The sequence below is a fragment of the Thermobia domestica genome, chromosome 10 (genome assembly GCF_964235325.1).
Source record: "Thermobia domestica chromosome 10, izTheDome1.hap1.1, whole genome shotgun sequence".
Classification (NCBI taxonomy): domain Eukaryota; kingdom Metazoa; phylum Arthropoda; class Insecta; order Zygentoma; family Lepismatidae; genus Thermobia; species Thermobia domestica.
This window is the reverse complement of record NC_137463.1, coordinates 10794100-11082457: the sequence shown is the minus strand read 5'-3', so window position 1 is coordinate 11082457 and position 288358 is coordinate 10794100. Positions and strand designations below refer to the sequence as shown.

The 288358-nt window shown below is 36.0% G+C and overlaps 5 protein-coding genes across 13 annotated transcripts in view; 3 read left to right on the top strand and 2 right to left on the bottom strand.

The window, feature by feature from the left end:
- Nucleotides 1-32403, bottom strand: part of LOC145662279 (nitric oxide synthase-interacting protein homolog) — a 37339-nt gene extending 4936 nt beyond the window's left edge. The window contains exons 1-7 of one of the 2 annotated variants that reach the window (XM_081727673.1): nt 32250-32403; nt 19903-20115; nt 12424-12535; nt 8230-8335; nt 6929-7044; nt 1575-1762; nt 117-225 (exon numbers count right to left, since the gene is read on the bottom strand). In XM_081727673.1, the coding sequence (XP_081583799.1) occupies nt 117-225; nt 1575-1762; nt 6929-7044; nt 8230-8335; nt 12424-12535; nt 19903-20078 (807 nt within the window). In that variant the 5' untranslated portion in view covers nt 20079-20115; nt 32250-32403. Of the gene's footprint in view, nt 1-116; nt 226-1574; nt 1763-6928; nt 7045-8229; nt 8336-12423; nt 12536-19902; nt 20116-32234 lie in introns of both variants that reach the window. The other variant, XM_081727674.1, reaches the window with a different exon arrangement.
- A 217-nt stretch (nt 32404-32620) lies between these two features.
- On the top strand, nt 32621-67572 carry LOC145662280 (glutamine amidotransferase-like class 1 domain-containing protein 1). Of its 2 annotated transcripts, none has more exons than XM_081727677.1 (7): nt 32621-32804; nt 43211-43287; nt 47276-47381; nt 48455-48562; nt 50614-50711; nt 56197-56402; nt 60139-67572. In XM_081727677.1, exons 1-7 carry the CDS (start codon nt 32750-32752, stop codon nt 60158-60160), a joined length of 672 nt encoding a protein of 223 aa, XP_081583803.1. In that variant the 5' UTR covers nt 32621-32749; the 3' UTR covers nt 60161-67572. The 2 variants fall into 2 exon arrangements, with proteins under 2 accessions (XP_081583803.1, XP_081583801.1); XM_081727675.1 differs by lacking the exon at nt 32621-32804 and adding an exon at nt 33120-33273.
- Nucleotides 67573-71613: 4041 nt separating this feature from the next.
- On the bottom strand, nt 71614-123716 carry NUCB1 (Nucleobindin 1). Of its 4 annotated transcripts, none has more exons than XM_081727670.1 (10): nt 123630-123716; nt 110055-110199; nt 104566-104673; nt 98722-98940; nt 97118-97291; nt 94491-94593; nt 92653-92833; nt 88413-88569; nt 85183-85287; nt 71614-73140 (listed from the first exon to the last, which is right to left on the bottom strand). In XM_081727670.1, the coding sequence occupies exons 2-10, from the start codon at nt 110184-110186 to the stop codon at nt 72505-72507; spliced, it is 1815 nt and encodes a 604-aa protein (XP_081583796.1). In that variant the 5' UTR covers nt 110187-110199; nt 123630-123716; the 3' UTR covers nt 71614-72504. The 4 variants fall into 4 exon arrangements, with proteins under 4 accessions (XP_081583796.1, XP_081583795.1, XP_081583797.1 ...); XM_081727669.1 differs by lacking the exon at nt 123630-123716 and adding an exon at nt 123376-123623; XM_081727671.1 differs by lacking the exon at nt 123630-123716 and adding an exon at nt 123289-123311.
- A 31174-nt stretch (nt 123717-154890) lies between these two features.
- Nucleotides 154891-277907, top strand: LOC145662281 (LITAF domain-containing protein). Of its 4 annotated transcripts, none has more exons than XM_081727678.1 (5): nt 154891-155116; nt 261363-261484; nt 263223-263273; nt 268822-268978; nt 274725-277907. In XM_081727678.1, exons 2-5 carry the CDS (start codon nt 261370-261372, stop codon nt 274828-274830), a joined length of 429 nt encoding a protein of 142 aa, XP_081583804.1. In that variant the 5' UTR covers nt 154891-155116; nt 261363-261369; the 3' UTR covers nt 274831-277907. The 4 variants fall into 4 exon arrangements, with proteins under 4 accessions (XP_081583804.1, XP_081583806.1, XP_081583805.1 ...); XM_081727679.1 differs by lacking the exon at nt 154891-155116 and adding an exon at nt 187036-187155; XM_081727680.1 differs by lacking the exon at nt 263223-263273 and having other exon boundaries at nt 154897-155116.
- On the top strand, nt 187497-189350 carry LOC145663016 (zinc finger MYM-type protein 1-like). Its single transcript, XM_081729147.1, has one exon. The coding sequence runs from the start codon at nt 187497-187499 to the stop codon at nt 189348-189350; it is 1854 nt and encodes a 617-aa protein (XP_081585273.1).
- Nucleotides 277908-288358: the final 10451 nt, after the last annotated feature.

Below are 288358 nucleotides of genomic sequence, written 5' to 3'. Positions count from 1 at the left end.
TAATCTGCAAAGCAGCACTGAAGAATACACCTCCATGTAAATCATTATCTATAATAATAATATGTACTGATATTGATCAATATACATAAACAAATAAAGAAATCGCCGATGCTTACTCTCTGCATGGGGATTATATCTTTTTCTGTTAGTTTTTCGCCTGTAAGAGGATGAATCCAATCCTTCTTAATAATCTTCTCCACACATTCCATTGTTACAACATCACCTCTGCAACAATAATCTTTTATTAGTTAACAGCAACAACACAAAACACAGAGCTACATCTTAAGCCTGTTTAAAGAACATTACAGCACACAATTTTGTTTTTTTCTTTCTTCAAAACATAGGGGAAAAACTAATACAATTCTTAATTCCTTTGAACCTAAAAATTCTAAAAGAAGAAGAAATTCCTCATTGTTGAGTAGTGCGTCAGTAACGCTCAGCTAATACTCAATATTAACAAGTGATGTAATGCTAAAACATTTTGTGGGTATACTCTCGACAGTTTCTAAGAACATAGCATTTAGCCCTCGCCTTCCCCTCCGTAAGTCACGATCCGTTCTTTGTATTTTGATCGAATCGTGCAATTCCTATTAAAGGTAAGTTATATATGCGAAGCTTCTTCATACTGCATGGACTACTTACAATAATACAATTCTTTAATAATGTAAGTTCCTACCGTGGCTGCGATTAACATTTATATACGAATATGGCTATGTCGGTCTCAGATTTTTATAGTTACATATTTCCAGTGTGTTAGTAGTAAAATTCCGGATATGAAACTGTTTAATGGTCTGATATGAAATTATTTAAGTGCATTTAGGAAAAAAATAAATAAATATATAAATTTGTCAGTTAAAAAATGCACTATACCTCTTTCGCTAAACCAGTTATCACATAGAGAGAAGAAAACAAAAATAATTGAAGAGCAGAGAAAAATTGCCAAACGAACGCCATATTGCCATGCATGGTCAGGTGATAATATACCAGGGTGTGATTTAATGGAGTATAAAATGATGGGACTGGTAGGTCGGTAGAGGTGCAGGACACAGAAGTGATAGTACATGAAAAAATATTCTGCATGATATAAGAAAGAAGATGAGAAATAAAAATATAAAAATAAAATAATATTAACAAAAATTGAAAAATAAATAAAATATCAAATATAACAGTAAAAAGTGAGAGATACTGTAGAATGAAAATAAATAAATAAATAATAATAATAGTAATAGTAATAACATATCAAAGATAAAAAGTGTATGGGAAAACGGAGCAGATATAGTAAAGCAGGGTATTACAGCCGGTAAAGAACAAGGGACGGTTAGCTCACAGGATTGTAGTATGTTTTCTCATCTCTTCGTGAGGGATACGGAAGAGTCTGGAGGAAGAATTGTAAGTATATTTATGAGGAAGGTGAGGCCAAATCTACTGTTGTGATAGACATATGTTCTGGAACAAATAACTGAGAACACTGAGTGCTGCTGGTACGAATCCTAAGAGAAGTTAAGAGTTTCTCCAGATAATAAAATACACAGGAAAGTGCTTACAAAATGAAAATGAAAAATATTAATACTCACGTGGTTCGCAGAACTGCGCAAGGTACAGCGTTACTTAAAATATCGTGTGTAACAGCACACATATATCTATTTTGCTTCACAATCAGAGCCTTTTTGTCGTCTGGGTCATTCACAGGCATGAACTTCACATCAATTAAATCTTTCACTTTCAATGGCTTCCCGCTCATTGGACAGTATACAGTTTTGTCCTGTAATGTTTTTAAAAAAAGTGATAAAAGAATATTCGATGATTATATATCAATTATACAAAAGTATGATTTATCAACTAAATTAGTGTAAAGAACAGAAAGCATCAATATATTTTTTTTAAATCGTTTACTACTGCCCAGTCCCTGAATAAAGAATGCTGAATAAGAGTTGAACTCAGTTATTTCTCGTAACCTTAAAATTGCGGTCTAGCCTAGAAGAGTAGTAATTACACCGATAATTAAGTAATGAGATTGATTTTATTGTGACTAAACAAAAATAATGTAGTAATACCTATTAATATTCAAAGTACATCCCTTCTGCGTCAATACAGTGAGTGATACGACCCCGCAAGAAGTAGAACGACCAGTTTGTGGTATGTTTCGTAATGCCGTTGTCACAGCTGCTTCAATATCTTCAACACTGTCAAAAAGTCGTCTTATTAACGGTAACTTCAGTTTAGGGAACAGAAAAAAGTCGCAGAGGGACATATCTGGAGAACAGGGGGTGTGCTGCAGCACACACCCTTGTTTATTGGGGCCAAATATTCCTAAACAAGTACTACCCGGTGAGCGGGTGCATTGTCATGAATAAGGAACCAGCTGCCTGGGGCTGAGTATTCAGGTCAAACACGATGAATTCTCTTCATGAAACGCTCCAAAACAGTTAAATAAAACTGGGCATTCACTGTGTAACCTTCTGGTACGAATTCATAATGAATGATACCCTTCCAAACACGATGAATTCTCTTCATGAAACGCTCCAAAACACTTAAACAAAACTGGGCATTCACTGTGTGACCTTCTGGTACGAATTCATAATGAATGATACCCTTACTGTTGTAGAAACACAGAAGCATTGTCTTCACTTTTGACTCCTGAAGTCGAAGTTTCTTGTCTTTTGGATATCCTGGGGCACTCTGACGTTTGTTAGCTGGATCATAACGATAACAACCAACATTTGTCAATCTGCAACAATGGAAAGCAGGAAATTTTTATTTTTACAGGTGTCACGATAATAAGCAACATGCTTTTGTTTTTGCTCCTTAGACAATGAGTGTGGTACAAACCGCGATGCGATCTTCTTCTTGACCGGATCTTCCACTAAAATCTTACGAATTGTCTGCCTGTTAACACCAAACTCATGTGCCATCATTCTCACAGTCACGCAATAATCTTCTTGCACACGTTCACGAACCTTTCCAATGAGTTCTTCGTTATGAACAGACATTGGACGACCGGGCAGAGGTACATCTTCAATCGATTCCACATCACGTTTAAAATGTTCACACCACCTAAAGATCTGTGCACGAGACATACACTTATCCCCATACACTCTCTGCATCAAATCAACCGTCTCTTTGGCACTTTTACCCAGTTTAACACAGAATTTGATATTCGCTCTCTGCTCCATGCTTTTCGAGGGCTTCTCAGTAACTGCTGGTAATGGCGTCGTATTTCCGTCATGATTTGCATGCGACATTGCGGTTTGGCAGATCGTTGAAGAGGGATTACTCTTTCGAACGCACATATTGGTTTACGGATTGTATTCACTGTTTCGTCACAATAAAATCAGTCTCACTACTTAATTCGGACGGTGTATACTTTCGTCAGTCTCTGTCGGGAACTTAGTATGTTAAAAGGAAGAAAAAAAAAATGCAAAGAATGCCCTGAGTAGTCGGTTAACTGGACATTTTTAATACAGTAGAGCGTCGATTATCCGAAGTAATTGGGGGACATGGGTGTTCGGAAAACTGGTTTGTTCGGATAATCGAACTGTACATGTTTATTTGCCATGCGCGGAGCGGCACGCCTCAACTCTAAGCTGGCGCAGCTGTTGCTGTGAACAGCTTTGATACTGCCGCTACTTCTACAGCCAATGCCAAACCGACAGAAGTGTGCTGATTGTTGAAACACAGCGACTGGCGGCTTGGCCGGTCAGCAGCGCCTTATGAAGGCCCCATTAGAAGCAATGTTTCGCCAGCGGTGGCTCAGTGCGGCGACTACTGTGGGAAACTTGGTTTGGGAGTGAGGGTGATGATGGACGGTAGGGTGGGAGAGTAACAGGTGCAAGCGAGTACACAGTTCGGTTAAGCGGTCGTTCGGTTGACCGACGTTCGGATAATCGACGCTGTACTGTACTTGTAATACATAGAAAAAACTGCCAATATAACTTTTAAATATGGGGAGACTAAGATTCTGTTCTCTCCAAACAGGTAAATGTTGTATATGCAACGATGTAGGAGGTTCATGAAATGTCAACAACCTTATAAAAGAAATTCGAATACGTCACCTGGATACTGAATAACTATTGCATATCTCCAGAGAAACGATATATGAAAATATAACACATAAGCACTTGCACACATTAAAAGAGATATTAAGATTATGAATGATTGCAACACTTAAAATTTTATCATTATTATGATGCCTTCTTACTAGTATTTTCACACTTCGAACCACTTAAATACATAAATATTTACTTCACAAGTGGAAGGGTATAATTTAGAGGGTCACTGGCGTAGGGGAACAAGTGATTATCCAAGACTGCGATGAATTCGACTCCTTGCCATGATGATTCTACTAGCCTTTAAGCGGCTTGAAGATGGATGGTTGGACTACCACAATTACCTTAACAGGTCCACATCGATCTCTTAGTGGGCAAACAACAAGAAACGATTTAATTTCTCCCACAATCGAAAACCATTAACAGCCACTTTAGCGTGTTTTCACTACATTATCTGTATAAAATATAAAACGTTAATACAACTGGGCTATATTCAATATTTGAAGGACGACCCACCAAGGTTCCATTGGAGTACACTGATGCACTGTCCCTGAGAAATACGAAGTTCCTCAGCATTGGATTTGGGTGTTATCAATAAAACTGGAAAATCCCAGTAGCCTTTCTAAGACGGTACTAGCTGACGTATGAAAATCCGTATATGAATGTATGGTAATTGCCCTTAGGCTGATCTGCTCAGTTCGAGTAACAACGAAAGTCTTTACCTCCTTGAGAAAAATCAAACAAGGATTTCTCACCGTTCATATTATCCTATAAATATTTCCAACTAACTTCAATGGAAAATGTAAAGAATTGACAAGTGTTTTAGGTTAACGATACACAGAAAACAGTCCGAACAAATTGGCAATTCTGAAAGTGTTATCGTTCGTTTGATCTTCTGCTCAGTTACGCCTTGAGATTCACACAATAGTCTTGCTCTCACGCGCTTTTGTGTTTTATCAAAAGGTGTTTGGTGTCGAACAGTTTGCAAAAGAACCTGGTTGGTCTCTTGAATAAAAAAGCCATATTGCTCATTGCGAAAAAAAAAAAAAATATATGATTTCAGAATGTTGTAGCTTCTGTGTTTCTTACAGAAAATGAGAAATATCACAAACAAATAAATGCTAGTTAAAATGCACTGCAAGCTCGTATAAAAATAATAGAACCGTGGATTGGTTACAATTTCAAAATTTTATCCATTTTTATTTACAGAACTTTAAATATATCTGTTGTAATAATGTTTTATAAAATACAAGGAACTAATCCATTTCGCTACGGCAATCACGTCAAACATGATAATTTGTTGAGTTCCATTGTGGCTACACGGTTAGCAGCACGGTATATTCTCTTGGAGTTTCATTTCCAGAGAAGGTTATGTGGTTCGAATTTTACGTTACGCTGTAAGTGGACGGCCACGTCTTATACAGCCTCGGTGTTGGAAAGGAAAGTTAACTCGAAAACAACCAATTCATGCTATTTGACGTCATAGCAAACCATTAAATATTCAAGCGTGCATCTTTACTCAGCCATTCGTGAATCGATAGCTACTCGGGGCAAATTAACATTGAAACATGCATTATCAAGGTTAGTATCAATTTGCTTTTAAAATGTATTCCTAGTTCGCTTTCAAATTATCTATTATTTTGATTTAAATTCTTGTTATATTTATTGTACAGGGTTGTGATAAAGTCCTTGCTATAACACAAATGTTTTTAACTTTTTTTTTTTAATAATGATATTGCATTCAAATACAATTTAAATTGTGCGATGATCTGTAAATTTTTGGTTGGCAACACTGGTGACAACAAAGGTAATGAAAATGGCGACAGTACAAGAGAAAGCACAGTGTGTCTGTTGGTATGCAGAACTGAAATCAGACATGTTGGTGCAGCGAAACTTCAGACGAGGTGTGTCGGTGCAGCGTAACAGGCAGAACTGTCTTGTTTGAGGAACTGAAAACCCTCATTAATATGAAACGCACGAAAGAGAGAGCCGGAAAGTGAATATGTAGTGTGCGGTATCAATGGATCACCTTACAGGCCGTTTCCCTTCGACGAAAATACTCTGACAGGGGAGATATACCTTCAAATGCTTACAAATTTCCTGATGCCCGAATTGCTTACGTTGGGAATCAAGCATCACACCCACTACCAGCAAGACGGAGCGCCCCCCCTCCCCCCAAGATTTTGCATAAGTCGTCAGGGACAACCTAGACCATAAGCTACTTGACAGGTAGATTGGGCGCAGAGGCCCCACCCTTTGGCCCTTCAGATTCCCCGACTTAGCACCCTCTGATTTCTGATTATGGGGTTACGTTAAGACACAGGTGGAAAAACCAACAGACTTGCAGGACCTGGAAGCTAAGATTAGTGAAGATACCCATGACATTTCTGACGACGCCAGACGGAATAACATCCACGGATTTCGCCGGTGTTGCAGGAATGTATGGATATCAACGGAGCTCAGCTGGAGGTGTGACGATGATGGCGGCGGTGTATCTATGGATGATGATACAAAATGTAATAAAGATCTTCACATTTATTTCACTACAATATTATTAAAAAAAAGTTTTAGCATTTGTTTTATAGCAAGGACTTTATAATATCCCTGTACTGTTAGAAATTCAATGTGAAATGGCTTACGAGGTACTTAAGTAATTTTGCTAAATAAATAAACAGATTAAAAATACAATTAACTATTACAACACTTACCGAAGCATTATGATATAATAGTTGTGCTCTTTAGCCCAACATATTGCAAGTTATTACTTTTATGCTGGAAATGGGGTCTTACCGAGTTTTGATGCTTTTTGTTTGTCCTACATAAAAAGTAGAATAAAGTGTGTTGAACTATAGTGTTCCTTCAACATTATATCAAGCACTTACCGGTTTCTTGAGTGTAGATTCTTTGCACTCGGGAGTTTTTGATGGAATCCAGAAACTTGGAAGGTGTTTATCTCTCCCTTGTGTCATATTAGATACAGATGCTTTCTCGTTATCGTCTGAAAAATAATAACGTAAGATTTTCAAAATCATATAAGATAATTGCATAATATTTAATGATACAAGTGAAAATAAGTCAAATATACAGTAAAAAGGGAGTTTTCAGCTACCTCTTCGTTTCGAAATATAGGAGATTCAGTACAATTAGGGAAAGGGGGGGTGCAAGGTGGCTCAGTGGTAGAGCGCTTACCTCTCTTCCTCTCACTTTCTCATTCCACTAATTCTTGCATCATTATTCACTTGCTCCCTTAATCTACAACAAAGGGCATGATCATGGGACGTTAAACTGAAAGATTTCATTTCATTTCAACACAAATTAGTTCAATGTAAATAGTCACACCTGGCTGCATATTTGCGGATCCCAAACGTTTCAGATATCCTCTGATCTGATTGGCCGATACAGATAAGATATCACGAGTCATGATCTACATATAGCACAAAGTAAACAACAAATGTTGTCGGCTCTGGTAACCGAGTGGGCTAGCGCAACATGCTAGTAAAGAAAATCGTTTTTGGTGTGGGTTCAAATCCTGCCTACGGACAGTTTTTTTTACTATTTTTAAAAAATTTTATAAAACTTCTTTCGTTAAAATAAGATTAAAAATAATATTCAAAAAGTGATTTAACGATTATTTTTTTAAAATTTTCATTAAACTTCTTTCATTAAAATAAGTTTGCCCTTGTACTATATAGATCCACAGTAAATGTAGTAGTAGTAAGTTTGCCCTTGTACTATATAGATCCACAGCTAATGTAGTAGTAGTAGGAACGGGTTAGAAGCCCCGCAGGGGTTGTTTGGGTTCTGCTCTCGACATCAAATTGGCAAGAATGCTGAAACGTTTGGGATCGGCAAAAATGCCACCTGGCTGATCTTGAAACCGTCATGAATAAATTTATATTTTTACACACTAATTTTCGCTAATTTATCTCTTAGTATCCTCGGGAAATAATATTCATGATTTATAGAAAAGTCAGATGAAAGTAAGTACTTGGTCTTTTATTATAATTTTACTAATTCTCAGTATTTGAATCACCATAATGGATATTTCCGGATGATAAAAAGTTAATCTTAGATAGAATTAATCTAAAAATCGACATATATTCACGGTATTTTCAAGACGATTTTTCAGGATTTTACGAAATATACACACAAACCAAAAGTAAGGTTAAGTTATTTATAATACCTGACTTAAAAGCTTTCACAGGTTCGCTGACAATGTTTTTTTCTTTCTTCAAAAAATCATTCAGTTTAGATCGCTTTTCGGCTGCTGCGAGCTCTGCCAACTCTGTCTGAAATATTTGCCACAAAAAACGTTATATAAAAATTTTCTTTAAAAACAATGCTTCCTATATTAAAAAGATTATCCTACGACTCGTAACACCAGACACAGTTATGACAAGAAAAGAATGAGTGCGACACATATAACAAGATGACTCAATCTACAACACAACGGAAATCCAAGCAGTTGTACGCGATACGTTATGAGCCACATTCGTTTTATACTTTAGCCATCCATTTCTTGCCTTTTCACCTATTTTGCAATACCAAAGAAAATTTTAGGTTTCCTCACAATATATTGGGAACATTTCAGGTAAAACTCATTTTACATTCACAAATGACTTCCTTACACAATCACTATCAATGACACATATTGGACACTTATCTCCTGAAAATATTGACAATTTTACGTTTAGTATAATATTTAACAATCCATCTACTTATATATAATACACAGTGTGTCTACTAAGTTTCATGACTGGTAACACTGTACGATAACAGCTGGAGCCACCAAGCGGTTATTGTGTGTAGCTTTCAGTACCAAGTGTGTTGTGTAAAGAATTCACGAATTTATGTTTCGAATTTTGTGAGTTACAGTGAATTTAGTGAACTATGTTTCCTTTGTTCGTAAAGTGGAGCAGAGAGTAACCTTCAAGTTTTGTGTAAAACTTGGCAAAACAGCCACGGAGACTGTGGACATACACGTAGCCAAGAGGGGGGTCCGGAACCCCCTCGAGACCAGAAATGAAAAAAATTAAGGAAGGATGAAACAAAATGAAATGAGAAAACGAAGGATCAGTATTAAAAATAAGAACTACAGGAAGCTTTTGGTTACTCTTTCTTGTGAGGAGATTTGTATTATTCGCAATACATAGTGGAGAGATGAGCGAGATATCCTGGAAGAGTCAGGGAATTTGAAATTTCTAGGAAAATTACGGAATTCTCAGAATTTCTGCTGCTAGTCAGGGAAATTTCAAGCTTCCGAAAGCCTAGTCTCATTGTGGAGCATCGTGGACATTTTTTTATCATAATTTTTTCGACATTGCATCCTTGCAGTATCAAACATGTTATTTCAAAAACAATTTTTTACTGCTTCTTTAACATGTCACTTGAAAAAGACAGTAGTTGAAGGAATAATAAAAACAAAAATTTATGTGGAAAGAAAGTTCTGTTAATATTTGATTCAACAGAGAAAGGAATGCAGATATTGTAAAATATTTTACAAGACATTATTGAGTATGTACGTTTTATAATAGTGAATATGTACTTTTTATAATAGCTAAGCTGTACTTTTTATAATGAAAGGAAAACTGTTATATTTGAATGAACAGAGGAAGGACGTAAATATTGTAAAATCTTTTTCAATACGTTTTTTTATTATTATTTTGCTTGAGATCCCTTCATAGTTTATTAAAATACTTACCAACATATCCTCATTTTATTGTCCTAAGAAACCAATATATGTTGATAGTCATCCCCCCTCCCCCGTGTTACGAAATCCTGGCTACGCGAACCAATATATGTTCCAGTAAAATAGTTTAGAATGATCGAGCCCCTGGTGTGATGACCAGTATTTCATGTCACGGACCCCCCTTCCCCCTTCCTTCACGAAATCCTGGCTACATGCCTGCTGTGGACATGATTCAAACAGCTTATAACAATGATGCTCTTTCCCGACCGAACATTTTTGTGTGGCAACGTTGTTTTCATGAGGGTCGGGAGATGGTCACGGACAACCTTAGACCTGAATGTCCGGTAACCGTTCGAAAAACGAAAGCTGCCTGAAAATCGCTGTCAGTCCCTCAGGATGATTGCGGAGGATTTGAACATTGGTAAGAATACTGTTCGAAAGATCGTGGACCAAGATCTACAGAAGAGGAAGATTTATGCCCCACAGTCTGACTGAAGAGCAAAAAGAAGACCGAGTGTCGTCGTGTCAGGAGTGGGTTCAACTAGCCGAAAATGATCCAGAATACTTTAAGAAAATCATAACTGGTGATGAATCACTCTCCCATGTTGAGCCCAATTTCGAACATCCAAAGGGCTGTGACGAAGGAACTCAACACTGTCGAACAAGAAGATTTCCAGAAAATAATCCAGAAACTATACAACCGTGCAACTACCTGTATACAACAAAGGGGGTTATATACTGAAGATTAACAGCCATCAAGGTATTTCTATTCTGCATTATTTTCTGATAATGCCAGAGTTAAAATTTAGTAGACACACTGTGTATGACCAGCTGCATTTTTATATCACAATCACATAAAATTCAACTACAAGTCTTTGTTATCGAAATCAGTTAGTTATTAATAAATCTAATTATACATATGAAGTTTTCTCTCATCTGTTGACACATGTCGAAGTTCTACATGAAAGCTCGTTTCTTATTGAAAGAAATATTTGAATCGTTTTACATTATAACAATCCCACCTTACATTCAGATAAGAGAAACACTGGTAGAATATGGGACACCATAATTATAAGAGTTTCAAACAGGACGGGAAATATACAATTTCATAGTTGCCAATTATTTTTTCCTTTATAAGATCTTACTTAAATTGAAATTCTGCATGTAAAGCTATAAGATCAGTTAACATATTTCTATCAGGCAATTAGTTTTAAGAATCGATTACTTCTCGATTTGGAGTTCGACTTTCTTTGAAGTCTAAGTGAAGCGCTTTAATTTCTTAATTTGTTTTCTGAAATTACCAAATTCTAATTTACGGTTATAAACTGAGAATATTAGTGCAAACACTGAATGTGGATTCTACAGCTACCAAGACGTTTGAAATTAAGGGTCTCTGACTTATTAATTTCATTTATCTTGGCGTGTCACGTGTTGGAACAATTTAAGTTTTACAGTTAACTGTCATTTTACCAATGAGTGCATACACTGTTCATATTTTCAAGTTTTCAACTTTTTATTTATTTATTTATTTATTTAGTACCAAATAATTGAAGGGATTCAAGTTGCCATCCACATCAATAGTCTATTTTTAACACAAAGAAGCTGACGGTAACATTTCACAGTGTGAGGTGTTTTACAGCTTAAATTTCCTAATCATCAGCACTGAAGATTGGATTAGTACATCACTGCAATCAACATCGCCTCTTCTTTACATCGAGTTTGATTAATGGAATACGCCGTTGCTAATGGTTGTGTTTGCACGACAGTGTTCAACAAGCAGATCCACTCGGAAAGGATGAAGATATTCTGAACACACTAGGAATATTCTAATAAAAATATCAACACTACAGAATTGAATAAATCTATTGATAATTAGCTCTCTTTATTGCGGTTGCTGCGTAACTATGTCGTAAAATACCTTTACAGTCGATTCCCGGTGGGAGAGCACAAAAATTTAATGTAACAATCATTCACTTTCATTAATTATTCTTCTCCTTTAGCCCAAAAGGCATAATCGTGAGAAAAATTTAAAAACATTCCACTTGAAATATATCGGCTTTTCATCCGTGAATATGAACCCTGTGAACAGAGGGCAATGCAAGTGGGGAACGAAAACGAACTCGGATCATTACTCATAAACATTTCAGTGTGTTCCCTTAAAATTAAACAAGTAAATTCGGAGCCAGTAAGAAGATAGTTTTGATAAAAATGTATTCTACAGTGCAGGAATGTTATTGGTAATATGAATCTTCAAGCAACGTAAAAGTCCTTAAAGAAGTCATATTAAAGAAAGCGACCAACTAGTCGCTGAAACGTCTACGATGAAGATAATCAGAACAGGTGCTTCACTAAGCACAAACATCATCATCATCATCATTATTATTATTATTATTATTATTATTATTATTATTATTATTATTATTATTATTATTATTATTATTATTATTATTATTATTATTATTATTATTTATCCTTTCCTTATCCGAGACTTGAAACGAATGCCCTGCTATTTCCATTTGATATCAACAGAAAGAGTAGAAATAGTTAACACAAGCGTTTGGTATACTTTTATGTCTGGCGTAAAGAGCTTAATAGTCATCAGAGAAATCTATAAAGTCGCTGAAACTTAAGACAAGAAGGTAATACTACTCTTTAGTTAGGTTCACACTGTGCAGATAGTTTACTTACTTCCTCTTTCCGTTTCTGCTTTTCATATTCCTTCATTTTTCTGCTAATCTCATTCTTCTTTGTTATGATGTATTCAAGAATTGCTTCTTTGTCAAACAAGAATCCATCCGGCCTATGGAAGGAAACAGATATCCTTATAACAAAAGATTAACAATAACAGAATACTCATATAAGTTATCTATAGTGTTGTTATTATTATTATTATTTAAAAAAATAATCTTGGCCATCCATTTAGCTCTAGAAGGCCATATTCTCACAACCGTATGTTGAAAATTCTAATACTTTGGCTCTAAATAAATATCTAAAGAAAAAAGACATTTATTTGATTCAATTCCAACTATACGTAAGAATGCAGGGCGTTTCAAATAGAGATGGACGACAGATTTTTTTAAAATAAAACTGCATATCGACAGTCCTTATGTACACCGGCCGATCACTAAATTATCATCATACCCTGCGAATCGTAGTTCAACCTTGATGCCAAGTGAGTTTTGTGATGATAAAGTGCGCACCTCGGTTGTGTATACCTACAGACTCAGGTAGTCATTAGCGAGAGTTAGAGTATGATAAGTAAACACTAAGATTTATCAGTGCTTGACACAAATCAAATCGTGAGCGCAGAAGAGTACGTGCCCCGATCACGCAAACAGCTGGGCTAGTGGGGTTTTCAAATACAGTATCAAGACCAGTGTCAACGGAAGGAAGTGAAGAACCGCCGATAAAACTGCAGAAAACGACGCATAGTTACTCTGTCGGTAACAGCGTGGCATTCATCGACTGGTACGAGTTCATAAACGGACTATGGTGGAGCAACCACCTTACTCAATACAATGCTAAAATGAAATTACATCTTCAGTAATGATAGTAGAATCGGTGGAATGAGAATGTAGAAAAACGAGAGTACCCCGAGAAAACCCACGAACACGGTGCTGTTCACAACAAACTTACTTGGGTGGGAATCGAACCACAGACCCCACGCACTAAAATTAAACGCTACCACTGAGCCACCATGTCCCCATCCCCATGAAATCGTGGTCAACTCTGCTATACATTTCTGCTCTCTGGTAAACATATCTGCTATAATCATGAGGCATACACTCCCATGGATGGGCTATTTCAGTAGACGCGCCAAGCGTCACCTGCTCCTCATGAAAGACAACGACTCATCATGGGGATTCGATAATACAAGATTCGAAGAAGATCTGGTCCAATGAATCACGGTTTCTATCCACTCCGTGGATGGTATATGCGTATTTGGCAGAAACCCCACGAAGCGCTAATCGCGATCTTATGGTAGATTGGGTATATCCAATTATGTTACTTTTCTTCCATAGCGATGGTGTCTTCCAAGACCATAACGAACCAAAGTATCGTGGACATACTACGCACGAATGGTTCAAGGAACACACTGCAGACTTACAGCATCTTCCACGGCAACCAAACTCCCCGTGTCTTAGCCCCATCGAGGAACTGTGAAATGCTACGTAACAGTGCATCCCTGCCACGTAAGATCAGTATTGTACGAAGGTGAAAGAAGGAATTTACACGCTATTAGGTAGGAGGTCATAACTGTGTTTACAAAAGGGTCTTGATAGAGAGCTCTTAGTCATGTTGTACAGATTGTCAATCCAAATGCAAATGCTGAGAGGGTACCCTTAAAAAAAACCAGGGCATAACTGACTTTCCATTTCTAACTGCTGTTATTTGAAGTTCCATGTTTGGCTGAACATTGCTGAAACATTGTTTAAAACTATGTCTATTTTGTTTGTTTACTTATTGAAGTTTAGCGCCTTTTATCAGCACCAAGACTGTTTTACACCTGTATGTCCATTGCAATTCCACTCTGTTTATTATAAATAGAAGGCTTTTGTTATGACGCAACTTATACTTGTTTTCTTTTTTCTTCTCTTTCTTGTGTGTGTGTGTGTGAAAGTTTTGAAACCTAATGCTTGTTTTTGTTTTCTCTCAGTCAGAGATTTTATTTCTATCTTCCTTTCTTTCTTTTTCTTTGTAATATTTTCCCCCTTTTTTTTTGTAACGAAGCTTTTATTAACTTGTTTGTTCCTCAAGGCTAATATGTCTCTGAGCAAAAAGGGCCTATCTTTGAATGTTGTATAGTACCGTTAACAAGTTGGATCTCTATTTTTTTGGTTAATTTATATTTAAATACAATGTGGTTTATATAATCAATATTCTCGTTGCACCAACAACACACGTTATCTCTGATAAATTTTGAAAAGTGTAGCCGAAGACAATTCTATACGTAATTCAAAACTCTACGTTGTATAATGCAAATTTTTTTGGAATGTTCCATTTTCTCCCAAGGTTTAGGACTGTTGTACTGGAGATGTTCCAGATGAATTTTCCTGGATCTGTTCTATTTTGCATTTTCATTCATTGGAGTAATTTATTTATCGGTTTATAAATTAAAGGATAAAAGCTATTAAATGGAATTTTAATATTTGATGTTGCCACAACTTAAATTTACATTTTGAAAGCTCCATTTCAATAGTAATATCGAACAACAATGCTTTATTATCAAACAAAGAAGTTGCTGAAACTTAGTGTTTTTACGGCAACATACAGTTCAATGATGTTTATATGGCAATAGAGGAATATGATTTTAATTTCTGGACTACAAGTACGTGTATACGAATGTAATTACGTAAGTATTATCTTTACCCACCCTTAGATGTTCCTGTAATAAAATTCAATTACCAATATCTTCAAAGGTACTCACGGCTGTTCCTCCAAATTACTGATCATTCAAAAACTTAAACTAAACGGCACATTCTTTGTGAGCTTTCAGTGTTATCACGAGTTACATAAGGAACGGAATTTAGTACCGGTAGGGTAAGTGTATAAAAATTAAATGTTTGCATTAATAAATAAAGCTGTTCCGAAGTTTTCACTCATAAATAAACATATCTAGCTGTTTCACACAATATACATAGTAAAATTTTTAAACGATCTATAATAATTTGGAGGAGAAAAACTGGGCATTTTTTTATTTTTTATTTTTTTAAATTTTTATTTATTTATTTATTTTTTTTTAGTTTTTAGTTTATTGATAAGATACCCATTTCAGGTGATTTACATTAGAATTAAGCTCAACTAATTAAAAATTATAAGATTTAATAGCAAGAAAAGCAAGCAGAACCTTTTAAAAGTTTTTCTTGAGTGTTTTACTGACAGAAAAAAATGGAACTGTTGAAGACCTATAACACTAGAAACATCAATAAAATTTGGAATCGATTTTGCGAACAATTTTTATATTATTTCAACCTTATTTGCAAGGAGAGAAATACTGTATTTTCTTTCTTTTCTTGTAATACTGCGGCTTTGCCGTGTAACATGAAATCGCAGTCCGCATGCAGCTCCGTACATGAGGGCCACATCAAATGGTTCTCTGGTGCAAAACATGAACATTCTAAAAGTGCGGCAAATTCGTTAATTTGATAAGCAAAGTAATGGGTATCCAAAAGTTTCCCCAAGAAGTAATTTTGATAAAATTACGCACTCTATTATTGAAATTTTCGATGACTGTTTTGCATAAATGTGGCTGAATTTTGTTGATACGGTGCTGAATTTCCTCCTTCAAGGGGTGGGTGGTCATGAGCATAAACTTTAGACTTAAAAAACGGAAGTCCTATGACGTAAAATGGCATGATCTAGCCGGCCAATTCTGATCAAAACGGGCAATTACACAACCAGGACTTATGCAGTAATTGAATTACTTCTCGGGCTGTATGGCATGTGGCACCGTCTTGTTGAAACCAATGTTCTTCATATACATACCTTCCAATTTCGGCACAAAAAATTGGTTCATTATGTCGCTATAGCGAGCACTCTTTAACTGTTGTTGCCTGACCAGCCGCATTTACGAAGAAGAATGGTCCAATGATGCCATCAGCCCAAAATCCGCACCGAACAGTGACACGCTGTGAATGCATTTGTTTCTCAACAATCATTCGTGGATTTTCTGAACCCCAAATGCGACATTTTTGTCAATTAACGAAGCCCTCAAGATGAAAATGAGCCTTACCCTGAAGATGATTTTGTTCGGAAATTCAATATCAACTTGTTGTTGTTCCAGAATCCATTCAACGAACTCCATTCGACGTGTGTGGTCAGTAGGCTTCAGTTCTTGAGTCGATTGAACTTGGTAAGCATGAAGATGCAAATCTTTCGTTAGAGTACGGTGTACAGAGCTTCTCGAAATGTTAAATTCCTGACCACCGTACCGAATTGATGTTCCTGAATTCTCAACAACACTCTCATGAACTGCTTTCGATGTTTTACGTTGATCTACTTGTTGAAGGATGGCCAGAGTGTCTAAGGTCACAAACTGATTCAGTCTCCCTATTTTTTTTAATTATTCTCTTCAGAGTTGATGAAGTTAAATCTTTATTCCGACGTATTTTGTACAAAAGTGCAAACTAAAGCTGCCAAACCTCCATTATTTTTAAAACACTGCTCAATAACGAAAACGCGTTGTTTCTTCGTGTAGCGCTCCATTTTTAATAACCCTGAACTGTTAGCTGTCTTTTATTTATTTATTATTTTTTCATTTATCTATCATACCTCACCGCACAAATGACACAAAATTCAAATCTTGCGTGAATTTTGGGACATCCATTAGATTTTTAACTGTTACATTTAGACATTATAAGACAATGAGTGCAGAACAGCTTTTTTCTTTCTTTCTTCTAGTTCGTATATTTTGGCAGTTGATTGAAAAACCTTTTCTCTTGAATATATGGTGTGCGTGCAAAAGTCGAACAGTGGATATATCATTTTTATTTTCTTCCAGTTGTGATAGTAGAGTGAATTTCGAAAGTTTCCCCAGCATTTCTAATTAGTTAAATATTTATATGGTTGTCTGACACGCGTAGCCATTGTAACTTTAAATCAATCTGAACATTACAATTTAGTGAATTGTCAAACATTGAAGTTACTTAGTGACGCAAAGTTTGTAAATCAATTCCGAAGACCATCAGTATTCATTATTATATTCATGGGACTTCCCTAACCAGCAACTAGAGCCGCCATTGATGCAGCTTATTGTTATTGCTAATATTTCTTCGTGGAGCTGTGTTCACGTGAGTACAACGACAGAGTACAACAACTGCTAAGAGCACATACTTTATTTCAAAGCTAAAGTGCGACGATACGTGATAATGTGATATTAAAGAAGGGAGTTAAATTAATAAACAAATCAGATTACAAAAAGTATATTTTAAAAAGGCCACTCGTAATTTATCCTACATCCAAAAATTATAAAACAAATGACAAAAAATTACTTTTATTTTTATAGTTTTACTACCAGCTTAAATGTAAGTTTAGCATTTATTCGTTATAATTTCTAAGAAGAAAGATTAAGGTGTAGAACTCATGTAGTAGTTAGTCCTGAAACTCTGAATAATTGTAATATTTTAAATTAACATTATTTTGTGTTCTTTATCAAAGATTGCGTATAAATTATTAAGTTGTCTGTTTAATTGGTAAGAATGAGTTAAAACTCAGGTGCTGTGAACCATTGTGAATTACGTATATATTTTACTTTTCCGTAATCTGTTTTACACTCATTCTACGCCAGGACAGTTGTAGTCGAAAGCAACCGGGAAGAATCATTATTTGGCGACAAAGCCAGGATTACTTTTATGAGACAATGAACACATAATTAAGACGATAGAACCAGTTTCCGCTCCCCGGTCTAAAATTCTTTTAACACTTTTTTTACATTTGTGCCCCATAGCAGAACATGCCGCGATCTGCGATGTGATTGCAGAAAATTTGCCGCGACTGTGCAGAAAAATTGCCAGGAAAAAAAAAATAGCCAACAGCAAAGTATAAAAACATGCCTGACATGTGTAGATATCTTAAATGCACGGACGAATCGCATAAATATATTTTGAACTCTTTTCTACGTCGCGTAAAGCGTATTTGTAACAGTCACAAGTGTTTCTTCTGCAAAAAAATCTTGCAAAATTCCTGCAGAAAATTTTTGACTTACAAACTCATCGCAGAAAGACAAAGAAAGTTCTGCCATCGAGAGGTTCAAAAGAAATATGATTGTTCTTGCTCAACTTCTTTCCAATTACGTGGGTCGGTCAATATGTAAGTTTCCGTAAGTGTAAAATATTTACTTTTTAAGATATATTTGTAAACTATACATACATGTGTAGGTGGGTCCTTCTTCACCTCTCTACATAACTCCCATTGAGATTCAGGCATTTGTCTTACCGTTGCAGCAATTTATCCAAACCCTTAAAAATAAAAAATTAAAAAAATCAAGGCTCTCGCTATTTAGCACTCTCTTTACATTCCGCTTCACTGATTCATCTGTTTCGATACGTTCACCTTGCAATGCAGATTTTAACACCGGTAAATGATGGAAGTAACTTGGCGCTAAATTGAGGCTGTATGAAGATTGGGAAAGCCGTTCCCACCTTAATTCTTCAATTGTGTGTCTTGTTTGCGTGCTAAATGGGGGTGGGTGTTATTGTCAAGAAGAGACCAGGTCGATTACGTCGAACTGCGTTTCCCTGAAGAAGAGTTCAGGTTCGACATAACCGAAATGATCTCCTGTCAACTGGTGAAGAAGTTAAACGGAATGTAAGGAAAGTGATAAATAGCCAAAGCACTGATTTTTTTAAAGGGTTTCGACAAATTGATGCAACGGTGAGACAAATAGCTGAACAGGGTGTCTATCGGTCACGAATGTCACGAAAAAGTCATCACGAAATCAGAAAACGGTCATGAAAGTCATGAAATTTAGCTTTTGGGTCACGATTTTTTTTTAAACTGTACAAATGTAAGTACAGATTGGAAAATTTCGTTCTACAAAACGTCAAAATTCACCACCAAAAATGTCTATGGTCGACTTTAGACGCTACCAAATCGCAAGCAAAGTACGTTTCTATCGCATGGATGAAAATTTGACCTAATTTGCATCCAAATTTGCTCTTGAAAATGTTAGGAAATTCCATGATTTAGTAAAGAAAAGGTCACAAAAAAGTCACGAAATTTCATTTTGAAATTTTAGTAGACACCCTGCTGAATCTCAATGGGGATTATTTGGAAATGTGAAGAAGGACCCGCCTAGACATGTATGTGTAGTTTACAAACGTTATCTTAAAAAATACATTTTTTACAGCTTAGGAAAACCTATATATTGAACGACCCATGTACAAGCTACCACAATCAGTCAATATATTTCAACCATTTAGTTCGACACAGGATAACGGCAAAAGGGCAAGTCACGGACACAAAAACTGACAAATTGAAACAGATATCTTTATAATGAAACTTCACTCATCTAGTTTGCTAATTAGATTTACAAGATGAACTGTAATTTATGCATATAGCTAATACAGCTGAACTCATCCATCGTCAAGCAATACGAGAAAACTAAACGAAAGAGTGACTGAGTGGATGGAATTGAATAAATGGATAAAGTTACTCATATTAACTTACGTAAGTACTGGATTATGACACGGTTGCAAAGTCAAACAGCAACAATCGAAGTCCTTCACCGAATCCTTTCCCACCCGCTGACTGTATGTCCCATAGCCAGAGGCTTTGGCGTCTTTCTTCTTTTCATGGTATGTGTACACTGCGCCTGCAGTGCAATTCTTTGCATGTCGTGTCATTGTTACTTCTCAATGATTCGTCAAGACAGAAAAAATCCTGTAATGAGAAATTAGCATTAATGCAAAAATTAAAATAAAAATACGACATACCTGAACTTTTACATAAAGCATAAAGGATACAAGGATTAAATGGTACATAGATTGCCATAATGGTCACCAGTAGCGTATTTAAGGGGGCTTCCGGGCTTAAGCCCTCCCCGAAATTTTATTTACTATATTAAAGTAAATGAAATATCTTGCAGATTTTTTACATTTCCAGGACTCATGTTAGCAAATCCCCCTCCCCGAAACAAAATCGTAAATACGCCACTGATAGTCACTATTAGCTAATAACCAACTCACAGATTACAAAGAAAAAAGATTTAAGCTGTAATTCTGTGGAGTAACGAGATGTTTCTATTCATAAGTGTAAACATTTAATTTCCATTCTCCCTATCCCTACCAAAATTACCGTTCCTTAGCTAATTTTTGAAAATGCTGTAGTTGTCAGCGATAATTCGACGTTTCATACATTTTTTTGAGCGATCTATAATAATATGGAAGAACCTCACACATTATTTGTACAGCACAGGAACTTGATCAGAAAATGTAGTTTAAGCATTTTTATTATTATTCATTTATTTCGTACGTATTATTATTATTATTAATTTATTTCGTACGTATTATTATTATTATTATTATATAGACTGCGGAATACGGACTGAAGATGGTGACAACTTGCCGCTGAAACGTTTGCGTTCAAAATGCTATTTGCAGCTTAGGTCAATACTCAATTATTATTCTAAAGAGAGTAGCAATCCATTTGAAGTCACTCGATCTAATCTTCAGTGACTTAGAAATAAACTCAACGGAGATAAGAATACATTAACCTGGCTTTTTAAAAATTTTCTTTAATTATTTAGAAGTTTCTGGCATGAAATAATTCTCACTGGAGTCCTTTGACAGGGGACTTTTGAAGTCCACGGCCTTCTAACGCGAGATCGTATTATTCCAAGCCCTTCTGACATGATACCACAATAGCACCCAGTACAAACTGTTATTTATAAACAAACCACCAGTTCAAAAACAATAGAATAACAGAAAAATGCGTACAATCGCCAGTCCAACGTTTAGATGTTTTCTAGCATAGCAAAGGTTAGTTGTATAAAAAAGGAAACTTAGAAAAGAACTTGAGTTCAAGGTGCCTCAGTGGTAGAGGGCTCACCTCTGAAATGAAACCTCCATGGTTCGATTCTGCGCTAAGTGAGTTTGAGGTGAATAACATCCGTGTTCGTGAGTTGTCCCGTTTCCTCCCACATTGAAATTCCACTAATTACTTCATAATCATTCATGTGTTCATTCATCATGCGTCTCCTTTACTCTACACAACATAAGTATAGACATAAAACTGAAAGATTTCATATATTTTCTATTTTTTTTTAATGAAAAGGAAACGGAGAGTCTCTTTTTATTATTATAGTGGTTTCCTAATTTATTAATGAAAGGAGGAAACAACCGATTTATTTTACACACAACAATCTTCTGTAGATGCGAATTCAACAACTCACAAAGAGTGAAAGGTGTTCTCAATATATGGACACTGGATTGTCCAAGCACAGCAGCTTAGCTGTGGTATAAGCCATGTGGCCTGAGTAGAGAGCATCGACTGCAGGAGTGAGAGAGTGTTTGGCTGTTCTGGGAAGCGGACTGGGTGGCGTAGTAGTTAATGCATCGGCACGGTATGCCGGAGATCCCGGGTTCGAGTCCCCGTCCAGTCAAGCCACTTTTTCACTCTTTGTAAGTGATTTCCTTATTATTTACGTAACTGAACTACATTCCAAAAGTTACTAATAGAAGAAGTTGAAAGGGTGGAAAGTGCTATTTAAATTTATACTATACAGAAAGAAGAAGAAAATTCGGATTGTCCAAATGAAAAATTCAAATATGATTAGTCTTTATATTCTTAATGCAAAAAAAAAAAAAAAAAAAGTATCTTCTATTAATTAGTTACGAGGAAAGGACATTATGTTACAAATCACATATCGATAATGTCTGATACGATGTAGAAGAATGAACATGGTATGGAACGTAGTTTATTATTTATTCTGATACCACTGAATTGATCCAGTTGGATTAGCAATTGTGTAATGCCTTGATTGCTCCCATTCATATTGCCTGGGTTATTGTGTGTGTAATGGAACTGAACCTCGTTGATTAAACCTGTAAACTCTCATTGTGTTCTTATAAATTAAATATTGATAATTTTCAGATATTACGTTTCTGAACGGAAATATCTATTACTTGCAATGTAGTATCAATGATGAGATGGATAATAGTGTTGGAATGCCAAAAGTGGAAGGAAACGGGAGATCACTGAGAAATCGACGCACATTGTATATATAAAAAAGTTGTATAACAGTATTAGCAGCAGGGTTGACAAAAAACATGTTTTTTATTGAAAAAACAAAACAAAAAAACGGTTCTTTTGGTTTAACCTCTCCTTTTCTTGTTTGTTTAAACCAGGTTTAAATAATTTGCTCTATGTATTTATATCACATATGGTCAGAAATAAGTTTGTTTCGCCTTGGTGCTATTATGCAACAACCGGGTTATGCTGGAAGGGGTCACATAAGCTAAAAGCGGATTCCAAACCGCTTCACGGCTTACATCCGAGAGAAATTGTCTTCCATTTGAACTCGGAACCAGGACTAATTGGCCACAAATGCGATACGTCTGCCGACTCACTCATGAAGGGCTCCTGATAAAAATACATTGTACTGATCTTTATATACTTGTTAATATAATTGTCAAGAGTCATATCTGAAGGACAAAAAGATAAACTGTTGCACAAGTGAAACAATTATACAGAATTACATGTGGACAATTTCAAAATACTACAAAGTACAGAAGAACTAATTTAGTCCAAGTTAGTTCACTACGACTTTTATTAGTCCAAGTTAAAGAAATACAAGGACTTAATTTGCATATCAGTAAGAAAAGTGACTAAAGATACGAATTATTTGTGTCCACCTTGGCTCTGACCATTTATACATAAATAAATACTAAAGATACTTCTGATTTCAATAAATGCCTCTCGTGGGATTTGTATGACCTCCCCCCCCCCAAAAAAAAAGTAGGCATTTCGATGTATTTTATCAATAGTAAAGATTATTAAAACGAAACAATGTTTAGAATGTTTCTTTTGATTGCAATTGCATAAGGACGATAACAAACTACAAACAAACAAACAAACATATAAAAAAAAAAAAATCACAAACTTGCATTTGTAGTATAATATCTGAGTAATGAATGGGGAATTTAAATCTGAATATAATACGAATAATATACGGGAGTGAAACGTGATAATCCACAAATGTGTGTTCATCAAGATTTTACGAACACTTACACTTTTACGAACATTTTTCGTTTTTTTGGTTTAAACCATTTTTTTTCTTTGAAAAAAAAAAAAAAACAGCTGGTTTAAACCACCTTGATTTAAACCAGCTAACTGTGATTAGCAGAGATCAATTTTAATTTTCTTGTAGTCTATATTGAGAAATATTTTTGATCGTTGATTGCTTGATTTCTAACTTCCATCCTTATGAAACACCGAGGTCCTAAAGGAGGAAACAGGGTCTGTCCGAGACTTGAACCCGGTGCTGTTGCCGGACGCACAGATCATCATACAAACTACCATGCTAAAGAGACGGCTCTTTTCCAGCAGCACACTGTCTTCCATGCAAGAAAGCTGGATTGCACGACCACGCCATGGGTCTCCGCTTATTTCTGTTTGTCTTCATATAGGATCGATTATAGTGAGGTATCAAAGAAACCGCAATTCTCTTCATAACGAAACACACTGGCTCTCAGTATATAAATGATAATTTTACAAATAAAATCTATTACTTTATAAGACTCATGACTAGTTATATCTGCAATTAAAATAATAAGGTAATTAAATGACACTAATAGAATATCATTCCCATGCAGTATAATCCTCCTTAAAGAAGCACCCTACATTGTACACACATTCCAACATCTTATACGTACTTCCCACGATATTGCAAATCACAGCGACTTTAAATAGAGATCACCTCTACACCCTAATTATCTAAGCTACTTACCTACCTTCGCTCTATCAGCCCCTACACTTCTCAATGTATTACTACACAAACCCTTTTGTGGCTACTCAAAATGGAAAACGGTTCGAGAGTTCTTATGGGTTGGAAGAATGATTTATAAGGTATTTTCAGTGTCCAAGAAAAACGCACTGCCTTAAAAAAAATACAGTAAAACCTGTCAACCTGGCCACCTGCTTATCTTGCCCTGGTTCATCTTGAACCTGCATTTTCCCATCAGACATGCCTTACTTATTATTGTGTAAATTGGCCACATACCTATCTTGGAAGTTGACCACATTGAAGCAATGTTCACCCTATGATAATGATGATAAATTTACCTGCGTATCTTGGCCACGCAAAATATTGTTTTGATATTTTTCTTAACTCTTTCGTATTCCCATATGAGAGGCAGATGTTGTGTGTGTGACTGGAGACAAAGAAGCATAGATTCCCAAAATTTGTTCTTGGGAGATCAAAGACCAAAGCACTACCCTGATAAAGGGGTGGCAAAGGAAGATTTAAATAAGATACAGCACGTATAGGAATTCAGGAAATAGTTGTACGTATTTGTTTACCCTGTCTGTTTAGGTGAAACCATTAGCTGTATCGGCTCCTTTCATCAGTGGGGAGCTGGGAAATTCTCAAGGTTAAACCTAACCATCTCAATTGTCAACTATTGGTACCTGACTGGTTGTCGAAAGGTAGCAGAGGTTTTGAGATATAAATTTCCTTAAGATTTTCTCAAAACACCTTTGCTCCGAGGAAAACACTTGTAGCTCATAAACAAGATGTAGTTAACTACAAAATGAGAATGTGCATATATGCCAAAAAGAACAAAATAAACACGCCTAGAATGAAGCACCATGAATAAATTTGTTGTTAGACTAGGGCCAACGTATCCTGAGCTCTGACAGATCTAACATCGTGTAAGTTGACGACAGTGTTGCGAACCGTCATAGCAAGAAGAATCAAAGCGACCACATGACAGAACGATAAAGGAATCGAATTACTTTATCACTGATTGAATCAGATTATAAGTTGAAATATTTACAAACTAGATATTTAAAAAGATAATCGTACTTCACTTTACTCCTCAACATTCCAGCACGACGTAGTTCCACTAGGTCTAAAGTTATTGCCACAATAATGAATACTTTTTTTTTTCTTTTTCCACTTATTGACACAACTCTGTCCTTTTGACAAATTTGCTACGTAAATAGAAGTAGGGTTACATGGAACAACAACCAGTCCACCTCCCTATCGCCGCAGGGAGTAGGTTTTCGTGGAATTGAAAGCAAAGAGGGTAGCGAGTCTGTACGGCTCTTCTAAAGTTCAAGGGCAATGAACCATTATTTGGAATGTCAGGCTGAAATTAGTATAATTTCTAATGATCTTTGTAGGAAATTTGTTGGCATAAGGAAAAAATGTACCTACATACTCTATATATTACAGAGATTGTTATAATGAGCTTTTCATAAGGACTGATTTAGAAATTGAGTGGTTGGAAAGTAACGAACGTGATCCAGCTATGTTTGTCTTTTCGTAGAAGACATTTTTTCACCAATATGTGAAGGGGAGGATAGGTTTAGACCCACAAAAATACATTTGGAAACACTAGGTTGTTTCCATGGTAACCGAACAGTGTTGTCGCATTTATACCTACTCATTACTGTGAAAGTTTTTGTGTTGTCAGGTTGTTTTGATTTTTTGTGCTATCATCTCAGTGCATTGGTGTGAATATTGTGTTGTTATTTTCATTCATCAGTGGAACATAGTTTGTATTCGTATTATTCACATAGTCCTAAAATATAAATTTAGTATGTGTATGTGTGTATGTTTGTGTTTATGAACACAATGCCTGAAATGGGGCCGCGGTGGCTCAGTGGTAGACCCCTCTGGTGCTTGGGGTCCCGGGTTCGATTCCAGCCCCCGCGAAGTGAACTTTGTGGTGGACAAACACCGTGTGCGTGGGTTTTCTCGGGGTTCTCCCGTTTCCTCCCACTTTCTTCATTTCATTCATTTCTCATTATCACCGTCTCCTTTAGCCTAACCGGCATAAACGTGGGACGTAAAACTCAAAGATTTCATTTCATTTTTACAATGCCTGAAGTGCGTAAGAAGTGCGGAAAGAGAGTGCCCTTGACAAGTCAGGCACGGGAATTTGTTTGAGTTTTACGTCCCATGGTTATGCCGGTTAGGCTAAAGGAGAACGGGAATTTGTGTTTAATCTTAGGGAATATTTGGAGAAAGAACGTAACGACGGTCCTTTATTGCCATTGAATAAAGTGATTGAAAGAGTAGATTCAGCTTTATACATTAGCCCTACAACTGTGAAAAGAATCACAAAAGAGAAGTGCCTGAAAGACCTCGCTGAACCGGCGGATATTTTATCCACCTTAGAAAAAAAGCGTAAGATTTCTACAGTAAAGGGAATTAAATTATCTACAATTGAAAGCCATTCTCTAACGTAAGTAGTTTTCATTAAAAAAAAAAAATAAATAAATAAAAAAAAAAAAAGATATAAAAGAAGATATGGGTCTTAGCACAGTCGTTCTGACGTGTGTTTAATGTCATACTAAAGAGTTGAACTGATTTTAACGTCTCTTTCAACAGCGAGGCTATATGAGACGTGAACCTACTGATTAACGTGGAATCCGAACCACATGAGCTCGGGAATAGAACCGGGGTCTCCCATGCCAAAGGCGTAAGCTAACCGCTTAGCTACGAAGAAGCCCGATCTCATACTAAAGAGTTCGACTAACATGTTTCCATGCAGTAGTCAGGCATTTAGTATGACGCTAATCATATGTCAAAACGACTCTGCATAAGGCCCTATGTGTTTAGAAGTAACGCAGGGGTGCCCACAAGGGGGGCAATGACGCAAACTGCGTCATTGAAATATTGGGGGGGGGGGTAAAAGTCTATATAAATATGCTTGAGGGCGTGTAAAAATTAATCGAAAATATTTTTTTTCATGGAAGAACACCTACGGATAGACAATTGAGGGGGGTGCGTAATGGACATGAGGGGGGGGGCACCACTGAGTAACGGTTGTTTTCTTTACGATTTTGTAAACTATCTTAACGCAATACTAATTTGTTTGTGTTTTTTTTTTTTTTTTTTTTGTCTAATACTTTCGTCAGGCATAATATTAAATAATATTTTTGTTGTATATATGTATATGTATACATATATGATTCATTTCCACAAAATGTGCCCCTTGTTATATTTATATTGTTACAGAAGATAAATGTGGCAACCGCGCTTGATTGCACGTGAGAGTTGTCAGAGCTCTTCTTAGCGCGGCCTTACTCTAATACGGTACACATATTAAACATATTGTAGTATCTTTTCTAGTACTGTATATTATAATTACTCTATATACATTATTTAAAAGTAGCTGTCGTGTCATTGCTTATTAAAATTTTATAATCAAGTACAATCAATCCTATTCTAACAATACATCAATTGCACTTATTTTCTGTAAGTTGGCCATACCAACATAGACAGGTTTCACTGTATTAGTTTAGGTAGCTCATTCAATGTCTCGACTCTGTAGAAAATCACTTAATGGTGAACGCATTATTATAATTCAACGAAATCTAACGTAAAGCAGATATGACATTTACTTTTTCCTAACAGATTATGAATATGCAGTCAAAGTGATACACCATCAAAAATTCACGTTTCTTCGTAAAAACACCCTTCATGCTCTTTCTTGTTTTCCTTGCTCTTGTTGTTGGTGGTGGTGATACTGTCAGAAATAACTATTCAAAATATTAAATTAATTTCACTAATCGTCTCTTAACTCTTTCTACACTCTTTATTTTCTTGGTGCCTGCCACCAACTCCACATACATTTACAATATGCCTGCAAATTTGTGTAACAAAAAGACAAACGTGGTGCTACGTGGTCACTACTAGCTAGTTTTGCAACTATCACGGTTCATGCCAGGTCGAAGCTAAAAGACTTTTGACCACCAGCAGTGTGAGAGTGTGTTTATAGGAACGGGAGCGTTAGCGTCAGCGAGTATGCATGTAAAGGAAGACAAACGAAAAACAAATACCTACGCATGTTATGTGATTAGTACAAATTATTTTAAGTCCTCTCTGGCTATCAACCAGGCGAACGTATTGACATGTGACGTTTCGAATGTAGACGTCGCATTCATCTTTAGAGATTGTAATCCGTGAATTTATACTCCTATAAAAACTCTGTAACCGGTTTTACATTTTGAGTAGACACGAAGGGATTTGTTTAGTAATCTATTAAGAAGTGCTAACAGGCAAGTAGTTTAGATTATTATAATCCCTGAAGATGAATGCGATGTCCACATTCAAACCGTCAGATGTCAATACCTTCACCTGGCTGATAGCCTAAGATTTACTAAAATCACGTCGCCAGGAAAAATTCAATTCATTCTTCACTACAAATTAGTTTTGCATTAGATTTACATAATAATGAACCACAACTTTTAATACTGTATAGATATTTACAAGGGCCTACAAGTTCTTTGCATAAATAATTTCCTCTGTATAATTCTTCCTCCGTGAGTTCACAGACTTTAATTGTATTTTTAATCTACCATGTTTCCTCTATGAATGTTGTCTATTAAAAGCATCCATTGTAACGAATAAAAATTGCTTAAATTGTTACCGACGCAACTCACCAAATAACAGTTCAAACTGCCACCGGCCCCCTAAGCCCATCTGTCGTGTTAAATCAAAATGGGAAAGGTAGTGTTAATTGTGAACTTCATTGACCAAATTTCGTATATATATATATTTAAAAAAAAAAAAAAAAAAAAAAAAAAAACCCTGTTCTTCCACGAGTTTGGTATGCCTAGTTGTGTTGGTGCGTTCAGCGCTAATCTTGCGAACATATATGATTAAAAAGCAGGGATGCTGCTCGTATAATGTCTACATTCTTTGTGACTGCCCCTTGGTTTTAAACTTTCGGAACTTTTTCTTTCCGCCCACGCCTTGCAATATGTTAAAGCCTGTTGGACAAACGAGATTATTCGCGCGTCTCAAGTCGTAGCCGCCGGGCCTTTGTGTTCATGCTGGTTTAAGTTGTTTTAAATTTTTGTGTAAAGTAAACTCCCCTACTTGGGTTGAGTGTTTTTAAGTTTACATACTTATTTAAAACTAAACTGCATATATATATATATATATTCAAGCATCAAAGTGGGCTTTCCAAATCAGTTTTAACGATCTAGTTTATTAAATGTTGTGCACAGTGGTAGCTACAGTAGTTTCATAAGTCCCAATGCCCGTGTAAGTCTGTAAGTGCTAAATAATTTGGCGTTGCCTGAAGCATCTAGAAGTAAAATCCGATGGATAAATTAAGATCATCATCTGTATTGTAAAAGCTTATTGTAAAATTCTAGTAATCAGTTAAAACTCAATACCAGGATCACGACGACCTTTGAACAGTTTAACCGGTCGAAGATCGTAGTGAGTATAACCCGGAGTTTAAATAATTAATCATACCACCAAGTCACCAAAAATTAGAATCGTATACGGCCGTAAATATAAAAAAATAAAAATTGGTTTGTCTGTAAATTTACTGTTATTTAAATATATATAATTCGTATTGAGTGTCATTACATGTATTGAGTATTGAGCGGCGTTACATTGCAAACCAAGTTTTTCTTCATTTGTTCATAATATTAATTTTAGCTTGTTGTTCACGTTTAATTAAAGTACACATATATATCTATATATCCATTCATTTACAATTTTACGATACTTATATCCGCCGCCTCCCAGCTCCGGTTGTGATAAAATATAAGTATTGTATTGTATAAGTATATAAGTATTGTTGTGGTAAAATATAAAATATAAATCGAGTTTCGTCGTGGCACAGCTGGTAAAATGAGGGGAAAAAGAAAGAAAGAAAAAAAAAGAGTAATGCATTTATGTTTGAAAAAAAAAAAAAAACTTACCACAACGAAAATCTCGATGACAAAACACAAATTAAACGTTGTTCGCGTTATAATGGACTTGCGAAAACCCATTTTTCTTTTCACTACCCTTCCTTATGTGTATGCCCACCAGCTTCGTCCTGCCCTAACTCGGTTAGATAGCATTCGTACTTTTTAGTAGTTACTTACCAAACGTTGTTTTATGTTTTAGCACCGTAGTTTTTTAATCCACACATCTGTACACTATTTATATGCAAATCGTAAAAAAAATAAATAAATAAAAGAATAAAAAATAAAAAAAAATGTAAATTTTGATTTAACACGCAAGTGGCAGCATTTATTCCGAAGGTGGTCATCCACCTGGTTTTCGACAAAAGCACAATAAGACCTACGAAAATTAAAAATTATAAATTTTAAGGACCGCCTTAAAAGGATATAATAGAGCAGGGTAGGCAGAGTAGAGTAAGGTAAGCATAAGTTGGGTAGGGTAAGATCGGGTTAACTTAGAGTTAGGGAAGTTTGGACCCAGTTTGTTAAAATTAACAGTGTAATTTCTCGTTTCTGAGTAAGGATACTAACTGGAGTGTCTCTGTACACCTTCTGCCATGTTCAGAAATCAAATACTCGTTAACTTCCCACAACATAACCATGCGGTGACCTTGCGCGAAATAGTACCATCCGCTTCCAAATAGTTTCATGTTATATCCGCTTATAAAGACAAATAAACACAACTTCCGCTCTCCTTACATATTATCAAGAACACAAACGAGCAAATCATCTATTTCTTCCCGGGAAATTTTCTAAACTTTGGTAAAAACGGACGACCAACTTTGGAATTAACCCGAAATGGCGGCCCCAAGATAGAAAATTTACGGAGATATAAACAGGATCAGACGAAATGACAGCAAGAGAGTACAAAAAAGGCAATAACGGTCATCAGTGTAAAGTGATTAATTAGGAAGAAAAAACAAATTCTGGACTATATGAGTTCGCGGATTGATATAATATTAGGTAAACAAGCAATAGAGCATAATATGACAGTATTTTAAACCCACTATCTTGCTGTAATGGAAATACAGAAATGTAGAGCAGAAACTAATAGGAGAGGAGCTCAATCTAAGCCAGGGATGCAAATAACCACTCGCCCGTGCCGATGATCCACTCGACCCAGGCGAGTATTGAATATCATACCGAAGGTAAGTAAATGATTTCTATTGCGCGATGTGTGCTAGTAGCTTTTCCCTTGGGCGAGTAAAATTTTGTTGCTTATTTGCATCCCTGATCTAAACTAAATCTATTGAAACGAGGCAAAATTTTGAATGCTATCCCATTTCATGTGTGCGAGGGGGAGGGGGGCGAAAATTTGTAAAATCCACGGAAATATGTCACTCGATTTCTAATAAGATTGCACATGTAATTAAAATATATCGGGATCTACAGTCCATGTTCCGTTAAGGGGGTCCAAAAATAACCTAACCTAATATAACGTTATATTATGTAATCAAACGAAAATCAATGGAAAGAAGTGTAGAAATTGCAAATTTCGTGTGGAAGGTCCAGGCTTATGCAAATTGACTTCAGGAGGTCTTAGTATGAAATAGTGTGGACGTATGGCATAAAATCAATAGTGCATAAAACACGACCCAACTTGCGCCAGGTGGCCACTAAAAAGCACGAATGGCCTGCGCAGCAGAAGGGCCTGAGCAGTAGCGCAGCAGAAGGGCCTGAGCAATAGCGAGGACATGCATCCGTAGGGAGCAGACGCATCAGAGACGGTGGGTAGACCTATACTCATGAACGAGAATAATGGAAAAACACTATATATTTGAAATAGATGCTTTGTGTGATGCTTGTACGATCACTTTGTAAACACTTCGCTTCATCATGTATTTCATATGAACTGCTATATGGTATAGAGCACACTTTCTATTTCGTATTTTTACCATAGTATAGGTTAGTTTTGGACCTCCTTAACGGAACATGGACAAGCTCAACCAGACCTGAAAATGTGCCAAATGTGTTGGAATTTGGTGGAACCGTCTGCTCGAGTAATGCATAAATTATTTGCTATTTCACCAAAGAAAGCACATACAACTAATAATGTAAAAATATATAATGCAAATAATTACCAGTTCAATATTTACCTTTTCCTTCTACAAAATCAACAAACAATACAGCATCTACCACAGAGAAAAACAAATGCCTGTCACCCTCTACTTTTAATGATCATGATATACTATGCTGGTTAATGCACTTTTACTGATGTAGCTAGTAACTGATTCGTTCGATAATATAGTAAAAGAAATATAATAATCCGCACGTATTACTCTGTTTATTACGTTTTTTCTGGTATGTTACTTAAAGTTATTTCAGTAATTTAACATATACATTTTTAAACATATCTTATGGAAATTTCATAGTTGCTATATATAAAAAAAAAAAAAATGACTCAAGAACGAATTGTGCTTTATCACTGGAATTGGATCCGGAGTTCTAATAATTTCTTTGACATAACATAGTAACAAATGAAGAGCATAAGGCAATAATTGTTGTAGATACCATGGTTGATGTTGAAGTGTGGTTGAGATATTGAATTTATAAATTTATAACTAACCAAAAGAAATAATATTGCCAATAAAAAGTAATGGCTAGTGGTGGTAGGCAGAGTTGCTTAATTGTTCTACCGTCATGCAAAGAAGGTAATATAGTTTCATTTTCTTAAGTGAGGGGATCTTAAATCCGATTTTGATTAATTTAGTATTTACAGTGCCATTTATTTCATTTTTGTTTTAGAGGCGAGATTAAAGCAACAGTTCACTTTATCAGATAATACAATACGCATTTTGCCATTGCTCCTACAGTAATAAAGTTTAGTGATTGATTAAAAAGTTCATTCATTCATTTATTTGCCTGTTTCATTAGCTTACAAAACACGAGAAATTCTCATGTTAGCATTACAGTTGTCAAAAGAAAGGGGGGGGGGGGGAACGTATCAAGTAGCAGAGATATACATCATATCACAGAAAATAAACAAAATGATTTTCTCTGTGATCATATTGTACTTATACATCTTTGTAAAATACAAAATCATATATATCAAGTATATAAATATGAACATGTACATCGTAATTATTTCACCTTTATATCACACCAGGCATGTACTCACGAGTAAGTATTTCTTACCAACTCTTCATTTAGTAAATCATTTAGATATTCCTTAATAGTATAATAGCATTTTACAGCAAGTAGGTTAAATAGCTTCTTACGAAAAACGGAAACATTAGACATATTCTTCACGTACGTAGGGAGTTTATTATATAACCAGACACAATTTATATACACGGTTTTACTTATATTAGCATATTTTCGATGCATCACAAACAGGGTTTCCCAAGTTGGCCCAGCCCGAAAAAAAAACATTTTTTTTCGGGTTGGACCCACCTGAAAAGACCCACTTTAAAACCCACCTGGGTTTTTGAGCTTTTTGATAGTATATTATTGGTTACAAAGTATATTATTGGTTACAACTAAGGTGGTCACATTGAAAGTTACTGTTAACAGATTTTGAACCGTTCTTGGGCGAATTAGATGCTTTCACGTTAAGGTATACAACAAGCATTCAACATAAAACCTTTATAAAGTTCTGAATGCACTAAATAAAATTTAAAAAAAAGCTTGAGTTAATTGTACAAAAATTAATGTATGGATTATGCTTATAGCCTTTTTGAAGTAAAATATGGAATTTTGTAGCTATTTTAGTTTCCGTGAATTCTGTGCTTCCTGACTCCGCGACGTCGAGGGATGTTATCCCTCATACGTCTGACGGGTTTAAGAACATACGTGCCGGTACTATCAGTAAATATGTAAATACATTAGTAAAATTATTAGTATTATTTCTTATCTTTGGTGCTACAAGTATTATTCAGTAAAATTTGGTTTTCGAACAACAACAGTTTAGTTCGATCATTTTTGCTATTCTTCAAATAAGCATTCTCTAGAATCAGCACCAGCAATAGCGTAAAAATTCTTGTCAAATTTAAGAAGCTTAATGCTCGGGAATTCCGAAGACTACGTAACGCGTACTAGTTCAAGTGCTGAATTCAAATTTCCATACTAGTGGAAGTTTCGATGTATAGTAATGAAAGCTACATTTTCGGGAAAAACCCGCTGTGAAAGTGCTCGGGCAATTCCCGTAACTCACAAAGCATCGGAAGTGAATACTTGAACAATAAAACTATTTATTTTACGCTGGAAGATATTAAATTTCATATAAGACATTTTGAAAACATTTATTTTATAATACTTGAACTCTATCTTTGTTTTAAATTAACACTACTTGAAACTGTACTCTCTACACATCGCATCATTCACATGAGCATGAATCTACTTGTCATTCCTCACAACATCTGTACATGTCCCTTACTAACACAAATAAAAGACGTCTTGATAATCGGCAAGGAGTACCATAAAGGGGAGATTGTTTCGATTATTTTTTAAATATCTCGCACAGTTTGCAAGATTAAACCTACTTCCGGTTGGAGTTTCATGTATGATCAATGTTTTCTTCTTACATGCAGTATGTAATAAGCAAATACATTACAGACACAATTAATTATAATGTAAGTAGAGATGCAAAAAAGCCGGCTTTTTTGAATCGATGTTTTTTCGCACATAAAAAGCCGGCTTTTTGGGGGGAGAAACGAGAATTTTGGCTTTTTTCATTTTCATGATTTTTCTATTTGAATAGCTTTCTTATAGTATTCTCTAAAGTTAAATAAGATTTCATGAGCTAAATACCATATTTCGCTCTGGAATTCACCATCATGATGGATGCAGCACATGTTTTATGAATTAAAGTAAACATAAAGTACGTAGTATTTGAGGGCAACTGTAGAAGATATTTAGCTTTGTTTTAACTTTTGAGTTATCGACATTTTTTTCTTTTCTACATCATTTCTTTTTAGTCATCCGTGTTTCATTTCCTAGAGATTAGTAGGCCTACTGTAGCTTCTAAACATAAGTTAAACTTTTGTTTTTCAATATATCCGTCAGAGCGTATGTTTGTCAGTATATCTGTCAAAGCGTACTTCCACATTTTTGTTATACTGTAGCTGTGCAGTGGTTTAGCAATAATCTTCCGGATACAACCTTGAATATAGTTTTATAGAAATAATCAGTAGCAGGTTCAGAAAAGTATTTTGGGAGGAGCTTAATGCTTGGTTTTTCTAAAATTTCATAATTTTTATTTGAGGAGAGCTTGAAGTTTGAGTAAAGGCATAACAAATATTTCGATTGTTTTAGAAATTCCGTAATTTCAGGGCAGAGGCTTCAATCTGTAAGACATCTCCACCCTAATCCCCTTCGCAAATCCGTCACTGCTGGTAATTAGTAATAACAACGATTTAAAAACTATAAAGGAAGTCGGCCAGGATTTACAGTACACGCGCTATCTCTATATTCACAGATGGAATTAAGAAATTTTTTTGTCAAAATGGTCCAATTCGGGGTTGAATCCCAGACTTCCCGATAGAAGTGGAAAAACTAACCACTGACTCATGGTTGTTGTGCTGTTGTGCTTAACTTAAATATATATTCTCTCTCTATAGCTTATGGAATCCGAAGTTTCAATGCCGCGTTCACAAAAGCTCTCCACTGACTTCTGTCCTTAGCCAACTGGATCCAGTTTTTACTTTGTATTCCTGTTTCTGCGAGATCCATCTTAATATTGTCCTCCCCTAGGTTTTCCTAATGGACGTTTTCCGATTGGACTTCCACTTAAAACTTTGAAAGCGTTCCTACCTTCTTCCATTCTGACTGCATGACCTGCCCACCTGAGCCTCCTAGACTTCATGACCGTAACGATGTTTAGTAAACCATATAAATTATGCAGTTCTTCGTTATGAAGTTTCCCCCATTCCCGTTCCTCTTGGGTCCGAATATTCGTCTCAGGATTTTATTTTCAAATACTTTCAGTCTGCGTTCTTCCCTCATCGCAAGCGACCATGTTTCACAACCATACAGAACAACAGGTATGATTATCGTTTTATATATTTTAAGCTTTAAATTCCTCGACAGAATTCGCGATGATAAAATATAACACGAATTTCCTGACTTCAGTTGACATTTAATTTCTTAGTGGATATGATTTTAGTCTGGTAATATTGATCCTAGATATTTGAAAGAATCCACTTTGTCGAAAGTATATTTTGATATTTTAACGCATCCACAATTTGCCGTATTACGATCCCGGTGAACTTCCATGTATTTAGTTTTCTCTGCATTTACTTCTAAACCAATGTCACTGCAAGTGTTTAGTAAGGCCTATGCATTTCTTTGCATTGCTCTCCTATCATCTCCTGTTAAATTTACATCATAAGCATACGCCATAACCTGGTGAATACCATTCAGCTCTAGGGCCTGGTTGCTATCCTTAATTTTCCTTATAGCGTACTCCGGAACAATGCTGAATAATAATGACGATAACCATCTCCTTGTCTCAGACCATTCTCGACGTTGAAGCTCATGGACAAGAATTTTTCTACTCGGACTTTAGCCTGGGATTCATTTAAACACATTTTAATTAATCTAACTAGCTTTTTCGTTATTCCTAATTCTGTAAGAATCGTACAATACTTCCCTCCTATCCGAGTCGTAAGCCTTTTTAAAATCAATAAACAGCTGATGTACTGGGTAATATATTCCCATTTCTTTTCGAGTATTTATCGAATAGTAAATATCTGGTCGATAGTTGATCAATTTCCCTAAATCCACACTGATAATCTCCAATAATTTCATCTGCGTATGGAATCAATTTTGTTATTATAATTTTAAGAGAAATGCTTCTCTACTTATTACAGTAAGTTTTGTCGCCTTTCTTGTGAATTGAAACAGTGATTGATTCTTTCCACTCTTCTTAAATGTATTCCATAGTTAAAAAAAAAAAAGTTGAGTTCCTGCCGTTAAAAATTCAGAAATCTTCAGGACTGGGTAAACCGTGATGGTGATTATAAGCCTAGGAAACCACACGATCAGATGAACGGTCCATTACGCATATGATCTATGAACAGAAAATTCGGTACTTGCCCGATTCTAAACAAGCTTAAGGAACAGTCAGTGCATTATAGGATTCGGAATATTACCGATTTTGCAGACCCGAACCACCTGATAGGTGGTAACAGATTATTAGGTATGTGATCAATGAATGAAAAATTTGTTCGAAATGTCCATACAATGTATATGACATTGAAAGTTAAAACTTAAAAGTTTCAAGAATGTGCAGAACCACCCGAAACCAAGTTCTTGATGTGCAAACTTTAAGATTATCATATAAATGCATTTCTCTCATGATTTGTTTTGTTTCAAAAAGAGGGTGTGTGATATTTTGAAGTAAAAATACTACATACAATTTTGCTAGTTATTTGTGTATAGTTTTTAAAAAAATAAAAGTATTTACTTTTGTGTATAAGAGAAAATTATTACATCTATTGGTTAATCCTTAGGAATTCATAATGTAAATATGTTAAGAATTTTAAAAACATCTTTTCGAAATTCATGGTTTATTTTAGGTTTTATATTATTACTTACATCAACCACTAATTAAATGAGATTTTGTGCTGTAGAGAAGCGAAACAAAGTCTGCTTTATCAATTTAAAGCAAAATTTTAAGAAAAGCCCAAAATTTCCCAAGCTAAAAAGCGAAACAGAAAAAAAACGAGGTTTTTTTTTTTCAAAACAGCCGGTTTTTTCCGAGTTCTTGCATCTCTAAATGTGAGTGAGTGAGTGATATGTGACGAAGTGGGCAAAACACTTCAAACAATAAAGATTCACCTTAGCCTGGAGAAATGGTTATCCGTTTTTCATTATCATTTGGCCATAAAACAAACGCCCAAGAGATATACAACCCCTGTATACAACTTTGTTGTGTTGGAATGTATAACTCAGGATATGATGCTTACTTTTTTAAAAATTTTAACACTTCCAGTGTACCCCTATAAAAATATAATAATAAAGAAATAACTGCCACTTAGGATAACTCGATCTATATTTGTTCGTTATCTGCCTGTACTACACACACTATAGGGTACAACTTTCGGTCTTTTAAGTTTAAATTTTCAGGGTACAAGCACGAGACACTCTAAATATTCTGTATAGATTTCGGCGGCATACCATCGTAAAATTTCGAAATGGCGTCCATTTTTTTTTCTTTCTTTCTTTCTTCAAAATAGCAGGTATCCACGCTACAAAGCTCAACTTTCAACCTTTCAAGTCGAAATTTTCAGAGTAGAAGTACGAGACACTCTAAATTAGCTGTGTATATTTTGGCGGCGATCCAACGTAAAATTTCAAAATGGCGGTAATTTTTCAAAGTAGCGGGTATCCACGCTACAGAGTGGAATTTTCGGATATTTAAGTTGAAATTTTAAGGGTAGAAGCACGAAACTTTCTAAGTTTGCTGTACAGATTTTCTTGACGGTCCAATGCAAAATGGGACCGCATTGGCTCAGTGGTAGAGCGTTAACCTCTGGTGCTTGGGGTCGTGGGTTCAAACCCTGCTCCCGCCAAGTGAACTTTGTGGTGGACAAACACCTGTGCGTGGGTTTTCTCGGGGTTCTCCCGTTTCCTCCCACTTTCTTCATTCCACCATTTCATTCATCTCTCATCGTCACCGTCTCCTTTAGCCTAACCGGCACAACCGTGGGACGTGAAACTTAAAAATTTCATTTCATTTTCATTTTCCAATGCAAAATTTCGAAATGGTGGCCATTTTTCAAAACAAGTGATTAGAAAATTGTTGCAAGTTGTGACAATGACATTCTTGAAATATAAATCACATTTTAACACTTTTACCCCAAAGACATTGAAATATTTCGGATAAAAAACAAGTAAACCCGAAAAACCCATAAGGGCCCAGGTGTTTTTTTTTTTTAGAAAAACCTGGGTTTTTTCAAACCCTGATCACAAAAATGTCACTACATTATCTTGTATTATGGCTATTTTTGTTAAAGAGATGCCTGTTTTTTACAATAAAAAGAATAGATTTATAAATGTATAGCTGGGAAGTGTTAAAATTTTTGCTTCTACGGAAACCTTTTTACATGTCGATTTTGTAAGTAATCCAAAAATGATTCTAATTGCTTTCTTTTGCAATCGAAAAGTACCTAAACTATTTTCAGCAGTTCCCCAGTGTATTATGCCGAAGCTAATTAATGAATTAAACTTTACGTAGTAATAGCTAAGAAGTGCTTCTCTCGACACAGTACCTTGAAGTTTGTATAAGGCAAAACACACGCTACTTAGCTTCTTGTTTAAAGTGAAGATATGAGCGGACCATGAAAGAACGTCACTTATGATTAGACCTAAAACTTTGTCGTACAAGAATATTGGAGTAAGTGAGAAGATACTTTTATTCTAGGTGATATACGCGGTTTCCCTGGAAAATGAAAGTGTAACAGAATTGATTTATCATGATTTATAATTAATCTGTTCGCTGTAAAAATTTGTCCGTGAAAATAGCAGATTTTTTCTCAACTTCTTCTATTGATTTTCCTGATATAATCATGCTGATGTCATCAGCATGTAGAATACATTTTGCAGGATACATATTTTCTAACATGTCATTTATATATATCAAAAAGAGAATAGGACCCAAAATGGAACCTTGAGGAACACCTCTAATTACAGCTGATAAAGACGAACAAGTTGTTTGAAACCCATCTGCAATTAATTTTGATATTTGTACTGCTTGTTGTCTACCGGATAAATAAGAGAGAAACCAGTTGTGAGCTACACCTCTCATATCATAAGCATACAACTTACTTAAAAGAATAGCATAATCAATTGTATCGAAAGCTTTGGATAAGTCAATGAAAAGGCCAACAACATACTGTTATTTTAATTCAAGAGCTATATTGGGCATGCAATCAAACAAGGCAGTTTCAATACTTTTTTTATTTTGGAAGCCATGTTGTGATGGTGATAGTAAGTTACATGACTTCAAAAAATTGCAGAGTCTTGACTTCATCACTTATTCAAAAGTTTTTGAAAACGTGGAGAGAATGGAGACTGGACGATAATTTCTTATATCGTACATATTGCCCTTTTTATGGAGAGGAGTTACTTTTGCCACTTTTAACATTGATGGAAAATATCGTTTCAAGTGGTAGGTTTAGTAAATAACAGAGATGATCTACAATCAAAGAAAAGTAAGATTTAATAACAGTCACCGGAACTTCATCAAAATCTGAAAATCACGAATTTGATATCCTACTCAATATTTTCCATAATTCCTCTACTGTCGCTGGAATTAAACAGAAAGTATGTGAGCGTATTGAAATATTCGTCGAATCATCACGACTCGCTTGTGTAGTGTTAGGTAATGGCACACTATCTAGAAAATAATAATTATTGAAGACATCTGCAATCCGTTTAGTTTTTTGGCCTCGGTGGCTCAGTGGTAGAGCGTTCACCTCTGGTGCATGGGGTTCCGGGTTCAAACCCTGATTCCGCCAAGTGAACTTTGTGGTGGTCAAACACCGTGTGCGTGAGTTTCCTCGGGATTCTCCCGTTTCCTCCCACTCTCTTCATTCCACCATTTCATTCATTTCTCATAATCACCGCCTCCTTTAGCCTCACCGGCATAACCGTGGGACGTAAAACTCAGAGATTTCATTTAATTTCATTTCTGTGTAGGATTTTTAATAAATTCATCGCCAACTTTAACATACAGATGTGTTCAAATTAGACTCACGCTCGGAAAATCAAAATGCAAAGTTGATGTTGCAGTCCTAATTTCGGAGTTCTAGATCATGTTATTTAATGGCTAAACCACCGACATAGGATCATCCTTCATCTGTTTACTGTACAGTTGAAGTGGTGATATCACCGTTGAACAGCAGATGGCATTAGTGGAGGGGAGGGAGTTTTGAAAGTGGTATTTCAGTTGTAGACAGCTATTGTGGTTTCTATCAAAAAGTTACAAACTGAAGTATTGTGGTTGCAGTCCTAAGCAGTTACGACATTCAAAGCGTTCAGCAGTTCGAATGGGCCAGTTTAAAGTGATCGTGACGTGTTTTGTGTATTAATATTTTATTCTGTGAAGTCCTGTAATCGCAGCACAATGGGAAAAGTCAGAGACCTTACTCCGCGTAAAGTGGAAACACTTCTGGCGGAAGGAAGATATACAAAACAAATTGCTAGTAGAGTTGGGATAGAATAAAAATCTGTGAGTAAAATCTCCGTTGCAATGAGGTAAAAGTAAATGTATCAGCAAAATAGGGTGTGGAAGTGTGGGTGAAAACCAAACCTATCACTAAGAGGTATCAGAAAATTAAAAAGATTGGCTCTGGGAAATACAAGCACAACTTCTAGAGACTTAATCATAAAAATGGCTGAGTATGGTGTAGATATTTCGCCTGAAAATATTCGAAGGATTTTTTGTGCTGAAGGAATAAAACACTCAGGCCAAGATAGCAAAGTTATTCCAATCATGTCAAAGAACCGCCTCGAATGGGAACGAGGCTTAGAACATTGAACTGCTGATGATTGGAGAATAGCGTGTTTCAGTGATGAATCATGTATCTTTGTGTCTGATGAATGTTCACAACATGTGCGACGTTGACCTGCGAAGGAATTCAAGTTGGAATGCCTCCAACAAACCGTGAAGCATCCTATTTCAGTCATGGTCGGGGTATGTCTGTCTGTCTTTGGGCCTGGAAAACTGTATATAAAAGAGGGAACAATCAAGCATGATGCACATTTCATCTTTGTGCATGATGAAGCCCCATGTCACCGGGGCAAAACTATAACACAATTCTTCGAGAACAACAAAATTAGTGTTCTTCCGTGGCCGGACAATAGTTTTCGTATAAATCCGATTGAAAAGCCTTAGAGCTTCATAAAGGAAAAGCTAAAGAAGAAGCATATTACGACGAAGCACCAATTGATCGAGGTGATCAGCAATTTGTGGTATTATGATGCTGAATTGAAGTCAGAATGTGCTAAGCTCATACATAGTATGCCACAAAGGATAAAAGACTTAATAAAGAATAACGGATTTCATACGAAATATTAATCTTTGTGTGAGAGATCGTTTTCTTGTAAGTTTCCCATTTCATTTTTTGTTTCGAATTCAGATACGCACACTGTATAGTATTTAAATTTGAATATCACGTACGCATTTGTTTTATTGATATTGAAAAGCATGTGTCATGACCACAAGAAAATAGAACAGAGTTAGAGAGCAGTAATTTGGACCAAGTTCAAACACGTTTGCTGATGTAATATTGTAAGAACAGTAAAATATTGAGAAACTGAATGTTGAGTCTAATAATTTGAACACGTCTGTACTCAAAATCGCTCTTTTTCTTGGTTATTCCAACATTTAAGATTTTCCACATAGTTTTAGCTTTATTAGTAGATTTGAGCACAGTGGAACTATTAGATAGTAATTTAGCTGTTTTAATTACTTTTCTGTATGTCTTCCTCTACTTAAAAATATAATTGCGAACCCTGTTAGGAAGTGATGTATTTATTTTGAGTAATCTATTATATCTAAAGATTTAAAGTTTCCCAAGTAATGTATTTTAATACCATCGTACAGAAAACTTATAGGTGAAATTATTCATAGGAATTGAATATACAGGGTGGATCATTTATCATACATCCTAGTAACTTTTAAACTAATATATACAAAATGCTGAAATTTTGTACCATGCAAATATCGAGAGGCAGACATGACGTACTCTGCAATACAATCAGATTAACAATGTTGCCAACCCAACATAAAGTTATATTGTTTGTCTGACACAGCGTTAATTTATTACATATTTTAAATGTAGGTGCTGGTCAAGTTTGCCACACCACATTTTGCAAAATTTACAGGTAAAATTCAACACTGCATGGAAAGAAATGTTTATAAGGAACAAAGTTTCTGCAGCAGGCAGAATTAAATAGGAAGTAATAGAGCTATATTTTATGTTTACAAGTGTAGGGTTACTAATAACGTAATATGTGTGTGTATGTGTATGTCATATGTAGAAATGCATTAGTAGGGACTACAAAATATGTATATGGAAATCTTAAAAGATTTCTCTTATTTATTTCACAGGTGTTTCTGCACAGTCTTTCATTCAGTGCTTTACTCTAACGCACTCAGCGTTTACGGTCCAACTTTCCACACCAGGTGTGAGTACTTAAATAAGCTTTCAGGTTTTTCATTATGCAATTTGTAGTTTTACTTGTTTCTTTTCTATGTGACCGAATAAGATAATCTTGTATTTGGCAAAAGTTAAAAATAAATAAATAAATAAATAAATAAAAAAAAACAGGAATACATTTTTCCTACTTTTTTTTAATTTTGTATTTTAAATAATGATATTACTTGTCTAAAAATTATCTGTGATGGTCACAAGAGTCAATTTGTTTAGTTAATTCATATATGTTTAGTGTTCGAGAAATCAGCGTAAACGTCATCATACGCTGATGAGTTTTAATATTATTTTCAGTATCACTTGTCGAACTTGACATTTATTATGTGATTTCAGTTGTGTGTGTTCGGGTCTAAAGTATAAGCTAACCAAAAAGAGTAAATTTGTATTTAGAAGATAGAAATGAAATGTGTTTACCTTGGTGACTTTAATTCGGTGGAAGTAATTACGTGCGCAAGCTACAACACTCTCCTTGCAGAATATTGTTCTTAAATGAAATATAGGTCTTTGGAGGTCCTGTAATACGTACAACAAAAACGAAACAAGATGGCGACAAACTGTTTTCTGCAGGTAGTTCAGCGTCTCAAGAGAACGTATCACCACCTGTAACACTACTGAAACCGGAAGTGGTTGAAATTTACTAATACTTCCGGTTTCAATACTGATTTCCGTAGAGTAAAACCAGTAAAGATATCGAGAATCGTTTCTTGCAATCGATTCTCCGTTCGAAGAATAGGTCCCATCTCCACCGTTAACCCTCTGTTCAAACCGGAAGTGGTAGAAATCGACCCATTTCCAGTTTTAACGTTGATCGCATATAATGAAAACGGTAATAAATTGCGACAAACGGATTTTAGCTATTGATTCAGTGTCTCAAAAGAACATATCACCAACCACAACATTCACCAAAACCGGAAGTGGTTGGAATTTATTAGCCTGAGTGCTTTTGGTTTTAGTACTACTTTCCATAGAGCAGAAACGGTAAAAGATATCGATAATCGGTTTTTCGCAGTCTATTCAGGGTCCCAAGGAAAGGTTCCATGTTCTAGTGTAACCCTCTATTCAAACCAGAAATGGTGGAGATCAATTATTTTCGGTTTCCACGTTTATCGCCATACAACAAAAACGGTACCATAATGACAAGATTTTTTCTTTCTTTTTTGTTTAATCGGTTCAGCGTCTCAAGACAACATACCATCACTACCTGTGCATGCTACCAAAACTTAACCCACAAACGCCCAAGACCAGTTTTATTCGTTAGCAACTGCCTGAACAATACCGTGTTACATCGAAAACCTGAGAAGAAAACTGAACTAAATTCGTACAAGAGAACGGGTAGTGTGCCTGAAGTGGAACAACGGGGGTTTGGCTAACTGAATGATATAGCCCATGTAATGTAGTGAAAAATAAAGTGGGTCACTGGTGGTACAAGGAGCGTTTGTGGGTTAAAATGGTTGAAATTTACTAGCACTTTCTGTTTCAATACGATTTCCATAGAGCGAAAACGGTAAAAGATATGGAGAAGCGTTTTCTGTAATTGATTCAGCGTCTCAAGGATAGTTTCCATGCCTCCGTTAACCCTATTGAAAACGGAAGTAATAGAAATTAATAATTTCTGCTTTCAAAGTTTATCACCATACAACAATGCCAGTAACAAACAGCGACAAGCAGGTTTTTTTTTTTTTTTTTTTTTTTTTCATCAATTTAGCGTCTCAAAAGTGCATATCATCACCACTTGCAATACTACACCGAAACCGAAACCGAAAATGTATTGAAAGTTACTTCCGGTTTCAATACTGATTCCCATAGAACAAAAACAGTGAGAGATACAATGAAGCTGTTGTTTTCAATCGATTCTGCGTCTCAAGAATAGGTCCCATCTCTTCCATTAACACTATATTCAGACTGAAAATAGTTTAAATTAACAATTTCCAATTTCAACGTTTATCGTCAAAGAAAAAAAATAAACGGTAATAGATAGCAACAAGCAGCTTCCAAATATCTATTCAGTATGTCAAGAGAACGTACCATAACCATCGTCAACACACTAAAAAAACCAGAAGTAGTTGGACTTCACTAATACTTCCAGTTTCAGTTCTTATTTCTATAGAACAAAAACGGTAAGGGTTATAAAAAAAATTGTTTTTGGTACAGATTCAGTTCCCCAAGAATGATCGTTGTCTCTACTCTTATCTATCTGTTGAAACCGGAAGTGGTGAAGATCTACGATTTTTCGGTTATAACACTGATCGTGTAGTGGATAAAAACTTATAAGAATTAGCCATAAGCAGTTTTCTCGTATGGATTCAGTACGAAGAATATGTTTCACTTCTGATTTTATTCTTTTTATTGCAGCCGAAAGTGATGGACATCAATTATCACATTCGGTATTAATGTTAATTCCATAGAGCAAAAGCAGTAAGAGATAGCAAGTAATGGCATTTTGATATGGATTCAGCGTTCGAGAAACAAGTTCTTTCTTTGATCTTTTTCCTTCATTACAGCTAGCAGTGACAGAAGCACTACTAAAATTTGAGTATTGAATTCGCATAGTTTGGAAGCCTACCGTAGTTTCACACCGTGAAATGAAACTCATTTTTTTCTTCTTATTATTATTATTTTAGTATAACTTCTCACGATTATGTACCGAGGTAAAGGAAAACTGAGATGATAATAAATGAAATAATGGGATGAAGAAAGTGGGAGGAAACAGGGGAAGCCTCGCACTGAGTCACTGCTCTTCTCTCTCTCCCCACCCCACCCATTCTATGTTTACGTTAATCATCTCTCATCGCTGTAAATTCATAACGTTCTGAAGCACTAACCTGTTTCAAATATTTTTATCCAAACGTTTATAACAATAAAATTGCCTATGTTTCGGACGCCGATCTGTGAACCATCAGAATGAGATAACAGCGCCTTCTTAGATCACTCTATTGTGAAAAGACAGATTCTTGTTGCAAATCAAAATAGAATAAACATTTTTGAGAATATTGTAGGTCACGTAGGTTCTGCATCAAATCTAACATTAGTGCACAGAGGTGATCACTCCTGACAAGTACTTTGGCACACTCCCCTCCCCCCCCCCAAAAAAAATAAAAGTAGTGGAGGAGATTGAGTTGGTTGTACCAAGACTAATCTTTAGTCAATTTTGGAACTGTTTTTTCGGTCTGAAAGCATCATTATGACATATAATTAAAATTCAGTTGTATAATTTTCAGTGAAAAATTGTCCCCTTTCACCCTCCCCCCCCCAAAAAAAAAAACCTCATGTCGCACCCTATATTGCAATCGATACTTCTTGCCCCCTTCTGACGGCTCGCTGCTGCACACGTTGGGCTCAATGCTGTGTTACAAGCGTTTGTGTCAGGTATGAAGCACAAAATTATTCACTGCAAGTAAATCTCATTTTTATAAAATTAAATGACACAAAAGAGAACTAAAAAGAATGCTTTCAATATCCACCAGGTCCACTACTCGAGTTGACATTCGACTAAAACAATGTACATTTGTTTATATTCAAATTGGCAACGTGCGGAAAGGGTGGAACTATTACTATTACGGAACAAAAGAAACGAGCCACTATAATTGGCTGAACGTGCTGTTGCCATAGAAACAGTTCTTGCCTGATTGTTATACCACGTGCAGGAAGTAAAAACAGAGGAAAGCAACTGTCACAAAGGACAAATTGTATCAAATGGACTGTAAATCCAGCTTATAAGCACCATTGTTAATGCAACAATTCAAATAGACCATGTTTATTTGTGTAACAAACCAATAGGAAATTATGATGGTCATTGCGACCTAAGCTAAATTCAAACCTATCGACTTCCTTATTGTTGCAGTTATATGTAGCAGGATATTATGCAGTTTTTATACAGACTTTTTTATATATAGCCGCTTCTCTATATCTGTATATCAGTGATTAATCTTTTTGAACTATAACCAACTTTTGTTTCCCTACAGGGTAAGTCTCCAGAATTTATTAATCAAGACGAGCAAAGCAGGAGATGGTTGAATGACTTTCGAACGAAGCCTTTTGCAGTTCCTCTCAGCTTAGAAATCATAGACCGTAAGTTAAAAACTAAAAGGGTGATTTCACATCCTCATTCTTCAGATTTCTTTCTAGTAAAATACTAGAGTAAAGGAGTTTGGTTAACTGAAATACAAGGCACGTTCAGAGAGTAGTACCTGTGAAATACATATCTTGGTCTGTTTTACATACACGTGACATTGAGACACGTACCGGGAAACAGGTTTTTGTATATCCTCGTCATGCTACAACGAGATTGTATATATGTTCGGTAACTTACTTCCATTTTCTTGTAGTTATTTTGGGCAACGGCGCTTAAAAGTGCACAATTTGTTGATAAGAAGACGAAGAAAAATGTAGAATATATGTTGATTATATATAGATAATCATGTAATGTCAATTGTTGAAAAGGAGATAGGTATTTGTCTGAGGTATTTGTCTGTTGTTGCTATGGTAACAGAATAATTTATTCCTGAAATAAGAAGAATAAAAGTTAGTTGCTTCAAACATTAAATGTGCTTGAATTTTAAGATATTTAATAAATACAGGTAACAATTTAGTGATTCGAACAGTAGGCTAGTAAGTGTAACAAGTCAAAAATATAAATCTAATAACGTTGTAATGCATATGTTATTGATAGTCCTTTGAGTGCAGTTACCGTTAGCAGGAACTATGTTCGTCAGTAAAGCACGCTATAACAGAGTTTTTTTTAATGTTTATCGTGATGTACGAGATGGTAGAATCCGCAGAATTTCAACTATAAAGAGTTACAAAATATAATTTTTCGATGTTGGAATGTACCAAGTGAATACTTGAAATGTTAAAAATGTGTTCCGTGCATTCTGCCTCCAATGATACAGAGACGGATATTCAACGGGATGGTTTTTAGCCTCTATTAGAGTCCTTCCCGTGTTTTGTCCACTTTCTTATTCACTGCAAACAGATGTTGCTTTGTTAATAAAATTATTTTGTTTGTAATTCTGTATTCAGTAGTAGTTTGGAAATAGCAGCCTTCCTTTTGTACAGATACATTAGATACTACTAAGCAATTCTTATACAATGTTTAGTTCATAAATAAAGTAAAGCTTCTTACCTTTTTTTTTTTTTTTCAGCTAATAGATATTCGTGTTTGCTTATACCACATGCACCAGGTGCAGCAGTAGATTTGATAAGTAGTAAGGATTTGGGACAAATATTGTATCAGTTTATCAAAGAGAAAAGTAAGTAATGCAGTATTAATTTACATATTTGTCACCTTTCTGAGATTTTGTATATGACTGAGAATTTTTACTTGTTTAATTATGAAAGACGAAGAATAGGAGTTTCTCAGAAGAGGCAGCACTTACATATCACTAATCAGCTGAGTACGAAAAGCACAGAAAAAAAAACTGTTTGCTGAACTGGCAATCCGATCTTTCGTTTGCCGGGTGAACACTCTAATATCAGAGCTTTCAGTGAAACGATTAGTTTTACTATTTAAATAATTTAAATAAACAACGTTGCCTTTCATCCTTTCTTCTTTATAAACGAAGTTTACATTGTTTTTATTAAATAGAAAAACTTTGTTAACTTTTTGAACTATGAAAATTTACACAGTAGTTAGCTAAGAATATGTATGATATGAGGGGTGTCCAATAAGTTATCTACCTAGAATGGAAGGAATGCAGGTAGGCTCACCTGGTCATCACTGCTTTTCGATGTAGTCCCCATGGAGGTCTATGCACCTTCGCCACTTTGTGGTCAGCGAAGAAATCCCAGAAAAAAAAATAGTCTTTGTTATGGCTTGCAAACCACTGGGAAAGAGCCTGGTGGACCTTGTTGTCCGGCGAAAAACGTTGTCCCCGTAGGTGTTTCTCATCAGGTCTCGAAAGAGGAAATAGTCACTAGGGACCATGTCTGGGCTGTAGGGAGGATGGTTCAACGCTTGGAAACCGCAGCCAGGAATTTGTCCTGGTCCTTTTCGAAGAAGCCCAACAAATTTTTGGACAGCTTCATCCGGCACTGCTTCTGTGCAGGCGGGAGCGTTCTAGGGATCCAACGAGCATAGACCTTTGACATGCCTAAGCTGTCATGCAGAAGTGTCAGGATGGATCCTTTGGATATGCCACATGCTGCTGCAATCTCGGCGATCTTCATACCGCGATCCTGCAGGAGTATGTCGTCAACTTTGCAGCACATATCCGTCGTGTGTTCATCCACGGATTTCCCGGAGCGGGGATCGTCCTCAATGGACTCCTGTCCCCATTTGAATTGCTTTGACCGGTGTTTAACCTGGAATTCTGACGATGCTGCATCCGGTACACTTTCACGAGTCGCTCCTGGATCTCCTTTGTTCTCTTCCCTTCACAAACTTGATAACCAAGCGCTGCTCCAACTTCTACAAATCCATTGTTCGCGGCGTCACACAAATATTCGCTACGTGCCATAACACAAACTCTCTGCTCAAGGCCACTGCGTGGCTCCGACTGACCTAATATTGTGCAACGGGGTTCTCCACGCGCCTTTATGCTCCGTCCCTCCCTTTTTGTCTAGGTAGATAACTTGTTGGACGCCCCTCGCTATTAATAAGAATAAAATAAATTCGTATTGGGATAAACTTTTCAAAATACTCGTAGTATTTAGAAAGTACATAGTAATCTACAATTTTAAGGAAAACTAAATTGCTTTAAAATATTCATGTGTTTGCCTTTTAAAGTATTTATTTATTTATCCAACCAACCATCCATCCCATCCATCCATCCAATCCATCCTTCCATCCCATCCCATCCCATCCATCCACTCATCCTTCCATCCCATCCATCCATTCATCCATCCTTCCATCCATCCATCCATCCTTCCATCCATCCCATCCATCCATCCATCCATCCTTCCATTCCATTCATCCATCCCATCCAACCAATTAATCCATCCTTCCATCCTATCTATCCATCCATTCATCCTCACTCACTCACTCACTTACTTACATACTTTAAATTCGTCGTAATTCCTGAAAATTCCTTATAAGTTCAAGTTTTCGGCATTACCCTGGAGGCAAGTGTACGCGTTAACACTTGACGTGTAACAAGTACCAATTGGCAACGTGTGTACCCGTGTGAGTCCGTTTCTTTTAAATCCGTTGATGTTTTTATTACTTTTTATCCTCTGTAAACAAAATTCCAGGGAAGAGCTGAAAATTTGGGTCAGATAATTTCAGAAATCATGATATTAAGTAAATCAGATAACTTCATTTTACTTATATGTTAAACGAGACCATATTATTTCATCTTTGTAGAGCTTGTATGTGCTATTGGAATGGGTGTTGCTGGTCTGTTAAGTGCCCGAGAAGATAAAAACTCCGCTTGGAGTTTTAAATCCTACTGTTTGACTGGGGTAAGAATTTTGATCATATCACAATATTTATACAGATAAGACTGGAAAAGTTCACACTAGATTATAATTAATTAATAAACTGACGTATTGTACCCTATGATAGAAGATTTAATTATTTCCTCTGTCTTCAAAATTAATTATTAAAACTACAAACACGAATACTTTTTTTACAAGTTCCATATTATTATTACAATAAAGAAGCTTATAGTACAGAGTTTCAGATACGTTGTGAGAAACACAAGGTCTCAGAGACCCATAAGTCAATTTTGTGTTATATTTACTTTGAAATGTCTTTAAGTTTTTTTTATATACCTCGGATATGAAAGTATAAAATAGAACAACCAAATAAACTTAAGCTTTCACGAGCAACCAGGGTGCTAACATTGTGTTTTAAAATTTACCACTGGGTCTCAAAGACCCATGTTTCGGTTAAAGTGTTAATCAATATTCCGATGACGGTTTCGCTCTTCCCTCTGGTCTACTGGCTACTGTACGCGGCTTTTTTGCGCGAGGTTCCGGATTCGATTCCTGATGGAAGAGAATTTAATTTTGAACACACTACAGTGGTTCAGATTCCGCCTAAATTGTAGATCAATGTCTCAGATAGCCTTTGTGCTGAAAGGGATGTTTAATTCCACTTCAACCAACTGATGACGGTTTCAGTGAAAGCTGCCGTCTTCTTCAAATCAATGAACTTTCGTGTTTGTAGTTGCTGTGCCTCTCTTCTACATCCATTGCATACTTTTACTCCTATTCTGTTTGAAAATTTCTGTACAATTTGTTTATTTTGATGTCGGTGTAAATCCTGCATATTATCGATTGCTGTTAGGTTCTTAATTACTTATATAGAGTGTTTCCGATTCATAATGTTACATTTTGTATTCTTTTGTGACTATATATATATATATATATATATATATATATATATATATATATATATATATACCGGGTGCGTCATTTATAATGTCAAATCTTAATGACGGAGAAACCAAAAGAGAGAGAGAGGCGAAACTTTGCTGAGAATTTTGCGCTGTAGTAGTTGGTAACGCTGTCAGCTTTTACAAAATTCCGAATATCTCGGTAAGTACTTGTCTTATCGACTTCAAATAAACGTGGGAATGCTTCTTATGTCATACCAAATTGTCCTATAAATTTTAAACCTTAATGTACTTATGGCCTTTTTCGAGTTATTGCACCATATCCAAACTCGACTTTTGTGTTTTCTGTTATGTCAACACTGTTTAACGGACCGATCTAAACTTGATGTCAGTTTAATCCGTTCTGGCCAATATTTAAATTACTGTGCAAAACCAATGTACCTCACTCCCTGTGTGTGCAAAAGGCGTTTAAATGTGACACATATTTAACGTTATTTCTCGAGAAGTTTGCAACACTGACCTGTGGGTGGCATATTTTTAGTCTTCCTTTTTAGTGTTGAATTCAATTATGAAATACAATTTAGGTCGTTCCATTTAAAAAATCATAACTTTATATTGGGTTGGCAACATTGTTCATCCGGTGATGTCAAATAATACGTCTACCAATGTGCCCCTTTGTATAGTTGCTTCGTGCAAAGTTTCGCTTCTCTCTCTCGTTTGGTTTCTCCGTCATCAAGGTTTGATATTATAAATGACGCACCCGGTGTATATATATATATATATACGAAAATTTTGATTGTAAATTTTCTGTAACCTAAGCTTGCTAATAAAGTTGCGGTACTATTGTTTTTCTCAATTCCCTTTTCCCAAATTCAACCCGAGCTTGTTAGTCCTAATAAAATACGATTGTATATTTACCTATCGAGGTGGTTGGATGCATACTTACTATTAGAGAAAATTGATTTTACTTTCTATCCAGGCCTTAAGAACTATTAATAGTATACTCTTTAAGGACATCTCTAGGCCTTTTTTCAATGCATCTTCTACTACTACACCCTCACTAAAACATAATTTTAGGTTCCGTTCATCTGTAAAATCTCGTGCTCCAGTATACAATTTTTGTAAAGAGAAAAAAATTCAGTTCAAATCACATATTATGAAAATTATTTTGATGATGTAAATCACATGGAAATTAATTATAATCAAGAAGTGTGTTTCATATCTGGAAGTAGGTATTCTCCTCTGAAGGCGATAAATATCAGTCAAAAAGTAGGACGCATTGCCACTAACAATGATAATGGATATTATTGTGTGAATTTATGAGGATAAACCCAAACAGTGACCCTTGTCCATTTGTTTCAGAAGGGATTTCCAAAACAGAAAAACAACTTGAAACCTACTGGCGTTGCTGTTCAGTGAAATACGTTTTATACAGCAGTTCTTTATGCACATGGAGAATAATGTTTATATATATATATATATATATATATATATATATATATATATATATATATATATATATATATATATATATATATATATATGTATATGTATAATAACCATAAGAATTTTACATCTTTAATTGTGTGTTGTAACATATTTAAGAGTTTTAAAAATCCAGAGACTACTGCATCATCTTTTGCATTCCTGACACGTTTTCCTTAATCCTGATTTCTTGTGCTCGTAGTCATGCCAATGTATAATTTGTCGCATTCACAATTGACCTGATATATTCCAGAATTGTTAACGAAACAGCTCCTATAAGAAATAAGCTTCCTTATTGAATTACAATATGTGTGAGTTGCCAACTCGTTATTTTTAGTCACTTGACCATGGTCCTTGTTCGGATGATAAGATGATTATAATTTAATTTTTTTTTCTTTTTTTTTTTTTTTTTAAAAATCCCACGATGGAAGGAAAGGGAAAAAAAGTCATTCTTGAAAATTCCGTATTTATTCTAATAATTTTTCATGTTTAGTTTATTACCGGAGAAGGGATAGAGACGATCCGAAGATTGAGGATTTTGAAAATAATAATAATATGGAATTTGAGTTTCAGACTTATTCAAGACGGTTTACACTGCTGAATTGGGCTGAAGGGGTATCCATTTCTTTCATGCTTGTACATTAAAAATACTCGTATGCCTAATTATATACATAGTTTAACTGGTTCCGGAGCAGTATAAGAGTTCTGGATTATCTTATTCAATATGTTTTTCTCCATAACAGTAAACATGTTAAGAAATGTAACGCAAGGAAGAGTTCGTATGCAAGCCTTTTATGATTTTACAGAGCTCAGCCAAATAAGGTGGCCAAGTTGAGCATCTCAAAATGTGCAGAAAGACACATGTCGCTATCATATGTTTTATGTTTTGTTTAGTGTCCATCATTATTCAGGATTATCACTCTATACTGGATTTTCACTGCAGCGAACATTTTGATTTCAGAGTAACAGTCCACGTTTTCTGATATTTATGTTTGCACATATACAGGGTGTTTCAAAACAACACCGACAACGTTTGGAAGGTGATTCCTGACACCAAGATAAAAGGCGAAAAGTATAAACCAACCTGGGTGCACAAATGCTTCCTTTCGGAGTTATAGGCTGCCAAAAACATGAAAAAAGAACTTTAAAAGTCCATAGCTCCAATACTGTGGAACCTACCATAGTCGGGTCCAGACTGGTATGTGCCCTATTCAAATATCCATGTTTCAAAATCCTGCCAACTTCCGCAACAATTTTTATAGAGATAGTTGGTGAGTACTTCAAATTATATGCCCGTAGCCAAACTCCCTCAATAAAAATTGTTGCGTCTCTACCACAGGATTCTGAAGCGTGTATTTTTGAATAGCGCACATATAACTTCCTAAGTGAAGTCTTGACTCGACCTCTGTAGGTCCCATAGTATTAGAGCTATGGACTTTTAAAGTTGAATTTGTCATGTTTTCGGCAGCCTATAACTCCGAAAGGAAGCATTTATGCACCCAGGTTGGTCTAAACTTCTTGTCTTGTCTTGGTGTCAGGAATCACCTCCCAAACGTTGTCAGTATTGTTTTAAAACGCCCTGCATATTTGTTTTATGGTGGATATTCTAATGCATCTAGGAATATGTGGACTTCCTGGGCACCCTGTATGGATGTATAGGCTATGTAAAGCCTATTATGTTTACTTTATCTATTCCTCAACACGAGCCTATTCTAATGCTATCGTAATTATTCTCATCGGCCACCTTTATGGATGTATTACTTGTAACTTAAGTTAATGGTGATAACTTGTGACTCTCGGTCTCAAAGCTACTACATCAACTTTGTATGTCAACTGGATGCTTAACATTAGTCCCTGACACAAACTGACAATTGTTGGAGCCTGTTGCCGTGCATGCTTAGCCTTACTCGAATCAGCTCACTCTGTAGATACAGATGGGGGTTGAAATTGATCCCCTGTACACAGATTCAGATTTGTGTGATCCTGATAAGGAAATTGTGAAGTAAGAGGTAAATCGCTTTCTTTATTCCATACCAACTTAAGCAGTGCATTTGAAGTACTGAATAAGATTTAGTTGTTTGTTCTTCAGTTTATTATTCAACATACGAAATCAGACACGATAGAGGATTAAATAATTTCGTGAAAACCAGAAGTAACATCCTCCAAGGTAAATAAAATAGGCCTATCTTCAGTGGCGTAGGTTTAGGAAGGAGTCGTCTACAGAGTATGGTGTGGAGACTGCGATATGTTGTATGTAGGAGAGACGGGGAAGAGAATGAAAGAAAAAGGATAAAACAACATAAACATGACGTGAGGAGGAAGAAAAATACCAATGTGATATACAAACATGTTAAGGAGACTAATCATGAAATTAAGTGGGATAAGACGGAAGTATTGGAGATAGAGAAAAGAATGATAATAACAAAGTGGAAAGAAGCAGATTGGATAAAGAAGGTAGCAAGATATAAGCTGATGAACTGGACAGGGAGCTTACCTATTAATGAATTATGGCACAGAATTTTGGATAGCATAGGCAGGAAGATTAAATTGAAAAAGGCCCTTATGAGGACCAAAAATGGCGGCACGTGATTGGTTGGAAAATGTACACGGGGACCTACGGCATTGGTTGAAGATTTCAGCAGACAATAGAATTTAATCTTTTTCATAAGGAGTACTATATATATATCTGTATCGTCATTTATATTCTATAGTGTCTGATGAAGGATATGGTAGATATCCGAAACAGTAACACATTCTATTTTAAAATATAGTGTGTGTTGAAGCTTTGGTCATTATTTCTTTTGTTCAGTGGCGTACACAGAATTTCAAAGGAGAGGAGTTCAAGCTCCCAACTTCATATCTTTTCAGGATTTTTGGATATATGCCTTAATACGGCAAATAAATATTTTTCGTATCTCGTTGAGGGAGGTGGTTAAAACTCGAAACCTACTTTCTGCGTACGCCAGTCCTAACTTAATGTAATAATAAACTTTATTATTAATATTATATACAGAAAAAAATATAACAAAAATATTCTGAGTGTCTAGCTTGTATATTTCAAAAGATCTCTCATCTAGAACTCAAACAAGAATGATACAAGTTAAAATTGTTTTTGTTTACAGTCGTCTGTATTTGAGCTTGCCCGTTCTCCTGATTTTGCCGTCCTACCGGTGATTCCCGAAGACAGTGTCCGAGAGAACGGAGGCGTATTTTCAGCAAGTGAAGTGGATAGCGTCCATGTGGTAGTAGACCGCCATCTTGTCACAGGACAAAACGAACAGTCCACGCTAACGGCTGTGCAAAATTTAGTCCTTTTGTGTAATCAAAGGTAAAAAAAAAAAAAAAAAAAAAAAAAAAAAAAATTGAAATTAATTTATACTATTATTTCTCAATATTTCTAGACATTTTCGTTATTTTCAAAATTCAAATAATTAACCAAACGGAGATGTTACTGATTATTCTTGGAAGATCTTTAGTGGAAGATATCTGCACACTTAAATAAATTAGTAGGAACAAATGTTCGTTATAATTAATAAACTTACATATATGCCTTTTTGAACCCGTGAAGGATTCTGAAATGAAATGAAAATTAAATATTTCAGTTTAACATGCCACGATTATGTCCTTTTAGGCTAAGGGAGACGGGTGATTAAGATTAGTGAATGATGGTGCAAGAATTGGTGGAATGAGAAAGTGGGAGGAAACGGGAGTACCCCGAGAAAACCCACCCACGAACACGATATTGTCCACCACAAACTTACATGGCCGGGATCGAACCAGGGATCCCACGGACCAAAGGTAAGAGCTTTACCACTGAGCTCCTGTGCCCCCATGAAGGACTGGTCGGCCAAATGACGTATATTTAAAATAGCCCTATTTCTATTTGCAATGCTATTATATCTTTGCATCTTTAGTAGTATGAATAAGCTACTCATGAACCGGTACTGAAAAGAAAATGAATTATTATTTATTGACTGAGAAGATGGAAGTAGTGACATGCCGAGGTATATGTGTACAAGTAACAGTGAAAAGGATCATGCGTCCAATTTCGCTCGGTAGATGTTAGCCGCTAGAGGACGTTTGATTCTATCTAACTATGCGATATGTAACTTTTAGAATTCTACAATTATATATCCATGTTTCAATAGTAGAAAATAGGATGGCCACAGTTAAAGTCACCGTCACCTATACATGTTAACTGCTTTAAGGAACTTGGCCGAGATCCTCGCTCTAGCTATCTATTGAAAAAAAAACTACTTTCGTTCAGAGTTCTCGTGCGGAGTATTATACCCGTACTTCAACTACAGCTTTATAAGGTTCTTTTTATTTGTTGAATTTTATATCTTTGGATTCAAGTTAATTTATGTTACTCATATTCTACCTTTTTCTAACGCCTGTGGAATTCAGATTTAGCACATCGAAAAAATAATATTGTGTTATGCTTCGATTTTAACACCTTAAGGCCCACTTTCGTGATTCTAATACAAGTACAATGTATGGTTGCCAGCACAATTAGGTACCATCCAATACATGTTATTTTATCAGTAATGAAGCAAAATGACTGATGTGAGTACAATGGTTCACATATAGAGATTGTAATTCTTTTTGTTGCGGAAAGCCATGCTTAGCGCCCGCTCACTATTTTCAGATCTTTTCTTATAGCCTAAAAATCTGGCTGCGCAATTTATAACATCACAGTTGTCGGGTAGTAAAATTTCTATAGTACACGAAGGATCTTGAAAACAGTTATTGATGCGTTTAATAGTTTTACAGATGCTACGAGAATTATTTCGTAAGTCATGCCAACTGTGTAATAGCTAGCAAAAAGTCACTATCTGTGTTTGAAAGACGCAAGATGTTTCTTAATTAGCATATGGTGTCTGTGTTGCTAACGACAGAGAGCAATCGACACGTACAGAGGCATATGTAAGGTTAACAGTGCCCAGGGTAAGCAGAAATTGCGCCCCTACTTCCCTATCCCTACATTCATATTATCGCAATACTATCTTTTCCTGTCTACTATGTCTGAGACTTCATTATGGAAAAAAAAAATCATTCTTCAGAATATTTTATTCGGTTCACAGCAATCTTTTTACAAGATCCAAAAGTGTAAATGATTGAGGGAAGTTTAACTTCATCTAATTTTTAAGTATAATTCTAGTTTTTTAATACATACACAAAGTACAGTGCAATTTTCCTTGCCTTAACTCTTGAAAACTTGTCTATAATGCCCTCGAAGACTTTTCAAATGTTTCCCTCCTAAAATTTAGTAGAGCAAGGCTAGCAGTCTGTCTTCACCCATGAGCGCTCTTAAATACGAAGAATTAGTTTTTAATTTGCTGAATGAGCTTTCACAGCTGGCATATTGGAAACAACAGTGATTAACATTATTTGAGTAGCAATTCCTCTTTCCTTCTACCTCCTTGAGAATATATCCTACAAATACAATGGAAAATGTAAGAAGTTGATAAATATTTTAGGTTTAACGATGCAGAAAAACAATTTGAGGGCACGGTGACTTAGTGGTAGAACACTTACCTCTGCTGCGTAGGGTCCCTAGTTCGATTCCCAGCCAGATAAGTTTGTGGTGGACAACATCGTGTCCGTGAGTTTTCTTGGGGTACTTCCGTTTCTTCTCACTTTCTTATTCCCCAATACTTCCATCATCATTCACTGACCTTAATCATCGTCTCCCTTAGCCTAAACGGGCAGAATCATGGAACGTTAAACGGAAATATTTCATTTACACAATAATAATAATAATAATAAATTGGCAATTCTGAATATGTTATCAATCGTTTGGCTTTCTGCCCAGTTACGCTTTGGTATTCACAAAATGTTATTGTTCCCTTGCACTTCTTTTTTTGTATCTTTCAACAGTTCGCTGGCAACAAAACGTCTCGAATACAACTGGCTGGCCTATTGAATAAAAAGTACTTTTTTTTTTTGTTTAGAAAAGAAAACAAACAAAATTAATGATTTCAGAATGTTTTAGGTTCTGCGTTTCTTACAGAAAATGAGAAATGTTACAAGTAAAAATAATGGAACAGTGGATTGGTTACACATTTCTAGTTTCAAGTGTTGTATCTCCATACGAACAAAAAGGTAAAATATAGCGAGACTTCATTTTCCGTATGGATTTGGGGGATCTTTTACAACGTACAAAGAAGACAGTGTGTACAGATGTTTTGTTCTGTATTCCAGACATATTTTTCTTCAACACAAATTAACTGTTATAGCAAATATAAGTGTTATTATTTTTAAATACTATTTATAGATGCAAAAATGTGAATAATCAAGTGGAACATTAAAAAGAAAAAAGATTGTGCTCTAGTGTTGAAGCGAAAAAAAACTCGATTAAAAAAAAACAGAAAAAAATACGTAGCAAATACGAGAAAATGTTTATTTGTAAATTCTTGTAGTTATTTTTCTCGATAGCTTAATTTTAAAAGTTGGACAAAATTTGGGTTTTGTTTCAACCCGACGGAATGTAAGATGACCATCAAAGAGTGTTTCTGTGTGAGGCGTATGTATAGTGGACATTTCCACATGACTGATATTGTGTGACATACGCTTACAGCGATCTTGAAAATGGAATAATTTTCTGTTTAAGTGGCCATCTGTTCGCGTAGTTTTAGTGTACTTTTAGGATTGAATAAGTAAGTGTACAGGATGAGGCATAAGTCGGTTAACATCCCTGTAGCACACGAACGGCTTGGCGTTCACACTCGGTTCATGGTATACGTTGTTCGGGTGAGCAATGGACCATATTGCATGATATGGTTGCCCTAGCGGCCATCTTGGAGACCCTTTGTGAGGCAATAACTTTTTAACCAATAACAGAAGGTGAAAATGGGCTGGATCATTGTTTCCCTGAGATCGAGCTCGTGTCAAATAATACCCCACATGCACCCTCCCAAGCCGTTTGTGTGCTACATGGGTGTTAACCGACTTACACCTCACCCTGTACTATATGGCTATTGATTGGAAATTTATTTTTAATTATTTATTTATTTTTATTTTTATTTATTTATTTTCTTATTATTATTCTTTCTTTCTTTCAGACAAGGCAAATCATCGAAGTAGGATGCTCCGAACACTATAAGTTTCAAGTGAAAAAGCGACAGAAGAATAACGGAAGTTTACATTCCATCATTTGCTGATTGACAGCTAAAAGACCAAATAGTTCTTCTATTGAACTTTCCGTTGATTGCCTATAATGTATTTATTTCAATCCAAACGGAATAGAACTATGATACTGTGTCCAAAAATAATCCTTCCAAACCAAAATTATTATAATGTTTAAAAAAAGAGTTCCAATGTTATACACGCTGATTCCTACATAAGATTTGAGTTCCTTATGGTAAAATGGTTAGCATTGTCGCCTTTGGTACGGGACGCTCAAGTTTGATTCCCGATGAAAGTATACGAGGCTGTCGAGAAAGTATCTGACCGTCTTTGTAGCAAAACTACATGGCGTAGGTAGGCCAAATTTTGCGTCATTGAAGAGGAGTCCATGTCTAGCCTGTAGATGGCGTTAGCCTTTTATTTGTCTCATCTGTTGTAGTAGAGTGATTATGTTGAATGTTGTTCTGTGGTCTCGGCGTGACTAAAATGGTAAAGGCATGGATGTACGGATATGAAGTCACAATCGACTCTCGTCAAGGCCTGATAAAGCTCGCGAAGATCCAGAGAAGATCGCCTGGTGCGTAGCAAAATCAAACCAATGTTGATGTATTCTTCGATTGCTTAGGCAATGTGCAACATGAGTACGTACGGGAAGGACGTACAGACACAAAGGAATTCTCTTCAGACATTTCCTATCGTCTTCGTGACACTCTTTGGCCGAAATGACTAGCTCTGTCGACTTCAAAGCTCTGAAGGCTACCAGGGTAATGCAGTTGATGTGGTTGTCCTTTTCACCACGGTACAGGATTTCGACGTTCGTCAACCTCCCTACTGTCCTCGTGAGACCTTTGCCTCTTCATAAAATCAAAAGGTACGAGAAAGAAACTTGCACTCGAGAGATTATCTAGGGCAACGTGACAGCTGCTCTCGTAGCACTTCCCGATGAGAGGTTCCAGCCTTATTTCCAGCAGTGGAAAGCCTACTAATGTCGATGTGTGGAAGCAGGAAGGTACTAGTTTGAAGGGGGACTAGGATGAAGAAAACGTCATGTGAGCGTCAGGTGGCTGTACATAGTCGGATACTTTTGAAACAGGCCTTGTGTATAGATTAGATCACAAGTTAAACTGTAGGTCCATGTTTCGTATAGCTTTGGCGTGTCTCCAGGCGAATAACGTGCATGCTTCTTCACGCTTCCCCCTCCCCGATGTACGCTCTCCTTGCTAGTTTGGTGGCTAGTGCGTGTGCCTTTGATCCACGTGATCCTGAGTTCCATTCCCGGTGGGAGAGCGCGAAACTTTAAGTTCACAATCATCCGTCTCCTTTAGCCTAAAGGGCATTACGTGGGACATTAAACTAAAAATAATAATAATATTTTTTCGAGGGACGCGCTCCCCAGGTTTGAACCTGTGCACTACATAAATTGGGACAACTTCAGTTGCAAGAATTGACATAAAAACAATAGCCATTGCCACTATAATGTGTACCGCTGTCTCTCGAAGCAAACAGAGTTCAAAATAGCAAACTTAACGAGCATGACGTAATAGTGACATGGTCTAAGTTCAAATGTCCATGTGTTTATCTGGTATGCCCTCTAAGGCTAGTCACACACTAGTGGAGCAAACAGGTAGAAGCAAGGGTTGCAATTCAGTTCTGTCCGGAGCAATTTAGCTCTTTGCTCCCTCAGTGTGTGCAATAACAGTAACCTAAATAAATCACAGACAAATCAGGTCTCTCTGCACATGCACCGATTGAAGCGCTCCCGCAATTTTACCGCGCAACAAAGGTATGCGTCTGACAGTGTTCTCAAATGCCGCATGGCGTTGGGAGTGACCCTGAAGCACGTGCTTGCTCAGTGTGCGACCTATTGGAATGCATGGACAGCTGGTTTTTGACAAACTTGAATGGAGCGACAGTAATACGCACACTGCTCTACCCGTTCGCTCTCTCAATGTGCGGCCAGCCTAACTTTTCATTTGCACGAACGGTATCCGGGTCCTTCCCGATGGGATTCCATGTAATTCGGATTGCACGTTAACTTGATCAATCAATCAAGTATCTACTTTCCGAATATTCGGTGGGGAAAGCCGTATGTTATCAAGGACGAAAAGGCAAAATCGTGCATGCGAAACTAAGACCTGTTTCGCAATATTTTCAGGATGTAGAAGCAAAATGGGAGAAAGCATCCTGCACCAGTTTCAATTAATCGTCGCATTCTGCAAAAGCATGACTCACTTTTCTCATCAGTATCCTTTTCCTCCGTCATTTGATCATAAGAACATTATATACCGTACGACTCCAACCGAACTCATCCGATCTGAATCAAACAGACCTTGACTTGCTGTGAGATAAAATCGTAAACATAAGTTCCTCTAGGTATCTTGGTGATTTGCTGGTGAATCGGAAGAAGCCCAATGACCTTGAGTCTCAGGACGGTAGGAACCAAGGCACTTGCGGCCAGGGTGTAGGTTGGTGCCTCTCAATGACCAGGCGTGTTAGAGAGAGAGAATAAGGTGCTCTTAATGACCAGGTGTCGTAGAGAGTAATGGATGATCAATCGGTGGAGATTTATGCCTTGCGCGATGTTCCGTCTCCTTTTATCCAAAAATGTTGTTGACTGCGTGAATTTATGTCACTTGCCGATGGTCGACGACGTCTTCTTTGTGGGTCGTCTGAAGTGTGTTTACAGCCAGCACTTGGAACCTTGCAATATGGTATGCAGACCTTTGGTTCCTAAGTAATACGTAAAATATAAAGCAAATAAAGGAGTAGTTTTTACTATCATGCGTAAGTTTAAGCTAGGCTGGAAATGAAATAGTATTTAAAAATGAAAATCTTTGAGTTTTACGTCACACGGTTATGCCGTGGGGGCTAAAGAAGACGGTGATGACGAGATATGAATGAAATGCTGGAATCAAGAAAGTGGGAGGAATCGGACCCCCCCCCCCAAAAAAAAAAACACACATACACACTGTTCATCCACCACCAAAGTCCACCTGGCGCGAGTTGGGATCGAACCAGGGACCCCATACACCAGAGGTGAACCGTCTACAACTGATCCACTGCGGACCAATGTATTTAAAAAGGCGATGACTTTCTCGAAAATTGTAATGATCGTGTTCCATTTCAGTATTGTGTATTTTATTAGCAATCCCACAGTGTGATTAATTTCTCTCGAAAATTTTCGGAAAGGACAGTTATTAGTGGAATGAGTTTTTCTTGTATAATTTTCTCGGAGTGCTCTAACGATCTTGTTCATACTTCGTGAATAATTCTGTTATATGTCATGGTTCGTTTCTGTCAAAGAAAACGAAGAAAAAGAAAAGCTAGCACATACAGGAAGGAGTGACGTATGTTTGGAGGATGATTTTCTTCAAAGTAATTACAATGATTTCGTTCAAATCGCTTTGGGTACTCGCGTGTAGTGATGTCAAACCAGCGCTCGAATGGTGGCGTTTTTACCACCATTGTTTTTAATAACTATTATAGCTTAACATCACGAATCACTTAATTGAATCAAAAACCACACATAGACATACATTTCAACTAAACACTGTTTTTTTGACAAAGCTGTGTAAATGCCATCCATGCGAGCGCCCGAAGATGAATTAGTATATTAACACTTTCAATCCTACTGTAGTTCCGGAACGACAGGCTGTAAACTTACGTTGAATCCGAGTGACATTCGGGAGCGACACGGCCATTTAAAATTTAAAGTACCAATCAAAAATGAATTTGTAAGCCCTTTTACTTGACAAAGTAATTTTGACTGCTTTTAGAATTATCTACTGGCAACCTGATCCAAGAATGCCTTTTAGTCATTGTAGAAAGAGAACTAAAAAAGATGTATCATTTCATTCACAACACTCAAGCATTACTACTTTGTTTGCAATGATTAGTCATATGTCTTATACGGAAACTGGCATCTTCTAGTAGATTGGTACTTTTTTTTTTTTTTTTCATTTCTAAAAGTTTCAACAGTTTCCAGTTAAAATTTAGGAAGATATGATTTAAAAAATAAAAGAAAGAAAGAACTCATTTTCTCCAGGACGTAGGAATTGGTCAATTTAAGTACCCTAGGATCGAAAGTGTTAATAATAATTATATGAAAAAAAAAAAAAAAGGACTGACAATCGAAGTCCTACATTCCCGGAACGCCATACATTTTATCACTCTTTGAAGCTGATGCTCAGCCACTCAGATTACAAAATGCATGGCTGTTCTGGGAGCGTAGCTGTTTAACCCATCAGCACAGTAAACTGGTGACCCATGTTTGATTGTGGATCCAATGGTACATTTTTTGTTCTTGGTACAACATTGAGGAGGAATACGTGATATAAAATTATTTCCTCTATATATATACCATATATAATGTTAGTAATAACTCTGCAGTTGTAACATGATATAACTAAATATGTCGGCTTATTTCTAATGTAAATAAGTGATAATAGTAGTTTATCTAGGCTTTTGGAATGAAATTCATACGATGGTACAACAAAATCACCATAGGCGAGGTAGTTCGTGCGATGGATCGAAACTTTTATGAGTATTATCTAGTTATATTCATGTACCAGTACTATCCCGTTTTAATTTACGGAAAGGCTGTGTATCGACGGAAATAAAGTATTTAATAGTGTTTTTGTCAAGAACTATAGTTTAAGATACTGAAAATCATATGTAGAAATTTGTTAAGCCAAACATACAAGTCACATACACGTTTAGTCATAGCAGCCACCGGTCATAGACGATAATGGACAGAAGCCACATCTGGCTGCTATGACAACGTGAATGTGGCTTATATGACCGATAACAGTTGGCGCTCAGAAGAAATATACAAGTAATGACATAACAGCTATTTGGGAGTATCTGAGAATTGTTTCGGCTGTCTTGAGTAATCATCGGTTTCGATATTCTTTACTGGTCATTCCATTCTAGCTTTGCATTACTCGTTTCATTTACTCTGGTGGCTCCTGTGACCGATTTTGTGTTCTGGCGTTAGTGACCTACATCCGTTTCGTACAGTTGTAAATAATTACTAAACAAAATTGTTTTTATAAAAGGGATAAAGTTGACTTTATACAGTGTTTTATATTTTATTTTTTTATTTTTTTTTTTTTTTTTAAGAGGCGGAGAACTTTAAACTGGCAACATTGTTTTCTATAAGAACTAATATTACTGTTCTTGGTTGAATTGAGGTTAGTTTGGTTTGGCAATTCATCATGAATAGACTCACGCCGGAGCAACGTTTGCAAATTGTGCAAATTTATTTTGAAAACGGTTCAATTCGACAAACTCATCGGGTATTACCTGCATTTTACGGTGGTCATAATCGTCCATCAGAGCGATTAATTTGAGAAACTATGGACAGGGTGTCTATCGGTCACGAAATCAGAAAACGGTCATGAAAGTCAAGAAAAAGTCACAAAATTTAGCTTTTGGGGCACGATTTTTTTTTTAAATCTGTACAAATGTAAATACAGATTGGAATTTTTTTTCTATAAAATGTCAAAATTCACCACCTGAAATGTCTATGGTCGACTTTAGACGCTATCAAATTGCAAGCAAATCACGCTCCTATCGCATGGATGAAAATTCGGCCTAATTCGCACCCAAATTCGCTCTTCAGAGTGTTATGAAATTTTATGATTTGCTAAAGAAAAGGTCACGAAATTTCATTTTGGAATTTTAGTAGACACCCTGATGGATCGTTTCAGTAGGGCGGCGCCACAATTAATTTACTGAAAGAAACATTTGACGAACGATAATTTTCACGAAATGGACGTGTTAAGTGGCCAGCTCGTTCGTTAGATTATTTCCTCTGGGGATATGTAAAAGTCGCATGTATACGCCGAGAATCCAGAAACAATTGAGCACTTGGAAACCAACATTCGACACGTTATTGACAAAATACAGCGTGATTTACTGCGAAGTGTGAAAATTGGATCTCCAAATTACGCCGTCTAGGCACGCCAGCCGCGGTGGCCACATGCCCGAAATCACATTCAGACGTGAATACCACAAAAATGACTGTTAAATAAAACCAATTTCATGGATATTAAAAAAATTTTTCTGTGTTTTATTTTTGTCAAAGTTCTCCGCCTCTTTTTTATTATTATTATTATTATTATTATTTTACTTTGCAATATAATTATGGCATTGAAACGTAATATGAACTATAAAGACTAGCTCTTCACATCATCATACTGGAAAATTTTGGCAATGAGTTCATATTACTATGTAGGAGTCAAGATGATTTGAATTGTGTACGTTTATTTTATATTTGGCCAAATCTGTCTCTCGGGCAAAAATAATTTTGTATTCCAATAGTATATGTAAGGCCTAATTGAGGGTTGGACATCCTCTAATAATAATAATTGTAACAGTATGTGGTGACGTGTATATACGGTATAGAAATTAATTTATGTAAAGAAAATATTTACATTGAAAATATAGTTTTCTAAAGATGAGATTGCTGCTGTTGTAATTGTTTTTTTTTTTTATGTATATATACAATACCCTGATGTGAATTCTCATCAAGGACGCCGATCCGGAGGGGGGCATATATTTTATGAATATATATATTTTTATTATATGTATTTTTATTAATATATGTATATTATTGTTTCATGTACTTTTTATGAATATACAATATTTAGCGTAATTTTAATTCATTTGTCTTAAAATCCTCATATATTGGGTGTTCTCAAAATGGTGCCCACAGAGCACTATTCCACAGGTCAAAATAGAGCGAAAATGTTATGATTAAATACCTTCCAGGGCCTCCTTCAGCCGCTGTGGGGAATCAACATTTCACAATGTGGCAACGTCGGAGATTATTTTGGAACCTTTTAGCATTGCTACACGAATCCATCAAGCATCTACACCAATTGCTACGCTAATAAGTAGCGCTACTGTCGACGTCTATGGACTTTAACTGTCATCTGGCAAGAATCGATGTAATTGTTTGATGAATGGGTAGGTCAACACTCTGGTTTATATCTGCGACGATGCCACATGGTGCAATTCGCGTCTCTAGGGAAGGACCTGAAAGGTATACAATTTTTTGGTTTGACTTGTAGAATAGCCCTCTGTAGTCCATGGACGCCATTTGTAGAACACCCGATATGCCTTCTTAGACACTTGGCTGCAACCAAACACATCTGAATGCCCCCCCCCCCCCCCCCCGAAGTTACAGAGAGATCGGCGCCCTTGATCTCCACTGCTTAAAAAATAAAACATTTTGCAATGTATAACGTTTTTATTTACTTTAACATCCTAAGGATTAGAATGTTGTACAGTCTTCCTTAGAACTATTTACAAGTTCACAACCTAAAAAGAAATAAAATTTTTAAAAAAATGTACAAAACAAAAAACTATGTAGGCTAACTGCATAAACATAAGATACGAACTGTCATGTGTGTAGCAATGCTCACGAAGTTACTCCACTATTAGTAGTTTTAAATCGTTGATTAGTACCTGAAATGCAGCGTGTAACTACGAAAAATTTAATAATCTTGATAATTAGAATTAATTCCTGAACCTTGATAATACATTACGCTTTTATTTGTGGAAGAACTCTTATTATTAGCAAAAACATAATATAAATATTAATGTATTTCTTCTATTCCCTTTTTTCACTGTAAGACTTAAAACATACTGCATTTAACTGACACCAACCTTAAGAATCTTCTGTAATCTAAAGAAACCCTCTGATCACAACTTGAATTCAATTATTTCTTTTATAGAAGTACATTTGAGAAAAAAAAAAAAAAAAAAAACTACGACTTCTGCTGAGAATAAAGTATTAATATTAAATGTCATAAAAGTTTTTACTAAATTGGAAGTATGCAATTACACAATAATAGTTATTATAATCAATTTTGAACAAATTTATTTTTTTCTTTACAAAATAGAATGGGTATACCTGTGTCTTTTAATTCTCGTACTCTAAACGCAACCCTTCATTTTATATATGAAAGCTTGGTATGCAAATTTGCACTGGGTTATTGTTTGGGTGATTAGGAAAGGATAATAATCAATCTAAGTAACTGATTATCGTGCAAGTGAATTTTATTTACGCAAGATTGTGCAAACTTTTGAATAGAAGTATATTCACAACGAGAAAGTGTATATAGGATTTTTTTATGAAAAACGAATTACACTCAGTAGGATACATTGAATCAATATACAATTACACTTTTTTTTATTTATTTATTTATGCGCTAGCCCCTATGAACGCACCTTCAAATTGCAATTATGGTCCTTCCCAGAACTGGATTATGTGCAAATGACAAACTCGTACTAATTCTTTCCTGTCTTTTAGGTAGTAGTCATCTCGTGGAATAAACGCATAGCGGGTAGTTATACGCGAACTAAACCTACTTTAATTTTCAATTATTCGGCGCCCAGTGAAAAATATTTTAATAAGAAATTTATGTTGGGGTTACTTATAGTTACCCTTAAGTTATACTAATCAGTCGAGTGTCTCATGAGTTATATATCCAGTGGCGTACTTAGGATTTTGTTTGGGGGGGGGGGCACTGCCCACCTGAGTTTGAAAATTAAATATATGCATAAATGGAAGTTTTAATGGCAAGAATTGCAGACTGGTAAATCTTATGTGATATGATACAATAATTTAGCAGTGAATCTAATCTTTTATTCTATTCATAGAAGAAAAAGGAAGCATTCTCTTTGTCTACCTAATTTCCCGCATTAGTTATTCTCCCCTCTTGATTTTCTTTAATTCAAACATTTACCTTTTTTATAACTAAACGATGTAAATATTCCTTTGCTATAATAACTAAAGTCCCGTTTTGTTTATATCCGTGCAAGTTGGTGTCAAACACCAGTTTCGCTTATGTACTCCTCTTAGTTTTGGTGTTACTGACAACGGCCGACTTGAATCACAACTAACAACGGTCGAAAGTACGATCGGAGAAACGAAAGTAATAACTAAGAAAAAGAAACAAAAGAGTAGAATGGACGAAAAAAAAAAAAAAAAAACAAACGCAGTTCTTACATGGAATGAACTTCGACAAATACAGTATTGTTTCTGAACAAAGAGCATAAGAAAATGGAAAGTCAATAAAATTCTTAGAAATGGTAAGAAGGATTATTGTTGTACGTGGAATGCGAAAAACTAAGAAATTGAAATTTATTTCGGGGAGATGAACCCAATAACCCCCTAAATATACCACTGTATATATATATATATATATATATATATATATATATATAAAGGAAGGAATTAGAATTTCTGTCATTGCAGTAACTACTCACTTAACTCATGCACAATGGTGGAGTGTATCGCTTGCTGAAGAAAGAAAGACGAAAAACATTGCATTAGACAACTACATTGTCTTGAAATCTGAATGTTCTTGCGCAACTGAATTTCACCTGCACGCTGATTTGCTATAATGAAATCAATCGTAAGTTTGTATCTTTTTGTACCACTGATTCTTCAAATTAATCCCTCTAACTAACCGCTATTAAGACTATAATACAACGGAACCGTACTATCTTTATTTGAATATTAGCAGCTTGAATTTCTCAACATCAAATATCAGAATTATGTTTTCTAATCAACATTATGCAAGTACTATCTAATTACTTTTAAATGCTCCTTCTGATTTGTCAAGAAACTTACATATGCAGTTTTCAACTGTTTGTAGATTACAAACAAATTCCATCCTAACAGGATAGAAAATTTATGCTAAGAGACTATATTACTACGTCACTCATGTTAATATACATAAAAATTAAAGACAAATCAGAGAATATAAAATTAATTCACAAATCTCAGTGCACTTGTCACACAACCGTTCTCAATCATTTCATACGTTCATTTAAAAACACTAATATTTTTTTTTTCTTTCTACGAAATGGAAACATACTTTTGAACTCTTCCATTGATAAGGAATTTTCTTCTATTATGCATTCAAATAGGACCCGCTATCTTTTACTACTTTTCTAATTTCTTATAATTAAATTAATACAAAATGTTTTACCTACAACTACAAAAAATTTAAACTCAAATGTTGATTTTTTAAACTTAATTATATAATAATATTCTAAAAACAATAAAAACTTTCAAGTGTATAAAAAAAACACGAGATTACCACTTTCAGAATCAAACAAAAATGCTTTGGTTACTGTTTTACATAAAATTTTATATATAAACAAAAAAAGCTATATAAATCACTCGTTTCAATTGAAATTCGTTGCAAAATAATGACAAATAATACAATATAATGAAATGAATATTTCATTTTTAGATACACCAAACTATTTTCTACGAAACTTCCTTTTTAAAGCAATCAATTGGAAAACATAATCACAACTGATGTCATTATACACACCTACACTTTTTAATTACAAAAAAAAAAAAATCAATTATCGTAATGGAAAAAATAAAATGTTATCTTAATAGTCAATGATATATTATCTTTTAATTTACTCGCTGACTGTAACAAAACTACAAACGCCCAATGAAATCAATTATATTGTTAATATGTATCAGTGTTTGGCAATTGATTTATAACTGATTACTGAATGCTTAATTAATGTTCCATACGCTACGAAAAATAGCAAGTTCTCTTTTTGTTTGTTTGATTCTCTATTACGAGGGTTATCCAGAAAGTCCCCGACGTTTTGACTTATCGCGGTAGTGGGCGGAGCTAGTCGCCATCTTGGTGTCAGAACGTTGCCATACTCAGTACGCATGTGGTAGCGTGAGAACTGTGACGCTGCAATAGAAAATTCCGCCTCTTGTGAGGTGCGTTCTGTGATTAGTTTTTTTTTCCCTTCAAAAAAACCCAAGCCAATTGAAACTCATCGCCAACTTTGTGGAGTGTACGGACATGGAATAATAAGTGAGGCAATAATGCACTGATTTTAAAAATGGCCGTTCTAATGTTCACGATGAGGACCGCAATGGTAGGGCTAGCCTTATGTCTGATGAACTGGTGAGGTAAATCGACAGCAAAATTCGCGCAAATCGTAGTTTCACGATTACGGAAATTGCTGGACATTTTCCCCAAATTTCACGGAGTTTGATGCATGAAATCGTGGTGGAAAAGCTTGGTTATCACAAATTTTGTGCTAGATAGGTTCCGAAAATCCTCGGTTCGATCACCCACCATACAGCCCGAATTTAGCGCCAAGCGACTACCACCTCTTCCCAGTGATGAAGACATGGCTCGCTACACAGCGCTTTGATACTGACGCCGAACTGCAAGCCGGTGTAAGCCAGTGGTTGAAATCACAGTTGGCAGATTTCTACCGCGACGGTATTGAAAAACTTGTGCCACGGTGTGATAACTGCTTTAATTTGCATGGCGATTATGTGGAAAAATAGCTTGAGTTTACCTTTCAAATGTATATAATACAATTTGGTTTGCCCATTCTGTTACTTTTTTTTTTTTTTTTTTTTTTTTTTTTTACTTCAAAACGTCTGTTAGTTTCTCGACAGCCCTCGTATCATGTTCCTGATTTGTCAATTCACTTGGATCTTTTTTGCCTTTGTATTTTTTTTTTTCAACGGTAATTACGCAATAATATGTATACTTAAAATTAGGCAGTACAAAAACTATTTGGAACAAATCCTATACATCTAAAGCAAAGAAAAAAAATATCTGTCTTATTATATCCTACTTAAAAGTGATTATGTCAAATATAATATGATTCTGAGTTTTCACGTTCTCTCTATAATAACGATTTTCTTTAATTATGAGTAATTTTCTTTAAAATAATTATTAGTAATTATTTTAAATCCCAGATTAAATAACTGAATTCATGGAAAGCTGAACTAGGCAGCCAACAGATGTAGGTCTTTCGTTACTGAAAATATTATGACGCATGAAAAGGCTCTGTTATGGATGAGCTACGCTACAATTCACTAAAGAAATAACACTATTTATTTGTATTAAGTCTTCCTATACTTATTAGTAGACGTAGCAAGTTTATACTCCCATTACGCCCTTCGTCACAAAGGAGCGTTCTATTATGCGCTACCTAATGAATTAGAACAATATACTCCCCCCCCCCCCTTTTTTTTGTTTTTACAACAGAAAAGTACCTATACTACAAAACGTTGTTAACTATCTTAACACAAAAGACAAGAAAACAATGAACTGATTTTTCATAATTAAACATAATAATGAATCTGCCAGCAGATGTATAAACGCATTTAAGTATATTCTTGGAAGAATTGGGTATCTGCTTATTCGAAATTCAGTTTCTACAATTTGTAGGCAAAAAATCCAAGTCGAAATATTAAAATGTTCCTATTATTATTCGTTCACCTAACGAACTTGTTTTACTTGAGGAATTGAGTCTACAGTCTTCTCTGGTTCCTGTTTAATCGGTGCTGCTTGGATATTCGGTTGACTTTCTGCAACACCTTGTGCTTTGTTTTGTGTATCTTGTACATTTTGAGCCTGTTGCTGATTCACTTGATTCAAAGTCTGCTGCTGTTGAACTGGTTGCTGTTGCTGATGATGAATTTGTTGCTGCTGTTGCTGAGCCTGTTGTTGCTGTTGATGAATTTGCTGCTGTTGCTGAACCTGTTGTTGCTGTTGATGAATTTGCTGCTGTTGCTGAGCATGTTGTTGCTGCTGCTGAGCCTGTTGCTGTAAATTCAGCTGATGTTGCTGCTGCTGTAAGTTCAATTGATGCTGCTGCTGTAAATTCATCTGGTGCTGCTGTTGCTGCTGTAAATTCATTTGATGCTGCTGTTGCTGCTGCAAATTCATTTGATGCTGCTGCTGCTGCTGTAAATTCATTTGATGCTGCTGTGCTGCATTTGGAACTTGGCTAGGATGCTGTCCTGGAGGATAGTACTGAGCCGCTTGTGCTGGATGAACCTGCTGATATTGAGGTGCCTGTGCATAGCCTGCACTAGGATGGGGCTGCTGAGCATAACCTCCTTGGGGCGGGAACTGTAAAAAGAGTAATAAACATAGGTACTAAAAATCTGTAGACATCAAAAAATGAGGCAATATTATGAAACACTGGAAGTACAATCTTGGTCTTAAGAGGGCCATAGACGCACACACTTGAATGACCAACAAGCATGAAAGATTTGTTTCATCATGCATGTTGGATTTTTTTTTTCCTACACACGTACCAGCTTGCTGTCCAACTTACTAGAAGAATTAATTGGAGGAAAGAGTCACGTGATTTCTTCCGCTGTCGTGATTGGCGAGCCTAAATATAAAACAATGAACTTGCGTGAATGAGCACATACACTGTAAACATGCATGAATAACGGCAAAACCATCCTGCACGTTACAGAAGATTTTGAAAACTTTAAACATGCAAGGCCATAACGATCAACTTGCCTGTGGTTTTATTATTTTTCATGCATGTTGGAAGGTTTCTTCATGCATGTGTCTGCGTATATGAGCCCCTTTACCCAAAATCTAGGTAAAATCTTTCTAATTCAAAGAGAACTATATCCTTTGCATGTAACATAAGGGTTCAAAATCAAGGTATAAAGATATACAAGAAATTATCCAACTCTCAATACATAACTACAGTGGAGTCACTAAAATTTGACACTCGATAACCCGGAAGTCCGGATGACTCAGCTATACCCTGACAGGGTGAAAAAAACTCCGCGCGCAGACCTGTTCAAGGTCATTGCCAGGTATTTTTCTGAGGTCTGTCTTATTAGGTAGTGTACAGTATGTATTTATTAATTTTCATTTTCGTGTATAGTAAAGGCTCTATGCCTTCATAAAGTACGTACTTTTCCTTTGTTTAAGAGTAATTGGGCAATTTATTCTCTGTTGTACTCTCAAGCAACCAATGCATACAAGTAAAGTACTGTACTTTCTGAGGAAAGACTCGTACTTATTCTTTTATAACCCAGTTCCCTATAACCCGACATTTTTACAAACTCGGCCACCCTTCGGTCCACATTAGGCCGAGTTTTCGGGACTCTACTGTACTTAGAAACATTAATGGAACTCATTTTACCAATTACTAAATGAAGATAGTAAATTCTATCTACTGTGCAACAAATTCAACAATTTTACCAACAAAATGTGTCTCGTACATAACAGGTTTCGACTCCTGCACGAAAATTTTTCAAACACACTTAACGATATTAATATTTCAGTATTTTTTCCTAACTGATAAATCTGTAGATGAAACGATTAAATGGTTCATTCACAAAACACGTAGTTTTTATTAAGTGACACTATAAGCACAATATTTCATAATGGATTCCCATTACGTGAGCGTTCGTTGATGCAAGACAGAATTCAATATTCTATTCCAGATTGTTCAACTAAATGAAGCTAACAGAAGCAGATTCTTCAAACAACAATGAGTATATTAAAAATTTTTCACGATCAAAGTACACTACACCACCACTCAGTTCAAATAAACATAATTGTTCGAAAATGAATATATGTTTAAAATAAATAAATTATATAGAAACCGTCTGGCACTTTTTTTTTTTTTTTTTTTTTTCACTAAATGATATGATTAACCTTACAGTGCCAATGTACTTGTTCTAGCACAAGTATTTCCGAAAGCCACTCACTGCTTTCATTCTCAATCGCTTCAAGTACGAAAAACGATTAAGCATAGTTAGTCATATCATTTGGTTTAAATATATAATACTTAAGTCAACACTACGTTAGAAAAGAAAAGACATTCAAAGCAACTTCCGAATAAAATTCACTTGTTACTTGTCGAGTTCTCGCTCTAATTCTGACAGCATTGTATCAAAATGATTTTAAAAAATAAAATAAAATTAAAATAATGATCATGGGAAAGGACAGATAAACACTAAGATCGCTTACATATTGTCTCATATATAGGGTGGGAGAGAATAAACTGTATTGAAAATTGTATATAACTTTTTAAGTACTTAACCAATTTTCATCAAACAAAAAGAGTTTTGTTCATCACAATGGTACAATTTACTACATACCTCACAGTGGCGGGTCACTGCGCTCACGCCTAACCTTGCGTAGGTGGGCTCAGCTGATATCCCGGTACTAAGTATGGCAGTGTGCGGTACAAATATATGGTGGCGAAGTGTAAAAGGGCCTCGTGCTTCACCAGGGAACGGTCCGAATGGGGCATTCGAATTGCCGAACGTCATGTATCAGATATGAAAGAGGTTGTGAAACTATGTACATATACAAATTTATAGCGGCTGAGCGCAACATGGAAAAGCAGGAGAGGTAGAAGAAATATCGCCGACCATAGGGTCCAGCAACAGAGAAAGCTGAAGAATCACTTGTTCCGCGCATGAATGGTCAGAAATGAAGCTAAACGTTTAGTAGTAGATGCATAAGATCTGCTATATGTAATGATCATGATGGCCGTCATATTGAAAGTGGCCATTTTGAATTTGGATTCACAGTATAAACGACAAAGTGGGTCATGTGGCATATGAAATAGCACTGAAATTTTACCAGGAATACATTGGTGTTAACTATTCTGTAGTAACTATTGTGAGTTCAGAAGTAACATGGAAGAAGGACGCATACAAACTCTGTGATATAGACTCACTAGTATGATGCAAATGCTAGAGCTTGGAGAACCCTAGTCTGTATGCAGACCAAAGGAAAAGTGTGTTTACATGCAGAATAGTTGCGAGTAAGGGAAAGATGGTCATTGACAGTAGAGAAAGAAGAGACCAAAGGTGAGTCCGTGCCACCTACTGTGTGTTCAGTTTGCAGGCAAAAAATACGCGAGAAAACTCATTAGCTAGTATCTGCGTTATCAGTGAAGTAGTTAAGTGAAATAGAGTGGTTGGTAAGAAGGTAAATGTGCCCTTGGTCAATGAGCCACTGTTGAGGAAGTGCTAGAAAATGAAAAGATATATTCTAATTCATCATACGAAAAAGTTATTTCTTCTTGTGGGCATGAATATGAATCTGCAGGTAGTTGTGTCATTATTAGTGTTTGAGTTTGGGACGTGCAACAATAATCCTTGTGCAATAGATCGGAAATGTAGTTTTTAGAGAATATTGATACAGTGGTTGAATATCAAACGTTAGAGATAGATGATAGCGTGTCAGGTGAGAACAACTCTTGTGTTATCATCACAATCTTACAGATACTCTTCACATCAACTGTCCTTCATAGATTGGTATGTATGTACCTTTATCAGTATATTTGCTTATGTGATGATATGTTATTTTCTTTGAGAAGAACCACGTCGTAATTGCACCTGTAATTTCCAGCCCTCCTTTGTTTCGGGTGTTTTTAAAGTGACAACTTTATATCTTTAACACTACAATATTATCAGCTCTTTGCATGTGCAAATGCTCTTTGTAATCTTTTTCTAGATGTGCATCCTGTGCCAACATTATTCCGACAGGTTATTCCGCAGTTTGTTTAAATATTCCCTCATTGACTTTCTTGCACGTTACTTCTCAACTCACAATAAAGTTACTACAAAATGGTTAATACCAATGAATTCCTCGTAAAATTTCGGTGCTATTTCATATGCCACATGATCCACTTTCTCTTTTACATCGTGAATCTAAATTCAAGATGGCCACTCAATATGGCGGCCATGATGTTAATTACAGATATAGCAGATCTTATCATGCATCTACTGCTAAACATTTGACCTTAATTTCTGTGGCCATTCACGCGTAGAACGAGTGATTCTTTACCTTTCTGTGTTGCTGGGCTCTACGGTCGGCAGTATTTCTTCCGGCACTCATGCTTTTCCATGTTGCCCTCAGCCGCTATAAATGTACATAGTTTCACACCCTCTTTCATGTCTGATACATGTCGTTCGGCAACTCGAGTGCCCCATTCGGACCCTCCCCTGGTCAGTAGATGAAAAGACCATAGGATCACAGGTTCTGTAGCAGATACTATCACAAGACATGGTCACCCTTCAACATCCAGGATGGAGGAAAATGTGCAAGTGGTTCAGGAAATGTTCACTCTAAGTTCTCAGAAATCACAAAGACAGAAATCTAACGAAAAGTTTAACCCCACAAACAATCCGAACTGTTTTTGATATAAAGTTGAACTTTCGTCCATGGAAATCACAACACTACCAGGAATTATAATTATCGTCGGAAGACTGTAATCATTGGTTGGAGTATGGGGAGATGATGTTTGCTCAGTGTGAAGACTGGTCCGATCTTTTCGGTAATATCCCGTGGTCAGATGAAACCGTGTTTCATGTTGGGGGAGGGGGAGTTGTTAACAGGCACAATCGTTATTATTGGCCAGGAAACTATCTGAAAGTGATAGCTACACAAAGCCAGCATCACCCAAAGGTCATAGTGTGGTGCGGCATGACATCCACGAAAGTTGTAGATCTATACGTCATTCAGAATACAATGAACGCAGAACGATACCTTGCTATGATTGAAGATTATGTTCATAGTATTGTATCCACGTGGGACAATTACAACGACTAATCTTTGCAAGATGGGACCCCCGCCTCATTTCGGAGGTCCAGGACGTTGTGGCTCCCTTGAATGGCCAGCAAGGAATCCTGACTTCATGCCCGGTGATTTCTTCCTCTGGGAGTGACCGAAAGAGGAAATTTATCGCACAAAACCAAAAACTCTTAATGAATTGGAGGAGCGAATTCGCCAAGTTCTTGCAAACATACCGCTGGAGTATCTGCACAAGTCTGTCGCAAACATTCTCAACCATTTACGGACAATGATGGTGGTTTTATTAAATTTTAGCAATGCATAACAATTCTACCATTGTAAGGAACAAAATACTTTTTTTTTTTTTTTTTTTTTTTTTTTAATGAATAATTTTCAATACGGAGTTAATTTCCGCACACCATGTATATCTACTTCCCCTTTTAGAACTTAAAACTGAGAATACATGAGGCGTCTGTGATTATCTTCCTTCTTATCTTGAGAAAAGATAATCATTTTAAACCAATTTCCTCCAAGTTATCCACATTCAGGTTTTTCTTTTTTCTCGTGTAAAAAGATTGGTATAGTAACCTATTTCGTGTGTGTTTAGATAAACATAATGTTGGCATGTGAATAATTCATTGTGCATCTAGGATGCGTTCCTTGTGTGTGGCATACATCTTCCTTTAGAAGCAAATCACAGGAGACACTGCTCGTAGACGCCACCAGTCACTGTACCCACATCAAAGAAATCGATTTAAAAAGCCATGTTCATAGTTGATTACAGACGCCATATCACGCAGAAAGTTGATCATACACGTCATTGGTTACTGACGCGATCCCAGTCATAGACGCCACCAGTCACGGGAACAACTTATGTACAATACTTCCAGAGTACAAATTTATTGTTTCTTTGCTCAAATAATCTAATACTTTAAAAACCTTATTCTCTTAGCAAGTCACCATTTTTTACTCTCACCACGTTGGCAGACATAGAATCCGGCTGCTTCCATATAACGACTACATATACACTCACGACTAACGACTAATGTTCTACAGAAATTATCTTCTAATGTCATAAAAAACTTGTTAGTAACTTCTTGGATCAAGTTTATATAAGCATCGATAAAACTGCTGCTTCTAGGGATGTTCACCCTATCTGAACTGGAATAGATGCAATGTTAGCTAGCAGTGACTACTTAGCATGGGTCAGTTACTTCCTACAGTACAACAATACTGACAAGAGGTGTTAAGGTAAACTAGTCCCTCCAGTTTTACAAGTCACAATCACAGAATATACCCCAATCATTGGGAAGGCTGAAAAATTACTAATTATGGTATGTATAAAAAACAGCCTGGCACTACTATGCACATGTAGCTCAAATGTCCAGGGATGTCAATCACCATGGATGTTCCGATCAATAACTTGTCTGACCAAGTTTGAACTTTTTGCGTAGTGTGGGCATGAACGAACGCGAATGTAGTTTACTGATTTCTCTGATACATTCGCGTGTATTCAGTGTTTAACGATTTCAGTGACCGTTGGAGCCTATGACCAGTTGCTCCTGTGGCATCTGTAACACACACACCCGTTCCTTTTAGTCATTCCTATGTATGATTTACCGTAGTAAAAAATGATCTAAGAAACTCATGAAGAATCCGAAGTTCTGATTTAAAAGATTATTTTGTACTCGGTTTGATTTTTTTTTTTTTTTTTCATTTCATTTAAAGGATAATATATTGTTTCAAAATCATACACATTTACAATTTGTTGGTAGCTGGAAGAATACATTGTATGTATAATTGGATATCTCAATACTCTTCATTCTTTCCCTTGCTCAACTTTTATTCTTCATCTTTTCATTGTTTTAAGAATATCGACAAGTAACCGTGGATTTTATTTAAAAAAGGCACAGGAACATCTTGCATAACACGATCTTATTATCACCCATACTTACGAATTCACAATAGGTTTACTTATTCGAATTTCTAAAAATAACCTTAATAAAAACAATAAAAACACGTATACATATGTAGATGGAAATACTGTATACAAGTAGAGTCCCTTATTGGCTTGTGATATCAAAATATCCATTAACCCTTTTAAATTATGGCTTTTTTGAGGTATTTTGTAGACTTTCACTCAATCATCTATTTCGGCAAGACTATTTATCGTAGGATCATGGTTTATACCCTGTTTTGTTTCTAGTAAAGCAGTGTTTCCAACTGTGTCCGTAAAATTTCCCTAAAGTGTACCAAATGCGGGAAATTTCCGCTCAAAGTGGGGAAAAGGGATTTTCTTTTTAAAAAATCCCTTTTTTATTGCGAATATATTCCCTTTGGTATAGGATACGATCATGCGAATGCTACAAAAAAAAAAAAAAAAAAAAACTTTGCTTTATGGTGAAGAGAATGAGGTACAAAGAGTGACCCTGGGATGAAAAGTTTTGATGCTCCAGCCGATTTACATATTTTCCCTTGATAATACCTTTTTAGTGAATTTCTATACTATCATCATCATCAAGACAGTTTATTGTGGGAACATGAATTGTACCTCGTTTTCTTTGCCATGAACCAGTCTTTCAAATGGTACCACTCGCATGTATCTAGCATGTACCATAGTAGAGAAAATTCGCGAAAAAAGGGAAATTTTTGTCAAAAAATCCCTTTTCCCCCGATTTTGGGCCCCTCCACTATGGTACATGCTAGAGACATGCGAGTGGTTGCGTTTGAAAGACTGGTTCATGCCAAAGAAAACGAGGTACGTATCGTGACTTTAGAATAAATAGTGATAATACTGTAGATACTTTACTAAAGTAATTGACTAAAAATGTGTAAAAAATGAAAAAAAAAATAATAAAGAAATCGAGATTTTTTTGACACACGTCTGTTGACTCTAGCAACATGAGTCATACCTCATTTTCTTCAGCGTAAGGCAGCCTTTAAAATGGTACCACTCAAATTTCGCTATCGTGTACCTGTGAAGAGAAAAATGGGGAAAAGGAAATTTTTTCTTTAAAAATCTTTTTTCCATTTTGGACAAGATTTTCCCGCTTCTGGTACACGATAGGGAAATTTGAGTGGTAAATTTCGAAAGCCTGTCTCATAACGAAATTAACGAGGTACAAACCATTACTCTAGGGTAAATAGTAATGTGTCAGGGATTTTTTGAAAAAACTTCTCAATTATACCCTTTTTTTAAATCCATCGTTCATGTTTGTGACGTCACAGCCCCCAGACAGAGCACGCGAGGCTGCAAAATGCCCATAAAATATGTTCTATGATGCTTCCATATTTGAATAAATGCAAAAAACCCGGTCTAAAAAGCTTTACTAGAGACTTATAAAGCAAATTCCGAAGGTCGACGCCATGGCATAGGTGTTGTGCCATCATAATTTAAAAGGGTTAAAGAATGGACGCAGACTGGCGTAGCGCGCTCACCTCTGCTTTAATTCCAGGCCGTATGACTTTGTGGTGGACAATACGTGTCCCTCGGTTTTTTTCAGGTCTCTCCCGTTTCCCCCCACATTCTCGCTCCATCAATTCCTTGCATAATCATTCGTTTTATCATTCGTCTCCATCTACAGGGCACAATCGTGGATGTAAAACTGAAATTTCACTTTTTATTTATAATTGAAGAAATATGTACAGTACATATATTTTTTTAACTTTATATATCTAAAAGGATTTTCGGTATTATTTAATTTATATACATAAAAAAAAATAATTGCTTCTTTTTCATTATGCTAAGATTTTCGAACAATGCGGTTTGGCATGCCGTGGAACCAATTAAACGCATTACACAAGATATTCCTGTATCTAAGTTTATTTTTTCCAGGTTAGTAACTCTTTAACGTATCACCCCCAAGTATAAACACTTGAAGCTTTTTTTTTTTTTTTTTTTTTTTTATGTGTGTGTGTAAATGTGAAAATAAAGAGTTATACGCTTATAATGTGGATGGGGGTATCAACAGTTAAAGAGTGCTGAGAAAACAATTTTGAGGTAGTTGTTGAAGAACTATGTGTTGAAATAGGTGTGTTTTCCTTACTACTGAAAACAAAGAATGGGAGTTTTCATCTTGCCTGATGTCCATATCAAGAAACTGTATGGTTGGAGAATCAGGGTGAATTTAACTGTAAACTTGTTTAATGATTGGTAGAAATAATTTCAGTCCTGGCTGGCAATGGGTCCATATTAGTAAAACATCGTCTATGAACCGAAGACATTAGAAAGACTGGGGTGGGGTGTCTGTGGATTCAAGTGTCCCATGAATAGGCTGACGTAATAAAGCCCCATGCAATGACCGTGATTTGAAGATATTGGCTACTTTCAAATGTGGAACTGTTCAAGGTTAGAGCAAAAATTAAGAGTAATTATAGGATGGAATTTTGAGATTTGAGGCGTGTATTTCGAGTTTCAAGTGTACTGAGATCGTGAGTAAGCAGGGAGCAAGAATGGTAGTTGGTGGTAATGAGTAGTTCGATGACGGAACAAATAACGGTTTGTGCCTTTTGTTTGATAGAAGAGCCGAGAAGCTGCGTTTGAAGTGGCAGTAGAGGAACAGGTGGATGTATTTGGTTGGACTGCCAATACTGAAAAGAAAAGAAAAGAAAGAAAAAAAAAGGTCTTCATGGGTTAATTTGTATATTTCTAAAGTTAGTATAAGATGGTGATTCAGTATAGATTCTTAAGTGGAGTGCTCCTGGCTAGGTGAGGTTGGATTTTTCAGAAATGAGATCATGGGTTAGGTAGTTCTTCAAAGTTCCGTAATAGATGAATCTGGAAAGTCATGAAGGGCTTCGGCCCAGTAATCTTCAATAGTTCATGACCACTGTGATGGTGACCGAATCTGCGGTGCGGATAATGATTGAGTCACAATGCAGCGCCAAGACTCTTCTGTGTGTTATTATAATGAATTCGGAAGTTATTCGAGAAATAAAATATATCAGAATTTCCACAAAATGGTTGTTAGGAAGGGAAGAATCCGTAGATGAAGTAGAAGGAATTCGTGGGTTCCGGAATGGATATCTGAAATTGACCCAATTCACAAAAACTACATTTTACAGAAATGCGTAATTATATCTTCCTATTCTCTTAAAGTGAACACAGAGTTACCAAGCACGAATTCCCTGACTTTTCCAGGTTTTCCAGGTCACGATTTGCAAATTTCCAGTTCTATATAATAATAATAATAATAATAATAATAATAATAATAATAATAATAATAATAATAATAATATTTTTCCGACAAGGGGATTCCTCATCTATTATGCATGTATATATACAGGATGTTAATGAACTATACCGATAAACTGTAGGAGGTGATTCCTCGCATCAAAATAAGAGAAAAAGTTCATATGGACCTATGGCGAAAAGTGCATAATTTCAGAGCTAGGACTGTCCAAAATCGCGAAAAAGCCAAATTTCAACAGGCCCTATTTCGAATTCCAGAAACTGTGGATGGTAGTCCTTATCAGCGTAAAGCAAGCCACGCATACACAACCCAAAAATACATATTTCATGAATTTTCAATATGTGTAAAGGGTATTCCCTACAGGGTGTAATTCTCAGATATGCTCTCAATACAGTTTTCAGATATAGGGTCCAAAGTAGGCAGAAGGTAAGCCTTGACAACAATCGACATCCAGTGCTTCGGAGGGAAGTCGGAAGTGTTAGGAACCGGCAGCTTCATGCTTTTTTGTGTTCAGAATAACGTGTGATGCGATGTATTTATCACGGTATATTTCACGTTTTCTTCACTTATAAGCGTGAAAGAAAACATCGCAGCATACGTTTTCCCGAATACGAGAGATCGTGCTGCTGACGATCCTTAACACTTCCGACATTACGCCAAAAGATTCCATATTCAATGTTATCAAGGCTTATCGTTTACCTACTTTGGACCAATCATAAAGTCAGAGCATATCTCAAAATTCGGTTCATGGTATGTCTGAGAATTTCACCCTGTAGGCAATACTCTGCACACCCATTAAACATTAATGAACTGTGCATTTTTGGACTGCGTATGCATGACTTCCTTTACACTGATAAGAACCACTATCCACTGTTTCTCAAATTCGAAACAGAGCCTGTTGAAATTTGGCCTTTTCGCAATTTTGGACAGCCCTAGCTCTGAAACTATGCACTTCTCTTTTGGTGTGAAGAATCACCTCTTATAGTTTGTCGGTTTAGTTCATTAACACCCTGTATATATATATAAAGCTAAAGTAAGCTAAATTCTCTGACATTTCCAAGTCGGCAGGAACACTAAAACATTATACTAAAGAACAACTCTTAATAATTAGTTGATTACCGTCAGATACCGAAAAAAAGTTCATCTGTGAGATCTTACTTTAAACAGTAAATTAAAACTGAAATTCGATATAGTAATATGATTTAATTAGTACTATTCTACTAATTAAATCTAATTTTCTACTCTTTTTTTTATTGGAGAACTTACAAATCATTGGTTATGACCTAATAATATGTTTTTTATATTTCTAGACTGCAACAAAATCTATAGAAAATAATTATTGGTTCATTACAATGAAGTATCACTGGGAAACCCATCTTAAAATTACACACAAATATAATATATTGCATGTAATATATAATATATACAAAATTTACACTCTCCAATCTGTGACAGTACCAATCTCCGTTGCATTTTAAGGGGTTAGAACGGTGCCAAAAAGTAATAGACATTAGCGTAACTTTTGTTAGAGGGAAGAGAGCATGACGGCTTACTTCTGAGTTGAAAGAATCTTACCTCTAGTCCAATGATATTCTACGGAGACCAACAGTGTTCTAGGTGGGGTATGCCCCCCTCTAGTTACGCCTATGGTGATAGATAAGACAGAAAGGCTACATTGAAAGTTACTGCACCATTAAATCATTTGTCTAAATTTGTATCTGATACTAAAATTAAAATTGTCACTCTTCCACTCTGTCGTAAAGAACATTTTCAAAGAGAAATAAGCCATATCGGGTAGAAAGAATAAAATTAGTACACCTTACAACCAAACAGTTAACATTAAGAAATAAAGAAATGCCGGAGATCCTACTTTACCTAACCTTTAAAATGTTCACGACAAAAACTAAATTTTAGGATTGTTAATTACAATAACTCTGATTTTGGAACCTTATCAGGTAACCTGATTAGTTCATTTTATGGTACTTTCTAAGTAGAAAGGAGTCAAAGTTGTGTTATTTCTTTATTGTCCTCGCGTTCTTTACATAAATCTGCCGAGAGAAAACTAGAGAAGCGCGAAGCAAAGAAGACTTAAAAATTTGAAGTTCTATGCCTCTATTACTCTCCAAAGTAAGTGCTCGTAAATATTCGCTCAAATTACCCGATAATACATAAAATTTATAAAAATATAACGAATATGCATTACTGTGACATCATTTTCTACAAATTTTAATAATTAACACATTGTGAAGGAACAGTAAATGTATCGTTAAACATTACCAACAAATAATCCAAGATATGTTAAAAAGAGTACCAAATATGATTAGTTAGAAATCATGCACAGCCTATCCACCAAATTAGCATGCAAAGAGCAAAACGAGAAACAGAAACAAACAAACAAACAAAACGAAAAGCATACTTGCTGTCCTTGTGGATGGGGGTACTGCTGATACACAGGTCCACCAGCGTAGGCCTGTGGATGCGGCATGCCTCCTGGGACATGCATTACAGGCTGCGGTGGCAGCTAGTCAGAAGCAGCAATTAAAGAAAAACACATCAGACGATGCAAAAAACAAATCAGCATTCACACTACTATTACTAATTAACGTTTCACAAATTAAGAGAAAAGTAAATAATAATAATAAAAAATTTAGATTCAAATAATACATGCGATAAAGAAGAAAAGGAACTGAGACACTACACTGAAAATAGTGATTCAATTAATAAATAAAATGATCATAGCAAAACAGTACAAACCAAAGAGAAAATGTACTAGATAATACAATTACGATCTATATCCTTTTTACTCTTCAGGTATTGGTATACTTTAGCAGAAATTCTAGTAGAGCACACTATACCACTACCGCCGAAAGAAGAAAAAAACTATTATATGATAAATAATTATATAATAAAACTATTATATGATAAATAAACTATTATATGAGAAAAAAACAAAGACGAAAAAATGTATAACGGAACCGCGAAAAAATGCAGAACTGCGGTCTCTAACTTCAATGCCGATACGTTAACCACTACTTTAACCAGTCCGCTTCCTGAACAGCCATATATTCTACTATTCTTAAATTCGGAGTTCAGGTTTTAAAAATATTCCAATGAGTAGGTGTATAGTGTGCACACTGAATTTCCTGTTGAAGTGGTCGTATTCCTATTACTAGCTACAACTGAAGACTACAAGAAGCATACGAACTGTCCATTATTAAAAGAGTAAATATATTATGAACAAACACACGTTTACATAATTTACTATTTAGTGATATTACTTATTCTACAGGTATGTTTATCCCATTACGTGATCAATTAACAGTTTTCGCATTATCAGAACAGATACACATTTGTTTAAACCAAGAACAGATAAACATTTGTTTAAGCCAAGTACTATTTCCCAAAAATTCTGTAAGCAATCGAGAAAGCGTCTAGCATATTATTTTTAACTTAACGATTTAACCAACTTTATTGTGCCTATGTATTATCCAAGGGGAATCATTTTAAAAGCCGCTCCTCTCTCTCCGTCGGTCCTCGATGTACGATGAACACGAATCAAAAATTATAAATCGAAAAAAGCAGTACATTAACTGTCAAGAAAGCACTTCACAGAATATAACCATCGATTTATGTTTTTGATACTTTTTTATGTATTTGATAGGTAGGATCTTAGTTGCCAACTGTATCTCATATCGTGACTTGCGTTTATTATGTGTGAGCTACCGAAAACCATACTAAATCTGAGACATTATTTCCGAATTATGGGATAAAATAAATATATTCTACGCAGTAAGTATGTAGTTTTGCTAACAACTCTACCAAAATTTATATGGAACTAGCAGCGTTCACCCCGCTTCGCTGCGGTCACCCCGGAACGCAATAAACTTTGTTACTTAGATAATTTTTACTTTTTCGCTTTCAAGTGATATGATAAAAACCATAGAAGATTGCAGTAAATCTTAACATTATATCGCCTGTCATTTATGTTAACCCGCCCCGCTTCGCTGCGGTCATCCCGGTGCTGGCATATTGTAAAAGTGTCTGTAAAAATAAGCAAATCAATTAAAAAATTTTAAACAGAAGATTCAAGCTATTTTCCGCTGTATATCGCCTGTCATTTATGTTAACCCGCCGAGTGACACGGTCATGCGGGTTGCATATAAATACGTTTATTTTTACCTATGATGAACTAACAAAGGATTTGTGGACACCTGAATGGTCAATTATCTCAAGACACTGGTAATTAAAAATTAAAGTGATATGATAAAAACCATCTAGGGTCCAAATCCTAATAACCCCCCAAAAATGAAAGAAATTGGTTCAGCCGTATTAGCGTGATGAGCGGACAAAGAATTGTACGTTCTCTTTTATATATATAGATGTTCACGGAAAGAGTTACCTCTACATAACTTTAGAGCTTAAAAACTCCGTGGCATTATATAGCCATCAAGTAGTATGACCAGCCAATGACCTTTTGTCAAGTGATGTGTGGTTACCACATCGACTTCATTGGCGTCATTTCTCGACAGCTACTTCTTAAGTCAAGTAGCTTCTCAACTGCTACAGTATGTGTCAAAGTCTACTTTCAACGGAAATCGGACCGAAAATGATACGCACTAAATTTTTGGTTACATGGGAAATAGGAGCCTTAACGATCCTCTACAAATTTACTACTTATTTCTTTCTATATACATATACAGGGTGCGGCAGTATATCGGGCAATTTTAAAATCATTATTACGAGAAAATGATGAAATTTATTTGGATATAACAAGTTGGAATACAAAGCAGACATGAAAGCATTTAGTTATTTGTAAGTTTGAGTCACCAAACAGAAAACAGTGTGGCACAAAATAAAGAAACTATTGTTCCATTGAAAACGTGACGTCCAAAAGTGACATTTTGCAGATGACCGCCATTCCGCTGTACACATTCAGTAAGTCTCTTGCTATGCAGTATATCTAAGGGAATTTTAGGTGCTTCGTCAATGCGACGTTCCAGTTCTGGAACTGACATACAGACACAAGGAAAAACTATCTTTGAAAAAAAGAATATTGTGATAATTTTCTTTTGTGGTGCAATATTTTTTTTTAATTTTGTGCAACACTGCTTTCTGTTCGGTGATTTATATTCACAAATAAATAAATGCTTCCATGTCAAATTTGTATTCTAATTTGTTACACCCAAATAAATTTCATCATTTTCTCGTAATAACGTTTTTAAAATCGTCTGATCCACTGCTGCACCCTATATATTATTTAAAGAAATTACTGTGAATTTAACAAACAAGGACAAAGAAACAAAGATAGTACCCAGCCACAAAAGCATTATCTAAAATGTTTTGCGAGACAATACACGAACAATCATTGTGATACAATACAATATATGCTAAACAATTACTGTTTACACTTACATTTCAAAGTGAATTATAAATCCACAGTTAAAAAAAATTTAAATATAATTATCGCGTCATAAACCAGACATACCGAAAGAGGCAACAAATTGTGTTCTTCGGTTTGAAATGAACTGGAAACTATGTCCTATTACTATATCCTAGAATTAGGTCCCGAACTCCTAACAAAACAGGCGAGTAAACATAGCTATGATCATAAAAATAAAACAAAAATTTTTAAAAATGTATATTTACCAAGCCTTGATCTATCATTCTTTGGACCTCCTGCTGTCTTCGCCGTTCAAATTCTCTGTATTCTTCTTCTGTATAAATCTGCTGCTGGTCCAACGATTCCCATCCCTGATCTTGTTCGAATTCAGCCTTTCTTGTTTGTTCCAAAAATTCTTGATAACTTTAAATAATAATAATAATAATAAATTAAAATTATGTCCGTTATTTCTCTTTTAAATGCAAGTTACAGAATATATCTCATTATTAAATCTCATACCAAGTGGATACTTACTTCGTTGATTGCATCTTTACGTTTCCTTGCACAGTTTCGACTACCAGTTTTGTGGCCTTCGTCAGCAGGCTAAGTCAATTACATGAAGATCGAAGGGTCCATAACATTTGGGCGCAAAACCTTTTATCCGAATAGCTTTACCTACATACATATGTTATAGTGTATTTCATAACTAGAGACCGGATGTTTAGGCACTAAAATACGAAAATATGCACTGGAAATTTCGAAGAACTTCCACAAATAATTTTTCAAAAGCTAAAAATAACATCTTGAACACAGCAAAGTTTCTGCGCATTATGCACAACTTGTCTATACCCAGTTGAAAAGAAATGGGAAGGAACTACAGCAGACTCCCGACTAACCGGTCTCCGTACTATGCAGCTGAGTTTTAAAAGAGGATTTCTTTTTAATAAAATAAGATATATATATATATGTGTGTGTGTAATAAGAATATGTAATTTGTGTATTTTAAAAAACGTACGTTTTTCGCTAAAGTTCAGTTATTTTAAATATGTGACTTAAAATGTGTACAATACTGTACATACTTTCATTTTTGCATTTTCTTTTTCTATAATAAATTATCAAAACGCATACTACAAAACATAAGAAATGTTTATTAAGTACTAGCCTGTACCAAGAGGTTCTGAAAAAATGAAGAGGTGGATTTGGAATAAAAGTGGTATTTTTAATGCTATGGATTGTTCAAGAAGTGAGTATTTATTGGATGTTTTTTTGTTATTCGATTTTCCCATTAGGCCGGATAGTTGAGACCCCATTTAAGTAGATTAACCTATTTAGATATACAGCCTTGCGCCCAAACTTCTTGCTCCGCCGAGATCGAATCCCTTTATAAAAACACATTTTCCACTTTTGGCCCAAATGTTCTAAAACTGACATAAGAACTCTTCATAAGCTGGATGCTTATGTAGAAAAAGAAATTACGCCAATTTATTTATGAAATAACTGAAGATTTAACAATTTTTCAGAATATCTCAACAATGTGAAAGTTTATCTTAGGCGCTGTGTCTTGTCTTGATGTAACTTGAACTCCCTCGTGGCTATGTGGGTAGCGTACGCGCTTTTGGTGCGGGAGACTTAAGTTTGATTCCCGGTGGAAGCTTATGTGGTTCGGACTCCACGTTAAACTGTAGTCCACAGCCTCACTGCTGAAAAGGTGCTACATTCAAATCGAAAAAATGAAATGAAATCTTTATAGAGTTTTACGTCCCACGGTTATACCGGCTAGGCTAAAGGAGACGGTGATGATGAGAAATGAATGAAATGATGAAAAGAAGAAAGTGGAAGGAAACGGGAGAACCCCGAAGAAACACACGCACACGGTGTTTGTCCACCACAAAGTTTACTTGGCGCGACCTGGGATCGAACCAGAGACCCCAAGCACCAGAGGTGAACACTCTACCACTGAGCCACCGCGGCCCCCTACATTCAAATCGAATTGATGTAACTTATACACGTAACTTCTGTGCAAACATTAAATCATAATTAACGATACAAGAAATTATTGAGTATGTAACCATTATTAACAACACTAAAGCTCCCAATTCTTTGACATTTAACATTAACATTGAGTGGGAGCTGAACTACTGAAAACATTGTCTAGAAACAACGCTTTTAGAACGCTTAAATTAAAAGTACAAAATATGTTTATAAAATGACTGGGCCTTCATGTAAGTAAATAAACTGGTGAAGAAGGCCACAAAATAAGTGGTCCAAACTGTAAGGGAAAACTCTTACAGATGCAATCAATTAAGTACAGTAAAACCTTTATTATCCGCGAGTGTCACGAAAAAACTTTTAACCTTGCTGCAGTCGCGCTCAATCATAAGTAGTAGCTGCGGACTGACATTCCACATGTAAGTAAGTACTATATGTTGTAAAACATAAAAATATATTGCATTTTAAAAATTAATATTTGCAACAATAGTGCATGTTTTGAAGTGCAACTACTTGATGAGCACAAGCCGATTGTTGTAACGTATGAAAAACGGAAATTGCGAAGAGTGATTTGCGTGGTAGGAAATTACATTCATTGTTCACTGCACGGGCGACCACTGAAGGTTACTTACAAACCTTAAAAAAAGCGTCAACAACCAGAAAATACAATAGGCCGTACAATGCGAAGGTTGAAAATTTACAGTACAGTATTGTTTTTCATTTATTGTTCTTTATTTTAGTACTTTAGACATAAAAAAAAAGGTATTTTAGAAGTTTTATGTTTTTTTTATACAATAAAACATCGTTTTTACGCTGAAATATATATTTTTTCGTATTTGCTCCTTACTTTTAGTCTTTTTTTCGGGTTATCCGCGATTTTCGTTATCCGCGGTGTCCTTGCCATCCAATTCCGCGGATAAATATGGCTTTACTGTATTTGGTTTCTGTTGATAATGGTAGTATAGCCTTTCTATTTCAGGTGTGCCTCTCCTGGCGCTGCTGTAGATGTATGTTTCCCCGTAGCTCCCTCGAAAGAGGAGGAACAAGTTGCTGCGGCCGCTACCTTTCAACTGTTGGATGCGGAAGCGTTGCCACAATGAATTATTTCACGGACTTCGCTGTGCTCTGCCTTGTTAGCCATTCTGGGTGGCCTACGATCTTCATTCGTCAAGACCAAACGACTGAATGACACACTGGCAACACACCTGAGATCACTCACTTTTTTTTTCCCCTAAGCAAAAGAGGTTTCCTCCGTCAGAGGGGGTGGGGATGGGGCCGAAGTATGGTTCGAGGGCGCACCTGAAACAGACAGGCTCTAGCAAGAACTACCGGAACTGAACAAATTTCATTTTACAACGGTATTAAGATGGTACGTGCAAAATTTATTATTCTTAATTATTATCTAGGCATCACATTTCATTGCCCCATAATGTAATTGTCTTGTTACTCAACGGTAAAGTACTGCAATAATAATAATAATCTCAACAAAATTAATATTTTTGGGCCCATGTTTGCTACGCTTTTTATGCTCTTTGCTTTAGCTCTTTTAAATTCCGGCTTTTTTTTAAAAAAAGATAAAATTATAGACTCTCAGTCAAGAGGCTACAGCATCATCCCTATTTATAGTAGGGTCATGGTTGATACCTCGTTCATTTCACAACAGAACAACCTTTCAAACAGTACCATTCACATTTCCCTATCACGTCACTGAGGCGGGAAATTTTGAGATTTTTCTCTGAATTTTATTTATTCAAATTTTGAGCCCTTCTGAACCCCCCCCCCCCCCCTGTGTTAACGCAGAGATCTGAAAATCAACTGGAAAATACTAAGTGGTGTACTAAAGGTGTGTACAAAATTCTAAGCTTCTATCTTGAAGAGTAACGGCGGGAAAAATATTTACAAAAGATCCCCCAATGCTCCAGATTACCGCAAAAGACCCTTATCTCAGGTAAAAAATTTCCTGAGGCATCCTTATTTATCCTAGGAGCATGTTTTGTACCTCATTCTCTTCAGACTAGAACGTCCTTTCAAATGGTACCATTCACATGTCTCCATCATGTATCTGAGGCGGGGAAATCGCGAAAAAAAAAAAAGGCATTTTTGGTTGAAATATCCTTTGTTTTAACCATTTTGCCTCTCCGGACCCCCCTGAGTTAACGCAATCTGAAAAAAATCAGATAAATACAACACGGTGAACTGAATGTTTGTGAAAAATTTCAATCTTCTAGGTGCAAAAGTAAGCTTTCCAAAAAATAATAAAAATAGGCTTAACAAAAAAATAATAAATAAATAAATAAATAAATAAACTTATGATGTCATCACCTATGTCTCGACGCAGAAAGGCGAGAAACCATATATAACGTGCTCTACAATGCCTCTAGACTTGAAATATATATATATATTTAAATCGAATAATGAAGACACTGCTTGAGGACCTAAAAATAGGCCCTAGAACTCCAAAGGGTTCAGGAATCATTCACAACTTAAGATGCTATGTTGTAGTTGAACATTTCTTACCTAATTAACTGATCCTTATTTGTATCAGACTCATTGAAAACATGTTCTCTCATCCTTTCCATTTCCTCTATCCTTTCTCTCATATCATCCTCTGGAGCATTGGGGTCGTACATTTTATCCAGTTCCTTCTGGAACAAAGCTTTCACTTCATCAGCATCCCAATACCCGTTGCCATCAAGATCTACAAAAAAGAATTATTATTACATTTTGAAACATTAGTAAGCTTATTAAGTAATAAAGTGCACAAGAGCAGGACAGGAAGGGGTAAACGCATAGCTGGATGGAGAGGAAGACGTTAAGACGTTCCCCTATTTAGGAAGTCTAATATCCTCAGACGGTAGAAGTGAAAAAGACGTAAGTTCCTGAATAGCGCAGGCTAAACAAGCACTCAAACAGGAAAAGAGGACTGCTAACATCAAGAAATGTGTCGGACGTTCTAAACGATTTATCAAGATTTGTATGGAGCATGACGTTTTACGGATCAGAGGCGTGAACATTGAGAAAAACTGAAATATTCAAGCTGAAAGCATTTGAAATGTGGTGTTGGCGCAGAATGCTGCGCATATCATGTACTGGAAGGAAAAGGAATGAAGACGTATTAAAGGAAGCTCATGAAGGACGACAGATCATGAAGATAATAGGAAAAAGAAACAGTATGCCTGGCTATCTTTTTCGGCACTCCGATTGGATCACCATGTTGATTTAGGGAAAGGCCGAAGGAAAACCAGGAAGAGGAAGACCAAGGATAGAATATCTAGATGCAGTTACGAAGAAGAGGCCTTATCAAAAGTATAAAACAGCTCTCCCAAGAAAAAGAAGTTTTAAAATTTCCACGTTGCCCACCTACCTATGGTTGAGAAGAGAAAGAAGAAGCAGCTTGTTAGGATAATATTCTCACTAATATTATTTATATTTTCGTACAAAAGTGGCAAAACTTGATATGTTCAATTTTACAAGAGAGCAAGTTACAACCTTTTGAACTAAATTTAAATACTTCAGTGCACTAGTGGATATGAAATATTTACTACTAAATAAGGAATTTTTAATTACGCTAATACCAACTTTTTCCAGTGTGACCAAACTACCGGACCGAAAAATCAGAAAATGGCCAAAGAGTAACTAATCATGTTTTCCCGTTCTCGTACAAATTTAATTCATAAGGTTGTGATTTGCTTGCCTGTGAAAATGCGCATACCATGTTTTGCTTTCACATACAGCTCCCACGCTTGGCCTTGTGGTTATGGAAGGTAATAACCTACACATCCAGTTCGCATCTGGCACCATTTAAGGGAATATGCACTGAATATATATGACGTCGTGAAACCTGTACTTCGACCTTATCTAGACAATTTACCCAGTCTTCTAGCAGGATAAAAAAAAGCGCCAGAGCAACACAGCCTTCTCAGTTCAGTATACGCCTTCTACCCTGGCCTGTTAAATCTCTGAGTCTGACCCCTACCGAGCACGTGTAGAATAGTGCCTAATCTCCAGCTGGGATCCGGCATCAACCATCGACAAGCAAGCACACGACACCACACCCCTGACGTTCAATATTTATATGATCGAACATCTGCTGATGTGGCCGTGGACGCTTGGGAATGTTTTACGTACTATTGAAGTGAATATTGTATGCTTTCTGAACACCCTGTATACCATACTTGGAAGTCACATGGATGTCATATGGAAATTACTGCGACCTCTAAACACCTTCTTCGGCACGAACTTTGCTCCAGACCCATGAATTACTACTGGGTCTTCTCCAAATGTGCTTGCTATTTCTTTGCATCATAAAAACTCTCAAGATCGAGTTTTCATATTGGAATTCAATTTATACTTACCATGTAGATAGAAGAATGTTTTTGGGTTGAAATCTTCGGGGCTCATACGGTCTTGCTCTTCCCAAACTTCTTCCAGTTGCTGCTTACTGCCAGGATGATGCAACTGTAAAAATAAATAAAGAATAAAATTTTATACAATAACAATCTATACTTGCACTTACTTATGAATAAGCATATCAAAGAAATAATAGCTTCGGGCATATACTACATAGCAGGTAGCTGCAGATGCTCTGTATTTCTAAAGTATAATTGTTACTTATAATGACTTGCAGCTCGATTTTTTAACCTTTACGATGGTAGTGGAATATAAACACAACCAATCGTTCCGTTGAGGGTGGGTATAGCATATAAACAAAACATCTGAACCAAGTAAGGATGTGGTTTATAAACCTAATTTTCCTTTGTCAAATAAGTCAATTCAATATCTAACCACAGACTTGGCATATTTTTTAGGGTGTTCTCTTTTTTCTTCCTTTTTTTCTTCGTCTCTGAAGAAAATGAAATGAAATCTTTCAGTTTAATGTCCTACGATTATGCCCTTTAGGCTAACGGAGACACTTATTAAAGCAAGTGAATGATTATGGAAGAATTGGTGGAATGAGAATGTGGAAGTAAACGGGAGTACCCTGAGAATACCCAAGGACACGATGTTGTCCATCACACATTTACTTGACCTGGGATCGAATCAGGGACCCCTTGCACCAGAGGACTGAGCCACCGTGATCCCCACGGCTGCCTCTAAAGAGTTAATGGATAACAGTACTTTGTCTTTTCCCTTGGACTGCCAATTAAAAGTAATTCTGTTACTTACGAGAAATATTTCCGAAGTTTTGTAAGCTTAACTGTGTCGCTCAATGATACAAGGCTGATAACTAATACTTCCATATACAAACAAGTCTGTTATATAGATATCAATGAAAGAGAAAACAACCGATTTTTAACACACACCAGATCCTCTGTAGATGTCAATTCTATAACACACAAAGAGTGCAAAAGCGACTGATCACACCGGGACTCGAACTTGGGATCTCCGGCATTCCGTGCCGATGCCTTAACCACTACGACCCTCAGTCCGCTTTCCAGAACAGCCACTCACTCTCGAGGTCGATGCTTTCCACTCGAACCACGTGGGTTGTACCCCAGACCACTATTGTGCTTGCACAATACCTGTGTGCATATACCGAGCACCTATCTACAGAGGATCTGGTGTGTGTTAAAAATCGGTTGTTTCCTCTTTCATTAATATCTATATGAAATTACAATCGCCATAGGTACTCGGTATATGGACACAGGGATTGTCCAATCACAGCAGTGGTCTGTGGTACAACTCACGTGGTCTGAGTGGAGAACATCGACCTCAAGAAAGAGAGGCTGTTCTGGGAAGCGAATTAGGTCGCGTAGTGGTAACGCATCGGCATGGATTGCCGGAAGTCCCGAGTTCGAGTTCCGGTCCAGTCAGTTACATTTTTTACTCTTTGTACGTTAAAAGTCTGTTATATGTTTGTCCAACAATATTAGACAACGCTAACCAATATGATTTTGCCTGTCTGCGAGTATAGACGTGCTTATTTTTGAAATACAGAACTATGGAAAGAGGATGAAGCACGTTGAACTCGTTTAACATTACAAGGAGTGTTTGATAGAATCCAAAAATGAAGTTTCTCATTGGACTGATCGATTTACAAGCAGAATATCCCTAGAAGACAATATCCTTAATTCGGTACCCAAACTACAAACGATATTAAAATCGATGCCATAGAAAATCTCTTGCAGAAAGGATATTTTGAAGACTAATTGTTCGAAAAATGATGATATGACGCTCATTGCAGGATCTGAAGAAAAAATCAATAAGATGTTAGAAAACTTGAAGAAGGACTGTGAAGAATATAGGATGAAAAAGACACAAGGTGATTGGAACAAAGAGGTCGGTGTCAACTATAGAAGTAGGAGAGGAGAAAATAGAACAGGTGACTAGTTTTCAATACCTGGGTAGTATTATTAGTAATGATATGAAATGTGAACACAAAATAAAAGTAAGGATAGGAATGGCGAAAGAAAATACTATTTTGTGAGACCTAAAATAAAGAGTTGAGAATAATAATAATAATAATAAAAAATGCTTCGTGTAGAGTATTGTACTGTATTGATTAGAAACATGGACATTACGGAAAAATGATGAAAAACGACTGGAAGCATTCAAAATGTGGGTGTGGAGAAGAATGGAAAGAATTAACTGGGTCAAGTAGAAAACGAACGAGAGGGTGTTAGAAATTGTGGGGAAGAAAGAAAAATTTTAAATATTATCAAAAAGAGGAAGAGAAACTGGTTGGGATATTGGCTAAGAAGGAACTGTATCATGAGGGGCATTTTAGAGGGTACGGTAGCAAGGAAGAGAGGGAGAGGCGAAGGAGACTACAATTAATGAACAATATCAAAACAGAAAAATCATACGTGAAGACGAAGAGTTTAGCGGAAGACCATGGAGCATGGAAGCTTGTCAGTCGGAACAAGTGACCTTCCAATAATGGCAGAATACCTATGATGATGATAAATCGTTCAAAAAATTCTGTTCCATTTTATCAGACATATTTGCTTCTGTAAAAATACATGGAAAAAATGAAACTTACGTTTGGATGTTGTTTGTGTTTTTGCATCTGTTCTTCATATTCTTTTTGTAACTGCTTCTTATGTTCTTCGTCCATGATCTTCAACTTCTCTTCTTGCTCATATTTCTTTTGCATTTCATACTCTTTAAACTCTTCTTTTCGCTGCTTATCTGCTTTCTCTAACTCTTTGGTAGTCTGGAATTAGAAACAAAAGAATTGTAATGTTTTTAATTGTACAAGCTTTGCTTTTTACAGACTTAAATTAGATTTAAACTACTCGTTCAGTAAACCAATACGTTTACTGTAAAAATTACTAACCTATAACAGTTTCGTCAACTACCAAGCCTGTGTCTGTTGAAGTCAAAGTGGAAAGTTGATTTCATTTTGAGTTTAACACCCTGCTCAGCAGAGAGGCTATATGAGACGTGGACCTACTGATTACCGTGGAATCCGAATTACATAAGCTCCCACCGGGAATCGAACCCGGATCTCCCACGCCAAAGGCGTGTACGATAACCGCTTAGCCGCGAATGAGCTCTCAAAGTGGATAGTTGGCGAAACTGTTACACGTTAGTAATTTTTTACAATAAATGTATTGTCTTGCACAACGAGTAGTTTAAATCTAATCAAGAAAACTTTATATTTTTACGTTGGCAAGTAATTCATTACAAACACATTCGGACAAGTTTGCTTTTAGTGGCATTCTCCTCACTTTATCTTACTGACTATTCATTTCGGTCTAAGATTATTCTTAGGAAAATCGACACCAGACTGCATTATAAAAATTCTTTTTTTTTCTCTCTCTCTCTCTCTCTCTCTCTCCTTACACAGAAATTGCAAAATTAATGTATTTTCCTGTGTTGAAATTGAAATTGTACTAGATTAAAATGATCCCAGAGTAGACCAGAAAGTAAATTATAGTCCAGATAATGAGGTAGATAATGTGGAAATTAAGAGATGATTGTAGAAATATTAATTGGGCAAGAAACATATTTTATTATTTGCATATGCTTATAAGAAAAGGACAAACTGAGTTAAATGTAACATGTGAATTTATTTAATTTCTGATTCGATTGCGTGCCTTCTGGTTGGCATGTATTTATGTCTAGTTATAGGAATCGTACTATGAAAATATTCTTTACACACAAGATTTGATAAATCTTAAAGTTTTACGTCCCACGCGTATGCCGGCTAGCCTAAAGGAGACGGTGATAATGAGAAATAAAATGGTGGAATGACGAAAGTGGGAGGAAACGGGAGAACCTCGAGAAAACCCACGCACACAGTGTTTGTTCACTACAAAGTTCACTTGACGCAAGCTGGGATCGAACCAGGCACTCCATGCACCTGAGGTGAGCTTTCTACCACTGAGCCACCGCGGCCCCTAACATATTAAATGTAATTACCTAGCATTAGTATTGAAAATTAACTATTAAACTTAGACACTACACAAAGAGTTTCCTATTTCATCTAGTATTTCAAATATATTCTATTCTAGTGTTACAATAATACGCAGCTAACTGCAGTAACTCAGTCATTTCTTTACTGGATTGGCATTAATACTGCATTTTAGTTCCACTGATACTGAGTGTGTACAATGAACCAACAGAAAAATAAAAACTTACCTGTATAATGAGTTTTCTCAAATCATCTATTTCAAAAGTGTGTGGATTCTTATGATCCAGATGTTGAGGAATTTTCAACTTCTTTTGAATTCCTCTAGTCGCTTCGTACTCCTGAATTGCCAGATGACGTAATCGTTCCAGCTCCTGTCGCTTTAATTCATCTAATTTGGTTCGGACATTGTGATTTACGTACTCCAATTCCTTAGCTATTTTCCCAGTCTACAAAATAACAAGACAAATGTTTTAATTATAACGAATTCATTTATTTGAACTAAAGTAGAGTACTAAAGATATCTTTTTATAAAAGTGCTATGACAGCGATAAGTGTACTGTATAGATTTATTAAAATTCAGGACAGTATTTAGTACTTTTAAGAACTTATTTCTTTGAACAATTGGTCACTGAAATTGAACAAATAAAAAAAATGACCAGAAGATTTATTAAAATATAACAGTCTCAACAACTTAACATTGTCTTCCTCAGACACTCACATTATACACACAGACGTCTGAAACTGTTACACATTATTTTTTAGCTTTAATAAATATGTACTGTAATAAAATTTTAAAAACAGAGTAAAAAAAATCGTATTTTCTAAATAGATATTAATGAATTTTATTCTAATGTTAAAAAGAACATTTAAGTAACCAATATTATTTTGTATTGTTTTCAAAAATTGAAGTTGTTAAAAATCCGAATGGAAATCCAAATGAAACAGAAAGAATTTTTAAATGTATTGTTAGTTAATTAGGTCTCAGGCGATCACGTATTCTCGTGTCATAGGAAGTTATTAGAAAAAAAAAAAAGAAAGAAAAACGAAATAATTCTAGAGAACCTCGGGGTTCAAACTAATATAAAAAGGTGAACCAAAGACTGAGATTCAAATTCAAATCCTGACTCGAGAAAACGAGAACGAAAAACCAGTGGCGTCATAAGACAACCTCCAAGTTATATTTTTCCTTTTTATATAACAGAAACGCTGTCACTTAGGAGTCCATAGCTTACCGTTTGGTCTTCTGTGCATTGCAGAAAGTTGCCTTTTCATTAACTTTTTCGCTAATATCATTTGTCTCATAAATTTGATTTTTTTTTTTTTGGTACTAAATACATTGTGAGCAGTTACTTCCAATTTAAATTGGAACATATTTGACTTTTTTTTTAACATAAAGATAAACAGCAAATTCTGAACAGTTAATTATAAAAGGAAAACTTCTTCTAGTAATTTTCCAGGAGGTAATGTACCTAAAATGGAAGCCACATTTCCTCGCTGAACTGCTATGCCCATACGTTGTATCAGAAAAGTAGTAGCCCGCTTGTCACCAGTATGGTGTGCAATACGTTGGTCTACTTCTTTGATGAAATTGAGCTCTTCATTGTTGAAATGGCTTGTTTGTTGAAACGGATATCCAGATCTTTAACAATATAACTATTTCAACAATGAAGAAAATTCTACGCAAGAAATTGGCACGGATTGTTGCCTTCGATAGGTTATGAAGTTCCCTCCCCAAAAATTTGAAGTCTCTAGGTTGAAATTTGTAAGAGAAATTGTAAATTTTCGTAAAACGTAAAAATTACATGAGAGAGACACGAAGACTGTAGTAACATCTATTGGCAAAACTTGTCCCTTTACAAAAACCTTAAGCTATAGTTGATATTAAGTTGTGGGAAAAATCGGCTCTTACTTCATGTCTCAATTCCTTTGTTTTCCAATTGAATTTACGAGTTGCTGTACTCTTTACACATAATACTCAATCCTTTATAATACGCTATGTTAAATCCACTATCAAAAGAAGTCGAGCACAGCTTTAAAGTTGGATGTAAATATGATTGTGTGCTTGTCAGGGTTGGCAAAAACCATGGTTTTTATTAAAAAAACCAAAAAAAAAGTTTTTTTTTGGTTTAAACCAGGTTTTTTTTGGTTTAAACCAGGTTTTTTTTTGGTTTAAACCAGGTTTTTTTTTTGGTTTAAACCAGGTTTTTATGGTTTAAATAATTTACTCTATATATTCATATCATATATGGACAGAAATAAGTTTGTTTCGCCTTGATGTTATTATGCAACAACCGGGTTATGCTGGAAGGGGTCACATAAGCTTAAAGCGCAATAAAAACAGCTTCTCGAGTTACATCCGAGAGAAATTGTCCTCCATTTGAACTCGGAACCAGGACTAATTGGCCACAAATGCGATTCGTCTGCCGACTCACTCACGAAGAAATCCTGATAAAAAAAAATACGTTGTACTGATCTTTACATGCTCCTTAATATAACTGTCAAGAGTCATTTCAGAAGGACAAAAAGATAAACAGTTGCACAAGTGAAACCATTACAAAGAATTAGATATGAACAATTTCAAAGTACTACGGAGTAAAGAAGAACTAATTTAGTTCAAGTTAGTTAACAACGACTTTTATTGGTCCAAATTAAAGAAATACACCGACTTAATCTGCATATCAATAAGAACAGTGGATAAAGATACGAATTATTTGAGTCCACTTTGGCTCAGACTCATTTATACATAAATAGATATCAAAGATACTTATTTCACTAAATGCCTCTCGTGGGATTTGTATGACCCCCCCCCCCCCACACACACACACAAAGTACGGCATTTTCGATGTATTTTATCAATAGTAAACATTGAAACGAAACAATATTTAGAATTTTTCTTCGACTGCAATCACATAACAATAATAACAACTACAAAAAATCACAAAATAAACATTTATAAACTTTTATTTTTTTAAAAAGTTGCTTTTGCAGTATAATCTTTTTGAGTAATGAATGGGGAATTTAGGTCTGAATATAATACGAATAATATACGGGAGTGAAACGTGATAACCCACAAATGTGTGTTCATCAAGATTTTACAAACAGTTACACTTTTGCGAACATTTTTTGTTTTTTGGTTTAAACCAGTTGTTTTTTTTTTTTAAAAAAAACCACTTGGTTTAAACCTTGGTTTAAACCACCTTGGTTTAAACTAGCCAACCCTGGTGCTTGTAACTGTCAGTATTCCTATTTTATAAATGTGCAGTTCAATTTCAGTTTAACATGTCACCCTCTACCGGAAAAACATATACAAATAATAAATATTATGTAGAAGAAATAAAGTAGCACAGAATTTCAAAATAGATTTTCAAATTTTACAAAAATGAATATTCCAACGGGTTGTTTGGAAAATAAAGAGGATTTATGGACTACATGAACAGTCAGAAAATTCCCTGTATACGACAAGATTAGTTTATATATATATATATATATATATATATATATATATATATATATATATATATATATATATATATATATATATATATATATATATGTATATGTATATGTATATACCACACACACGCGGTATTTAGGTAGCTTAAGCTGTTGGTTGTTCATTTAAGGAAGCTTTCGTTTTGACAATTTTCTCTTCTAATTCAAGGTAAAGCTCACGTTCGTTGATTTATCTTTGTTCATAAGGGATTTTGATATCTTTGTTCATAAGGGATTTTGATATTTTACTATCAGTTAATTTTTAGTTACCTAGTTCGTTTGAAATATGATATTACATTTTATTAGGTATACTTTTACATTAAATTCTTTGGCATGAAACCCCAAAGGGATTATGCCGACCAACCGCAGATTTGAAGTTTGGAGATGTGTGGTAAGCGTCAGTATACCGCAATTGTCAGAGCGTGTACGAAAGGGCCAAGTAATTGTACCATCTTTTCCAATACACAAATCTCTTGAAGGATTAGGTGATAAGAAAAATACTACATTATGATGTTATAATCGCCGGTGAAAATAGTATTGCAAATGTTGACTGATTGACCATGATTGGAGGTTAACATCCCTTTAAAGTACTAAAGCAATACGAGGATAGAACGTACGAGGGAGGATCAAAAACTAACGTTACAAGGCCGATATTTCTGTAGTTTCGTGTGTTACAGAGGAATGAGTATGAGGAAATTTTAATACATGGAGTTGCTAAGTGTGCACTATGGCGCTAGTTGTCGGTAAACACAAATGGCTACTCGTTTGGAAAACTAATCTCGCGAAGAAGTTATTTGATTTCTGTGGGCGAAGCATGTGACCACGGCTTCACGGGCAGCTTGTATAGGTTTACGGAGAGACTGTAATGTTTCGTCAGCATGTCGCAGAATGGTGTCGAAAGTCTGCGGCTGGTAGAGAAAACGTCACCGACAAGGAGCGCACTGCCTGATCCAGCACAACATGAACAGATTTGAACACAGCTCGCGCAGAGGGGACACAGCCCTCGTCCCTACAGCTCAGACCTCGCTCCAAGCGACTTTCACCTGTTCCCGTACATGAAGAAGCATCTCGGAGATTGTCGATTTGCTTCAGACGAGAAGGTGAAACACTTCGTGACAACGCGACTAAACACGCAAGACAGGATTTTTACCAGGAGAGAATCTTCAAACTCATCCCACGATGCGATAAGTGCAACAACCGATATGGATACTATGTCCAAAAGTAACATAATGTATGAGCTCTCTGTTGACTGTATTGGTTGTATAAAATAATACGAGGCGCATCCAGAAAGTAAGTTTCCCACGCGTCCCATAGCTACGAAACCGTATGTTACGCGAAGTGACTGCGTGTACGTGAGAGAGTAAGGTCCTAACATGGCGCATGATAAAGTTTTTGAATGTACCGGGCATAGCACCGAATGAAATCCATCGTCAGCTGTGCCAGGTCCATGGGCCTAACGGCATGAGCAAGCAGTTCCTGCAGATTATCCGCTCCTTATTGCACACCACTGTCACGGAGTGCCTATTGATCAAGAAGTTTTGTGTTGAAGCAACTGACCCTACAGCACAAAGCAAGGCGCACAGGGTCAGTATTGACATTTTTGCAACGATACAGCTGACGATGGATTTCAATGGGTACTATGCCCTGTGCATTCAAAAACTTTATCACTGCTCGCACTTCACACGCGGCAGGAGCTGGAATAGGAACGCCAATCTTCAATCACTGCCACGACACTACTGAGAGAATTAGGGAAGTTCTGCTGGCGCATGCGCCATGTTAAAACCTTACTCTCTCACGTGCACACAGTCGCTTCGCGCAACATACGGTTTCCTAGCTATGGGACACGTGGGAAACTTACTTTCTGGATGCGAATCGTATATACACATTTCAATGCAAACTTGGTACCTTATTTTCTGATCACCCCTTCTAGTTCTTAAGAGTCTTCACTACAGCGAAATTAAACTACCGCTAATTTTAATTTTTCTGTAATACCTTCAAAACCAATAAAGGTATTCGAAAAGCAGAAACGTAGTGAACTAGACAATATGATTTTGCATGTGATACCTTTACTACGATTCATCTATCTGCTTTCAATTTGCAACTATAGATAGATTTAGCATTTTTTTTTTTTTCGGGTTCTGTAAATAGTGACATACCAAAAGCAGATAGGTGAATTATGATAAAGGTATCACATGCAAAATCGTATTGTCTAGTTCACTACGTTTCTGCTTTTCGAATATTTTTTATTTGTTTTGAAGATATTACAGAAAAAAACTCTAAAATTAGCGGTAGTTTAATTTCGCTGTAGTGAAAACCCTTAAAGTGAGACTCGTACCACTTCATTCATCGTTCGACATCTTAAACAGGATCAAATCCGTGGTCATGTTTACAAAAATTTGTGTCTTTACCGTTCGGTCAAGTAGAAGCACTAAATACGAACGTGTTCATGAACAATTCAAATCATAATAATTTTAAAATCAATCCGTTACACATTTAAAGTTTGTCCTTTAGAGAACTTATTGAACTGAAAATTTCCACAGTTTTAAGTAATGTGACTTACATACTAACTTTGTACTTACACGAATATCAACAACTTCAGCATTCTGCAGTTTCTCTCTAAATTGCGGGTCGCTTTCAAGAGCTTGTACCACTTCCTTCAAATACCTTTTGTACTCGATTCCTGGAATCTAAGATGAAATATAGTATTTTAAAAACATAGTAATACAGAATATGAAAACAATATAATATTATTATTTTACGCTAGCTGAACCTGTGCTCTCTACACAGCGCATCATTCACATATGAGCATGAATCTCCTTGTCATTCCTCACATCTGTACATGACCCTTTACAGACACAAGTGAAGATGGCCTTGATAAAAATCGGCAAGGAGTACCATAAAGGGGAGATTTTTTTCGATTATTTTTTCAATATCTCGCACCGTTTGCAAGATTTGAACATACTTCCAGTTGGAATTTCTAATTCATGTATGATCAGTGTTTCCTTTCTTCTTGCATGCAGTATGTAATAAGCAATACATCACATACACAATTAATTATAGTGTCAGTGATATATGGTGTAACACTTCAAACAAGAAAGATTCATCTTAGATCCTTCGTTTTTCATTATCATTTGGGCATGAAGCAAACGCCGGAAAGATATACTAACCCTGTATACAAATGTGTGATGTTGGAATGTATAATTCATAGGATATGATACTTTACTTTTTAAATTTTTTATGCTCCAGTGTTCCCCTAAAAATGCAATAAAAAAACAAGTCTTTTTTTTTAAAAAAATATTTAATTAGAACTGAACAATCTATCAAACTTTGCACTCGATCAGTGGAAACGGCATCTTTATAGAGCTTGTAATTTCCGAGATATCATTGCCAAAAAGAAGTGGCCACAAACATATAAACTTTTCTTGACCACAAACGTATAAACCTAGCATTTTAATATAAAGATAATCTTTAAACGTCACATAGTCTATCTCTTCAGCAAATTGTACTCCTTCCATTACTACGAGCAAACGAAGGAAAAACAAAATACACGAGAAGGAACGTTAGGTACATTAGTATCGGAAGTAAATGACATAACAATCAAAATTAGACCAAGATTGCCGGCAGGAAACAAGAGTTCGTATCTTTTACAGAAAATCATCAATTTCAAAAGGAAGTCGAGACAGGCAAAAGAAACCATATATAAAACGATATTGAGATCTAGAGTAACACATGCAAGAGAAGCATGGACCCTAACTTAGCCAGGTACTCAAGAAACACATTTCCCTTTTGTTGCAGCTGTTAATTTTAGAATTTTCTGGCTACGACAATTCAAAATTACAATTCGCTGACATATCCTCTGAAATGCCCTGATGCTTATTCGGCATCCTGACTCTTAAATTTTTTTTCATGTCCTTGTTTGTATATTTTCAGCTTCTATCTTGATCTATATGGTCTTACGAGGTCTCCAGTAAATTTTGCGTTTCGTGGGACTCATGGTAATCTTAATTTAATCTTTCCCACCATTTGAAGCGATGCTTCGATTGTTTTGCTTTTAAGTTCAGTAATCTTCACGAACAGCTATTTCTCTCTTACTTCTTCCACTGATATCGGAAGTCTTGCCTATTTCTCTTTAACCGACTTTAAAATACCTATACTATACCGTATCTACCTATATAATATTAAGGATTATGATTAGGAATTAGATTTCTGGGCTTTCGGCATCTATGGTCATTTAGCCCGTCATGTTTGAGGGATGACGTCCCTCGGCGATCCCACTATCCGATGAAAGGGAAGGAAGAAACCCGTCGGGGACCATTAGGTTAGGAACCATCCCGGCATTTGCCTGGTGTGAAATAGGGAAATTCAGGGAAAACTTACTCAAGATCCCCCAAGTGTCCCCACCGGGAATCGAACCCGGGACCTCTCGCACCAAAGGCGAGTAAGTTAGCGACTACGCTACGCGGGGCCACCTATGTAATATTAATTTCTATTAATATTATATATAAAAAATTTAAAGTTTGTGCAGTTAAATTAATTAATATCTAATATAAATTTATAATTTCAGTGATAGTCTTATAAGGCATTAATTTGTATGGGTTCACAAAATTTCAAAATTTTAGGTAGATACTATATAGGACCAATTCCATTTCAAATCGTCCAGGCAAACCACAATTGGTCCCCATCATAGTCTCAGATTTACTTCATTTTTTAAAATAAGAAACTACATACAAAATTATTAGACCCATATTTTTTCTTTTTGCTGAAAAAATTTTTTTCTTCGATATACAGCCTTCCAAAATGGCCGCCCTCCTCTCGGATTGTTCGAAAAACTGAAAAACATGTCAAATTAAAACTTTTATTGTAGAGAAACGAGTGTACTTAGTAACGTAATCGCAATAGCAGGAAGAGTATAAAGTTGTATGTTTCGTTGGAGAGCCAAAATTTGTCTATTGGTCCAATAGGAATCGCGCAATTCACTCGCAATGTTGCCAACTTTGATGAAATTTTTGCTAACTTCAAACATTTTTTTTTCTGTCCTCACGAGCAATATCAACCATCTGCTTCTAGCATCGAAATCTACTCCATAAGGTCTCTTGAAAATGTAAAGGACTTACGTTTCTGATTATTACATCCCACGTTATAGCATGATGAAAAGCTGAAAATTTCATTAAGACGCCATGTTTGGACGCCATTTTCTCAAAAACCCCACCTTTTAAAAATCTGAATTTTTTACATATATTGGAGAAGTACCTAAGCATTTCATATCCGTTAACCGTTCATGCGGCTGCAGCCCCTAACATTCGCAATTAATTATTGAAATTTCGATTTTTGTACTTGCAATGTAAATATTTCCTATGGGCATTTACATCCTATACACAAGGCGATTTGAAAAGGAGTATGAAAATTTTGAGAGATGAATCCTGACATCAAATCCAGTAGAAAAGTTCCTATAAACATGAGTCGAATTCCGCTTAGTTTTCGAGTTACAGGGTTTCCAACTAGGGACCCAAAAGCGGTTCGGGACAATAGAAAATAATATATATATATTTCGCGTTAAATCAGAAACTATGTGTTAAGGCTTTGATAAAGTTTAGAAAGTTGATTTGTATCAATATGATGATTTTTACGTGCGTTGCAATTCAGTTGGCAGTGTTGCCAACTTCCTAGGATTTTTATTTTTTCTTTTCAAATGACACTACGTGGATTTTATTTGATATTTGGTATTCATTAATAATTGCAAACATCGCACGAAGCACAATTTTCTCTCACATTACCACAGTTTTCGAAAACACATGCATTTCATTAAAAGGTTTTATCTCGTGCGTTATTGATAGTTTATGTGATTCGGTGTCGTGAACATCGTCCTAGTGTTCCCTGGAACCATGAAAATTATTTACACTGGTAACATGACATTCTAGTGCACTAGTTAAGTGTTTGTGTGAATAACAATGGGGAAGTCCTATTACAGTAAGGACCGTATTAAATGTGTTGATTATGCTAAAAGCCATAAGATGATTGTGCACAGAAAGAATTCTAAACAAAAAAATTTATCTTGCGGTAAAATATATGGATTGCGTACTGCGTGTCAGCCCAAACGTACTATTAGGGGAGGATGATTATTTGTGTCTTGTACACAAGGCGATTTGAAAGGCAGTATGAAAAATTTAGAGATGTGAATCCTTCACCGATAACAGCCGTTTTAATGGGGGCACATTCATGGTTAGCATGTTAACTGTCTGGTTAATGGTTTTCAAATCTACATTCAGAGGAACAAATTCTTTATCTTGCTGGTGCATAATTTCATATTTAAATCTTCTTTCGTGATCACCAATATATCACACACATTCACGTTGTTCATGGTAAATATTCAAAGCACCCTTTACACGAATAATCATCCTCTCCTAATACTACGTTTTGGCAGACGCGCTGCACGCAATAGATATATTTTACCGCAAGACAAAATGTTTGTCAAGAATTCTTTCTGTACACAATTATTTTATTCCTTTTAGAATTTTTAACACATTTAATACGGTCCTTACTGTAATACACTGAGAAAAAAATATTTCTATAGTAAGCAAGAGGATACCGTATATTTGTACAATATACCGCTGCACGGAGATCGGATTTTTCTCTGTGTAGGACTTCCCCATTGCTATTCGCACAAACACTGTAACTAGTGCACTAGAATGTCATGTTACCAGTGAAAACAATTTTCATGGTTCCAGAGAACACTAGGACGATGTTCACGACACCGAATCACATAAACTATCAATAACGCACGAGATAAAACCTTTTAATGAAATGCATGTGTTTTCGAAAACTGTGGTAATGTGAGAGAAAATTGTGCTTCGTGCGATGTTTGCAATTATTAATGAATACCAAATATCAAATAAAATCCACGTAGTGTCATTTGAAAAGAAAAAATAAAAATCCTAGGAAGTTGGCAACACTGCCAACTGAATTGCAACGCACGTAAAAATCATCATATTGATACAAATCAACTTTCTAAACTTTATCAAAGCCTTAACACATAGTTTCTGATTTAACGCGAAATATATATATATATTATTTTCTATTGTCCCGAACCGCTTTTGGGTCCCTAGTTGGAAACCCTGTAACTCGAAAACTAAGCGGAATTCGACTCATGTTTATAGGAACTTTTCTACTGGATTTGATGTCAGGATTCATCTCTCAAAATTTTCATACTCCTTTTCAAATCGCCTTGTGTATAGGATGTAAATATTTACATTGCAAGTACAAAAATCGAAATTTCAATAATTAATTGCGAATGTTAGGGGCTGCAGCCGCATGAACGGTTAACGGATATTAAATGCTTAGGTACTTCTCCAATATACGTAAAAAATTCAGATTTTTAAAAGGTGGGGTTTTTGAGAAAATGGCGTCCAAACATGGCGTCTTAATGAAATTTTCAGCTTTTCATCATGCTATAACGTGGGATGTAATAATCAGAAACGTAAGTCCTTTACATTTTCAAGAGACCTTATGGAGTAGATTTCGATGCTAGAAGCAGATGGTTGATATTGCTCGTGAGGACAGAAAAAAAAATGTTTGAAGTTAGCAAAAATTTCATCAAAGTTGGCAACATTGCGAGTGAATTGCGCGATTCCTATTGGACCAATAGACAAATTTTGGCCCTCTAACGAAACATACAACTTTATACTCTTCCTGCTATTGCGATTACGTTACTAAGTACACTCGTTTCTCTACAATAAAAGTTTTAATTTGACATGTTTTTCAGTTTTTCGAACAATCCGAGAGGAGGGCGGCCATTTTGGAAGGCTGTATATCGAAGAAAAATTTTTTTTCAGCAAAAAGAAAAAATATGGGTCTAATAATTTTGTATGTAGTTTCTTATTTTAAAAAATGAACTACATCTGAGACAGTCGTGTGGACCACCCTGGAGGATTTGAAATGGAATCACTCATAGGTATTTAACTAGATAGACTCGTAAAGTCACTACTTTATAATAAATTAAATTAAATATAATGAGAACCACAAGCAATTCTTCGCTTACACATTAAAATTAAAAGCTAACATCATTACTTACCATTCCATCCTCGTCGTCTTTTATTTCATTGTCTTCTGGTTTCTCTTCGGCGGCCTTTTTCTCTGTGACTGGAGGCCCTACCACTACGTGGATTAACAACGTACATATACCCACTGCGAGCAGAACCCTCATTGTACTTAATTGCCTGAAATATTAATAACAGTTAAGTATTTAATAAATCATACTTCTGACTTTTTACTGTGTTTTATGGAATAATGTGATCATACAAAATAATTGATTGTAATATCTGGAATTTTGTAATATGTCGTGAAGGGCACTTTCTCAATAAACAAACAGAAAAAAAAAAGTTAATAGCAGTATGTTATCGTAATGACACACGCCACAATAGTGACATGGCTAGAGGTTCCCTGTTTCATAACGGAACTTTCTATTAGTTCTCAATCCTCACCACTTCCTTTCCCTATTTCCCTTTTGGTCTGTTATGAAAGAGAATTTGACTGACAACAAATATCCTCAAAGCACCTAAAATATCTTATGCTAATAGCCAATCTCTTTTGACCACGAGTTTCTTCCAACATTTCCTCCTCTCGACATGCATCTATTTTGGTTAGTGAAACATGGTTAACACCTTCTTTAAACGATAACCTTGTTAGAGTACCTTGGTATATGTAAATAATTTGTCGCCTTCTAAATAAATATATTTACTCTACAGAAATCATAGAATCAATAAAAGAGGATGTGGAGCAGGAATTTATGTTAAAGAGAATTTACTAGTAAAGTTTCTTTCCAAATAAGACAACATAACTAGAAGTAACATTCGGCAAACAATTAGGCATTGGTATCATAAAAATTTTACAATCATCCTCCACGAGGAGGGATCTTGAGAACAAATTGAACTCCTCTTTACACGAAGGGTTAGAGCATGTAGTCGTGCGCATGCTTCCAAAAAAAGATTCTCAATCAGATTACTAGGTCTCGGATGAAACCGCAAATGGATGTTCTGGGACCAGTTTAATTCATAGATCCCGTTTACTGTATACATTACACTCCATACTTAACACGAATTGTCGCAGCTCCAGTACGCGAGCGAAACGTACTTTAAAATTTCAACTTCAGGATTAACAGTATGCGAGCGGTCACACGTGAATAAACAAGAAACATATTAAATTTCTCCTAATCTTTAGCTGCAGATAGATCCATGTGTTAGCAAGTAGTTCAAAGATAAACGAGACGAATTATCTTGCCCAGTTTATTGTTAAATGAAGTTCAAAAAGAAAAAGTAAAGTTACACTTGAAGTCCGTCGGTTAATTTAGACTTACAATTGCCGAAAAAGAGATTGACCGACGGACTCCCGAGGTTTATAGTATGACGTGCGTCTACGAAGTTACATCTGTTTTTGGAGACACATCACATTTACAGTAAATGCTAAAAACGTGACAAGTTTCTGCAACTTACGTCATATCTTATGACTATTTTGTACTTTGGTCACCAATGTTAACTTTCCATATACACTCTTTTGTGCACCCAGCACTTCAGTTGCGTGCGCACATAGACTCTAAGTATTTTCCCCTTTCGTACACATTTTTTGTTATATTAGAAAAAAAAATGACACATTGATATTCAGTGCTTACGTCCTCATCACGAGTAAGGCCTGGTGACCATTTCCTAACAAACATCTCCAAAAATCTCTTTCATATCCTGTTCTGAATTACCTCTTTGACTTTGTCTCACTCTTGAAGTCTCTCCTACGATATCCAATGTTAATAGGAATTTTCCATTAAGAATATTCTATAATAGGGATTTAAGAATTCACAAAACATACATATTGAACAGATGGAATAAAAGAAACATACATATATACAATATAAACAATTGGTAACTTCTCAATTAAGAAGGGGAAATCGGCCGTCCTTTTAACATCCCATAGCATAATTAAATATGATTAACCAACAACAATAATCACATAATATTCAATTAAAGAAAAGAAAAGAAAAATACAATAATAAGATGTACGGCTGTGACAGAATGATGCTAAAACAGTGTAACACTAAACATTTCCCCTGTATCGGAAGTGTCAAATTTTCATATTGATCGTATTCTTTCATCAAGGTGACTTGATTTATACATAGATTTCACATACAAATTGCAAAATATACACAAGAGACCGTGTATTAGAAGTGCTCACAGACGGTAATGTGGAACTATTAGGCGGTCCTGTAAACCGTTTGCAACTTGAATTATTTTGAAATTTTTTTCGCAAATACGGCCTCCATATTTGAAAACACGAGATTGGAATCATGCCCGTATTTATATATTGTGCTACCCTGTGCTCTTAATACTAAATGCCGCCCTCCCCCTCACACAAACTTATGTCTCAAACAAGGAAACAAGCCGTGATTTTGCAAACACATCAGCTCTTGTTCAGTAGCAGTTCAGGTATTACAAGTTGCGAAAGTTACTACGTAATTTTAAATGACCAAATTCTCTCAATGATGATTATGATGTAGTGTTCTGCCCGAGACCAGGTGACCATTGGTGGAGGTCACTGTGAGACACCAATAATTATTGGTGATAACTGAGAAGAAAAATAATTGTTTACATTATTCACCGTCAGTAATGGTTTAATAGCATCTATATTAATAATACAATAAGCTGTCTGCCTGTAGCACTTTTCAATTCGAGAACCATAATATAGAAAAAAGAAATGTTTTAAAGCTCTCAGAGAAATGGTCCAAATGATGTTCCAGGTATCTAGGTGACATCTGAGCTGCGATATGCGGGCGCAAAGTACTCAAGAATGACATGAGGACATTTTAAAAATAACAGAAAACGACCAATATTAGAATTTAATTCACAGTTTTGGGGGTCGCTGAGACGAATAGGAACAGTTTTAATCCAATTCAACTTCAAAGTCATGCTCCACTCCCCAGAGAAGGTGAGATTTTAAAAGTAATCGAAAACGACAGATATTACTCGTAGTATCGAATCCATAGTTTTCGAGGTCGCTGAGTTTAACGGTATTAGCTTTCATGATGTTCAAGTTTATCCTCACCCCCTTGGGGCAGGGGTGGAAGAGGAAGGTACGTGACGTTTGGGTGCCGCCGTTTGGGCGCGGACGTTTGGGCCCCACCGTTTGGGCGAGAGTTAAATTAAAAAGTCATTATGTTAGGCGCTGAGTATTACGTTCGAATCAAGATATCACAAGGCGTCTACTGTTGTGGAAGTCCTTGAATTATACTAGATTTTGTTTTACATATTAGAAACACTGGAATTTCAAAATTCTAAAACTGAATTAACAATTAAATTTTGTAAATTTAAGTTTCAACTAAAGTTAAGTGTGCTTTTTATTTGATAACTTTTCAAGCCAAAGGTAAGTAGACTAGACTAAATATGATTGATTGTATTACATGCGTAGTGAGCCTATTCCATTAAAAAACTTAACGCAGGCCTTCTACTGTAGTTATGCAATAAGTGTGAATGTCAAACACATTTCTAGTGGCTAAATGACCAATATATGTACACTTAACTATTTTTTTTCACTTTGAAATCGTTCTTTTTTTCCTTTCGTCACTTTTTTTAATGCAGATTAAATGCTTACAGTGGGACGAAAAAAAAAAAGTGTGTTAAGTTTTGATTTTTATATTGGAATGTTAATAAAAAAAATATCAGAAATACGGCATACTGCACTGCCGTGTCGCGACAAAACGCTGTAACTTGAGTTACATTGTTTTGTAGCTATAAGCATTTTTGAATTGCCGCCACCGATATTTATGTTCACCAGGCCCAGCATTGAGCTAAGTCAAATACTTCTGAAAATATACCAAAGAGAATTTCGATGTAAGTAGGAAATTAGCCGGTCTGTGGCGACTTTACGGCTCTTTTTCTCAAAACTGCTCCGCCAAAGTTACAGCGTTTTGTCGCGACAGGGCAGTGCAGTTCCTAAACTCAATGTCTGAGACACCCTGTATTAACATCTTTCCCTCAACTCGATTAGGATTTAGGATTTTTAGATTTCTGGACTCTCGGCATCTAAGGCCATTTAGCCCGTCACGTTTGAGGGAGCACACTATCCGGGAAAAGGGAAGGAAGAAAGGATTGGGAAAGGGAGGAAGCAACCTGGACCTATAAATTAGGTACCACCCCGGCATTTGGCTTGCGTGAATGGGGAAAACCTCATTCAGGGTGGCTGGCCTGAAAGAGCGTATTACACTTTTTCGACCGAGTGCCCCCACCGGGAATCGAACCCGGGACCGCTCGCACCGAAGGCGAGAGCGTTAGCGCCTACGCTACGCGAGGCAACTTCTCTTAACTCGAGTGCGCGGAAATCTTTTATTGGTAGTTCTTTATTGGACTTAAGGGAGAGAAGAGTTTGGCAAGCGTAATACGAAAGAAAACAAATGTTAACATTCATAAGTATGTAATTACTAACTTTAAAAAAAATCAAAAATTAAATCAATATGTTTTAATTAACATTAAGAAAATTATTAACAGTTCGTCTGATTTTTCATTTCCTAGCTTTGTTATATAATACAAAAACTAAATCAGAAGTACAAGAATCGTGAACAAGCGAAAAATCAATCCATGACGAGGTTAGGCAACAAATACCACAAACGCATTAAACTATTTAATTTAGGTGAATAAATAAGATAGAGATAGAAAATATACAGAAAATGAGGTGAGATAAAGATAGAAGCAGGGTGGAAAAAATCATGATTTTTTTTAAAAAAAAATCATTTTTGTTGATTTTTTTGATTTAAATCAAATCTTTCTCCTCGTATAATACAAGTCGCGAACTGAAGAAAAAGCATTAGGAATTAGTATTAAATGCTAATTATGCCATTTAAGTGAAAGTATTGGGGTTGCATTTTGAATTATCCCCAATCGTTAATCTATATCAATCCAAAACAATGTTTCTTAACAATTTTAAATTATGGCTCTTTTTAAAGGTAAATTATAGACTTTCAGTCAAACAGCTACATCACCATCCCTATTTATCCTGGGATCATGGTACATGCATCACTCTCTTTAGAATAGAACAGCTTTTGAAACGGTAACATTCGCATTTCCTTATCATGTCCCTGAAGCGGGAAATTTTGAGTAATCGGCATATTTTTTTAAACTTTTTTTTTTTTTTTTTTTTTAAATTTTGATCCCCTCGGGATACCCCTGTGTTATCGCACAGATCTCAAAATTAACTGGGAAATAGTAAGAGGTGTACTAAATTTCAAGCTTCTATCTTCAGTAGTAAGGGTGAGGAAACTATTTAACAATGAGCTACGAGCATTCCCACAATGTCCCAGATGACCCGGATGTAATATAAAAATTTCCTCAGACATCCCTATTTATCCTAGGATCATGATTTGTACATTATTCTCTTCAGAATAAAACAAATTTTCAAACGGTACCCTTCAAATGCCTCCATCATGTATCTGGGGCGGATAAATCACGAAAAAAAAGGAATTTTCTGTTAAAAATATTTTTTTAAAAATTTTTACCTCTGTGGACCCCTCCCCGTGTTTTAAAGCAGAGATCTGAAACAAATCTGAAAAATACTGAGGGGTTCACTGAGTAAATGTGCGAAATTTCAATCTTGTCGGTGCAAAAGTAAGCCCACGAAAAATTATATTCTCCAAATACCCCAGATTCCCGGATAAAACAGAATCTCAGGTAACAGTTTTCTGAGACATCCTTATTTATCCTAGGAGCATAGTACGTACATCATTTTCTTGAGAATAGAACAGCCTTTCAAATGGTACCATTCATACTACTCCATCTGAGACGGGAAAATCACGAAAAAAGCTATTTTTTTGTTAAAAATATCATTTTCTTTAAAACATTTTTGCCCCTCTGGACCCCGCTGTTTCCACGAAGAGATCTAACAACATCTGAAAATTATTAAGGGGTGCACTGAACGAGTGTGCAAAATTTCAGTCTTCTGAATGCAAAATGTAACCCGCCAAAAAGTAATAATACGCATACTAAAAAATATATTTTTAAATTTATGACGTCATCACACACTATGCCTCAACGCAGAAAGGCGTGAAAGCATATGTAACGTGTTCTAAAATGCCTCCAGTCTTGAAAAAACCAAGTAAAGAGCCTTATTGGTACTTTTTTAATCGAATAATGAAGATTCTACCCGATCACCTAAAAACAGGTTATATAATTTAAAAGGTTAAGCATTACGGAAAAAGTACAGCAACATTTATCAAAATGGCACTTTTTATCACGAAAGTTACTGATATTTGGCAGGGGCCTAGTTTTAAAAACTCAGAACTACCTTGCGGCATGAAATACATAAATTTCGCCTAAAATTATAAAATGAACAAAGAAAAGTGGAGAGGGAATAGGACCCTTCTAAATACGCCCTATTATCTGGCAACAAACAAACAGACACGCACAAAAAAGAATTTTCGTCTTAAATGTCGATGGTGATTTCCCCGTTGGAATAGTTAACGATTTTAAAACCCAAACCCAATGTTACGAAAAGAAGAAAGCAGAACTACTTAGTTACCTGTTCAAAACGGGATTTTCCCTAATCATCCTCTGCATGACACTTGTTTTCATGCTATACTGTACATTTGAGTCTCATTGTATTATGATTATTAACTTCCATAATCGAAATAACAGAACAGAAACGGGATTTTACTTATTTTCACTTTAAATTAATTTATTTCGGAATTCGATTTAAATCAACGATTTTTACTAAAAAAATCAAGTGATTTAAATCTTGATTTAAATCAGACTGATTTAAATCAATCCACCCTGGATGGAAGTGTAGGAAATGTATATATATCTTGATTCGCGCTTAGTTTTCAGTGCCTAGCTTACTTTATATGTCGTAAATTGTGATTTTTACTATGTACCTCGCGCCCAAACGGCAGCGCAAAAACGTCCGCGTTCAAATGGTGGCGCCCAAACGTTCTGTCCCGGGAAGAGGATGACTTTTTAAAAATAATCAGATAAACTAGCTAATTTGTAACTATTGTAATTAGAGCGAATTAAACACATTAAAATATTTTCTCGTGCTTGCGCGGTGCTCTGCGGGTCGCTAGTTAATGCGGATCTTTTTAAAAATCCAAAATTTTGCCGCCCTGTGCTCAAGCACAGAATAGCACTTACCTAAATACGGGCCTGATTGGAATAAGCACATGAGCAGGTAAAAAAATACCAGATTCATCAGGCGTATCAAATCCTGATTATTCCGCTGCTTTTTCGCGTTCTCGATTACGTGATGAATGAGTCACACACCTACGCAGGTTATATATTAATGAAAGGACGAAACAACCGGATTTTTAACACATCAAATCCTCTATGGATGCGAATTCAATGATATACAAAGAGTGAAAAACTGACTGGACCGGGACTCAAACCCCGAGATTTTCGGCGTACCGTGTCGATGCGTTAACCATTACGCCTATCGTCTCTACGATACTAGTCGTACTTCTGTGCAGAAGTATTCTATAGGGTCAGTGTGTAACGGTATTGTGTAATTTTTATATAATAACTTGTATTTACGGGCAAAATGTGCTTTTAAAATATGCACAAGCTGTTCAAAAGGAAGAAGAAAAAAATATAAAGAGAAATAGATGTAATTTCTTTTCTGTTATTATGATTGATGTTCTGTTGTGATAGTGATATGAGATGTTTTGTAAGTCGTCATGGCAACGGAAAACATATAATATATAGAGAATCCATCTTGTGATATATATATACATGTACAAAATTTAAAAGTGTGAAAATGTTTAATTTATTACGTACTACAATGAAACAAGGTAATTTCTAAATGAAGTGTTTAGATGGATTTTGATAAAACAGTAACCTAAATTATGTAAATATACGGACTGAGGACTATAACGACATATAAAATATGCAAAACAAGCATTAAGCTAATTACAAACTGGTGTTTTTCATAGTAATACACATTTAGTGGTCGTTATAAGTGAGGGTAATTATAAGACAGATTTCACAACTTTTCCATGTTACTCAGGTTACATTAGATTTGAAAGTAGTTAACCTAGGCAGCAGTTTATGGTGTCAATAGAGTAACAATTTACTGCCAAGAAATTTCCTGTCATTTCGTTAAGTTGATGAGAAAATGTCAAATTTGTGCTGTCTCATAATTTCCCTCCAAAAGGATTATTATGAGACAAAGAAGTCTTCGTTATTTTGTGTTTATTACATAAATATATACAAATATTTGGCTGAGTTACAAGAAAATAACTAAGAAAGAAAGTAAAAATGGCTACTGAAGCTATTCTAACATTTTTCTGAGTTGACTATAATAGGCATATACGCTAATAGCCTATATTAGATAGTTTAAGCTTACAAAACAGGCTTATGAAACAAATTTAGACCAAGCTCAAGGCTGTTCACTAAAAAACAAATTACTGTAGATTATTTCTAATTCTTTATGTTTTAGTTATATTGATACGCAGCCTAGGCTATTTTCATCAAAATAATGTAGGTCTACAACTGAAAGTTGCTAAGAAACAAGATTATAGGACTACCTAAACTACAGAATACAGCTTTTTTGAAACTTAACATACTACGATACAGAGACAGATTCCAGTATGCGTCTCATAATTACCTCCATATAGCAAAATGAGATACAACAAAAACAAATGTAACTCTGAAAGGAAAGTCCAAGGGACAAATTCAACTTAATCTGTTAACTGCTGACCTTTCAGGCTTCTACCAACACGCATTGGTTTCACAATAGTGGTATTACTGAACGACTAGATATAAAAGTTAATCATAGAATTTCAAATCGCTCAAACGGTCGCTCAAAATCAATACCCCTACTCGTCGCCGAGTACTAACGGTTTAAAAAACATGTGCTTCCTCTGCTCCACCCTATATAATATAATATATAACAAGTGGATTATCACATAATAAGAGCATAGTTTTTTCTTTTTTTTTTAAATAATTATTAACATGAAGTAATGGCCAGGTGAAATACATGCATACAATAATATGCTTAATGCAAATATTTTACGCGAAAAAAGGAGCGTGGAAATGGCGAACACTAGCAAAACAGCCAAAAGTGACAAAAACAATTAGTATGTCTAGCAAACAAAACAAACATGTTTGTCATGTTAACTTTGTAGTAAACACCTTGTTATTTTGGTTGTAAAAACACTTTATTTTTCATCGTCAGCATAATAACAATATTTGTCACGAAATGTTATGTGGACTTTCCAGACTTCAAAATAGAGTGAAAAATTTCCCGAAAAGCAAAAATGGTTGGAAAAACAAGGATGATCACGAGTATATAAAGACAGACTTTAACCAGAGCGTCAGTCGGGACTTTGAATTCCTACAATACGGATACGGATTCTTATTCTGGGACCGCGGTGGCTCAGTAGCAGAGCGATCACCTCTGGTGCATGCGGTCCTTGGTTCGATTCCAGCTCGCACCAAGTGGGCTTTGTGATGAACAAACACCGTGTGTGTGGGTTTCCTCGGGTTCTCCCGTTTCCTTTCAGTTTCTTCATTACACCATTTCATTCATTTATTTCTCATTACCACCGTCTCTTTTAGCCTAGCCGGCATAATCGTGGGACGTAAAACTTAAAGATTTCATTTCTAACTCTTATTCTGATCCTAACGTTTATTTTGGGTTAACTAAGTATCATTGTGGGTTCACTCGAGCAGACGGCTCTACCAAAAACAAAATTTATAGGTAAAATATGATGTCAAACACATTTCGTAAAAGAAGAGGAGTGTGAATATAAGTAATTTCAGTCAGTGAATATCATATTGAAATATATTTTGAATGGTAGTGAACGTATTCTAATTGTAACTATTTACTGAAGCGAAAGAATACAAGAAAGCGAAGAAGGCGGGAATGCTGTGTTCGTGTTAGCAATGGACGTTTGCGATGGATGTAATGCTAATATACGGTTCATTACAAAGAATTGTGCGATAAAGAGTGTAATATTATAAAGTTTCTGCAGCGTCATAGCATGTTGAAACGTAAAATAAACTGTGCAAAGTGTGGTAAAGAAGTAAAAATTCAGAAGAGAGGCATTACATTAACTTTTTTTTTTTTTTTTTTTACTGTCGTAAAGGTAAGAAAGGAAGACAGTGTAACACATGTGTATCAACTGCGAAAGGTACTTTTTTTGAAGGATCGAAGTTAACTATAGAGAAAATATTGGCATTTGTGATATACTGACAAATTTTGCCATATCCAACATATGAAATAGTAGAAAATGAACCGGATATAACGTCATCAACTGTTAGTGAGTGGAGCTCGTATTGTAGGGAAGTGTGTGTGGACTGGGCATTTCGAAATTCGCAGGTATGTATTTTTCCACTATCCTCGTTTATGCGTATGCCTCCCGTCGCTAACGCGCCTGCTCCCTACGGACGCACCCCCTCGCTCCGCTCCTGTTGCGCTCCTGCCCTAACTCAGTTAGATAGCATTCGTGCTTTTAGTAGCCACCTAGCACAAGTTGGTTCATGGTTTATGCATTAGCTCCCCATTTAATGCATGCTCTGCAAGAAGAAACCGCAAAATGCAATAAATGTGTGAAAATTTGGTAGAGCCGTCTGCTCGAGTAATGCCATCATTGTATTGTGTGGTATAAGTACGACAATTTGAACATCTATTAACGTTCACATATTGTTTAGCATTAGTATGATTTGTTAATATTCAGATATGTATATATAATTTCCAACTTCCTTCGCCTTTTATTTTAATGATTTTCCTTCATCTTTGCTAGCATAGTCACATCTGAATCAAAGTGTCATAAATCGTTTTAGATACAAATCTCCTTGCGACAGCCTCATCATAACCTCATCATAAACACACTATGCTACGGACTTTAACCGAAAGCAGAAGTTTACAAACTTACATTTGGTTTTATAAATTAATGAGACATCTCTATTTACCTTTTTATATTTTAACAGAACCCTCAAATTATAGCAGGTAGAAGTAGGCATTATGCTTATATTTAAGTTAGGGTCAAGACCACTAGAGCATATCTACAAAGATCAGTTAATATTAATATTTCGACTACTCCCAAGTAAACATATGTCATTTTACATGGTAGAGTTGCTACTAATCTCTTCTATGAATCTTCGGCTTCATACAAAGTGGTAGGAGAGATCTACAAATTTACACTCATCGCTACAAACATTCCTTTTTATGATATACGTTTGGACGTGTATTTATACCTGTAAGGGGAAGTCTTCGTAAAGTGAACCTGCACCCATGAATACAATTCCCACCCTAAGAAACAATTTCTAAGGCACTACGAGTGAATTTTGTGGTGGAATAATTGTATATAATAGAATGGTAGGGAACAGGATACCACGTAATGATCTTTAGGGCACATCAGTTTCCATATATTAATTCGTAACCAATTATTGGGGCATGCTCCAGGGTAATGAAGAGTACAGAACGCCGTAGGAAATTATTTAAAGCAAGAAAAATGAGGACACGCTATTCTTACTCTGTACCGAAACTCTAAGGGTAAAAGTATTAATTCACAAAAAAAAAAAAAAAAAAAAAAACGAAAAGAAAAAGAAAATTGCTGTGTCGCCAGACCAATTTTAGAAAATTTACCAGATGAATTGAAGAATTTATTTTGGCTTGTGAGGAAGAGTGAGTGAAAGTCAGGTGAGTGAACTAGTTGGAGTTACGAAGATACTTGTTGTTGTTAATTTGTTTTTGATGTTGCAAGCGGCACTATATGCGGAGGGGGAAGGGACTATTTGGCGCAGAGGTACATTTGATATTATTTATGGGAAAGGCGGTGTGGAAATGGTGCGTAAAAGATAAGATTGTCACATATCGTGTTTGACTTTTAGCGAGTTGCACAAAAATAAAGAGTGTTAGTTGTTAAAATTGTGTGAAAGGCATGGTCTAATAAACAGGCTAAAAGTTTGTCATAAGTGTGGAAACGAATTGATACCACAGAAAAGAGAAAGAGCATCTAACCTAATTTAGTACATTTTGGTCCTATTTCGGATGGCATTTAGTATCTTCCCCTAAAGCTGTGAAACACGTAAGCCATACATTTTATGATACATAAAGGGTTTTTCCATTATCCTCGTTTATGCGGATACCCACTGCCGTTGACGCACCTGCTCCCTACGGAAGCACCCTTCGCTACCACTCGGGCTCCCCTGCTACGCTCCTGCCCTGATTCGGTTAGACAGCATTCGTGCTTTTTAGTAGCAACTTAGCAGAAGCTGGTTCGTGATTTATTCAATAGTTTTTATGCCATACATCCACACTGTATTTCTAACAATAATCACTACCAAGTGTGCCAGTGTCACAACCTAGTATTTTGGGAGAAAAACTACATAATATGCCCTTTTTCGATTTTTGTGTGGTCCGGTGATAACGCACTAATAAAAAAACAAAAAAAAAAGCAATACGTAAGGAACTTACTTATGTAATCACCATACCTTTAACTATGGTAATGAGGTAGAAATAACGTATCGGTAAACGTTATGTCAATGTAAAGCTACATGAGACGCAGTTGCCAACAGTAGTAAACAAAAATTCCACAAGTTTCATTTCATTTCGGTTTCCTTTGAGACGCCCTCTTCATAGGCTCAAACGTTGAGTTCCAGTAACCTTGTCGCGGTGAAAGTAATAAGTTTTAATGTTGAGAGCTTGAATTTATACAATTTTAGTTCTTCTTTGGGATCGTTGAGATTAATTTTGTTATAAAGTTTAGGTGCTTTAACTTTTTCTTATTACGGCTGAAATTTCAAACTTAATTTTGATATAATAAATAATACGGTAGATTTTGATAATAAATAACGTTCCCAGTCATCCCTTTTACATGTTTTCCGAAATTAAATCACGACGATCAAATAATGAATGTCTACCACCGCACTGTTACGTCCTATACCCCGCGTGCTAATCAGTTTTGATTTCACTGAACATTTTCATCTTCCCAGTAAATTTACGACTCATACAAGAATACGCAGTAAAGATGTGAGTCGATTTTATGTCGAAGATAGTTTATGTATAGTCATACCTTTATGCACCGGTGTTATTAATCTGTATTGAGCATAGTATGGCGACATCCAGATTCTTAATCTGTTCGTAAGCATTTTAGCTGATCACTGTACAAGCTGCACAAAATGACTGCTTACGCATGAACTACGACTCAGTCACTTTTAATTTGCTCAGACATAAAATAAAACTGTTGTGGCATTGAACGGATAGAATAATAATAGAAACATAATGAATTTGTTTGTTTTATTACTCTATGATACAAACAAACAGAAAATATTACAACTAACACCGAACTTTTACTTTATAAGCCCTTAACAGAAGGTAAAACAGTTCATAGCAAACTTCACAAACATGCACACTTATTCTATCCTTACCTCAAGTCATGCAACTTCAACACAAATTCAATCTGTCAGTCACCAACACCTGAAACAACCACAATGCAACAGGCGCTAGAGCATGTAAACAATGCCAACGTGGAAGAAAATTAACTACACTTGTTCCTCTTGGATTGGTTGCGGAAAATCTTACACAAAATTCCACGCTTCTTAACGAATATTCTAAAACAAAAAAGAAATAATAATCAAGGAAAGTCTGACAACAACCTTGGTAGTGATTGGTCCAGCCTTACCTCAATTGCAGACTACTAATTCGGAAGAGAAAGTGTGCACTCAGTGTATCCAATCATGACATCAAAAAGTAAATGAAATTACATAACTCAAGAAATCGTTAGAAAAAAATTAATAATTAACAATACCTAATTAACCATCAAAACAATCAAATAAAAAAGTATGAGTAATTAAAATACTATTGGAATAACCATTAAAAAAATTAAAGTTAGTGATGAATCGACAATTTTGTAACGAGTCATCAGTAATGCTTCGGAATACTTCTCATGCATTACTATGTAGCGAAGCATATGCTACTAATTAGTGGGATTCACTACAAATAGGATAGGCGTATCTACTTAAAATGTCTATCTAGTTTAAAGGAGCCTACGTAATGAAGTCAGTATTTTGGTAGGAAGCAGAATGATTAAGTTTAACTATAGGGTTTGCAGATGATAGTGCTTGTTGCGGAATCTGAAAAGAAAATCAATAAGATGTTAGAAACCTTGAGGAAGGGCTGTAAACAATATGGGATGAAAATGTACTGTATGGAAAAAGTAGAATGGTAAAAACCCTGGTAACTGGAATGGAGCGTTCGCTGTCAAATATAGCATGAGAGAAAATGGAACAGGTGACTAGTTTTCGATGCCCGGATAGTATTAGCCTATTGGTGACAATATGAAGTGTGAACATGAAATAAAAACAAGGATAGCAAAGGCGAAAGAAGCATTTAAAGAAGTAAAAAAAAAATCTCTTCTGTGAGTCATTTGAGGAAAAGACTCATAAAATATTCCGTATGGAATGTTAAATTATGGAATAGAAACTTAAATACTACGCAAAACTATGAGAAAACCGATTCAAAATAAAAAAATCTGTGTGTGAAGAAGAATGGAGAGAGTTGGCTGGGCCGAGCTGAAAACGAATGAGAGTATGTTAGATAAGGGTGGGGAGAAAAACAATTTTAGATATAACTGAAAAGAGGAAGACAAACTGGTTGGGACATTAGCTGAGAAAATTATTATATCATGAGGGACGTGCTAGAGGAGATGGTGGCAAAGAAGAGAGAGGAGGCGAGTGAGGGTTGAGTTGATTTTGAGTTTAACGTCCCTTTCAGCAGAGAAGCTATATGGGACGGGATCTACTGTTTAACGTGGAATCCGAATCACATAAGCTCCCTCTGGGAAACGAACCCAGGTACAGTTGATGGATGGACTAAAGAATGAGTATTGTCACCGAAAAATATCATTCCTTGCTTGACAGTAGGAAATTTAGGGAGTTGTTAAAGAATAATAATAATAATAATAATAATAATAATAATAATAATAATAATAACGTATATTGAATACAATTGAAAGTAGGAAATACTTTAGTTTATAGTGAACGCATACCAAATGTATTGAGTGATCTTTTTTAAGTGTTGGTAAAATAATAGCATCAAACATACCTACATTGAAAAATAAAGCGTTCAATATGATAGATATCCCATGTAATAACTTTTTTTTTTTTTTTTTACTTCAGTTACTTATGCTGAAATTATTAGTTATTGGTACTCTAAAGAGAAAGAAAAATCAGACAAGGGATGGATTACATAATAAAATGTTAATCAATTGCGAAGACGTCACCCGAATTAGTAAGTACTTCCTTTCTCTATGTGAATTTCCCAATGCAATGCAACCTCCCAAAGTCATACGAATTTACAAGGGTGAACAGTGGCGCATCTGGAAGGTAAAAACTGGGGGTTAGCCAGATCCCTGACTATGATGGGTATATCATGAGTTTACTATAAAGTTTCAAAAGTATATAAATAATAAATTATTTTTGTCATTTGAAAAACTGGGGGCTAGATCCACCACTGAGGCTGAAGAGGCCTATATTTATAGTAAGCTACATTTCTAAAATAATTGAAGCGCTTGGAGGATAAAGGTGGTATGTAACAAATTGAATATGATGGGAAAATTGACTTTCACAACTTTGCCCGTTAAAATACCACCTTCATCGTTTCTAAATATCTGCACTAGGACGAGGACTCACAAAATAATGTGTTAGGTAGCATGAGTAGCATATAACACGTGCATGAACAGCCAGAAAGCAACATTTCGAAAAATGTAACATGACACCTTTATCCTCCAAGCTCTTCAATTGAAAAGTGTGTACATAATAGAATGTGGCATCACATTTGGGTTCTATGAAAAACTTTCATAGACATAAATATGGTTTTAGAAAAAAAAAAACGAGTACCGTAAGACACGATTTAAGGAATTTTAAAGAAAGTCGCATGTAACTTACAAACGTACTGATTTAGAACACTGTATTTTAAACATATAATAGCTAGATATATGTAGAAAACATTCGTGCAAGTTCATTAGTAAACATTCAGTATAACCTTAGTTATTGAAATATAAACTTTGGTGCAAAGTAACCCCATAGGTGGGGTTACTTTGTGGGGTTATTTTGCATAACATACAAAAAAGTATGTTCAACATACGGATATAACTTTTCTGTGCATTGTTTTTCCTACAGTATTTATACATTTAACTTTCTACACAAAACTGCATACATTTTACAAATATTGATATTAGAATGAGGGTACTGGTATCGATACTTAGTATGAATTACCAATATTTGTACAGAAAATTATGTATTTTCTGGTACCGGCACAAGAACCACATTATGTCCCACAAAAATGCCAACTCAGGAAAGAAAAAATCCCCGTGAACTGATTTGCCTTGGTTGTCACTTATGTCCAAGAATAGCATCCCAACCGTAATTAGCAAAAGATTTACGGGGTTTGGAACTTTTAGGCTAAAGTCCACCCAAATTGCATGATTTCTTTTTTTAAAAAAATCTAATGTTAGTCATTCCTATGCGTATAAACTTCAAACCCCCCAAAAGTATAGTTATTTCTAAAGCAAACGAAGCCTTTGTGAGTGAAGCCCCTCTCAAACTATTTTTCTGGATCCGCCAATGTTCATAATGTTTTTCCAACAAGAAATTCATTCCGGCATCTACCTAAATAGGAAATTTACCTAAACTTAGAATGCAGGAGGTTCCAGTAGTAATAATTTCCTATCTAAGAGGTATTTTTGACGTGTGCAAAGTAACCCCGATTAGAGGCTGAAACCGCCTTTTTCCAGTTTTACTTTTTTTTTACGACTTTAAAACGTTCCACTTTTCAATTTCAACTATTGCATCAAAGTCCCATTATACACAGTAGTATTCTAGGAAACTGACTTAACTTTGACGGAAATTCATGTAGGTGATATCTTTTAAATTTTGGCGGTGTTTACAATTACTGTTTTCCATACATCTACACAACAAACCTTCCCGGTAATTATAACTGATGTTAACGCCCAACATTATAGCCAAAATTCAGTTAGATGTTCTATCTTACTGTGGCAGTTGAAACTTCCTGTTTACAGTTCATAGCTTTACCGACAGAGGACTGTCAAACTCTTTCTTATATTTTTGCAAAGTTACCCCTGATGTGCAAAGTAACCTCGTCTTACGGTACCTTGAATCATGTAATGATAAAATAGTAGAAATTCAAGTGTCTGAATAAACTTGCAGCAGGATTATTTATTGATTTGAAGAAAGCATTTGATACAGCCAAGCATAACATATTGCTACAAAAGCTAGAAAATGTAGGATTTAAAGGCATATCTCTTTCTTGGTTCAAAAGCTATCTGTCTAAGTGGTCACAATAGGTCTTAGGAAATAGGAAAGAAAGCAATGATGTTACAATAAAGTTTGATGTTCCACAAAGGTTCATATTGGAGCCGTTATTTTTCTTAAATCTAAATGAATGGTGTATATCTACTTAAACTAAGAGTAGGATAATTTGTTGATAACAGTGTTATATTCTAAAAGACAGGCGCTATAGTAAAGTTGATATATACAATGAGAAAGACACATCTACACTATATCGTTGAGTATAAACTACTCTTTGTTTCAAATCTAGAAGAATCAAATTATATAGCTTTTCACAAGCTTTAGTCAAAGACAATTTTGCCAAATAAAATTGGAATTAAGAACTTGGAGATGAAAATGTACAACATACTTAGAAATAATAATTCTAAGATCCTTCCAGATCACAAACTCAACAGTGGAAAATTATTGTTCGCTGAAGATTTTAAAATATACGCCAAGATAAGATCTGTGCATGATTCTCTTGATTTACAACACAACTTAGAATGTATTGCAAATTGGTGTTCAGTTAATAAACTTGGAGTAAACATAAACAAATGTAACGTATTATCATTCAGCAGAAACAAAAATACCCTTAAATGTGATTATAAGCTTAGTAATACTTCTTTAAGCAGACCTAATACAGTTAAAGATCTAGGTGTTACATTTGACACGAAATTAACGCTCATTAAACATATTGAAAGCGTTACTCATGATGCTTTTAAACTATTAAAATTCATAATTAGAAGTGGTAAGAACCTCAGAAATATTGCAACTCTTGAAAATGTATTACTATAGCTCGTCCAGCGTTTAGTCTGTACTGTGGCTGCTTATGGGCTTTTACTTCTGCGTACGTACCCCCTTAAAGAGAACAGATTTCACTGCTGTAGTTTATCTTTAAAAATGTTAAATATTTACCGACGATACAAAAATAATTTTCATAACTTCTCTTTTCCTTATAAAGTATGTAATTAGCTTTTAATAGCTAGTTTTTGTTTTTCAAACTTGAAGGGGGAAGACACGATAAGCGTAATGGCTGCTAGAACGTTGCCGATCCATTTGTACGTGACTAAAACTGTCTGCTCAAAGATAGCGTTTCCAACTGCCGAAAAATTTCACCGTAGTGTCAACCTACATTCGTGAGCTCATTAGTATTGTCACTTCCACTGATTTAACGTAGCTAAAAAGAAATAAAAGTACAGCCAGAAAGAATTGAATGAAATCTTTCTGATTTTTGAAAAAAAAAAAGTAAAATCTCTTTCCATCTCCTTTTCTTTCTTTCTTTTTATTTCTATCTCAACCAAAGAGAAATATTTTAATCAAAAAGGAAAGAGAGCAGAAAAGGAGTTGCAGCTTAACATGAGATTCGAACAATTTGTGTCCGCACCTGGAATCGAACCCGTGACCCTTTGCTTACATGGCGACGAGCGTAACCCTCATCCACGGGGAATACTGAATAAAAAGGCAGTAATAATTTCAGGGGATGATCTGCAGGATGATTTTTCAAGTACGAAATTACCATCTCAGGTAGTTCAGTTTTATTAGGTCATTATTATTATTATTATTATTATTATTATTATTATTATTATTATTATTATTATTATTATTTAACAAAGCTACAGCCATAATCCATATTTTTCCAAAACTATTAACTTGCTTTGTATTAAAAATAAACGCTAAGTATAAAACTTCTCAGGCCTAGCACTGATCCATGAAATTTTTCTCGGTACATCTGAGTTCGATTATTTAGATATATTCCTCATCGGGAAGGAAATTTTTAGCGAGAATTACTGTAGGACACATTTCATATTTCTTCTTTCATCTTTCTTGTATTGAAATTTCTTTGGGAGTTCGAAACTGGCCGATTTTTGTTGGGTTTTATAATAGTATTGGTTTCAGAAACTACACCAGGAAATAGGGGGACGGTTTGTTGCGGTGGGTAGGACTAATTGCTTACCTACTGTATCATCTATTGTCGCGCTAGATGACTGATCTGACTCCAGACAAAATTCTTCTCTGTTGTGTCTGCCATTGTGCAGTGTGTGGCGGAGTGTGGTCTCTGAGCATTCGGTATTTTGTTGATTGTGTTTATTTACGTACTGTGCTGTTCTGGGAACAAAATCGGGTGTGTCTGTGTGTGTGTATAAGTGTGTTAATATATCAAAATGGAAGAAGTTACAGCCAGCACCTCTTTTAAGCGTAACAGTGGTCAAGTGTTGAAGAGCAAAGAAAGGGCTATTGTTATGAACGTGTTTAATTACTTAAAGCAGAAAAACCCCGGTAAAAGTGTAAGCTGGTTCGCGAGTGAAACAGCTGAAGCCACGAAAACTTCCAGGACAACTGTTTTCAAAATTCGAAGCGAGTTATAACGTGGACATTTAGTAACACCGAACAAGAAGCGATTAAGAAAGAAAATTGCAAAGAACAGTCGATTTGTAAAATATAATAAATTTGTTAACAGTGTGATCAGACAAAAGGTCCATAAGTTATTCTTCAGAAATTTGCCACAACACTCAATTCCGTTCTCAAACAGGTGAATTCAGATCAGGGGCGGATCCAGAACGGACTTCTGGGGGGCGGTGGATTGTCATACTGCTACTTTTAAGGGCTCCAAACTTTGGGATGGGTTTTATTTATATATAAAAAATAAGAAAGTTTTCTCTTCTGGGTAGGGGGGCAATCTCCCCCCTGGATCCGCCCCTGATTCAGATCCCGATTGGCCGAACTTTAAAAGATCCACGTTCCACGTACGTTTAAAAGAGCTTGAATTTGTTCATGAGAAAAGACAAAGTAAGGCCATGCAGAGAGAATATTGTGTCGTTGCGTCACAAATATCTACGACAAATAAGAAAATTTCGAAACCAAAATAGAAACATAGTATTCATGGGCGAATCGTGGGTAAATATTGGGATAGCCGTGGATAAAGAGTGGAAAGACAAAACATATGGAAGGAATTGATCCTTTGGAGTGCAATTGATTCAATGTGATAAGTTGTTTATTATTATTATTATTATTATTATTATTATTATTATTATTATTATTATTATTATTATTATTATTGTTATTTATTAATCGTCGTGGTGGTGGATATTTTACTACGTGAGTTGGCAACATCAGCCGGCAGTATAATGGAAGCGCGATCTGTTCTGCATTTGTTTTTAAATCTCAACTTGGCATCGCTGTTCCCATAAGACCAACAGTCCACTCTTAACTCTGGATAAGCTATATGTACGCTCCAAGTTGGAATATGCTGTTTTGATTTGGAACCCCTCGCAACAAAAGCATCGCCAATAAATTGAAAGTTCAATCAAACTGTCTTAGGTATTTGATATACGAAGTAACTGGAATTTATCTCTCACTTGAAAACTATAATACACTGGTAAACTGGTAATATTTCTTCATTAGAACAAATGTGTAATATTGCTAATCTGGTGTTCCTTCAGAAACTAGAAATTGAATTCAATTCCTCAAACTTTATATCTACATTACACTTCCATGTTCCTTAATTAGAACCAGAACTAATAATAATACAGGTCTGTTTTATTGCAAAAAAAAAATGTAGGCCCAACATAATGCTGAAGTCACCTATCTGGAGAATCTTCTGACTATAACAAATTATGCAAAAAATTATGATAAAATTGATATATGTACAATGTCCTGTAAGCAGGGGCGGCTTGACAATAAGTGCTGCAGAGCTGCAGAACTGCCAGCTATTTTATAGAATAAATATATTTTCAATTGAGTTGAATTGTGCTTAATTTAATCAAGGTAATAGCACGTAATGATGATATTTGATCTAACTGTGACCTGAAATTCTACTGCTGGATTTGCTACATAGCGTAGAATTTTTAGAAACATCTTCTGAAGCTTAATAATATTGCAAGAGCTGTGCACGGATTACCCTATGCTTTAGCATTGAGACCAAAATCTTCACCAGCCGCACTGTATTACGTTTTCCTTGTTTGTTAGATAGGATTTACTAGAGCTGCACTTCCAGCAGCTCAAAACTCACGAATACTTCCGAAGAAGCCGAAAACACACGACGTGATACGACTAGTAGACATGAGTAAAGACACTTGTTTCATAGAATCTGGAAAGTCCTCAAAATTCTCCCTGCTGTTCTTGGCGAAATTTGGAGATTTATGACCCCTGTTACCTAAAAATCAACGGTGCCACATCTCTCTGTTGTCCCTTTCTTTTATCTTCCATTTATTACATCTTGAAGAAAAAAATGCTGAATTTTATCAGCCGAGGGTTGTGTATGGGGGAAAATCAGTAGTGGTTAGGGCAAGACATCTCTAACTTTGTCTGCAAAACCTCTTGTTTTTGATCAAGGTGTTTAGTGTGTTGTGCGCTATTTTTTGTGCGAGTTTGTGTGAATTTGTGTGATCGGTGGGGATCATTTATGGTAAATATTGTAAGGTAAACAATATTCTTAAAATGACTTCCGTGAAACATTTGTTACAACAACCTTTCTCTTCATTAACTTACGAAGAAAAGCTTCAAATTAAGGAAAAAGGCAGGCCTCTTCCTGATTTAACACTCGAAGTTTCGGGCACCAGTCGTGGCAAAACTTACATTAGGCGTTTTAACAAAGATATATACAACAGAAATAACTGGATATGTGGATGTGATAACACGAATGCGCTCTTCTGTTTTCCTTGTCTTCTTTTCGGTGGGGATTATGCATAGTCAAAGGGAGGGATAAAAGATCTTGTGCATCTTACCGAAAAAAATTAAGAAACATGAAAATTCGAAGCTCCACTTGAACAATCAAACAGATTTGTCGCTTTTAGGGATAATCAATATACGCTCACAACTTGATTCTGCGTACTGGGCAAGTATACAGAAACATAATGAAAATGTAACCAGGAATAGATACATCCTTCATAAAATAATAAATTGTATAAAATTTTGTGGTGCTTTTGAACTCGCAATGCGGGGCCATGACGAGGCAGAAGGTTCCTCCAATCCAGGGATATTTCGTGGACTGATAGATTTCAGCGCTGATTTAGACCAAACATTAAGGGAACATTTACAGGGCTCTAGTAATTTTAAAGGAACCTCCAAAACCATTCAAAATGAGTTGTTAGATAGCATGCTATTAGTGTTCAGAGAAGAAATAACACGTGAAATAGAGCAAACACGTTTTGTAGCACTTCTTTGGTCCAAGTAAAAATTAAAGCATAATATCCATCAGCACACTTTGTGCACTGCTATGCTCATCAGTTAAATTTAATAATGCAGCAAGCGTGTTCGCAAAATACAGAGGTTAGGACATTTTTCGCTAACTTACAAGACATCCCAGCTTTTTTCTCTCATTCACCACAACGAGTTGCTGTACTGGATCGAATAGTTAAAAGAAGAGTGCCGCGGTCCGCTCCAACTCGTTGGAATTTTTATATTCGAACAGTAAATGTTGTTTTTGAATACCGAAATGAACTTATTGAGTGCATGGAAGACATTAGGAAGGAACTTAGTCAATATACAGCGATAAATCAAGCCTCAGCTATTGAAAGAATGTTGCAGTGTGAAACATTTGTATTCTGGTTGACATTTTTTCATCATATTATGCCACACGTGGACATACTATACAATTAGCTGCAAAAGAGGAAAGCTGATCCTAGTTATCTAGAGAATGCCTTAAATCATTTGAGAGCAATGTACAAAGGTTGAGAGGAAGCATTTCCGAAATACAAGAAGAAGCACAGAATTTGGCAACAACATCTGCACCTCACGAAATAAAAAGAAGACGAAGAGAAGATACAATAAATTCTCGTCGAATTGCAGCGATTGAAGTGTGTGATGTGATCATAAATACAGCGAAATCTAGGTTCCAATATGCTGGTCACCTTGTCGCATCATCACTTTTGTGTTCAGAAAACTTTCTTCAGTATGTTCAACAGTTTCCCAGTGATGAATTAAGTGCAACTGTGACACAATATCCATACTTAGAGAAAGAGCGTCTTCGAACTGAGTTGGGTGTCATTTATGACCGGATCGAGTTCAGAAATATGCAAGGTGCCTTACCATTTTTAAATTTTCTGAACAAACACAATTTGTGTGACGATTTTAGGGAAACCCTAAAACTTGGAAATTCTTTTAACTACCCCAATGACAACAGCTGAAGCAGAACGTTGCTTCTCAAGTTTAAAAAGAGTTAAAACATTTTTGAGAAGCACAATGTGCCAGGAAAGACTCAATGCTTTGGCTGCCTTATCAATTGAGCGTGATTTCATATCCACCATTTCGAACTTCAATGATAGAGTAATAGAACATTTTGCACAGCAGAAGACACGTCGGATGGACTTCATTTACAAACGATAAGGTAAGATGTCTATAATTCAGTAGTATTGATAAAATTTCTGTCTGTAGACATTACGTGAATTCGGAATTTTTATGGTATATAAAAACAACATGTTTCTTACGATATGGTATTTTTAAGTTTGTTGTACGCAACAGTGGTGTATTTAGGAGGGAGACATCGGGTTCACGCTCCCCCGAAATTCATAAAACTTGTCGGCATCCAAAAGGAAAAATCGAAGTGTCTATTCAATATGTTGTGTATAGCTCCTCCCGAAACAAAATCCTAAATACGCTACTGACACGCAATAATCAAAACAATAGTGTTTTGGTTGCATGATACAGTAAAGCTGTATACATATTTGTCAATGTCCAATTATAATTGTCATTTATAACGATTAAGAGTGCTAAAATTTTATGCTGGTTGGTGTATGCACATTTTATAATTAATTACTGCGAAGAGTAAATTCAATATTCACAAAACAAACTGTGCAGAACTACCTCAGATTATGGTATCGAGCCGCTACTGCCTGTAAGGCACTAAAAAAACTGTTGTAAAAATTAATTCTAATATTTCAACATTTTAATTGGGCATCTGCCTATTGTATTGATAAATAAATAAATAAATAATAGATCAGCATTTGACTTAAGGACTATATATTAAAAGTTTAGAAAAAGAAATGCTCCTATTGTAGGTGTTATTTATCGCTTTAGAACAGTCCTACCAACAAATTTAAAAAGAATGATGTACAAGTACATTCAAAGTTATGTTATTATACATATATACATATATCCAAGTACGAGTTTACTTATGGAATTAAACACCTTTTAATTTACTGATAAAACTTCATTCTTGTATGTGTGCGCCTAATGTGATTACACACAATATATACACAGTAATTTATTTCTAATAAAGAGGAAAGATGTTCATAGTTATAATGCGAGGAAAAAGAATGGAATTAAAATAGAAATAATAATTCAACAACTTATAGCGTAAATAGTGTTAAATACAATATCATTAAAACTTACAATAGATTTCCCAAAAATGTGAAGGATATAAAGTCAATCCCATTATTCAGAAAATAAAAAATAAAAAATATTTTTGGAGTAAACATGTTGAATAAGGCACAAGTTATAAAAACGAAAAATCTCAGACGTTGTAGAGGTATTGACACAAACATACGAAAAGCACTATAAGGTAAGTATACTTATAAGGGACCATTCCGATTTGGTGAATTCAATTGAAAATGATTGGCTAGCACTGGATTTAACACCAAAACAAACTGAAAAAGAGGGTGTTTAGTGGCAGACTGTATACAGGGTGGAAGATAAATGAGGGCAGCGTGAATATGTAGAAAATGTCTAGAAATACCATGTAATTTTTGAAACGAGTAGAGGGATTGAAGTGTGAATACGCGTACTGAATAGGCGTAATGTGAATCATGCGGGACATCTGAAAAGAAGCCATGTTGGATTTAACGCAAGAAGAATATACGGGAAAGAGGTTGTGTGAGATCTGGCTTTGGACATAACACTGTCTATTGAAATCAATAGTGGTCAATGCAATTTGAGACCTCTCTAATAAGAGGCGTTCCACGCTATGGCAATGTATTAATACTGTCGTAAAGGTGACGTGAATGAGGAATTAGAGACCTTGTAGAACGATGCATGAGCCCGTTGTATGCATGAGAGGTAGAAAGAGATAGAATCGAATCCTGGAACATCACGAAGAATGTTTGCAACGTGTAACGGAATAAGAAGTAGTTCCACTGGATGAATGATGGCGTGGTACCTTACATAAAGATACTTGTCCTATTCAGGGTTCTAATATATTAATAACCCCCTCCAACAAAACGTCCCGGTTGTAACACTGATGACTCTTCTCAAAACCAGTTACATACAATTGGCAGTTAACACACTGTTCATATTACGCCTATTCAGTGGAGCTCTACATTCATTCCTCATATGCACAACATTTGACCTCAATTTCAAAATTAACATGACATTTATAGACATTTTCTACGTTCTATCTTCGCACTTTGCCCTCATTTATCCCCCACCCTGTATACGATCTGCCACTAAACACCATCTTTTTCTCTGTTTCTTTTGTTGCTGAATCCAATTCAAGCAATCATTTTCAGCAATTAAATTCACCAAATCGGAATGGTTTCTCGTTAGTTCTTTAATATGAGCTAGTGCCCGTTGTAATAACCTAAGTCTCATTCTTTTCTTTTCATAAATTCAATACTGGTTTATATGCCATTTGAGAATTTTGATATATAGACAGGCAATTCCCTTTGTAAAATAAATAAACAAAATGTGGGAAATTTGGACGTTACCAATTTCTCTTCAAATAATTTAATCAAATATAAAATGCGGGAAATCTGGAGGCTATCGATTTCTTCTTAAGCTTTTCAAATCAAATATAAAATGTAGAAAATCCAAATATCCAATTTCTTTTGGGTATTTTATTTATTTATTTATTTATTTATTGTTTTTCCATTCTTTCTTTTTGATTATTATTTTAATGTATGAAATTTTGTTGTGTTGCAGATTTCTGGATATCCACTGGTTGTTTAACGAATTTTATGAAATTGGAAGACAAATACCCTTTTCCACACGGGAACTTTTTAACATCTTTTTAAATCCCCACCAAACTTCAACCGCAAACAAAAGAAATACGTACTCTCGTATGGGATTGACGCATCTGTACGACTCACGTAACCCTCAAAATTGTAGCGAGCCGTCCCCGGCCGAAGAAATAAAATACAACACAAAAATATATAATTATTAGTGATTGTAGGTGGTATCTGCACAACCTGTATAATCGTGCGGGTACGTTGCGAAAGGGATAGCTATAATAATGTAGGCTATTGTATATCTCTTCTTAATTAAGCTTCTTTTAATATTTAAAAGAAAAATATATGTGATGAGGATCAGGTTAGTTGAAGACCATGCAGCATGGAAGCTTCTCACTGCGGCAAGCGATCTCGCCAATAATGGCAGAATCTCTATGATGATGATGATGATGATGATGATGATGATGATGACACTACAAATGAGAGAAGTATCTTTTTTCTTTCTTATTTTATCACTAGACTTCGGATCGATATGCACTAAAAAACGGCAAAATATGCATGCAAATATGCGCTAAAAATCACGAAAATATGCACCCAAAATATGCAAATATGCACTAAAAATTGTAAATATGCAGCAACCAAAATCTAAAGTTAAATGAGGAAATTCATCTTCAGAGAAAAAAGCTGTATTACTTGAATTACATATATTTGTGTATAACTATGATGCATTCATGCTACAATATACAACTATGTAGTTTTCGGTGTTTTCTGGCGAAAAGTTGCGTTTATCAGTTAAAACATTAGTGTACATCTAAAATGTTTCTTCCGTGTCACGGGTCGTTAAGGGACAGTATTTCAAAGAAGCAATGTTACTTGCTGTTAAATTTGAAGTTCGTGCGTCGTTGTTCCCAGGAACACTTTATTCACAATAGACAAGAATTTTATGCCAGATGTTTCCCGTCTATTGAATGTGCGTTTCGAAGAAATGCTTGTCCGATTGGTCTTGGGGAGGGGGGGGGGGGCATCTGCTTCGTTATTGAATCAAACAGCTCAAGTGCACTGCAAAGTCCTAATCATCGCTCTTCTAATCTCGTTATGAACTGAAATGAGTATTGATAAACGCAAGATCGCTTTTAATGTTTTCAGCTCCGAAAGCATCCAAGCCTTCTTGAATAAATATGGTTTCTTCGGATTCAAACAGCTCACAGTCAGTATGTGAAATTAAAATACATCTACTTATATCACTGGCGTCTCTGGCATGTAAAATTTGGGGGGGGGGACATCAGAGAAAGTGAGTTAAATGGTACTACCTAGCCCAACCTATTTATTAACTTCCATTCCATTTGTTACCTTTCTGCTTACTTTCGCGGATCCCCTAAGGTATATCAAGAACTCGATTACAATCGTTTCACAGCCTGAATATTATATTCCAAATAAATATAATAATTATTATTATTTATGATATTCTGTCGTTAGTAAATAAATTAAATTAGAATAAAATATTGAATATTTTGTACTTCAAAATATTGGGGGGACGCGTGCCCCTCGTCCCCACGCTAGAGACGCCTATGACAGATATATATATATATATATATATATATATATATATATATATATATATATATATATATATATATATATAGGCGGACCCCCATTGACACTCAGGTATAAACTGGATAAAATGTATTTCAATCCTGCTTTACAGTGGGTAAAGCTGCAATCTATGGTCTAGCCCCTCCTCGATCATATCCTGGATCCGCCATTGTTTTACAAATAATGCGCCAAGTATCTGTGAATAAAGAATAAATATACTGAGAAAAGTAAATAAACATTTCTGGCATAAGCACATAATAACACCTGCCTAGTGAAATTGAACAGGACTCGCAAATATTTCCGTTAAAGGTTTCAAAGTTAATCAAGATAGCTCTATGCTTAGAAAAATAAATAAGGTACATACATATAATGGACATAGTAAAATAAAATAAAATGTTGAATATAGGCCTAACGTATTTATAAATAAGGTATATATATTATTTATATATATACCCCCCCCCCCAAAAAAAAAAGCGTTGCTGAAGTTTGAGCTTTTGCTGTCGAACAAAATAGAAATGTCCTTTTCTGAAAACAAGCTTATTTACTTTGAAAGTATTACTTGTTTAGCATGCACTTTGCAAAATATATTTTCATCTTGAATTGTTAACGTCTCTCAACTTCAATCAATTGCTTCAGAAGATAACTTCTAGAAGATTTTTCGGGCCCATTTAGTTGTAGTGTGACATGTTTGTCCAATTTTTGTCAATTTTTGTCCACCCAAGAAAAAAAATATACCATTCAAATTATTAAAGCAGGACCATTTACAAATTTCGATCACTTGTAGTATAACATCATCAAATTTGAATTTTAACTAGCTCAGGAATTTTGTCCACCCAAGAAAACAATTGTACCATTTAAATTAACAAAGGAAGGCCATTTAAAAGTTTTGACCATAAAGATATGTTGATGCACAAAAAATTAGGTGCCATGAACGGAGTAAGTGCCTGTGGTCAATTAACCCTGTTGGTATAAAGAAAATTGCAGTGAAATAGGTATTGCATCAACACTGTTCATTGGAAAACCATGGTTTATAGTTCATTCTCTTCCGCATGAAATAAGCTTTCCAGAGGTGCTATGTAACGTTATTAGAGCCCATAATGCATTTGAACAGGTGAGAGAATGTTGGGAAAATTTCCTCCAGAAATCCCTCCCATCAACTTTGGATCCCTCTGGAGTGGCCCCGGGTAAAAGTGGATAATCTAAATGTATATCTGAAAATAGTATAGGGGATAAGGAATGTGTGTACCAAGTTTTGTATTGATAGACAGAATAGGTATGAGGGAGAAGTGTGTATTGTTATACCTGTATACCTGTATACTTCGATCACATGTAGTGAGACATTTTCAAATTTGAATTTTAACTAGCTCAGAATTTTGTCCATTTTTGTCCACCCAAGAAACAAACTGTACCATTCAAATAAACGAGAGAGGGCCATTTAAATTTTCGGCCACTTCGATCACCTGTAGTGCGACATCCTCAAATTTCTATTTTAACTAGCTCAGAATTTTTTCCATGTTTGTCTACCCAAGAAAAAACTGTACCATTCAAACAAACGAGAGAGAGCCATTTCAAAATTTCAGCCACTTCGATCACCCGTAGTGTGACATTTTCAAATTTGAATTTTAATTAGCTGAGAGTTTTGCCCAATTTCCTTACATTTTTGTATCATAAAAATTGTAGCATTCATATTAACAAAAGAGAACCATTTCAAAGCTTTGGGCACTTCAATCGCCAGTAGTATGACATCTTTAAATTCGAATTCTAACTAGTTTAGAATTCTCCCTATTTTTTAAAAATAGATTTTTGTAGCATCAAGATAACTGAAATTCTAATCTGAAAATGTCTCACTACAGGTAATTTCAGTGGCCAAATTTTAAATGATCGTCCCTGGTTTATTTCACTGGAACAGAATTTATTCTTGGTGGTACAAAAATGTTTAAAAATTCGACACAATTCTGAGCTAATTAAAATTCGAATTTTAAGATGTCGCACTACGGGTGATTGAAGGTAAATTTTGAAATGGTCCTCCCTTGTTTATTTCAATGGTACAAATTTCTTTCTTGGTGGACAAAAATTGGACAAAATTCTGAGCTAGTTAAAATTCGAATTTGAAGATATCGCACTACAACTAAATGGACCCAGATTTTTCTTTTGGCATTCTTATACTGCCACAAGACCACACAATTGCAAATCCACACACACACACTCACACACAACAATAGCAACTTTAACTTCTGAGATGGACGACGTGGAAATTTTAGTTGTAGGTGATTTGACAACGTTATTTATATCTAATTCCAAAAAGGTGACAGTCACGCATCATTGTCGAGAGGATGAATCACTCACCCTTTTATTATTCTCCTTTCACATGATCTTGGAAGATATTCTAAACCGACAACAATCAACCATTTTAAGATCTTGAGCCTAATTTATATTAGAAACTTGAAATTCCATTTATGAGGAAAGTTGTTGGACGTTAAAAATTATCAAATTGATCGTTCCTTTAGATATGCATTTATATGCAATAACGACATAAACATGCACTAACCTCCGAAATATGCAAATATATGCACTATAAAACTCCGCTATTTTACCCCAAAACACTTGAAACGGATTTCTGTTTAAACAGCATATCAATATCACATCAGGAATAAAACATGCAAATATGCAAAAATCCGAAGTCTATTTATCACTTTATTCTTCGCCATTACTAGTAATTCTTAACAATTTCCGAAAGTGCAACGGGCTAAGGCCGTCCTGCAGCTAATGTCCAGTAGGACGAACTACATAGTCCGCGTTTTGCGTTGGCGTTCACATTTCTATCGCGAATGAACTACGGGCTATATTAGCACTATGTCTCATGATGCACATTTATTGGCATCACTTTGTTCAAATTTGAGCCGCTAGATGGCACAAATACATTCTTTTGTCACGGTTACTTGAAATCATATTGTATTCGCGTTTATGCTGTTGAGAATGATTAATAAAGAGTTTGGAACTCCTTCACAAGGATTCCGGTACTGATAACTTTATCTGATAAACAGTGGATAGTCTTTTAAAGATATTTTACCTCAATTATTTCTATATTATTCATTGTCAACACCTGTACAATAAGTTTTAATACACAGTCGTACTTCTTTTTCTTTCCCAAAAAAGTGTTAGCGAGAAACATTTCCAAATGTTTGAACATATATTGTTAAGTGCAACAAGTTATATATTTTTTGAATGAGCATGCTTTCTAGTTTTTAGAATTGCCTTTAAAATAAAATTTAAAAAAGGAAAAAAAAACTTAAATGACTTGTTTTCTATGGAAATACCAAAAATCCGTCTGCTGGGTAAAACACAGTATTTTAAAGTCCGTCTGCAAAGATTTAAAGCTCAAAGGAAATATACACATGCTTAATGAATATTTTTTCCTGAAGAGAAAAAAGAGCCTGAAATAGTTTCAGTCTAACCCATGACTGTTTTAATCTCAAGTAATACCCTCCTCCCCTTAAGCAAACCACAAAGAAAAAACACACCATGTTTATTGAAAATCCACTTATGTTATAGAAACTAGTAAAACAAGTTAAACTTTAAAATAAAGATTTAGATGAATTCGTCCATTCTTTCTAATATTAAGTCCCAACAACAAGGTAAGTCTAGAAGAGAACAACTAAGTTTCATGAAAATCATAAATTTTTTACGAAATTTATTGTGGAATGTTTTTCAAGAGAGGGTAAATAGCTCTCCATTTCAACCTCAAGTGACGGAGATCATTGGCAAATCTTGGAGAAAATACGAGGGTGATTCAGAAAGGAATGCCCGCAAGCCCACTACTTGGCCAATGGAACTGCAAACATTCTGAACTCTTTATCATTAATGCACTGATGTTTAAGCTACAGAATGCCACTTGCTTCACCTTCCTATCTCTTTTAGTTCCACAGTAATGGAACAATCCATGTCATTCAGTGATGACGTTCGGTTGAAACAGTAGGCTGTGATTGAACTTCTGACTATGGAAAGTTGTGCGCCCAGGAACATTTATCGCCGGCGACTAGTCGTGGGTACACCATTACGACCTGAAAACTTCAGTCGATGGAGTAACGTCTCACGTCCTGTCCTCCGCCAAAAAACTCAAAGTTGTCCCATCTGCTGCCAAAGTGTTTGTTGACATTCTGCCTCATCCTGCCTATAGTCCGGATCTTACGCCCTGAGACTTTTGGCTCTTCCCCAAACTTAAGGATTACCTTCAGGGTCAACGCTACAGTTGTGACGCGGAGGTGGAAGCAGCAGTTCGACAATGGTGTTGCCAGAAGCCACCACAATTCTCGCTGACGGCATGAAACACGTTGACACAAGTGTGTTGCTCGTTATGAGGACTATGTTGAAAAATGATGCCACCATTTGTAGCTGACACTGCAAGCTTTCCACTGATACTTGTATCGGTGCTATCTGTCAAACACAAATAAAGGTATCACCTTGGATACATTACTTTCTGAGTCACCCTCGTGTATGTCACATTTAATCAAAATTGAATTTTTTTTTTACGAAAGTAACCTTGGAAAATTATTTCTTCTTCTTCTTCTTCTTCTTCTTCTTTTTAGTAGCTTATGTGAAGGAGATTTCGGGGTTTATCTCCCCTTCCCTTGAGCAGGATATTATGGAAAAATAAACTTTACTATATTAAGATATATGTAGCGGTGCAAAAAATCAAGCTTGTCCTGAAAAAATAATAGGTTGACTACTTTAACTTCTCCTTGATTAAATTCTGCGTACGCCATTGATTATATTATTGTTTACTATTATCTTTAGCTCTATTACATAATTTCTCAGTAACAACACACGTTCTGTCTTTGATTTTGATTTTAAAATTTCATAGACTGCTCCCATCACTGGTTTCGAATGTCGGTTTGAGATTTGGTTCATTTTTGTTACTTATGTTTATTATTTTGACATTGAGATCAATCAGATTTTTTTTTTTAAAAAAAGAAGTCTCTCCAAAGGAGATAAAGTATTTATTATGATACTATAGGGCTACTGGACATAAGCACAACACAAAAAGAAAATTCTAAAAAACTTTTCCTGTGATATTAAAATTAATATGATTACTTTTGCAAACATACAGATAGTAAAAGATTAATTATATTATCAAATAATCTCTAGCAGGCAGCCTCCGTAAAATGTGATAATGAAAAGAAAGCAAATGTCATGACATTTCAAGGTCGTCAAACACGACATTTATACATATAATTCAAGTGCTGAACCGTGATACAATGAGCTTGACAAAGACAATTCTTTTCATTTCTTTCATGGTCTCATGCAACTAAAAATGAATACAAAAGGAAGTTTTTGCGGTAGTGAACAGCAAAAGGGAACAACCATGATCTTTTACTGATTAATTGTAGTTTAATAGACACTTTTTTCAGCTCCAAAGCTATTAAAGATAAATGGGATTATAATCCCAATCATGTTGCAACAATATTATTGGAGTTGAAACTGTAGTCGTTTTTGCTTTTTCTTGTACATAAATGCATTTTCCTTCCTTAATTGGGTTTTCCATAAACATTTTCAAACCTGGTAAAGAAAAAAGAAATTTTGGGAGAAAACAAAGTTATTGAATTATCGATGTTAAACAACATTTTCTGTTATTTGGTCAATATAGCTTTCCGTTTCCGCGTTATACTGGTATCCTTTTATAGAACTATACTATTAAACTTATGGAATCATACTACTACTTCGTTTAGCGATGTATCCTAATCTAACTTCATTACACACAGTTTTTACTGTAATTTATTTTTCATAAAAACGAGGCTACTACACAAGGGCACCCACGTTGTGGTTTCCAAGGGGAGGGGGGCAAGTATAAGCGATATTTCAAATATAGTTTCAAATTTTGCTGTAACTAATGTAAAAATTCTATTGGGTTTTCGATATTCCCAAGTAAAATTTCCTATAGGGGGGACGAGCGCCCACCTTGCCTCTCTGATGGGCGCTCTTGCTACTACATAATTATGTTTCTTCTACTGAATAGATCTATCATTTTCCGTTTTGACTATTTTTACATTGTTTGGGTGCAACTTTCATTTATATATATAATGGAAGAGCCAGCATTATACAATCGATTGAAACGTGGTCTATGTAAACACGAGGCTAGCACGTGCATATCGTATGGAATCACAAAATTAAAGACGTAGTAACATTTATACGGAGTTGACAATCTTGGAAAGACATTCGACGAGCACTTTCTCGCATCTCGCAGATTCGCTACCATAGCATAGAGATCAGCCAGTCTTCTCCTTCCGTCCAATGTATAGGATTTGAAAGTATACTTGATTTGTGTACATTATTCGACATAGGTTTGGTTCAGTTTTGAATTAGCATATTCTGAAATGGCAAAAATCCGAACACATTTCCACCTGGTTAACTATAGAATGATCTGTCTTTTTATACTTGGTTAATATATTGATATCTTATAATAAGTACCGTATATCAAAAAATGGAGCCACGCTGTGCTTAGACTCAATCATTTAAAATGTAAATATGAAAATTTGATCACAAACACTGTACATATCGATCCCCTCCCGGCCCAGTAGCGTACAACGCAAAAATGTCGCCCCCCCACACACAGGACTATATTTTGGCCCCCCTTCCCATGCCCATTAACTTCCCACTATATTATGTCCCTGTAGAAGACAATGGTTTATAAATCATAATTAACATAGTGACCATGGAATATAATTAAATTACAATTAAAATTAATGCTCATCAAAAAAAAAAAAAAAAAAAAAGCAAACGAACTGTTGAATGTCGAAGTTCATTTGAAGCGGTGTAATGTTCTATCATTTTTTTCTGCAAATCTTTCTATTATATTACTTACGTCCATTGCTCTTGCTCTCTCACATTCAACACTTAAAATACTGAGACTGGTCAACCGTTCTTGATACATGGAACTGCGCAAATAGTTCTTTATCAGTTTTAATTTTGAAAAAGATCTCTCCGCTGCAGAAACACTCATTGGTAAGGTCCGAAATAACAAAAAAGCTGTGCATACACCGGGAATGCTAGAAACCAAAGTACAGTTATTTATTAATAGGAGATATGCTAGTACTCGAATTATTGTTTTCAACTTTATTTCATTGTGTAATACCAACAGTGTGTTGAAATTGTAACAGTTAAGTTATAAAGGTTCTGAACTGAATGTAGTAATAGGGATACATTTCCTTTTGCTTAAATTTTTGCGGAAAAAAAAACAGCACATTGTACAGTCGGCAGCAAAATTATTTTTCCTTAATCCTCGAGTACTAAGATTATTTTTTTTTTAAACTGATATTACTAGAATGAATAAATTTTCTTCCAGAGCATATTTTTTTCTTTTTCTAACGTAAATAATGTTATTCAGGGAAATGGATATTCCATATTCAGCTCACTTCTTTTTGTTGATTATAGTTTTTGACATTTTCTTCGCGATGGGTCCCCAAACTCTGCGGACCCCCCGCACTGCAGGCACTGCGTGCCCCTCAGTTACGCCACTGCTCCGTCCTCACCCCAGGATCGGCGACTTTGATAATATGTTCGGAAAATATATCAGGAAGTACAGGGGGCTGGAGGGGAAAAAGAGTATCCACCAACATCTTAAGAATTTCATGTTTTTATTAGCATATTATAAATAGACACAGTTTATTTAAAAAAAAGTTTCTCAAACTCAGGAGGCCATTTCCCCCCTGCCCTTACCAAATGACGCCCCTGGTGTGAGGACGGAAATTTTTACTTTCAAAATGCGGATGTCTACGTAAATCCTGACAGACCCGTAGCCAGCCCAAAAATGTAGGGGAGTCGGTAGAAATTAGGGAGGGCTCGACCCAACATTATTATAGTTCATCACCATATTATAGTTCATTTGCAAGCCTACTGTGAAAATTTAAAGGGGGACAGTGAAAATTTAGGGGGGCACCCTAGCCCTCCGTGGATACGGGCCTGAATCCTGATGTATGGTAGCTCCAGTTTAGTTGTCTTTGTTTCACGTTCTTATGCAACACCACAATTATGAAGGAAGGGACCTACATTAACACGGAATCTAAACCACGACCGGAGCTTACGTTTGGAGCAGTTTGGCAGTACATAGACTATCATGGAAGATCAACAACCCTCACAATATAGGCGTTCATCATTACACTGTCTTGCATGTAAGAGAGCTAGATTGCAGCACCAAGCCACTGATCTGGCTTCGATATGTCATTTAGGCTAAGGGAGACGATTATTAAAGCAAATAAATGATAATGAAAGAATTGGTAGAATGAGAAAGTGGGAGAAAATGGGAGTATCCCGAGAAAACCCACTGATACGATGTTGTCCACCCAAACTTACTTGGCTGGAGATTGAACCAGGGTCCCCACACACCAGAGATAAGCGTTCTACCACTGACCCAACGTGCTCCCTTCTTGATAACAGTTGTGTAATCCTTGTGTATTAGAGATGATAACCGTTGTGTAATTCTTTATACATAATGTTACCATTGCATAAATCAGTCCCAATAATTTCCTGTGCTGCTCCCATTCATCTGACGTGGAAATTATACGTATTAACAAGACAAGTCCATAAATGTCTACATTAAGTATAATTTAACACGAAAATGTTTATAGTCTATAAAAATCTTAAAAGTGGTATTGTTTCTTGGGGGAACAAACCAACAGGAAAAAATGTGTCATGTACTAGACGAAATGGGCACTCTTGCTAAAGTGAATTCTTTCCAGGGTGACTTAGGGAAGAAAAATGTCAGTAGAAGCAATCGGAATGTGGAAAACACCTTATCATATTACAAAAGGGACTGAGTAAATTGAGTTATCATTATTTACATACTTCCAAATCAAGCAATGGACGGAGATTGTCGGAAAACTTCAAAGAGCATGCATAGACGCCATATTGTGTCAAAATCGAAGAAGTTTTCTGAAATTTTTTTTGGAACATGTTTTAAAACTCGAGTCGTAGTAAGAAGATAATTAATGTCATTATTTTCTCGCCTTTCATGATTTCATGATTTTAGATCCAAACAATGGAGATGGTTCGGAAGTCTTGAAAAACGTACGCCATATATCATCAATTCTTTTAAAAGGAAGTTAACGTGAAACATTTTTAAAAAAGGGAAATGGGTGCTTCCACTCATAGGAAGGGTGGATAAATTCGTTGCTCAATCTTGGCTGATATTAACTTCAAGTAGCGGGTCTTCAGGGAAAACCGAAAAACAAGATATAATACTATTTTGTCAAAATCGAATTATTTTTATACGAAAGTAATCCCAAAACCAGCTGCGTACATTAGGGAAGGCTTCGACATTTTAACCCATGAGGAAGGTATTATTGAAAAATAAACATTTGCTTTATTAATATACAAAATATATACATATGTTTAATGAATAAGATATTTAGTTCTTGAACCCCTTGACAGAATTCTTCCTACGCCACTGCATCAAACTTTAGATATATAGACTATATATTGTGTGCATATATACAGGGTGTTAATGAACTATACCGACAAACTGTAAGAGCTGATTCCTCACATCAAAATAAAAGAAAAAGTTCATATCGACCTATGGCGAAAAGTGCGTAGTTTCAGGGCTAGGGCTGTTCAAAGTCGCGAAAAAGCTAAATTCTAATAGGCTTTTTTTCGAATTCCAGAAACTGTGGATGGTGGTCCTTATCAGCGTAAAGGAAACCACGCATAAACAATCCAAAAGTGCATAATTCGTCAATTTCCAATAGGTGTACAGGGTATTTCCTAAAGAGTAAAATTCTCAGATATGCTCTCAATAGAGTTTTCAGATATACCCTGATTTCAAGGAGGGTCTGAAGTAGGCAAGAAGTAGACCTTGACAACAGTGAACATTACATAAAATGCTTCGGAGGGAAGTCGGAAGTGTTAGGAACCGGCAGCTTCATGCTTTTTTGTGTTCAGAATAGCATGTGATACGATATATTCAGTCACGGTATATTTCACGTTTTCTTCCCTGATAAGCATGAAAGAAAACATCGCAGCATGCGTTTTCCCGAGTACGAGAGACGGTGCTGCTGACGATCCTTAACACTTCCGACATCCCACCAAAATATTCCATGTTCACTGTTATCAAGGGTTATCGTTTGCCTACTTTGGACCAATCATAAAGTCAGAGCATATCTCAAAATTCGGTTCATGGCATGTCTGGGAATTTAACCCTGCATAGAATATTCTGTACACCCATTGAACATTAATGAAATATGCATTTTTGGATTGCGTATGCGTGACTTCCTTTACGATGGTAATGACCACCATCCACAGTTTCTCGAATGCGAAATAAGGCCTCTTAAAATTTGGCTTTTTCACGATTTTGGACAGCCCTAGCTCTGAAACAATGCACTTTTCCCCACAGGTCCATATGAACTTTTTCTCTTATTTTGATGTAAGGAATCACCTCCTACAGTTTGTCGGTATAGTTCATTAACACATCGGGACCATGTTATTTACCTATGTGGGTTTCTGTCACCACGGCATGGTGCGTCCTCAGGTTGCGGGTCGAGGAGAACGCCTCTAGATATAGAGGTCAGCTGCGAATACACTAAACAAGCAGTCTTGAACAGACGACAATGAGTGGTCCTCCAGCTTGGGGGTTTGGGTGAGGCTAACAACCTCATTCTGTAAGAAAAAGACACTTGTTCAGAAACATTCACAAAAGCCTCGGACCAGGACTGATAACTTGGTACGACCTCAGCAAAAGAAAATGGACATGAGATTTGGAACATGGAATATTAGAAGTCTTTGTAGGACAGGCGCGTTAAAATCTGTAACGGGTAAGTTAGAGAAATACAGGATGGACGTAGTAGGAGTTCAGGAAGTTAGGTGGGAAGGAGATAGAATTGTGAATTCCGGAAATTTTACGTTCTTTTACGGGGAAGGAAATAAAAATCACCAATTAGGAACAGGGTTTTTCGTTCATAAACGAATAATATCAGCAATTAAACGGATTGAATTTGTTATAGACTTTCTTTTGTTACTCTTAAGAATCGGTGGTGTCTTAAATGTAGGGATGCGCACGAGACAAGATTTGTGGCTGTCTCGTCTCGAAAATGTGCTGTAAAAGTGATGTCTCGACTCGAAAAATGTATATTTCTCTATTGGAGGAGCGGTGTCTCAACTCGAATTTTGTCAGAAAAATCCTGTCTCGGCTCGTCTCGTGTGCATCCCTACTTAATGTACACTCATGTCCAAAATGATTGTCGCATATCTATAACTGTCTTTTTGTAAGAATATAATTTGATAATGATTTTGCAGAGTACTTTTAATACTGATACTATGTGTATAATCGGGAAATGTATATTTGTGGTAAATTTCATAGGAAGAGAATTATAGATACGAAAATTAGAATGAGTAAAACAAAATGTTGCTAAATGGACAAGAAAGTTTTATTTTCGTTTTATTTTTCTTATTTACTGCTCTTTTGACATGAAATTTGTCACATACATGTCTTTGCCGATTATGCACATACTAACATTATAAGAAAGACCGGGCGAATTCGTTATCAAATTATATTCCTACAACAACATATTTATAGACATGCGACAATTATTTTGGACATGAGTGTACATACTCCAACAGAAGATAAGGATGACGATATAAAAGACAGTTTTTACGAAGAAGTGGAACGGATATTTGACCAACTCCCGCGATACCACATGCAAATTCTATTAGGGGATTTCAATGCGAAGGTAGGAGGAGAGGTTATTTTCAAACCGATTATAGGGAACGAAAGTCTACATATGGAAAGTAATGACAACGGTGTTAGACTCGTGAATTTTGCAACATCCAAAAACCTAATCGTGAAGAGTACAAAATCCCCACATTGCGACGTTCATAAATACACTTGGACCTCACCAGACGGAAAAACACATAATCAAATTGATCACGTTTTAGTAGATAGAAGAAGGCAATCTAGCATAATTGATGTCCGGTCGTTTAGAGGGGCTGGTTGTGACACTGATCACTACCCGGTTGCAGCGATATTAAGAGAGTGATTATCGTTGAATAAAGGAAATATTTAATGTCTGAAAACGGAGAGATTTTATTTAAAGAAATTAGAAGAGAGCAAGGTAAGAGAGGAATACCAGATTGAAGTTGCAAATAGATTCTCGGTTTTAGAAGATTCGGAGTACACTAGTGTTAAGGACATTTGGACTGAAATTAGAGATAGTATTAAAATTTCAGAAAAAGAAAAATTGGGACACGCGGAAATACGTAGGGACAAACCATGGTTCGACCAGGAATGCGTCAAACTTGCAGAGAAGAGAAAACAGGCAAAATTACTTTGGCATAAAAATCCGAATGAAATAACTACACAAAATTTCGTAGACATCAGATGGGAAATTTCCAAAACTTTTTAGAACAAAGGAACACGACTTTGTGAAAGCCAAAAATAAGGAACTTGAAGATAATAGTAAAAATAAAAACATTCTGGACATGTATAAGGGGATCAGTGAATTTAAGAAAGGCTATCAACCTCGTGCTTATATATTAAAGAAAGCTGACGGAACAGTTCTCACTGATATAGATAGTAACTTAAATAGATGGAAAGATTTCTTTGATGATTTGCTTAACACGCAAGCAAAAACTAATATGCGTGGAGAAAAGGAAATACACACCGCAGAACTGTATATTCCAGAACCCAACCGAATAAAAGTAGAAATCGCTATAAAGAAATTAAAGAAACACAGATCTCCGGGTTAGTGTTGCCACGAGACGAGCCGAGACGAGACGAGACTTCAGGCTGTCTCGTCTCGTCTCGAAAAAATATCCTCGTCCCTTTTCGTGTCTCGTCTCGTGAGGTTTTGTCCCGTCTCGTCTCGTTTGTCTCGTTTTGTCTCGTAAAGAATATAGCAGCATACCATGGGAATGAAAGTAAAATGTAGCAGCCTGCAGCATGCTAATCAAGATACAACTATGTTACAAGTATTACCCAGAACACACAAGACAAGAAATGTCATGGTAGCTACACCATGAAGCCTTCATTTCTGGTGTATGTGGTGGTCGGTTCGATCTCGGTTAGTGCCATGTGAGCTTTGTGGTGGACAAACATTGAATGTGTGTGGGGACCGCGGTGGCTCAATGGTAGAACGTTCACCTCTGGTGCTTGAGGTCTCGGGTTCGATCCCAGCCCCACCAAGTGAACTTTGTGGTGGAGAAACACCGTGTGTGTGGATTTTCTCGGGGTTCTCCCGTTTCCTCCCACTTTCTTCATTCCACCATTTCATTCATTACGCATCATCACTGTCTCCTTTAGCCTAACCTGCATAACCGTGGGACGTAAAACTCAAAGATTTCATTTCATTTCATTTCATTTTTCTAATGTGTGTGTTTTCTTGAAGTTGTCTAGTATCCTACCACTTTCTTCATTCCACTAATTTTCCCCTCATCATCCATTGGGCCAAAGTTGCCTAAAGGTCTTAAAAATAAATTTAAATAAGCTCACAAGGCAAGGACAAATAGTTTACAAGATGATATATCTCTGCTGTTAGTTGTCTGAGGCTTCTCGACCCTGGCTTTTTTTTTTTTTTTTTAACATTCTGAAACATTGAAATTTGTTTCACCAGTTTCAATACACGAATATACAGTAAATTGCTCATAGGTACGTCGAAGATGAAGACACTAGTGTCAAATAATGTTTACACGACAAGCAAAGTTCGATGTAAAGGTGTCACCATCCCCGACATTACCGTATACTATCAGCCCACTTGCTTTATAGTGTCGGTAGAGAGAGAGAGAGAGAGAGAGAGAGATGGAAAGATATATAGATAAATAGAGAGATAGATATGTGTGTACACTTTGATGTCATATATTCCAGCCTTTAGGTTTCACAGTGTTAACCCATACCAATCCAAAAACTACTTTCCATTTTAGCATGTTTAGATTTGTTGCAATTATTTTTTTTAAAGTGCTCGTAACCAAATAATTTTATTGAGTAATGGAAAGTATTAGATTGAAAGTTTATATGTTACTGCACAGTAAGCTCTACTTAAAGTGCCATAGTAATGGGAGCTGAACGAAACATCGGACAAAAGAATGCTTGGGGCCAGTCTTCACCTCCATGGTTCAAATCTGTTCCCATAACCGCGGGGTGTGTGCTACTATGTGGTGGTTGCCCCGTTTGTGTAACAAACTCATGACAGTACACCCAGATTAGCTAGTGGTCTAAAAACAAAAGTTGATTTTTGGGTGGCCATTTTGGATTAAAGTTTCTTATATTGTCGTGATCTATTCGCAATCATACAACGTACATCTTCATATCAAGCCGAGCGGTCTGCGGCGATAGACCTCCGGCTTGAAGGCCCCGGCTTCAGTCCCGGAAGGGTAATGTGTATGGATTTTAACAGCATTTGTTTTTTCGTATTGTGTCAGGGGGGGTATCGTACGGGATAAAAGGATTTCAGTCTGAAAAAATTGGAGAGAATATCCTCCCCAGGATACTTTCATGGGAGTAAGGAATCCGTAAAAATATAGGATATACATTTTATAGCAGGTTTAAAAATATGGTTTGGGTACCCTATTTCTTTTCTGTTAATTATGTTTTTCAATGTACGAATTTTGATCATTCTCATGATATTTTCTGCTTTCAAAGGAGTTCCATGAATATTATACCAAATGTTCTTTATACTCTGCAAGAAACCATTTTTGAAGATAATTCAGGTCCTAATAAATATTATTCACTAGGAAAGGGAAGTTTCCCTCCTCCACACATGGAAGCAGAGAGCAATTTCGCACTCTGGTCAGATCAAACATTTCCGCGTAACAAAACGAAGCCCCCCCTGTAAAACTTTTTCACCTAAAGTTTTATTATTAGTATCATAAATTTGCTGAAAGCAAACAATTTGAAGGATTCGTCGATAATATCTTTGCTTTCTTTGTCCTTCGTCCGCCTTCCAAACGAAGAGGTGAATTTTACATGACTGCTGTATAAGCGAGCGATTGCTAAAATGGTAAAAGTGTGTTTTTATGTGTATGGGTGTGTGTGAGAGAGAAAGAGAGAGAGAGAGAGAAGACAAAATTTTAGTTGCAAAATGACACACTTCAATTGCCGTTTTCGGTTCATATAGCAAAAAGAATACCGCCACAAGAGAATAAAGACAACTGTAGTCTATTCTGTTCTCTTCCGCCATCTCAGTCAGAACTTTCAACTACAGCCTGTAATGAGTGTAGACCTTACCCAGTTTTCAAATTGAATAGATGGTGGTGGTAGTTCGGTTTCTTGACCTTGTAAAAATCTTCCCTGGCTTTGATTTTGTTTGTCATCATTCCAGCCAGAAATGACAAAAATGAGAATTCCTTAGTTTACAGCAAGGGGAATTGGGAACAAGACATTAAGGATGGTATTCCTGGAAGCTCAAGTATCACGATTGTTTCATTCAATAGACAGAGGACACTTTTCTATGAAGGCTTTTCTACATGTTTTCTCACAAAGGGGATTTTCCTTTTGCAATCTATATGACCACTAGCAATTTCAATCTTGGCCATTCCCGCCAGCGTTTTCATTTTCGAGACGGGACAAGTAGTCTGCCTCGTCTCGTGTCTCGTCTAAAAGGATTCTGCCTCGTCTCGTGGCAACACTACTCCGGGTTTAAACTAAATTCCGGCTGAGTTAATTTTAGCTGGAGACGAAAAATTGTGGAACAAGATACATAAACTCATTCTCCTTATCTGGAACAAGGAATAATTGCCACAAGAGTGGAAATAATCAATCATAGTTCCAATTCACAAGAAAGGCGACAAAACACTGTAATAATTACACTGCCCAACAAATAGAAACTATATCTCCGCGATTAAAATAGGTGATTCTTAAGAAAACTAGGAAACGGTCACACTGATTTCGAAAATCACCTTAAGAATGCCCTATCACGTTAGGTTCCAAAGATATGAACATATTTATTATTCGCATTATATACAGTACAACCCCTATTATCCGACACAGTTTTCGGGATATTTCTCAGCCCCTATTTAATCGATTTACAGAAAATGTTAAGGGTAATCTACCCAGTCATGTCTCCCGTTGTCTAGATTTGGAACTGATCGGTTGAATAGAGGCTGAGAAATAGCCCGGAAACTTTGTCGGATAATCTAGGTTCTACTGTATTATACGCGCATTAAAATGTTTCGATACAGATTGTTACATGGTCACGCCTATTTTGTTCATCAAACCAGTATCGTCTGTACGGAAACACATATTTTCCTCCATAGCAAAATAATGTGCAAAGGTTTGATGTCTGTGTCGAAACTCAAATTTATGCACCAGGAACAAGTAATTTCCATTGCTGTAGTCTAGAAATTTATGAGGAATTTTTGGGGATATGCAAATAAAATGGTCTTGAAATTTCAGAGCCGGAAACAGATACACTATAGGGTTTCCTCGTGGAAACGAACTAGGCATTCGACATCGAAATATCACAAAATCATTTTGGATGAATACTCACCGTCGCTGACGGTATGCCCACTTCGGATGCACAACCGTGAGGGATCACTAGGTATGCCTTGTGACCCGGTTAGATAGCATTCATGCTTTTCAGTGAGCCCCTAGCACAGGTTGATTTGTGTTTATTGCACTGTAGTTTTTGTACCATACATTCGAAACGTATTTATACGCAAATCGTAAAAGAATTGTAACGTTTCAAAAATTACTTCTGGTGGCCCCCTTGAATTTTGTCTATGCTAAACGGGATAATGTCATGTTGCTCAGCGTAAATCTTTTGGAGAACAATAAGAAGGAAATTAGTGAGAGAATTATCATTTTTCTACAATTATTTCGAGTGGTGCGGCTAAAGTAATCCTGCACATTCGAAATTGTCGTTTAACTTAGTTCAAGTATCAATACATATCCTTTAAAAGAGGCATTGAGAAAAAAAATATCCTTTTCGGGAATCATTATGTATATAAAGCATTTAAAAATAGTGCAAGTTTTCACAGCGTTGAATTGTATCAAATATTGCTATTTTACTTATGGAACCTACAAATGGCAGACGAACAGCTGGTAATACGTCGAGTCTCAGATGTATCACTCATTTGTAATGTCGATGGGAGAAATTTTGTTGCGCTATTCTGATTGGCTAAGACACTGTGGTGGGTTGGTCAGAAACAAAGTTAGACTTGAGAATCAAGGACGAAATAAGCATGACGAAAGCTGGTTAACAGCAATAAACAGTGAGCGCGAGGAGGCTAGGCAAAAACGTTGAGGTTGAGAGTTAGTGCTTGTGTCCTCGACCATAGGATTTGACATTATCGCGTGTTGTTTTGAGATTTTGTGAGTGAAAGATAAACTGTCTGCCTGAACTCTCGGATTGCAGCATTTTATCTGTGTGTGACAGGTAACTTTTAAACGTTTTATGTGTAGTATTCTAAGATTGGAATCATATCTAGTTCAGATTCTGCACAATACCATATATCTACTATTTGTGTAGTCCAGATTTAATGTACTTTGTGAAATGTATTTACATTCTAAAATAAAATCGTTAGAGTATTTACAGAAATAATTCCGTAAATAATATGTAATAGTCGTGTCTAAAAAAAAAAAATAAATAAAAAATACGCGTCCCTATATTATAATTTTCAGTATTATTGAGTGTGATATTTCAATTTGCCCATGTAGTGGCGCCGCAAAACCTTTTTAAAGGATGGCCCAGCAAGGAAATTTAAATCCCTAATCTATGGAAACATGGAGTTCATTGACTAAAATTTCAGAGTTGAGCATCATAAGCTTATGATTGTATGTAAGTGTGTTATATTATTAGAATCATTATCTGATATTGAATCTTCAGAACTTACGTACAACAAATAATAAATACAATAGAGTAGTACTTAATTATTATTATTATTATTATTATTATTATTATTATTATTATTATTATTAACAAATTATACATATGTATCATGCTTTCCGTGTACGAGGCCCCGGCTTAATCTCCAGTGGGATGCCAAGGGGATAGCTACTGTAGCGGCCGACCTGAGGCGCCTTCGGGCCGACCTAATTTTTTGCTTTTCTTACTGTTATTAAATTCATAATTACTATTTAAAAACCTTTTAATTGCTTTATTGCCATGTAATTATTGCAGGTATTAGTCAATGTTAAATTTCTCTCTTTATATTTTGTTCTTTCTGTGGAATAACTAAGCCAGACGAATACTTAAAGTTAGCTATTGTCTCGTAAGAGGAAACTCATATCTTTTTCTCCCCCTCTTTGCATCTTGAGAAACAGATCTGAATTGGTAACCTATAACCTTCGATTCGCTGCACGTGCAAGGGAATATCTAACCCTTGTGTCTTATCTGAGAGTCTGATGTTATTTTCTGAATACTCTCATTGTCCTCTGTTTAAGCCCAGATGTTCTCAAAAACATGGTAGACGTATAATTAACATTTTGGCGCCGAAGTTGACACTTCGAAAATACTAAATATGTCTATTTTGACACCGTATAAAATAAGTGTCTTGGGAACACTTGTATTTTTGGTATCATTGTGAAACGATTAAGAAACCTGTAAAATCTGGATAAAGCTTGATTTTCTTTGTAATATCAAATTAACCTTTGACTTTTAATTTGGATATTATGTACCAGATGACGCTAAAGCCTTATACTGTTTGTAATAACGCGCATGCGTGACTATTCTAGTTAACACCCTAAATAGTCGTTTAGATTATCAATACCCAATCTAAACGTAAAGACTAATTTCATTGCACACGAGTATCCGCCCTTTTTGGGAAGATACCACCCTACTATACTCCCACGTACGTAACGTGTGAATAAACTCCCTGAATACAAAATAGCTGTACAAGCTGTTCTCAGGGGGAAATCATTGTGTGTCTACGAGGCACGAGCTTCGTGCTCGTCGCCGGGGGCTCCGGTCCACTCTTCGGGCTCAGGCTTCTGTCCTTCGCCCGCCGGACTTGCGTTTCTTCTCTGACTTTGTTAGAGTCATAGAGAGAAGAACTTAGTGCATTCTCAGAGTGTGTTATTACACTGTGTTAGTGGAGAACTCCGTCATCTCCGTTCTCCTACCAAGGACCATCTCTGTTTTCATTTCGTGTGTGCAATACAGCAAGAACTTTGTTACTGTGCTGAACGTTGTTTCTAGTAAGTTTACTACTACTACATGCAGGCAGTCGTAATTCAATCTCTTCATTGAACTGCCCTTGTTTCTCTTTTATCATTGGTCATATTCTGACCCCTCTCAAGTTTCACGCATACGCCACTAGACTTGTGCGTCATCTAAAATTATCTCTGATGTATAACAACTTATTGCTTAACAACTCTTCTGCGCTGTACAAAAGCAACTTACAATAAAACTCATACTATTCTAACTCGGCGTTCCAGTTATTTAAAACGCCTATCTAAAGTTTTCAAAGTACGACCTCACCTACTCATATTCTCTCAGAAAGTACCTCCGAAGAAGCCGTTCGTCGAAGTCATTATTATCACATCTCTTTCGTTCTCTGGTTCCTACGTGAACCACTACACCAGTCACGCCTGTTGAGGACCGAACTCTTTATCTTCTGTAGTTGAGTGAACCATCACCCTTCTGTGTGTGTTCTGCGACTCCAGTACTATTCCTGCATTCGCCGTGAGAATTCCGATTGGAGAAAGAACTTCACTCTCCGTAGGAAGTGGAAGCATCTTGTTGGTTTTACCGCTCGAACCAATACAGACATCTTCTGGGAATTCTTGGTTGCAACGAACATCTTGTTACCACGCTAAGCTCAACTGGACTTATACAGGACTCGACGATATCTCCAGAGGCCACTTGGAACTCTTTCATCTGTGTAGGTGTTGAATTGCGAGGTGAGTGATTTAAATTGTTTTAGTGATTTTAATTGTGCATCTTGATTCCTCGCATCGACTCAGAATCACGTCTACTTCTTTGCACCCAATATCCGATTTCAGTGTTTGTGTAAAGTGATTCTACAACTAAGGTTGTTAGCGATAACTATCTCTTCCATTTTATTGTTTTATCGATTAAATTGTTATTAGGCTGAATTATTTAAGTATAGCCAAGCCTGACCTTGTCTTGTGAAGTTTTATGTATTTGAGGTCCATTAAGTGTGTTAATAATCCTGTCTCCATTGCATTAGCTTTATTTTCAAATTCATTGTTGTATAATACGTGCCTAATTATTAAGTTGTCGTCCCGCTACAAATATTTATTTCTTTGCACGAGTCCTAGTTGTCTATTATTTTGGAGTGCTAATTAATCTCGTTGTTGTGTGGGCTTCACGTTAACTAGTGACCCCCCTTTGGAGCCGCCACTGCCCTAAAGTGCTGGCAATTACCTGCGGGACATTCATGGATCAAGGCTCCCTTATAATCTCGTAAACTCGTGCTTGAACTTTGTAATTAATTATTGTCATACATAGGCACTCATCCTGTTCTCTCTCTCTCTATCAACTCACCTTGCCGACAGCCTGGTTAGTCGGACATTGTTTGAACAGGACGGACCTCCTCCCTACCGTACTAGTAAATTGCCGAGCCCCATAGACTGCTCAGCTCCATTACATTTTAATGTCAGGCAACCCTCTAAGTCAGACATTCTTGAGACCTTTCGTGGTCCTTTATTAACTATTCTGTTAGCTTGATTTCGGCTACCTTTGGTAGAGATATTGTCGCTAATAATCTCTTTTTATGTTCGTGACCTGTGGTGGGACTCCCTCACCAGTGGCCGCAAAAGTTCTGATCGCCTCCTGCCACCGGCCCCGACATAAATTTGGTGTTCAGCAGTGGAATTCGATCATTAGCTCGTCATCTAATAATGTGTTAATTGATATTGATTATAGAATCCTATGTTGCTTTTGTAAATGACAAAGCAGGAGTTATTTATATTATTACTTTCATTTGTGTTAAGTAGTTTTCTTAGGGTCACATTTATATTCTAAATGAGTTTCGTATAATTTAATGTTTAAATTGTGTTAATTGAAAGGACAGGTTTCCTATTAATTTGCTTGAAAGTAAACATTTTGTGTTGATATGTTGCGTTGGGCAAATGCCCCCTTCTACCCTGAAAGCTTAACTATCATTTTGCTTGTTCAAGAGAAGTCAATGAGGGAAGGAAAAAGAAACAGTCCATATATCAAAAGAATAGTTCGTTCCTTTTTCTTCAACACAGAGAGAAAACATCTGTTCTCTGTTAGTTTCCCCAGCTGGGCAAAACAAAACAAAAAGAAAAAGAAAAAGAAAGCGAGAAAAAGGAAGTGTGTTGGTTAGTGTTCCTCGGTTGTGTAATGCGTTAGTATTAAAAAAAAAAAAAAAAAGAAACTGTAGGGAAAAATATCAACACAATACCTTGAGAAGGTTTATGGCGCCAAATGCGGGACGGATACTTTCTTCTTCACCTATCGAGATGAAAGCTATTCCGTTCTGTATTCAAAGCTTCTCAACGTATTCTGAGTTCGATTCTTGCAATGGATTTTCGCGAGATTCATTTCAAGAATCATCAGTCGCAAGGCTGGTGTAGGAACTCCAAGTATTCAAATTCTGCTTGTGTGATTAATGTACAAGTCAGTCAAAACAAACATCATTGAAACTTTGAAATTTATTTTGAAATTTTCATTCTGTGAGTCCTTATACTCACGCGTTGTCAGTTCTTTGATTGTGGGTAAATTCTTGATCTTTCCCCGACTGGCTTCTCAGCGTTAGTGGTAGATTAAATATTATGTTAGGTGCTAAAGAGATTCCTTACACGAACTATGCGAACTAAAGCCTTAATATGTTTCGTTTCTCAGTAAAAGTTCATAATGAGATTCATTATTGTGATTTTGAAGTTTTCAAATTATTTTAAATTTTCTTGGAGGCCAATTTAATTTTATTGTTTATGAATGGACGTGCTTTTTGTTAATTATGAGAGAATTAAGTATACCTAGATTGAAAGTTTAAAAGGGCAATAAATTCAGTTAGTAATTTGTTTTAAGTAGAGACCATTCTTAATAAGTTGTTGTAATATTAAGCCTAACTCGTTATTTTATTATTTTAAGTCGTGTTTGAATAAAGACAACACTAATGTGGGACACCCCTGAAGTATAGTACCCTGTATTCTAAGACCGCGAAGTACCTTGTATTTTGATTGAATGATAAGAGCGTAAATTATTAGGATATGCGTTATTGCTTTTGAAGTCCATGGCATCAAAGTTTTGTAATTTGAATAAAGCTCTTGTAAATTTTAATTGCCAGTGTAAGGCTGTTTTATTAAGGAAGAAATACGTGAACTTAATGTAGTAGAAAGACTAATCCTAACAATTCCGTTTGTGCTTACTATTGTTATTAATTAAGGAGACGTTTAAATAATTTATTAGTAGACATTATTAATCAATGAATCTTTTCTTATTCATTATGTTAGAAGTTGAATTATCGATAAATTTATCACTTTCCGGTCACGATAAATTCGACCGTAGTCATTGTGTTAATAATTTCATTTGTTCAGGACGTAAAACCGTGCTCTGTAGTATTGTTATTAATTTTGCTATTCCTTGTCGAGCGCTAATGCCTCGAGTTGTATAATTATCTTGTAAATTTTAGCGAGCTATCTAATTTTGGAACGTATCGTTGGGAGACACCCTGTCGGAAAATATTGAGACAGTGAACATACCTCTCCCTTGTTCCAGCAGTAATTCATGGAGTCTAGATTAGGTTAGGATGTGTCAATTCCCTTTCCTAAAAAGAGTACCAATTCCATCAAACGTGATAATTAACTATAATTATCAGCCCCAAAGCGTACATTGGTCGTTCAGAGAATTGCCGCTTGTTTCTATCGCTTGTATTAGCTGAGAATCGTGCAATCTCTGATGTTTATACTCCGTTGAATCGATCTTATTGTACCAATTCCATCAAACGTGATAATTAACTACAATTATCAGCCCCAAAGCGTAAATTGGTCGTTTCAGAGAATTGCCGCTTGTTTCTATCGCTTGTATTAGCTGAGAATCGCGCAATCTCTAATGTTGATCCTCTGTTATATCGACCTTATTGTATAATGGTGTGTCCGCGTAATTGTAAGGAAGTTAAGCCGGATCTTTGAGAAGGCTTACCCCCTTAAAGGTACGGGACCCTCCTATTACATCCCAGGTCGCTATGGACCCCTAGGTCCCGCAGCTGTTTATTATCGTTCTGTTTACTAACGAACGACCAGAGAATGTTTGGTTCTTTCGGAAGGAAGCCCAGTGTTTCGTTCGAAAGACACCCTATGGTGTTAAAGTTTTAACTATGTGCCTTTCGAGATGGTAATGATATGTATGGAAGCTAATGTTGTATTTAAATGGTCATAAATATTCTTGCTCGCGAGTGCCTAATCTAATCAAAGGTGCGTTTGTGTAGACCTAATCCTTTTGAGCACTCTTGCTCCCTAATGAGTCCAAGCACGAGTCCTTAAGAAAATCTAAGGTTGTCCGAAGAGATAATTAAATTCGCTTGTCCAATGTATCAAGTATTGTTATGTTTTCTAGCTTCCGCGTAAATTAGTGATGTTATAATATCATGAGTAAAAGAAATGCTTCTGCAAGTCCAGGAATCGAGTTATTTTCTAGAATAAAATTCTTATCGGGCCTAAATGTCAAATACAGCCGCCCTGTTTAGTAAATAAGTGCATTATTGATCACTTTGTAACTGCATATAAACTCTTTCTTGTCTCCTATTTGAAATGATAAATCGTTCTTTTGTGCGTATAGATATCCCAAAAGGTCTCTAAAATGTAAATACGCGGTTAAATTCCTCAAAGTTAAAATTATGAATAAATGCGAAGTAAATGTAAGTCCCAGGGTCATATGAGTTAATATTAGAAGATAGGCTAAAAGTAATCTTTATTATACCTCTCTTGCCTCCTGCCGTCCGAGTGCCAACTTAATTTGTATCTAAGAGTCGACATCATGTCTCCTGTAAGGAATTCTCGTTGAATTGTATTAATTGTTCTTAAATGTATTTAAGTAATTATAGTCTATTCCCGTTCGATTGTATTTCTATGAGGTTGTGGCACATTCTATTTTTATCATTTGGATATATTGATTATTGTATTTACCAGGAATAGACATTTTAAGCTGTAATTCTAATAATATTCTAACGTGAATATACATTATAATAAATATGATAATGGCATTTGATATATTATGCGTTATAATGCCTATGATAATTGATATCTACTATATGTTATAATTAATATGAATTTTTGGTGAATATCCAGGTTGAAATTAAGACCTACCAATTGAATGATATCAATATTTTACTGTAAAAGGTAGTTGTTATCATAGTAAGGCAACAAGATAATTGCCTGAAGTTATATTTAAATTCATTGTTAATTTCTAAACGTCAGTACTTCAGTTATATTGGTTCCTTTGTTAATAAAATGACGTAAAAGCGAAGTACCTCTGTGCGAAGAGTACAATTAAATATATGTTGATTTAAAATTCTATATTGTAACTCTACCTCTCTTATCGATTAATTATTTGTAGCAGTTCATTTTATAAATTAAGACGATTTATTTGATTAAGTTTGTTAAGCGTCTGTTCAACTGCGTTGATTAATTATTTGTGGTAGTTCATTTTATAAATTAAGACGATTTATTTGATTAAGTTTGTTAAGCGTCTGTTCAACTGCGTTGATTAATTATTTGTGGTAGTTCATTTTATAAATTAAGACGATTTATTTGATTAAGTTTGTTAAGCGTCTGTTCAACTGCGTTGATTAATTATTTGTGGTAGTTCATTCTATAAATTGAGATGATTTATTTTGTTAAGCGTCTGTTCAACTGCGTGACCATAGTCACTAAACAATAATATTGAACAGCGTTAATTGGCATATTGTTAAATGAAAATGTTGAAAGTTTAGACAATAATTGATCTGGTATATTGGTCGTTTGCGTCATATTATAATTCAGGTATTTTTAGACGTAACTATAAAATTGCCATCTAGTTTATGAACACCTTGTATTGAGTCGTGTTCCATATAAATGCTATTTAAAAAGGGTTCATTTTGAAACCTTCATACGCTGTCCCGTACTGAATTCTAATTGTTTAAGGGATGAATGTTATAAAGTGTTTAAAGAATATATATATGTTCTAGTTATCCCTTTCGCGCTAAAAGAAATCAGCCTTCATTTCATTCGAAAGCTTGTATGAAAACATAGAAATTCTTCTTTTGGCCGTTCTCTGTTTAAAAGAAAAACCAGACCCTTACCAGACAGGGCTGTAGTATAATTTCTTTTCTTCACACCACCCTGACCTCAGCGTGGAGTGTAGTAAAAAAAAAAAAGAAGAGAAAACATCTGAGTGTCAATTCCCAACTACCCTCCGGTAGTGGATAACCTTCGACCTCAGGGAGTCCCAGTAACCCAATTTTGGTAAAGACTAAAAGAAAATAATAATAAAAAAAAAAAAAAACAAACTGGCTCCCTTTCTTATCGTGTAACTAATGGTTTGTTTTGACAATTTTGGAGTAAGTGATAAAGTGTAAATTTTTAATTAATGTATCCAAAAACAAAACGTAGAGAAAAAGAAAAATTTACATATAGTAATAATAATAATAATAATAATAATAAAAAAAATCATGAATTAAATACTTCATTAACTAATGTAGTTATACTCTGTATACGGTAGTCTTGCGATTCTATGTAGTGTGTATAATCCCTAGAATTTTAAGTAGTTGATTCTTGTACTTTTTAATAATATAGAAGTCATTCAAATCCTTTGTTAAATTTAGTAATTCTATATATATATACCTAGTGGAACTTTCGTTTAGGACATGTGCAGTTCCTTGAATGTCTAGAGAGATGAAGAATCCAACTACCGTAAATGATTGTAAATTAGTAAAAAAAAAAAATGCGTGTAAATATTTATTATCTATATATATTTCCTTTGTAGTTATAATTGATTTGTAAAGCATAATTGCATGTTACTTGGGTTTAATATCTAACTATATTAATTTAGTATGGGTCATCCATCTCCTTTACATATAGGTATATCCTTTGTATATATAGGAACTCGTATTATAATAATAATAACTATAAAAACTGAGTAAAAAAAAAATATTTCAAATGTGTACTGTACATAATTGAGGTATAAAGTAGTTATATGAAATCATGTTGTATTGGCCTTGTTAGTCTTTGTATATTTTTATAGACAAAGCTTAGTTTTGTAAATATGTAGGAACAAATCGTACCAACTAGGGAACTCTTTGTATTATACGTATATAACCATTGGTAGAGCCATGTAGTAATTTCTTAAATTTGTGATTCACTCACAATCGAGATTTTATATCTAAATAATTGGTAGTCTAATGATAACTTTGTTTATTAACGTAGTTTAATAATAATTTTGGGGTTCTCATATTTAATTCTAGTTATAGATGTATATATATAAACATTTCTTTAACTTTTTAATTGTTTGAGTATGACATAGGTATTAGACCTTTAGATAATTGTATATCTTCTTATATACAAAAAAAAATATATATACTTAAGCTATTTTGGGATTCTAGTGAATACTTCGGTACTACTGATATAATTACTTTTGTGTCATATTATTTAATTATGGTGTTACCTAATACTATATAATTATTTCAATGGGTTTTTACTTTATGGATTTAAGTACTTCGATTATTTAGCTATAATTGTGTATAAAATAATATTCGCTGGTATAAGCAACAAAAATGTTTTACCTTTATGAACTTTACTTAAAGAATTAGTAAGTGTTGCCAACTAGGACTAAGAAATTTTAATTGAATATATCTATGTATGAGTATTAAGCAGTGTTGCCAATCCTAAAGATTAAAAAGTGTTGCCAACTCTAAAGTTTAAAAACAATATTGCCACTTAATATTTTTTTTTCAAAAAAAAAATTTAAGCCCAAGTAGTCAAAAAAAAATATTCCTCAGTTCCCTCGTCTATTTTTTTTATTTTTACGCGGGAGGACTGTAGCGGCCGACCTGAGGCGCCTTCGGGCCGACCTAATTTTTTGCTTTTCTTACTGTTATTAAATTCATAATTACTATTTAAAAACCTTTTAATTGCTTTATTGCCATGTAATTATTGCAGGTATTAGTCAATGTTAAATTTCTCTCTTTATATTTTGTTCTTTCTGTGGAATAACTAAGCCAGACGAATACTTAAAGTTAGCTATTGTCTCGTAAGAGGAAACTCATATCTTTTTCTCCCCCTCTTTGCATCTTGAGAAACAGATCTGAATTGGTAACCTATAACCTTCGATTCGCTGCACGTGCAAGGGAATATCTAACCCTTGTGTCTTATCTGAGAGTCTGATGTTATTTTCTGAATACTCTCATTGTCCTCTGTTTAAGCCCAGATGTTCTCAAAAACATGGTAGACGTATAATTAACATTTTGGCGCCGAAGTTGACACTTCGAAAATACTAAATATGTCTATTTTGACACCGTATAAAATAAGTGTCTTGGGAACACTTGTATTTTTGGTATCATTGTGAAACGATTAAGAAACCTGTAAAATCTGGATAAAGCTTGATTTTCTTTGTAATATCAAATTAACCTTTGACTTTTAATTTGGATATTATGTACCAGATGACGCTAAAGCCTTATACTGTTTGTAATAACGCGCATGCGTGACTATTCTAGTTAACACCCTAAATAGTCGTTTAGATTATCAATACCCAATCTAAACGTAAAGACTAATTTCATTGCACACGAGTATCCGCCCTTTTTGGGAAGATACCACCCTACTATACTCCCACGTACGTAACGTGTGAATAAACTCCCTGAATACAAAATAGCTGTACAAGCTGTTCTCAGGGGGAAATCATTGTGTGTCTACGAGGCACGAGCTTCGTGCTCGTCGCCGGGGGCTCCGGTCCACTCTTCGGGCTCAGGCTTCTGTCCTTCGCCCGCCGGACTTGCGTTTCTTCTCTGACTTTGTTAGAGTCATAGAGAGAAGAACTTAGTGCATTCTCAGAGTGTGTTATTACACTGTGTTAGTGGAGAACTCCGTCATCTCCGTTCTCCTACCAAGGACCATCTCTGTTTTCATTTCGTGTGTGCAATACAGCAAGAACTTTGTTACTGTGCTGAACGTTGTTTCTAGTAAGTTTACTACTACTACATGCAGGCAGTCGTAATTCAATCTCTTCATTGAACTGCCCTTGTTTCTCTTTTATCATTGGTCATATTCTGACCCCTCTCAAGTTTCACGCATACGCCACTAGACTTGTGCGTCATCTAAAATTATCTCTGATGTATAACAACTTATTGCTTAACAACTCTTCTGCGCTGTACAAAAGCAACTTACAATAAAACTCATACTATTCTAACTCGGCGTTCCAGTTATTTAAAACGCCTATCTAAAGTTTTCAAAGTACGACCTCACCTACTCATATTCTCTCAGAAAGTACCTCCGAAGAAGCCGTTCGTCGAAGTCATTATTATCACATCTCTTTCGTTCTCTGGTTCCTACGTGAACCACTACACCAGTCACGCCTGTTGAGGACCGAACTCTTTATCTTCTGTAGTTGAGTGAACCATCACCCTTCTGTGTGTGTTCTGCGACTCCAGTACTATTCCTGCATTCGCCGTGAGAATTCCGATTGGAGAAAGAACTTCACTCTCCGTAGGAAGTGGAAGCATCTTGTTGGTTTTACCGCTCGAACCAATACAGACATCTTCTGGGAATTCTTGGTTGCAACGAACATCTTGTTACCACGCTAAGCTCAACTGGACTTATACAGGACTCGACGATATCTCCAGAGGCCACTTGGAACTCTTTCATCTGTGTAGGTGTTGAATTGCGAGGTGAGTGATTTAAATTGTTTTAGTGATTTTAATTGTGCATCTTGATTCCTCGCATCGACTCAGAATCACGTCTACTTCTTTGCACCCAATATCCGATTTCAGTGTTTGTGTAAAGTGATTCTACAACTAAGGTTGTTAGCGATAACTATCTCTTCCATTTTATTGTTTTATCGATTAAATTGTTATTAGGCTGAATTATTTAAGTATAGCCAAGCCTGACCTTGTCTTGTGAAGTTTTATGTATTTGAGGTCCATTAAGTGTGTTAATAATCCTGTCTCCATTGCATTAGCTTTATTTTCAAATTCATTGTTGTATAATACGTGCCTAATTATTAAGTTGTCGTCCCGCTACAAATATTTATTTCTTTGCACGAGTCCTAGTTGTCTATTATTTTGGAGTGCTAATTAATCTCGTTGTTGTGTGGGCTTCACGTTAACTAGTGACCCCCCTTTGGAGCCGCCACTGCCCTAAAGTGCTGGCAATTACCTGCGGGACATTCATGGATCAAGGCTCCCTTATAATCTCGTAAACTCGTGCTTGAACTTTGTAATTAATTATTGTCATACATAGGCACTCATCCTGTTCTCTCTCTCTCTATCAACTCACCTTGCCGACAGCCTGGTTAGTCGGACATTGTTTGAACAGGACGGACCTCCTCCCTACCGTACTAGTAAATTGCCGAGCCCCATAGACTGCTCAGCTCCATTACATTTTAATGTCAGGCAACCCTCTAAGTCAGACATTCTTGAGACCTTTCGTGGTCCTTTATTAACTATTCTGTTAGCTTGATTTCGGCTACCTTTGGTAGAGATATTGTCGCTAATAATCTCTTTTTATGTTCGTGACCTGTGGTGGGACTCCCTCACCAGTGGCCGCAAAAGTTCTGATCGCCTCCTGCCACCGGCCCCGACACTACAGACGCAAGTAGTGGCGTTCACAGAAGTTTGTTAAGCGGGTTGAAAATCCAAGTTCATTTAACTTCTGGTGTTTGTATATTTATGTTCTGATAGGGTAAGTTTTTATTTTCGCATATCATCTTGCTCAAGGGTGCGTTAGAGTTAGAACCAGGGGTAAAAGTGAAGGGGAACGCGGGGGTCCCTACCTCGAAAAAATATACACGGCGTGGCGTTATGCCACTACCTACCGTCCCCCCACCTTTTTAGATCCACTTTTACCCCTGGTTAAAACCCTAAAAAAAAAAAAAAAAAAAAAAAACATACACCATTGTAAACAATAGGTTTTTATATGGAAGCGTAGTGAAGTGTTTGAATATTTTCGACTTTTAACCCTCTTCCCTTGAACAAAGTATGAAAACATCAAGTTGCATGTACAAAAATCCTGAGCTTAGGAGCTTGAACACCCCGTTATGAAATTATGCATACACTACTGATTGATTCCTTCTCTGGTCTAGTGGGCAGCACAAGCGCTTTCGGTGCACGGGGTCCTGAGTTCGATTTCCGGTGAGTCTTAAAATCGGATGCAGTATTGTGAGTTCGGATTTCTCCGTAGATAGTAGGTTGACGTCTCATCTAGCCTCGGTGCTGAAAGAAACGCTAAACACAAGTGTGCGTGGGTTTTGTTTGTTTTTTTCCGTTTTCTACCACTTTCTCAATTCCACCGTTTCATTTCTTCTTATAATCACAATTTCCTTTAGCCAACATCGCATATGCGTGGGACATAAAACTAAAGATTTCTTACAAAATAAAATTGACAAAAGTAAATAATTTTTAATAGTGTTGCAGTGTCGAAACTGTATCATTAATTATTGAAAATTATTTGCTTGGTTAGATTTTATTGTTTTAATTAAGGCAAAACAGTTCCAAATCTAGAGTGAACGGCGTTTTTTTTTGGGGGGAGGGGGTTATCAAGCTACTGCTGCGTGCGATAGAATGCATTAGGAAAAATGCACCGAAATGCGTTACAAGACATGTTTATAGTTCTTTGAATATTTGTTTGATTGTTAAGCGTTTTGGAAACTTTTCAGTGAATACATATTTTATTGTGCGTAGGCCTATACAATTTATTATTATTATTATTATTATGACTGTTTTACCGAGCAGAAAAGCGAGAATTATTAAAAGCGTCTGGAAGCATTTGGTAATGTGAGTATTGAAAGGAATGGAGAAAGTTACTTGAGTGGAATGGAAAACCAATGAGAAGATGTTGGCTATTGTTGGGAAGGAAAAAGCTGTGCGTTTAGTATTAACAATGTTAAACATTTGGAACATTTTTTTTTCAGCCCATTGATTTCTGTGGGGAATTATTTTTCAATTTTCTTTGAAATGAGCCGGAAAACAATTAAATTTTGCCATATATAATTTTAATATTTAGTAATTAAATTATTGTTTATATAATTATATTTATTTCGAAACAGCAAGGGATGTTTAACTAAACGCGAGTAAGAAATTAGTAAAATGACATCTTTAAAATTCTAGTTCATTTCTAGGAAATCAAGAAAACTCCCATATAAAATCAGTGAGTTAATATAATTCAGATTATGGTAGTAAATGACCGTTAAGAAGTATAAAAGATACTGATTAGGACATTAAACTGAAAGGGTGTTAGTTATATCATTTCGCATATGACGGTAGGTAAAAGAGGAAGAAGAAAAAGAGTACAATTAATAAATTACCGGTATATTAAAGTTCCGAAATCTTACACGAAAATAAAAGTGTTAGTGGTTTATCGTAGTGCATGCGAGCTCCTAAATTTCCAAGTGACCTACTAATAGTTGCAAATGCGTTGTGTATCAGTAGCGCACACAGGATTTCATCAGGAAGTTTCAGGCTCTCAATGTCATCTCATTTCACGTGTTTATATACACATCTTAATTTGCTAAATGTTCATTATTATATATCGTGCTCGGGGGTGGGGGTGGGGGCTAAAGCCCGAATACACCTTGCGTACGTTCCTATTCTGTATAAATAACTCCTGACGTCCTTCAACAATACAAATAGTAAATTCAATCTCCATCCTCATCTCTGTACTGAAACCAAATTTTGGAATTGAAGAAAACTATAGGGGCCGTGGTTGCTCAATGTTAGAGTGCTCATCTTGGTGTATAGGGTCCCTGGTTTGATCCCATCCTGCGTCAAATGAACTTTGTAGTAGTGAAGTACTGTGTGCATAGGTTTTCTCGGGGTTCTTTTTCCTTCCAATTTCATCATTGCACCATTTTAAACTCATCATCTGTCTCCTTTAGCCTCGTTGCATAATCATGGGACATTACACACAAAAATGATTGACTGATTATTTAAATTTAGCGTGTTTTTTTCAGCAGCGGGGCTGTGAGGCGTGGATTTACACCTCAACATAGGATCCAGACCACATGAGCTCCTGCCTACATTAAAAAAGAAAACTGCAATTCACCATCTTTTAAAACTGTAGTAGTTAGCATTGTCAATTATTTACGCTCATCCGGGATCGAATACGAAACCACTTAGGCCAAGGAAATGCGCGCGAACTACTTGAATATTATTGGGTATAATTCAGATATGATGAATGATCCAGAGGGCGATACGAGAAGGGAGTCAGCCACGCGTAAGAGATAATTTTAAAGAAAAATACATTCCACCATTACATAGATAAATAGGTCTGTATATCTTAGTTATATTTGGATAATTGAAGAAGCTCCAGGAGGGACCGTGGTAACTCAGTGGTGGAGCGTTCACCTGTGGTGCATGGGGCCCTTGGTTCGATCCCAGCTCGCGTCAAGTGAGCTTTGCGGTGGATAAACACCGTATGCGTGGGTTTTCTCGGTGTTCTCCCACTGTTCATTCCATCATTTTATTCATTTCTCATCACCGTCTAATTTAGCCTAACCGGCCCGCGGGACGTAAAACGTGGGACGTAAAACTTCAAAATTTAATTTCATTTTTTTTTCGAAGAAACTCCAGTAGTATTTGTCCAAAAATAAATATTAACATAAAATTTCATTTTTATAGTGTTTTAAACCTATTTGCAAATTCCTTATAAATGTGTTGTATTCGTGAGGTGGTTATTCACTCATTACGAATAACTTACAACTTTTCTGTTGAAGATTATCAATGCATTTTAAAGTACAACTTGCTAGTTACGATTTCTTATTTAGCACCAAGCTCTATATATAATAATTATGGAAATTGAACTATTTTATAACTGACAGAAATATAGAAGCGATGCGTAATTTATCAAGATAAAAAAATAAATGACGCTAAGAATTATTAAGAACAAAAATTATTAACCAGAGATGAGATCTGCTGTGGGGCTTTTTTTAAAAAAAGAACTCACAAAGTTGCTTAACACATCCGTGTTACGTAAGTGTTTCTTCTTCGGAGTTGACCACAAGTGTCGTAAAGGCATTTTAGAAACAGGATGAGTGGGTGGGACTTTAAAGGCATGACGTTAAGTGTTATTTATGAATACGGTTTACTGTTCTGTCACGATTAAGAAATCGTATTAAAGTTCTATTCTGAGCTTAGCGAATTAAATTCCACTTGAATGGGCAATCCAAGTAAATTTTTTTCTACTACTCCTATTTATTAGGTTCATGCTGCTGGGCATAATATTAGTAGTCTAGCCGTCCGTCCGTTACTCCGCATAATAGGTTTTCAACGAAATTGAATTTATTTTTTTAGTACATAGGTAGTTCTGCGGAGTTCGTTAAGTCAATCCGTTATTATATTCACGGGTAACGGTGAATAACCTTATCCCGTTAAAAATCCATAACATTTCCTAGCGTCTATGCAACCTGCACAGTAGCAAAGAAATCTTGGTTGCCTATAATACAAGGATAAGTAGCTTTTCTTATTGCAATATCTCGGCCGAGTTCGTTAATGGAGTCAATCCGTTAATATCTTTACAGGTAACGGTGAATATCCTTATCCCGTTTAAAATCCATAACATTTCCTAGCTTCTATGCAACCTTCGCAGTAGCAAAGAAATCTTGGTTGCCTATAATACAAGAATAAGTAGTTTTTTAATTGCAATTATCTCGGCCGAGTTCGTTAATGGAGTCAATCCGTTAATATCTTCAGGGGTAACGGTGAATATCCTTATCCCGTTTAAAATCCATAACATTTCCTAGCTACTATGCAACCTTCGCGGTAGCAAAGAAATCTTGGTTGCCTATAATACAAGGATAAGTAGATTTTGTTATTGCAATTATCTCGGCCGAGTTCGTTAATGGAGTCAATCCGTTAATATCTTCACAGGTAATGGTGAATATCCTTATCCTGTTTAAAATCCATAACATTTCCTAGCTATTATGCAACCTTCGCGGTAGCAAAGAAATCTTGGTTGCCTATAATACAAGGATAAGTAGATTTTGTTATTGCAATTATCTCGGCCGAGTTCGTTAATGGAGTCAATCCGTTAATATCTTCACAGGTAATGGTGAATATCCTTATCCTGTTTAAAACCCATAACATTTCCTAGCTGCTATGCAACCTCCGCGGTAGCAAAGAAATCTTGGTTGCCTATAATACAAGGATAAGTAGATTTTGTTATTGCAATTATCTCGGCCGAGTTCGTTAATGGAGTCAATCCGTTAATATCTTCACAGGTAATGGTGAATATCCTTATCCTGTTTAAAATCCATAACATTTCCTAGCTTCTATGCAACCTGCACAGTAGCAAGGAAATCTTGGTTGCCTATACTATAAAGATAATTGTTTTTTCTTGCAGTAATCTCGGGCGATTTCGTTATTGGAGTCTGCCCGTTAAAATCTTCACGGGTAACTATAGCTTCAGCTGTGGCTATTCATTCATAAAGGTACACTTAACGGTAATATGCAACCCTCAGAACAGTAAAGATTAACGGATTGCATAACCATCCAGACGAAAATGTTCAGATAGTCAGGGCATTCATTTCGTACATAAATTTACATAACAAAAGCAAGAAAAAATTGAGACGAGATTAAAATTGGTGAGAGGCACGGTGGCTCAGTGGTAGAGCTCATATCCCTAGAGCGTGGGGTCCCTCCTTCGGTCCCTGACCGTCTAAGTTTGTTGGACAACATAGTGTCCGTGGGTTTTCTCGGGATACTCTCGTTTCCTCCCACTTTCTCATTCCACCAATCCTTCTATCATCATTCATTTGTTTTAATTGTCTCCCTTAGCTTTAAGGGCATAATCGTGGGATGTTAAACTGAAATACAGGGTGGCCCAAAACTAGGTATACAGTACCATACTGATCTGCTCATTGCATTTTCTATCATTTCGTAATGTTATCCATCAGGTAGACTTAGTTTTTATCATTTGTTCCTGAAGTGTTTTTACTTACGGTATATCTTAAGCTCGGAACAGCCGAAGCAAATAAACCCATGAACTAGAATGTTATACTTGATCAATACAGGGGTGTATACCTACTTTTGGGCCACCCCGTATTTCATTTTCGAAAAGAGGTTTACGAGAATGGAGACGAAACTACTGAACCTTATTTTCCACCTCGTCTTGTCTCCTGGGCATAACTAGTTCTTAATAAAGGAATATATTTAATCCGGGGCTGTATATATATGTTTTGAACTTTTGAGAGAGTTGCGTTGCCGTAGTCAGTAAAGGCTACCAACTGGACAGTCCGTGTTCCATTTGTGGTTGGAACTGTGTTTACTCTAGGGATGGGCAAAACCGGTTCGATTTTCACCGAACATATACAACTATTTCTGTGGAAACGGAGTCGGTTTCCGGAGAACAACGAAACACTATTCTGGTCAGAAATAGAACCAATTTTGGAAAAACTGAAACCTGTTTCAATGAAAAACTGAACCGGCTTTGGAGAAATCCGGAACTGGTTTTGAAGAAAACCGGATTCAGTGAAAAACCGAACTGGTTTTGGAGAAAACAGATAACTGGTTTCGGTTTTCCTAAAACCGGAAACCGAAACACCGGTTTTTGTGTCCACCACTAGTTTACTCTCAGAATGCGACTGAGAAATGCATGCAGTCTCTGTGAAATTGGTACGGTATCTGGGGAATGAAAACGATTCATTGTTATCGGGGAAGGGGGAAGCCTGATCCATTGTAAAGACGATAATATACAAACCTTGGTTCTAGAAATATTTAATTAATCTACAAACTCGTATTGTTTGCTTTAAATATTTTTTTAAAGATCTTTTTGGATAAATTGTTCAGGAATTTTAACAAAATTTCTTCAGTTATTTGGAGATAACTAAAAATAATGAATTAATTGCAATCTACTATAGATACACATAAAATATTTCAGTTTTACGTCCCAAGTTTATGCCATGCAGGCTAAAGAAGATGGTGATGATGAGAAATGAATGCAGAGGGTGGGTGGAAACAGAAGAACCCTGAGAAAACACACGCACACGGTGTTTGTCCACCTCTACTAGATACGTTAAATATGAATATCTCTTGTAGCATTTTGTAATAACTTCTCATTTTTGTAGTAGTAGCAGCAAGAGTAGCATTTTGTACTCTTTGGTTTATTACTAACTAGCAGCGTTCACCCCGCTTCGCTGCGGTCACCCCGGAACGCAATAAACTTTGTTACTTAGATAATTTTTACTTTTTCGCTTTCAAGTGATATGATAAAAACCATAGAAGATTGCAGTAAATGTTAACATTATATCGCCTGTCATTTATGTTAACCCGCCCCGCTTCGCTGCGGTCACCCCGGAAGTTTTCGCTTTCAAGTGATATGATAAAAACCATAGTAGATTGCAGTAAATGTTAACATTATAGCGCCTGTCATTTATGTTAACCCGCCGAGTGACACGGTCATGCGGATTGCATATAAATACGTTTATTTTTACCTATGATGATCTAACAAAGGATTTGTACGTTATGGACACTTGAATGGTCAATTATCTCAAGACACTGGTAATTAAAAATTAAAGTGATATGATAAAAACCATCTAGGGTCCAAATCCTAATAACCCCCCAAAAATAAAAGAAATTGGTTCAGCCGTATTAGCGTGATGAGGGAACAAAGGATTTGTACGTTCTCTTTTATATATATAGATAAGATTAGTTCTTCTGAGAGAAACAGTCTCCTTTGCTATTGAAATTAATTTTTAAAAGATTAAATGTTTAGTTTTACTCTTTAGAGTAAAGAAGAGGTGATTAATGAAGCGAATGACTGGAAGGATTGGTGGAATCTGCTAGTAAAAAGGGGAAATGTTATCTACCACATTCACATCTGGGATCGAACCAAGGACACCTCACATTAGAGGTGAGCGCTCTACCATTGAGAGCCTTTTTCTGTTCTATTTTCATTAGAGTATTAAATTTTTAAGATAAAACTTCGTTCTGATAGGTTAAATGCTGGCTGCTAATCTATTCACATACGGATTGACGGATTGAGCGATTTGAAGCATTTACAAACTTCTTTTTGAACGTGGGATCGCGATAGCTCAGTGATAGTGTTCACCTCTGGATCTTGGGGTCCCTAGTTCTATCCCAGCTCGCGCCAAGTGAACTTTGTGGTGGACAAACACCGTGTGCGCTGCTTTTCTCGGAATTCTCCCGTTCATTCATTCCATCTATTTCTCATAATCACCGTCTCCTTTAGCCTAGACAGCATACCGTGGAACGTAAAACTCAAATTTCATTTCATTTTCATTTTTTTTTTCTTTTTGAACGTGAAAATACTCGAATTTATTTCTCTAAAAGTATTGTAATAACGGGAATGGAGAATGGTGGAAACTTCATAAGGAGGAACTACATATTTTATACCGTTTACCAAACATTGTTATGGGTCATCAAACTTGAAGGCTCAGGTGGTCAGGCCATGTAGCCAGAATGTAAGAAAGTAGGAACGCTTTCAAAGTCTTAACTGGAAGGCCAATCGGAAGACGACCATTAGGAAGGCCTAAGCGCAGATAGAACAATGTTAAGATGGACCTCACAAAAATAGAAATATGAAGTAGAAACTGGATCCAGTTGGCTAAAAATAGAAGTCAATGGAGAGCTTTTGTGAACGCGACATTGAACCTCCGGGTTCTATTTGGCCATAGAGTTGGTTAGTTAGTACTGTAAGATTCTTACCTACGGTCTCTCAAAAAAAGCTTTAAAGAAAATGTTTTTTAAAAAATAGTAAGAATTATGGTGTTCCAAGATTCTGCGACTATTTACAAAATGGCTAGAGCCTAAAAATGGTTGAAAACTCCATATTCTAAACTGTAATTTATAGAAATTAAAAAAAAAAAAGAGAGAGAGAATTAAGTACTCACTGCTGTTTAGCCTCCTTTGACTGAACTTAAATGCCTGTCGTTAGTAGTCTGAAGGCTTCCGACTCTTTAACTAATGAAATTCCTTTCTCGTAGCGTAATTGACGTGCTGCCGATGTTTAGTTATTCCTACTGTATACCATGTTTATCAAGTATGTCCTTCAATTTTGTTTTGTTTTGTGACACGTTCTCATAGTAACAAATTTGTGTGTGTATGTTTGTTTGTGTGTGTGTCTGATATTGAAGGAGTTACATCCACGTGAAACTAAATTACATACCTTTTATCATAATATACGTGACATATTGGAGAATAGTTTGAGAAAGGTTATGTCATTGAATAACAGTGTATATACGCACACTCATTCCTTAAGTATGTTCAGAATTCTTTGATATAACACAACACTGTCTTATTGTGTGACATTTTAAGTACAATCACTCTCAGTGTGCGAATTAGATAATCTATATTGGGGGGGATAAAATTAGGCCAAAGGACATAGTCTGAAGGTTCAAATTTTAAAATGAGACAATAAATGCCTTACCCCCCCATATATATATATATATATATATATATATATATATATATATATATATATATATATATATATATATATATATATATATATATACAGTGATTTATTTGTGGATTTTGTAGAAGGGGGGAATTTTTATGCAAGATTGTGTCCGTATAACAGAACAACTTTAAAGTCGGGTTGGGAGAACGTTATTTTTAAACCTACCTACTTTAAAATTATGGTGCTAGTTTGATAGGGGGTTCCCAAGTTCTTAACTTTTTCACCTTTTTAAAAACAACTTTATGATAAACACGGGAGGTACGTTAGATAAGATTTGGTTTGGTAGATTAGTTTACATGTGTTACCTTGCTACTTTTCGCCCTACTGCTGAAGACAAGTGTGCAACATCCAGTAAAAGCCCTATAGTTCCATTACAATCTGCACAACTTGTCATAACAAGTGCCACACTCCTACGTAAATCAGTTTTGTTATGACAGGTAATATTTTAGTCCGTTCTAATTTGGCCTTTGAAATCCAAATTCCTCGCACGAACAATAAATACGATAAAAAGTAAGTTTACTTTGGGCAGAACAGTGATACGTGCACATACACTTAAACTTGATTTTATTAAATAGAAGGGGAAAGACGATATTAAATGTCATTCCTCATATCATAAGTGCATTTTCGCACTTGCTCATTCTACTTAATAAAATTAGATTCAGGGGTGTGTGTAACCCTAGCATGGTTCTGCCGAAAGTAAACTTCTGGTCAAAAATACATACTGGTATTAAAAAGAATCCAGAATTGAACAAAGACTGTAATCTGATCTCCGACGAATCATGAGCATCTATTAAACAATTACCAATATGATGCTACCTAGGAAAAAATACTTTACCTTTTCCTTCACTTTTACTCTCGAAATTGAAACAGCCATTGTAGCCTACAATATTTACAGTTTTTACAACAAAATCACAAGGAAGGATTGACTGTCGATTTCACTTTGAATTAAGCTGAAGCGTGACTTATCTAACACTGTCTTTAGAAATTAACAATATTTTCCAGCGTACCTCACTTTAGAATAGTGAAGTAATAGGAGGTTGGTTTACATCGGATAACGTCTTTTTCAGTTGGTTTGTCGGTAGCAGCATGATGTCCACTTTTCATCCAGCTGAAGGCATGCTTTTCTGCGTTGAAAGAAGTAATGTCTGGCCCATTAATGTTTATGGAAAGAAGAAATTCGAGGTTTTTTTTTTTTTTTTTTTTTTTTTTTTTTTAATAAATTGTTTCTAGCCTCAGATGCTGTAAATTTCAGTTGGAAAAGCCTCTCTCGCACTCTGCAGAAGAAACTAAAAGCAATTCTATGAACAATTTTTCGGGAAGCAATTCGCGACAATAAACATACTGAAAAAAAAAAACCTAAAGAATCGCCACTAAAACATGAAGTTGAATCATTGCACTTCAAAACAGTTTATAGTTTAAGAATGGGGAAAAATATCTTCCCAGGCTGGGAAGACTGAATTAAACCTGGAGACAGGGAAGTCAAAATTTAGAAGGGGGGAAATTCCCAGGCTTCCCTGGCTACAAATAAATCACCGTATATATATATATATATATATATATATATATATATATATATATATATATATATATGTGTGTGTGTGTGTGTGTGTGTGTGTGTGACATCTGTAATAAATAAGAGATTTATTAATTTAATAAATCTACCGACAATAACTATGCACATATATATTGTCTGACATACACACACCCCACTAAACCTTTCTGAACGTGTTTTAATGTTGTACTCACTCTTGTTTCCGTAGCTCTCTACGGTTTATTTAGTTAATAATTCGGCTTGAGCGATAGCCATGATCACAAGCATATGTTAATTTTTCCACTCATATTGAAAGCTTCCACTTTGCATTAATACATACAGGTTGCGAAAAGAAACCTACTTCAGTCTTGTGAAAACCACTAAAATTATCAGTTAAACCGGACATTTAAAAAAAAAAAATAAAAATCTAGATATTAGCCTATCAAATAAGAAATGGATTGTTGCTGGTCCCGATTTCTCACATCGTCAAATCGAAGGCCAAATATTTAAAATCTCTCAATTCAAATTTCGAGCTTGTGCTTCTACTTCCCGCTAAAGCTGTGCTCATCACGACTTTTTTCTCCAAATATCGATTCCGTGATGGGCACGGAAAGTCAACACTTAAAAATTACTTTACTGTTAGGTTGAAGATGAGTTGATTCACTATGGGCTGCGTTATTCAAAGAAAGTAAAACATTACACTGAAGTTTTTCAGACAACGTTAATTGCGTGGACAGCAAACTGTACAGCGAAAAGATGGAAAAATGAAGGGTTAACTTTAAAAAAAAAAAAAAAAAAAAAAAAAAAAAAAAAAAAAAACCTGCTCCAGTTGAAATGTTTATACAGACACGGACAATGACCCGGAGAACCAGTCGTATTAACAAATGCTGAAACAAATCTTGAATTATTCGCTTATTCACCTAAAAATCACCTTTATTAACATGTCTGCTCACTAGGAGCGTATCCCCCAGCGTGTACGTTAACATATACTTATGAGAGAATACCTATATCTCAGATTTTGAGTACAGTTTCAAAAGTTCATTTCCGTAAACTGTAAAAGCAGTGATTACTATGCTAATTATCACAAATTAAATGCAACTTTTAAGTTGCATACACACAACCTACTAGGGAATGAAGACCATGTGCTAACAAAGAGTACACTGGAAAATGAAATAACATGTTATAACAAAAATTAAAATAAGATGATAATCGATACAAATATAGAGGATGAATAAGACATATCCGAACTTCGCCAAGTATGGTAGAAGATGCTATTTGTTTACTTCTTCTTGGCCAACCGCTAAGAACATTTATAAATCTATATGTGGCTTTGTTATACGCAATTAGTACATTCAAATTCACAAACGATGACGAACTGAAGGGTACGAAGGTACAGTTGCAAGTAACAACCGTAGTCATAATAATATAGTTCTACTAAACAACGTTGAAAATAGTGGGTAATTAGGTGGTAAGTAGAAATGATCAAAACTGGACAGTTTACATCGATCATTTCGAAATACAGCTAGAAGATTAAATTTACAAGAAATAACAAAAATCAGTGAAATTTGGAGTTATACTAAGCATAGTTTGAGGGGGAAAGCGAGCATCCCCGGTGGGGATACTTCAGCTGACTTCTTTGGGGGGGGGAACAAAATGTGATTGAGGGGGAAAATTCCCCTCATCCCCCCCGGTAATTCGCACCCTGATCACTCTTCATGCGGGGGTTTGGGGCTTCTTATATTTGTCTTTCCAAATCTGCGTATCGCAATGCATAAAAGGCGATTATAACCGCTATTCCTGTTATCGCAAACTAAAACTCAAATTTTGCGTTGCGGTAACGCAAACTGATACGTAATGAGGCTTCTGGATTGCATTCATTGCTTCTAGGTTGTGTAAATTTAAGCCTAGGGGCGGCGTTCAGCCTAGGAGCGGAATATTTTACTCTCTTCCCCACCTTATATATTTCAAAATAAATTAATTTATTCTAGTATAAATTTCTCATTTTGGCAATTGTGCATTACAGATTTTAATAATTACTTCGTTTTCGGGATCAAAATAGGCTATAAAACTTCTTTCAAATTCGATAAGTAGAAAGGTATTTAGAATTAAAGGGGATCATGAGAACAACTTCGGTGTAGAAAGACGAGGGGGACCAATGGGCCTACCTCACATTATCCTACAGTCATGAATTACACAAGTCGGCTGGTAGGCTTTGCTACGTCAGAAGCTAGGTTGAAGTTCGTAAATGGAGAAAGTAGTTTTTTTTTTTTTTTTTTTTTGAAGGAAAAGTAATTTGATTTATATTTGTCTTTTTTCAGCAGTGAGGCTATATACGACGAGACCCACAGTCAGGGCTTGATTAACCCATCTGGAGGCCTGAGGGTAGAAAAGATATATGGCCCCTGTTGACTTCGCCTAATACATTTCTGTGAAAGTACACTAGGAACATTAAGGGACTATCTTTCATATTTTTGGTACATTTTGTCTTATGATGATGATTGTATGTTGTATGATTCTTTTTAGACAGCCAGCTGAGATTTTGATCAAAGTGGAGGCGGCCCGGGGCTACAGCCCTCCTAAGCCCCTTCTTTAATCCGGCCCTGCCCACAGTTTAAAGTGGGATCTGAACCATTTCAAAGTGTTTAACGATTTGCTACTGGGATTTGAATCCGGAAGTTAAGTGCACCAGAGGCACACGTGTTAACCATTAGATGAGGTTTTGGCAAAAAGTCAAAGTGGAGAAATGGCATGTAAGATAAAAAGATGTTAAATAACTTATTTTACGAGTATATACAGTAACAGAAACCCATTTCCGTAACTTACTTAAACGGGAACATTAAAGAGTGGGGAGATGGGGGACAGTTTCTTTCCCTTGTCACTAGTAAAGGCATGTTATAAATGATTGACATTTGTTAATGATAGTCATTTTGTGATCTGCCGATAGTACGCACTTGTATTAGATGGATGGAAAAGTGCATTGATTCAATCAAAGCAATCCAATAGTTATAAAGCGTACGGAATTGTTGAAGCATACATTAATGTAAGGTGCAACGGTCTGTAGATTCGCGTGTGAATTTTATTCAATATATATGTATGTGTTTGCAGGGGTGCCCATCCCCCCCAAAGCTGATGGCGCACTCCCCCCCAAAACTAATAATCTCTTCCCTCCTCAAAACTCAAGTCCTCTAAAAACAATTGCCCAGTGTAGCAGTAGTTTTTATAGTACTAGTAATTGTTATTTTTGTTGTTGTTTTTATTTCCTGTAGTAGTATTATAGAATGCTTGTAGTAGTAGTAGGGGCAGTAGTAATTATAAAAATGGCATTACTTTTATTAGTAGTCTTGGTAATGTACAATACTAAATATGTTCTATAAGGATATTGAAGGGTATAAAAACTTCTACACACTGTGTATGGCACAGGTATTCTTTTTTTTTTTTTTTACAATTAGTAGTATTATTTTTTCTTTACAAAATATTGATATAATTCCCTTGTACATGAAAAGTAAGACGCAAGTTACAAGTTATTGAGTTTGATACCTAAAGAAAATGTTATCCTCGAAATTAGCCTACAAAAAGAAGTGATATCCAACAAAAAACATTCCTGTAAACAGTGGTGCCCACCCCCCTCATGTCCATGACGCACCCCCACTCAATTGTCTATCCGTAGGTGTTCTTCCATGAAAAAAAAATCTTTTCGATTAATGTTTACAACCCCTCAAACATATTTATATAGATTTTTACCCCCCCCAAATATTTCAATGACGCAGTTTGCGTCGTATCCCCCCCTTGTGGGCACCCCTGCTGTAAAAAAGCCAAGTACGAGTGGCCTTAAAAAGAATTGAAATCACAAAAATAGGCGCCAAGTTCTGGTGGACAACAGTTACAAACACTCACTGGCTCACTTCAAATTTAGATTTGAAACTTGGCTGTTGTCTGTATGGTTACCACTAGCTCACAATTATATCAATTTACTTTATAATTTTCAACAGACAACATAGGCAAGTTTCAAATCTAAATTTGAAAGTGATTCCTTGAGTGTTTGTAACTGTTGTTCACCAGAACTTGGCACCATCCTTTCATATAGCAACTTGCGCGGTACTTCATTCATAGAGTTTCTAAGCAGGGGGTAGGGGGATTCATTCTCGAGATTTTAAAAAAAAATCGCATCGTGTTCCAATGTTATTCTGACGACAGCAAAATTACTTATTCGACATTAGAATAGAATTCTTCCCAAATTTTTTTATTCCCCCCAATTTTTTTCTCGATGGCACAACTTGCGCCATTCATCCCCCCTGTAGGCGGCCCTTCTCTCTTAAAACGAACCAACTTTTCCTTTCATACTACTACTTGCGCAGTACTTCATCCATCGAGTATCGAAGCAGGGGGTACGGGGGTTCACCCCGGAAAATTTTTGAAAATTAGCTTCTCAAAATCGTCTTTTAATGCTATTCCGACAGTAAAATTGCTAGTTCGAAAGTAGAGTAAAATCCCCCCCAAAATTTTTCTCAATGGCGCAGCTTGCGCCATACATCCCCCCTGTGGGCGGCCCTGTGTGTTTGTATGTATATACATATGTGTGTGTGTGAAGATAGGAGGAAAAGTGGGTTGCATTGGATTGGACAGTGCCCAGAATTGAAACCACTTTAGTGGGCTGACGTCATGGCTTGTTTAATGTTCTTTCAGAGATAGTGTTGCATAATTTCGTCTTCATTTGCCTTCGCCTTTTTCTTCTCATAAGAAACTGTTTATCTTTCTTTTTTTGTTAAATGTTCTCATGGCGATCAAGATTGAAAACTTGTTTTCTAACGATTCAATAGCCGCCACGAAACTACTTGGGTGGACATGCAATACAGAAACCGTTAAAATATTAATAAAAGGGTGGAATCTCTAAATGAAACATGATCTGGCTACAGTGGTAAGCCCTACGACAGATTTAATCAATGCAACAATGTCAAACTTTCTAGAACGGAAGTCAGTTTTAGAAGGCTAATTGTGCGTGCTGTTATTGTGCATTTGTTGTGCTGTGCTATTTAAACGAAATAGCATGTTATAGTAAACTCTCTGCTCTGTTATTATTTATTTATTTTCGTATTTAAGTGTATTACGGCCCTGTGCTCAAGAAAATGTAGGCTTCTCTTACTACATTTGTATGTATGGAGAAAATATTCGTATTCAGTTACGTGTAAGCCAATAACACAGACAACTGACAATAGTATAGTATGTGTTTAAGATATAAGATAAAAGCAAAAATTACTTACTACTCTACAGATAATATAACAATATTGTGAATAAGTCCCGGGTTCGATTCCCGGTGGGGACACTTGGTCGAAAAAGTGAAAATGGATGAAGTTTTCCTGAGTTTTCCTCATTCGCCCTAGGCAAATGCTGGGATGGTACCTAACTTAGAGAATACCACTCAGGGTAAGCGGAAGTCTTGAGGCTCTCCCCTGAGAATTTTTGAAAATTGGCCGTCCTGAGTTTTAAGTATTTTGGAATTAAAGTGATTTTTTTTTAAAACAGTGGAAAGTATGTATTTTTGAATGAGAGTATGATGGTGAAACAGGCAGGTTCTAAAGTTCTAACCTCCAGTCTTGTTTTCGCCATGCTGTTCGGAACAGCAACTATTTGTGCCGTAAGAAGTGTGAACAATTTAGCACGGAGAAGCACTCGTTCGATTTGTCTCATACAAAATCTTGCTGAATTTTACAGGTTTGCGTTTCTGGTAAAGCTTGCTCAAAACTTTATATTATCGCTTTCCCTCTATGAAAATATGAGGCCCCTATTATCATTTAAGAAATGCTATCTTTCATTTCCATTTTTTATAATGAATTTAACGTTCCATAATTATGTAGCGAAGCTAAGGAAGACTAATGAGATAGATAATAATGGTGGAATGAATGGAGGAAACAGGAGAACCCTGCGGAAAACCCACGCACACGGTGTTTGTCCACCACGAAGTTCACTTGGCGAAGGCTGAGATTAACCCGGGCACCCCACCCGTCAAAGGTGAACATTCTGGAATTGAGCCACAGAGGCTCCAGGGTAAGGGAGACTGTGGTGGAATGACGGAAGCGGGAGAACCCCTTGAAAACCCACGCACACGGTCTCTCTCTCTCTCTCTCTCTCTCTCTCTCTCTCTCTCTCTCTCTCTATATATATATATATATATATATATATATATATATAATAAGGATTTCGGATCGATTCAGGGACCCCACGCGCCAGAAGTGAGCGCATTGAGCGAGGGCTTGAGTAATTTAAGTAGTCTTTTTTTTCTTTTCTTTCTTTTTGTTTTCTGAATGAAAATCGTTCAGAAAGAATAATATCTATTTCTTCTGGATTTTTCTTGGGAAATGTCGAAAACAACGTCATAATGTATAATTTTGTTAGTGGTTGATTATGAAATATAAACAAATCGTAAGAGCCGTGCTTGAGAATGTAGCATTTAAAAAAATATCCTTCAGGAATTCACCTTTAATTTTGGGAGTATACAAAACACAGGAAGAAACAAACCCTAGGGAGTCTTATACATAAAACCCTAGGGAGTGCGGAACGTTATAACGTTCAGGTAAGTGGCGTATGCAAGAGTTTTTTTTTTTTAATTGAACCTCCCTCACTTGAATATAATATGATGCAAAAATAAACGTTTAATATATTGAACGTTGAGCTGGAACTATAGGAGCTTGAACCCTACGCCACTGCGAGTGTACGTACATCAGAAATAGTTTTTGGCATGTATGGGCCATGAAACATGTAAATCTGTTGAAATATATTTTTTCTTTCTTCACGAACAGCATATTTTCATTTCCTATCGTCACTTGAAAGTTAAAACTGCATAGTGTATACATGAAAACTCCGTTTGAATCAAGGCTGTAATCGTAGGGTGAAGGGAGAGTGTTGGTGGTCGAAGCTCTGAATGATTTTAAGAGGGCTAATTACTGCGAAATTAAAATATCGCTAATTTTACAGTAATTATGTGATATCTTCAAATAGATAAAAGATAATCGAAATGTAAAACAAGAGCGCGCTAGACAATATTATTTTCAATGAGGTGCCGTTATCACGAGTCACCTAGTAGCTTTCCTTTTGCAGCCCTTTAGAAACGCGAAAATAAATGCCAATTTTTCTTAATAGCTGGAAATCGAAAACAGATAACAGTCGCGCGTGATAACGGTATCACGTGTAAAATGGTATTGTCTAGCGAGCTCTTGTTCCATTTTTCGATTATCTTTTATCCATTTGAAGATATCACATAATTACTGTAAAATTAGCGGTATTTTAATTTGTCTGTGATGGGCTTCTTAAGAATTGTTGGGTTTGAGGAGACGTATCTTGCCGCTGGGTCTGATTACTCTGCTGGTAGCAACAGCCATGTATAGGCCACTCATATACTTGGATTTACTTTTACATATATATATATATATATATATATATATATATATATATATATATATATATATATATATATATAATATCAATATTAAATTTATTGTTTAGAATAGAATTTAACATGTTAGCAGATGAGAGAGACTGGTTTACTACTAGAGATCCATAATTGTATAAAGTATAGTTGTAGTAATATTCATAGTTAATTAGTAAACCGTACTTATTTAATTGAGTAGAAACTTCAAGCAACTATGATTGGAATAAACATACACCGAGCGAAGTAGCTCAAGTGTAGAGCGTTGGCTTCGCATTCGGGAAATCGTGAGTTCAATTCCCGCTGCCAACCACCCTGACTGGAGCTTTCCAGGGTTTTCCTTAGTCCCACTAGGCAAATAGCGGGATGGTACCCACTAAACAGGCCCTGGCCCGTATCTTCCTAAATCCTTTCCATTGTTGTTGTTAGATATCCAGTATAAAATGGCCTGTGAGCTGTATCTGGTGATTGTTAAATAAATAAATAAAAATAAAATAAATAAACATAAGTAAATCACTTTCAATAATCAATGAGCTGATACTATTTTGGCACTTTTTTTCCCTACAAGTCATCATAATTAAGTTTTACCGTAGCCGGCGATGGTTTTACTCAGTCTCAGAATTTCGTGAAGAGGAGGGGGGGGTTTAAGCTCCCAAGTTAATTTCATAAATTTGTATACAGAACTTAATTTGTTAACCTTCAGATACCCAAGGGGGGTACAAATGAACCCCGTGCACATGTTTTATTGTACATTTTATGTTACAGACGCCCGAGGGTGACTAGCTTTCTTTATTCTAAACCGGACCGTAAGGAAACTTATTTCCTCAATAACAATTATATTCATGGGCACCCGAAGAAAATTTTCTAGAGGGGGGGGGGCTCAAACCGCTGGTTGCTATATTACGTTTGGTATTTTTTATTTGTATTAAGTAAATCTTAAATTTAATACATTTTCGTGAGCTGGGAGGAGGGGCTTTGGCCCCACCCTTCCCTTCCCTTCGGGCGCCCATGATTATATTGTAAGGTGATCTGCTTACGTATGTGGCCAAAACTACACTGGGGTTCATTTGTACCTCCCTTGGGTATCTATGTTACCATATTTGTTTTAAGTATTTTATTAATTTTTGTTCAACGAAATATAGAATAAAGAAAGGAATATTAGAGCCTTTTGCAATATATCATTGCTATATTGCATTCATATTCCAATATTGCAATCTTTCCTGTCACAAAAATATTACGAAATTAATACAGTTCTATAACGTATAAACACATTTCTGTTTCGCTAACCTAAGCTACATAAACTTAACCTATACTAACAAAACCAACATAACCTAACAAAGCAAAATCCAACATAAGCTAACATACCAATATTATCGATGCCACAAATAAGGATGTTTCTAATTGCAAAAATTTGTGTTGGGACACAGTTGTACCCCTGTTGGGACTCTGGAGTTTAAAAATATCATGGGTATCCGAGGGTTTAATTTTCATTTTTGCATAGTATCTTGCTCAAGCAGCGAGAGGAAAATAAATAAATAAAAAAAAAAAAAGTTTGCGTACACCACTGTTGTATGTTCATTATGTAACTTTGCTTTATAGTATTTTTAAACTATACAATAAACACTGCCTCGTTTTCACTTCATTTTGTCGTACTGTTTTACTGCGAAATTAATTTATTACAAAAGACTTTTGCTGCATTTTTTTCTTTGTTCTTTTGTCCCCGCTTGTTGCCCTAGCCGGGTGGGACTTCGTGCTCGTCAATCGTTCTGCATCATACGAGATGAGAGTCTCGTAGTTGTGTATCTCGCCGCACCGTTGCCTGTGGCGCCTGTTGGCAAATGCCAAGCGTGTTGGCTGACGTAGCAAGCAAGTGAAGTGAAATGGGAGCTACAAAACGCTTTGCTTCCAACTGCTAGGGAACCCGCCAAGTGAATTGGTAACTGAGTTATTTTTGTTCTTTATTTTTATTTTCTAATCATGGCATCAGAAGAATCATCTGACGATTGTAACTGTATTATAGAAAGCCTCTTACAAAGACCCTTTAGTTCTCGTGCTTTTGCTGAGAAAATTGATATTGTTTCGAAAGGTAGGCCAACTCCAGAGATAAAGAATTTACACTCAAGGTCACATGGAAGTTATATGAGACATTTTAAAAAATCATGGTATAGTGATTTTTGGTGGCTGTGTGGTTGTGCCAAATTATCAAAATTATTTTGTTGGCCATGTTTACTGTTTTCGAGTGAAAAAAATTCATGGACTTCGGATGGTGTGACCAATATGGATACTTTCCGTGGCATACGTGTTCGTCATGCAAATTCCAAAAGCCATATTTCGTGTACTGTGTCTTTAGTGCGGTTTGGCAAAACGAAGATTGACTTTTCTTTAAGTGAGGTCCTCAAGAGATCGACAGAAGAATATAATGAATGTGTAAAACGGTATAGATACGTAATGGGCCGTTTAATAAGTGTTGTTTGTTATTTGGTCCAGCAGGAACTTCCATTTAAATGTAGTAACGAACCCAACACCTCGAACAACAGAGGCAACTTTGAGGAGCTTTTACATCTGCTTGCACAAACAGATGATACATTACATAACCATCTCCAGACTGACACCGTGTTTTCCTGTACCTCAATCGATACCCAGAATGACATCATTGAAAGTATTTCTCGTGTGCTAACTAAAGAGATAAAACGAGAAGTGAGTGAGGCCCGTTTTATTTCGGTTATAATAGGTGAAGCCACGGACGTGTCCAGTGAGTCCCACTTGTTGTCAACTATCTTTCGGTTCATCACGTCAGACGGTAACATTGAGGAGAGATTCGTAGGATTTTGTGATGTAAGTAGTGGTGATCGTACAGCAGTTAGTGTGTCTAAACATGTATTCGACTGTATTGAAGAATTCAAATGTGGTGATAAGCTTGTCGCACTAACGTTTGACGGATCAGTCGTGACACCTAGCGAGCACAACGATTTGAAATCAATTATCAGAGAAAAATATGAAAACACTCTTTTTGTGCATTGTTATGCTGACGACGTAACTTTTGTTTTACAACAATCTACTGATCATATAAAGCAGTGTAAAATGTTTTTTCAAACCTTGACCGGCTTATCGGCATTTTTCACAAAATCTTTGAAAAGATCCAAAGCTCTGAATGATGTACAAAAGGGAATTCCAACAATGTCCAGGATGATGGACGTAGTTCTCCACCTGAAGATAGAACTCCTTTCAGTTCTTAAGTCAATGGCGGAAGAGGAGGGGTGGGACGGTGAAACGAAAGCTTGTGCTTCAGGGTACTACCAAACTCTTTCAAGCTTCGAGTTTAGATTTATATTTTTGGTGTTTTCGTGTGTTTTCCCAGAATTCGAATCATTATTTAACGTTATACAGAAAAATGTGTTCGATATTTGTTTATGCAAACAAAAAATCGATGCCTTCAAAAATAAATTGAATGGCTTGTGTGAAAATTTCGACGAGACGATTTGGTCTAAAATGGAATGTGAAGAAGAAAATGAAGAATCCTCAACATGTTCAAAAAGAATAAAATTGGAGGAAGACGAAAACGACAGAAAATTTTTATATTATCGATTATTTTATGAGATCATCGATACGATAATTGGACAAATGACTAACAGATTCTCAGATATCGATCAACTTACGTTTCTTTCATTACTCGACAGTACTAAGTATGTAGATTATGACAACTCTTTCCCGGAACACGCTTTCGATGTACTGCGTATGTGTTGCGGACAACATTTCAACGTAATGCGCTTGAAAGGAGAGCTTAGTTATTTATATTCGTGCCTTGAATTCTACAACAAATCACTCTACCAGACCCGCCAAGAGTTGCATGCTATGGAACTTTCAGAAACTTTGCTGCAAGTGATGAAACTTCTTGAACTTATTTTGACACTTCCCATCAGTAATGCGTCAACAGAACAGCCATTGTCAGCTTTGCAAAGAATACACACACATCTAAGAAATACTCAGACTGAAAACAGATCATCTGCCGTTTCCTTATTGACAGTGGAAAAAAAGTTCCTTAAAAAAATTCAGAAACTTCCGACGTTCGAAAATTCTGTTATTGAAGTGTTTGTGGAAAAAAATAGACACATTGCACTGTTATATAAGTAACTGCAATTTAGTGAGTACAATTTAAGTATCTGTTGTGTTAATGTTATTTTTATTATGGTTCAGATTATGAATTGGTCTCGTAAGTTTTTAAAAATCTACAGGTAAAAGATATTACTACTACCAACGAAAAGTTACCTGAGGAGCATCATGCAAGTGACACAATCTTAAGTGAAGTAATAATGTCGAAATAATATATCAAGTGTTCTAAGACTCGCGGCAGTGTTCGAGAATGACGCTAGAAAAAAAGCATATGACCTTTTACCTCGGGGGGGGGGGGGGGTTCGGTGGTAGGTCACGGTGAAGTTTGACGATGAGGCAACTCCGCACGGCACATAAGGTAAAGGCCGTTACTATTTGGCGTAGTGGACTGCGATGGCTCAGTGGTAGAGCGTTCACGTCTTGTGCTTGGGTTCCTGGTTCGATCCCAGCTTTCGCCAAGTGAACTTTGTGGTGGACAAAACCATGTGCGTGGGTTTTCTCGGGGTTCTCCTATTTCCTCTCACTTTCTTCATTCCACTATGTCATTCATTTCTCATAATCACAGTCGTCTTTAACCTAGCCGGTATATGCGTGGGACGTAAAACTCAAGAATTTCATTTCATTTTCGTTTAGCGTAGAATAGGATAATATTTGTGCTAACTAGCAATAAGAAAGTCCGTGTTCAAATTCCTTCAGTAGTTCTGCATTTTTTTTCTCTTTTGTACGATCCGAAACGTTATTTCAAGATAATGTGAATGGGAACAATAAAACAAAGTAGAATTACTATCAGAAACAAATAAGCCCTGGCGTACCTTGTAAATGTCTGAATGTATTTAATTTGTCGACATGTAGTGGATGTATGTATTGTGTAAAACACACAAGCAAGTTACATACATATGATTCTTAGTGTGCGAAGGAATGACGAAGCCAGCAGTGGCGCAACCAGAATTTTATTTCGGGAGGGGCCAAGACCAGTGTTCCTTTAAAAACTATGTTCCGGGGGGCACTGCTGGCACTATTCTATTTATTATTATTATTATTATTATTATTATTATTATTATTATTATTATTATTATTATTATTATATACATATTATTTTGGTCTACTCCGGGAAAGCAGTACCCCCCTAAAAACATGTCTGGAAGAAACACTGGCCAAGACTACCTAGTACAGTCGTTTGCAAACGACGTGCTACACCATCTGATATGAACAAAATTGGAAGTTTATCTCCTCATGAAAAGAAATTTAGTTATTCCTATTATTAACATGCTAAAAGACCTTAAAATAAAAATTGAAATTCACAATTATTAAGACGATATTTCGCACGTGATGTCTCAGTGCAGATTAAGAGCACTGTTCACGCATGGTGCGTGTGTGTGAGTTTGCATATTTTTAAAGTTACTGAACAAATAAGAAGCAATAGTGATTGTTTGGAAATTTGACCAAAATTTGTCTACAGCGCTCGTGTATAAGATAGACTAGGTTAGTTTCGGAGGGATTCTAGGTACCCGAACTCATAGCTGGTGCGCCACTGGACACCAGAGGGGCTTGGAAGAGGAACGGGTGTTCCCGGTGGCGATATCTACCCTCCCATATGTGTAGCAAAAAGTAACTGCAATCCCCAAAATGCCTTTATTCCTCGAGTTGTTCTCCCCTTAAGAAATTAAAGCTGGCGTTAGTGGTGTAAGTGATTAGAGGCTTACCTCTAGTGCGCATGAGCTTGGTGCGAATCTCGACAGACTAATTCAGACATTGCTGTGATACGTCAGTCAGTGGCGGATCTGGAAGGTAAAAATTGAGGGGCCAGCCAGAACCTCAGACTATGATAGGTATATCTTGAGTTTACTATAAACTGTCAAAAAAAAAAGCTTAAATTATTTTGTCACTAAAAAAACTGGGAGGCTAGTTGCCCCGGCCCCGGGCTAGATCCGCCACTGACGTCAGTGAGCTTATGTTTTTACACACTATTTCCATTTTATTTCATTGTTGCAATTTATATTTATCTTAAAATAGGGATGCAAATAACCACTCGCCCGGGGCGAGTGGTTCATCGGTGCAGGCGAGTTAGTATTATTTATTTCTAACTGTAAAGACTGGGATGTGGGATGGTAGCTGTTTTCTTGGGCGAGTAAAATTCTAAAATTTTGTTGCTTATTTTCATCCTTGCTTTAATCCATACCAAACAATAACTGCTTTCTTTTAGACAAAATAAATGAAATGAAATCTTTGAGTTTTACGTCCCACGGTTATGCCGGTTAGGCTAAAAGGACACGGTGATGATGAGTAACGAATGAAAATGTTGGAATGAAGAGAGTGGGAGGAAACGGGAGAATCCGAGGAAACCCACGCACACGGTGTTAGTCCACCAAAAAATCCACTTGGCAGGGCTGGGATCGAACCCAGGACCCCAAGCACAGAGGTGAACGCTCTACCACTGAGCCACCGCGGCCCCTTCTTTTAGACAGTTGTTGCCACATCACCATATTTTTACCGGACCCTACTGCCGAAACAAGACTTTTGTGGTTCAAGGTAAACATACGTTTTCGTCTTTCTACCTCTACCATTACTCCTCACTGAACATGGGGTGAGTTGTCTACTGTACGAGTTATTACCATCTGCTACTCCATAAAAGTAGCACTGCACACATTATATATACGTGAATAGGCAACATCACTCCCCGCTAGTCTAGTACACCAAAGGCGGCCACAAGCGCTAGCGACGTGATCTCGGGTTCGATTCCCGGTGGGATAGCAGGGAGCAAGATGGCCCCGTGGTAGACTGCGAATCTCTGGTTTGATTTCCGGCCAAGTAAAGGGGGCCGCGGTGGCTCAGTAGTGTTCACCTCTGGTGCTTGGGGTCCCGGGTTCGATCCCAGACCCCACCAAGTGAACTTTGTGGTGGACAAACACAGTGTGCGTGGGTTTTCTCGGGGTTCTCCCGTTTCCTCCCACTTTCTTCATTTCATTCATTTCTCATAATCACCGTCTCCTTTAGCCGAACCGGCATAACCGTGGGACGTAAAACTCAGATTTTTTCCGGCCAAGTAAGTTTGCGATGGACAACATTGTGTCCGTGGGTTTTCTCGGGGTACTCCTGTTTCCTCCAACATTCTTATTCTACTAATTGTTCCATCATTGTTCGCCTGTCTTAATTATCCGTCTCCCTTAGCCTAAAGAACATAATCATGAGACGTTTAAACTGAAAATTTTTCCCAGTGGGAGGGGCAAAAATTTAGTTCACTATTATTAGTTTTCACTGTCATCTGTAGCCTAATGAAAAATAATAATTATTTTTTCTAATAAAAACGTTTCTGGATTTATTGTACTCACTGAGATAATTATTGCAATTGGGTCCCCCCTTTATTTAGGGTTGCCTGGAAGCAGGGTTTGAAAAAACCTGGGTATTTTTGAAAAAACCCAACCCACCTGTGCCCATGTGGGGTTTTTCGGGTTTTATTGGTTTTTTCGGGTTTAATTGGGTTTTTTCGAAATATTTCGATCTCTTCGGGGTAAAGATGTTAAAATATGATTTACATTTCATGAGTGTCATTGTCACAACTTGCAACAACTTTCTATTCACTGCTGTTTTGAAAAAATGCCGCCATTTTGAAATTTTATATTGGATCGCCGAAAAAATCTATACAACAAATTTAGAATGTCTTGTGCTTCTACCCTCAAAATATCAACTTAAAAAGTCCGAAAATTGCACCTTGTAGCATGGATACCCGCTATTTTGAAAAATGACACCATTTTGAAATTTTATGCCGCCAAAATATATACAGCTAATTTAGTCTCTCGTGCTTCTACTTTGAAAATTTCAACTTGAAAGACCTAAAATTGCGCTTTGTAGCGTAGATATCAGCAACGGCGCAAATTTGTCTTCAACATTGAGGGGACGGTAAGACGGTGTATATATATATATATATATATATATATATATATATATATATATATATATGCGATGTACAAAATATTTATGAAGGCGAAAAACAATGCTGAGGAGGATTACCCATGTCGGTCCCGGCGTCCTCCACAGGGGGCATAAAATATGACGACATTATTATTGCTTTATAACTTTAAAATCCGACCGGCAACATTGAAAACTGTTTACAAGGGATGATCCAAATATGATCATTCCCTGTAAACAGTTTTCAATGTTGCCAGTCTGATTTTAAAGTTGTAAAGCAATAACAATATAGTCATATTTTATGTCCCCTGTGTGGGACAACATGGGTAGGGGAGCAGAGTTGTCTTCAACATTGAGAGGCGGTCAGATTTGAGGCTTATTCTGGGAGGTATCAATTTCATCCCACTTTCCTTTGTGACAGTTGGACACAAATCATCACATTTCTTCCTAAAAGACACATTTCTAATCGGATTATTGAGGGGGGCAGGTAATTGTTAATAAGATAATTAACAAAGGTAAGGCCTATAATTCATATTTTATAAAGTAAATGTTTCAAAATGTCTAAAATGAAATGAAATATCCTCCAGCGTAAAATAAATAGATTTATTGTTGAAGTATTCACTTTCGATGCCTTGTGGGTTCAATTGCGGGAATTCAGGACGGGTTTTCCCTGAAAATGCAGCTTGCATTACTGTACATCGAAACTTCCATTAATACTGAAGTTTGAATGCAGCACTTGAAATAGTAAGCATTACGTGGTCTGCGGAGCTCCGAGCATTAAGCTTCTTAATTTCAACAAGAAATTTTACGCTATTGCTAGTGTTGATTCTACAGAATGCTTATTTGAAGGCTAGCAATAAATGACTGAATTTAACTGTTGTTGGAAAACCAAATTTTACTGAATACTTTTGTTACCATCAAAGGTAAGAAATAATACTATTAGTTTTACTAATGTATTTACATATTTACTGTTAGTACCGACACCTATGACCTTAAACCCGTCAACGTATGAGGGATAACGTCCCTCGGCGGCGCCGAGTCAGGAAACACACTATTCACGGAAAGTATTTTCTAAAAAGTGTCGCTTACTTTACTTCAAATAGGCTATAAGCATAATCCGCACATTAATTTGTTCTACAATTATCTCAAGCTAAGGTGAGGTTATTTATTTATTTATTTATTTATTTATTTATTTAGTGCATTTAGGGCTTTATAAAGGTCTTATGTTGAATATTGTTGTCTATCTTAACATCTTAGCATGAAAGCATATAATTCGCCCAAAGAAAGTTTAAAATCTGATAAAAATAACTTTCAATGTGACCACCATAGTTGTACCAATAATACACTAACAAAAAAGTCAAAAACCCAGGTGGGTTTTAAGATGGTTTTTTTCAGGTGGGTCCAACCCGAAAAAACCCGGTGGGTTTTTTCGGGCTGGGCCCACTTGGGCAAACCCTGCCTGGAAGACGGGAGTTGAGACTATGTCGTCTCAAAAAGTTGTGAAATTGGGGCTGTTTCTGTTAGAAGACTGTGGGGCATGACTCGTCTCGTATCTTGTTCGGAAAATTATCTCGTCTCATTGTATTGGCAACAGTAACTCCTGTATGGAAACAGTACTAGCTTGTGTGTATCATACTGAACATAACCATTATGTGGGAGCAGCCGCTTTTAAGACATTGAGTTGATTTTATTTATAGTTGTATTCAGTATGTCTATTATTAATATTGTTTCTTCATTTATTTGTCGCATTCACGCCTATTCCTAATCTGTACCGTGAACTAATAATTTGCTTAGATTTAAATTTAGCAGTGCGGCTACAGAGACGTAGACCTACCGATTATAGATCTGAAGCACATGAGCTGCCACCAGGAATCGGACCCGGGTCTCCCGTGCCAAAGGCGCGTGCGGCAACCATGTAGTCACGAATACCATCTAATATTATTGTACACTCATGTCCAAAATGATTGTCGCATATCTATAACTTGTAAGAATATAATTTGATAATGATTTTGCAGGGTACTTTTAATACTGATACCGTGTGTATAATCGGGAAGTGTATATTTGTGGTAAATTTCACAGCAAAATAATTATAAATACGAAAATTAGAATGAGTAAAACAAAATGTTGCTAAATGGACAACAAAGTTTTATTTTCGTTTTATTGATCTTATTTACTGCTCTTTTGACATAAAATATGCCAGATAAGTAAACTTACATGTCTTTGCTGATTATACACATACTAACATTATAAGAAATACCGGGCGAATTCGTTATCAAATTATATTCCTACAACATATTTATAGACATGCGGCAATAATGTTGGACATGAGTGTACATTTTGCATTTGGAGTGTTGGAAATCTGTCTTTAAACGCAATATGCTCTCGTCGCAGATTGGCATTTATGACAACGCACAATAATCACGTTTCAGCCGTACTTGTTCGAAAGTAGGAAATCTATGCAGCACAATATATTCAATCGTAGAAAATCTTAATTCAGCTGAGCAAGCGAACTATAATAGATTCTCATTGTGTTTTGTTCTATTTATAACTAAAGAAAATTGTACTCACTGCCACCAAAGTTTGTTCAGTAATAGTAGTGGCTGTCTCTCGATAGGTTCTTGGGTAAAGAAATGAGTAATTATATCATAAGCTTAACATCGCGAGCAGTGATTTTTATTGTTACTCGTGTGTTTATATGTTTTAGAGCGTTGGAAGACTAATATGTTAGCGAGACTTTGTCATCTATATATGTGTATGTGAATGTAGTGTGTTGGAAACACGCTCAGTTTAATTGTGGATTCTAGCGGTAACAAGCAATTCAACCTAATATACCACTTCATCAGTATAACCACTTGATCAGTAGGAAAACTACAACTGGAGACATACGTTCATTGTTTTTAATGTTATTTTTTGTTAGTTTCTTGAAAGTAACTTATCACTTCTTTTTTGTAGTGACATTACATTGACAAACTACTTGCAGTTTGCCGTTGTTGAATAACGAAGATGTATAAAGCCAAGAATACACCTATCGCAATAATAAACGGGAAGGTCTAACTGTGAGTCACACTAATACTAGTAAAAAGTCGCGCAAATAGATGTCTACCTGCACTATCGCTTGACTTTATAACGTAGTTCTTTAGTAATTGTGTAAATGTGATATGGAATTCGGTGTAGTTGAGCAAACTCAAAAAGAGACAAGTTTGTTGCATGCAAACAATTGAAGATCTTAATTAAGCAGGATTTAAAAAAAATAATCCTGATAGTGGGAAAATATCCCTAAAGATTGTTTTTCACTCCTTAAAAGTTAAGATTTCAGTCTATAGAATTTATTCACTTTCTCTTCTCTTCTTTAGGACGGTGGCTGTGGTAGAATGTTTACCTCTGGTGCATAGGGTCCCTGGTTCGATCCCTGTCCAAGTAAGCTTGCGATAGCGAACATTGTGTCCGTTCGTTTTCTCGGGGTACTCCAATTTCCTCCCATTTTCTCATTCAACCAATTCTCCCATCATTCACTTGCTTTAACCACCATTTCCCTTAGCTTAAAGGCCATAATCGTGGGACGTTAAATTAAAATATTTTGTTTTCGAAAAAAGGTGCACGAGACTGGAGAACCTTATTTCCCGTCTCGTTTTGTCTCCTGGGCAACACTAGTTCTTGATCAATAAAGGAAGATTTTTTTCTCCTTTGTTTTTCGGTCTTAATGAAATGAATGTGATTTATTATCTATTGCTTAAAGAAAAAAAATATTTTTTAAAACAGTTCGATTTACTTATCGTTGTTATCTATAGGAATTATCATTTATACATACAATTTGCCCGTTGTAAAGGTTAAGTAAGGAGGAAGATCGACAATTAAAAAAAAAAAAAAAAAAAAAAAAAAAAAAAAAACCGGATAGTGTCTGCTTGACAGTATGGATTCTAGATTACCGTCCCTTTTTCCCCTTTACAGTTTAAGGTAGAATCCAAGCTACCGCAGTGCACTGAAATTGTAAGACTCTCCTACCTGGAATTGAACCCTTGATCACATGCACCAAAGGCACGTACGCTAGCCACTAGACAAGCGGATAGGGCGCATATACTGTATGCTATTATAAATACGTAAGTTTTTTTCGAAACTTTTGCATAGTGGAGAAATTTGACTTCCCCCAGCTACGGTATATATCAACTGAGCACCCAGATTTCTGGAGTACAAGAAAAAGTCTGGGAATAATGTCTTTAATGGCGTTTTGAGAGAGTCTGGCTTACTTTCTCAATGTATATTTTCCATTAATCTATAAAGTTATCCACGAAAATTCAGATCAAATGCGGGGACCGTAAAGCTTACAGACTACATTTTTGTTTACATTTTGGAAAAGGTATTAGTATGTAACATTGTATTAATCGTCAATTACTTTAGAACTCATGTTTTGGGCCTGTTTCTAACAGAACTGTATTGTGCATAGGAGCAGTTTCTCATTGTATTGCAGTTATGTATACCTTTGTCTTATAAATTTACTGTAATGATATTTAATAAAACTTTATATAAAATGTACTCTTTTTCTAAAAAAAAAAAAAAAAAAAAAAATACAATTTGATTTTGAGTTAACTTTCCTCATTGGTCTTTGTTAAATTTTCTAAGAAACTGTACATCCTTATTTGAAAAGTTATTCGAAACAGCCGAAATAAAAGGTTATTGAATATATATGTATAGTATACCAGATGAGAAAGATTTATTGTATTTTTCAAACTGTAATAAATGGCCACGGCGCTAAACTTTCTCGTCCCAATTTCTTTACGAAATATAATAAGATTTCGTCCAGAGAACTCACCTCTAAAAGTAAAGTAATCTTTTCGCTTTAAAGTACGGAATGACTTATGACATGTCATGTATTAGGGCTATTTATGAAATATTTATAAAGTATCAAAATCGTGCGAGTAGTTTTTCAGGAAATTAAAAAACTCACCTTCCATAATTAAAGTACCCTTTGTGGACTCTCATGTGAAGTGATTTATGCAGCATTTATATGGTTACTAATCAAATACTTATTTATGAAGTTATGAACAAAATATTTGAGTTATTTTTGAGAAAATTGTTAGTTTAGAAACACCGCCGAAGGAGTTAACGACCCCTTGCGGATTTTTTTCACAAGAAATGACTTATCCTGATATTAATAACACATAGTTTTATACAGTACAAACAAGATCGTCGGTGTCTTTGCACAAAATCAACGGAAAAGAATTCCTCCCAAGATTAAACCGCCACTTGTGAATTTTTAAAAGTAGGGGAAGGTGCTCTCCCTAGGGACAGTATGTACCTGGGGACACTGCTTCTACACTAGTGTGTACACAAACTGTGTTGTTGAATTTGTGTCAGGTAGGAAGTAAAAAATCCTAAGGATGTGGCAACATTGAAACAATTGCACACCGTGTAAGCAGTCGTGCGCGGGAAGGTGTTTTGAGTTTTTTGTGTCGGAAAGTAAATTTTTGTGATGATAGTTCGTTCTCATTTGTGAAGTTCAGACGTACGAGAGGGAGTCTGATTTTGTAGAAATAAATCTACATAGATTACTCCATAAAATAGCGCAAGTAAGTAACTTAATGGCTAATAACAAATCAAGTAATTAACGTTACGCTAAAAATTGGCACAGTCATGTACCAAGGGACACATTACCGTACGTACCTAGGGACACAAAAAGTATCTGTCCCCAGGTACAACGAGTGTAGTTTTGCATCGGGAATGTAAATTTTCTTTTAATGCAGAAGAAAATTATTTACTAAATATTCTTTCTCGTCTCGTTACAGATTATGCAATGCCTCGCAGTAAGTGTGGGAAGAAAGAAATGCACCCAGAAAAGAGGACGTCGAAGCAGCTGTACGTGAAGTTTTGTCGTAAAGGTCTTCAATCAGAAGTGCGGCAAAGAAATATCCTGTTTCAAAATCTGCCCTTAGTCGTCAGGTTACAGGATTAAAGGGCTACGAACGAATGGATGAATTCACCTGAAAACACCGGGAATCGAGTTACAATTTATGAGGTCGCCAAATTAGTTGGTAAAGCATACGAATTGAATTGGAATTTACTTTAAGAAGTGTTACTAGTGGGTTCAGAGTTACTGGGATACTTCCACTAAATTCAATATTTTTCAGAACCATGAATATGTGAGCCCAAGCGGCTTCAATCAATTTCCAGGTCATTCTCAAAGCAATCAGATCCAGGAATTGTCCATCATTTGCTCGGACGAATGTATGCCATTATCAGTTAGTTCTTGTCATCAGAAGACCCTGTGGTTACCTCAGAAGAAGGAAGTTCTGGAGTAACTCAATTGATGCTAAGACCTCTTTTGTCATGTGAGAGGGAAAAAAACGCCAAACGTTCGAAGGAAGGTAACTTCTAGAATGATTACAAACACGCCAGAAAAGCAAAAATTAGAGCAAGAACGCAAGAAGGTGACCAAAGTAGTTCGTCGTTTGACACCTAAAATGAAGAAACGAAAGGAATATGACAAGCAGCGAAGATGAAGATTTAAGTATTCTTTTAATTCGTCTGAAGATGAATTAGATTTAATCAAGAGCTTTTCTGAATTTAATTTTGAGGGCAATAGTAATACACGAGACTACATTTTAGTACAGTGTTCAGGAGAGAAAGAAACTAAACATTTCGTTGTAAAAGTTGTAAATAGAAAGGAAAATGATGTAGGTTTTGCTGTGAAAAACTTGAAAAAAAAAATAACAAAAACGGACACATTTGTCAGTGAAGAGGATTCAGAAATTTTCTTTCTTTCACCTGAGGATATCATAACAAAATTACCTGAAACTCAAAGAGTTGGCGGCACAAAAAGATCTATGAACCAGCTAAAGTTTTCGATCGATTTCTCAGGGTTCAATCTTGGTTGTGGACATGAACGTAATCCTACCGAACTTTGTTTTATCAGCTCGAGGCTAAGAGAAAGTTATGCAGTTCTGTGAATTTTCATCGTGACTTCATATGTAAATTCTTAGAGTGAATTTTAAACTCAAACTTTGATTTTCATCTTCCCAATTTGGTGTTATTATCCTCTATTGTTATAAAGTTTTCCCTCGCTCCCCTATTCGAACATTGAAGAGTTAAGATAAAACAAACGGATAAGGGCACAAAAGGAAAATATTGTTATTTTTGTTCTAGAAATGTAAAGAAAATTATCTCTTCACAGTTTAGGATGCAATCCAAGCAATCTACGATTAATCTATAGATTAAAGATAGCATATTATCTCAATTTTTAGAGCAAGGTATCTTAAACTTGTCATTCTAATCTTTGCAAAGTTTCATTCTAGTTTACAAGTATATATTGTTTATATCTTTTTTAAAAATGTATAATTTGTTTAATTAAGCATTTATCAATTAATCCTATCTCATAGCTACTCATTATATAGCCAAAATTTTAAATAACCATTGTTTAGGAACTTACTAATTCTATTGTATAACAAACTATATTACAATTAAGTTGTGTCCCTTGGTACAACGCTAGGTGTCCCTAGGTAAATCGTATAGATGTACCTGAGGACAAACGCACCACCTTCTTTAATTTCACGTTAGTGTCTACAAATATTGTTGTAACATTCTGAGAAAAATTTAGAATGTATAAAAAGCTTTGTGCATGTTCTCCTGTTTTTTATTTGCATGTATCATATAAAATTCTATTCCAAAAAAATCCGAGAAAAAATGTGTCCCTAGGTAGAGCACCTTCCCCTATAAGTGTTATGCTATATTGGCAGATTATTCATGAGAAATTTATTTGTGCAATATAGAGGTTATTGTGCCGAATTTGAATGCTGCCACTTACCTAGGAAGTGACGCGTTTCCACCATCAGTTGTGCTCGATTTGTACTGTAGGCCATCCGTATTGGCTATTGCACGACATCGAAGTTTCTGTTGCAGAACACTGCGTTGCAGCTAAACAATGGATATTTCATCCCACTTCTCTTTACAGACTTTCTACTGGCCGGAGACCGTGCGGATTCAACGATAGGACATGCCGTTTGAAGAGTCTGAAAGCACTTTCGTTCATTCAGCTGGCACCTGGACTACCACAATTCTACCTTCTTGTTCCATATGGCAATAGAATTCCAGCGATGTTTTCGCCGTGTGGCTGAATGCATTGTTTTGGAGCAGGTCAACCGGTTCATGTCGTCTTCTACAATCCACAGTGGCCAAAAATGACAATCTAGCCGGAAAAGAAGTCCGAAAACTATTTTCGTGATTCGAACGTCATACACCTTCTGATGATGTCACATATAATGGTCTTTATGTTTTCAATACTCTTGCTCACGAGAAATGAAGGCGCGATTAGGGCTCTCCAATGTTGACCTTTCTGTTTGAGTGTTCTGCATACTTTAAGCACCTCCGTGTCAATGTTTGTTTTTCATGTATGTGCTAGACGAAACTACGTGAAAGAATACATTTCCCAGCATTACTATTTCCCATACATATATTTACTTTGAACGTAGCTAATGTACAGTCACCACACTTACCTTTGCTGTCTACAAAATGCATCAACTTCGTATTCCGTTAAATGAACCTATAAAACGAAGCTTCTGTCTTCATGTAGAGTTACAATTCGAATGGCACTGCAAAACTTTTACAGTTGTTTTACTGAGATGTTCACTTTTAAGTTATCGAAATAAATATTGGCCCCTTTTCCTTATATATGTTTGCAAATGCAACAATCCGCACCTATGTCGATGATTTCGGTGATACGACGCGAGCTGTTCAACTTGCTACAGAACAACATAGAGACCAAGGGGACGCTTGCAACTTATGTCTGCAAGAAACTGGAAACAGACGATGCTGCAGAGAACATACATACTGAGCTGTGCACATGTAGTTATGTGAACATTATTCAATGATTTTTTTGTAACTGATGAAAGAAATGTTCCAGAACGAAAGACCGATTTTTTCAAGGTGTATAGTGACTGGCTTGATACACCGTTAAAATTTGCTCCAAAAGTGAGCGTTTTGTTCGAATGTTTAACTAGTACACATGGTCCATCAACATGAAAGGTTAGAAGATCCAAAAAAAATATTTGTTCAGTGTACAGAGAGAGGAAAGTAAATGAAAGTGAAGCCGTTAGTAGAATCACACAACCAGGAAGAAATATGTCTACTATACACTGCAAAATGTTCTCCAAACTTGGGGTCAGCGGGACGCAGCCTTCATTGTAAAACGGGTTACGTAAGCCAGTCGTTGTCGAGCCACAAAGATTAAAATAGCTTATAGATCCTCTATACTTCTTTCCAGTGCCATACACAGAAGAGGAGTATCAAACTTTATCTGCACATGGGGCTGTGATCCTAGTACTGGCCACAATGAATACAGATATTTGCGGATAATACGTTTCGCACATTTGTCACTTTATTGACACTAAAAGACTTCCCATATAGTTTTCAACACAATCCAAAATTCACCACTAGTACAAGGAGATATAGTCTGGTCGTACTATAAGGTACTATAGACACGTTCTCTAGATAATATTACATATTCAATTGGGTACGAATTACATAATTGGTTTAATGCCATCCCATTTATTGTGCACATCAGAATTTTTGCCTGCTAGATCCTTATTTTTGTCCACTATGCAATCCAGGGATTTCATGCTGGTACATTTCAGTCTGGACATGAGTGATAATACGCAGCATTGATTTTGAGATTTCGCTCCACCTTTCGGAGACGCAATTTGCTCCTGTATGAGAAACTATTCCACAGTCATAAACCCCTTTGGAAAACTCTGTGCATTGGGGAAGAACGTGCTTCGGCTCTTGGTATCACAAGAAGTCGGTATGTAATAGCATGAACTTCTCTGAGGTAAATGCACGCCTCAACAAAGGTAATAAATTCCCATCGATCACCTGCGAGATTACGTTAATACAGCCTCCTGCAGTTCCAGCCTCAGCCACATGGCATGATTTCAGGCAATGTACATTGGTCTTGCGAACGACCATGAGGCATAAATTTCTGTTTGTGATGTAGCATTTGCTGACCATTCCATGCTATGTGATGAGGGTGGAGGATTTTCGGAGATTACCATACGTCGAACAACACGCAATGGCAGTTGGGTCTTCTTTTTTGGGAGGTCGGTTTCTAGCTGCTCGCTTCGATGCGATGGGCCCAGGACTCTGTGCAGCATATTTCCATATAATACGATTCGCAGTTGCACGACTTACACGAAGATTGCATACTCACGATGCTCGATACCGTGAACTTAGCATCTGAAAGGGTCATAACGAACCTCTCCCAGAATCTGTTCAGTTTCGGCGGCATCAGACTACGCTCGAACACTCCAGTGCGTAACTAGCGAGACACTGTTTCTTGCTTCGAGGCAAGCTCACGGTGCTAGGTTGCGCATGCGCGATATAGTTGCAGACTGACTTCGGCTCAATATAAATGAATCAACTTCTTTATTAACATAATCGTATTTATTTTATTTTATTTTATTTTATTTTTTATTTTATTTTTTATTTATTTTTTAAATTTAATTTTATTTATTTATTTTATTTTATTTATTTATTTATTTATTTATTTATTTATTTACTAGCAGCGTTCACCCCGCTTCGCTGCGGTCACCCCGGAACGCAATAAACTTTGTTACTTAGATAATTTTTACTTTTTCGCTTTCAAGTGATATGATAAAAACCATAGAAGATTGCAGTAAATCTTAACATTATATCGCCTGTCATTTATGTTAACCCGCCCCGCTTCGCTGCGGTCATCCCGGTGCTGGCATATTGTAAAAGTGTCTGTAAAAATAAGCAAATCAATTAAAAAATTTTAAACAGAAGATTCAAGCTATTTTCCGCTGTATATCGCCTGTCATTTATGTTAACCCGCCGAGTGACACGGTCATGCGGGTTGCATATAAATACGTTTATTTTTACCTATGATGAACTAACAAAGGATTTGTGGACACCTGAATGGTCAATTATCTCAAGACACTGGTAATTGAAAATTAAAGTGATATGATACAAACCATCTAGGGTCCAAATCCTAATAACCCCCCAAAAATAAAAGAAATTGGTTCAGCCGTATTAGCGTGATGAGCGGACAAAGGATTTGTACGTTCTCTTTTATATATATAGATTTATGATCAAGAAAGTCGTTCGGAAAGAACTTATCCTTAACAGTAATATATCTGGTGTGAATGTTCCAGGTATTTGTAATCTTAATATGACATATATTATGTTTCGGTAATATCGTGCTTAACCCTTTTAACTTTTTTCGGTCGTTTTCGACCGATATTGTAGTGTCTTAAAGATTCGATTAAAAGAGAACCAAGAATGCTATTTAGTTCCGTTTTTTTTTTAATTTTCCAAGAGAGGAGGCATTCAAGAAAGCCTTGGAAGGGTCTATATGCTTCCGAGCGTCAGAACATAGGGGGGTATGACGTCATCAATTTACAAATTCCCTTTTTTTAGGGAGGCCTAACTTCAACATTTTTTGGTGAGCTTCTCTTTAATCCTAGAATCCTAATATTTTCCATAAACAATCAGTGTACCCATTAGTTTTTATGAGATTTTTTTCGGATCTCTTCGTCAGCATAGAAGGGGGGTTCAGAGGGACAAAATGGTAAAAAAAAAAGGATATTGTTTGACCAAAAATCTCACTTTCGCGATTCTTGCTCCACTCGGCTACATGATAGGGACATTTGAGTGCTACTTTCTGAAAGCCTACTCGATTCTGAAGAGAACGACGTATATCTTCATCCTACGATAATTAGGGACGTGTCAGGAAATTTTTGAAGTTTGTATAGTATCCTTGGGAAATTTCGGAAATATTCGCAGAAGAGGAAAATATTTGTCCCGCCCTTAGTATTGAAGATAGGAGATTGGTATTTGGCACACATAATTAGTACCATAAGTAACATTTTTTAAAGTGATTCCAGATCTCTATGTTAACCCAGGGCCGCGCCAGAGGGCCCCAAAACGGGAAAAAGGGATTTTTCTCCAAAAATCCCTATTTTCCTCATTTGTAACCTCCTTAGGAACGTCCTAGGGACATGCTGGTGATACCATCTAAAAGCCTACTCTATTCTAAAGAGAACGACGTATGTATCATCGTACTACGATAATTAGGGACGTGTCAGGAAATTTTTGAAGTTTGTATAATATCCTTGGAAAATTTCGGAAATATTCGCAGAAGAGGAAAATATCCTGAATTTTTCCCGTCCTTAGTATTGAAGATAGGAAATTGGTATTTGGCACAAGTAATTAGTACACTACGTAGTATTTTTGAAAGTAATTTCCATATCTCTATGTTTACCCAGGGCCGCACCAGAGGGCCCCAAAACGGGAAAAAAGGGATTTTTAAACAAAAATCCCTATTTTACTCAATTTTTCCCTCCTTAGGGACGTGAAGGTAATACAATCTGGAAGCCTACTCTATACTGAAGAGAATGGCGTATGAATTGTGATCCTACGATAATTAGGGACGTGTCAAGAAATTTTTGAAATGTATATAGGGTATTCTGGGACATTCTGGGAATATTCGCAGAAGAGGAAAATATTTTTCCCGTCCTTAGTGTTGAAGATAGGAGATTGGTATTTGGCCCAATCAATTAGTACACTACGTAGTATTTTTGCAAGTTATTTCTGGATCTCTATGTTTACCCAGGGCCGCGTCAAAGGGCTCCAAACCGGGGGAAAAGGAATTTTTTCAACAAAAATCCCTATTTCCCTCAATTTTTCCCTCCTTAGGGACGTTCGAGGGACATGCGGGTAATACCATCTGAAAGGCTACTCCATTCTGAACAAAACGACGTATGAACCATAATTTTACGGTCATTAGGGACGTGTCAGATTTTTTTTTAATTTGTAGGGTGCATTGTAGGGAATTTTTGGTACACATGGGTAAAAAAAAATTTCCCGCCCTTACTATTCAAGACAGGAAATTCGAATTTGTCACAAGTAATTAGTACACTACGTAGTATTTTTACAAATTTTTGGAGGTTTAGGCGCAGACCCGGTAGAGCCTCAGGGGGCCCCAAACTTTGAAGAAATTTTTTTTGGGGGCAAAAAATCCCGATTTTCCCTCAAATAATTCCCTTCTGGTACATCATAGGGACATGTAAGTAGTACCATTTGAAAGGCTGTTCCATTCTGAGAAAAACGAGGTATGAACCATGATCCTAGGGTAAATAGGGATGACACTGTCGTTGCTTATCTGAGACTCAAGAAAAACGCCGAAAAAGGCAAGAATTTAAAAGGGTTAAGGGAGGAATTATAAACCGGAACCCCTTTTGCGTGCGCCACTACGAGGAGCCAATGCCCAATACTTCATTTGGCAACCTGTATCACCTTCTTTCAAAACAGAATCAGTTTATATTCTCGTACCTCTCCCGCCACAAATTTGTCCTGTCAATCAAAAGAGAATGCATTCTTTGTTATGAACATTATTTTAAAATATTTATGCTGAGTTTTCGTTAATAGGTGGTAGCGTTCTTAAAAACATAATTATAGTGTGTTCGATTATGCTATTTTCAATGCGAAGGTAAAATTCTTGTATGGGTATCCCTGTGGTAAAGGATACGATCCAGTAGAGTTAGGATTATGGTTTGTTCCAACAGCGTAGACAGTTGTTTATCTATTTTTGATCCAATCCAGTTTTTGCAACTTCAGAGTAAACACAGGTGTTTCTTGTTCTATACATTCTCCAGCTCCTAAATTGATTTCTGCACGTCATTCCAGCTGTTCACTCAGTACAAGGTCTGTTTTAAAAACATTCCAACCTTGAGTTGAAATAACACTGAAGGTTTAATGTTTGTTTCTTCTGGAAATGAGATTTTCAGGTGAGGATTTAATATTGTCGCTATGTATCCATGGTTGCATACGTATTACGGGTCTCCCCGCCCCCTAAGAACTTAGACAATAAACGATATTAACCCTTTTAGGATTTATGATAACTTTAGTGACCATTGCGTATTATTGTCTTTGACCACTTATTTAGGTCCTATAATAGGCATTTAAGTCTTTATTATTATTATTATTATTATTATTATTATTATTATTATTATTATTATTATTATTATTATTATTATTATTATTATTATTATTATTATTTGACAAGTCAAGCATAGACCAAAGAACACTTCAGATGCGTTTTGGAACCGTCTTGTCGATGCCAAGTAGGCGCGGAGGGGTATGACTTTTCTTAAGGCAAATTTCAAAAAAATTCACACCCTTAGTTTTCAAGATATCAGATTGAAATTTTGCATACGGATTATGTGGATCTTTAAGTATTTCTCATTTATTTTGAGATCACTACGTGAAGCCAGGCCCGGGCGCGATGGGCGCAACTATTCCGAGGGGGTCATTTTTTAAAAAATCCGGTTTTCCCGAATTTCCCGGTTCAGATGTGTATGATACTGATATGTGAGTGATACCATTGGAAAGGACGCGTGATACTGAAGAAAACGGCATTTGAACCATTACTCTAGGCCAGATACTAATTGCGAAGTAAATTTTTAGAATGTACCAGGGCTAGTCAAGAAAGACTTGGACTGATTTTTTTTCTAGGCAATTTATTATTACTCAGCAACAGGCACATGATCCTTTTCAAAGTAGTCCCCGCCCATTTGAATGCACTTTTTCATTCGAGTCTTCCAGTCCTCAAACACGTGTCGCAGGCCATTCTTTTTGAGAGGTCCTTCAAAACCGCCTCCGATGCCTTCAGAGCCTCGGAATTATCGGAGAAGCGGCGTCCACGCAGTCTGGATTTTAGGGCAGGGAATGGAAAAAAGTCGCACGGTGCGGTAGGCGTCTCCACCATCCTCAAACCTTTGCAACAGCTCCCTGCAAGTCTCCACTCGAACGGCCTTCTGCTCTGGTGTCAGGAGTCGCGGAATCCATCGCGCACACACTCGGCTCATGTGGAGGTGGTCATGCAAAATTTTGAAGGCACTGCCATGAGATATGCGTAGTGCGGCTGCCAGATCGTCGATACTGATGCGGCGATCTTCTCTAACAATGACTTCTGCCGTGTTAATGTTCACCTCAGTAACAGCTGACGCTGATACACCTGGTCCACCAGCTTTCGTGATTGTCATTCGGCCCTCTTTAAACTCTTTGAACCACCAGAACACGGTACTTCGTGACAGAGCGTCATCTTTGTAGGCTGCTCTCAACATTCCTAGAGTTTCTGTTGCACTTTTCCCCAGGCGATAGCAGAACCGTATAGCTGCAAATTGTTCATCTCGTAATAACTCCATTTCTTCTACAGGCGGCGCAGAACATCACCTGCAATAAAAAGTCGTGGTTACCAAACATGCAATGATTCCTTAACAACATTTTATATATATGCACAGCAAGACCCACCATACTTGTATGCCAAACTATGAAGCTCCAGCGTTAACAGAACTGCCGGGGAAAGAATCAGTCCAAGTCTTTCTTGACTTGCCCTCGTATATATAGGCGACCTTCACATTTTCCTTTTTTCTGCCCTTTGTTTTTTTTTTTTTTTCAAGATATCAGATTGAAATTTTGCACACGCATTGTGTTCCAGTTTTCCCCGATTTTCCCGTTTTTGGTGTACAATACAGACAAGCGAGTGGTACCATTGGAAAGGATGCTCTATTCTTTAGGAAAAAAAAGAAGAACAAGAAAAAGCTGAACTAAAATATACGCTTCAGTATTAAAACTCATACGTAGTTTTCGAGAAAAAAAAATTGTAAACGTAAAAATTAATGCTGTACGAGAACCACACCACCAGTTAGGGGAGACCGGGGATGATTGGCACATTTTTGGGTTTTGAAGTATATCTTCCGAACTACTCGTACGATGTATAACAAATGAGTATGGGAAATATCATTGCTCATTCGTCTATCACGAACGAGAACTACAAGGAGTTTGTTTGCCAGTAAAGAGATATGAGCACAAATTCAGCCATGTCAGCCGTTTCAACTTGTCTCATATACGGGGCTGATTGACCCAAACTAAAACTCTTTTCACTTCCGGCATTCTATTGTTTTTTTTTTTTTTTCTTATGACTAATGATTGAAGTTAGTTCCTCCTCAGTAATGACGCACTCAATGGAATTAAGAGCGCACAATGTCACAATTCGTGGCACGTTTGAAGAAGTTGCTATTTAGCGAATGAAATGCAACGAGATTGATGCTCGTGACGAAGGAAGTAGTTGTTTGAAATGCAAGTCGTTGCCATCCATCCTTATGTATTACATGTTATGTATTCAATTCAGAAACAAAGCTCCCCATTGTCTTTGAATGCAATGAGTTAGTAGCTTGCGAATAGGTCAACAGCGTGCCATATTCAGATTGCTCTAGTCGCAGCGTGCCGTGTTTATTGGTTTATATTGACTCGTGACTGTGGTTCACAATGTATGAACAGCGTACAAGAGAATTGTTTTTAAATTCAATTGCATTTGTTTTTAATTGGCTGCCTTTGTTTTCTCTATATCGATTAAGAATTGACGTGAATGTGACCGCGATTCAATTGCAATCTATTGATATGTTCACAAATTATACCTTTCAAGAAGATAAATTAAAGACTCAGAATGCAATTGTTTTATATACAAGAAGTTATACGAGGCGTGTTTTCTAAGTGAGTACAGTTTTGAAGTTCGGCCACTGCAGTGCTGTGGTCGTCTTGCTGCTTATGTGACGTTGTGTACCTACGTCCGTTGGCAAGACACAAATGCCATTACGGAAACATTCCCCGTGTTTTCGTTTGTTTGTAGGTAGTTAAAATGGTTCCGCCGACTGTGAAATACGCGCTGTGATTCGTTTTCTTAAGGCTAAAGACGCGAAAGCGGTTAAAATAATACATAGCCAGATTAGTGAAATGTATGGAGAAGACATTGAGCGATGAAATGGTACGGAAATTCGTTAGAGCTTTTATTTTCAAGAGGAACGAAGTGGACAACCCTCTGTCATCACTGAAGACTTGGTGCAGAAAATTGACGAAAACGTGAAGAACAGACGCTTTTACGATTTCGTCGTTAGCTTTAAGTTCCCTCAAGATTCAAGGTCAGCACCTCGACGACGACGATGGGGTCAAAACGGCTATATTGCAATGATTTTCAAATCAGGCTGTAGACTTCTATGAAGATAGTATTCAAAAGCTTGTTCCGTGATACGTTAAGTGACTTAATATTGGTGGGAACTATGTAGGACAGTAGATTCAGGTACAGACTTTCATGTAACAATAAAATTGGGTTGTTACGAAAAGTATACTTGTTTATTATTATTATTATTATTATTATTTCAAAATGGTACTTTAAAAACACACCTCGTAGATACATTATCTTCGAGATGCAAACTAACATATTACTAGCATACTTTATATTACAGTGACAAATATAGTGTGCAATCCAAGCATTTGACTTCAACCAGCCTTTTTTTTTCTTTTTTTGCAACAGGTGTATTGTGAAGTTTTAGAACTTAAAAATGAATTTTATGCCGTCGAGAACGGCTGTAACTCTATACTTCATACGATATATATATATACTATTACTACTAAATCCCAGCTCGCGCCAAGTGAGCTTTGTGGTGGACATGCACTGTATGCGTGGGTTTTCTCGGGGTTCTCCTGTTTCCTCCTACTTTCATTCCACCCCTTCATCCTCAGTCTCCTTTAGCCTAGTCCGCATAAGCATGGGACGTAAAATTTAGATTTAATTTCATTTTTTTTCACTCTTACCATGAAACATTTAATAAAAAGTTAGTCAATTTTGAGATAGACTGCAACAGTAAATGCCTGTAACAGCAGCAACACTGTTCAGTTCTAACCTGTTTGTGTCGCGATTCAATGGCGCTTAGTGAATTGTCAGTTCAGGGAAGCACTGCCCTGAATTGATACTAAGTATAAATCCTCATGCGTAGTTTCCGAGAGACAATAATTTTAAGGCTAATCGTAACAAAAATTGATGCTGTATTAGTGTATTACCATGCCGTCTACTAAGATGGAACTGATATTGAACTATCACTGAACTTTTCATAATTGACACTAATGAGATGACAATACACCAGGCGTGCACCCAGAAATTTTTGTTGGGCGGTTTCCAAGCTTCTTTTGGAGGGGGTACAATACAAGTCACTACGTCTATATAGTATTGAACGTAGGGGCTAAAAGTGAATCTGAAAAGGTAGGAGGACCGATGACGTCAAGCAGTCCCCCGGGTTTGTCTTTGCCTATTGTAATTTTTAGAAAGTGGAGGGACAACATAAATATTTTTGGAAGTAGGGAACGGCGTCCTCCCGCGTTCCTCCGCACTGTTACCCCTGATTGAACGGTATTCTGCACCTGAAAAGTTGATAAGTGTTTTACAGTTACAATTGTAAAATACTTCCATCTATATTTTCAGAAAGAAACCATAAAACTAGATTGCTTTTATAAAAGAAAGAAAAATGAAATGAAATCTTTGCTTTACGTGCCACGATTATGACGGCTGGGCTGAAAGAGGGGGCGATGATGAAAAATGAATGAAATGGTAAAATGTAGAAAATGGGAGAACCCCAAGAAAACTCAAGAACAAGATGTTTGTCCACCACAAACTTCACTTGGCTCGAGCTTGGATTGAATCAAGGACCCCATGCTTCTGAAGTGAACGCGCTACCACTGAGCCACCGCGGCCCCGAGTACAGATGAAGTATAAGATCAATTTTTTTATGCCACATCAATCATTTCCCTGTTTTTTTTAAAAAGTTGTAGTTTTATTGAGAGTATATATAAATTTATGTTGTTACGAAATTTGTGGGAGGGGGGGGGGGGATCGGGACCTCTGCGTGGGTGCGCCCCTGTAGTACACAATATGGTTAACGAGGTATTAACTCTTGAATTTTATTTTGTCATGAAACATATCCGTCGATAGATCTCATCGGCCGAAAGAGAATGACATGTTTGAGGATTAATTATCGTTCGTAGTTTCCGAGATAATAGAGAAAAATAGATTTTTATGGCACTAAAAGGGATGTCTTTGTTACCAACCGTATTCCCCTGAAGCAGATTATTTATCTATTTATGCCCATTGTTGTTTTTCTTCTGAAGATCACGCACACTTTTAAAATGAAATAAAATGAAATTTGTAAGTTTTACGTCCCATGGTTATACCGGCTAGGCTATAGGAAACGGTGATGATGATAAATGAAGGAAATGGTGGGAGGAAACTGGAGAACCCCGGGAAAACTCATGCACACAGTGTTTGTCCACCACATTGCCCATTTGGTGCGAGCTAGGATCGAACCAAGGCCACCTGCACCAGAGGTAAACGCTCTACCGCTGAGCCTCCGCGGCCCCGTCACACGTTTAAGTGTGTAGTACTGCTAAAAGTAATACACATATCCCATTCCCACTCCCAAATCTAATGCCATAAACTCCATTCTATTTGAATCAACCACAAATTTGACTTCGTTGAAACTTTAACATCCCTTGTTAGCAGCGAGGTTATGCAACAAATGCACCTACAGTTTAATGTGGGATGCTCTCTCGCCGGGCTCAAACCCGTCTCTAGCACCAAAACGAGATGCATAACAATTTCACCAGAAAAGATCTCCATCCAACCAATTTATATGTACATTATTATCTTTACAAAAACTTGAGCACAAGGCAGTGATTCCCTGGCCAGAAAGTGAGAACACGACATATTGTTTTCTAAATTAGAAAGTGGACCTGCTTTAAGACACAATACACTTATAGCCAGAAGCGAAAAACTAGATTACAAGTGTTTACTTATTTGGAATTGAAATGTCTGCTAAACGGAAGAGGAAATAAGTTCTATCGTGTACATTCCTAGATACAAATTGAAGGTATTTCGGCATGTACAGTATATCAGTTGATGTAACCACAGTAGCCCATATGGAGTACAAACACTGTTTCATTCAATTTATTAATTCTAGTCCAACGTGTCTTTGAACTTTTGATGTGAGCATAGGCGGATCCAAGGAAGGATGGGTCTTCACGGATTTCCTTTCTGGACAAGGGAATTCCATAGTTTTACCCTTGGGTTTTTCACAATCCTGATCTAATTACACGATGCAACTTTAAAACGATCATAACAAGCCAACAATCTTGCAAGCTAATTTTTTAGCTGTGTATAATAATAATCATAATCCTTAATCCATATTCACAAGTTAGTGTAATTTTATGGAATTATTTATTTAAATAACTGTCTTTTTTTTAGTTAAGTCACTCATTTTTTACTAAAATTATTCTCAGATGTTCGAGATGTTTAATTGAAAGTGTTATTCTAATATTTTTGTCTCTCCAATATTTGGTTTGAGTTGGGTAGAGTCCTATGGTAGAGTTCGAAGTTGAGGAAATCATGATTTTATAAAGAAGCCTTTGCAATTGGAAAATAATTTTAATTTAGTAGCCTGTGTTCTCTTGATTGTCTTTGACGCTTATGAGAGCTATTGCATCTTGAAAAGACTTTGTCATTTATAAGTATCAAGGAGTGAGTACCCCCTTAAAAAAAAAATAGTATTTGGCACCATCTCGATTGTTTGTTGATTATAGTGTATGTAAGTGTTTTAACTCACACGTTAAAATTTTAAATGTTCCTTAATATAAACGTATTAGCTTCTAAAGATTGCGCTAACAGGCGTTGATGAAATGTTCATAAACAGACATTAAGTGATATTTAACGATCGTTTGTGAAACTCGTGTCAGGTTAAGTCACATGTGAAATCAATGTAACTGACATGGTGTTACTTGTGTATGTATTGCAAACGCCGGAAGGCGGCTCGTGCATTTTTCGAAATGGAACGAACGATGTAACCTTCAGAATACTTGGTCATTTCAAGGTTGAATGTTGTAATAAAATAAATGTGTTTACCAGTAATCATCATGGCAGCACTGTTTCAGTTCAATTCATATAACACAGTTTATGGAGCTAAACTTTCTATCCACTTGACGCAACTAATATGTAACACACACATTATATATATATATATATATATATATATATATATATATATATATATATATATATATATATATATATATATATATATATATATAATATAAATATATATATATATATATATATATATATATATATATATATATATATATATATATATATATATATAATACAATCTTTTAGAAATGATGCTTGTTTTCCGGTCTAATTCCGTTATGTATCATCCGTATTAGATAGTTTATATGCTCTGATATTTACAAACAAATGTACATGTAAATATCCCTTTGTATGCGACACCAAATTATTTTGTAATCAGAATTGCCGGTAAATAAACTTGTTAGAAACAAGCTTATTTATTGTCGCAGTTTGTTTGCGTAAGTTCATTTATATATATATATAAAATAAAGAATATTCTTTTGAATTATATATTTTACATATAATATTATACATGGGCGCCCGAAGGAGAGGGCAAGATGGGGCCCGAGCTCCCCCTGGCTCACGAAAATGTATTTAATTCCTTAAGATTTTCCTGTATTGAATTTCTAAAGATTTTCTATGAATTAAAAAAAATACCAAACGTAATATAGCAACCTGGGATTTGAGCCCCCCTAGAATATTTTCTTCGGGCGCCCATAATATTATACGATAAATTTTTTTTTTTTTTTTTTAATAAATTAGTAGAAAAATGTTTATCATTCCTTGAGAAGTCTACATTTTCTTAGATGATAGAATATTTTTGCATGTATATAGCCGATGTAAATTTCCTGGAGATGTCATGTTTGTTAAATGTGATTTTCGTTTATCGAATAAATGGTGACATGTCTTTTACAAATTCATATCTACTCCGTTTCTCAATCCTGTTTTCGTCGTTAAGACAGGGACTATTTACGACAAATTAAAAGAAAAGCAAATAAATAAGTTGTGTGTTCATTTGCCATGAAATCAGAACACAAAACGAAACTTGAGCTCCTTCGTCGCTAAGCGCTTAGCGTACGCGCCTTTGGCGTGGGAGACCCGGATTCGATTCCCGGCCGGATCTCATGTTTTTCAGTTTCCACATTAATCAGTAGGTCCCGTCTTATATAGCCTCGCTACTGAAAGGGACGTTAAAGTAAAGTCAACTCAATAAAACGAAGCTTCATGCCGAAAAACAAAAGCGTAGATAGAAACATAATTTCTTACTTTTCAAATCCAATTCGATTTGAGCTCTTTCAAACGAAGTAAAATCAGATTTTCATATTTTAAATATATCTTAGGGTTTCTGTAAAAATTTTAACGAAAATCTTTATTATTCAATATTGAGACCAGTTGTGTAGCACAACGATAAATGAGTATGTAAGTGATATTTCAACGAAGCTTCTGTAGTTGTCTTGCACACACTTATGATGTACGGGCAGTTCAAAATCTATATATATAAAAGAGAACGTACAAATCCTTTGTTAGCTCATCACGCTAATACGGCTGAACCAATTTCTTTCATTTTTGGGGGGTTATTAGGATTTGGACCCTAGATGGTTTTTATCATATCACTTTAATTTTTAATTACCAGTGTCTTGAGATAATTGACCATTCAAGTGTCCATAACGTACAAATCCTTTGTTAGCTCATCATAGCTAAATCTAACCGTATTTATATGCAACCCACATGACCGTGTCACTCGGCGGGTTAACATAAATGACAGGCGATATAATGTTAACATTTACTCCAATCTTCTATGGTTTTTATCATATCACTTGAAAGCGAAAAAGTAAAAATTATCTAAGTAACAAAGTTTATTGCGTTCCGGGGTGACCCCAGCGAAGCGGGGTGAACGCTGCTAGTAATTGATACAAAAAGAGCCACCTGAACTTATTGTAGAAGTACCGATGTAACATGAAAGATACTCTATTCCTTTTTGATGGAACCGTACTCATAGATACTTGATAAGAGGATACTTATGTGACGCAGATGTCTAAACGATAATCAAATTCATTGCCGCCGTTTTTTTTTCTTTTCTTGAATACGTTGCCTGTTTCCTCTTAATGTTTTACCGCTTTAAGATGTTGTGCAGGTACTTTGATTGTTTATCAATTTTTTGTCTGAAAATGTCTCGGAAGAACGGTTGCCGGTAAAGTGCGAAAATATTCAATTACTAAACGTTCTCCGTTGCTTATGGCATGAATTTTGCATATCAGCGTCACTAATGGGCAATGACACCGATTTCTCTGTAAATTTGGGAGGGGGAGCATTCAGATGCAGAAGGTGAGGATTTTAAGACAAATTGCATTCAATTTATGCCAAATATTGTATATTCATAAATACAATAGGGGCCCGCATGAGCTTTGGGCCCCCCGTTCCGCCCCCCCCAAGATCGGCGCCCTTGCTAATGGGTAACTTCGGAAGGTTTCTACACCAAGTTTACACACACACACACACACACAAAGTAGGGATTTCGGAGGACCGACCCCCCAGAACCCACCCCCTGCGTACGTCCCTACTAGGCCTAGTAGCACTCAACATACACAACTGAACTCAGTTTGTTAACTTTCTGGAACCCCAACCTCACTTATCTCAAGCTATAGCACTTTCAATTCCAAGTTAAGTTTGCGGTACAGTATTCCCCAGCGCGAAATAAATAAATGTTGTCCTGGATACCTTTTATAAGGAGGTAATAAAAGTTCTAAGTTTTATTTACTTAATTTTTCTGCTTTTATTTATTTATTTATTTATTGTAAATAAATGATCATATTAATACAATACGAATCGGTTGTTAAAACGGAGACTGCTACACTGTTTTTCCTCACGTGTGCCACACCCGCTAACGATACCAACCTTGAAACTGTCGATGTGTACCTTACGAAACAAAATTAGGGTGTTGACGTCATCGGGATTCAGTCATTCGTGCAGAATTCCTGGGCTTGGTTGGGTTTTCAAAAAAGCATTTTTCTCTCCAAACGAAAATATTGCTTCTTTCTGTCTGGCCCATTTCCTTTCTATTGTTGTAAACTACTTTTCAATTTTGAGTTATTTTAGCTAATTGAAATGAGAGCTTTTTAAATCAATGTGATCTGATTTTAGAAATTGTTTTACACAGTGAATTCAAATAAATGCAAGTAAACGTATTGAAGAGATCTTAAAATTCACAATTTTCTATGTAATAGAAACAGGTCATAAAGAAATTCAAGATAACTTAGTAGTGATCAATCTAGAACGTGGTGTTTCCCGTATGGATACAGGGTGATTCAAAAAATGCCACACCCTGTGTTAATTCTAAATGGTTTTGAATTATTAGTAGTTTAATTCAATGCTTCTTAACTTTGTGATTTTGAAGACCCCATTGATAAGTTTGCCATTTTACCGAACCCAGTTACAATTTCTTAAATAGAAGGTAAAAAAATATTTTCATATACATATACATATGAAAATATTTTCAACAAGTGTTAGGGGAGGAAATGACAAAGGAGAGTGTGCAATCAAAAGGGGAGTTCCACGGGGATGCTGTCTCTCATCTACATTATTTAATACCTATCTAGAAGAAATAGTGAATAAAAGTCTACATGATGAAGGAGCATTTCATTAGGAGGTAGAATGATTAAGTGTATACGCATTGCAGATGATAGGGCGCTTGTTACAGAATCTGAAGAGAAAATCAATAAAATGTTAGAAAAATTTAGGAAGGGCTGTAAAGAATATGGGATGAAAATAAATGTTAGAAAGACAAAAGCCATGGTGATTGGAATGAAAGGATCGGTGTCAAATATAGAAGTAGGAGGGGAGAAAAAGTTCTCGATACCTGGGTACAAGGGCGCTGATCCTGGGGGGCCGAGGAGCCTCGGGCCCCCAAAGCTAATGTGGACCCCCAATTGTATTTATGAATATACAATATTAGGCATAATTTGAGCGCAATTTGTCTTAAAATTTTCATATATATATATATATATATATAATATACACCTTCTGCATCTGAATCCCTCCCTTCCAAATTTACAGAGAAATCGGCGCCCTTAATGATGGTATGAAATGTGAATATGAATGTGAAATAAAGGTAAGGATAGGAGAGGCGAAAGAAGCCTTTAGGAGAAAGAAAATTCTATTTTGTGAGACTTTGAATAGAGTTGAGAAAAGGACTTATAAAATGCTTCATGTGGAGTGTTGTACTCTATGGGTCAGAAACATGAACATTACGCAAAAATGATGAGAAACAACTGGAAGCTTACGATATGTGGGTGTGGAGAAGAATGCAGAAAATTTCCAGATATGACGACTGCCTCTCGGAAAACATTTCTGCAGACGAAATTCGTATCACAATAAGAAATGAAATCTTTGAATTTTACGTCCCACGTTTATGCCAGTTAGGCTAAAGGAGACGGTGATAATGAGAAATGAATGAAATGGTGGAATGAAGAAAGTGAAAGGTAACGGGAGAACCCCGAGAAAACCCACGCACACGGTGTTTGTCCACCACAAAGTTCACTTGGCAGGGGCTGGGATCGAACCCGGGACCCCAAGCACCAGAGGTGAATGCTCTACCACTGAGCCACCGCGGTGACCTTAACCTGGAAATGTTCTAATACATAGACCTTCTAATCCGATTACAACAGGTGAAGTCGCATCTTCCGTTTCATAAAAGTACACCGTGTCTTGGGAGTTGTAGCTTTTGAATCAACCTTTATACATTAGTCGGAGCACAGAATCGAGTTTTGAGCAGCACATGCCTGCAACCATTATTTAGTATATGAAGTCTAAAGAACGGGGGGGCAAAGGTATTATTTGTGCCGGTCTACCGGTTATTGTAATGTCACGGAAGTGTAAAGGAGGCGAGGTCTGGACAGTACTTGGACGAGTAATCATTGGGGGAATACGACATTGACTTCGTGATGACAGTTGTGGATTTATTTGAATGAAAGAAGCAAACTGGTTAACAAAACAAATAATTCTGTGTATGGGACTCATGTGCCAGGTACACGTCCGAATTTAAAGTTCTATTCGGGTTTTTGTGCCAGAAAGTTTATGAATTTTAGACTCTTCTTTTGAATCATGGACATTTTCAGGGGTATATTCAATTCTCTGTGTGAATGAGGGTGTATTGTCGTATTCTTTGTTCTTTCTTTGAAACAGATGAACTTTCTGACTTCATCTGTCTGTAATCTGTTTGTTTGCTGTTTGAGAAGAAGCACGTGTCTTCATTGGAGGGAAAGAAAAAGAAACATCTCCTTTATCCATTCTCTGTCTCTGCTTGTTCGATCAGTGTTGCTAGTTTCAGGGCAAATTACACTCAGTATACGTATGTATATATACATTTATTTTACAACTTAGAATGCGCAGGGACTAGAGAACTGAAGACATTTCTATGTTGAGTTACTCAGTTAACTAGTTTCAGAAATAGCGGTCTACGAATCAACAGAGACAAATATAATGGCATCGGTAGTCGAAGTATCGATCAAAAGCATAACTAACGGGGACGCAAAGGACGCAATGCGAGGTGACCTACAGCAAAAGAGTGGTCCATGTAAGTTTCGAGGAATAAAGTTGTGATATTACGATGTTAAAATCGACTTTACAGGTTTATTACTTCTTTTCTTCAGTATTTTGTAGTGGTTTAATGCTTGAAAATAGTGCCGTGCCGTGGTAAATCAGCGCCCAGGGCGAGAATATACGACGACACCCCGCACATATGAGTGAGGTGGTCTTCAGACCAGCAGAGAAGCTCCACTATGGTTGGCGCAAAGCATTTAAAAAATAAATAAATAAACCATGCCTTTTCCTTAATTTGATCACTTTTTATTACTTTTTTCTTTCCATTATATATATAATTTTTCCTCTCGAATTTTGCGCCCCTTACTTTTTCGCCCGGGGCTGTCACCCCACGGCATGACGATGACACTATTTGAAAAGGCATTTAATTTACCGCGAACACTATGTATGTTTGACAATGTTCAATAATTTTCAACTTGAAATTTTATGTTCTTGCTTGGTAGCAATGAAAATAAAATCAAGCTGGACATATAATAATAATAATAATAATAATAATAATAATAATAATAATAATAATAATAATAATAATAATAATAATAATAATAATAATAATAATGTGTGCAATTTTTGGCTATATGACACCTTATGGACTCAATGATTTCCGCCCGGAAATCGAAGTGAGATCCTGTGCACCAAAGGCGCGCGCGCTAGCCTCTGGACCAGTGATCGCTAAACCGTCGATCGCGAGCTACGCGGGGAAACATTTTCCGTGGATCATCTTAACGCTCCGGTTGGCTAACCTTGATTCCTCCACTGAGCTGAACCATCTTAATGTAAGACTTTTTTTTTAAGTTGATATTTCTTTCGGTTGCTAGCTCACAGTAGGATTTTAAAACGGTACGGTAGCTCAACCTTCATAAATTTTGCGATCCCTGCTCTAGACCAATGGAGAGGGTTTAATTTTTTGTACACATGACATGATGAAAGTAAAAGATAAAAAAAAAATCTATTAATAACTATTTCCATAATCCTTTTAATTAGGTTATTTTTCTTTTTTTTTTAATTAGACAAATCTTCCAACTTAAATTTCACAAAGGCCTACTTCTAGTGGCGAACGCAAAATTTCAAGGAGGGAAGGTAGGGGATTTAAGCACTCAATTTCATTTCAAGATAAGCGCCTCAATATAGTAAATGTATATGCCTCAATATAGTAAATGTTGAATTTTTCCAAAATATCTTGCTCGATAGGGAGGGGGAATTAAATCCCCGAACCCCTACGTGCGTACGGCACTGCGAACTTCCGTACTAGGTCGAGCTCTGGAATTTTGTATAAATACTTATCCGCTGACAATACATTACTACTTTCATTGTGCTTATTGCTTAACTGTAAAACTTGAGTTACAGTACATATTAAGTTCTCTACTAACTATATCCTGTTACTTTATGCAACCAGAAATACTGTAAAGTTGGTGTGTATAGTATAGCATTTAGGAGAGAGATTTAGCTTTCTTTCACCTTATGAAGACTAAGAATGTATTGAATGTAAAAACAATAGAAAAATATTAACCATTAAAAACTTTTTAAGACAATGCTTTTAGAAAATGCACTAAAATTTTTAAAAATGTTTAGGTGAAGTAAAATAAAAATGGCCATAAGACTAAAAGCATTGGGTGATTTCTAAAACTTGAGCTTAAGCTTAGAAATAATGCTTAATAGTTTGTATTCTATCATTCTTCATTTTACCCAACCAAAACATTTTTTCTTTTTAGTACATTGGCCGCGGTGGCTCAGTGATAGAGCGGTCACCTCTGGTGCAGAGGGTCCTTGTTTCGATCCCAGCTTACGCAAAGCGAACCTTGTGGTGGACAAACACCGTGGGATTTTCCCGGGGTTCTCCCGTTTCTTTCCACTCTCTTCATTCCATCATTTCATTCATTTCTCATCATTAGAAAGCGGATTTTAAGGTGCAGCACCTTTTTCTAAAAAAATGTAGTTGTTAAACAAAATATGTATTTCCGGGTATAAAACGAACTGAAATGAACGCACTTTTTTGCACCTTTTTCGTGAATGTTGCACCTTTCTTTGCTAAATTAATAAAATTTCCCCCTTTTTAAACTTCTTTTAGCCTCCAGCACCTTTATTTTCCCTTTTTCTGTTTTTTTTTTTAATTTGTACAGAATAATATGTTTTATTTTCAATCTGGTTTATACATAATATTCCATAATCTTGACGGATTTCCTAGGGACAAATTTGAACTGAATTTGCGAAACAATCCGGACGTAGAAACCTTTGCAACGTCAACTGAACTTCCTGTCCATGTGCTTACAAGATATGTACCACTGGTTTCCATTGATGTCGAGCAATGTTTAAGAATCTCCTTAACTCCAAGCGACAGGAATTAACATTCGAAAACATAGAAATGTTGTGCATAATCAAGTATAACTAGTTTCCAAAAACCCAGTAGTATGTAACGATTTCTCAAGCCACATTATTGCTAAAGTAATGCTTTTTTTAAACACAGAGTTGGTTTTAACCACAATTTTATTACAAGAATGTTGAATGTTGTACAAGTTTGAGATTAAATAAAACAATTTTGCAATTTATGTCAAATGTTTAAAGCAAAGTTTTTTAATATTTACTGGTGTAATGAATAAAGAATGTTCACGTAACTGTATACTGTAGCACTTAATAAAGATATCCTATTAGCACATTTTTAAATGATTTTTCAGCAACTTTTATTCCCTTTTTTCTACCATATTTTTGCACCTTAAAATCCAGTCCCTACTCACCAGTCTCCTTTAACCTAACCGGCATAACCGTGGGGCGTAAAACAACGATTTCATTTCACTTTTAAATACATTTGGTAAAAGCATTTATTTTTTACGGCTATTATTTTATTAATGGAGCAAGGCTTGTAGCTATGCTACTTAATACGTTCGTAGTTTCTTGCATGCTCACATATTCATTTAACGTAAATTTTGCTTAGCATAAATTAAATGATCATGCCAGAAGAGTGTATATGAAGACTGGAGAGGAAATTTGGGTATGCGCGTATTTGTGAGGAGATTTTTAATATAATGTACTGGTACCACTGCTCGCAACAGTGTCAAAAGAGTGCCAAAGCAACCAGCCACACAACTGGGCCAGGCACCATCGTGTAAATTTAGAACAACTAAGCAGAAAAAGAAAAAAATGGACTTTTTATCCATAACACGACCCAGTTCTACCAAAGTCTACACAGAAAATACTGTTGCTTTAATACTTTGAATATGTTTGGCACTATTGAAAATTCTTTTTTTCGACCTCTGTCGAAGAAGCTATTCTTATTCTGTGTAAAAGACAGTTCTTCACGTGCAGAACTAATTTTATATTCTTGAGGCAAGAAGAAGGAAAAGCCATACACAGCTGGTCAAAGACACTCGTGTAGGAACATGTGTTGTCAAAAATACTCACTCTTTGACAACATGCATTATCAGTTCCGGATGTAAACATTCCAGTATCACTTTCAACGTCAGTATGTTTGTTTTCCAAGACATTTTTACTGATTTTCTTTTCCCAGTTAAATAACACGTTATACAACTAACGTTGCATAAGTGTCATTTTCTATGTTGCCTGAAACGAAGTCTCACGCAAGTACAGTCATGGTCATAAGTATTCGTACAATGCAAACGTTGAAGAAAAGACACACATTTTTGCCATTAGGTAAATAATTAGACGCATGTGGTGTGTGAGACATATGCTTCATTCAGCAAAGAATATGCACCAAATCAACGGAAAACAAAACATAGATTGATTTGCTACAACAATGAAAAGAAACAAACAATATGCACTGTGTGCTGGACATAAGTATTCGTACAGCAAACGAAAAGTTCTCTGGTTATGAATGACAAACCATAAATATCTTGTCTTAATACTTCGTATGCATGCCTCGCTTTCGAATAACCTCCCTCAATCTGTTGGGCATTGAATGAAGAAGAGACGTAGTGGTTTCACGTGTAATATTCTGCCACTCTTGCAAAAGTATCTCTTTCAGTCTAGTTTTATTAGTTATTTCATGTTTTCGTATGCACGTTTCCAATTCACCCCACAAAAATGTTCAATGGGGTTCAGGTCTGGGGACTGCGCTGGGGTTTTCAGGGTATGAGGAGTGTGGTATAGTAACCACATACGCACAAGCTCGGTGGTATGTTTTGGGTCGTTGTCCTGTTGGAAGTAATAATCTTGTCCAAGTCCCAATTTATCCACACTCTTCTGTAAATTTCGTTTTAGGATGTCTAAATATACATATTCATGGGCGGCGATTAGGGGGGGCAAAGGGGGGCAGTTGTCCCCCCACTTTTTTGAAGTGAACCATTGATGTATATAGTTTCATTTGGGAATGTAAAATTATTGTATATATTACTGGTTATTAAAAGAATGACGCCATATATTTGCCGTTGCATGAGTACCGTACGTATTGGTTATTTCTCTTATCGTGGTGTTAAGGGAGGATGTCCGTGTTTGGGGTTGATTTTTTTTTATTTTTGAAAAGTAGTATTTTCGGAATCTACATTCTTTGAAGTTTTATTGCGGGAAGTTTCGTGTTCATACGACATGAGATTCCCTTCGAGAAATGCAAATTATTGTGTGCTTCCTTTGTATTGTCGGGCTTAAATATATGTATTTTCCGTTTTGACGTTCCTTCCAGGTTGTCTTATCATCACAATCTTCTGTAATGATGTAGTAAATATATGCTTACTTTGTCGTTCCGGAAAGAATATACAGATCACTTTATTGTTGTTTACTTTTCTGTATTCACAGTTCTTTGTTTTCGTTATTGGCCTGTGTTAGTAAACTTAGTGCCAACGAAATTGATAACTTAGAGATATATTATGGGAAAGCAATCAGGGAAGACGTTGACAAACCGCAGAAGATGAAGAAAACAGTATGGGCAACTTACTTTAATAAATACTCAACTGACGAGAAATCAACGGATATGCTATGTCCCAAAGGAAAAAAAAAAATGCTGTGGGTATAACAGATCTCAAGCAACTAAAGAACATTATAAACATAAGCATTCTTTGTATGCTGCAGTGATGGATGCTATCAAACCTTCCGGATCCCGCTCTTTTGGAATTTTTTTTGCATGGGAAAGACACAGAACCCCAATGAAAGTTTCAATGCACTGATATGGCAACGATACCCAAAAACTACATTTGCGGGTTCAAAAATCGTACAAACTGCAGTATATGATGCTGTTCTGTGTTTTAATAGTAGCCGTGAAGCAAGAAAAAGTGTTCTGGAAAAGATGTGAATTTCAAGAGGTAAGTACACCTCCAAACTACTGCGAGACATGGACACGAAGTGTATAACGAAATCTGAGTTGTCAATCTTGAAGCTTACCAAGGAATCAAAAATGAGGAAAAGAAGGTGTAAGAAGGATGAAGAAGACACGGCCGAAGACGAAGAATATGGTTATCGTGCTTTCTGAATGTTGTCATCCTCCTTATTGATGAAAATCTATTGTAAATTTTAAACTTTTAATTTCTCAAAATTGCATATTTGGACATTCATATATCATTTTCTCAAAAACTATTAACGCTAAAGTAGCCAAATTTTGCACAAATCTTACTCATATGTACCTCTATTTCCGGAACGAAAATTATAGCATAGTTCCTTAATTTCCATCAATTACTGTTTGATGAATATAAAAAAAATCACATTAATTAAATTCTTCAAATTAAAAAAAATAATTATTAGCTTTATATGTAACCTACAAAAATAATCCGAGTTCTGTAGCATCACTAGCTAGTCTAGGGTGCGTGGTATAAAAATTAAACGAATCCCTTCAGTAATTTCCAAGAAAAAATACAAATATTTTAGGGCTCTGCTAAAAATTTGAGCCCATGCCACACAGAGAAAAATCCGTTATCCGGACAGCGGTATATTGTACAAATATACGGTATCCTCTTGCTTACTATAGAAATCAGTACGGAGCATACGTTATCAGTATGCTACATAGGCACTGCACTTAGATGTTACATCATGCCGTTGTAGGATGTCTGACATTTAACAGTTTTCCATATATCACATGCATATACTTATGTTACCTTCGTCAGCTATATGTTACATACATCCATTTATATGTGAGATCCTGACCGCCTACATTGTTTCATACAGAAAGTACGTATAGCTGAAACACTTATACAGAAAGTATTATAAAAATGCGTTTTCAGTTATACGTCTGCTTTACGTTAAGTCCAAAAACTACAGGAATTACGCATGTATCCTATCTTTTTTAGGTACGCCACCTACATTCTTTTTTTCTCAGTGTATATGCGTAAAAGACAAGATTCAGAGGAGAAAATTAACACCGAGACGCAGAACTACTATACACGTTCACCGACCAAAAATTAAACTTCTGCGAGTAATAGCAAAGTGTTGGTTGGCAAATTTCTAGTATGCAGGCAAAACACGACATCCCCCTGAAGAAAGCTACAGGAATTGCGTTTTAATTGCCACGGAAAATTGTCCAAAATTTAACCTATTGGAACGCAATAATTCCAGCGTACTTACTTTAATGTTATTCAGCCACATTAAAATTAATTGAGATAATATTTCGCAAAAAAAACAGTCATTCACAAGTTGTACAAAATTTGACAGTTCCTAAAATGTATTTTCTTTTTTCTAATAGTAAGGAATATTGATTAAAACAGAGTAATAAGAAACAACTTCTACCTTTCCACTGTTTTGCAGTGTAATATACGAGTGAAGTGGTGTTTAGGAGTGTACGAGTGTATATACAATTAAATTTACAGTTGAACATAATTCTAGGTTTCAGAATTATTTTGTATAACTGGAGTGTGGAGTGATTCTAAGTATTGCTAAGTTTAGATGTATTCCAAGAAAGTGAAAACTGCACTTAAGGAAACAAACATATTTCGAGAAGTTGCAAAAGTATTTCTTTAAATATCGTAGCATACCCTCGTTGTACTTACTGTCTTTCTAAGAGTAATAACATACATTTAATAGCATGTGTGGAATTAAAAATATAAGTTGTTCATTAATCCCCGGTTTCAATGTAACTTTTGCAAAACAAGCATCATTATTTATTACTATGATTAATATTATCCTTTCTATTTATTTGTTTTGCAAATTTGTTATTAAATAATTATTTAATCTGATCACAAATTTTCCAGACATAATTTTAAGATGTTCATGATCAAGAAATCAAACCTCTTCTTACACTTTAGTTGTTTAACAATACAAAGGACTAGTACCTATTTGCGTTGCTCTTGTCAATTTACTTAATAGAATATGAAATAAGATATACAGTATTTTAACTGAAAAGGATATTATCCTATTAGTTATACAACCTTGTGTCAAACAAAGTGTTAGCATCAACCAGATAATCTAACATTGATACACAAATATTCAGATCATGTCTTGCCCCCCCCCCACCCCACTTTTAACGTCCAATCGCCGCCACTGTACATATTTATCCATTGTTCCGTCAATAAATACAAGCTCTACAACGCCCGCGGTAAACATACAGCCCCAGACCATCACCCCTCCACCACCATGCTTAACTGTTGCTTGTATATTCTGAACCTCAAGCTCAGTATTGGGTCTTCTCCACACTAAAATTCTGCCATCATTGTGGAAAATATTAAATTTGCTTAAATCTGTAAACAATACCTTATACCAAAAGCCTGTACTTTTACTTACATTCTCCTGTGCAAACGTTAAGCGCCATTTTCTGTTTTTCTTACTGATGAATGGTTTTCGTCTCGGTACCCGCGCTCTGTACCCAGCTTGATTGAAAAGTCGCCGAATAGTTCGTGAGGACACTTGTTTCCCGAAGTGTTCATGTACATATGCCGCTATCGCTGACGATGACCCTTTCGGCGTTTTCTTCATAATTCTCAACACTACCCGTGTTTCCCTCGTAGTGAGCTTTTGTGGACGACCCACCCTTTCACTGTTTATGTATATTGTTTTCCCTTTATATCGTTCTACTATAAACTGTACAGTCGAACGACTTCTGTCCACTATTTCTGCGATTTGTGAATACGATTTGTTCTTCTGAAATAGTGATAGAATCAGTTTCCTTTCCTCGGTTATGATTTCTTTCATTTTCCGCCCCATTATCTCTTTCTAGGTTACAGCGAACACCACCTCACACTTCAACTGACACTTCGAGCGTCTCAGTAATGACTATCTAATCTCTGCCTGCTGGCACTAGTGATTTGATGGTACTTGTCTAGTATTATTCTGCGGTGTACGAATATATATGTCCAGGCAAGTATCGCTCTGCCCACGCATTTCCTTTATTTGTACATTCCATAGTAAGGATATTTCTACGAATTCGTGTTGCGTCTATTCTTCCAACTGCAGGGACATGTCTGTGTTGGAGACATAACTCTCTCATTCACCATTTGCCTGTCAATGCATTGTTAATTCTGGCACAGTTGCTGTATGAATACTTATGTCCAGTACTGTATGTAGTGAACTAAAATTCGAGGAATATCTTGATTCGTGTAAGATCTTCACTAATTCCCAATGCGCTCCACACACTTCCTCTATTATTTTCATGAATAGCACAAAGCAATTAAGGTTGTCAGAAATTTAGAAAGTAAAAGTATATAGTATGTTCAAAAGCCTGACAAATAAATACATAGTCGCAGGACTATTGTTTTGTAATATCTGATACTGCGTTTCATTGGCGTCAACAGCACATAAACTTTGGGTTAAAGACTACCGGGGTATGGGTGTATAGAATACCTCCAACGAAAGGGGGGTCTGGGGTTTCTCACCGAGGAAGTTTTTTTTTTTTAAAAAAAAAAAGTCTTCTTACATTGCATTTTAAAGTATTTTTGACTTAAAAAACGAACAAAATCTTTAAAAAAATTATATATACCTAGGTAATGTGTATATTTTTACCTTGGACGGTCTAGTTTTTTTATTATTTTTTTTATGTACCAGAAAAGACACGCATACTTTACAGTTTGATTATTAATTCAAACAGTAAAATTCAACCTTGCTTTATGACTTTAGTTAAAGGATACAAATGTATATCAAAAACTTAAATGTACTGCGAAGTGAATACTCAAAAACCAATAAGTTTTGAAAACAGGTTTTAGGCCTACAAGCCTACAACTAATGTAAATGAAGCTCAGCAATATATATATATATATATATATATATATATATATATATATATATATATATAGTTTAAAAAAAAAATAGTTGAAAATTGTTTTTGTAGCTAAACTAAGGACTAGGCTAGTCGACAAAGCGTTACCCCCCACAGTGAACGCGGCCTAAGTGGCTAAACGGTAATTTTAGTTTCACCAAAGTTGTAAATCATACTATGAGCCAGTCAGGGTTTCCAGGTCTTTTCTTTTCATTTCCCGCGCCAGAAGTGGTAGACCTGGATTCGATTCTAGGCAGAAGGTTATGTGGTTAGGGTCCCACGTTGAGCTGTAGTTCACGTCTGATGTAGCCTCGCTGATATAGTCGAAAGAGACGAAGCAAGAGGCATTTTCTTAAAGATATCCTCTGTATCGAAAACAAATATTAGACCCCAATCAATAACTTCCAACATTTACACTACTTTATACTTTACTAGCTATGCACGTGCCTTTGGAGAATGGGGTTCCGGATTCGAATCCTGTGGGAGATCATTGAAAAGTTTCAGCGCATAAAGGTAGTTTAGATTCCACCTTAAACTGTAGGTTCACATCTTGTATAGCTTCGGTGCTGAAAGGACCGCTAAATTCCAAGCCACCAACTATAAAATTTACATCATGATATTTTTAACCAATTCTCTGGTTTAATCTTTTAATTTTTTTCCTCTCATGATTTTGGCTTCTTCTGAAATTCCTACTCTCTTCCAATTTTAGCACCTTATTTTCAGTTTCAGAACAAAGTTGATAAAACACGAGCAGTTACAGTTAAAATAAATAAATAAAATAAAATAAACATATCTTTCCCAGGAATATTTCTAAGCTGCATGGAAAGAAATGTCTGGAAACTGAAACATTATGTGTTTGTTTTACAAAACTAAGTTTCGAAATAATTTGGCAACGTAGTTTTTCGGTCATTTCAAAGACTGGAAAGAGAATAAGATGTATTGAACCCCAATTTAAAATTATGGTCTTTGCTGTTTAAAACATTTTCGATATACCTAAGTACCAAACTATTAGAGGTGGCATTTTCCGCCTTTCTACTGTGCACACATCTATGGCTTAAATTATCTAAGGGCAATTGTTCCATTATCCACCCCATAAAATGACGCATAGGCGACCCTGGCCCTTTCGGACTGTTGCGCCTGAAGGTTTGGTATATATTAGGTATATTGGAAGTTGGCACAACTTTAACAAAGTATTTATTATTATTATTATTATTATTATTATTATTATTATTATTATTATTATTATTATTATTATTATTATTATTATTATTATTATTATTATTCATAGTGAACATCAATTTGGCTCGATGTAGCTCTACTTAACAGTATTAAATGAAATCATAAAATAAGAATATTCTTACCTTCTTCATTCTGAGAATTCCGTTCCATTCCCTTTCAGTCTGGAACAAATATCGCAGCCACTTCTCTTCACATTTTTATTTTTAAGTCACGATTCATGTAGTTCGGATCTCTTAAATCATATAGGCATGGCATATTTTGTATTTCGATTATAAACGCCTCTGTGTTAAACACACTAACCATGACTGGATATGTACACAGGACACGTTTTCAAACACAACTGATAATTTCTCTTTGTGATTACACTTGTGGTTATCTGTTTGGGGGTGGAGTTCGAGCTTCGGAGATAGGGGCTCAAATTCAAGTTATTTCGTTGTTTCATCTTTTGCCTAAAGCCAAATATTTTGCTTATAGATTACCATGGCATCAGCTAACTGTCAATCAAGTGTATCACGAGAAATCACCCTATTGTGTTACATAGATTTTTCTGTAATTAGCTAATTTTTCGGAATTTCCTTCTATTTTTGTGAATTTTCTTTTGTTATACACATATACTTTATAATAGCAGAGTTCCATTCTCTGCACAAAGCGTCTTCCAAGCAGCTGTTTCTTGCTACAATCCCCTTGCCTGGCAACACGTCTTCCTTTTCTGTCCTTCCTTTTGAAATCTTTTAAACAGCAGGCGGTCTATTGTTCCGACCTGCACCAAATACGCTCGAGCCGGCGTTTTTTCAGCGATTTTATTGCTTTCGCGTTCATGTTTAGCCGGTCAGATTTAAATACATGGTCAGCGTATTTCAAGCATACGCAGGAGCAATAAATACGCTTTGCGATCGCTTAAAGTAGCCGGGGACTAAACTCGCTTTCCTGTTCGCCATAAGTTATAACAGAAACAGTTAAGTTTACTCCACCTTCATTTTCATAGGCCAAAAACTGACTACCTTTTTTTCATGATTGGAAATAAACTTTTGTGCTACTTGTTTTCGTGTCCACTTTGTCTAACATTGTTTTGTGAACGTAGCAAATTGCTATCTGGTTGAGCATCTTTTGGGACATAGTTGAAATATTAAGGGACGAAGCCGTTTTATAAATATTGGAGGAGGACAAGTCCCCGGTGGGATTGACGCCCGTGCTGTGGCTGGCTTTGTCTTACAGCGCAGAACACTCCGGAAGTGCTGTTTGATTTAGTGTAGAAATTTCAGGGTTCGGTAATTAACGACGTGAGAAGGCCTTGAAAAAAGAAAATAATAGTTTCATAAAGTTAATATAACCAAGCTTTTGTTATTTGGGTCGATCTGCAGCTGTATTGTTTGTAGGGAGGTAGTGAAGTCGGAGCGGAGTGACGCTCTGGTACAAAATCGTGAAAAAATATTTGTTTCAGGTAAAACTTAAAAAAATATACTTTCAGCTTACAACAGAAGTGTTCAAATCAAAGTTGTTTTAGGTGTTTATTCAAAGGTAAGCAGAAAATTAATTAGGGGCCGCGGTGTCTCAGGGGTAGAGCGTTCACCTCTGCTGCATGGGGTCCTTAGTTCGATCCCAGCTCGCGCCAAATGAGCTTTGTTGTGAACAGGCACCGTGTGCGTGGGTTTTTTCCGGGTCTTCTGTTTCCTCCCACTTTCATTCCACAATTTCCTTCATTTCTCACCATTGCTTCCTTTAGCCTAGGCGCATAACTGTCGGACGTAAAACTTAATTTCATTTCATCTTCAATTAGACTGCTTATCTTTCAATTCGTTCGTAGCTACTAAGCTAATTGTGCTTTTCTTAATTTTCTTTTCTGCAGAATCATTTACCCCTTCCCCTTATCGGAAAGAAGAACGGGCTTTATTTCATGAGAAAACAATCAGTACACATTCCAGTGAGTTAGAAAAATTATGCTATGTCTGATTTTGTCTATTTATTGTTTCACTACACAATATTGAAACGTTCATAATTTGATTTCAGTTATGTGTATACTTTAATTGCGTTTTTAGTTCTCTTACCTCCCATCAAGCGCTCCAATACAGAATAATTTGGCACTATAGCTCTGATTGTTCATTTCTAACTATTCTACGATTATTTTCCTGACTAATTTCCAATTTTAATGAAACTAAAGCGGATGTTACTAAGCAATAGGTCAGGCTATACTGGTCTTAACTAAAGATAAGGACTGCGGTTGTATATTCCAGTAAGAATGACTTCATCTCTCTGTCAACATCAATTATATTTAAATATACCGTAGGGAACCGTCAAATGAGGAAGGTAGTAGCTAAAAAAAAGTAGTAGTGTTGTCCTCGAAACGAAACTAGGAAGACTCGTCTCGTAAATTCTTGTCTTGTTTGGATTTTCGAACAATTTTCTTGTCTCGATTTTCAAACAATTCTTTCTTCTCTCATCTCGATTATCGAACAATTCTTTTTGTCTCGTCTCGATTATCAAATAATTCTTTTTTTCTTGTCTCGATTATCGAACAATTCTTTCTTGTCCCTATTCTCGAACAATTATGTATTTGTCTCGTCTCGATTATCGAACAACTCTTTCTTTGTCTAGTCTCTATTATCGAAAACTCTTTGTCTCGTCTCGATTATCGAACAAGTCTTTCTTTGTCTCGTCTCGATTATCGAACAAGTCTTTCTTTGTCTCGTCTTGATTATCGAACAAGTCTTTCTTTGTCTCGTCTCGATTATCGAACAAGTCTTTCTTTGCCTCGTCTTGAAAGTTTTCCCGACTTGTTTCGTAAATTTATGTACAAAATTTATGCTTTGATTTTCTTCTTAATTTTGTGTAGAAGTTATCAGATAATCCTTCCACGTCACGAGAGGGAGACGAAGGGTGTGATTTAACCGCTAGAATTTTTGATACGTATACGCTCGACCGTTTAAAAAAATATGTAGCCTATGTCATCCCTGTATACACTCGCTGTTTCGAACATTTAAGGTGAATATACACTGGACTATAAAAATATTCGGTGGATATACACCTCGTTACACCACTGGATATAGCATTTAAACTATATTTATTATTAAAATAGATTGTGTAATTACTTACGTATCTTTAGATATTGACAAATGGTCTTCATTTTGTTCATGCAATCACTTCATCAATTTAAATATTTTTATGAAACCTGTAACATTAAAATAGTGTTTGAAATAATAATAATAATAATAATAATAATAATAATAGAAATAGAAATATGCAAAGTCCATCCGTAGAATCAGAATTTGAAGGATTTCAGATAATTTATATATAGGCTACATACATTGTAATTTGCTTACTCAGAGACAGCTACTTCAGGCAAGCGTATGAAATATAGTCAATGCAGTTTATTCATATAGTTCGTATTTTCTGTATATGGCTTTCGAAGGAGTGGTATTGTTGAAAATGATCTATATGTTTTCGTAACAATGTGGTCCGGTGTTTTAATGCTAATGTGTTGAAGGATGCTCCGAGTGGCTGTCTTTGTAAGGAAAGTTGTTGAACAGGTTCCAAACGGTTTTGTGTGATGTCATCGCGTGTTGTCTCTTTGAATCCAAGACAAGGCCTCCACCCACATTCCAACAGCTGCTAATCCCCCGCCGGATATTTTGCACTTTTATGGCTTCTGAGTTTAAAGCTATGTATTGGTTGCATGGGAATGGCATATGATGCATTCGCTTCGGAGGTTAGATAATACAGTATAACCTGTCTTCAATGGACCCTTTATTAAACGGAAACCCGTGTTAAACGGCAATATTTCACGGTCCCATGAATTTAGTAGCGAAAATCGTGTTAAATTCCCTTTATTAAAAGGAAACTGTGTTATTGTATTACGTAGACAACGGAAATCAAAATAAGCTTCTTAACGGAAAATTTCAAGTTTTGGAGAGAGCATTTATAAATAGAAGGTTTTTAGACATCCAATGAGAGGTTAGTTATATTTTTAGCATAACAATGATGTGCAAAGCGAAGCAGACACGATGGATATACATACCCTATAGTACTCGCGCCGACTCGTGAAGCTTGGGCTCTAAACCAATCATAGAAATATTTTTCTTGAGCTCTAACACATCGGAAAAGTTCGGTACAATTAATGGAGCCGCTTCCCGAGCGCACACATGGGGAAACGTCGAACAGCTGAAATTACCAACAATGTTGCCAAACTTTGAAGACATAGTAAACGATTATATAAAAAAGGCCTTTAAAAATTATCAATAATAACACTACACAACAATAACTACTGTTAACAACTATTCTAAAATGGTAACAATAGTACAAATAGTAACAACGAAAATATAACGCAAGAAGAAAGAATTAACAAAACGGAACTTAACGCCAATCCGACAACACTGTACTCTCGGGAGATGTTTTCGGTGTAGCGCGAGAGAAGACACTGACAAAATTTGATGGGTGGTGTTGATGACTGGAACACACCCTCCCGTTCTATTGGGTGATGAAATCGGTAGATCTAGGTCAAGCTTCACAACTCGGCGCGAGTACTATAGTTGAGAATTATATGGAAAGTATGAAAGTAGAAGATGACGTAGAGGAAGAAGAGAAATAACGCATTGAGTTGGGAGGAGATTGTAGGCTGAAGACTTATCAATATTCTATCAAAAGTTTAAAGGAACTGCAACATTTGCCTTACGTCGAAATATCACTGATATGCTTAGTATAATTTCTCAGGCTAAAGTTTCTGTTAGGGATGCGCACGAGACAAGATTTGTGGATGTCTCGTCTCGAAAATGTGCTGTAAAAGTGATGTCTCGACTCGAAAAATGTATATTTCTCTATTAGAAGAGCCGTGTCTCGACTCGAATTTTGTCAGGAAAATCCTGTCTCGACTCGTCTCGTGCGCATCCCTAGTTTCTGTGGAAAGTTGAGCAGACAAGAAGTGAAGGGTACAGAAAAATCCTTCTTGACTATTGGAAAAAATTAACGTGTGTACATTTTTTTTTCTGTTCATTGTGAGTTTTGTGTGCATTAATTCGTAGTACAAATAAATACTGCAAATTGACTAAGGCACGTACAGCGTATTATTTTATTTCAGTATGTCCATTATATGCATGCAGTTTTTTTTTTTTTTTTTTTTTTTTGCGTAGGTCTACCGGAAACCTATGTTTAACGGAAACTTTTTCGAATCCCTTTGAATTCCGCTAAAGACAGGTTTTCACTGTAGGCCTATAACCTTCAGACTTGCGAACTAGAATACGTAATTTTCACTAAACGTGTCACAAACTCAAGCTCACAGAACTGTTAGGTCACAATAATAATGATGATAATTAGGTCACAATAATAATAATTGACTTGTCATGTATCGCAAATTCAGATTTCTTTATTCTCACTTCAGTTCTCTTCTAAGCTCTTTGTCTTGACGTAACTGTTATACTGCTTCCATCATGTAATGTTCTTATCTCTAGTTTCCTAGCATATGCATTTTGGGAACGGAAAACCTGGGCTCGATTTCCGTAAGGAGCCCATGTGATTTGAATGCCATATTAAGCTATAAATCCAGGCCTTATAGAGCCTCTGTGCTGGAAAGAGACGCTAAACTTCAAATAAATCAAAACCAGTAGTCTTGTTTCTTTCTGCCATAGATTCTGTGGCATTCTTCAAATTAAACTATCTTCTCAGTTGTTACTTTTTTTTTTTTAATCTTGAGGTTTTTTTTCTTATCATTCTTAATACTTTTCCCGTGAGTTTCCACTTTAGTTAATATAGCAGCTCAAAATTAAAAAAAAAAGGGTAAGGTGTTTATCTATCTTAATTTGTTGAAGTGACAGCGTTGGCAACCTGAGTTTTCCAAGGCTGTTTGAGTTCACCTCTGGTGCCTGGGATCTTTCGTTCGATCCCAGCTGGTACCAAGTGAATAACAACTGTGAACGATAATAATGCTTATAAAGGTATGAAGAAAAATGAATATTATCGTATCTTTTAGTTCTTGAGGAATAGTGGCCGGAAAATTGCCCCAGATTTACCATTAGTAGAGTAAACAAGTTTGATCCAATTATTCTAAAACTCGATAAAATACTTTATCTATGGATGATGTTAGCGCTTGTGACTTAAATACCTACTTTGAAGGAAGATTGTCTCGCAAAGATGTTGGGCGAGTCGGTGGTTCAGTGACAGAGCGCTTACCTCTGGTGTCTGGGTTTCCTGGTTTGATCCCCGGCCAATTAAGTTTGTGGAGGACAACATCGTATCGCTCCCGTTTCCTCTCCCATTGTCATTCCACTAATTCTTCCATCATCATTCATTTGCCTCAATCATCCGTCTTCCTTAGCCTAAAGGGCCTAATCGTAGGACGTTAAACCGAAATATTTAATTTTCATTTCATTTTTGCAAAGGTGTTCCACACATTGAGCATTAACAAACTGAACTCATGTCTGCTCCTTGCTTTCCATGTGAGGTTAAAAGTAGACTAATAATTTGAGGGTCATAGTGGTTATGGTTTAGATAAGGCATTTCCAACAACTGCACGATATATGACGTGGCATTAAGATTTTTTTTAACAACATTGGGAAACAGAGCAAAAAAAGGGGAGGGAATTAGATAGGAGAATGGGGTGGCAGTATGCATATAGTCATGGATCCACGAGTAATAAATTTGGAAAGCCATCGATTATGCTGTTGGTTTGCCTGCTCCTTGCTCTTTCTATGCGATTTACTGAGAAGGGGAACGGAGCAACAGAAGCCACGGACGATCCAGTTTGGAAATGACTCATAAAGCTGGTTTGAAGCAATATATTTATTTATTAAAAAATAAATATGTCCTGGAAGAAGAAAAAATATGTCCTGTATGAATATATCCCATACAGTTATTATTAGCATACTGAACGTACACCGGTTGAGAAATGCTGTTCGAAATTAAGTAAAGAGTCATATGTGGGAAATGATATGGAATTCTTCTATACATTTACTTACTTTCTCATTTATACATGACACATACATGGAGTTTAAATAGACAATGGAATAATTGTGCATTTCACAATTCGTTGTTCATCACCTCCCCCTCTCTTTGATGTTGAATTCTGTTCAGGAAAAAGAACGAATTTAGAATTTTACTGTATCACTTTATCACTTGTCCTGATATAACTTACGTTCACATTTATTTCATTATGCAATCATGTCTTTGACCCTTGACTTTCCACATTATATGGTTTCGCCGCTGTAGAACAAAGAATATTTCTTATGCATATGTTGTGTGGTTATTGTAGGAGAGGTTGTACTATAATCGGTATCTGAAAGGCAAAAAGCAATGAAGCTCGTAATTCATATACGTACATGCTTGTAATAAATCTTCGCCCTTTTACTGGTTATCGGTGACCTTCTGAAATAAACTTTGTAGTTCAGTATGCTACATCGCCGTATTCGTTTCGATGTAAGGACTATAAAAGTAATGTATATATATATCGCTCGTTATAATTATTATTATTATTATTATTATTTTTTAACATTGAGCGATCGTGAAGTTGCTACTAATTCAACTTCATACGTCGCACAGAGTACACCATATTGTACATCAGAGGTTCCCAAACTTTCAGAGATTGTGACACTCTTTACGTCAATTTTCTGTACCCTTCCCCCTAAAAGTCTTAATTCGATTACAGTAATTGGTATATCCCAATTATAAAAGGGGAAAGTTTTCGAGCTGTGCGTTATGCTAATAGGTATCATTGTGTGGTGTACTATTCTTTTGGGGTGTAATATTTAACTCGGTTAGCCATAACGTCACTAGCAAATGTAAACGAATTATCTTGGCAAGAGCATTGGCTAACCAAAATGCCTGTCACTGCTAAATAAGATATACCTTTAGTTAAATTATGGAAACATAAATTTAAATGGTGTAAAAAGGATTGCTAGTATATTTACAATGATTTAATGAAATATGATATGACAAATTAAATGAAGTTACAAAATTAATAACTAATTAAAAAGTGAAAGCTAGTTAATTGAATATTTATGAAAGTGAGAATTAGATGGGAGACATTTCCTATTACATGGTAAGAATCTGGAACATTTCCTATTGAAAATCACAATTCAACATTTATCCATATTATAGGATAAGTAGAAGGATAGTCACAATACTATTCGGCAGAAGAGACCAGAAGATCCGACCTTTGATGGGCAAGAGAGATCCATCTCTATGTTCCGAACGATGGAGACTTCTTCAAAACAACTCCACTGTACCAACTGGACCCCGAAGCAAATTTACGGCAGTCTTTTAAGTGAATCGTGTAACTGTGGTTAAATTCCTCTTAACCTATTTCTGTTGTGACCCACTTACCTACAGAAGTCGCGTAGCATAGAACAATATTTAGAATTTTACTGTTAGGTGGAAACTTCTGGTCTCTTCTAACTCAATGAACATAGCGAAATAAGTCAATCTGGTTTTTCCACCTGTATGAAAATATTTAAAATATATAACTTTTTTTTCCGACTGATTTTTTTTTTTTTTTTTACCACAATTGGCTTTTCCCTGGCATGAAGAGATGTCGCTAGCGTCCAGGCAGTTGACCGATTTAAAACTATTGTGACGATTTAATTGCATCTTGAAAAGTATACTTTCAATTTAATTATTTCGAAGTAGATAGTGGTATGGAACATGAACATACTTTGCTGTTTAATACAGTGAAACCTCTCTAAAGCGGACAGCCGTGGGGAATCAAAAATTGTCCGCTATAGAGAGGTGTCCGCCTTAGAGAGGTTTCAATATTTTCTTACGTAAATTAATAAACAAAGTAATGCAATTAGAAAAAAATATATTTTTGCATGAATCACGTGTTTATGGATATTACCAAAATGTTACTATACCTGCATTATCTTGCGTCATCCAATTCCCTATGTTCGAGGCACAACATGGGAATAAAATGTTATAATTCTCTGCACTTTACACTTATCGCTACTTACTACGTTTTCGGTCTGTTGCTTTAATTTGCGAGTTAATTGCCGTCCACTTTTTCTTTTGTTTTTAAGACAACATGCGTACCTGTGGTCAAAAATACCAAACTTGTCTTCTGCTTGGTTAGAGATTCCAGCGGGACAGTAGAGTGATGTGTCATCCCAAACAGTGGGCAACTGTCAATAACTTTTGCTTCTGAAACAGGTTAGGTGGGAGTGGAATGCAAGCAAAGGACATAAGGGTGTTGTGAAACAGAGACCCTTCCTCAGGGTTGCTGAACAGACAATTAAGGAGGCAAAATGTTGCTATACCCTCATGTTCTTCCTTGGTGACGTACGTACGAATTACTAAATGTGTATTTTTACTGTACTTTTCAACTTGTTTCTTGAGAAAGTGTCCGTAATAGGAGGTAAATAATACCTATAAAAGACAAGAAAGACTGTCCGTGTCCGTACTAGAGAGTGTCCGCTTTAGAGAGGTTTACCGATATGTTTTTTCCTATTACAGTGTTTGGGGATTACAAAATATGTCCGTTATGGGAGGTGTCCGCTTTACAGAGGTGTCCGTTAGTAGAGGTTTCACTGTATTACCATAAGGATCGTAACCATATTTAGACTTGAACACTAATATTTGTATATTTCTATACTAATACATTTTTATGATCTACTGTATTGTTTCAATTTATTTCAAAACACTTAGTGATTATGCTGAACATGAACATGTTTTAATGCTATTATCACTCATCTCGCCCAAGCAGTGTTGAGTAATCCATGTGGGATTGTGAAATGGAGGATGGAAAGCAAATCGCTGTTAAATTTTGTTTTAATCCTTAAACGCCCATTGACTCAACTCCCTGAATCAAGGCTTTGAACTCCCAATAGCTCAGTCCCTAATTAAGCTAGGAAGATACTTTTGGTAACGATATATTCCTGAAAGATGAAGCTTTCTGCCCATATGTATGTGGGAGATACCACGGCAGGTAAAGAGGAGGGAGGGTAAAGTTAGTTTTTTTTTTTTTTGCATCAGATTGTTTCGTGGGCATTTCGCCTTCCTTGCGGGTACACTCATAAAAATTGATATGTAAAGCAATGTAGTAGTCCACTACATGGTAATACCCTGTATGTATACTTGGTGCTTATATGGGGGAGGAAAGGGAGTCAAAGTTGGCCAATTTTTTGAACATGTTTTTTTTGACAAATTAAATTTTTCAGGACGGTTCGGTATACGCCTAAAACAATATATATATATATACACACTGAACTGATCTAGAAACACAATTCTTGTTGACGTGTGCAGCAAAAATGATGTGAATATAACGTCGTACTATGGGGGGGGGGGGAATATCAAATTTAATGATTTTTCCTTCTACGCATAACATTTTTTAAAGAACATTTCCTACATTGTTGAAAAGCTTGTGGAATACAGATTCCAACGAGGTAACATTTGTGCAATTCCTGCACTATTCGTAGAAGAAGAAGAAACAAAAATCCCTAAAAAAATATTTAAAAAATAATAAATTTGGGGGCCACTGGCAACCCTTGCAGTCACCCTACGCTGACAAGATGATGCTAATGTGTAGATAATACACGTATGACAATAATAAGAAAATGGTCTCGTTAGAATCTGTTCCATAAGGTTTCCAACGATGTATCAATCATGACTGATAATTAGGGGGGTCATCAGGGCCCCCAACGTGAGAGTTTACGATTACATTTAAATCCCTGTCGGGCGTAGGAAGGTTAAACTTGTAAAAACTGCTACAGGGACGTACAAAATATTCCAAATTGCAGTCTGTGATGCTTGAATGAGTCGCGGAACAATATTTCAGTGGTTTGCACCTTTCCAGGCAGGGAGAATGTCCGTAGAGGGTAACCACCACCTTGGTTGCCCATCCTTGTGTCAAAATATATGGGGGGAATCCCCCCAATCACTAGCACCCTTGAGACATCCGATCGTCAATCTTATTGTGCGTGAAATTGCAACTGAACGAAGCATTTCATCGGCTCATGTTAAACCAAATCCTATACAAAGATCTAGGAATGAGACGTGCATCGGTGAAATTCAGTGTCTGGATTCTCTCACACAGGGACAGAACAATATCCGTATCATCACCAGGGAACTGGAGAAAACACTCGTCTACAATCCGACATTCCTGACCAGTGTCATAGACTATCATCACAGAGAACGAATAATGAGTGGTTTTGGGCTCGTACCCATGAAATGCAATGTCGTCCAAACGGAAGTTTCTGGATCCCTGAGACCCTAAAAGGACAGGTTCAGTCCGGATATTAAACAAACAACCCTTGTATGCGGACCAAATATTTGTAATTAGGTGGTATTGATTAGTTATTTCCAAGATAAACATTAATCACATTAGCTCTTCCGTGTAGAAAAAATACCACCATGCATTTGCGCACCCAGAAATTTGTTGGGAGGGGTCCGAAGTTGTGAATACAGACCGGATGGATTTATTTATTTATTTATTTGTGCCCTCAACAGAGTATAAAACTCCAGTTACAGAAGGTTAACATTTAGTGTTTATGCCCAGTTAACCAGTAAGAATAATGATGATAAATAAGTTTAAATACATAAATAAATAAATACATAATAACAGGACAAGACAAGTGTACAAATAAGCCATGAATCATGGGACTTCCAAAACTTGGTTCCTAAAATGACGTTCTTTGTTACTAAATATATCCAAAAATACATTCTCTTTACTTATTGCATTGTAAGCAGCACTAATTCTCCAAGTAGGTGACATATACAGTATATTTGTTCTTGCTTTCCGACAAAAAGAATGTGTTATTATTTTATGCACGCGTTTTGAGGGACGGGGCTAGAATAAATAGATTTTGTAACAGAGCTGGACAGTCAATTTTATTATGCAGAAGTCGAAAGAGAAAAAACAAGTCAGTTAGTGTTCTGCTTTGTTCTAAGTCCTGAATTTAAAATTATCAATAAGATTGGTGTAGTGCTCAAATTTTGAATAAAAGCCGGTCTTTTTGTAGGTAAAATATCTCCAAAATTTATTTTCTAATTGCTCAGCTGTCTGGGATTCAGATTTTAAGTATGGATTCCAAATAACTGACGCATATTCTAATCTTCAAGGTCATACCATTTTTATGTTCATTACTCATTCGAATTACGAATCCGAGGTTCCTATAAGCTTCATTAGTTATTTTATCTACATGTTGGTTGAATGTTAACCTATGATCAAATATTACTCCCAAATCTTTCACTAAGTTTGTTTTGTTTAAATTTGCCTCATCAATGGAATATGAATGTTCGCAAGAAAACTCTTTCCTATTGAACGTCACAGACACATTTATCTACATTCATCTGAAGTTTGTTTACTTTGCATCAATTCATTACATTATTTAGGTCTTGTTGTAATAAATAACAGTCGTCTTGTGTTTTGATTTTTGCATATATTTTAAGATCGTCTGCAAACAATAGTTTCTGAATTTGTAATAAAATACTGAAGATCATTGATAAAAAGTAAACAGAGAAGAGGCCTTAAGTTTGATCCCTGCGGAACTCCTGAAATCATTTCTATTTCTTTAGAAAGAAATTCTTTATAGAGAACGCACTGTTTACGGTTATGCAAATAAGAGGAAAAGAAATTGACCATAGCAGGACTAAAATAAAGATAATTTATATAGTAAAACATCATGCTGTAGTGTCAAAAGCCTTACTGAAATCAGTGTATATAACATGTACCTGACCATTGTTGTCCAAAGAAGCAGCTATAAAGTCTGTAATAATAACTAAATTTGTAACTGTCGATCTAATTTGTAAGAATTCATGTTGATATACCGAGGTTGCAGGGCGCACGTGATTTAGTATTCGAGCATATAGGACACTTTCAAATATCTTTGCAAACACGGCTAAAATTGCAACAGGACGAAAGTTTTCAATATTGTTTTTCTTTCCCGGTTTAGGAATTGGGCAAACTATTGAGTGCTTCCATTTGTCAGGAAAAACGTTGGTTTTTATTGCAAAATTAAATATTATACTTAGAGGGTATTTAAAAATATAAATACATGCTTTAACAATATGTGGAGGAATACTGTCATTTCCCATTGATTTTTTTAGATTTTAATTTTTTGACTGCCCTTTCAATCTCTCTCTTATGGTTATCTCCGATATAACAAAAAGAGCCTAGCATAGTATTATCAATGTTATCACCAAACGAATGACTAGTACCGGTATCATCAGTTGACCCCATGAATGAACCCTGGTGCAGACAGAATGCAAGTATGTTAGTATTTAAAATAAATAAATAAATAAAGTTTTGGAGGCCGGACCCTATGAATACATGACCATGGGCCTTGTTCCGTAACGGTTTGGTCAACGCAACGCACAATTTGAGTTATAGTTTGGGATAATGAGCATAGCAGTTATACGTGATTGTTTCGCGTTGCCCTACGCGCCGCAACTTTTGCGAAAGCTGATGCGAAATAAGGGTCCTGTCTTATAATTTTAAAAGAATCGAAGTTTTACGTGAAAATACCAAATTCATAATGAAAACATTATTGAAAATATATTAAGTAAAACTGTCCTTGTGCCATTTAGGAACTTTCTGTTTGGCCGCTTGTGGTTTTAAAGATGGCAGCAGCTATGCGCTTAAATACATAAAAGCATCTCCTTGGAGTGAATTTAGTGTTTAATGCAGTCGGGGAAAAGAAAAATGTGTTGGAAGTGAAGGAAACCATAAGGTTTTCTACGAAGACGTTCGCTTCCCAGAAGATCACTACTGTTTATTCCAAGCCGTTTGCATGTTAACGAGTCCTGCACTTGAATACGTCAAACGTGTAATGCTTGTCTGTGGGTGATATGTCAACATGACTATAAAACACCAAGTAAGCCATCTAGCGAAGTGTAGATTTAACAATTAGAAGCGACAAGGGCGCCTTCCAAATCAAAAATATAAACTGTTCACAAGGTCACATGATAACAATGTAAACATTTCTCCACTGTTCGACAAAAAGTACTTTTTTTTTGTTTCAGGATCTCACAAATTAGTAGCACGTCCGTCTATCTATCCGTTACTCCACACGATAAGTGTTAAACGAAAGTGAATTTTTTGAATGGATTTTTTTTAAAATATATTAGTGCGATTATCATGGCCGAGTTCATTAATAAAGTCAATTCAGTAACATTTTCACGGGTAACAATGAAATCCTTATCCTGTTTAAAATGCATAACATTTCCTAGCTTCTATGTAACCTGCACAGTAGCAAAGACATCTTGGTTGCCTATAATACAAGAATAAGTAGTTTTTTTATTGCAATTATCTCGGCTGAGTTCGTTAATGGAGTCAATCCGTTAACATCTTCACGGATAACGGCGAATATCCTGATTCCGTTTAAAAACGATAACATTTCCTAGCTTCTATGCAACCCGTAGAGTAGAAAAGAAGTCGTCGTTGCCTATAATACAAGGATAAATAGCTTTTTTTATTGCAATTAACTCAGCCAAGGTCGTTAAAGGAGTAAATCTGTTAACATTTTAACGAGTAACGGCACCTTTAACAGTGGTTATACGTATCCCAGGACTCATAGCGAGTCACTTTTTTAAAACTAAAAGTTACTTTTTTAAAAAAATTGTCAGTAAAGGTTACTTTTTTGGAAGGTAAAGTGACTTTTTCGTTTTGCATTGGCAGTTTTCAAAGAAAAATATTATAAAAATAAATGGAAAAAGCAGAAACTTGTTAGTCACTACTCTTCTGAAAGCTTCAGTACTTGCTGCCACATGTGAAACAGTCAGCTTTATTCTCACTTCAGCTTTTATTCTTTCTAAAGCACAGTGGATGGTTGGTGGATGCTTAAGCTCTCAAGATGGGGTTGAGAACCCTTCTGTGTCTATTCTTTCTTCTATCATAATAGTCTTTTAGTTTTTTCTCGTAATAGTTAACGCTCCGCTCAACGTTGTCTGTGTGTGTTTCATCATGTTCGTCTTATGTTATGCTTCTTGTATGTTCTTCTTAAGAGTAGGTGATGAATTTGAACATGTCATGGCTTTGAAAACTCTCAATGCTAAGTTAAATATAATGTCTGGGATGAAGAAATTCGAAAATAGGCCAGAACTAGTTCCATTTACTCAGAAGCTTCTTACATCTGCTAAGTCTGCTTACCGTAACTACAAAGCATACTTAGAAAACCTAAGAAAGGAGGAAGCTCGAAAAGAAGTAAAGAAGGAAAAATGATATAAAACAAGAAACAAAGAGAGAGGTGATGGAGAAATTGACAAAGGAAAAAAGGGGCATGAAGAAATTTTGGTAATTTTTTCGTGTGCTTTTGGTCACTTTTCAACTATTTACAAGAGACCAGACCACCATGAGTCCTGGTATCCTATACGTGAAAATATTCACGTGACCCTTTCTACTGTCGTTACTTGTTCTTACTTTACCCAAAGGATTTATGAGTGCAGATTGAGAAAAACCCAGCATACATATTACGACTTTTTTGTAGGGAAGAGGTGGGCAAACTAAATCTCTAGTGTTAACTGGACTTGGATCTAATAACAGATTTATATTTTGTTAAGTGCTTTTACGAGGAAGTTTTATTAGTGCTGTTGTGTAAAATTATTCGAAAAATTGTTCCGCTGAGATATTCGAAATCCGAATATTGGTTTTCAGTATAAGAATAATTAATATGTTATTGGAATTAATCATTATCTGGCTGATTGTTGAAATAATTATCCGTTATCCGAATAATTGTTCGAAAAATGAATGTTGTTCGAATATTTGAATAACTAATATGTCAAGAATTTTACTCGAACATTTGAATGATTATTGTTCGAATTTTATCGTAGTGTAGGGGCCTGAGACAGACGAGTAGTGCAGAGTATTACGGCCAGTGCTGTAACTTATTAATTTTCTTGGAGGAATAAACATTACTATTTGGGCCCCCTACAAAAGTATGAAGTTGAACCCCTATTAAAATATCAAATATGGCCCGCTAAAGCTTTAAGAAATGTTATTACTTATAGATGCTTCATCGTTTAACTGATGTAAAACTCACATTACATTTCTGCTTCATCTTACGGAAAAATATATTTTGTTCACATTATGAACCATTTTAAATTATTTTCAGTTCTTTCGAAAATGGTATGATGGGCTCATTTCATGCTTCGCAAACTAAGTTGATGGAACAACATTTGAAACAAATCCTTAAGAATAATACTGTTAATTATTTCTTAGGGTTCTAGTTTGAAATAGGTTAAGTGCAGGAATGTCGCATTTTGCTTCATTTAAGTTTTGTTGTTTTCTTTGGAATGTGGTGAACCTGCTTTATTTATACATTCATGTTCGTATCCTATCACATAAAGTAACCCTTCGAACGCCATGAAGCCGAAATGAGAGAGCATTTGCTTCCCCTGTTTTTCCCCTCGTACAAGTTAGGCCGCCAAATATAAGTTATATTTTGAACTGCCACAACAGGCTGATTGGAAATCAATTGTTTAAAATCAAAACTATCAATTTTTGTTCTATAACTGATTCATACTAACTTTGATATCATAAATAACTGATTCATACTAGCTTTGATATCATAAATAACTGATTCATACTAGCTTTGATATCATAAATAACTGATTCATACTAGCTTTGATATCATAAATAACTGGTTCACACTAGCTTTGATATCATAAATAACTGGTTCACACTAGCTTTGATATCATGAATAACTGGTTCATACTAGTTTTGATATCATAAATAACATAAACTAGAAAAACAAATCACTTAACAAAACAACGTTTATTTAAAAGTGATAAATGTGTAACACTTTCGCCAATTAACTGAACATATTGGGTTCATCAGATACTGTTACTGTTATACATGTATTATTTTTAAATAAACTTTGCTTTCTTCAGTGATATGTATTTCTGTTCACTTATATGTATTTCTAGTTTAAATTTTGTTTTATATTCAGAATGTATGCTTACAGCTTCGTTTACACTTCTTAAGTTAAGGAAATAAGATTTTTCTCAAATTATTAAGTGTAGTATGATCAATATTTAATATATAATTCAGGATTTAGATAACTTTTTAAACTTGAACAACCACTAGAATATTCACATCGGAAGTTGACTGTTGATCCCAAGTTGATTTATTTAAAGGAATTGAGTAACTTTGATCCAGATTTGGAATGTAAACAAGGAAATAAGAATCTTCTGTTTAAAATATTTTTCCATAATGTTTTCTTTGTCCTTGCACTGACATTGAAAATTAATCCATAATGTAAAGGTATTCATTTGTTTACAGATGGCTTTACATGACTTACATGTACACTTTCGACGCCTTATAAAGAACTCTTCTTCCTTCCACGATTTTTTTTTTTTTAGTGTATTTTCTTAAGAATTCGAATCGAATTTACTCTCTTCTGTTAAAGAAATTCAACTTGTCTGAACGGAGCAACTCTGATTTGTTACGGAAGTCCAAAATTGCACAATTTAATACAATATCTTGATTCCGTTGTCACAGTATTTAATACTTCCATGAAGTTGATGTACTTTTATCAACTTTTAAAAATGACGGAAATTATATATATATATATATATATATATATATATATATATATGTGTGGGGGGGGGGGTTTCAAAACAGCATCCATAACGTTTATGAGGAGTTTCCACACACCAAGATAAGACTCAAAGTATAGACAAGCCTGGGTGCACAAATGCTTACTTTTGGAGTTATAGGCTGCCGAAAATTAAAAAAAAAAAAAAAAAAAAAAAAACCTTTAAAGGTCCATAGCTCTAATACTATGGAAGCTACCGTAGTCGGGTCAAGACTCCACTTAGGAACTAGTACGTGACCTATCCGAATATCTATGTTTCGGAATCCTGCAGTACTTCCGCAACGATTTTTATAGAGGTAGTTGGTGAGTAACTTACTTCAAATTATATCCCTGTAGCCAAACTGCCTCTATAAAAAATGTTGTGTGAGTACCTTAGGATTCTGAAACATGTATTTTTGGATAGTGCACATGTTAGTTTCTAAGTGAAAGCTTGACCCGACTATGGTAGATCCCATAGTTTTGGGGCTATGGACCTTTTAAATTTCATGTTTTCAAGTTTTCGGCAGCCTATAACTCAGAAAGGGAGCGTTTATGCACCCAGGTTGGTCTATACTTTTCGTCTTATCTTGGTGTCAGGAATCACCTCTCAAGCGGTTGTCGGTGTTGTTTTAAAACTATATATATAATATGGGTTGGATTTTTAGTAATGGCAACAACGGTATGTCTTAAAGTAGAGTACTTACAAAGGTTCGAAGTTTTACAGGTCCTCGATGTAATCACCAGCATTGTGAATCACGCGTTCTGAGCGATGTGAAAGCCGTTGGCAGTGCCTAATCTCTAGATCAGCGTTTCCCAACCGGTGTGCCGCGGCACACTGGTGTGCCGCGAATGGGCCGCTGGTGTGCCGCGAGGAAATCGAAACAAATTATTAATTCTATAGGAACCAAATTGCAAGACATAGGGGAAAATGTATATTTGTATTTCACATTACTATGAACCTCTACTATAAGTCTAAAATTGTAAGTTGCATACTGTGTTACTTTTCTGTACATTTTTAATGTTGGAAAACGTATTTATCATTGGCATGACGATTATTGCTTCTTTGTTGTTGCAGACTATTTCGTAACTTGAAATTTTAACATATCATTCAATAAATTCAACAAAGCAAACATGTATACAAATTACCTACATTTGTGTTTTAAAGGTATAAGAGAGATGTTTATTTGTTCGTTATTTAGTGATCCTTTTTAGTCAAAGATTAGATACAGTTTTCGAAAGAGAAAGTGGACTTTTTAAAACCCGAGTCCTATATTTCATTGCAATTGTTTCTATTTTAAAATTAGAATGAAAAATAAGGATAATGATTTACCACGGGAGAAAACCAGTGATCGAGATTTTTTCTCTGTAAGGAGATCAGTAATCACAGCAAAATACCAAGGCATTTATATTTAGAAATAATAGTAGTAATTATATATATGCGAAACATGGTCGCTTATTCTGAGGGAAGAACATAGACTGAAAGTATTTGAGAACAGGATCCTGAGAAGAATATTCGGACCCAAGAGGAACGAGAATGGGGAATGGCGAAAGCTTCATAATGAGAAACTACATAGTTTATACGGTTTACCCAACATTGTTAGGGTCGTCAAGTCTAGGAGGCTTAGATGGGCAGGTCATGTAGCTAGAATGGAAGAAAGTAGAAACGCTTTCAATGTCTTGACTGGTAGACCCATAGGAAAACGACCATTAGGAAGACGTAGGCGCAGATGGGAGGATAATATTAAGATGGATCTCGCAGAGATAGGAATACAAAGTAGAAACTGGATCTAATTAGCTAAGGATAGAAGTCAGTGGAGAGCTTTTGTGAACGCGGCACTGAACCTCCGGGTTCCATAGGCCATAGAGTTAGTTAGTTAGTTAGTTTATATATATATATATATATATATATATATATATATATATATATATATATATATATATATATATATATATATATATATATATATATATATATAAAATATGGGTGTGCCGCGAGAATTCAAATTACACTTGTAGTGTGCCGCAAGTTGGAAAAGGTTGGGAAACGCTGCTCTAGATACTGCGGATGGAGCGATCGGTCGCCCGGAGGAGATCATCAACTGTACAGAAGCGTAACCCACAAAGTGGTTCCTTCATCTTCGGAAAGAGGTCGTAGTCGCAGGAACTTAAGTCTGGAGAATACGGGGGGTGATACAGCACTTCCCACCCCCAACGATGCAACAAATTATAGTGACCGCACCTACTGAATGTACCCTTGCATTGTCATGCAGAATGATGGGTGGATTCGTCAGTAACTGGCGTCGTTTTCGTCTTACAGCTGTTCGCAGATTGTTTTGCATAAAAATTGCAGTAGTACTCTGTGCTAACGGTGTGTCCTTGGGGGACGGTATGGTTTATGATTACACCTACATTTTATACCCCAATCAGTTTTTTAAACGAAAAATAACACTTTCTATACAAAAATTTAATTGCTATATTCATTTATTTCAAGTCGGCTGTAAAAAAAAAAAAAAATGGAAAATAAGTCTACTTACAGAGCTGTCGTAGAAAAATATAAGTGGACTACAATATATACCTTACTTGGCTCTCCTAGGGTTAAGCTACAGTATTTTCTATTGTATGTATAATGGCTGAAAGTTTTGAGAGTGCAAGAATTCAGGCGTTCATGTTACACAAACCCACACCGAAAAGAAAGATGAATGGAATAGAAATGTTGTATGGAGAGGGACCATTCTAACCGGAACTGAAATCCTCTGCTGTTCATGGAAACATATGTTCCCTTTCATCCGTGACGAGGTAACAACCACGCGCACGTGGTCCCTGGGCTTTGTTCAACACGTGTTTAGATTTTTTTCTCTACTTTCTTAAAAAAAAAAAAAGGAAGAACTACTGCATAGGCTAGAATAAGATCCTATATCAAATAGTGTGATGAGTGAATTGAATTTGTATGAATCAGCTCCCAATATTTATGAAGTTTGGAATGGTAATCTTGAAAATCTTCAGAATTAACAAGGAAGTGAACTTTTGGAGTCAGATCATATTTACTGCCCCACCAACTAAAAAAAAAAAAAAAACTGGCAACTCAAGATGCCGTTTGCCCAGCTATTTGGTTTCAACGTTGATCACAATAGAGAAAAAGATTTGGAGAAACATTCTTTTTTAAAAGATAGGCCTATATTCAGCGTTCCAAGAATAATTTTATTTCCTTTACAGTTATACTAAAACCGGAAGTGGTAGAGATCCACTACCATTTCTGATTTCAATATTGATCCCTACTGAGAGGTAAGGTACAGAGCGGAATGTCTTTTTAGTATGGATTTACTGTTTCAATAACGAATTTTCAACTGTACCTTCTTACCCCTCCATGACCAGTATCAACACTGATCACCAGAGTAAGAAAATGGTAATAGATAGCGAGAAGCGGTGATTTTTTTTTTTTTTTTTTTTAATATGGATTGAGGGTTCGAAGAACAGGTTCTATTTCTGACCTTATTCCACTACTGCTTCCAGTTTTAACACTAAATTCGCATAGTTTGGAAGTCTACCGTAGTATCATAATGTGAAACAAAACTCACTTGTATGCTCCTCTGTGTTAGCAATATGACCAAAGAGGAGGATTGAAAATGCTTGTCAACGAATTTAAAATGTTCGTTACTGAATTCTCTGGCTGGCTGGCTGTAATTTACGAATTTTTTCAATTTTGAGCCCCTCCATTTGATAGAACATCAAGAACTACCTGAGAAAGTGGTGGAATTTTTCGCGTCACTCTTATCGCTCCCGAGATATTGGCCAAAAATGGCCGATTTCGGGAGATTTAACGAGACATATCACCGAGAACCGCAAGTTATAGAGAGGTGATATGCTGTTAATCAATACCTAAGAGGACGGTGAACATTTTGGTACTAAATAGTAACCGGTGGCCACCAGTTAATATCGGTAGCAAAATGTTTACCAACCTCTTTAAGATATAGATTAACACCAATATCTTCTCTCTATAACTTACGGTTCCGGAGATATTGACCAAAATAATAGTTCCGATTTTGGGAGATTTATGGAGCCATATCTCAGGAACGGTAAGTCATAGAGAGATGATATTTTGCGAATTCTTGCGAGAAAGAGAAGAACGTGCGGATAAAAAGATTTACATGTAGGAACAATCAGTTATCCTTCCCACTCCATTTCTTCATTCTTTTTAAGTTCGTTGTGGCAATGCTTTTGGAGCATTCCCAACTGGTTTTCCTAATGGATAATCTTAACAGTTCAGCGAGTGTAAAGTAAACAAGGGATACGGGAATGTTTTCATCTTCCCTTTCTCCTCATAACAAACGCAATTTCTGACGACCAGACAGTGGCGGATCTAGAAGGTAAAAACTGGGGAGGGGGAGGCCAACCACAAGCCAGACTACGGTAGTATATCATTAGTTTACTATAAACTTTCATATAGGCCTATATATATATATATATATATATATATATATATATATATATATATATATATATATATATATATATATATATATATAATTATTTTAGTCAGTCAACAAACTGGTGGACCTAGACCCCTCGGACTATATCCGCCACTGCGACCAGATAATGTGAAGAACATGATCATTATTTTCGTCTTTGTAATATGTAATTTCATTTTATTTGCAGCGTTTCAAGTTTTGTAATATTTTAATACATTTTATGGTCAGATTCCTTTTAAAAGGCGGAGCCGCGGTGGCTCAGTGCTACAGCGTTCGCCTCTGGTGCATGGGAGTCCTTGGTTCGATCCCAGCTCGCGGCAAGTGAATTTTGTGGAGAAGTGTTTTCTCTGGGTTCTCCCGTTTCCTCCCACTTTCTTCATTCCACCATTTCCTTCATTTCTCATCAACGTATCCTTGAGCCTACGCGGCATAATCGTGGGACGTAAATAGATTTCATGTATCGTTAAAACTGTATTACGCGCTATACCCAAGGACGCCCGCAGCATTTTCCTATTCAAGGAACGGCGGGGGGGACAGATATAAGACCGGTACAAAGCACATTCTGAATACAGCACATTCTGAATCTTCTGGCGGATTGATGTACGCGTTCACATTAGAAGTTAGCCTCAGTGCTGAGAGGGACGCTATGTGTCCAAATTCATTATAAGGACAAACGGTATTGAAATTTGTAATATCACCTCTGAAATTAGATAAAATTTACAGAAAAGTCGGGGTTTTGGGCAGAGGGATTCGGACCCCCCAAGACCCACCTCCTGCCTACACGAAATGAAAAATGTTTGTAATATAAAATAGAAATTTTATATATATATTTCGTAACGTGTATATTATATATATATATATATATATATATATATATATATATATATATATATATATATATATATATATATATATATATATATATATATATATATATATATATATAATATAATTTATTGGGTAACTCGATGCATAGTTGAAATGTAGACTGAATAGTAAACAGATTTCTCTAACGCAATGCTTAGATGCTGTTGCTCATTGTTTACATATAGAAGATAATATCTTGTGTAGATGATCTGTACTTCTTGTAATTACTGTGCTTATTTTGTTATATGAATAAACAAATCAAATTGTATCTATGTCTGTATTTGAAAGCCTACCAACATAATGTTCGTACGTATTAACTAAAGTTACAAGAAACACTCATCTATTATTTTTTTTAAAATAAAAAAGGACATTTCCTTGTTACTTTTTTTTTCCTAAAATCTTAACTGGAAATATTTTTCCGCTACCTGGTTCATGAACCTCTGGTTTAGTGAGCGTAAAAACATATGAAAAACAGTCGTGTTTATTTGGCATCTAAGGTTAGCTTGTATCCTTGCATTCCTGTTTTCTATGCCATGTGCTTTCGTACAAAGTATGTTTTGTTAAAACAGAAGGCTCACGCATCTTCAACATCCTCATAAATGGGACATCTCTATCTTAGAATCTGCTCTTCCGTGTTATATTAGAAACAAATACTAATCATTTCCAACTAAATCTAGCTCATATCGATGGTCAAACTATCCCAGAACAAGAACATTGTTCATGAATAGTAGCAGAGTTCTTAACGTTTCCAGTTGACAAGCTTTAGGAATAGTTTAGACCAGTGGTTCTCAACCTTTTTTGACTGGTGACACTACTGAACATCTAGGACATCGCGATGCACTTGTTTGATATTTTTATTATAAATAATAATAATAATAATAATAATATCGTGAAATGAATTAGTTTTTATAATGACTCAATATAGCACTGCTACCACAGGAGGTGTTGACTGGTACAGTCTGTCTCGATTTTAACTGATAATTATTAACTACTTCATGATTTTTAAATTCTAAAATTTGGCGACACACCTTAGGAAACTGTATAAGATACAAGTGTGTCGCGACACATCGGTTGAGAACCACTGATTTAGGCATTTAAAAAATGTTCCCTACTTCGCCTGCAACTTGTAGCGTCATTTCAGACTTTGCCGGGGGGACAAGATTATTCTCCGACAGAAGAGTTGCAGTTTTTCATTAGTATATTAGTATACAATTTATTAAAAAAAAAAAAAAAAAAAAAAAGTATGTATTTCTCAAACTCAGAGGGGGTAATTGTCCTCCCCAAATGACTTGCTGTGTGCAATTAATGGCTAAAGCGTAGTTTCTAGGAGAAACCGACCAAGGGAGAAAGAAAGCAGTCCAGTAGGAGTTTTAATTCAAAGTATATCTTTCTTTCTAAAGAAGTTGAAAACTTTTTGAGATTAGTAGTTGTGCTTACAGTAATTTGAGATTTCACGAGATTATCATTACTCGGAGACTTCCAAAAAAAAAAAAAAAAAAAAAAGGAAAATTTGTGTACCTTGTAATCACACTTTTACGTACTGTTTATTGTTTAAAATGTATTTGTATTGATAATAACAAACTGTAATAATTTATGTAAATTGGACCGCCATTTTAGCAGCTGTTAGGAATATCCTACAAATGCTAAACACGAAATTTTTCTTAAAATAATAAAAAAAAAAAAAATATTTATTCTTTGGCAACAGCACTCTGACTTATCATAAACCTGTCAAAATTATAATCCAGAAGATATATTCCACCACGTTCGTCTTTGAATGCTGAAAATACACTGACGAATTCTTACGAAATAACCTTCAAAAAGCAAGTGAATTATATATCTAATTATTGAAATAAGATTGTATATTGATTAATCTTTATTCACAGCAAATGTGAATATTTTTTTAAAAAAAGGGAGGATTTATAATGAATAGTTCATAACAGCTGATCTGAATCAATTCAGTTTTCTTAATACTCGTCGCTGTAATCGATTTTCAATAGCTATAAAATCCTTAAATTTTAAGTAAAATACATTTTACATTCTCTTACAAATTTGTGTTGAGGCGTTTACATGCATAGTTTATGAAATACTAAACCGTTATTTTTCCATACATGCAGTTTTAAGATACATATCAAATTCAATTTGTGATATGTATGCATGCTTGTTACGCATTTTATAATATGTAATACATAAATAAAAACTATGTACCATTCGTATTCTATAATTCACATTTCAATACTTTAAATATTATCAAAACACAATTTAATCCTCTTTTGTGGGCCACTGAGCATTCACCGCACTGCCGATTTTCATGTGCAAGTTCTTGATTTTATCTAGACCTACTGACTGTGTCAATGGAGTCACATCTATAACGCCTGATTTACACAGTAAATTACATCAATTGACACATTTTTGAATTTCAAATTTTCTTTTCGTGCTTTTCATCTTAAATATAGTGGAACGGTCTTCGATCAGAATTCACTTATTTCTTGATGTATGTCATTATGAATTTTTATAAGTTAATAACATAATTAATATACACTATTATTATTATTATTATTATTAGTAGTAGTAGTAGTAGTGATAAATTATATAATTATATACTTTAGGCCATAAGTTGCTTGACACTAGCAGTTACTCAGTTCTCAATTGGCTACAATAGCAGTAGTTGGTGGACGTAAACGCTATTGTGTGTTCCGTGAATAATAATTATATTTTTAATAATTACGTTGGAATAATTATATTTTTAAAAAATCTAATTATTACTTTGTAATATTTTTTTAGATCATAATTTTCATACACCCAATTCACTTGTTTAAAATTTTCATGTTCCGAAACTTTGCAGTACAACTTCTGTGTTGTTATGCAACCAAACTTACGCGAAAGATTGTATGATTGCCTATAAGAATGTTACTTTGGCGTAATTAGCCCACTATCCGCCGAGGTATTTCATAATGTAGCAACAAAGATTCCCATCAGTTTCTAAAGAAATTTATTTAGTCCCACCTTTAAGGTATACTTTTTTTAAACAAAAAAAGGTTAATCAAAATCAGTGCACCTGTCAGAGTTATGCATGAACATACCCAGAGCATATATAAACGGGTTAAATTGAGAACCTATTACTTTGAAGTCAGATTAAAAGTGATTTTATAAATTATTTAAACCTGGTAGGATTTGTAATTAAGTAAGTTTACAATGAATGGTAAGTTAATAAAGGATGAACATGTGTTCGCACTTCAAAATTGCTGGTTAACATGATCACAACTTTCAAGCTATGATTGAGTTGTTTGTGCAGCGTTTTCCGAACCCTCCATCTCGACAAACAACACATAACAATGAAATCAATGAATATCTATACTCAGCATGTGCTTTTACTTATAAACAATACCACGAGTATTTATTACAAGTTATTTGAAGAGAAAAGGACAGGAATCATCGCCACCGCTACACAGGAGCAAATATAAAATTCCGAGAATCACCACCACCACCATTGGTGTCAGTTTCGGTGATCAACATCCCTCTCTTAGCTTGCAGCGGAGCTCTGTTGGAAACTTAATCCTTCTCTTAGCTTGCACTGGATCTTTGAGAAATTCCTGATCACAAACCACCCAGCTTGGTGTGGAGCTTCGTGGTTCTTCTTTCCTGCGTAGTTTGCTGTGGAACTCTGCGGGACTCCAACCTTTCTTTACTTGCAGTGCAGCACTGAGAATCCCACCCCATCTCACTCATCTTGCAGCGTAGCTTTGTAAAGTGTCCTTTCCTTCGTTCCCTGGGTCTTGAAACACCTACTTACCCTAATTACTAGTGAACTTGTACTTATATAGTGGAATTGTAATATACTGTTTTATATAAGGAAGTTTTGTAATAAAACTGGCAGTAGGAGAAAACGATTCCTGTGTGTAAATCGCTCTACCTGCTTTAGCAGAATTTTAGAATATACTTTCAAATACATTTTTGTCAAATGATTTTGGATCACCTTTTGTGTATATTCATATAGTATGTATTATTGTGTAATATTATTCCTAAAACTTTTGCTCTTAAGGGGATGTCTACCCACTTGCAAGTGTTTCAGGATCCCTATAAGATAACACGTAGATATTTCTATGTGAATATTTAACAAGATATTGCACTTACCGTCTCAAAATTTTCCATGATATTTTCCAACAGCAATACCTATATGTTCATGGTTTCTGTTTTTGATTTAATGCCCCAGATCAATTTAGATTAATTATAATGTATACTTCCGTTTACACTTGGCAACGTAGAGGATAGAATTTCTCCAGGAATTGAGAGCTCTCTGCTGAACCTCTAGCCCTAATAGTCTTCGCGTCACGTGGTAGTGATTTATGAGCGCTTCTGGCTAAAAACAAATGTAGTCTCTGTTTCTTCCTTTTTTTTTTTTTTTTTTTTTTTGTCAAAAACTTGTTTTGGGCAGCTTTGTCCTCAGTTTTGTCCACTGCCTCTATCGAGATAGCAGTTATACAATGGAGATCGTTTGCAGATCTCATAGCAGATAATGTAACATTCTTTGAAGAAACTCGAAGACTGACATACGAACCGCGTGACAATTTGGGTAGGGAATCTGGAGCGTTGCAATCTTGTGTTCTGAAGTCCGCCTTATCACACAAGACGAAATGACCATAAACAAGAGACTTGTGAAGGAAGAAAGAAAATGTTCTTAGTAATTGTATCCAATTGTTTCCACATTTTTCACCTTTCCCCCCGAAAGATCCCTTCGAAAAGGGAAAGAGGGGAGGGTGATTTTGTGACCCTTGAGTTTTAGAATAGTCTTGAAACGAACTGCAAAGTGCACTTACTGGAAATTCTACTGTCGTTGTGCTATAATATCTGTGTTGCAAGAAGTGTGACAAAATGAAGGAATCAAAGAGGAAAATAATTTGGTACTCTCTCCTTCCAAAAAAGAAGTCTCGCCAAGCTAATTCATATGTGTGGTCGATCTCAGAGTATGGAGTTCAGAGACTGGATAGTTAATATTTACCATTCAGGATTACCTTACAACCAATTAAATTCCATTTTCACCTAGCTTGGGCTGGGTTTGGGCAACTCCCTCTTGTGCAGTCGCCTGAACCCAGATCAGGCTCGTATTTATGGACATGTGTCTATTTCCGGATCACTTCGGAATTGATCCTTCGTTAATAACCATTCAAGTTCATTACTATATTTCCTGAATTATCCAGTAATCCTTTCTCCTCCAATCCTTTATCTTTCTTCATTCTTTCTCTTTTTCTTTTCTTCTCTGCCTCCCTCTGCTACTCTTCTTTCTCACTCTTCTTTTTCCTAACACTAACAAAACTGAAAAACGGTGTTGTGACGGGGAGTAGTTCTGTGCACCAGAAACCAGGGTATGGATTCAAAATATTTTTGTACCCAGAATCCAAATTTCGAAACCCCAGGACGATTGACCGTGATATTTTTTTAAATGGGCGATAAACATAAGCAAACGTAAAACAGCACTTACGCTCTTCGCCCATAAAACAAAGTTCACACGGTCAAATCGTCCTGGAGTTTCGAAATTTGGGTTCTGGGTACCAAAATACATCGAATCAATACCCTGGGGTACAGTGCACAGAACTTTTATTTATTTTGTGTGGTTGTGTAATAATAATAATACTGTATAAGGAAAAGGAATGAAGACGTACTAAAGGAAGCTAATGAGGACGACAGATCATGAAGATAATAGGGAAAAAAAAGAAACAGCATGCTTGGACATCTTATTCGGCACTCCGATTGGATCACCATGTTGGTAGGGGAAAAGGCAGAAGAAAAACCAGGAAGTGGAAGATCAAGGATAGAAAAATCTATAAGTTTTACGTCCCACAGTTATGCCTGGTAGGTTAAAGGAGCTAGTGATGTTGTGAAAAGAAGGAAATGCTGGAATGCAGAAAGTAGAAGGAAACGGGAGAACCCCGAGAAAACCCCCACACATGGTGTTTGTCCTCCACAAAGTTCACTTGGTGCGAGCTGAGATCGAACTAAGGACGCCATGCATTAGAGGTGAACGCTCTACCACTGACCCACCGCGGCCCGATCAGGGATAGATGCAGTTACGAAGAAGAGACCTTATCAAATTATAAAACAGCTCTCCCAGGGGAGAGAAAATTTTTAAAATTTCCTTCTTGCGCATCATCCTATGATTGAAGTGAGAAAGATTATTATTATTATTATTATTATTATTATTATTATTATTATTATTATTATTATTATTATTATTATTATTATTATTATTATTATTATTATTATTATTATTATATCGAGAATGTACTTCTGGGTTTCCTCCTTAAAAAAATACGCACACTATTTCCAATTATGGTTATCCTACTTTTTACAAATTTGTCTTTTTTTCCCTCTGTCTTTCATTCCCAACATGCGATGGGTGGGCCATAGAAGGTGACGCCTTTTCTGTGGCCAGAGTGATCAAATTTGTCTAATTCAATATTGGTTTAAATAGTATTAGTTTTCAAGCTACATATATGAGTTCTTTGACTAACTGAATAGTGCACGCCCCTTCTGGCTCACTCGCCACTATTTAACATTAAATTTCAGATGCCTCGATATACTTGCATAAGTTTATTATTTCTAAAATAAACATTACGTAAAAGGTTATTCAAATTGATATCAAGTTTTTCTGACATTTGCATATTACGCATATCTTTCTTAATTTGCATTACTCACATTACCCCAGAGAACGAACAAATTTTAGAGTTCTGGTTTGAACTTCTCTTACAATAATAAGCAAATATACGAGGAACAAATTTACCATTATTGACGATGCGGAGGGGAGGAGATTTTCTGGACTAGGAAGGAATGTGTGCGGGTGCAGAGCAGAGGTCTGCACGGGCCGGAATTTTCAGCCCGGGCCCGGCCTGTGAATTTACAATGTGAGGCCCGACCCGAGTCCAAAATATGTCTTAGCATTTAGGCCCTAGCCCGGACTGTGCTCTGTAATAATCAAATGAGCCCGAAATAAGCCCGAATTGCAGAAACTTAATTATTAATGCAAAATTGTATTTTTATTTACAGCAATTCGAGGTTTGATTTTGCAGTTGTGTTTTAAAAGTCCTCCAGAAAGAACGGTGCAATTTGTATCGTTTTACACTATATTTACAAAGTTAGGCCCGAAAAAGTCCGAGAAATATGGTTGTATATTTAAAAATTCACAGCCCGAACCCAGGGGCGTCATTTAGGAGGACAGGGTTTGCATTTGCCCCCCTCCCGAGTTTGAGATTTATATAATTTTATCAATAGCATAGTAGTAAATCAGTGAAAAACGCGAAATTTTACATATATCAAGGGGTCTTGGCCCCCCAAGCCAAATCTGAAATGACGCTACTGCCCGAACCCCTCCCGGGCCCGAAGTGATACATTCTTTGTAGGCCCGAGCACGTGCAGACCTCTAGTGCAGAGGCGTTTCAAGTGGTGGGCGACTGCCCACGGCCTTGCATCTTGAGGGACCTCGCAAAGACCAACGAGCCTAAATCGATTTAGCACTCACTTTTGTCGATGCAACAATAGAAACAAATATGAATTCGGACTTAATTACAGAAAAACAACACGCTTCAAACTAACTTTTCATCTATTCGTATATATTAGATCGCTAGCATACTCGACAGGCGGCGAGTTTATTTTAAAATTGCAATAATGAATGTGTATAAGTCTTTATCGTTGAGATGAACTGTTTTCGATAAATTTTATTATAATTAGCAATTTTTAAAAAAGGGGGCAGGAAGGACTCGTAAACCTTATTCGCCTTCTGTGCAGATGGTATGGTAAAAATCAATACTGGATAATGAAAGTGTAAGTGTAAAGGCTAATATGGAACAGAGAAACAAAAGAGAACTTCTTCAGAAGGGAATTGGGAGGGGAGGGGATGAGAGTACAATGCTGTGACACTTAAAATGCGTCTTGATTTGTATACTTCAACAAACTTTTCTTATTAGATTACGCAATTTCTAGTTTCTTACTCCGATTATTCAAAGTATTCAAATGTTCTCGGAGGGAGTGACCGCCCCTCCCTTTAATCCGTCCGTGGTGTCATTCAGTTTGGCTTTTTGCTACTAATTCAAAGTGCTTTCCGAAACAAGTTGTCTTCTTGTGACAGCAGGGGGTGGAAGAAACAAACAAATCGTGAAAGGAAGAAAGAAGAGGTTTTGGGCTCTTCCAGTCCAGACCATTCTAACCACTGAGAAGTGAGAATCACAACGTGATTTTTCTGGTAAGAGCGTCCTTTTAAAAGCAGCTAACAAGCAAACAGATGGTCAGCCCTCTCCCCTCTGCAGCATACTTTTTATTCTCTGTTGCCAAACTTACTGAAGAATATATTGCAATTAATCTAACGCATGTAACGTAAATTGGAGACCGTGGTTGCATTTATATGGGTCTTGTGTATTTGTATTAAAAATTTCAAGTTATTACCTGCAATACTTTGTTAGAAATTACCATATTAAATTTTACATGTTATCAAATGGAGAGTTAGAAACCTAAGCGGAGATGGTAGAAGATCCCCTTAATGAATCTAAATACGTAAGTTAAATTATTTTTTTTTTCTTTCAGGTCAAAAATGACTAAAACTTATCCTCCTCCAACCTATGGCCCGCCACCTGCGGCTCCTCCGAGCTATTCTCAGGCTGTGGGCGGGGTTCCGCCGTCCAGCCCCTTCACACCAGGACAACCGTGTAAGTAAAACACCAACAGAGCAACTTTTTACTGCAGGCCTTGCATGTAATAACTAATAACCCAACGTGTATATATATTAAAAACTGCATTGAAAGATTTCCCCTCTATTTTCTTCATTAAACTACTAACTATTGCTTTTCCATTCTAACCAGAGCAACTTACTTAGATCAGTGATTCTCAAAGTGGGGTCCGCGGGACGTAGCCAGCGGGTCCGCGACGCCTAAAAATTGAGATGTGTTGTTATAAAATGGAACTCGTAGCTGTTTTGCAAGAAGTATTTTTTTATTTACTAAAAAGAAAGCAATTAGAAATTATAATTACGTTTGTAAATTTAAATGTTTTCCTACTTTACTAATTTTCTGCCCTGTGAGTATGAAGAGTTGTCTAAAAAGGCATTGCAACATTTAATGCCTTTCTCTACCACTTCCTTATGTGAACAGACCTTTTCTGCTCTTTGCAGCCTGAAAGCGAAATCGTCTTAATGTGGAATCGGACCTAAGATTAATGGTGACAAAATTTATTCCGGATTTCAGTGCAGTTATTGGAAAACAAAAAGGATTTCATTCCTCATATTAGTGACTCCACATTCGAGAACATTGTTTATCAAGAGAATTTCCTTTTTTAAAAAAATGATTTTTAATCTTGAAAGTTACTGTATTTTCAATTGAAATTTCGATCACTAGGAAACAATCATGTATCTTTAGAATAAATTACTTATTGCAATATTTTTCTGAATCTTTTTCTTGTCAGTGGTAATTCTAATCGGTATATTTTTAATACCATGTGAAATTTCAGATAGCATTGCAAGGAGTCCGCGGATCACTTGCCGAATGCACTGGGGTCCGTGTTATCGGATAGTTTCAGAACCACTGATTTGGATAGCTATTACCCTATTTAGGCCTGTACCAGTGAAGCTTTTTAAGTTAATTTTGAGATTGGTTCTTGTGCTCCACACACACATGAACCGCATGAACTGCCATCGAAAATCGAAAGCGGGTGAACCGAAAACCTGAAGTTTAAGTTGTTTACAATGATGGCAAACGCTGATAATGACAAAATTTATCAATAAAGAATGTAGTTTCTGATTGTCATTGAGGAATAATGAACCAAAACTTCATGTCTCATATTGATTATTGTATTAAACTAGGGAAAATTTGAAAACCACAATTTTGTGTCAGCTGAGGGAAATTTTCTTACGGAAGTCTACGAGCACGCGATGTGCAATCGAAGTCTGGTTTACGCTGTCAAATTTTCGTCAAAAACTCTACTACTTGCTAATTCGAACAAAAGTATGTGGAATAGGACTATTTAAAGAAAATGCAATCTATACTTACGTATAATTTAGTATTTGTTATTTAAAAAAAAAAAAAATAGATGAAGGACGAATTCTTGTCTCAATCAGGAAACTTGTTGCTGTAGTAAATATGTCATTATTAATCACTCCCGGAAACATTCACTGCATTTTTATTAATACGGTATAATAAAAAGTGGTAAATTAGCGTGCCATTTTGTTATTGAACACTAAAAACTTATTTTTTTCATTGCTATCAAAACCAAGTTTTACGATAACTAAAAATAATGTAGAGTTACATGCTTGATTATTTTATTAGTGCAGTAGTTAAAAACTGACTGATTTGCCTCTTTCTGTTTTCCTGTTTCCGACCTTGACCTTGTGACTTGTATGCTGCTGTGACGCTGGTGCATGGAAATCATTTCTTCATTTGCATGCAATGGTAGATGTTAACCCTGGTTATGTTCAACATCCTGGCTACAGTGGAATTAACATCGGTGCGTGCGCAATATTTCTTTTTAATATATTTCTTTTTGTCTTACACAGTGGTTGTTTGGATATAATACTGTTACTCTAAAAAGAAATTTAACAAAATAATTGTGTAATATTTTTAATATCCTTAATATAATAATGCTGGAAGAACGCACACCATCTTCTTTACATTTGGTCATCATGTTAAATGGTTGGTATTTTAAAGATTTGTTAGAACTAAATGTATGAACATAGATACACAGATGTTAATAGTACTTAATGATAACTTTTGACAAGTCGTGGTAATAAAGATTGTTAGTGTTAACCAATGGCGTTCGCAAGTGTATATATTTGAAGTCACAAAATTTTTGAAGGGCCCCTAAATCGAGTTTTCGTATTTTCTACGGAATAAGTACATCATACTGAGTTAAGTGATAGTTTGGGTTTGCCTACACTGTATGTAGTTCTCCAGATATAAGGCCTACAAGAAAATTTTTGCTTGAAATATATTGGATCTTTTGATACAAAAATAAAATATATGTATGTCAGGGGCGGATCCAGGACGGACTTCTGGGAGGGGGCGGTGGGTTAGAGCTACTTTTAAGAACTCCAAACTCTGGGGTGGGTTTTATTTATATATAAAATAAGAAACTTTCCTCTTCTGGGGGGACAATCACCCCCTCCCCTGGATCCGCCACTGATGTATATATAAAATTGTCGTAAAAGCATGTGAGATTGAATGTTTGAGAACTCATCGTGATAAAATTTTGTGTACACCATTGAAGATTATTTTGTTGCCTTGCAAAGCGCTTTCAAACAATTTATTCCTCGATTTAAACAGGGCTACAAGAATTGATCAGTCCCTGACCAATAGGTCATAAAATCCAAATTCAAATATTCTTGTTCTATCCTTCCTGCTTCATTGCATAGAAGGTTTGTGGAAGAATGACTGGAATTTTCTGCCCTAGTTAGTTCTTTTTAATTTTGTTAAAACCCAATAAAGAAACAAACTATATTAGTTCTTCTATAGCAGCATAATGTACATTTCCATTTATTATTATTACTATGCTATAACATAACTCCAGAGTTCGCTGATTACGGAAAACTCTTCCTTTCGCTCATGCGTTGATTCTAACAAGTCGATTTCGGTCTTGGTTGTGTGAATAAAATAATGACCAATAACCGCCATGTTTGCACGTCATCTGTCGGTTCAGGGGAAACTGTTTGCGCCGCTCAGTAAGGAAAAAACAAAGAAAGAAGTGTGTACGACGTTGTTGCTAACGAGAGGAGAATTATAAACATATTCATATTTTCAAATTTCAACGTAATAACACATGTAATACGCAGTGAATTTCTACTAACATTCCTCCTGTTCAGACTCAAAAAATCTCGGGTGCCAGGTAGCTATGGCGACTGGAGGTAAAACTCTGGCGCTTACGTAACTTAAATCCAAAATTGTAGGCCCATGTATCGAATGATATTATTGTGGATGCCTAGTGGGCTATGGAGGGCTTGTTCAATGGCAGTGGGGAAAAAAAAGTTTTAAAATTTCTTTCAAATGGAAGATTCAAAGAGAGTTCTCCATTCATTGCAGATAATATGTGCGTTTCCAGTTCATGGTAATCCTGGATTATCTCGTGTTGAACAGCATGGCTTTCCTCAATGCCCCCAGAAGGGCGGAGATAAATACGTATTAAGAAGAACTGCAGTCCACATTTTTAGTTAGCGAACCAAATATCGAAAAAAAAATGTCTCAACTTTTTTTCAGACCAGCGCCCCCTTCAAAAATTCCTGGATCCGCCCCCGGTATCGGCTGTTGCCAATTAACTAAAGAAAGATTTCTAATACCATTGATTTTACATGGTATAAGAAATTGTAGTTTTAGCAATGATGTGTGGTGACCAACTGCTTATATGTACAGTAAAGATAAAAATAATGCAAAGAATGTAGTGCGATACATTTTTTTTTTCTTTAAGCATTAATAGCATTTTGGTATATTTATAACTGTTGTATAATAGCATGCATGTATTCATTACATTTATAATAGGAAATCAATATGCGCCACTAAGAGTGGGAGAAGTGTAGGCATCGATGGAATATCGATTTCCAAAGCACTGGGAGCGAAGTTTTTGTTTTAGCTATAATATGATGGTTTAGATATTCTCAATCTCCGCATAATTTATCTTCAGTTTAAACTGATGTAATGGACTCCTAATATTTCTGGTCTAATGCAATAATAAAATAATCCTGCTGATACATGTATGTAAAATATTTGTAATGAGTAGAACATTACAGATGACATTGTGTATTTTAAACTAGGAGGATATGTCTCATTAACATGTTGATTTTATATGCAGAGAATATTTTACTTATTTTGTCACTTTCTTTTACTATACCGCTAAATTTATTTGTTGTTTATAGTAAGAAATTGCAATGTAAAAGCATTCACTGAAACTTCGAATCCGGCTCCGAAAGGGGACCCGATATGTGACGTCACGCCAAACAACCTGTTTCTGTTGGCGTGACGCAAGCAGCGTATATTTGGATTGTATTTGAACCTTTGTATCTTCGTAACTAAGAAACATGTTCGGAGATTTTTGGTATGTGCTTTATTTTAGACTAGTTCTACAGGTTGAAATGATTAAATTATAACTTTTGGTTAGAAAGGAAATGTTCATTGGTAGTCTCTACGTAGGGTAATGGTCAGTATGATTGGGAGTAGGAAATTGCAAAAATCAAGTTGCAAAGTTCGTCGGCCCAACATAGTTTAAATATTGGTTGGCCAAGCAACAATTTGCCGCCATTTATCCAATAGTTTCCACGTCGTACTTCCAATCTCATTTCTTTCGTAAGAATTACGTTGGCAAATGCTCGCCAAAGCGCCCAATCACAATGTTGGACAATGGTTGACGGTTGGCTAGTCAGTCATTTCCCACTGTTGGGTCTCTCTATCTGTGCAATTGTAGTTGTGACATTGCTCAGGTGTTCTTTAAATATATGAGGGTAAATCAAAAATTATCCTCAATGTAGCTATAACTTTTATTACATTGTTCGTACTGATCTGTCCTCGATTATTTTATTGTTATGCTGTTGTTGTCATGCTATGAAAGTTTGATCCTAATCAGTGGTCGAAGTGAGACGGTATGCGGTGGTATGTCATACCGCCACTGGTTTTTCTGTGATATAAGCATACCGCCACTGGTTTTTCTGTGATATAAGCATACCGCCTCTGGTTTTTAAGTAACCAAGACATACCGTCACGGGAGAGTAGGTGCTAAATAGCTTTAATAAATCCATTTTTATTCACAGTAATTGACGCATAGGTTCTCACGTTAAAAGATTTTATTTCTTATGTAGAAATAATTTCTAAGTTGATAACATCGACAGTTTTGTTATCTTTTTCCTACCTTTTGTTTTTAAAATGAGGTGTCTTCAAAGAAGTTCATCTAGATTATAGTTGGATGTGCCATATTGAATTGCTTCTTTCTTATGTAGGCTTATGTGTGTATTCTTGTCTTAATGAATATAAATGTCATGGTTTGAACATGGGCGGATCTTTTAGGGATTTGGAATACCCCTCAGTCGAGTGGGCAGTTTGGCAATTTTCCCACAGGAAATTGTTAATATAAAAACTCAGTTTTTGAGCATTTTCATGAATAATTCTCCATAATGTAACATAAGGGAATATTTGTGATTTGTTGTTGTTGGCGAGGGATCAAAATTTCTTCATGTTCCTCCTTCCCGTAACTACAGAGAAGCTCTCCAATGGTTTTTAGTCATCATGTAAATAGAAATGCAATCTTCTAGGCAGCATACCCTCACTGTATTTCAACATTTAGATAGCCGGTATGTCGAGTAAAGATCGAAATAAAACCTACCGCCCCTGTTTTTTTTCCACTTCGAACACTGATCCTAATTCCTCCATTTGTCTTCCTTTTGTTGCAGACAAATCATGGCCGCTCCGTTAGAAGTTTGCACCAAATAGGAATAACGAGCAGTGATCCGGTTTTTGTGGTCGGAAAGTGTATTAGGGGCCACAATCCATCACTTTCGGCACAATAGGGAACAGTGTGCTGCCGAAATGGAGTGTGTCTACGAGTGGATTGAAAAATTCATGAATAGTCCCATAAGTGTTACGCACGAGGAAGGATCCGGGCAACCATCTACGGCCACAATTGCTGACAACATTGAACGTGCACGTGACATGCTTCTGTTAGACAGATGAGTGACTATTGATGAAGTGGCACATTGTCTGGAAATTAGTCATGCTTCTGCCTACGAAATCATTCATAACAGACTTGAGTTTCATAAAGTTTCTCTTTGGTGCAAAGTTCTAATGGAACGGCCATGATCTATCTCCAACAAAAGGAAGATAAATGGAGGAATTGGGATCAAACTTTCACAGCATGATCACAACAGCATAACAATAAAATAAACGGGGACAGAAGTCAGTATGAACAATATAAGAGAATTTATATGTACATTACGGATAATTTTTCTTTATCCTCGTAGTTTGAGACTAACAAGCTGTTATGTATAACTATGGGAGATCTTATAGAGTTACTATTTATGTAATCTGTCAATAGGCAACAATACAAAACCCGATAAGAGAAAACGAGATTTTTTTATATGAATTCAGGATCCCAAAAATAGGTTCCACTTCTATCCTTATTTCTGTACTGAGCAGTGTTGCCAACAAGTTGATACAAAAGGTCGCTAAATAGGAGATGAAATGACTCCAATTTGGGGTGAAAAGTCGCTAAAAAAAAAAAAAAAAAAATTCGTGGAATTTTGCCGATATAATATACGGGATCAATTCAAGCCATAGTACTATCTACGCCACAGGAACGTATATGGAAGACTCATATGTAACTAAAAATAATTTCCTTTTTATATATTTTTAACTTTATGTTCAATTTTGCTTCAACGAAATCAAAGATGAGTTTAGAAAAATGAACAACATTAAATATCTAGAAAGAATCTTACTTCACTTCTACCCACGCTTCTACAGATAATCTGTTTGCTATCGGTAATGTATTATTCGTGCCTCTAAACAGAAGCTCTGTAAACTAAAGGACATTAAAAGCTGGAGTTGGTCCAGTTAGAAGGTAAGAGATAACAACAATCAAAGCGGGAATATAGAGATAAATGTTATGTACTTTCCCAGCTCGTCAACATCTACACTGGGCCAAATAAGCAAAAGGAAAATAAACATATATCTGAACTGATTCGAGCTAATAGTACTTATTTTAGGACAAGTTGTTCGCAGCACAAAAGTCACTAGATTTGTAAGTAAATCGCCAAATCGTCATTTCAAAATCACCAAAAAAGTCGCCAATCGGAAAAATTATTTTTTGTCGCTATCCTGGAAGGCGAATCCCCTAGATTTAGCGACTTTTTCCCCAAATTGGCAACACTGGTACTGAGACCCTGCTGTAGTAATCTATCAATCTTCCGGTTTGTACTATTTAATCCCGTATATTGAGTTTTACAACCTGAAACAAAATAATCTCATTTGTTTGAATTCTTGTAATAAGTGAAGTATTCATTTTTTAATGTTTTTCAATTCTTCAGTGCATCCTGGACCAACGATCGTAACGACGGTAGTTCCCGTAGGCCCGCAACCAACTCACATGATCTGCCCACACTGCCACGCAGAAATTGACACAAGCACTGTCAAGCAACCTGGACTTATAGCCTACCTCAGTGGATTTATTATTGCAATGTTGGGGTAAGTATTAGTACTATTAGACTTCGAATAATTCCATATTAGAATACAAATAATTGTTCAAAGAAATAGTGCAGTGTATAATATAGGTGCCAAATATTTGGAAAATGTACTAATTCACAAAGAAATGCTTCAAATAGCCCCCACATCAGCGCCTTCGGTGTCAGCCCTCCTCTTGCAGCACATTTGGTAGGATCTACATAAGCTAATGGTCGACATGATTGAAAGTTGCGTTGCTCAATCAACAATTTGCCGTCATTTATTGAACAGTTCCACCCTCTCACTCTTAATCAGAATTTTTCGTGTTTCGTAAGGATTACGTTGTCAGTTATCTAACGTACCGTTTCAAACTATTGGGCCTACTGCCTTTGTTATTTAGGTCTATTCGCCTGCCTTCGCTCTTAAGCTTTTATACTTCTCAGTGCATTACAAAACAACCTCATGTGCAAGCATACACAGTGAAAATTTAACGTCACCAGGGGAATGAGCTCTTGAGGGATTATAAACCGGTCTCATTTCTTAGACCGGTACAGTAAGGAAAAAAAATGTAAAAGTTAGTTTGTTTAGAGTGATTCCATTTCAAATCGTCCAGGGTGGTCCACACGACTGTCTCAGATTTAGTTTATTTTTTAAAATAAGAAACTACATACAAAATTATTAGACCCATATTTTTTCTTTTTGCTGAAAAAAATTTTTTCTTCGATATACAGCCTTCCAGAATGGCTGCCCTCCTCTCGGATTGCTCTAAAAACTGAAAAACATGTCAAATTAAAAATTTTATTCTAGAGAAACGAGTGTACTTAGTAACATAATCGCAATAGCAGGAAGAGTATAAAGTTGTATGTTTCGGTGGAGGGCCAAAATTCGTCTATTGGTCCAATAGGAATCACGCAATTCACTCGCAATGTTGCCAACTTTGGTGAAATTTTTGCTAACTTCAAACATATTTTTTTTCTGTCCTCACGAGCAATATCAACCATCTGCTTCTAGCATCGAAATCTACTCCATAAGGTCTCCTGAAAATGTAAAGGACTTACGTTTCTGATTATTACATCCCACGTTATAGCATGATGAAAAGCTGAAAATTTCATTAAGACGCCATGTTTGGACGCTATTTTCTCAAAAAACCCACCTTTTAAAAATCTGAATTTTTTACATGTATTGGAGAAGTACCTAAGTATTTAATATCCGTTAACCGTTCATGCGGCTGAAGCCCCTAACATTCGCAATTAATTATTGAAATTTCGATTTTTGTACTTGGAATGTAAATATTTCCTATAGGCATTTAGGTCCTATACACAAGGCGATTTGAAAGGGAGTACGAAAATTTTGAGAGATGAATCCTGACATCAAATCCAGTAGAAAAGTTCCTATAAACATGAGTCGAATTTCGCTTTGTTTTCGAGGTACAGGGTTTCCAACTCGGGACCCAAAATCGGCTTGGGACAATGGAAAATAAAATATATATTTCGCGTTAAATCAGAAACTGTGTGTTAAAGCTTTGATGAAGTTCAGAAAGTTGATTTGTATCAATATGATGATTTTTACGTGCGTTGCGATTCGGTTGGCAGTGTTGCCAACTTGGTAGAAGTTTGTTTCCAAATGACACTCCGTGGATTTTATTTGATATTTGGTATTCATTAATGATTGTAAACATCACGTGAAGCACAATTTCCCATCGCAATAGTTTTCGAAAACTTACATGTATTTCAGTGAAAGGTTTTATCTTGTGCGTTATTGATAGTTTGTGTGATTCGGTGTCGTGACCATCGTCCTAGTGTTCTCTGGAACCATGAAAATTGTTTTCACTGGTAGCATGACATTATAGTGCACCATTTAAGTGTTTGTGTGAATAACAATGGGGAAGTCCTATTACAGTAAGGACCGTATTAAATGTGTTGATTATGCTAAAAGCTTTAAGAGGATTGTGCACAGAAAGGATTCTAGACAAAATTTTTTATCTTGCGGTAAAATATATGGATTGCGTACAGCGTGTCTGCCCAAACGTACTATTAGGGGAGGATGATTATTTGTGTCCTGTGCACAAGTTGATTTAAAAGGCAGTATGAAAAATTTTGAGAGGTGAATCCTTCACCGTAGTCTAGGTTTCACCGATAACGGCCGTTTTAATGGCGACACATCCATGTTTAGCATGTTAACTGTCTGGTTAATGGTTTCCAAAACTACATTCAGAAGAACAAATTTTTTATCTTGCTGATGCATAATTTCATATTTACACCTTTCGTGGTCACCAATATCTTACACACAGTCACGTTATTCACGGTAAATATTCAAAGCATCCTTTACAGAAATAATCATCCTCTCCTAATACTACGTTTTGGCAGACGCGCTGTACGCAATCCATATATTTTACCGCAAGATAAAAAATTTTGTCTAGAATTCTTTCTGTGCACAATCCTCTTAAAGCTTTTAGCATAATCAACACATTTAATACGGTCCTTACTGTAATAGGACTTCCCCATTGTTATTCACACAAACACTTAAATAGTGCACTATAATGTCATGCTACCAGTGAAAACAATTTTCATGGTTCCAGAGAACACTAGGACGATGGTCACGACACCGAATCACACAAACTATCAATAACGCACAGGATAAAACTTTTCACTGAAATACATGTAAGTTTTCGAAAACTATTGCGATGGGAAATTGTGCTTCACATGATGTTTACAATCATTAATGAATACCAAATATCAAATAAAATCCACGGAGTGTCATTTGGAAACAAACTTCTACCAAGTTGGCAACACTGCCAACCGAATCGCAACGCACGTAAAAATCATCATATTGATACAAATCAACTTTCTGAACTTCATCAAAGCTTTAACACACAGTTTCTGATTTAACGCGAAATATATATTTTATTTTCCATTGTCCCAAGCCGATTTTGGGTTCCGAGTTGGAAATACTGTAACTCGAAAACAAAGCGGAATTCGACTCATGTTTATAGGAACTTTTCTACTGGATTTGATGTCAGGATTCATCTCTCAAAATTTTCATACTCCTTTTCAAATCGCCTTGTGTATAGGACCTAAATGCCTATAGGAAATATTTACATTCCAAGTACAAAAATCGAAATTTCAATAATTAATTGCGAATGTTAGGGGCTTCAGCCGCATGAACGGTTAACGGATATTAAATACTTAGGTACTTCTCCAATACATGTAAAAAATTCAGATTTTTAAAAGCTGGGTTTTTTGAGAAAATGGCGTCCAAACATGGCGTCTTAATGAAATTTTCAGCTTTTCATCATGCTATAACGTGGGATGTAATAATCAGAAACGTAAGTCCTTTACATTTTCAGGAGACCTTATGGAGTAGATTTCGATGCTAGAAGCAGATGGTTGATATTGCTCGTGAGGACAGAAAAAAATATGTTTGAAGTTAGCAAAAATTTCACCAAAGTTGGCAACATTGCGAGTGAATTGCGTGATTCCTATTGGACCAATAGACGAATTTTGGCCCTCCACCGACACATACAATTTTATACTCTTCCTGCTATTGCGATTATGTTATTAAGTACACTCGTTTCTTTACAACAAAACTTTTAATTTGACATGTTTTTCAGTTTTTAGAGCAATCCGAGAGGAGGGCAGCCATTTTGGAAGGCTGTATATCGAAGAAAAAATTTTTTTCAGCAAAAAGAAAAAATATGGGTCTAATAATATTGCATGTAGATCCCATATAAAAAAAATAAATGAAATCTGAGACTATGATGGGGACCAATTTTGGTTTGCCTGGACGATTTGAAATGGAACCGGTCTTTACTGTTCAAGCAAATTCTATACATATGAAAATGGGTATAAACATTTATATTTATACTATCATTTGCGCATGCAGATTGGTTCATTGTAATACCTGTACGTGAAAAAACTTGAAAAACTTGTTTAAGTCATTTTCTCACTGTACCCCTACAATGAAGAACACTGAGATAGTCGATTTATGAGATTTAACAGTAGTTAGTCTTAGCTATCACACATCTAACAAACTAATGTTTACACTAGTAGCGTATGCAGGAATGTATTTCAGGGGGGGGGTACATACTCAATATGAGGGTATTTTATATTAAAATTTCTAAAATTCTCCGTAAATTTAGGCTAAATTTACACAAAAGTCGAAATTTCGGGGTGTCCGAACCCCCCAAGACCCATCCCTGCGTACGTCCCTGGTTTACACTATTCTTATCTTTTAGTTTGACAGGCACAGTGAGCTATGGAAGTTTCATCATAATGTTTTCTTGGATTACACTCGCTATGTCAAGAGCAGATGATAAAAATATAGATTACCAGTTATCTCATAAAGTTCTCTGGACCCTCGCAAGGAAAGAAATCTCATAGGATTTCATTTGCAATTCTGAAGAATTTTTCTAACTCAGTAAACGTACTACTTGGAATTGAACTTTGGGGTGCAGTGTGACATTTCTTATTGAACCCCTTTTTAATTTTTCACTCTAATTAAAAATAAACTTGAAGATATTTTCTTAATTTTACTAGCAACGCAATTGAGATATTCACAAGTAACTTTCTCCATAAGGTACTGCATTCATGAAAGTAACATAATGAATGTGAGTTTTAAATTATGACGTGGCAAAGCACTGCTAATTTTATGTTTCATAAAAGATGACACAAAATTTAGTGTACCTACCTGGAAACTTAAAACGTAGTAAAGAGAAGTCTTCTTTCGCCATCAACCGCACAAAAACACACACAGTTGTTCTTCCCACTATTTCTAGCTGAATGTTTCAATTTACAAATTATGTGAAGACATCATATGTTTCACTGTGTACGCTTTCCCCGTAGTTATGTGCCATTGTAGTAAATTTACACATGGAGGACATGAGATGACAACATTTTAAATTCACGATACAACATAAGCTCAGAAGCAATTAGGAAAGAATATAGTATTGTATTGAATATTCAGGTAACCTCATATTCACAGAAAAGCTGTATAGCAGTACTGTGAGCTATACGAAGACTGAAGGAAACATGGTTAGAATAATTTTGTTTGTGTGCCTGAAAACAGGTTTTAATTCATGAAGCTATTTTTGTATATTTGACAGACATTGTCTGGTACTATTTGCAAAGTTGAGGCGCTCCTGCACACGTAGTATCTTTCCCATTTTTCCTTCCTACTTGTATAACGTTGGCATATCGTCCCGCAGAATATTGTAGACTTATCAGAACACTTATACCTGGGGAATGTCTAGGACTGCCTAATAACCTTAGCCGTATCTTGAAAGATAATACAGCTCCCTCATGCCTATATGGTTAGCGTACGCGCTTTCGGCTTAGTTTGCCGAAATCAGTGTTTGATTCCCAATGGGGGGGGGGGGGGGGGGCTTCAACATTAAGCTATAGGTCCACGCCTCATATATAGCCCTGTTGCTGAACTAAATGCTAAACTTTAATCCAACAAAGCATTACAAGTAATCTCTCAAAATGAACTTTCACAAGTACCGAGCAGAATTATCCACGTGTTTACACGACTAGTAGTTTCGCTGTGTTTTGAGGTTGGTACCACTGACGTCATACAGCGTTGCTTGTTTTGTCTTTCAAATCAGAATTGTGTGGATCGAGTTCATTGTTGCCATATTGTACAATAAATCCCATGTTTAAATAAGTTCTTTCTTACAGAGTTTTGTTTCAAATACCAATAGTTCATTAGTCTGTTTCACACTAAATCTTTTGCTCAAAATTTATTATATAAAATTCTGTTTATATCTTTCCAGATTTATATGCGGATGCTGCCTTATCCCGTGCTGTATGGACGAATGTATGGATGTTCATCACAGTTGTCCCAACTGTAAAGCATATCTGGGACGACACAGGCGGTAAAACCAAGTCTGTGCTGAAGACGTCAGTCACAAACCTGTACTGTCATAACACATATACAAAGCTACACGAAATTAAAAGAATTCCTGTATATTCAAAACAATTCCTGTATTTTCAAAGTGGTCTTTACATTGTGTTTAACATTTTACACATCACAGTTTCAGTATGTCTTTGTTTATTCCGTAAGTTTTTGTTAGTTTTGTTCTTGTTTTATCGTTGTGACCATAAGTGCTCTTGACAAGAAGTTGAAAGTAAAAATTGGAAATTTCATTCAAGATATATTTCAACATATTGCAATGAACGTTCCATTTTATGTTCTTAATAATAATATCTGTAACTTATAATTGCAACAAGATGCATATAAAATTCAATATGCTTGTTAAAAAAAAAAAAAAAAAAGAAAGAAAGAAAGCATTATAACATTTCGACTAGTTCCTTTGGTTGCTAAAAACTATTAGAGGCTAAAATATTGTTTGAAAATCAAGTAATATATTATTTGAATGAAACTTCCATTTTTTAAAATACACATTTAGAACTCAGCTGTTTGAAAGCAGATCTTTAAAATGGTTAATAAACTACTCAAAAATATTAGAAATATCGCCTAATTAATAGATACAGAGAATAGACAAACTCCTATATGGGTGAAATTAAAATAAATTTAAACTTTTCTAAATATAGATATAAATAAATATGTAATATTTATATAAAGCAAGAGTATTTTAATAACATACTTCGCAAAACTACTAAATTCATTTTGTATTGATTTTTGTATGTCAGTGGTTAAGACAGGAATGCAAATAAGCAACGAATTTTACTCGCCAAGGAAAAAAAGCTACTTCCCCACATCCCACAATAGAAATAATTTACTTACCTTCGGTATGATATTAAATATTCGCCCGCACCGATGAACCACTCGCTCCGGGCAAGTGGGCGAGTGGTTATTTGCATCCCTGGGTTAAGAGGTTCAGTGATAAAGTTGATCAGTGGCGTATGTAAATAGGTTTCAGGGTTTAAATTCCTTCCCTTGAGCAAGTTTTAAGGGAAATAAAAGTTTATATGGAATAAAACACATAAATCCTACATATCGTAAAAGGAAATGAATGCTTTCTTAAGGTTGGTTTAAAGGGACAAGTTTTGCCGATAGATGGCACTAAAGTCTTCGTATCTCTCCCATGTATTTTTTACCTTTCACGAAAATTTACAATTTCTCGTACAAATTTCAACCTAGAGATTTCAAATTTTTAGAAAAGGAACTTCATAAGCTATTAAAGAGAACAATCCATGCCGATTTTTTTATTTAGAATTTTCTTCATTGTTGAAATGGCTTGATTGTTGAAATGGATACCCAAACCTTTAACAATGGAACTGTTTCAACAGTGAAGAAAGTTCTAAATAAAAAATCGGCACGGTTTGTTCGTTTTAATAGGTTATGAAGTTCCTTCTCTAAAAATTTGAAGTCTCTAGGTTGAAATTTATAAGAGAAATTGTAAATTTTCGTGAAAACTAAAAAATACATGGGAGAGATACGAAGACTGTAGCGACATCTATCGGCAAAACTTGTCCCATTATCATATATAAAGTTTATACATTTTTTAAATGTAAGTTAATTGTTGGAGAGAGGATTCTTATGTATTCTATAGTTGTAAACATAATGTAAAAACATTAATATGCTTTTCAGCTTGAAGGTTAATAAAGCATAGTTTTGAAGAATAATATAAATTTTCATGTACATATTTGTAAAACTAACATTCTTCCTTTTAAAAAACATTGCCTTTATGTTAAAATACAGCTAAAGTGGTTTTTGTATTCAGTCTTCTACGTCCATTATTAGCTTTGAGATTACGTAAGGAGGACTACAATGCATGCAAGATGCGCATCACGTATACCCCTGGAAATTGAACCCGGAAGCCCTAAAGCTGTTTCCGTAAAACATAAATTCCAAAGTTCTTTTTTTAAAATTTTTAAAAACAATTCTCTATATTAATGTGTATTTGTGTTAACTGTACCGCAAATAAAGAATTGTCAGAAGTACAAAACCTACAAATTTTATAACACTTGATATGGCGATGAGTTAGAACTGACCAAAGTGCGTTACTTCAAAAGTTTCACAGAAATATTAATGGTAGAGCCCTTTTATTTCAAGTGTGCCCCTGCTGTCGATGTGTGTTTTTTCGCGTATCTCTCTCGAAAGAGGAGAGACAAGTTGCTTTCGTCGAGATCTTTCAATAGTTGAATGTGGACAGGGTTGCCATATTGACAGGCATCTCTGTGCTCTTGTCTTGTTAGCCATTCAAAGTAGCTTACGATCTTCAGTCGCTAAAACCAGACGACTGAATGGCAAATTGGCAGCACAGTCGATGTCATTTGGTTCTTTCTCCAAAACAACGGGAAGTTTTTCTCCGTAAGAGGGCGGCGGGGGTGGGGCTGAAGTATGTTTCACATATCTTCCGAGAGCACAGTTGAAATAGAAAGGTTCTAACTTATTTTTCAAGCCTAGTGTAGCCTTCTTCGAAAAGGATAGATTCCATTGATATTTTGTTTCTGAAAATGTGAAATCTCAAATTACAGATTCATGCCTTATTTGTGTTGTAGGCAAAAATAGTAATGGTAGAGTATTTTATATATAAACACGTTAATAATGTAAAGATGTTTACCTATGACTTTTGCACAGAGCATTTCAACTTTTTTTGTAATTAAGTTACGTAAGGCGCTTGACTTGTATAGGCTATTTTATAATATTGATAAGACTTCGAGAGCCATATGGTTTATGAACTCCTTAAAAGTTAGAACAAGTGTTCGTACAGTTTCGTGTGAAGAGAACAGGTACCTGAGTAACGTTATCGGAAAGAATGTGCATGAAGCAACCGAATGAAAAATAAAAAAAAAAAAAAAGTTATAGAACAAAATTTAAGATTGAAATGCAGTTTGGTGACTGGAAATGAATGAAAGATCGATTTCAGGATAATCTTGTAAATTTTTTTGTACGAACAGAGAAGAAATATATATATTTTATATTGCCTTGTACTTTATGGATGTATCTGTTCTGTATAGCAATAAACAAATGACTATCGTACAAGTAACATTTTTTAAAAATCTTTTTCCTACATACATATACATATTTAGACTACTTCAAAAATCTTGGCTATCCATTTTTCTTTCACGTCTATATTCTTATTCCATCGGTTAAATTAAACGAAACTTTTTTTTTTTTTTGTAATTTGATAGCATTTAAAGCAGTGCCGTGCCGTGAGAGAGGGTGGGGCGACGGCTCCGGGCGCCGAAGTAAGGGAGCGCAAAATTTGGGAGGAAAAAGAAAAGGAAACAAAAAGATAGAGGAAAATTACTTGGAATATTTTAGATCAAGAGCTGTATTTTTCAATCTAATACTTAGTTTGACCAGTGTATTAATTTAACTAGTTTTGTCAACATATCAGTACAAACTAGTATGTACTTAAATTCACTTCCTGCTTTAGGAAGTGTTACTCATGTGAGGAAAATGCATGTGCACCTATATATAAAATGGAAGGAAAGAAAGTAGTAAAAAGTGCTCAAAATCAAGAAAAGCAGGGTCTATTTTTGAAAATTTTCTTACGGTTCGCTTCAACCATGGTGACGTTTCGCAGCTGGTATGTCGACCTCTCGTATGTACGGTGGCGCCGTCATATACTTTCGCCCCGGGCGCTGATTTTCCACGGCACGGCACTAATTTAAAGCGAAGCTGAAATGGGTGCTGTTCATTAATTTTATGGGTATCTATCTTAAATTGTCGTGTTCCTATATTTGCTTCTTCGGAGCTTTTAACAGCAAAGCTGTAAGGGAATGGGATTAACAGCCTAACAGGGCCGGTGCGAGGGGGGGTCGAGCCGTGCCACCACCCAGGGCGGCAAATCTAATGGGCGGCAAAAATTGAAAAGGGAAAGAATACCACCAAAATATAATGCTTCGTAATGGGCCCACATGGAAAAATAAAATTGTGTTCAACTGAGAATATAATTGAACTTACTTCACTCACATTTAGGAAATTACTCACTCAGGAAATTCAGAGCATTTTTCCTCATTTTCAATTATCAAACAGGTATGGTTCAATATTTCCCTTGCAGCGACGTAGATAAGATTTTCAGCTAGGGTGGATAAAATTATCAAGGTATATTTTATATGTTTTTCTATTCAACAATGTTCTAATTCTCCACTCCAAGTATGCAAAAGGTGCACTCCCACTTCAGATCCATGGGAGGACCAAATAAATACCACCATTACTTGGGAAAAGATGTCCAAACTGGAATTATTCAGATTCTTATTGAACAAATAAAATAGTAATATGCTTTCTTTGTTGAGAGTTGCAAAATATTATAGTATAATACTAGACTGTACGCCAGATATTTCTGGTACCGAGCAAATGACAATAATCGTTCATGTACAAATTACATACAGTAATGGAGAATGCCCTGTAAAAAATAGAGAACACTTTCTTGGTTTCGTAGCGGTAACAGATACCACTAGTCTAGGACTGACAGAAGTAACAATTAAACATATAAAGGAAATTAACATTTCTATCGAAGACATAAGGGGCCAAGGATATGACAATGTTTCCATTATGAAAAGCAAACATTCAGGTATTCAGAAAGAATTTTAGAAATAAATTCCCGAGTCTTTTATGTTCTTTGCAGTAGTCATTCACTAAACCTTGTCATTAATGATGCAGCCACATTTCAGTACGCCGTTCCATTTTTTGTATAGCTAAAAAAGTTAGATTTTTTTCTGCATCGGCTCAACATTGGGCAATACTAAAGGAACATATTAGCAGTCTCACTTTAAAACTATTGAGCACCACAAGATGCGAGAGCCGAATTGATGCTTTGACTCCATTCAGATACGAGTCCCTCGTATCAAACAGGGAAAGTTTATGATGCCTTACTTCAAATAAGTAATGGCAATAGAACAGATAGAATGATCGCCGTCGATGCTCTGTGTATAGCAAACCAGCTGCATAACTTTCCTTTCCTTTACTCACTAGTTATTTGGTATGATTTTTTTCTCCACATAAACATAGTAATTAAAAGTCTCCAAAGCATTGATCCTCGTGTGTTGGATGCAGTTGGGGTTTCTTGACAATATATCTGAATACTTTGAGAGGAGCAGAAATGATGCAAAGTTTCAATCTTACTTAGTTGATATGATGGAGTTGTCATTAGCATTAGACATGGATGACCCACGGATAGGTAATACAGTGCAAGCTCGAAGTCGAAAGAGGAAGAGACAATTTCAGTACGAGGCAGAGGATGAAGCTATTGAAGATCCACAAACAAGATACAAGAGCGATTTTTATTACAAAGTTCTAGACGTGATTGTGTTAGCTTTAAGAGAAAAGTTTGAGTAACTTAAACATCACATCGAGTATTTCGATTTTTATTACGATATAAGATATGTCACCTGAACTTTTGTCTGAAAAGGTACTGAACTTGCCGGCAGTTTAACACACGAAGAATCGAAAGATATTAACCCCAGTGATTTGAAAGACGAACTAAAAGTGTTATCCGCGATAGTTAAGCGTAAAAGTTCAACAAAACAAACTTTAAAATTAATTAAGGAACATGACTTTACTCCCAATGTTAGTGTTGAAGTTAGGATTTTGTTAATCTTACCGGTAACCGTGGCAAGTGGAGAAAGAAGGTTTTCGAAACTTAAGTTTATTAAAAACTATCTAAGTCTTCCGTGTCTTGAGTAGCTTAGCGATGATATCAATACAACACAAATTGGCTGAAACATTGGACTACGCGAATGTTATACAGAAATTTGCTCATATCAAAGCAAGAAAAGTTTCTTTCAATTAAGGTATGTTAAATTCATGTATCACTATTGTGTTCTAGTACATCATAAGGCTTAGGCCAATCACTTAGTTTTGCCGTAATAGCTGATTCACTATTATTTTCATGCTCCATACTCTATTGGAAACACCTTGGGCGTGGGAGATCCGGGTTCGATTCCCGGCGAGAGTTCATGTGGTTCGGATTCCACGTTAATCAGTAGGTCCACGTCTCATGTAGCCTCGCTGGCGAAAGGGACGCTAAACTAAAAATCAATTCAATCAATGAACTCTATTGGAAACACCTATTGATATAAAATAAGTTTAAAAATTAAAATTCTTAGTTGTGACTAAAGCACTTTTTTTTTTATTTTATTTTCTGTATGCGCTGCTGTATATCACAGGTATACAGCGAAATCAAGCATACTGAATATTGTGTTATATATGGAATCATATAAATATTACGTAATCATTCGAGAGAGGTAGTTCAATTTTTTGTTTACTTTTCCATTTCATACATGTTTTTAAATGAGGCATCCTACTTTTTCGTGACACTTGAACGTTTTCTGTCAAAACAGGGTTGCAGGTTAAAGGGGTGGCAAGTGAAAGTACCGCTCAGGGCGGCAAAACTGCTAGCGCCGGCCCTGCAGCCTAACGTGAAACTGAAACCACAAGCCTCCCGTGGGAAGCGCATGACAGAGAACTATCTGAGAATGAGTTCATTTTTTTCTATACTCTTACATTAGTACACAAATTCAACAGAAATGTAAGGAAAGCTTGTATAAATATGTAAATATTGTTATGGACAATGGTCCGCTACGAAAGATATCATTTTCTTTTGTGGCTAGACAGATTTCTAGGCAGTTAAGATATAATACGCAAGGACGCCATTGTGAATAGATGTATGTTCAATTTAAGAGGAAGAAATATTGTAAAAAATTTAAGGTAAATGTGGAAAAGTCTTCGGAAAATACATAAGTTTAAATCTATTTTATTTTGTGTGTTATTGAACATTGAGTGAATTATATTTTAAGCAGTTCAATAATCATATATTCTGACGAACTTAAGGCAAATATGTAACTAACTGCGCTAAAATAACTGAAGTTAGTAACATAAATTGTTACTAGCTAGCATACATATGAAATTACAAAGTTCAAGTATCTGGGATTGATAATAGACAATGGAAATAGTCAGCAAAATGACTAAAGATAGAATACAAATAAACAGTAAAGCTTACTTCAGTAGCAGTGTGTTCTTTCGAGGGGAAATAAAACTGTTAAAGAACTCGATAATTAAAATATATGACTAGTAACGAAACCGGTATGGCGCTGAAATATGAATGTCTGAAACAGAACAACTACTACTGAGAAAGTTTGCAAATGAAAATCAACAGAAAAATAAACGGGCCGATACAAGATTAGGGGAATGTGAAATAACGTGGAAATGAATATATAGAAGGACAGGACGTATATAAAAGCCGAGAGAGAAAGGTGATTAAGACACTGAAAGAATGGGATGGCATAGGATACCAAAGAGGCTACTGCATGGAGGAAGAGGAAGACATAATAAACACTACAGCAATGAGAGTGAAGTATGAAGGAAAATGATGGCTAGAGGAATGGAGGCGTTATCGTTGAAGCAAAGGGCTTCAGAGCTACTTTGTAAGATATGTATATAAAACTGATTACAAATTATATATATAGAGGTCTCTTTTTCACCGAGTACCCAACTATTATAATAATCTAACAAGTGAGGTGGACATTTTTTTTCGAGCTACCCGGTGTTTGAAAGAGCAATAAAACGCGTGTTGGCTAAATAATATTACTTGTGCACTCTTTGTTAATACTATTGATGTTACTGTTGTTATTTTTTTAAATTCTTTTTCCTTTTTTCCCGCTTGTTGACATTTCCCTGTGTAAAATGGCACAATTATGCTGTATCTGAGAATTTGTTCAATATATATATATATATATATATATAATATCATAGTTTATTTTTTACAGGGTGGGGGTACATATTAGTATAACAATCCTTACAGAAACCAACAACATAAAATGCCAGTTTTGACATTGGTTTTCTGGACAGGATTTCCTAGTTTTGATAAACCAGTATTCTTAGATTCCATATTCAAATTTGTAACATGTTAATTGTTAAAAGAAAAAGTAAGCGCGATTTTTTTTCAGTGCGAAAGTGCACTTTTTTGTTTGTGCGAAAAAAACATGCATTTTCGCGAATAGTTTTCCCTTCATTAATAGTTGCAAGAAAATTTAAATTTAATGAAGATAATACCAATCTGTTACAGTGTTATTTTTGTTATGATTATCATTAAAATTCTAAACACACGAAAAAAATTTGATAAATTTTTGCAATATTAAAGTAAATACACTGTGGCATATGATGAATATTTTCAGTTCGTAAAAACTGTATATTATGAATATTCATATAAGTGATATATAAAAGAGTTTTCTTGGGTATGATCGGATCACTTGTAAACTGGTGAACATTTCAACTACTTCAAACTACGTTTTACCACTTCTTTTAATTATTAAAATTCATATCCTTTTACTGCATGCATATCCTTTAAAAAAAAAAAAAAATGTAATCTTCGCATATGCATATCCAGGGTGCGAAATCCCGGGGGGACGGGAGGGATTTCCGCCCCACCAAACATTTTACACTTGCGTTTCCCTCTCACCAAAATCTGTAAGGGGGGACACCTTAATAGGAAAATATAAGTAGATCTATAATGAAAATTTTCAGACAATTTTAAATGCATGCCTGTTTTGAAAAGCGTAGTTTATTTGTAAAAGGATCAGGTGTTGACTTTTTCGGTTGTTCGGTTGTTGACGAGATGAAGATCTTTATTCTCTAGCGTATCGGTTGCATGCAAAATTGGTAAAATTTTTCAAACAAACAGATTGTTTTTCAATTTCAGTGGACGAATCTACAAACGTGTTTGCGGATAAGCACTTGCTGTTATATGTAACATATGTGGACGAAGAAAATAAACCTTGTTGTAGTTTTTATAAATTAGTGCCTGTAGAAAATGCCGATGCAAAATCCCTTGAAGAGAAAATTATTCAAGCATTTTCCGAAGATAGCATAGATATTTTTAATCTTAAAGAAAAACTTGTTGGATTTAGTTCGGACGGGGATGCAGTGTTTACTGGGATTTTTAATCTTAAAGAAAAACTTGTTGGATTTAGTTCGGAGGGGGATCCAGTGTTTACTGGGATTTTTAATCTTAAAGAAAAACTTGTTGGATTTAGTTCGGACGGGGATGCAGTGTTTACTGGGAGAAACGAAGGTGTTGCTGCTCAAATTAGAAGAAATGTCAACCCGTGCGTAATTAGCGTACACTGCATGGCACATCAAATTGATCTTGTTTTTGAAAGGGTTTTTAGTGTTGTAAATGCTGTTCACAACTTTGAACATTTGTTAGGCTAACTTTACAAGGTGTTCAGTAAGTCATCTACAACTGCAAAACTTAAAAGTGTCGCGACAGTCACAGATGTCACAGGACTGGGGAAAATCAAAATATTCTTAAAAATACGTTGGATTTCAAATGAGGAGGATGCATTATTGGCAGTCTTGACATATTTATCTTGTATAATGCAATTCCTACTTTTGGAGTATGAAAATATTGAGCATTTCAACAGAGACAGTTTTAAACTGAGTGGTATTTACAAAAAACACCTAACTGTCGAGGAAAAAGAACATTCTATTGTTTGGTTTTCTTCTAGATATTGCGTCCATTCTGTCTAATATTAGTAAAACGATGCAAAAGGAAGCAGTTTCGTACAATGAAATAGAGAAAAAATTGAATCTACAATCCAAGCTCTGAGAGAAATGCGTATAAAAGATGATGTCTACCAAAGTCTTTGTAAAGATAAGTATTTAGTGCACTGCAGACAAGCATCTGATACAGGGAGTGACGATAGTGAGTTTGATCAAATAAATAGGCAGGTAATGCAGGGTTTAGTAGACGAAGTGGAAAGAAGGTTTCCTTCTAATAATGTGCTAAAGTGCTTTTCAGTGTTTGAAAATAAAGACCGAAATAGCATGAGTAGTTTATACGGTAACGTAGACATATAAAGCAACTCAATTGTTCGGATTGAATCTTGATACTGCAGTGTCAGAATGATTTGGTTTGATTTAGTTTAACGTCCCACAGTTATACCTGCTAGGCTAAAGGAGACGTGGACCTACTGATGATGGAATCCGAACTACTTCGGTCGTTCAACTGTACCCCACCGGGAATCGAACCAGAGACCACGCTAACCTAAGTCAAGCGTGCTAGCCACTAGACCAAGCGTGGGTTTTACAGTGTCAGAATGGAGAGAGTACAAGTCAAGTTCAAATTCGGTAAATGATTTTCAAGTTCTTAAAGACTTAACGCGGAAAGTTCGTTCTGTACCATTATCAACTGCTGCCTGTGAACGTGGATTCAGTGTTGTTCATATTAAAAGTTCCGAAAGAAACCGTATGTTGGCGAGTACCTTGCAATCTTCATTGATAATTAAACTCAGTGGATTTCCTTTAAAATTATGGGATGCTCTTACTGCTGCTCATACGTAGGTTTCTTCTGGCCATCACATGTCCAACTCTCGTTACACACGGAAAGAAAGTGAAGTTTAATCTTAAAGTTTTTCTCTAAGATAAGATACGTTATTGCAAACTATATTTTAGGTCTATAAATACAGTAACACAATCATTCAATACTCGTATTATTGTGGCTCTGTTCGGTCGTCTAGTGGCTAGCAAGCGCGCACCATCTTCGGTGCACGGGGTCCTGGGTTCGATTCCCGGTGGGAGCGCCTTACAAAAATTTGAACGATTACCGTGGTTTGGATTCCACCTTAAACTTTAAGTCCACATCTCATAGCCTCGCTGCTGAAAAGGGTCATTAAACTTAAATCAGCCAATCAATCGTATTATAGTGTTTGTGCTTTTATTTTCTAAAGTTTAACGTCCTACGAATATTCACCAAGGCTAAGGAAGACGGGCATGATGAGATGAATTATAATGGTGGATTAGGATAGTGGAAGGAAGCGAGAGGACCCCGAGAAAACCCACACACAATTGTTTGTATACCACAAGCAGAATTTGGCGCGAGATAGGATCCAGCCGATGATCCCCCGCACCTGAGGTGAGCGCTCTACCACTGAGGCAACACGGCTTTTTGTTGTCTATCAAGTATTTGTATTGAAATCATTTATGTTATTTATAATAATATATTCTAGCTAATAATACAATATAGATACATAGTATTATTTAGACTTAAAAAGGTGGTGACCAGATATCTGAACGACCAAACTGAAACACTACGTATTTAGCGAAGATACGAGAATTTCATAAATAATAATAAAAACTATACCCTGATTCTACAGCTCATGGGGATCTATGGCTGGCAGGTGGAGTGCTTCAAGTTAGTAGTTCTAATGCTTATTTAAGACATCAGTTCTCAAAGACTATTATTTCTGACTTATAGATCTCTACCGCTATTTTCGTGAATGCAGTCTTCAATATGATGGTAAACACAAGGATACTGTGCTCCCACGAGAGTCTAACCCTGGACCATACGCACCCAAGTGTATATTAAATGCAGTAGATAAGTTACCAATTTTGGTTAAATGAATAAATAACATTAAAGTATTTTTAAATAACAATGACGACTAGTTTGAACATTTATTATTATTATTATTATTATTATTATTATTATTATTATTATTCATTAATATTTAAATTTTTCGGACGCTCCACGCAGCATTACTATGGATCGCTTAACTTCTCCCCCCCCCCCACCATTTTCAAATGATTTCGCACCCTGTGGATATCCTTCAAATATTGTTCACACGTATTTTTCCCGTGGGAGGAACTGGTATTTCAGCTAGTAGACAGTAGAAGAATCAAATTCAAGTCATAAGTATTTATTAATATCATATATAGATAGATAATGGATTGTTCAAGCATAACAGATATATGTATATGTATGAATGATTGATCATCCAAAAGAGAAGGGATAATATAGAGGTACGTTGGGGGAATCTTCTACCTGTCTATTGTGCTGCCAAAATGTCTTGAGCCGTGGCAAAAATGAGAACTAAAGCTCACACACCCACGCGTTGATCCAATAAGGGTTCAGCTGTTGTTAAGCGAGAGAAAGCGAGTGGAATTCCTTCAGACGATAGCAGCGCTTCCAACGGAAGACTAGGGATCAAGTCAATGTGGTACATCTTTAGTCTAGTGGCTAGCGCGCGTGCGCCTTTGGTGTAATAGTTCCGGGTTCGATTTTCAATGGAAGAGAATTGAACGCATTTACGGTTGTTGGGAACTAAATTCATGTTTCATATAGCATTGCTGATGAAAAGCACATTAATTTCCACAAAGCAAGCTGGGGAAAAACTGGTTAACATAATTATTTCCACCTTCATGACAAACCGGAAACTCGGCTTCAATTTGCAACCTAGTCTCATTTTTTTTCCGCATTTTGAATTTCATGTACGTACGTATTTTGGCTAACTTGTTTCCAGTTCAAAAGTAACCATGTAATTACACGTTGTTAAAAATAACGGAGATTCATCATTTTGCTACAGTTGAAAATTCTTTCTACTTGGTAGCTATCTAGTACTTGGATCGTTCAAAACTGATTATCACTATATTTTTTTTTCCCACAGGAACCATTTACTAAACAAACGAATATAGATTATATCACAGGTATCCCCCCAATGTCTATGTACTTTTGCCATCGTTCTGGTAGCTTCCATATTTGTGTAGCAAACCATTCTTTGGGGTATCCCGGCGCCATTGGTGGACAACTGCATGAAGTTGTTCATTGGTGGTGAACTGCTTACACCGCATGACCTTTTATTGCTTCGAATAGGGCACAGTCACTCGAAGCAAGATCCGGCGAATATGAAGGATGTGACAGCACAATAGACCCTAGTTCACGGACAGTGGTAATGGTCTGATGACTGACATGTGGCCGCGCATTATCCTATTGGAGCAGAACGCCACGACTCCTTTTTCTGTGGCGGTGTTCTTGAATGCGTCGGCAGAGGTAGCGCAGTGACTGTTAAGAGTCGTATTGGGAGGGAGTCAATCCCTTCCTGATGCCAGAACACAGTCTCCATTTGTTTCTACACGAATAGTCCCGGCCATGACTTCTTGCGACGAGGGCTCCCAGTATGCTTCCACTCCATAGACTGGGCTTCTTTTCTGGAGTCTCGTGGAAGAACCATGACTTGTCGACGGTGAGCAAAGGCTCAAAGAACCACTGGATCTACACTGTACTGTTGCACTAATTGTTGGCATATCTCCACATGCTTCTATTTCTGCGCAATAGTGAAGGAATGGGGCACTCATTGTACAAACATCTTCGTCTTCAAATCCTCTTGGATGATTGTTTGAAGGGTTCCTCGAGATGACCTGTTGCCTTTTCTAGTGCATCAAACGTAATTTGTCTGTAACCCATTATGAAGCCATTGACGCTGGGCATTGTTTGGTTTGTGAGCAGTTGCTGCACAGTCAGTGCTTTTGCATATTTCAGCGCAATCTCTGACGTCTCAGATATCCAACGAAACACGCATCTGTAACTTGGTGCTTTTTCCCCACACATGGCTACTAACCTCTTGTGGATGTCTGCAGCAGTATCTCCTTCCCTCCATACAAATCACTGTCCACCGTTGCCCATGCTTGTCTGCTTCCACGTTGTCTTATCGCTGTCCA

What these genes read in the sequence shown, in the direction of transcription:
- NUCB1 (XM_081727670.1), bottom strand. Translation starts at nt 110,186, where the DNA reads ATGAGGGTTCTGCTCGCAGTGGGTATATGTACGTTGTTAATCCACGTA. An exon ending in AACATTCTTCTATCTACATG is followed by an intron (nt 92,834 to 94,490) that starts GTAAGTATAAAT and finishes TCTTTTTTGTAG; the next exon opens with ATCTTGATGGCAACGGGTAT. An exon ending in AATAAGGATCAGTTAATTAG is followed by an intron (nt 88,570 to 92,652) that starts GTAAGAAATGTT and finishes TATTATTTAAAG; the next exon opens with TTATCAAGAATTTTTGGAAC.
- LOC145662281 (XM_081727678.1), top strand. Translation starts at nt 261,370, where the DNA reads ATGACTAAAACTTATCCTCCTCCAACCTATGGCCCGCCACCTGCGGCT. An exon ending in CTTCACACCAGGACAACCGT is followed by an intron (nt 261,485 to 263,222) that starts GTAAGTAAAACA and finishes ATGCAATGGTAG; the next exon opens with ATGTTAACCCTGGTTATGTT. An exon ending in CTACAGTGGAATTAACATCG is followed by an intron (nt 263,274 to 268,821) that starts GTGCGTGCGCAA and finishes TCAATTCTTCAG; the next exon opens with TGCATCCTGGACCAACGATC.
- LOC145662280 (XM_081727675.1), top strand. Translation starts at nt 33,141, where the DNA reads ATGATTTTCTCTGTGATCATATTGTACTTATACATCTTTGTAAAATAC. An exon ending in CAGCTTAGAAATCATAGACC is followed by an intron (nt 47,382 to 48,454) that starts GTAAGTTAAAAA and finishes TTTTTTTTTCAG; the next exon opens with CTAATAGATATTCGTGTTTG. An exon ending in GTCCTTTTGTGTAATCAAAG is followed by an intron (nt 56,403 to 60,138) that starts GTAAAAAAAAAA and finishes TCTTTCTTTCAG; the next exon opens with ACAAGGCAAATCATCGAAGT.
- LOC145663016 (XM_081729147.1), top strand. Translation starts at nt 187,497, where the DNA reads ATGGATACTTTCCGTGGCATACGTGTTCGTCATGCAAATTCCAAAAGC.